General features: G+C 52.9%; 2 protein-coding genes across 11 annotated transcripts in view; one reads left to right on the forward strand and one right to left on the reverse strand.

Annotated features, from left to right (window-relative positions):
• The first annotated feature begins 23,077 nt into the window (after nucleotides 1–23,077).
• Nucleotides 23,078–165,098, forward strand: LOC137453928 (muscleblind-like protein 3). Of its 10 annotated transcripts, XM_068163660.1 has the most exons (11): nucleotides 75,483–75,568; nucleotides 91,043–91,135; nucleotides 93,062–93,231; nucleotides 118,863–119,027; nucleotides 141,697–141,897; nucleotides 143,294–143,530; nucleotides 153,838–153,988; nucleotides 156,552–156,587; nucleotides 159,058–159,152; nucleotides 161,589–161,662; nucleotides 164,823–164,913. In XM_068163660.1, exons 4-10 carry the CDS (start codon nucleotides 118,974–118,976, stop codon nucleotides 161,643–161,645), a joined length of 831 nt encoding a protein of 276 aa, XP_068019761.1. In that variant the 5' UTR covers nucleotides 75,483–75,568; nucleotides 91,043–91,135; nucleotides 93,062–93,231; nucleotides 118,863–118,973; the 3' UTR covers nucleotides 161,646–161,662; nucleotides 164,823–164,913. The 10 variants fall into 10 exon arrangements, 8 of the variants coding, with proteins under 8 accessions (XP_068019756.1, XP_068019757.1, XP_068019760.1 ...); XM_068163655.1 differs by lacking the exons at nucleotides 91,043–91,135; nucleotides 93,062–93,231 and adding an exon at nucleotides 23,078–23,167 and having other exon boundaries at nucleotides 73,967–75,568; XM_068163656.1 differs by lacking the exons at nucleotides 91,043–91,135; nucleotides 93,062–93,231 and adding an exon at nucleotides 23,306–23,397 and having other exon boundaries at nucleotides 73,967–75,568.
• Nucleotides 165,099–208,013: 42,915 nt separating this feature from the next.
• The window catches only part of HS6ST2 (heparan sulfate 6-O-sulfotransferase 2), a 270,255-nt gene continuing 197,686 nt past the window's right edge, over nucleotides 208,014–280,582 (reverse strand). Inside the window, exon 2 of the mRNA XM_068163662.1 lies at nucleotides 208,014–209,278. Coding sequence (XP_068019763.1) covers nucleotides 208,576–209,278 — 703 coding nt within the window. The 3' untranslated portion in view covers nucleotides 208,014–208,575. The remainder of the gene's footprint in view (nucleotides 209,279–280,582) is intronic.

A 280,582-nucleotide genomic window follows, 5' to 3' on the forward strand; every position in this document is an offset into this window, starting at 1 on the left:
GTCCTTCTTGGAGTGAGTGCCCTGAAAGTGAAGCCAGTATTTGAGGTGCAGCCTCACCAGTGCTGAGTCCAGGAGGACAATCCCTGCCCTGCTCCTGCTGCCCACACCATTGCTGATGCAGGCCAGGCTTCTGGTGGCCTTCTTGGCCACCTAGGCACACAGTGGCTCATGTTCAGCAGCTGCCAACCTTCACCCCCAGGTCTCTCTCTGCTGGGCATTTTCCAGCCACTCTGCCCCCAGCCTGGAGCGTTCCTGGGGTTGCAATCCCCACACAAGGAACAAGCCCAGGGGAGCTCAGGGCACTGTGAGGCCAGGATGTGTCCTGCAGCTGCTCCAGGGGCTGCATTCTCGCACTGACAACCTGCACCAGCAGCTTCCTGGCTTGAAGAACGAGGCTGTTCCTGGGACACGGCTGCAGCGGGTGTGGGGGCAGGGGAGTTCAGCCCAGGCTGTGGCTGCTAGAGGGCTGCACATGTGAGGTCTGGAGGCTAACAGGCAGAGGCTGTTTCCTGCACAACGGCAGCTTTGTTGCAGCTTTGATGAGCTGTCTGTGCTGCAGCTCTGGCGAGGGCTGCTCTGCCGTCTGGGAGGAAGCATCAGCTCCCTTCCAGCAGAGCTGTTTCCCTCTGAAGGAGGAGAGAAGAGAAGCCCAGCAGTGCTCTTGTCAAGTGCTGTTCTGCTGATAAAACAGAAAGCAGGAGAAGAGCTCTCTCCCATCAAAGGTGGTTATTCTCAGCTGAGAGCAGAGCTCTCCTGATTATTTCTTTATTTACCTTTGCTCCTCTGTTTGTTTGGGGTTTTTTTGGGGGGGTTGGTTTGATTTGTGGTTTTTTTGTTGTTGTTCCCTCAGCTGTGTAAAGTTTCAAAGGGCCTCTGGATCTGGCAATACAATTCCCCACAAGATCTGGGCTCCCCAGCTTAGAAGAGACAGGGAGCTACTGGAGAGGGTCCAGCAGAGGCCATGAAGATGCTGAGGGGACTGAAGCATCTCCCCTGTGAGGAGAGGCTGAGAGTCCTGGGGCTGTTGAGCAGCCTGAGAGGGCATCAATAGCTAAAGGATGGGGGGCAAGAGGATGGGGCTGGGCTCTTTTCAGTGGTGCCCAGTGATAGGACAAGGGGCAGTGAATGCAAACTGGAACCCAGGAGGTTTCACTTGAACTTAAGGCAAAAGTCCTTTGCTGTGAGGGTGCTGGAGGCCTGGAGCAGGCTGCCCAGGGAGGTTGTGGGGCCTCCTTTCAAAACCCACCTGGACATTGTGATCCTGTGCAGCCTGCTGTGGGTGACCCTGCTGTAGCAGGGTGATTGGACTGAGTGATCTCCAGAGGTCACTTCCAACCTCCCCCATTCTGTTGTTCTGTGTAAAAGACCTGTCACAGGGCATAAGGAACTCCAGCATCAGGCTGGGAGAGAGGAGCAGGCACCAGCTACCCCCTTGGGAAGGCTTTCCAGGATTTCAGCACAGCAGCAGATGCTCAGCCTGGCAGGTGGGATACACTCCCCTTCTCCTTTTGAACACCACAGGTTTGAGCCATGGTGGTACATGGAGTGGCAAACCCTGCTGGCCTCTCCCACAGAGACTGGGGTGGGGGGGCAAAAACCATGAGCTGAGTAATGCTTAAATAAAGCATCTGCTTTGTACAGTGGGGAGGGTGCAGGCTGGGCTGTTTCTGACCCAGCTGCACCCAGGACCTTTGGCACACTCCTTGGATCTTGGATCTTGGATCTCTCTTGGATCATCTGTCTTGGATCATCTCTCTTGAATTCTCTCTCTTGAATCATCTTGGATCTCTCTTGGATCATCTCTCTTGGATCATCTCTCTTGGATCATCTTGGATCATCTCTCTTGGATCATCTCTCTTGGATCATCTTGGATCTCTCTTGGATCATCTCTCTTGGATCATCTCTCTTGGATCATCTCTCTTGGATCATCTTGGATCTCTCTTGAATCATCCCTCTTGGATCATCTCTCTTGAATCATCTCTCTTGAATCATTTTGGATCTCTCTTGGATCATCTCTCTTGGATCATCTTGGATCTCTCTTGAATCATCCCTCTTGGATCATCTCTCTTGAATCATCTCTCTTGAATCATTTTGGATCTCTCTTGGATCATCTCTCCTGAATAATCTCTCTTGAATCATCTCTCTTGAATCATCTCTCTTGAATCATCTCTCTTGGACCATCTCTCTTGAATCAGATAGCTCTTGAATCATCTTTCTTGAATCATCTCTCTTGAATCATCTTGCATCTCTCTTGAATCATCTCTCTGAAATCATCATGGATCTCTCTTGGATCAGCTCTCTACAGCTCCCTGAAAGGAGGCTGCAGCCAGGTGGTTGTCAGGGCTCTTCTCCCTGGTAACAAGTGAGAGGAAATGCCCTTATGGCCTTAAGTTGCACCAGGGGAGGTTTAAGTTGGACATTAGGAGAGAGAAACCTCTTCCCTGAAAGGGCTGTCAAAGCCTGGCACAGGCTGCATGGGGAGGTGGTTGAATCCCCAACCCTGGTGGTGTTTCAAAGGAGCACAGCTGTGGTGCTGAGGGCCATGGTTTAGCCCCAGCCTTGGTAGAGTTAGAGAATGGTTGAACTCAATGCTCTTAGAGGTCTTTTCCAACCAAATCAATTCTATGATCAATTTTAGAGCAGCTTTAGGCTTCTATTGAAGCCTGATGTGTGCTTCTGCTGGGAGCAGTGACACTGGAGGCAGAAATGGCACCCATCAGGGAAAGGCTGATACCTGCTTAGCATCAGTCCCACCCTGAAGCCATCCATGACCCAGGGAGGTTTATTTAAGTTGGAGATGGAGACATTGCTGCAACAGGGTCTGAGATACACACCAGACACAGTGGCTGTTGTTGGTGTGATCTGTGGGGGTTGGAACTGGTTGTGTTCAGAGGTGATGCCACAACTTTGAGGAGCACAGCAGGAATAGAATAGAATAGAATAGAATAGAATAGAATAGAATAGAATAGAATAGAATAGAATAGAATAGAATAGACCACACCGGACCAGACCAGGTTGGAAGAGACCTTCAAGATCATCGAGTCCAACCTATCATCCAACACCACCTAATCAACTAAACCATGGCACCAAGCACCCTATCAAGTCTCCTCCTGAACACCTCCAGTGATGGTGACTCCACCACCTCCCCGGGCAGCACATTCCAATGGCCAATCACTCTCTCTCTGTAGAACTTGTTCCCAACACCCAACCTAAACCTCCCCTGGCACAGCCTGAGACTGTGTCCACTCGTTCTGGTGCTGGCTGCCTGGGAGAAGAGACCAACTCCCACCTGGCTACAACCTCCCTTCAGGGAGTTGCAGACAGCAAGAAGGTCTCCCCTGAGCCTCATCCTCTCCAGGCTAAGCAACCCCAGCTCCCTCAGCCTCTCCTCACAGGGCTGTGCTCCAGACCCCTCCCCAGCTTTCTTGCCCTTCTCTGGACACCTTCAAGCATCTCAACCTCCTTCCTAAACTGAGGGGCCCAGAACTGGACACAGGACTCAAGGTGTGGCCTAACCAGTGCAGTGTACAGGGGCAGAATGACCTCCCTGCTCCTGCTGGCCACACTGTTCCTGATGCAGGCCAGGATGCCATTGGCCCTCCTGGCTGCCTGGGCACACTGCAGGCTCATGTTCAGCCTACCAGCAACCAGCACCCCCAGGTCCCTCTCTGCCTGGCTGCTCTCAGCCACTCTGCCCCCAGCCTGTAGCACTGCCTGGGGTTGCTGTGGCCAATGTGCAGAACCTGGCACTTGGATGTGTTCAATCTCCTGCCCTTGGACTCTGCCCCTCTGTCCAGCCTGTCGAGGTCCCTCTGCAGAGCCTCTTTGCCCTCCAGCAGATCAACTCCTGCCCCCAGCTTGCTGTCATCTGCAAACTTACTGCTGATGGACTCAATGCCCTCATCCAGATCATCAATGAAGATGTTAAAGTGCACAGGACCCAGCACTGATCCCTGGGGGACACCACTGGTGCCTGGCTGCCAGCTGGCTGTGGCACCATTCACCACCACTCTCTGGGCTCAGCCTCCAGCCAGTTCCTAACCCAGCTCAGAGAGCTGCTGTCCCAGCCAGGGGCTGACAGCTTGGCCAGGAGGTTGCTGTGGGGGATGGTGTCAAAGGCCTTGCTGCAGTCCAGGCAGACCACATCCACAGCCTGCCCCACAGCCACCAGGCAGTCACCTGGGCATGGAAGGAGATCAGGTTGGAGAGGCAGGACCTTCCCGTCCTAAACCCATGCTGGCTGGGCCTGAGCCCTTGGCCATCCTGGAAGTGCTACTAAACATTAAATAAATAAGTAAATGTTGTATGTTCCACACTGAGCAATGCTGGGAAACAGTTTTTCTCCTTCCAGGATGCATCTCAGGTCTCTGATGACAGAAGTGAGCTCTGAGGGACAGAGCTGTGTTCTCTGTGTTGTTCCACACTACTGTACCCAGTTGAGTTGGGGGGGGGAAGAAGGCAGCAAGGCTGGCATGAGGCCACCCTTTGCAATATGATGCAGCAACTGAAAGTAGAAACTGCTTTTTATGGCTCTCATAGCAAGGCTTCCTGTTTAGCCCAGGAGCAGCAGCTGCTCCCCCAGTTTACAACACACAGACAGACCACATTGTTTCCTAATTTGCCTTTTTTATGACAGCAGATATTGGATGGGCAGCTAGAGAGAGGAAAAGGGGGGGAGGAAAAAGTGGTGAAAGAGCAGCCCAGCTGGTTCACTTTCCAGCAGTCTGTCTGGACATGTCCCTGTGTGGCCTGCCCGAGGTGACCCTGCTCTAGCAGAGGGGTTGAACTTGATGATACCCAGAGGTGCCTTCCAACTCCTACCATGGGGTGATTCTGTGGTTTCAGTCAGGCACTGGAATCAGCTCCCAGGGCAAGCAGTGGAGTCCCCTCCACAGGGCAGTATGAAGACTCAGCTTGCCAGGGTGCTGAGCCAGCTCCATTCAGCTCCACTGTTACCTTAGAAAGGTTGAGCCAGATGATCCTTGGGGTCCCTTCCAACCTGGCAGTCTGTGATTCTGTGACCAAGCCCCTCCTGGCAAACACCACCCAGGTGCCCCTGCAGACAGTGCTGCTATTTCTGTGTGCATGGGAAAGGGATCTGCTTTAGGGCAGAGCATGAAGGCAGGTGGGTGAGTGAGTGAGCTGCTGCTCCCAGGGAAGCCTTATGGCTATGGGATGTGTGTGAGTGCTGGGAGCCAGCTAAGAACCAGCCTGCCAGGTTGGCTCTGCAGAGAACCTCTGTGAGGTTGACCTAGGCTGGAGAAATGAGCTCAGGTGAGCCTCAAGAGGTTCAATAAGGTGAAGTGCAAGGTCCTGCACCTGGGTCTGGGCATTCCTTGTTATCAGTCCAGGCTGGGGGGTGATGAGGTTGAGAGCAGCCCTGCAGAAATGGACTTGGAAGTGCTGCTGGACAGGAGCCAGAAGTGGGCACTGGCAGCACAGAAAGCCAGTGGTAGCCTGGGCTGCATCCAAAGCAGTATGGCCAGAGATGGAGAGAGAGGATCCTGCTTTGCTGAGACCTCACCTGGAGTACTGTGTCCAGCTCTGGAGCCCCCAGCACAGGAATGACAATGATCTGCAGCAGAGGAGGACCACAGAGATGGTGGGCTGGAGCACCTCTCCTGTAAGGATAGTCTGAGAGAGCTGGGGCTATTCAGCCTGGAAAAGGCTCCAGGGAGACCCTAGAGCAGCATTTCAGTACCCAAAGGGGCCCTACAGAAAGACTGGGGAGGGACTGTTTGGAAGGGCCTGGAGTGACAGGATGGAGGGGCATTGGCTTGAGACTGGAGCAGGGGAGATCTAGGTTGGACATCAGGAGCAAGTCCTGCACAGTGAGGGCAGTCAAATACAGGAGCAGGCTGCCCAGAGATGTGGCTGAGGCCTCAACCCTGGAGACATCCAAGATGATTTGATGTGTCCCTGGACAGCCTGACCTAGTTGGTGTCCTTGCTGGCTGCAGGGGGATTAGACAAGATGACCTTCAAGGGTCCCTTCCAACCTGATGCCTTCTGTGAGTCTATGCTTCAGTCCATGGGTCCATGCATTGTTGGCAGGAGTGATGCAATCCACCATGTTGTTCAGTGCACTGGCAGCCTGGTGAGGGAGCAGGCAGCTGAGCAGGCAGGGGCTGTTTTAACCCTCTGGGACCACCTTTTTATTTTTCCTCCCCCCAGAGATCACACCTGCAAATGGTGAACAGATTCATGTAGCTGGGGCTCCTCTGCCTCAGGTGCTGATTGCTCCCAGGACTGAGCCTTCTGCAGAAAGCACTGAGGTTTGGAAGAGCTTCCTCAAGCCCATCTCCCCTCCTGGATGCTCTCATGCTGTAGCACAGCAAAGGGGCTTCTGCCAGGGCTTGCCAGGCAGGCTGCTCTGCAGGGCTCTCCTCTGTCTTGCAGTGAGTTGAGCACTGCTGAACTGGAGGCAGGCTATCAGCCCTTGCTGCAGGCAGAGCCTGTGCCCACATGCTGGCTCCTTCAGCCCAGGCCTCCAGCGATCACAGCTTGACTCAGCCTCACAGTGCTGCTGCTTTTCCATCCTGACCCCTCCTAGGAGCAGGAGGTTTGGGCAGCCCCTTCCCTGGTGCAAGGTAAGGCCACCGGGGGACTCAGGGGGGTCCATTTATTGCGTCTGCCTGACATGTGCCCAAGCTGGGAGCAGGCTGTGGCCGTCGAGGGAGAGGAGGGAGCGCTAGCAGGCAGTGAGTCAGCAGGCAAGGCTCTGGGTGGGGTTCCTCAGAAATGCCACTTCACTTCCAGAGAAGCATAAATCACTGGGTTCCTGCAAGCTTCAGCTCTGCAGCTCCCTGTCCAGCAGCCAGGATGGGCTTTACAGTTAATTAACAGAGAACCACCACCAAAAAAAAAGAGAAGAATTCCCACTGGCAGAGGGCATGTGAAAGCAAACCCTGAATGCCTTTAATAACTATCCCAGCAGCAAAAGCTTTCACTCTTCCTGTGCACGATGACAAACGCTGGGGAGCAGTGGCCCCCGGAAACGGGAGCCCCCCTCCCGCTGCCCTGCCTTTGAAGCCTGGTTTCCTTCCCCTCGGCAGTGCCTGGGGACACTGTGTTCCTCCCGGGCTGCCCCTCCGGCTCCCTGCAGGGCCCTGCCTGACTGCTTCGACAGCCACTCGTGTCCCCCCTGCACAGCAGCTCCTCTGGGGCTGCCTAGGAGAGGGGGCAAGGGGGAGGCCATGGCTGCTTGCAGGCTGCAGAGAAGGAGCCCTCCTCCCTACCCAGAGAACCAGGAAAGACCTCTAAGATCATCGAGTCCAGCTGTCGACCTAACACCACCATGGCATCAAACCCCTTCCCAAAAGTGCCTTGCCTGGCCCTGCACATCTCTGCATGGTTGATGTCCATGGGGTGTTGAGGGAGGGGATTCTCCCCCTGTGCTCCACTCTGCTGAGAACACAGCTGCAGCTCTGGGGCCAGTTCTGGAGCCTCTGTGCCAGGAAGGATCTGGAGGTGCTGGAAGGTGCCCAGAGAAGGGCCAAGAGGATGAGCAGAGGGCTGGAGCTGCTCTGCTGTGAGGACAGATTGAGGAAGTTGGGGCTGTTCAGTCTGGAGAAGAGAAGGTTCCCAGGAGACCTTCTTGTGGCCTTCCAGGATCTGAAGGGGGCTCCAAGAAAGCTGGGGAGGGACTTCTGAGGGTGTCAGAGAGTGATAGAACTGGGGGGGGATGGAGCAAAACTGGAAGTGGGGAGATTGAGATTGGATGTGAGGAAGAAGTTGTTCCCCAGGAGAGTGGTGAGAGCCTGGCACAGGTTGCCCAGGGAGGTGGTGGAAGCCTCCTGCCTGGAGGTGTTTGCAGCCAGGCTGGATGTGGCTGTGAGCAACCTGCTGTGGTGTGAGGTGTCCCTGGCCATGGCAGGGGGTTGGAACTGGCTGAGCCTTGAGGTCCCTTCCAGCCCTGACAATTCTGTGATTCTATATTTACAGGGCAGGGGAACAGGAACACTCTCACTGGAGGAAGGGAGTAAGCATTGTCCTTTGGGTATCCCACTGCAAAGAAAAAACTCCTAAAGCCTTTAGTTTAACACCTCAGGGTCTCCCTTATCTGCTCTCACAAATCAACTGGGAGCACCCTTTCCTTCCATTTCTTTGCTGGCCTCAGTCACCTTAGTTCACAGCCAGTGTCTGACTGTGCCCTTCTTTCCACCAGGGCCCTGACAATGCTCACAGCCACCCACTCCCTCTGAATAGAATAGAATAGAATAGAATAGAATAGAATAGAATAGAATAGAATAGAATAGAATAGAATTAACCAGGTTGGAAAAGACCTCAGAGATCAAGTCCAACCTATCACCCAGCACCATCTGATCAACTAAACCATGGCACCAAGTGCCTCATCCAGGCTCTTCCTAAACACCTCCAGGGATGGGGACTCCACCACCTCCCTGGGCAGCACATTCCAATGGCCAATCTCTCTGTCTACAAAGAATTTCTTCCTAATATCCAGCCTAAACTTCCCCTGGCACAGCTTGAGACTGTGTCCTCTTGTTCTGGTGCTGGGTGCCTGGGAGAAGAGACCAACCCCCACCTGGCTACAACCTCCCTTCAGGGAGTTGGAGAGAGCAAGAAGGTCTCCCCTGAGCCTCCTCTTCTCCAGGCTAAGCAACCCCAGCTCCCTCAGCCTCTCCTCACAGGGCTGTGCTCCAGACCCCTCCCCAGCTTTGTTGCCCTTCTCTGGACACCTTCCAGCAGCTCAGCATCTTTCCTAAGCTGAGGAGCCCAGAACTGGACACAAGACTCAAGGTGTGGCCTAACCAGTGCTGAGCACAGGGCACAAGGACTTCCCTGCTCCTGCTGGCCACACTCTTCCTGATGCAGGTCAGGATGCCATTGGCCTTCTTGGCCACCTGGGCACACTGCTGGCTTCCTCACATCTGTCCCAAACCTCCCCTGGCACAGCTTGAGACTGTGTCCTCTTGTTCTGGTGCTGCTTGCCTGGGAGAAGAGACCGACCCCCACCTGGCTACAACCTCCCTTCAGGGAGTTGGAGAGAGCAATGAGGTCTCCCCTGAGCCTCCTCTTCTCCAGGCTAAGCAACCCCAGCTCCCTCAGCCTCTCCTCACAGGGCTCTGCAAGTTCTTGTTCCCCTTTGGTGTTTCTACCTGGGGATGTTATGTTCCTTCTCTTGCAGGTCCCGAGAGCAGAGCTGTCCTCCCCAGGCAGGCAGTGAGGCTCTCACTCCTCCTTTGCCTAACTGAGCTCTGCAGTGCAGTTATTAATAAAAAGTCCCCACGTCATCTGCAGCCTGCACCCTCACATCTGTCAATGTCACCACCACCCAAGGCTCACTGCTTTTTTCCCCCCCACCACCTTCAAGTCTCTCTTTGCTGCAGCAGTTGTTCAAAAAAAACCAACCCCAAAGAGCAGGGAAGCTGTGAGAAATCCCTCCCCAGCTGCCAGCAGGAGTGAGTGATGGCTTCGTGCCGGGGTGTGGCAGCTGGATGGCCTCCTTTGTGCCTATTAAGAACTGATAGTGGCTGAATTGCTGCTGCTGAAAGTGAAAGCTCTCTGCAGGGCCACAGGCTGGGCTGAGAGTGGCCTGGCAGAGAGGGACCCAGGCGTATTGGTTGAAAGTGGGCTGAACATGAGCCAGCAGTGTGCCCAGGGGGCCAAGAAGGACAATGGCATCCTGGCCTGCATCAGGAACAGTGTGGCCAGCAGGAGCAGGGAGGTCATTGTGCCCTGTGCTCAGCACTGCTTAGGCCACACCTGGAGTCCTGTGTCCAGTTCTGGGCTCCTCAGGTTAGGACAGACGTTGAGCTGCCGGAAAGTGTCCAGAGAAGGGCAACAAAGCTGGAGAGGGGTCTGGAGCACAGCCCTGTGAGGAGAGGCTGAGGGAGCTGGGGTTGCTTAGCCTGGAGAAGAGGAGGCTCAGGGGAGACCTTCTTGCTCTCTCCAACTCCCTGAAGGGAGGTTGTAGCCAGGTGGGGGTTGGTCTCTTCTCCCAGGCAAGCAGCACCAGAACAAGAGGACACAGTCTCAAGCTGTGCCAGGGGAGGTTTAGGCTGGATGTTAGGAAGAAATTCTTTGTAGACAGAGAGATTGGCCATTGGAATGTGCTGCCCAGGGAGGTGGTTTAAGCCCCTTCCCTGGAGATATTCAAGATGAGGCTGGACAGGGCTCTGAGCAGCCTGATCTAGTGGAGGATGTCCCTGCTGACTGCAGGGGGGTTGGACTGGATGTCCTTTGGAGGTCCCTTCTGGCCCACACCATTCTATGACTTTATGGCCTGTCATGGAATCCCAGACTGCCAGCTTGGAAGGGACCCCAGAGATCCTCTGCTGCAGCCTCTCCAGGTGACAGTGCAGTTGCCATGAGCTGGCTCAGCACCCTGGCAAGCTGAGTCTCAAACTGCCCAGTGCAGGGCACTCCACTGCTGCCCTTGGGAGATGATTCCAGGCTCTGACTGTGCTCATGGCAAACATTTTCTCCTGGAGTGCAATGGGAATGTCCCCAGCAGTACCTTGTCCCCATCCCCCCTTGGCTGTTGTGGAAGTAACAGCTACCCTTCTGGTATTACTACCTTGGGTTCTGCCACTTTGCAATTCCCTCAGTCTCCTGAAAAGATTAGCAGTTGGTTGGCCATCCCAGCGGTTCATGTTCTCACCAAACTGATCACGCAGAGTTATCCAAATAGTTCTACGTGATTGCCTTGGTGGTCTGTTTTGGAATGACCTGTTTTGGAATGACCTGTTTTGGAATGACCTCCTTGGAGGACGTGTATTCCTCACAGATGAAACTTGTACCCACCTGGAGGAAGAATTGAAATTATCCTTCTGTGCCAATTGGTATATGGAATCTTTTAGATCCTTCATGCAATTTTCAATTTTTCCAGACAGAGTTTCAATGGCTGAAACCAAAGAACCACGTGTCATGCTATCCTCCAGTTGTCTCATTTGATCACTGAATTGGCCAACCGTAGGAGAAGCTCCACCATAACTTCTTGACACAATTCTGCTTGCCAGAATGTTTGCATAATTAGAAGGAGCAAGTTTGATGATCTTTTTAGCAAGACCAATACCCACAGGAATGTCATCAGGATTCAGAGTTTCATGTTCACCATACAGTAGCTCTCTAACAGCAAATTCTCTCAAGCGCTTAATTCCCTCATCTATGGTAGTCCAGGGTTTAGGATTCCATGGAAGATCATCTCGGGAAGGGTATCTCAGGGCAACCGCTATTAAGAGGCGTATCCACAGATTAACCTTACCGAGAGCTTCGCCTAGATGTCTATCTATTCCATTGTCCCTTGAGAGAGTTCCTAACTGAGCTGCTGACTTGTCTCCAACTGTTAGAGCTGAAGCACCTGTATCATAACACCTACTGAGCCAAGCTAGAACTGGCTCCTTATCTGCCCTGGTGAAATCTTTACGGACATTTCGCAATTCCTCCCTTGGTGACGAACAGTCCGTAATATCATCTTCCTCCTCGTCTCCCTGAATTCTTTGCCCATATAATCCTGCTGTCATTCTCCTAAGGATCTCTTTCAGCTGAGAACCACCTTTGCCAGCTGCTTTCCTAGCTTCATCTCTATCCTGCTTTGATCTCACTAGGTTAGCTAGATCTTTAAAACAAACCTTCTCTTCCTCCTGAGCAGGATCTTTTACAGTAGAGGGCCCCTCACCAGGATCAGTCTCCTCCTCTTCTTCTCCATCTTTGCCCTTTCCAGCTCTAGTCTTTAAAGGAGCCACCTTAACTGGAGCTGTGTTTGAATTTACAGCCACCTTAATGGAAGCTGACAGGTCCTGAGATAAATCAGCTGCTGGGGCAGTGACTTCCGGTCCCACCGAGGGAGTGGGTGGAAGTGACGTTGCTCCGTTAATGGCCGACGGAGAAGAAGAAGAAGGAGAAGTAGTGGGAGAAGGAGTAGGTGCCATGTTGATACCAGCCGATGCCCTTGGCTGCTTGCTAGAATCAGCAAAGTCATTTAGAGCTGCCTTACCAATTAACTTTTTAGCCTTCTTTTTAACTGACACGGGTTCTCCACAGTCCTCGTCACTAGATGACTCTGGGACTGATCGAGAGCCACGGCGTTTTCTTTTTGATCTAGTTTTAATAACAAAACACGCCCTGGACACCTTTTTCTCCCGATGCCAGGAATACAGAGAATACACATTAGTTATCACCAGCAGCAGAATTATACACATGAAATAAATCACCTTTGGATCCCAGGCATCACCTAAAGTTACTGTCTCCTCAGGCGGAATCTTAAAACTCTTTATCTCAATTGGGAGAGTGGTGGAGGTAGCATTCCTGTATCTCACTGGCCATAATAAATTAATACATTTTCCATACCATAATTTAACTCTATACATAACCCACATATAAATTGTCCGCACCAAATATTTACCCAGGTAATCCAAAATCAAACCCAAACAATATCTGTAAACCAGAGCCCCAAAAATTGAAAAGAATAATCGCTCCACAAACCACAATACCTTCATGTTTGCTAATTCAGCTAGAAAACACTAAATCAATCAAATAATAAATTAAACTAATTATCTGCCGCACGTTGGGTACGCCAATAAAAAAATGTGGTGGGTGGAAGGGCAAGGCCAAGAAGCCTCCTCCCTTCCCCCTTGTAAAGTAAAAGGGAAAAAAAAATTGAAGGGAAAGGAAAAAAAAAACTCGCAAGCTGAATTAGCAAAGCAGTGGAGCTATATTTACAAAGCAATGTAGGGTTTGCAGGGGATTATTTACAAATTTACAATATCTACAATATATACAAAGATATACAACAGAGTAACACAGAAATGAGAGTGAACCCCTCTCGGTAGAGAGGGGGGTTCCCCACCTCCTCTTTCCCCTCTTTCCCCCCTTTCCCCAGATTAGGTTAGAAGAGAGAGAGAGCGAAAGAAAGAAGTTAAAAGCAGTTTTGTGTTAATTGGAAAGGAGTTAATATACAGGCCTGGTATCTTATCGGCCTCAAGGCCGAAGCCTTGGCAGAAAGCCCAGGACAGAAAGCTGTTGCCTGAAGAAGAGGCGGAAGCAAGACTGAAGATAAGGTGCTGGAGAAACTCAGTATAGTCCCAGCTCATAAAGTGCTTCCTCCCACTCGTCCAATGAAATTAGTTTAGACTATTCCTTCCGTTTACCAACTTCCGTCCACCATGTTCCCTTTCTTAAGGGGGCAACGTCAACCGGCCACAGCTGTTCCATGGCACTCCCTGGTCAAAGGGAGTCTCCATCCTCCTGGCAGCCACCCTTCATGTGCTGCTCCATGGTGATGAGGTCTGCCCTGAGCCTTCTCTTCCCCAGACTGAACAACCCCAGTGACTCTCAGCCTTTCCTCTTTCCTTGTCTCTTCTGTACAATATTGCTTCTCTAAGCCATGCTCATGGCCTGCATCTCTGCTCACCCCTTGGTAACACATGTGTGAGGTTATAGATTCACAGAACCACTAAGGCTGGAAAAGACCTCTAAGATCATCAGCCCAACACCACCACAGCCATTAAACCATGTCCCTGAGTGCCATGTCCACGCATTTCTTGAACACCTCCAGGGATGGTGAGTCCACCACCTCCCTGGGCAGCCTATTCCAGTCCCTGACCACTCTTGCAGCTAAGACATTCTTCCCAATATCCAACCTAGACCTCCCCTGGTGCAAGGTGAGGCCATTTCCTCTCATCCTGTTGTGAACCTTAGAAGCCTTTTGCCTCCAGGGTTAGGTGCTGCAGACCTATTTCCAGCGCCTCCCACAGCTGGCACAGTCAGCAGGAGCACGCAGGAGTGCAGGGCAGGACCTGCCCACAGCAAGCTCTGGATTTCCCTGCCATCAGGGTGAGCAATGTGTGGAGTGACAGCAGCCCCACAGCCCCTCTGCCCCTGGAGAAAACTTTGCAGCAAGAAGATGCAAAGCAACAGCAAGTCAGAGACCAGGGGCAGAGCTTTGTGGTGGGGCTGGGGTTGGATCTTCTTTTCCACACACTTTGTTTCCATGTTTTCCTTGGGGCTTGTTGCAGCAGGGATGGGAACTCTGATGAGTTAACCTCCCTGGTGCTCCCCATACCAATTCTTGCCTTGAGATGTTGATGGTCTTTAGTGGCAAGGAAATGAATTAGTTTGTAGCTTTCTTAGTGCCTCAGAGGATCCACAGTACGTGGGACAGGGGAGGGAGGTCACAGCATCATTCTGAAGCAGCAGGTCCTTCCAGCATAGGGTGCAAAGGAGCACTGGGTCTCACAACACTGCAAGGGGGCTGCAAGTGGGTAGGAAGGTGACACTGGCCCAGAAAACAGCTGCAGCCTTCATTAGCCCTCTTGGTCCAAATGATGCTGAAATACAGTCTCTGTGTATGTGGTGGACTTGGCAGTGCTAGGTTAATGGTAGGATGTGATGATCCTAAGGGTCTTTTCCAACTCAGATGATTCAGTCTGGAGAAAAGGAGGCTGAGGGGAGACATTCTCCCTCTCTGCAACTCCATGAAAGGAGGTTGGACCCAGGTGGGTGTTGGCCTCTTTTCCCTGGTAATAAGTGACAGGACATGAGGCAATGGCCTTAAGTTGCAGAGGGGAGGTTTAGGTTGGACATTAGAAGAAAATACTTCACTGCAAGGGTTCTCAAAGCCTGGCACAGGCTGCCCAGGGAGGGGGTTGAATCCCCACCCCTGGAGGTGTTTGAAAGAGGCAGAGGTGTGGTGCTGAGGGCCATGGTTCAGCCCCAGCCTTGGCAGAGTCAGAGAATGGTTGGACTGGATGACCTTAAAGGTCTTTCCCAACCAAAACATTTCTATGTTTCTATGATTCTCCATCTACATGGCCACCAGGGCACAGCTTTGCAGCCTTGTTTCTGCTCCAGACATGGATCTGTGCCCACTTTGCATCCACAGGCAGCCCCTGCACACATCAGCAGGGCTTTGCAGAGGGCAAGCAGGCCCATTGCCCTGGCTGGCCCCCCCAAGGAGACAGCAGGCACAGCCAAGAGTCAATGGCAGCCTGTGTTTTGGGGAGCACCAGAGCCCAGCTGTGGGTCTGGGTGATGCAGTGGATGTCCTTCTGTGCTGCAGCCACCACACATGAAAATGGGACCCAAATGGATTTGTTGGGAACCAGCCAAAACTGGAATCAGAGCGTGACTGCTGTGTCCATGAGCACTATAGTGGCAGCCCCAGACGTGCTCACTGTGTGGGCAGACAGCTGCCATGAGGCTTTGGGGGAAACCAGGGTGGTGGAGAACAGGTTGTGAAGACACTGGAGGCTTGCTTCAGTCCTCCTTGTTCTCTAATTCCTGAGGCTACCTGGGAATCTCATTGCTTGAAGGGCTTTAAAACCTTGTGGACCTTGGGTGAGAAGGTACAAACTTGTGTGGTCTAGGCAGGAGGGGGGAGGACCTCTCTTCCTACTGCAGGAATCTGTGACTGCCTTGTGCTGCTTTCTGTGAGCAGTCATTTCCTTCCCAGCTGGAGAGCTGCATGGAGGGCAGTAAAAGAATCATAGAATTGTCAGGGCTGGAAGGCAACTCAAGGCTCAGCCAGTTCCAACCCCCCTGCCATGGGCAGGGACACCTCACACTACAGCAGGTTGCTCACAGCCACAGCCAGACTGGCTGCAAACACCTCCAGGCAGGAGGCTTCCACCACCTCCCTGGGCAACCTGTGCCAGGCTCTCACCACCCTCATGGGCAACAACTTCTTCCTCACATCCAATCTCAATCTCCCCATTTCTAGTTTTGCTCCATCCCCCCCAGTCCTATCCCTCCCTGACACCCTCAGAAGTCCCTCCCCAGCTTTCTTGGAGCCCTCTTCAGATCCTGGAAGGCCACAATTAGGTCTGCTCTGCACCCCCTCTTCTCTAGACTGAGCAGCCATTGCTCTGGGTCTCAGTGTTTACAGATTCTCCTCTCTCCAGTGCCCAGGCAGCCATGCCCAGCCGCTGGTGCCAGCCCTGCCCTCCCACACGTGCGTGCCTGGCAGCCCTGTGCAGAGCAGAGCAGAGCAGCAGGGATGTTGCTTCCTCGCTCGTTACAGCTCCGTTACACCGTGTGCTGCTCTTTGCTGGCTTATTTGGCAATAAAGCACAAAAGGTCACTTGCTCACTGCAGCTTGATGAGGTGAGTGTGCCGTGGTGCATAATGCAGGAGGGATAGCAAACCTGCCCACTCCTTCTCCCTGGCTGTGGGCAGCTCACAGAAGCACAGTTAAATCACAGAAACGCGGAGTGCATCGGGTTGGAAGACACCCTTGAAGGTCATCTTGTCTAATCCCCCTGCAGTCAGCAGGGACACCTCCATCTAAATCAGGTTGCTCAGGGCCACAGCAAGTTTAACACTGAATATCTGCAGGGATGGGGCCTTCACCACCTCCCTGGGCAGGCTGTTCCAGTGTCTCCCCACCGTCACTGTGCAGAACTTCCTCCTGATGTCCAACCCAAGTCTCCCCTCTTCCAGTTTCAAACCATTGCTCCTTGTCCTGTCCCCAGAGGCCCTGCTAAACAGTCCCTCCCCAGCCTTCCTCTAGGTCCCCTGCAGATACAGAAATGCAGCTCTAAGCTCTCCCTGGAGCCTTCTCTTCTCCAGGCTGAACAGCCCCAACTCTCTGAGCCTGCCCCCACAACAGACATTCTCCAGCCCTCTGGTCATCTTTGTGGCCTCCTCTGGACCTGCTTCAGCAGCTCCAGGTCCTTCCTGTGTTGGGGACCCCAGAGCTGGACACAGTACTCCAGGTGAGGTGTCACCAGAGCAGGTTAGGGGTGCAGAGGGCAAAGAGGCAAACGCCTTCCCTCCAGGTGCCTGACAATGACAGGAACCTCTCCTGCTTTGGAATTCCTGCGCAAGAGATTGTGGAACAGAGATGAGAAGCTGGAGACTGAGGGGCCCCAGTCTGGACCCCCCTGCCCTTCCCTGGGGCAGCCCTGAGTGCAGAGGTCCAGCCTATTCCAGTTTCTCCTCTCCGTGGCAAGATTTCAAGTTCACCCAGCTGCTCTTCTGCCTGCTCACGGGGCTGTATGCACAACCCTGCCGACCATCCAGCCTTGAAGCACCAGCTAAGCAACTTGCCGAGGTGCTGCAGTTGCGTGCTAACCCCGGCCCAAGTTACCCAAGCATGGGCACGGCCAGGCTGCCTCCCCAGGATGCTGTGAGCAGCTCCCAGGTGGCTGGAGATGTAAAGCACCCCCAGAGAAGAGCCTGCTTCTTAACCTGCTCTCTGCCAAATCCGGGAGGTGGTGTGAGTCAAACCGAGGGACAGCAGAAAATAATAGACTCCAGCTGAAGGAGGGCAGTAATTTGCAGCAGTAAATCAGCTTTCATCTGCAGATCACAGAGGCGTCTCAAGCCCTCATTAAGGCAGCCTTGCAGCATCCCTGCCCCACAGGTCGTGCAGGGCAATGGTTATTCCATCTGCTGGCACTCGGCTGTGTGTCCTTGCAGGCAGCTGCAGGAGAGAGCTGGCTTGCAAGGTTGGTCCTGTTCCACTTCTCGTGGCCGTGCTGGAGGTGCTCAGGCACCTGTGCCAAGGTGCCAGGGTGTGTTTGTCCTGAATGTGTGCAGGTTTGATGTCTCCTTCCACAGTAGGAAGGTTGAAGATGGGGCAGGGATTTGTACCAGTGAAGAGACAGCAGGAGCAGAACTGGAATTAATCCACTAAGGTCTTGGTCCTTAATTGTATTTTCTACAGGGAAATATCACAGATTCATAGAATGGTTTGGGTTGGAAGGGGCCTTAAAGATCATCCAGTTCCAACCTCTCTGCCATGGGCAGGGACACCTCCTACCAGCCCAGGTTGCTCAAGGCCTCATCTAAACCCACCCTTGAACACCTCCAAGGAGAGGACATCCACAACCTCCCTGGGCAACCTGTGCCAGTGTCTCACCTCCCTCACTGGAAAGAATTTCTTCCTCATCTCCTGTTTCAATCTCCCCTCTTGCAGCTCAAGGCCATTGTTCCTTGTCCCAGCCCTTCTCAAAAGTCCCTCCACAGCTCTCCTGGAGCCCCTTCAGGTACTGGAAGGCTGCTCTAAGGTCTTCCTGGACCCTTCTCCAGGCAGAATAGCCTCAGCTCTCTCAGCCTCTCAGGTCTCCAGCCCTCTGATCGTCTTTGTGGCCTCCTCTGGACCCACTCCAACAGTTCCATGTCCTTCTTGTGCTGGGGATACCAGCCCTGGATGCAGTACTGTAGGTGAAGCAGAGAATCACCTCACCCCATTTAGCTCAAAGAAAACTTGAGTGAGAAAGGCAAGCCCCTGCAGCAGCAAGGAGCCACAGCAGGGCTGTAAATAATGTAGAACCATAGAGTTCTTTGGGTTGGAAAAGGCCTCTAAGCGCCTCAAGTCCTACCATCAACTTAATACCACCATGGCCATTAAATCCTGTCCTGAAGGGCCATGTCCACGTGTTTTTTGGACACCAAGTAGGGCAGGAAAGTTGAAGGTGTCACTGGGTGCTGTGTGTCTGTATGTTAAAATGTATACATGTTCACAAAGCCCTTTCAAATGATGAAGTTCTTAAACTTTAGTGGATCTTAGGAGAAAGTTCTTTACACTGAGGGTGGTTGAGCACTGGAACAGGTTGCCCAAAGAGGCAGTCGAGGCCCCATCACTGAACATATTCAAGGTGAGGCTTGATGGAGCTCTGGGCAACTGAAACTAGTTGAGGATGTCTCTGCCCACTGCAGGGAGGGGTTGGAATGGATGACCTTCAAAGGTCCCTTCCAACCCAGCTGATTGTATGATCTGTATCAAAGTGGAGACACTCCCAAGCACTTGTTAGCTGGGGCATGGAGCACAGAAGACAACTTCTCAAGGATCTGTCTGTGGGGTGGTTCATTATCCTTGGGCAGCACATTTGAAGCCTAACCAGCCTCAGTCTCAGTCTCCTGCTTCCATAAGCTGATGCATCTTTCCTAGGGAAAACTGAATGTGCTCTCCTGGGAGGAACCGAAGTATGTGAGAGAGAGGAGAAATGGCACAATCAGGAAAGTTCCCATTTAGCTCCTTCCCTCCCCCTGGGCTGAGCATCTACAACACACACCCAGAAGCAGAGCAGTGCCTGAAGGGTGTGACAGGAGACTCTGGGCCACAAAACTTGTCCATTTTGAGTCTGCAGTGAGCAAAAGGAAGCAGAAGTTACTGGGCATGTGGGAGTCCCAGCCTGTGGGAACCAAAATGTAAGACTGTGAAATCTGGGCAGAGGGAATCAGGCTGGGTAGTCTCTCTCTGCATGCAGAACGTCTATGAAGATCGTTGAAATGCTGTGTGTGAGCATTTTGCATGGCTGAAAATAGCTCTGCAAGGTGCTGGGCGACAGCAAAAGCCAGCCCCTGGCACTGCGCAGCTGCCAGCACTGCTTCACTGCCACACCAGGAGCCTGGCTGTGCAGAGAAGGCAGGACTGCAGGCTGCTGCTGTGTCCATGTTACAAGCAGGTAAATGAAAGGTTATGGAGGTGGTGATTTGCTTCAGGACATGGAGAGCATCAGGGCAGTAGTGAACCCTGTGAGCCCTTGCTGGCAGTCCCTTGCTCTGACTTCTGCATGATGTGGGATTTGCTCCCTTTGTTAAAAATAACCTTGTTTATAACCTCTGTTTCATGATTCAGCTTCTCTGCAGTCAACATCTGATCTCCACCAAGGCAGGGGAGGGTCAGATTTCAGGAGGAAGATGCAGCAGGCTGTTGCAGCACAGGGCTGCTCCTTGCAAAAGGCAGCTGCTGGAGGAGAGGAGGGATGCCTTGTCAAAGGGCTGCTCTTTTTGGAGAGGACTTTCTCTCTGAGCTTGCTGCGCCAACTCCTAAACTGCCTGGAGCTCCTCTTGTGCAAATTCTCACCCCTGGCTTCTGCCCTGCCAGAAACACTGGTGCCTCCTCACCATGATTGTGGCCCCGTGCAGGCCCAAAGGTGCAGGCAAATGTGGTTTTCCTGGTTCAGCTCCTTCTTCTTGCCTGTAGGTCAGAGCATCAGACATGCATTACTCTGCATACAGTGACCCAAAGCCCTACCAGTGGCACAGCTACTGGGTTTACGTCCTGAGCAAGACTCATTGCTAAGAAGAGTCTCCTAGAAGGTCCCCACATGCCCCCTTTCCTTCCTTGTGGTGTGATGAGAGTGACTTGAGGGCAGCACAGCTCTCCTTGCTTTCAAGGGCCACGCTGCCAGGGTTTGCTCACTGCTGTGCTCTCTCTCCTGCAAAAAGCAGGCTGTGCAGCCGCAACCCTCACCCCGTTTACTAGATGGGGAAAGGCAGGCACAAAGTGGCCAGGACCAGCATTTTCCAAACATTTCTGATGATCCCTCTCTAGAATGAGAGAAAATGGCCTCAAGTTGCACCAGGGGAAGGTTTTGGTTGGAGAGTAAGAAAATGTCATTGCTTCAAGAGTGGTCAGGGGTTGGAACAAGCTGCCCAGGGAGGTGGTGAAGTCACCATCCCTGCTGGAGGTGTTCAAAAACCGTGTGGCCATGGCACCTGGGGACATGGTTTAATGGCTATGGTGGTGTTGGGTTGGTGGTTGGACTTGATGATCTCAGAGGTCTTCTCCCACTGAAACAATTCTGTGATTCTACTTTATTTACAACGCTGCTATGGCTCTTTGCTGCTGCAGGGGCTTCCCTTTCTCAATCTTCTTTGAGGTAAATAGTGATTTCCATATAGAAAAAACATAAATAAGGACCAAGGCATCAGTGTTAAAAACTGTGTAAAGATGGCACTTTGGGATGTGGCTTAGTGGACACAGCGGTGTTGAGTTGATGGTTGGTCTTGGTGAGGTCTTGGAGATCTTTTCCAGCCTTGGTTTTTGGCCAGCCCTGAGTTGATTTGGCCCTTTCCAGTGGGTCAGCCCACAGGCCACTTCAGCAGCTGCTGGCCTGGGTGACGTGCCCACGGCCCCACAGATCATGAGCAGGAAAGACCTAAACAGAAGGCAGGCTCCTGAGACACAGTCCTGTCATGTAGGCTTGAGCTCATCCTTCCTTTCATTTGTTTTTTTGAGGAGCTTAATCCTTTGTCCTGGCAGCAGGAGGAATTTTCCGTGCACGTCCCTGTGTGTTTAATGTTTAACAGTGGGATCATTATGGTTTTATTAGCAGTGTGTAATGCTTTTTCATCTTCAACTGACTTTGCAAACATTAACTAATTGATCTCAACCATGAATCAGTTGGTGGTAACTAGGAAAGAGAGGCGAAGTGATCTGCTGCTGGTGGCTGGGGAAGCGGTTGTCAACCCGGGAGCAGAAAGCAGGGCTCCGGCTTTGCTGCTCAGCCCGGGAGCACAGCAGCTTTTATTGCCATCATTTCCACCCGCGCTGCTCTCGGGGAGGGCCACTTTGTGTTCAATAAGCAACCCCGGCCGCTTCTCTCTGCTTCTGGTTGAGCTCACGCTGGGCAAAATGTAGCAAACTCCCTCAAAAAAGCTGATGTGATCGACTTTGTTTTCCTCGGTGATCCAGCAGGTGCTGGCTGTTTCCAGCTCCCTCCCCCCACCAAAGCGTGCGATTAAAGTGTCTCTCTGTTTGTGGGAACTGGATGCGAAAGCCAGAAATGAGTGGTGCTGCTGGTGAGGTTTCTAAGGGCCACGCTGGAGGAGACTGACTCGGAGCACCCTGGAAGACGGCTGCCAGGAAATTAGCTCCTCATTTGCAGCATGCAGAACATGTACGACGGCTTCATGATTTACTCTGTCATCTGCTGCACGTTGCGCCTCTTTCCCCCCGCTGCGACTGTCCTGGCGGAGGCGATTTTCTGTGCCAAACGGGAGTGAAAATGAGCACCGCGCTGAGGGACAGCTGCGCCGCTGCCCAGGTGAGGGTGGCCAAGCCCGGTAGGGACACGGCCCCTCGGCGGGGTGGGGGTGGGGGCGAGGGACAGTAGCTTTGGGAAAAAAGGGAAGGGACACAGTGAAGGGGATGCGATGGTGGCTCTGAGGACAGATGAGATGCAGCTGGGGGGATGTGCTGGTTGCCTGGGGGACAAAGAGGTTACAACTCCTGGATGAGAGGATGAATTTGGAAAGAAGGGTGGGAACAGTCAGGAGATGTGATGGTGGCATCCGAGACAGTGGGGACAGAGTGGGGAAGAGTGGTGGTGGCTTTGTGGACAGGGTGGGAACAGGGGGAAAATGCAATGGTGGCTCTGGGAGCAGCAGGGACAGAGTGGGAAGGTGTGATGGTGACACTGGGGCCAGAGTGGACACAGCAGGAAGGTGTGATGGTGACACTGGGGCCGGAGTGGACACAGCGGGAAGGTGTGATGGTGACACTGGGGCCAGAGTGGACGCAGCAGGAAGGTGTGATGGTGACACTGGGGCCAGAGTGGACACAGCAGAAAGGTGTGATGGTGACACTGGGGACAGAGCGGACACAGCAGGAAGGTGTGATGGTGACACTGGGGCCGGAGTGGACACAGCTGGCAGGTGTGATGGTGACACTGGGGCCGGAGTGGACACAGCTGGCAGGTGTGATGGTGACACTGGGGCCAGAGCGGACACAGCTGGCAGGTGTGATGGTGACTTTGGGGGGCAGTGATGATAGAGCCCCTCAGCAGGTGGATATGAGGGTGTTATTAGGGACAGCAGGGACAGAGCAGTAAGTTGTGATGGTGACTTTGGGGACAGAGGGGACACCACGGGCAGGTGTGATGGTGACTTTGGGGACAGAGGGGACACCAAAGGGAGACATGGCAGTGGCTTTGGGGACACTGGGGCTGCAGCCCCTCAGCAGGTGGCTGTGGTGGTGACTTTGGGTGGACTCGTCGGGAGGGCGCGGCGGTGGCTTGGGGTCAGGCGGCCGGGACGCGGTGCCGTGCGGGTGCCGGTGCCGGGCTGCCGCCCCGACGTACCGGCCGGTCGCCGTGTCGGGGCAGCAGCTGCGGGAGCAGCCGTACCGGGCACCCGGAGGAGCGACACCCTCCCGCTGGGCCCGGGAGCGGCGCCGCCGACACGGCAGCGGCGGGGTGGACGGGAAGCGGGGGGACCCGGCGGGACGAACGGGGTCCGGGTCGGGTCGGGTCGGGTCGGGCCGGGCCTGCGCGGCGCGGCCGGTCGGTTACCATGGCAGCAGCCAGGCGGCGCGGTGGCGCGCACGGCCGGCGGGGCGCGGCGCGGCGCGGCCCCGGAGCGTACCATGTGCGCCCGGCGGCGGGAGGCGGCGGAGGGGCCACGACGACGACGGTAGTTGGTGCCCTGAGAGCTCCGCCACGGCGGGCCCGGCGACCAGGAGCCGCGGTGTCAATGTAACGACAACGACGGCGGCGGCGGCGGGGCGGGTGCGGGGGGGTGCGCCGTTGGGTAGCATTTCCACGCCGCGCCTGGCCGCCCGCTGCGGGGGGGAGGCGGAGGGCGGGCGGGAGGTGTTAAAATGGCGGCGCGCAGCCGGCCCCCGCGCTAAACCGGCCCCCGTGGCTCGCCCCGTGCGGCACGGTGCGGCCGCCCGCTGCCTGCTAGCGCCGCCGCCGCTGCTGAGGTAAGGCCGGGCTCGGCCGAGGGGGACCGGCTGCCCCACGCCGACAAGCGGGGAGCCCGGGGATGGATCCGGGCCGCTGCGGGGAGGCGGGAGAGAGCGTGACGGTGGCGGCGGTAGGGGCTCGTTCCGCAGCCGCGGCTCGGCGCCTGCGGGCGGTTGTCCCGGGAGCGGCAGCGGAGGGCCGGCTGGGGGGTCCCGGCGCAGTCGCTTCTTTGTGTGGAGGCGGCGGGCTGGCCGGGCGGGCGGGCGGCTGCGGGGCTGGCGCGGCGCGGTGCCGTGCCCGGGCGGCGTTTCGTTCTTAAGAAAAAAAAGAGAAAAGGCAAGCTGCAAAGGCCGCATCAGAAGTCCATTTGTCAGCCCAAAGTGTGGCAGGCGCTGCCTCAGCCATGGCCGCCCGCAGCGCAGCGAGATGCCGGCTCGGGGCGGGGGGGGGGGGGGGAGCGGAGTGGGACTCCGGGAAAAGCGGCGCAAACTATCCGGAGTATCCCCTCCCCCGCCGCGGCTGCAGCCGGGAGAGCAGGGCCTGCGGGAGGGGGGGTGTATGTGTGAGGGAGGGTTTTTTCCATTTCCCCCCCCCCCCCCTTTTTTTTTTTTGGCCTGTTAGGAAGACATGCGCATTTGTTCATTCTTGCCACCGCACTGGAGTCTGCCTAGAAACAAAGAACACAGCCTGGCGAAGTTGATGCTTGCTCCCAAAGTGTCTGCCTTCTTTTCCTCCTCCTCTCTCCCCCCCCCCCCCCCCCCCCCCTTTACTTGTACCGTAGTTAAAAACCTTGAGATGTTTCCATGTGACTGCTGGTGGTAATCATTCACCCCCTGAAACACCTTCCCCCCCCCCCCAACTCCCTATACCCGCCCCCCCATCCTCTCCACCCCCGACCCTACCAGCCCAGGTCTACGCATTTTGGAAAGTGCAGCCATGATAGCGAGAGCAACTTCTCCCCTGTGCAGCCAGCCCCGTGCTATGACAGCTCGCAGGAGGTGTGCCTTCCGACGGGGAGCCACCCCCTTGCTGAATCATCGTGCAGCGATGGCCGGACGGCTGGGCTGCTCGGGGAGCGCGACATTCCCCTGCCGAGCATGAGGCGGTGGCGAGGCGAGACGCAAAGTAAGAGACCTGTTAGCATGCGGCTCAGGCGCGGGCGAGCGGCGGCGGGCAGCAAACCTTTGCCTTTGGCGGCAGCGGCAGCTGCCGATGCGGTTTTGAGCTGGGCTGCTGTGAGGAACGCGTCCCCTGTCTTTGAGGGAGTGAAACTCTGAGGGCCTGATCCTGCAGCTTTTGCTTCTCTGGAAACTCCCTTCTAGCCCGGATGGGCGCTGTGCGGGATCGGCGCCTGGCTCAGGGAGCGGCGAGCGAACGCGTGGTGCTGGGCAGTGGTGGTTGGGAGCAGTAATCGTAGAGTCATAGAATGCTTTGGCTTGGAAGGGATTTGAAAGATCATCTAGTTCCAACACCCCTGCCGCGGTCAGGGGCACCTTCTGCTAGATCAGGTTGCTCAAGGGCCCACTCAGCCTGGCCTCGCACGCCTCCAGGAAGTGGGCAGGGATCATAGAATCGTAGAGCACAGAATCATAGAATCGTTTCTGTTGGAAAAGACCTTTAAGATCATTGAGTCCAACCAGTATCTAACCGCAGAGCAGCGTGTTGTTGATGGCCAGGCAGCTGCTCAGTTCTAGCCTCCAGCCTTTGAGGGCCTGCACATTAATCTTAGAAATTCCTCCTGGCTAAAACTTGAACACTTCCAGGGATGGAGTTTCCACAGCCCTCTCACACGTTTGAGCAGCAGTGTCATGTCCCTGCTGTTTGCTGAAACTAGTTTGTTCTCTGCTGGTGAAAGCCACTGCCTTCATTGCCACAAGAAAAAAAAATGACTTTACCTTTTTGGGGGCTTGGAGTGTGTGTGAGATGTTGAAGTGTTGCTAGGTATGCCTGCCAAAAAGTATGGGAGGGAGAGGTGGGATGAGCAATTTTGAGCTGAGGTGTATCAGGCAAGGCTAAATTGCAGTGGTTGTTGGACATGTAATGCGATCCTGTAATTAGAGCGAGGTAATAGTCTGTACCATGTTGAAACTATCAAGTGTCTGGGTTGGAGCAGCCTGAATTAAGCTAGTTCTTCTGGGATTATGCAGGAGCACTGCAGTTGAAGTTTCCATCCAGCAGCTTCCATGGGGTTGCAGAGATGTTTTCCCCCGTGAGTCCTCTTGCGGGTATTTTGCTTTTAAGGTCGTACACGGAGGCTGCAAAGGTGCTGCTCTCCAGGCTGGAGAAACACCTCCCGTGGCACAGTGCTGCTCCTTGGAGCTTTGTTTACTAATGAGGGTCCAAGTCACACTTTACACCCCTGGTGTGGGGGGAAAACACCCAAAGGAAGGACTTAAGTGTTCAGCTTTGTGAAGAATTGAAGGATTTAAAAGACTCTCTAATTCCCTATAAACAACAGGAAAAAAAGAGTCATAGAATGATTTAGGTTGGAAGGGACCTTAAAGATCATCCAGTTCCGAGCCCCTGCCGTGGGCTGGGGCACCTCCCACCAGCCCAGGTTGCTGAAGGCCTCATCCAGCCTGGCCTTGAACACCTCTAGGGAGGAGGCAGCCACAACCTCCGTGGGCAACCTGTGCCAGTGTCTCACCACCCTCCTCTAGAGAAATTCTTCCTCATCTCCAGTCTCAGTCTCCCCTCTTGCAGCTCAAAGCCATGTGCCCCTCATCCTGTCACTGCAAGCCCTTCTAAAAACTCCCTTCTTTGCTTTTTTTATTAGCAAGCAGCCTGGTGGAAAGCCCCCACATGCTGTGGTCTTCCCAGCACTCCTGCCAGTGGGGCAGGATCCTCGTGGGGATCTTGAGTGGCTCTGGTTTGCTGTGGGAGTGTAGCAGTGTGGGGGTCCAGCGCTGCAGACCTGGGAGGCTGTGCAGAGTGAGGATGTGTGGGCACCAGAGCTCCTCGCTGATGCTAATTTCCCTCGGTGTGTGCCTGTGTGTATATATAGACATGGTACATATTGAAATGAAGTAATTTTCAAGTAGTGATGGCCCAGAAAAGTTTTGAGAGCTATTTTGGTGTTTGAGTCGTTTTCTTTTTTGAAAGACAATGGGCTGTGCAGAAGCTTCTAGGTATTATGGGATGTGCTTACAGCAGGAGAAGGCGCAGGCTGCTCTTGGGTGCAGTCAGCTTGCCCAGGAATGGCTGAGTTTTATGTGTGCGCCTGGTTCAGCCTGTGTGCAGCTGTATGTTCACAGTGGCTTTGGTGCTACCTTCCAGGTTGTTTGGGATGTGTTGGTGGGGCCCAAACCAGACCTGGTGTTTGGCAAGGAAATTAGCCCCTCAGTGCTCTAAGCATCTGTGTTGCTCAGCCCGCTGCGGCGTCTGGCCAGGTCAGGAGAATTCAGGGTGCTGCATCCTTCCCACCGCTGTGGGGGAAGTGAGGGATCCCCATGGAGAAGGAGTGAGTGGATTTGGGGCTGCTATTTCTCCTTCCAGTGCTGTCCCACATGCCATGGGAAGCTTACCAGCAAATAGGAATGCTGGGCAGCTGTCTCTCTGAGGTGCTGTGGTGTTGCATCCATGTAGAGGAGTTTCTACTGATTTTTGTGCCCAGTTCCACTTTGTGAGCTGTGGAGGCCTACTCTGCCTTCTCATTCACTGTTATGGAATGGCTGCCATGAAGCTTGTAGAGTTAGAGATAGTTGGAATTGATGGTCTTGGATGTTAGGAAGAAGTTCTTCCCCATGAGGGTGGTGGGACACTGGCACAGGTTGCCCAGGGAGGTGGTGGAAGCTTCACCCCTGAAGGTTTTTAAGGCCAGGCTGAATGTGGCTGTGAGCAACCTGCTGTAGTGTGAGGTGTCCCTGCCTGTGGCAGGGGGGTTGGAACTGGCTGATCCTTGAGGTCCCTTCCAACCCTGACAATTCTATGAATCTATGATCTTAAAGGTGTTTTCCAACTAAAATGATTCTCTGATTCTAAAGGTTATTCATGGATTTTTTACAACTGTAGAAATCTTCTCTCGGGCTTACCCTGTCCTAGCAGGATGGGCAGCTGGACCTTAGAGTTTTGCACTTGTGCTGCCACCAGAAATGAGGTTTTGAGAGGCTGTTCTGTGTGTTTAAAGGAATCTCAAACTGGGACTTGTTGGCTGCAAAGGTGGTGGTGGGGTTTGCTTTCCTCCCTCTTGCACTATAGCATGCAAATCGGTTTTGAAGCTGATGCTGCCACAGAGGAAGTGGTCCTGCATCCTGCCCTCTCCTCCAGTCTCTTCACCATCCTTGTGGATTGAGAACAAGAAGAAAGCGATGCCATTTTGGCAGTGGCTGCTTGTTTGGCTCAGTTCCCCACGTGGCCACATGTGTTGGTGCTGAGGCAGGGCAGGATGAGGCCGGACCGCTGGTGTTATCAGCAGCACTGCCTTGTGCCGAGTTAAATAGATGGCAAAGCCTCATTGCTAGTGACTGTCAGATGGGTCTTTCTTCACCATGCAGAAGACAGCCCATGGCTTTCCTAGTCACCAGTGCCTGCAGCTTAGTCAGGAGCTTGAAAGCAAGTGAAGATTTTCTTTGTGGCTAAAGCAGGTGATGGTGATGATGAATCTGCAGTGCGTGATGCCTGCAGCAGGACAGCCCTGCTGTGCCGGTGGTGAGAACTTGGCTTTGTCAGTGGAGCAAAGCAGGGTGTGACTCAGAGGTGTTGGGAAAGAGTAGGCAGCCTTCATAGGAGCGGGCTTTTCTGACCATGAGCATACTAGAAGTCACATGTGGGAACTGAAAATGAGCACTGGCAGCGTGAGGCTGCCCATTGAGAGGGAAAAGCTGTGCCTTGAAAAGCAGAGCTTGCTTAGATCTGGATTTCCAAAGGTCCTCCTAGGAACTGTGGCCCTCTTGCTGTGCTCTGAGAACAGGGTGTTAAATGTCCAAACAAAGAAGAAACTCCAGCACAGGCAGACGTGGGCACCCCACATTTGGGTTCCCCAGGTACAGCCTTCCAGCACCCAGCAGGAAGAACGTGAGGAAAAACTGCTTGCAGCGTGATCAGATCACTTAGCCAGGGAGTGATGGCAGCCTGGAAGTGGAGGGGGAGAGGATGTCTTTATTTAACAGTCTGTTTGCTCTTAAAATCCCTTCAAAACTCTGAAGCTCAAGCTTGCTTGGTTTGCTGTGTTTGCTGTGTGTAATATTTCAGTGGGAAGTTTCAATTCAGAGGGGGATGAGTTGATGCAGGAGGTTTTGTTCCCTTCTCTGGGGGCAGGGAAGCAGTGTAATGCCCTGGTTGGTTTGTCAGCCTGTTTTGTGAGTTTGTTTTTAATCAGTTCATTCCAGACCTCCGGGCAGTGCGTGCAGCCTTTTCTGGGGCAAATGTAGGTCCTCACTCCCCATATGGTTTGAAGCATGGACTTGTTTCTCTTGCTGAAGCTCAGTCCTTAAGCTGGAGCATTTATAACAAAGCTTTTTGGTCTTTTTTGTTTTTTATTCTCTGGTCACCTTTAAAGCAGCATTGCAGATACCCACACTTTGTACAGAACTGGCAGGGTTGGAAGGGAGTCTCAAGGATCATCCAGTTCCAACAAGGGACACTTCCCACTAGGTCGGGTTGCCCGGAGCCACATCCAGCCTGGCTTCCACCACCTCCCTCGGCACCCTGTGCCAGTCTCTCACCACCCTCATGGGGAACAACTTCTTCCTAATGTCTAATCTAAATCTCCCCTCCTCTAGCTGGGATCCATTCCACCTAGTCCTATCACTACCCAATACCCAACACCCTAAAAAGTCCCTCCCTAGCTTTCCCGTAGCCCCCTTCAGATCCTGGAAGGCCACAAGAAGGTCTGCTTGGTGCCTTCTCTTCTCCAGACTGAACAGCCCCAACTCTCTCAGCCTGTCTTCATAGAATCATAGAACCAATAAGGTTGGAAAAGACCTCAGAGATCATCAAGTCCAACCTATTACCTAACACCACGTGACAAACTAAACCATGGCTTCGAGTGCCACATCCAATCCTTTTTTGAGCACCACAGGAGAGGCGCTCCAGCCCTCTGCTCATCCATGTGGCCCTTCTCTGGACGTGTTCCATATGTCTGCTCCTGGAAAGGAGTTCCTCCTTGTGCTGCCTAAATAGAGAAATGGTATAAATGGATCCTTTTAGCTTGTTCTCTCTCAGTTCCTGTGCGTGTGTGAGCTGCTGCTCCTGCCTGGATGTTTTACTTGGATGCCTTCTTGCAGCGCTTCTGCGCCGGGCCACCTCTGGTGCCTGCGAGGCCGTGGCGCTGCGCGGTGTTCTTCTCAGAGCTCTCTCTCTCCTCCCCTTCCATGCTGTCTTCCAGGAAGGATTGATGTTATCTTCCCCCATTTTGAACAGCATCAGCAGATAGTAATTTCCCTCCCCCCCCACTTCTCCCATCCCAAGGCTCAGTACCCACGGCGGGAATGAGTCGCCTTGGATTACTCACACGGAGCAGCCAATCTGTGGCTTGGCTTCCAAATTACATGGCCCTGCTCAGCGAGGGCGAGGCTCTCCTGGAGCTCAAGTAAAGGTGCCAGGATCACTTTGCCTTCGTTTTACTTGTTTGTTTTGTCGGTTTGGTGTGTGGGCTTTTTTTTTTTCTGGTAAAAGCATGTAGGGCCACTAGGGAGCTGGAGGAAAAAAACCAACCCCTCCCACCCCCTCTGCCCCCCAGCCCCCCCCAGCAAAGCGGTGGCCTTCAGAGCTGGGTGTTTTATGTCTGAGGGCTTCTGAATGCATAAAATCAGAGAGAATGTGTCTGTGTAATCCGATCTGCTCTTGAAAGCCTTGCGGAGGGCTGCATGCTGCAGACATAAGCTGTGTCAATAAGAACTCTATTCACCCTCGCAGCGCAGCCTCGTGATCGGCTTTGACTGGCAGCCTGCCTCGGGGAGGGGAGGGCTGCCCGGGGAGAGAGCTCCCAGTTCTTTTGGCGGCACTTCTGACTGCCTTTCTTTATTCTTATTGGGCTTCCACTTACTCTTCTTTCCTTGCAGTGATGAACTTGGGGGTTTGCAGTATTTTTTTTAGTGTTTCCCCCCCCCCTCCCCGGGGCAGAGGGAAGGTTGGATGCAGCACCACACACTGGGGTTGAAGAATTATTTCACTGTGAGGAGGACAGAGTAGAATAGAATGGAATTGACCAGGTTGGAAAAGAGCTTGGAGATCATAGTATCAGTCAGGGTTGGAAGGGAGCACAAGGATCATCTAGTTCCAACCCCCCTGCCATGGGCAGGGACACCCCACACTACATCAGCCTGGCCACAGCCTCCGCCAGCCTGGGCTTAAACACCTCCAGGGACAGGGCCTCAACCACCTCCCTGGACAACCCATTCCAGGGCTTCACCACTCTCATGGGGAAGAACTTCCTCCTCACCTCCAGCCTGAATCTCCCCACCTCCAGCTTCATTCCATTCCCCCTAGTCCTATCACTCCCTGAGATCCTGAGCAGTCGCTCCCCAGCCTTCTTGTAGCCCCCTTCTGATACTGGAAGGCCACAATCAAGATCATCAAGTTCAATCTATCACCCAACACCATCTGATTAACTAAACCATGGCACCAAGTGCCTCATCCAGGCTCTTCCTGAACACCTCCAGGGATGGTGACTCTACCACCTCCCTGGAGTCACCATCCCTGGAGGGGTTCAAGAGGGGATTGGATGTGGCACTTGGTGCCATGGTCTAGTCGTGAGGTCTGTGGTGCCAGGTTGGACTCGATGATCTTTGAGGTCTCTTCCAACCTCGGTGATACTGTAATCCAGTCTCTTCCTAAACACCTCCAGTGATGGTGACTCCACCACCTCCCTGGGCAGCACATTCCAATGGGCAATCACTCTCTCTGTGTAGAATTTCTTCCTCACCTCCAGCCTAAACCTCCCCTGGTGCAGCCTGAGACTGTGTCCTCTTGTTCTGGTGCTGCTTGCCTGGGAGAAGAGACCAACCCCCACCTGGCTACAACCTCCCTTCAGGGAGTTGGAGAGAGCAATGAGGTCTCCCCTGAGCCTCCTCTTCTCCAGGCTAAGCAACCCCAGCTCCCTCAGCCTCTCCTCACAGGGCTGTGCTCCAGACCCCTCCCCACCTTTGTTGCTTTTCTCTGGACACCTTCCAGCATCTCAACATCTTTCCTAAACTGATGAGCCCAGAACTGGACACAGGACTCAAGGTGTGGCCTAACCAATGCAGAGTACAGGGGCAGAATGACCTCCCTGCTCCTGCTGGCCACACTGTTCCTGATGCAGGCCAGGATGCCATTTGCCCTCCTGGCTGCCTGGGCACACTGCAGGCTCATGTTCAGCCTACCATTGACCAGCACGCCAAGGTCCCTCTCTGCCTGGCTGCTCTCAGCCACTCTGCCCCCAGCCTGTAGCACTGCCTGGGGTTGCTGTGGCCAATGTGCAGAACCTGGCACTTGGATGTGTTCAATCTCCTGCCCTTGGACTCTGCCCCTCTGTCCAGCCTGTCGAGGTCCCTCTGTGCTGTGGGGCTTTTCCCACCCCACTCAGCTGTGTGTCTGTGTTAGCCACAGGTGTTGGTTGAAGTTCTGCTGTGGGTAATGCTGGCGTGCCTCTCCTGCTGAGGCAGAGCTGCACTAATGGCTGTGACTTGCTGCTTGCTATGATTTTGTCATAAATAAATAAACAAATAAAGCCTTAAAAAACAAACAAACCCCCCCCAGACAATCACAAGTTAAAAACTGTCTCTGCTTTACAAAGTGTTCTTCACCTGCCATGTCATCTTCTGAAATCTTAGAGTTAATGATGCTTCTAAGGCTTTTTCTTTCTTCTCTCTCCCTTAAAGGTTTTCTGAATGCAGATTTTTTTCTTTTTTTAAATCAAAATAGCAGGTTCTGAGCTGCTGCTTCACAGGCTCACAGGATGTGAGGGCTTGGAAGAGACCTCCAGAGATCGTTGAGTCCAACCCCCCTGCCAGAGCAGGACCGTAGGATCCAGCGCAGGTCACACAGGAACACATCCATGTGGGGCTGGAAATGCTCCAGGGGAGGAGACTCCACAACCTCTCTGGGCAGCCTGCTCCAGGGCTCTGTGAGCCTCACAGAGAAGAAGTTTCTCCTCATGCTGAGGTGGAACCTCCTGTGCTGGAGTTTATATCCATTGCCTCTTGGCCTATGCAGGGTGCAAGTCAGCAGAGCCTGTCCCCTCTTCTCCTGACCCCCAGCTCCCAGGTATTTATAAACATTTACTATATCCCCACTGAGCCTTCTCCTCTCCAGACTAAACAGCCCCAGGGCTCTCAGCCTCTCCTCCCCAGGCAGTGCTGCAGTCCCTTCTGCATCCTTGTAGCCCTCCCTTGGACTCTCTCCAGCAGATCCCTGTCCCTCTTGAACTGGGAAAGTCAGACCTGGATGCAATACTCCAGGTGAGGTCTCAGCAGGGCAGAGCAGAGGGGGAGGAGAACCTCCCTGGCTCTGCTGGACACACTCCTGAATGCCCCCCAGGACCCCCTTGGCCTTCTTGGCCCCCAGGGCACATTGCTGTCCCGTGCAGAACTTGCTGTCCAGCAGCACTCCCAGGTCCTTCTGCCCAGGGCTGCTCTCCAGCAGATCCCCTCCCAGCCTGTGCTGCTGCAGTTTATTCTTCCTTCCCAGGTGCAGGACTCTGCTCTCATCCTTGTTGAAGCTCATCAGGTTCCTCTCTGCCCAGCTCTCAGCCTGTGCAGGTCCAAGGCTGTTTATTGTCTAACATTTATGCAAATGGCATTTTTACAGGCAGGATAGTCAGAGTTTGCTCTACCCAGCTCTTAAAGCTATTCTCTTTGTCATTGAGTTGCCAATTTTAACAGGAGAGAGTGATGCCAGACTGTGAAATTTGTGTGTTTCTCCTTCCTCCTCCTTGTTCTGTTACCTTTTCATTTGTAAAGGTGCAGCTCCTCCCTCAAGTGATGACTTGAAAATTAGCTCATCTCTGTCTGTCTGGGTTATTCCTGGAGGCTTTAAGGCCAGACTGGATGTGGCTCTGAGCAGCCTGATCTAGTATGAGGTGTCCCTGGCCATGGCAGGGGGGTTGGAACTGGCTGAGCCTTCCAACCCTGACAATTCTGTGATTCTCTGATTCTGTAATATAATTAGGATGTAATATGCACAAGCTCAAAAAAATCACCCCCTCCCAAAAAAAAACCCCAACCAACTAAAGCCAAATAAAACCCCACATAAACCAAACAACCCCTGACAAAAGGGAAACAAACAACAAAACAGCAAAGTAAGAGAAAGCTGTTATTTAAAAGAAATGCAATACTGTTTTGAGCCAATTGAGGCTTGGCGTTAATTTAGACTAGACTAGAATAGACCAGACCAGGTTGGAAGAGACCTTCAAGATCATCGTGTCCAACTCATCAACCAATCCAACACCACCCAACCAACTAACCCATGGCACCAAGCACCCCATCAAGTCTCCTCCTGAACACCTCCAGTGATGGTGACTCCACCACCCCCCTGGGCAGCACATTCCAATGGGCAATCTCTCTTTCTGTGAAGAACTTCTTCCTAACCTCCAGCCTAAACTTCCCCTGGCACAGCTTGAGACTGTGTCCTCTTGTTCTGGGGCTGGTTGCTAGAGAGAAGAGACCAACCTCTACCTGGCTACAACCTCCCTTAAGGTAGTTGTAGAAAGCAATAAGGTCACCCCTGAGCCTCCTCTTCTCCAGGCTAAGCAACCCCAGCTCCCTCAGCCTCTCCTCACAGGGCTGTGTTCCAAGCCCCTCCCCAACTTTGTTGCCCTTCTCTGGACACCTTCCAGCAACTCAACCTCCTTCCTAAATTGAGGAGCCCAGAACTGGACACAGGACTCGAGGTGTGGCCTAACCAGTGCAGTGTACAGGGGCAGAATGACCTCCCTGCTCCTGCTGGCCACAGTGTTCCTGATGCAGGCCAGGATGCCATTGGGCCTCCTGGCTGCCTGGGCACACTGCAGGCTCATGTTCAGCCTACCATCAACCAGCACCCCCAGGTCCCTCTCTGCCTGGCTGCTCTCAGCCACTCTGACCCCAGCCTGTAGCACTGCCTGGGGTTGCTGTGGCCAATGTGCAGCACCTGGCACTTGGATGTGTTCAATCTCCTGCCCTTGGACTCTGCAATTTCTCAGGCTTTGCTGGTGATGGTGCAGTAAACCCCAGAATTACCTCGTGAAACCTGCCTGTCCTGAGTCAGGAGTCCTGCTGGTGAAAAGCAAGAGAGAGAGGGACCCAAAAGCAGGGGGAATCCCCTGGGAGAGGGAGCCTGGTGCTTTGCAAACGGGGGCAGTGTTCAGGGCGATTCCTGCGGTCTCCATTTCCCTGGCTGTTCCTTGGCTCATTCCTGTTGGATAGCAGCTCGATCCTGCCTGCCTGAGCTTTGTAACAGCTCGATCCTGCCTGCCTGAGCTTTATAACAGCTCGATCCTGCCTGCCTGAGCTTTGGTAACCACCTCTGACTGGTTGAAGGGGGGGGCCTGGCCCCCTGGGGCAAGCTGCGTGCAGCCCCGGGCAGGGCGAGCGTGGGCAGGAAGCGCTGCAGCAGCGGCTGAGGTGGGGAGGCTGCAGCTGGGTTGATTTGTTTGTACTTCCTGTTCCCAGTCTGTTTGGGTCAGAAGTGGCTGTGTTTTTCCATATTAAGATATTTGGCTTCCTTCTGCCAGGCAGCAGTAAATTTCACGCTGTGCACAGTGCATTTCTTGTCTTTCAGAGGCTCTCTTGCTGCCTTTGGCTTTCAGTTTGGGGGGGTGGGGGGTGGAAACCTTCCCTGGTGCCCTTTTTTTTGTGCTTGTTGCATAGATCTGGGCTTTTGTTGTTGGTTGTTTGTTTGTTTTTTGAGGACAGCAGAAGGGCTTTGATTTCTGGTTGTCTTCTTTATCGTTCCTGTTACTGTGGAAAGCTCCTTTAAAAGAGCTGGCAGTTCTGGCTGTCATGGCTGGCTCCTCAGCAGGCTCAGGAGGAGATGGGGACATCATACCCTACTTTTGTGCTCCTTGGGCACAAGGGGATAATCTTGCTGAGTTAGTTGGGATGCTGGGACTTGATTCATTAGTGGTTGTGAAGCATTTGGTAGGGAGGTGGATGTGCCCCTGTACTCGGCACTGCTGAGCACACACCTTGAGTACTGGTCTCATTTTTGGGTTCCTCACTCCAGGAAGGACATTGAGGGGCTGGAGGGTGTCCAGAGAATTCAACAAAGCTGAGGAAGGAGGTCTGGAGAAGAGGGCTGGGGAGGAGCAGCTGGGGGAGCTGGGGGTGTTTAGTGTGGAGAGGAGGAGGCTGAGGGGAGACCTCACTGCTCTCTACAGCTCCCTGAAAGGAGGCTGCAGTGAGGTGGGGCTTGGGCTCTGCTCCCTAGCATCAGGTGATAGAAGGAGAGGAAATGGCCTGAAGTTGTGCCAGGAGAAAGTTTGGGTTGGAGATGAAGAAAAATGTCATTGCTGCAAAAGTGGTCAGGGATTGGAACAGGCTGCCCAGGGAGTCCCCATCCCTGGGGGTGTTCAAGAAGAACATGGACATGGCACTTGGGGACATGGTTTGGTGGCCATGGTGGTGCTAGGCTGACAGTGGGAAGCCTTTTCCAAGCAAAAGAGTTCTCTGACTCTGTGGTCTTAAAGTGAACATTTCTGGGACTCTGAGATGGGGCTGGCTGTGCTGTGAAGAGTTTCCATGCTGAGAGGGATGCCTGGGAGCTGAGGGACCAGGCCTTAAAGCAGTCCTAAAGGCTGGAATGGTGCTACCAAAGATCCCTGGCTCACTAGTGGGGGGACCTGGCCCTTAAAGGGAAGCCAGGTCCTGCAGCAGAGCATTGCCTGCTCTGAGCCATGGAGGTGTGCCCCAGAGTGCTGGGTTAGTGCAGGGCATGCAGAGCTACCACAGGCCTCGAGAACAGAATAGAATAAACCAGCTTGGAAGAGACCTTCAAGATCACATCCAACCTATCATCCAACACCACCTAATCAACTAACCCATGGCACCAAGCACCCTGTCAAGTCTCCTCCTGAACACCTCCAGTGATGGTGACTCCACCACCTCCCTGGGCAGCACATTCCAATGGGCAATCACTCTCTGTAGAATTTCCTCCTAACCTCCACCCTAAACCTCCCCTGCCACAGCCTGAGACTGTGTCCTCTTGTTCTGGTGCTGCTTGCCTGGGAGAAGAGACCAACACCCCCCTGGCTACAACCTCCCCAGCTTTGTTGCCTTTCTCTGGACACCTTCCAGCATCTCAACATCTTTCCTAACCTGAGGAGCCCAGAACTGGACACAGGACTCAAGGTGTGGCCTCAGCAGTGCTGGGCACAGGGGCAGAGGTACAGAGTGGATGGAGAAGAGGGCTTTGGGCTCTGCCTTGGATGGGCTGGGCAGCACAAGTGTGTTGGGTGTCTCTTCCCTGAACCTCATCACAACTCTTCATCAGTGTTCTTCTGTCCTTCCTACTCAAGTTGCCCAGGTGTAGGATCTCCTACCCTGCCTACAGCCAGCCCATCAGGAGGGGGAGGTCTCTGTATCCCTTGCAGGTGTCAGTGGGATGCTTTTGGGCAGTCTGAGTGGTCTGAGATGACCTGCCATGAGCCCTGCTGGCCCAGGGGCTCCTGTGGCATCTTCAGATACATTTCAGGAAAGTTATTTTGGAGGCAGGAGAAAGAAACAGTGGCCTGGAGCCATCAGTAGGGTTACAGGTGGTCAGTCTTTCTTTCTCTGAAGCCTCCAGATGCTGACATTGTATCTGACCAAGGAAGCCTGAGTGCCAGAGTCTCTTGTGGAGTGCCTCCATGCCTTGAACAGACTGCCCAGGCCTTGGTGCTGGCAAAGTCACCTTCCCTCTTGGATCCACAACCAAGCACCACTGTCCTAGGGCCTTGGCTTGGTCCAACACCAGGTCCAACACCTGTGACTTGACTCAGTGAAATGCTGAGTGTGGTACCCCTGGTGCTCTTCCAGGGACATAGCCTTGGTCCTGAGCTCATGTTGATGGTGCCCTGAGTGCCCACACGTGGTCTGGAGCACCTTCCACGTGGTGCTGGAGCAAGCTGTGCTGCAGGTCACGTAAAGGAGGCTGGCCAGAGTGACCTCTCCTGCAGGAGGAATGGCAAACACCTTCCCTTCTGCATATTTGCAGTGAGGTGGCACCTTCCTGGTATAGGTGACCCTGCTCTGGCAAGGGGCTTGGGCTGGATGACCTTTTGAGGTCCCTTCCAGCCCCTAACAGTCTGTGATTCTGTGATTCCTAGCTGCTTCTGGATGCATCCAACCTCCTCCACCTTGCTCAGAAGTACAGGAGGGTTGTCCCCCCTCCTGCCCTGCCCACTCTGTGTGTGCCCCCTCTTTGGACCAGTCTGCCCAGGGCACCAAGACTCTTGTGGCTCTCAGCTGGCACTGACCTCCCTCACTGTGGTTTTCAGGGTCCCCAGAGCAGTTGGTTGGATAGCTGGTGATGACATTTCTGCTGAGACTGAGGAGATGAGCAGGTATGCCAAGTGGATTGTGCATGAGGTTATGTCAGCCTTGCTGCAGGGAGAGACCTGCTGGGCTGGGGACTTTCCAGCTCTGGTGACTGTTGCAATATGACACATTCAAGTAGCTGATCTCAGCTACCAAGCTTGGAATGAGAGTGCTGCTGCTGAGAGGCAGATGAGTTCTGTGTCCTGTGGTAGTTGAAAGGTCATCCTGTGAACAAGACCCTGAGATCCATTCCTAAGGTCCAGGGAAGTTTCTGGTGTGTCTAACAACAGCTTGATTTATTTCCTGTGCAGTGCCACCATCTTGGTCCTCCAGAGGTACCAGGATTTGTCCACTCAGCCCAGCTGCAGTGTGTGTCCTGGATGGCCTCAGTGGAGCCATTCTGCCATTGCATGTGCCTGCTTCCATGAGGAACAGTTTCTCTCCCAGGTCTTGAAGCATCTCCACCTGCTCAGCCAGCCTGGGGGGAGCAGTAGCTGGTGGCTTCTGGAGGGGAAGAATGTTTGGTTGCACAGTGCTATGACAGGGATGCGTGTCACAGAACTGGAGAGTCACAGAAGGGACCTCTGGAGGTCATCCACTCCAATGTCCCTGCTAAAGCAGGGTCACCCGAGGCAGGTCACACAGGAATGCATCCAGATGGGGCTGGAAAGGCTCCAGAGAAGGAGACTCCACAACCTCCTTGGGCAGCCTGCTCCAGGGCTCCAGCACCCTCACAGCAAGGAATTTCTTCTCATGTTGAGGTGGAGCCTCCTGTGTCTGCAGCCAGTTGCATGCTGCTGGAGTGTGTGACTGCCAGCACACACAAGGAGGGAAGCAGCCTGTGGGGAATGGGTAGTTGGGGTAACTGTGGAACCCTTTTGGGAGTGGGGCATTGCTGAGGCAGAGCCTTTGGCTGCTTAAGCTCCCAGGCTTTGCTGAGTGCCCTTGGCCCCTGTGGGTGCCATGGGGAGCTTGCCATTGCATGCCCTTCAGATGGATCTTGGCACCGAAAGGTGCACACTCTTTCCTCCCTGCTGCTGCCCTTGTTCCTCTGCCCTGTGCTGGGCTCTCATGAATGCTTCTCCTGGGTGAGGGAGAGGGCAGCAACAAGGCCTGGGCCCCATGGGAGGGCAGAGCTGCCCTGGACCATGCAACCTGTGCTTGGGTGAGCTGGAAACGGTGGTGAAATTGGAGCTGGAGGATGCCCAGGGCCAGAGGAGAGCATCTGCTTGCTGCTGGCTGTTTGCAAGGCACTGAGGGGTTTTGATTTATCACACACTAACTGTGGTAGATAGGTGCTGATTGAGAAGAGGCATGCTTAACCCAGCTGTGGCAGAAAGCTATGGGTTAAGGCAGGTGCCTCTCACCAGCAGTCACTCCCTTTTTGGAGTAAAAGGGGACTGGACAGCTGGGGTGGACTGATCCCATCCTGTGGTAACTCACTGCAAACACATTTCAGGTGCTGCCCACCAAGTCCTGCTCAGTAGCCTGGGGATGTGTTGACTTGCCTGGCCAGTGTGGGCACCAGGGGAGCAGGCAGGGCAAGCTGGAGCTTGGGGCTGCAGCCACAGCCCAGCCAAGCTCTCCAGATTGGGGGCTGCCAGGCAGGAGCTGACAGGTTGTTTGCTGGGGAGTTGCTTTTGTTTGGGTGCAGTGCAGATGCCAACCTGTGAGAAGCTTTGGTGGGAAGATGGGTGATGTTCAGCAGCAGACAGCTGACTGGGGGTTGGCTGGACTGATGGCTTGCTTCTGAGCATCCCTAGGTACTTGTTTGTCAGTAGGGAGTTTGGTGAGAGGGATCCCACAGCTGAACTGCAGCTTTTAAGTGTCTGAGGGAGTTTTTCCTCTGCTCCTGTTCTCCATCTCCAGTTTGCTGATGCTGGCTTTAAAAGCATTGAATTCCTAGAGGGGTAGCAGAGAGCACTGTCTTCAGTTTGAGTCTGAAAGTTTGCCAGGAGTCAACCTGAACTTGCAAATCCCATTTTAGACACCACTGGGTGACTGACAAGTTTTCCTGGTCTCCTTTGCCTGCCACATTGTTGGCTCTCTCCCCAGCAGAGGCCTGGGCTGAGCAGTGCTGGCTCCTTCTGCAGTAATGCTGCTGCTGGGCCAGGGAGATTTTCCCCTTGCCTGTTGAAAGGCAAAATGTCAATGACTTCCATGTGGCCTCCTGACAAAAAGGACATTGAGGGGCTGGAGCAGGTCCAGAGAAGGGCAGCAAGGCTGGTGAAGGGTCTGGAGAACAGGGCTGGGGAGGAGCAGCTGAGGGACCTCAGGGTGTTTAATCTGGAGAAGAGGAGGCTGAGGGGAGACCTCATTGCTCTCTACAGCTCCCTGAGAGGAAGTTGGAGTGAGATGGGGGTTGGTCTCTTCTCCCAAGGAGCAACTGATAGGTCAAGAGGAAACAGCCTCAAGCTGCACAGGGGAGGTTTAGGTTGACATTAGAAGACAATTCTTCACTGAAAGGGCTCTCAAAGCCTGGCACAGGCTGCCCTGGGAGATGGTTGAATCCCCACTCCTGGAGGTGTTTGAAAGAGGCAGAGGTGTGGTGCTGAGGGCCATGGTTCCAAGCCCCAGCCTTGGCAGAGTTGGGGAATGGTTGGTCTGGATGAGCTTAAAGGGCTTTTGTAACCAAACCAATTCTCTGCTACAGAAAAGCCATCAGATCTGCAGAAGGTGTTTGTCAGAGCTATGCTGCAATTGCCTAAAAATAAAAGACCTGAGGAAAATAAAGCCAAAGCAGGGCAGCCAGGATGCTTGATGAATTAGCACTGCAAAGGCTTCTGGTTTTGTGTGTGTGTGTGTTAAAGACTCCTAGTAAAACAAAACTTCTGAGGGGGAGAAGCCCATTATGGTGACTATAGTCCAAATATAACATCTTTGTGATAGGCTTAAAGTGAAACTGGCAACAAATGGCAGTGATGCTGGGAGGAAGGTAAAAATACTCTGAATGGGAGAAGAATGAATTGAAATTCATTCAGTGTCAGTAATCTTCATGTTATTAGCCATAATCTGCTTCTGAGAAGCACAGAGCCTTGACTTTTTTCCTTTCCCCCTCTCCCCCCTTCTCTCTGTTAGTAAGAGCAGAGTGTTTCTCCTGACCCCTGCCTTTAGACTCTTAGCTCCCAAGAGCATCAGTTCCCCTCCTCTAATTTTGGGCAGCACTTGCAGGTATGGAGAGCTGCCCCCAAGCAATAGCAGTGCTGGGAGTGTCTTACTGCAGTCCCAGATCACTTAGCAAGGGTCTACTCCAGACTACTGCTTACAGGGAGGGGTGGAACTAGCTCTGCAGTCTTGTGCCAGGTGTGTGGGTGTGTTTAGGATGGCTTGAAACCTGTGCTTTCCCAGGGTGGTTCTCAGCAGGGAGGATCTTGAGAGGGATAGCCGCGAGCCGGGAGAGTGAGAGGGGGTGCAGGCTGCTGTGGTTTTGGGTTGTAGGCTTTTCTGGGGGCTGGAGTGGAGGTGAGATACAAATGCAGCAGTACTAATGTACTTGGTGCAGTATTGAGGGCTGGGTTGTGGTGAGAGAGAGGTGAGACTGGCTCTGGGGCTGGTGTTTTGAGGCTCTGATGCTCCTGTGCCGTGGCACGGCGGCAGCGTCCGACACCTCCAGGGGAGAGGTTATCACGACTGGCTGCATGCATCTCCCTGCTCTGAGGAACAGAGCTGGAGCATGAAGGTTAGCTCAGGTTTTTGCAAGGATGTGATGTTGCTCATTCTGGAGAGTCAGGCAGCTGAAACGAGAGAGAGAGGGAATTAAAGCATGAGATTTGCTTGCTCATGACCTGAATCCACTAATCACAGCCTCGTGTAAGTGAAGGTCTTAGCCTGGGTTGAGTGGAGGGCATCTCCACGCAAGAGAGTTGTTAGGGGAGTGGAACATCTCCCTGATGAGGAGAGGCTGAGAGAGCTGGGCCTCTTTAGCTTGGGGAAGAGGAGGCTGAGGAGTGACTTTGTTCATGTTTCTGAAGATGTGCAGGGTGGTGTGGGGAGGCTGGAGCTAGGCTCTGCTCTGTCCGGTGACAGGACAAGGGGCAGTGGGTGCAAGGTGAAGCAGAGGAGGTTCCATGGGAACAGGAGGAGAAAATTTTTCACTGAGGGTGCTGGAGCCCTGGAGCAGGCTGCCCAGAGAGGTTGTGGAGTCTCCTTCTCTGGAGCCTTTCCAAACCCTCCTGGATGTGTTCCTGTGTGACCTGTCCTAGGCGACCCTGCTGTGGCAGGAAGGTTGGACTCAATGATCTCTCCAAGGTCTTTTCCAACCCTAAACATTCTGTGATTCCCCTGCAGCAGGCACACAGTAGGCACCTTGCTGAAGAGAGATGTGTGCTACCTGGGCTCCCCATCCCCAAGGGTACCTCCCTTGGGTGTCAGAAGCACATCCTGCTGATTGTCTACCTTTTGGAACTGGACCTTCATTGGAAGGGCTTGGATTAAAGCCTCAGTTATATATAATTTAAGCTTTGTGCTGCTACTCTCTGTCCTTTGAGCAGGAACACTGAAGCAGTTCATGTAACAGGATGGCTGTTTCCACTGGGCCTGTAGTTTGCTTTTGACCATGGGGGCTTTTCATAGTGTGCTCCACCAATGCCAGGACAGTGGTAGTCCAATGCTTGCAGTTTCATGTTTGGCTGCAAGACTGCAGCTGTCTGTCTTTGTTCAAATAGGTGGCTAAACTGAATGAGAACTCAATATGAGCTGCCAGTGAGCACTTGCAGCCCAGAAAGCCAACTGTATCCTGGGCTGCTGCACGAGAATGTGGCCAGCAGGGCCAGGAAGCTGATTTTCCCTCTATGCTCTGCTCTGGTGAGACCACACCTGGAGCACTGTGTCCAGTTCTGGAGCCTCTGTTACAGGCAGATCCTGGTGCTGGAAGGTGTCCAGAGAAGGGCCAAGAGGATGAGCAGAGGGCTGGAGCTCCTCTCCTATGGAGACAGACTGAGAGAGTTGGGATTGTTCAGTCTGGAGAGGAGAAGGCTCCAAGGAGACCTAATTGTGGCCTTCCAGAACCTGAAGGGAGCTCCAAGAAAGCTGGGGAGGGACTTTTGAGGGTGTCAGGGAGTGATAGGACTGGGGGGGTGGGGGGGTGGAGCAAAGCTAGAAGTGGGTAGATCGAGATTGGATGTTAGGAAGAAGTTGTTGCCCAGGAGGGTGGTGAGAGACTGGCAGAGGTTGCCCAGGGAGGTGGTGGAAGCCTCCTGCCTGGAGGTGTTTGCAGCCAGGCTGGCTGTGGCTGTGAGCAACCTGCTGTAGTGTGAGGTGTCCCTGGCTGTGGCAGGGGGGTTGGACCTGGCTGATCCTTGAGGTCCCTTTCACCCTGACAGTTCTGTAGAGGGGGCTGGGAGGGGAAAGAATGAAAAAAAAACCCAAGAAAAATAAATTGATTCTGGTTTGGGTGGTTTCAGAAATGAAAACATAGCAAACAAAACCCAACCAAAGGCAAAAGCAATCAACCAACCAACCCCACAACCTGTGCAAAAATTGTCAGCACACTTTTGCCAGGGAGGTGAAGGGAAGAGCATTTTTATGGGTGGAAAGATCCATAGTTTGTTTATTTATTAGCTGAGAGGCAGAGATGTCTTCAGCTGAGGGGTGGAGGGAGGGGAAAAAAGAACAGGAAGAAGAAAGGGAAGGGAGGAAGGAGTCTGATGCTCCTTGCCTTTTATAAAGAGGAGCTTCATTGTTCCTTTGATGCAGTCTGGTTAGTCACTGTAAAAGTGTATAAATCATGGCTCTGAACTGCACTGCCTTGCTCTCAGAGCAGGCAGAAAGGGAGACAAAAATATTTGCATTGAAGGACTTGAAAAGCACCTTTGGCTCCAGTCTGTGGCAGTGTAACCTGAGGGAGCACCTCTGAGTTTTCTCTTACCTGAGGATCTGGCTGTTGTCTTGTTTAGAATCTCTTTTCCTCTCTCTCTCTCCCCTCCTCCTCCTGCAGTGATGTGTTAAGGTGTGTCTGTGTGGAGGATTCCTTGCAGCACAGGTTCAAGGAGTGTTTGGGAGCTCAGAAAGTTTGATCCAGTTGCCTTTGCTAGCTGTGGTGGGGGGGTTTGTTTTCACAGCTTCTGTGAACCAGGAGGGCAGTGGTTCAGCATCGTGGCAGGTAACACAAAACTGGGGCAGTGAACACCCTCCACAAACACCTAAAAGAGCACACTGTGCAAATGTCTTTGGGAGCCAAGAAACACCAGTGTTGGTGCCTGAAGGCTGGAACCACAGCCAAATCACAGGATGGTAGGGGTTGGGAGGGACCTCTGGAGATCTTCCAGTCCAACCCTCTGCCAGAGCTGGACCATAGAATCCAGCACAGGTCACACAGGAACACATCCAGACAGGGCTGGAAAGGCTCCAGAGAAGGAGGCTCCACAACCTCTCTGGGCAGCCTGCTCCAGGGCTCTGTCACCCTCCCAGGGAAGAAGTTCCTCCTCATGTTGAGGAGCAGAGCCTGTCCCCTTGCTCTTGCCACCCAGCAAATGCCTTCTTGGAATGAGCTGACACCAGATTAGTTGCTAATACCTCATTCCCAGGTTGATATTTCCACTGCTGCTATTGATATGTGACTGGGGTCAAGGCTTTTGGGTCACAGCAAGGTGGAGTGAGCCAGCCAGGTTCTGCTCAGTCTTGATACTCTCTTTACAGGATGTGCTTGGGCAAGACAGGACAAACTGTTGTCCATCCATCTCCAGCCTGTGAGTCTTGTGTGTTGGCCACCTGGGGTGAGGACTGTAAGGGACATGCCAAGTGTGATATAGTAGAGGAGCCATAAGGCAGCTGTTTGATCACACCATTGGGGCCTGCCTGGTTAAGATACTGTTGGAGGGTGACATGGCAGCTAGTTAAAGTTCTTTCTCTTCCATTAGTGTCCTGTATTCATATTTTATGTTCCTCCTGAAGGATGAAAAAGTGCTGAAGGCTGGGTTGGATGGGGCTTTGAGCAACCCCGTATGGTGGAAGGTGTCCCTGCCTGTGGCAGGGGGCTTGGAACTGGATGGTTTTTAAGGTTCCTTCCAGCTCAGACTATTCTGTTGTAGCCTTTAGATGAAGCTAGGTGTATCAGGTGTGGCTGTGGCTTTGCTGGCTGCATCTGGGAAAACTAAGGGACTGTGGGCTGAAGGTTCTTGTCCTGTTGGTTGAGCTTTTGAGTAGGGGTTTACCTTGCAGAGCATGAAATGAGTTTTGCTTTTTGGCTCTTGAAGGTGTGAGTTTTTGTGAGGAACGTGCAGTTCTGAGGGAGCCTTCCTCCAGAACCATTGGTGTTTCCCCCTCCAGAACCATTGGTGTTTTCCCCTCCAGAACCATTGGTGTTTCCCCTCCAGAACCATTGGTGTTTCCCCTCCAGAACCGTTGGTGCTGGGTTTCCCCTCCAGAACCACTGGTGCTGGGTTTCCCCTCCAGAACCACTGGTGCTGGGTTTCCCCTCCAGAACCACTGGTGCTGGGTTTCCCCTCCAGAACCACTGGTGCTGGTTTCCCCTCCAGAGCCATTGGTGTTTGTGCAGTGTGATGAGAAGAGTCTCCTGGCTCTGCAGCCTGAGGGAAGCCTGAGCAAAGCCAAGCCCACGGTGGAGTCCCTGTGTGTTCAGTGTGCCCTTAAGGTAAGGGATTAAGCTTGCAGAAGAGGAACGAGGTCAGGTCTAGACCAAGAAGTAGACTCTGGAGTGTGGCCAAGAGAGTAAGCAAGGCTTTTCCTGTAACAGCATCCTAGATGTGGCAGTTGTGTTGACTTAGCTGAAATGAGGCTGACATCTGTAGGTCAGGCCTGATTAAGAGGGAAGAAGGGTGGAGAACAGCTCTGTGGAGTAAAGAGGATTTAAAGGCAGCAGCGGGGGGAGATGCCTGGCCCTTACTTGCAGAATTTGGGTTGGCCTTGGGAATCTCACCTTGCCTGGGAGCAGGGCATCAGCCCCCAGAGCACTGTGGCTGCTGCTGCCTTCTGCCCCACTTCATGGCTGAGCCCTGGCTTTTTGGATAGAAGTCTGACTTAAGCTCTGCTGTTCAAAGGAAGCTTTCCACACCAGCCTTTAGTGTGCTGTAAAGCCCTCCCATGAACACAAGACCTCCCCCTGACTTTGTTGTGTTGCATGGTTAAGTGTCTACCTCTTGCTTGGTGTGGAGGAGAGAGCACATCTTGCTTGATGTGCTGCTGAGTGTTATGTGCTGGGGGCTGCTTCAGCAAGCCTTCCTGCACTCCTTTTGACCTCTCTTGCATCTTCCTGCCCACCTTCAGTTGTGCTGGCAGCTGAGGGTGCTGGAGACTCTTATTGCTGAGAAGGAAGGAAAGAAGAGAGTGATGACACCTGAGAAGCACTGACCCCTGTGCTTTAATAGAGCAGCAGATGGTGTCCAGAACTGTGGCTCATGATCACTGGCTGCTGGGTCACTTCCACGCTGAGCACGTAGGCTGTGTACTCAGAAGTGCTGTGCCACTGAGGGACTGCACTGCTGGGATGATGACCTTAAGCACAGAGGGGTGGGGTGGTGCCGCAGTAATAAGAAGGAGCATGCTGCTGTCAGAGCCAGGAATGCAACTTACCTGTGCCTCCTCACTCCAAGGAGACCTAATTGTGGCCTTCCAGTATCTGCAGGGGGCTACAAGAAAGCTGGGGAGGGACTTTTCAGGGTGTCAGGGAGTGGTAGGACTGGGGTGTGTGTGAAAGAAACTAGAAGTGGGTAGATTGAGATTGGATGTTAGGAAGAAGTTGTTCCCCATGAGGGTGGTGAGAGCCTGGCACAGGTTGCCCAGGGAGGTGGTGGAAGCCTCATGCCTGGAGGTGTTTGCAGCCAGGCTGGCTGTGGCTGTGAGCAACCTGCTGTAGTGTGAGGTGTCCCTGGCCATGGCAGGGGGTTGGAACTGGCTGATCCTTGAGGTCCCTTCCAGCCCTGACAGTTCTGTGATTCTTGCTTGGGGAACTTCAGGGATGGGGTTGCTGTTCTGAATTCTCCATGATGATTCCTTTCAGTGGAAGAATGGTTTATCTGATCAGATGTTGTCCTGGTGGGCAAGAAGTTCTGCATGGGGCAGCAATGTGCCCTGGGGGCCAAGAAGGCCAATGGGGTCCTGGGGGCATTCAGGAGTGTGTTCAGCAGAACCAGGGAGGTTCTCCTTCACCTCTGCTCTGCCCTGCTGAGACCTCACCTGGAATATTGCATCCAGGTCTGGGCTCCCCAGTTCAGGAGGGACAGGGATCTGCTGGAGATAGTCCAAGGCAGGGCTACAAGGATGCTGAAGGGACTGCAGCACTGCCTGGTGAGGAGAGGCTGAGAGCCCTGGGGCTGTTTGGTCTGGAGAGGAAAAGGCTGAGAGGGATCTGATCAATGTCTATGAGTATCTGAGGGCTGGGGGTCAGGAAGGAAGGGACAGGGACAGCTTCTGCTCAGTTGCACTGTGTGATAGGCCAAGGAGCAACGGATAGAAACTCCAGCACAGGAGGTTCCACCTCAGCATGAGGAGGAACTTCTTCCCTGTGAGGGTCCCAGAGCCCTGGAGCAGGCTGCCCAGAGAGGTTGTGGAGTCTCCTTCTCTGGAGGCTTTCCAGCCCCATCTGGATGTGTTCCTGTGTGACCTGTGCTGGATTCTATGGTCCTGCTCTGGCAGGGGGGTTGGACTTGATCTCCTGAGGTCCCTCCCAACCCCTAGCATCCTGTGAGCCTGTGAAAGCTTCTCTGGTGAAAATCTGAAAGGGCAAAGGTGCTTGCCTTCTCCCTGGAGCTGCACTTTTAGTTTCTAATTGAAAAACTTTCTTATCAGGATAAAAATGGAGGAGTGCTCTCTTCCCTGCCTGCTCTGCTGGGTGGCCTTCAGCTGTGAGGAAGTGGGGAAGTTACCTTCAGCTCACTTGTACCACAACATGCTCTGCTGGTTTTCCAGTAAAGCAACTGGTGTTACACTGGGGCTGCACTTTGGCCCTCTAAATTGGAGGGATGTCTGAATATGCCTGAAAAATTAACTTTAGATCCTGCCAGGCCTGGCTCTTCTGCCTGTAGGACCTGCAGGCTGGGCAGCACTGCATCCTGAAGCCCATCCCCATGCTGCTCACACTCAGGTGCTGGGTCCAGCTCAGCAGCACTGGTAGCTGTGCTGACTGCTCACATCAATCCCTTAATAACTTCAGTGCTCAGGGAAATACCAGCAGAAGCACTGCTGCCCTTGTGCAGAGTTCAGGGCCTCTCTATTAGGAGGCTGGCAATTATTTGATGATTATGTAGAAAATAAATTATCCTGGCCTCATTGTACTCCCTAAATTCATTTTCAGCTGTGACAAGAGCCAGGATTTAAGCCTGGGGTCCCCCAAAGTAAGATGCAGTTAATTAGCCCCACTCCATCACATAGCTGCTGTGGGTTAACAAAAGCTGTGCCTTCAGCCAGGCAGTTGCTGCTCACAAGAGATGCTAACCTTTTGAGCTGTGTGTGTGCTGGAGTGTGCCTGCCCACAGCCTGCCCTCCTCCTTTGCATCCCTTTTCAGCAGCGCTTCTTAACCCTTCTGCACGGCCCCATTGTAATGCTGCCTGCCTCCAGTTGAGAGGCTGCTGGCACCAGTGTGTGTTTTTGAGGTTGAATGATGGTTTGTGTTATGGCTGTGGGGTCCTGCCAAGGTCAAAGCCTGCTGCAGAATAAAGGGTTGAGAGGGTTTCTATCCTGAGGAGCTTGTAGGCCACAGGATAGATATTCAGGTTGGTCACAGAACGTGAGGGGTTGGAAGGGACCTCCAGAGATCATTTAGTCCAGCCCCCACTGCCAGGGCAGGGTCACCAAGGGCAGGTCTCACAGGAACACATCCTGGAGGGTTTTGAAAGTCTCCAGAGAAGGAGACTCCACAACCCCCCTGGGCAGCCTGCTCCAGGCCTCCAGCACCCTCACACCAAAGTTTTTCCTCATGTTGAGGTGGAACTTTGTGTTCCAGTTTGTGTCCATTGCCTCTTGTCCTATCATAGGACACCACTGAACAGAGCCTGGAACCTTCATCCTGACGCCCACTCCTCAGATATCTGTAGGCATTGATCAGATTCTCTCTCAGCCTTCTCCTCTCCAGGCTAAGCAGCCCCAGGGATCTCAGCCTTTCCCTCATCACACAGATGTTTCAGTCCCTTCAGCATCCTCATAGCCTCCCTTGGACACTCTCTAGTCTATCCCTGTCCCTCTTGAACTGAGGAGCATGAGGTGACATCATCAATGAGGTGACATCATCAATGAGGTGACATCATCAATGAGGTGACATTAGTGTTGTTAACTGTAACTGAGGAATGAAGAGGGACAACACAAGATGACTAACATGGCTTGAGTTTGGGGCTGGCAGAAGGATGTCTGAGCCCTCATCGGGTGCCACCAGCCCTTGCTGGCTGGAAGTTTGTTTACATCAGATCCTGCTAAGCAAGAGCTCAGCACCAAATGCTGCTGTGGTGGGTCAGATGTGGTGAGGTGAGGTGAGGTGGAGCTTGAATTATAACAGCCAGAAAGAGCTGCTGTCAGTGAGGGACTGTGCTGCACCGCTCCTGGCAGAGCAGGGGAGGTGTGGGGCATTTTTTTGCTTGTCTGGTCTCTACTGGTTTGTGTTTTGAGGCTAGGGCAAGGCAGCCACATGAATCCTGAGCAGGGCAGGCTGTTGTGAAGATTTCCTACCTGGCCACTGACTTCAGACAGGTCACTTAAGCCTGTTCTTTCACTTGGGTTGAAGGTTCTTGCCATCTGAGTGCTTTGCAGCCTCACGATGCTGTGCAGTTTCACAGTTCCCGGCTGTGACCATTCCCCCTGCGGTGTCACAGGCTTTAGCCGAGCGGGGAGAGGGCTGATCTTCAGACTAGCTACAGCCATTGGCTGTTAGCCTGCAGGAATGTGTCTGCAGTTTGCAAAGCACAGGGCCTTATTTTGCAGACTCTTGTCATCTGTTCAGATGCAGGCAGCTCAGTGCTTGGCTGCTTCCTGGACTCTCTCCTCGCTGGCGTTGTAATCCAGAGCTCGTGCGTGCGGGCTGAATGCAGCCCCTGCACAAAACATCATCTGTATGGAGATACCAGAGCGTGAACAGTGATGGCTGTGTGAGTGGATGGCAGGTCAGGACCCCCAGAAAATGGAAACATATTGATGCTGTTAGCCAAAGCTGCGGAGCATGTTCTGCCTGAAAATTGTGATTCAGTGTTGTCCTTGGTGCCTGTTGAATTAAACATAGGGTGTGCGAGGCGGTTTGCCGGGGCTCTGACTGTTGTGGAGAGCTGGATGTTGCAGAGTCATTATCAGCAAGCCTGAGAAGGTAGCACGACCCTGCTGAACAGACAAGCAAGGTGCAGAGGCACTGGCAGCAGGGAAATCTAAGACAAGAGGAGGCAGGGAGAGAAAAATACGTACGGGGTAAAACTTGCGCAGCCAGCCCTTATGCAGCAGATAAAGCAAGGTCTGGCTGACCTTGGCAGCTGTACAGGGCAGCCTTTGCATAAGAATGACTCGTGCTTAATATGCTGGAGAAATGATTCAGGGACAAATGCTGCTGTTTTCTGCAGTGCTGGGGACCTTATCTTCTGCCATCTCCAGCCGCAACACGGCAAGGCAAGCGCGTTGCAGACAAGGTTAAGAGGAGCGCCTGACCTTCCTCAGGAACTTTCCCTTCTGCTTGCCATGGCCACAGAGAAGGAGAGGAAATCTGGCACTGTCCTCCTGCTGCAGCTGGACCCCTCCAGTGCCTTACAGCAGCCACCTTTGAGAGCTCAGAATAGCCGGATATAAACCCTGGAGCAGGCTGCCCAGGGGGGTTGTGGAGTCTCCCTCTCTGGAGGTATTCAAGCCCCACCTGGATGTGTTCCTGTGTGAGCTGCTCTGGGTGACTCTGCTCTGGCAGGGGGTTGGACTGGATGAGCTTTTGAGGTCCCTTCCAGCCCCTCCCATCATTCTGTGATTCTGGAAAGGCAGTGTGATGAGTGTCTTCCTTAGCTGGTCTGTGCAGTTTGTGTCTCCTACTAGGAAACCTGCTAGGCTCAGGGGTCAGAGAAGTGACTTACTCTCTGTGTTGTGCTGCAGGGAGGCAAGCACAGGTTGGTTGAATGCTGGGGGATACTGAGATGGTAAAGCTTGGCTTCCCCTGATAGACCTGTCAGCATTTCCTGTGCCCCAGAGCTTGTGTGCAGCTCTTGGACAGGCAGAGCCCAGCTCTCCCACTGCTCAGAGTGGGCAGGAGTTAGGACGGAGCCTACAGATGGAGGCTCCCTGCAGCAGAGCCCAGCTCCCCTCCAGCCGAGGTGGAGGTGGGACAGATGGATGGCGAGCTGGCTGGAGTCTCTGCTCCCCACGTCCTGGGGCCAGGCCAGTCCCTGTTCCACCACTGAGGCCAGCTCTGCACCTGTCCATCCCTGCTGGTGGTGTTGCTGTTCCTCCTGGGTTTTTGTTGCCTTCTCCCACTGGAGAAATCGGCCCCTAACCTGTCTACAGCAGCAAAGCTGTCTTGAGAGTTTTGGCAGAGGAGGGTCTCTGAGGGTCTCTCTGTTGTGAGAGGGAGCCACAGACACAGTGTTTGTTGATATTGATCATGGGAGGTGTAATTAATGTGGGCAGAAAATGGTAAAACTTAAATTTAAATGAGAGCTTTAAAAAGCAGTCGATAGATCAATTGGGAGGCTGGGATGAGAGGCTCAGGCTTTCAAACAATAATCAGATTGCTGATAAAATCTCCACTGTGTGTAATTAAAGGGGTTGAGATATTAAATTGGGTGTTAAAGGAGTGGTATTAGATGATGCTGAAGAAAGATCCAGACAAAAAGAGCTCTCCTGTCTGCAGGCAGAGCACCTAACAGGGCAGGAAGGGTGTGGAGCTTGGGGGATGCACTGAGCTGGTGACTGAAACCACAAAAAGAGGAGAATGATGGGAAAGCTGGGGAAAAGAATTCCACACTGCAGTGCTGAACATCTGCCTGGATGGAGACAAGACCTTTTGGACCTTGCAGCCCAGAAAGCAAATCATATCCTGGGCTGCAGCAAGAAAAGTGTGGCCAGAAGGTTGAGGGAGGTGATTCTCCCTCTCTGCACCACTCTGCTGAGACCACAGCTGGAGCTCTGGGGCCAGTTCTGGAGCCTCTGTGCCAGGAAGGATCTGGAGGTGCTGGAAGGTGTCCAGAGAAGGGCCAAGAGGATGAGCAGAGGGCTGGAGCTGCTCTGCTCTGAGGACAGACTGAGGGAGTTGGGGTTGTGCAGTCTGGAGAAGAGAAGGCTCTGAGGAGACCTAATTGTGGCCTTCCAGGATCTGCAGGGGGCTCCAAGAAAGCTGGGGAGGGACTTTTGAGGGTGTCAGGGAGTGATAGGAGTGGGGGGGATGGATCTAAACTAGAGGTGGGAAGATTGAGATTGGATGTTAGGAGGAAGTTGTTGCCCATGAGGGTGGTGAGAGCCTGGCACAGGTTGCCCGGGGAGGTGATGGAAGCCTCCTGCCTGGAGGTGTTTGCAGCCAGGCTGGCTGTGGCTGTGAGCAACCTGCTGTAGTGTGAGGTGTCCCTGGCCATGGCAGTGGGGTTGGAACTGGCTGATCCCTGAGGTCCCTTCCAGCCCTGACAATTCTGTGACCTGGTAGCTCTCTTTATTCTTACCTTGGACCCTCCATGTGCACAGACACCAGGAGGTCCTTTTCCTGCAAGTCAGCCTTCCAGAGGAGTGAATAGAACATGTTAGAACTGACCCCAGCAGCAACTGCTGCCATACAGAAGACTTCCCAAGAGTTAAAATGCTAATTACCAGCTGCCACCGTGGTGCTGTGACATCCCAGTTAGTCAGTGAGAGCAAAAGCATGCAATTGACGTTGTGTTAAGAGGCAGAGGAACAGCTAAGAAAAGTTAGGCTTAGTACTACTGCCAGTGGGATTTATGGCTGCTCCTAGGGCATGTGGCATTTCCAGGGCATTACTTTGAAGTTTCTGTTTTCCCCTTGCCCTGTAATCCATTAAAAAATCAGCAGAAAAGGCACTGGAGTAGCAGCAAATCCTTGGTTTAAGTGGCCTGGGAGTAACGCCACCAAAACAAGTTCTGCTTTGGGGGCAGCCTCAGGCTCTGCTCTGCCAGGCAGCTTCATTTTGTGATGCTGTGCAGGAGGCCCTGGGAAGCATCCCTCCCCCAAATAGGCTTCTTTGCTCACATCCCTAAGGGGGTAATTCAGAATGTGGGACAGAGAGAGCATTTACTGCGGGCACTGCACCTGTCAAGGTAACATTGCCATGGGATGGAGGGTAAAATCCCCTTCTCCGCTAGATTAGAGGAATAAAGTGGCTCATTAGCTCTGGGCGCTTACTTGCTAGCCTTGTCCTGTACCTGTGATGTGATTATCTGAGAAGATGTAGCTGTAAGGCTCTCCAGAGCCTTGGAAAGAGGCCTGTTTTAAGTGTGTGTGCTCATTTTGTTTTATAATCCTGGTGGCAGCCTCCTCCGGGTAGTTCCTGAGGTTGAAAAGCTGATTAGGTTAATGGATTGAAATGTTGCCCCACCCAGTCGGTCATCGGTGCCTCGCAAATGCCTTGTGATCATGATCATTACTGCTTAATTGCAAGCCCATGGGTTGAGCCAGGCTGGAGCTTCCCTTGCTGCTTGCAGAGCATGAGGGTGAGGAGTGGGCAGGAAGGTGTCCACAGAGGAGCTCTCTCTCTCTCTTTCTCTCTCTCCAAAGCTTTTATTTCAAGGTCTCTGAAATTTCCACTGTGGTGTAGCAGGGCGCAGGTAATCTGATCTTTGGAGGAGTGCTTTTGTGCTGTAGCCTGGAGAAGAGCTTCTTCCCTGCTTAAAGCCTGAATGTGGGTTAGTTAAATTGTGGCCCTTGTATAGTCAAGGTCACTCTTCAGTTGTGTTGTTTTTAATTGCAAGCTCTTCCCCCAAGGCTGGGGCTGGAAATGAGGTGAGCTGGAAGAGGTGGCATTGCATCCCTCGATTACTCTGTGTCACCCTGACCCTCCCCTTTGTCTAAGAGGAAAATAAGCTTTGTGAACTCCTGTCCATAGGGTCTGACTTCATGGCTGATAAAAAGGAGGTGTCTCTGGGAAGGCTGATGCTCAGCCTGCAGAGGGCAGGCAGGGAGATAAGGCTGTGATTGTGGCCAGGGACTCCAACAGGAGTTGGGGGAGCTGTGGAGGTCCTTGCCAAAAGGTGTTGTTGTAGGCTCAAGTGCTGAGGAAGCTGGGCAAGTACTAAAGAAGGAGTTGCTTGGGGAGTAATGGGCAGGCAAACCACTGCAGGCTGAGGAGGCCTTCAGAGTTAGAAGGCTGGAGAGTGTTGTGGGGGGAGGTTCTGCATGTCTGCTTTGCTGGGAAGACCCATCTGTGGGTGCTGCTGGCTCCTTGGCTCCAGCTGGATCATTCCTTCACTCTGCTGCTGCTTCTTGGAGGGCTTGCCCTCTCTGCCTGCACCTGCCTGTGCATGGGAGCAGGGAAAGGAGTCACAGAACACACCTCTGACACATCACCTGGGAGGATTTGCATGCTGGAGGGCAAGTCCAGCCTCCCATGGCTAAGGGGTTGGTCTCTTTTCCCAGGCAACCAGCACCAGAACAAGAGGACACAGTCTCAAGCTGTGCCAGGGGAAGTTTAGGCTGGATGTTAGAAAGAAGTTCTTCCCAGGAAGAGAGGTTGCCCTTTGCAATGGGCTGCCCAGGGAGGGGGTGGGGTCGACATCCCTGGAGGTGTTTAAGAAAAGCCTGGATGGGGCACTTAGTGCCATGGTCTGGTTGGTTAGTTAGGATTGGGTGATGGGTTGGACTTGGTGATCTTGGAGGTCTCTTCCAGCCTGGTTGATTCTGTGGTTTTTCTGCAGGGGGTTGTAACTAGATGATCCTTGAGGTCACTTCCAACCCTAACAATTTTATGGTTCTATGATTTTCTTGCCCTCTGTGAACCGTTCCTGTGATTCTCTTTCCAGTCTGCTATGTTGTTTCCACCTGCATCTTGAGCACAAAGAGGAGACCTGCAGCTCTGGGCAGCACAGGAGGTGTGAAAGAGTGCTTTACACCTGATCCTGCCCACTTCACTCCTACTTAGCCTGCTCATACTCCTTCCTTAGTATTAAGGAGCAGAGCAGAGATGCTAGTCTCTTAGTCTTCTTGGCTGCCTCGATGCTCCCTAAACTACACCTCCACCAGATTGACTCTGCCTTGCAGGGTGACTCTGTCACCCTGGGTTGACTCTGGTCTTGCAGGTTTTAAGGGGAAGCTCCTTGCAGCCTCATTCCTAGTGGGCAGAGTTGGCTGCTTCCCTGCTCGAGCTGTGGTGATCCTGGCAGAGTAGTGTGTGCACAGTGCCTGTGTCAAATCCCAGCCCTGCTTTTCCTGACCTGAATGCATGGAACAGCTTGTGCCCTGCTGCCTGTTAACCCTTACAAAGACATGTCCTCTTGTCTTCCTTTGTTCTGGCTTGGCAGCGCTCAGCAGGGTCAGCTCCGTGCTTTGGCTTTAGAGGCAGAGGATCATAGAGTCATAGAATGTTTTGGGTTGGAAGGGACCTTTAAAGGTCACCTAGTCCAACCCCCAACCCAGAGCCTGTGAGGCAGTTAATTGCTGAGTTATGATGGCTCTGCCCAGCTGAAGATCTGCTCCTCTGAGCTATTTAAGCCTCTGTTTCTTGTATCTCGGTGCCAATCAGATTAGCTGGTGCCAGGAAACAGACCACGGCCTGCTTGCTCTTGAATGCAGCCTTTTTCCTCCTTACCTGTTTATCCCAGTCAAGCCACTTCCTGCTCTGCCTTCAGTTCTTTCATTTAGCTTTGTTCCTTTTTATTTTCACAGCCTTACTCTGGCCTGTCTCTTCTCTCCCAGAGACTCTGGCTGGGTTTTGACATTCAACCTTAACAGCAGAGTCCATCCCCTGCCCTGTCCTGCTGCTGCCTGCTCCCTTTGCAGCAACGTGAGCACCCCTGCACTGCTGCACCAGGCTCTTCTTGCTCTTGATGCCCTCCATGAGGCTTACCCTGTTGTAACTTGGATTCATGGTATCACAGTACATTAAAGGTTGGAAGAGACCTCCAGAGATTGTTGGGTCCAGCCCCCCTGCCAAAGCAGCATCACTCAGGGTAGTCTGCATCCAGGTGGGTTTTGAAAGTCTCCAGAGCAGGAGACTCCACAATCTCTCTGGGCAGCCTGCTCCAGGGCTCCAGCACCCTCACTGTAAAGAAGTTTCTCCTCATGTTGAGGTAAAATCTTCTCTGTTCGAGCTTGAACCTGTTGTTTCTTGACTTATCACTGTGCACCACCAAAAGAGCTTGGCCTCCTCCACTTGACCCCCAGCCCTCAGCTATTGGTAGACATTGATCAGATCCCCTCTCAGTCTTCTCTTCTCCAGACTAAGCAGCCCCAGGGCTCTCAGCCTCTCTTCAGAGGGGAGATGCTCAAGTTCCCTAATCATCCTCATGGCTCTCTTATGGAGCCTCTCCAGCAGGTCTCTGTCCCTCTTGAGCTGGGGAGCCCAGCACCGGACACAGTATTGCAGGTGTGGTCTCAGCAGGGCAGAGTAGAGGGGGAGCAGAACCTTCCTAGACCTGCTGGCCACAATTTTATTGATGCACCCCACTATCCCCTTCAGTGTGCAGAAGCAGAGAGATCTCCATTTCACAGCAGAGCTGCTGAAGGCACCCATCTTCCCAGGAGAGAAAGGGGAGAACAGATTGAAGAGGGGAGCGTGGCTAAGATCTGCCCAGCTGCGATTGATCTCGGGGGCTGCTGCTGCCCCTGTTGCCCGTGCAGCCCACGGTGTTGATCTGCTCTTCTCCCAGATGAACCCTTGCACTCTCTTGTTGCTGGTTTCAGTAAGGGGTTTGTTGTTGCAAAGAAAAGCAACCCCAGAGCTCAGAACTCCCTCAAGCTCGCAGGAGCAGGCGTTCCAGCCTGGCCATGAGTGCCAGAGCAGGCCCATCCTCTGCCTCGTGCATGGCCCCACCTTTATCCTTATTCTAAAAATAAAGGGCAAGGACATTCCTTCCTACTTACTCTGTTCTATTATTCTGACCTCATTAGACTTCCCCAGTAGAAAATTTCATTGAACTGCTCTATTAGTGGTGAAAACAAACAAGCCCATTGGACTTCCTCTGGAAAAACTGCATCCCTAGCAGAGGGAATTGCAGGCAGCCAAATTTCCACTGCTGGGTTTGTGCTGCATGCATCTGCTCCCTCCTGCATTTAAGAAACAAAGTTGTCTTCACACTTACAAGAATGTAAACCAATTTGTCCATTGTATCTGAACCAATTTCCCTCCCCAGTTTGAAATAAGTTCACAGGATGTCAGGGGTTGGAAGGGGACCTCTGGAGATCTTCCAGTCCAACCCCCTGCCAGAGCAGGAGCAGAGAATCCAGCACAGGTCACACAGGAACACATCCAGATGGGGCTGGAAAGGCTGCAGAGAAGAAGGCTCCACAACCTCTCTGGGCAGCCTGCTCCAGGCCTCTGGGATCCTCACAGTGAAGAAGTTCCTCCTCATGTTGAGGTGGAATCTCCTGTGCTGGAGTTTCCATCCATTGCCCCTTGTCCTATCCCAGGGTGCAACTGAACAGAAGCTGTCTCTCTCACTTCCTTCTTGACCCCCAGCCCTCAGCTATTGATAGACACTGATCAGATCCCCTCTCAGTCTTCTCTTCTCCAGACTAACCACCCACAGGGCTCTCAGCCTCTCCTCATCAGGCAGTGTTCCAATCCCTTCAGCATCCTTGTAGCCCTGCCTTGGACTCTCTCCAGCAGGTCCCTGTCCCTCTTGACCTGAGGATCCCAGACCTGGATGCAATATTCCAGGTGAGGTCTCAGCAGGGCAGAGTAAAGTGGGAGGAGAACCTCCCTGGCTCTGCTGGCCACACTCCTCTGAATGCCCCCCAGGACCCCCTTGGCCTTCTTGGTCACAATGGCACACTGCCTTCTGTAATGCTATAAGGAGCAAAGTTCTGTTAGCTGGGCTTGCCAGAATAGCTGTTTTATTTTCCAGACCCCCAGAGCTAAATCTGTTTTGAGGCTTCTGTATGTGTGTGTGTGTGTGTGTGCAGGAATGAGAGCCAGGTGATGGATTGCAAAGCCAGGTCATAAATTGAGTTCGTCGGACACCTTTGATTACCTCCTCTGCACTCTGCCCGTAATCGTTCTCCTTCAAACATCCTTCTAATGTTCTTAACAGCAGCCAATTAAAACAAAGGCTCCACTTTGCCATCTATCCCCTCTTGTCTTTCTGCTGTCCCCCAAGCTCCTTCCTTCCCTGGGGTGGGGGGTGGGGCAATAAGTGCATGGATGGATGGTGTTCAGAGGGCGTGCATGAGGTTGGCAGGAACGTTTCCCTCTTTGGGGTAGGCTGGTTTTTGCCTGCTGCTTTAAAAGTCGGCTTGGAGAGGCAGCCAAGCAGGCAGGGGTGGGTGCCTGTGTGTTTGCATGTTGTTGGCTGTGAGTGGCAGGAAGGAGAGGGCACATACAAGGCTCTGTACATCTTCCCTGGCTCAGTGGAGCCCACCTAGTTTTGATTAAATAAGCTCTTTTTGCCCTGGCCTGCAAAGCTTTGCTTTAGCAGCAACCATCTTTGCTTTCGGGGGTAGCTCTGGAGTCTCCTTCTCAGGAGACTTTCAAAACCCACCTGGATGTGTTCTTGTGTGACCTGCCCTAGGTGATCCTCCTGCTTTGGCAGGGTGGTTGGACTCGATGATCTTTTGAGGTCCCTAACATTCTGTGTGATTCTGGGTGTGGTTCTCTGTGGTATGGTAGTTTGCTACTGGGTCAGGTGCTTTCTGGATGCAAAGCAGGCCATGGGTCTTTAGTCAGAGATATTCAGGTCTCTAAGACTTCCCCAGGGGAGAGAAGTTGGAGACTCTTGCACTACAGATGCAGGAAGGTAGGCCAGTTGAAGAGCTGAGGACTTCAGCTGGCATCTGTGACTCGGGTACCTCAGAGAGAATAGAGGGTGTTCAGTCCCTGAGAAGTTGATTCATCCACCTGGCAGTGAGGTGTGTGGAAGGCAGGAGAGGCCAGCACATCAACTCTGAACAGCTTGGGAGGTGACTCAGCGGTGAGTTTGACTTTCCATTGACTTTTTCAGGGCTGAGCTCTGTGGGCTCCTCTCCACATGCATCCCCAACCCCTTTGTTTCCCACAGGGGTACCAGGCAGGCACCTTCTGGCCGCTAGGTGAGAGGCTGGCACTTGATACCAAAGTACACTGCCAAAACTGGCCAGTACAGCTTGCAGGTGCCCCTTGGCTTGGCTGCTCCCCTGCAGAGCTTCCCTTCCATACTGGGAGGGTGCTTGCTGCTGCACAAGCAAGACTGGAGTTGTTGGACGTGCCTTTGATCCTGTTGCAGCCTGCTGGCTTCACGGTACAGAGCCCTGTGTGCACATGCTTTCTGCTGCCCTCCTGTATCCTGTTCCGCGCTGTGAGGGCTGTGGGGTCTGAGGCAGATCTCATTTAGCTCTTACACACTCTCTGCCATGGTAGTTTCTTAATGCCCATTTGCTAAGCCTGGGGGTTGTTTGTCAAACACCACTGAGAGATAGGGTCCTAATGGCCCCTGCGTGCAGTGGCTACTCACTTGTGGCACCCATGGTTGCAGCAGGGGTTGAGCCCATTTCCAGGATCCCAGTCTGGCACTTAGAGTAGAGCATCCCTCCTGTCTAAGGGGTGACCTGCAGTGACTAACCTGCCTGACAGGAGCACCTTTGGGCTTGGATTTTCAGTGGCCTATGGAAGTGTAAAACAGGCCCTCAGTTGTCACTATGTTTGCTTTTCCAGAGGTACTGCACGTTCTAACTTCTTTCTCTTCCTGAAAGAAATTACCCTAAGTACACTGGATGCTTTTGTTCCTGGGCTGTCAGTCTCATTCTGTCATCACAGATTTGATTTGCAACCTGAGGATGCTGTTGGAGGTTTGAGCTGAGGAAACAAGTCAAGGCTTCCCTTTCCCTGAGCGATTTCCTCAGTGTTCCTTGGGGGTGCCCCTGGGTGCCATTCTGTGTGGCCCACGAAGAATGGGCCACAGAATACGGGTGTTTGCATTACCATGCACGAGTCCTCATTTTTTAACACGTTGTGTAATTCAGAGGGACTTGAACCTAAGCAGCATTAAAGACTTTGGAGGCCTGCCCTGTGCGAGGGGAAAATTACTGTCTGGCCCAGAGCGGTGGCTTTGTGATGACTGCATTGTGTGCTGGTGTTCTCTGTTTGTACCAAACTGGTTTGCTGCCAAGTTACTTATGGCTTATCCAAGCTACAAAGAGCGCTGAAAAGAAAAACTATTTTGTTGTTTGCTGTGAATTCTTCTTGCTGAGAAAGAATCCAAACCACCGGCCCGGCGCTGTCTCCTCTCGCTGCGGGCCCCAGGCCGGGCAGCTAACACGTGAGCACGTGGAGCTGTGGTATGTGTGTGTATTCCCTGGACAGAAAGCTGCTCAGCTGCTCCCTCTCTCCTGCAGTGGAAAAAAACTCTGGGAGATTTCAAGGTGTGATGCCTGAGAGTTGGCACAGCCATGGGTTTGTTTGAGGCCTCCTGAGGTAGAGTTGGGGCTCTTCAGTCTGGGAGAGGAGAAGGCTCCGAGACCGAATTGTGGCCTTGCAGTGTCTGAAGGGGGCTCCAGGAAAGCTGGGGAGGGACTTTTGAGGGTGTCAGGGAGTGATAGGACTGGGGGGGATGGAGCAAAACTAGAAATGGAGAGATTGAGATTGAATGTTAGGAACCTGATTTGCCCTGGTTTAAGGACAGGGACTTGCTGGAAAAGGAACAGCAAAGGGATGCTGAGTGGACTGGAACATCTCTGGTGAGGAAAGACTGAGAGAATTGGAGCTTTATATATTTTATAGGTTGGACTTGACAATCTCTGAGGTCTTTTCCAACCTTATTGATTCTATAATTCTGTGAAGTTGTTCCCCAGGAGGGTGGTGAGAGCCTGGCAGAGGTTGCCCAGGGAGGTGGTGGAAGCCTTCTGCCTGGAGGTGTTTGCAGCCAGGCTGGATGTGGCTGTGAGCAACCTGCTGTAGTGTGAGGTGTCCCTGGCCATGGCAGGGGGATTGGAGCTGGCTGAGCCTTGAGGTCCCTTCCAACCCTGACAATTCTGTGATTCTATGAATTCTATGACCACAGATGTGCTTTGAGGAGATGCAGTGTGAGACTCACATGGAAAAGCCTTTCTGTTGGAGAAGGTCTGCTCCCTTGAGCATGGGGCTCTGTCATGGAGAATTCTGAGTGGGAGTTTTCCAGGCACAAGAATGTGCACACAGGCAGAGGCACCACTGAAGCACAGGACTTGGGCTGGTCTGCTCTGCCTGTGCAGCAAGTCTGATACCTCCCTGAAGCCCCAGGCCCCCTCTGCAGGGTGGTGGATGGCTGTGCTGTGCTCCCATTTCAGTACTTCTCCTGATTCCTAGATTCACAGAATGGTTTGGGTTGGAAAGGGACCTGGAAGCTCATCCAGTTCCAACCCCCCTGCCATGGGCAGGGACACCTCCCACCAGCCCAGCTTGCTCAAGGCCTCATCCAGCCTGGCCCTGAACACCTCCAGGGAGGGGACATCCAGTGAGGGGACATCCTGTATCTCCCCACCCTCACTCTAAAGAATTTATTGCTGATGTCTGTTGGAGTCCATTGCCTGTCTGGAGAGCTAGGGCCATGCCTGGAGCTCAGCAGAGGCCTGTAGGTCATTTCTGCCATCAAGGATGCCAGGCAGGGCAACTGGATGAAGGCATTCCCTCCCCTCAGCAGTCCCCAAGCAGCCTGCCCAAAGACACTTATCTGATTGACAAGGACCTAGGGGTTTCTTGAACACTGAGTAGGATAATCAGATAGATTGTGGGATACATCTGCTTGATCCTATTGCTTACCATTACGTAGTGGGGAACAAGCCTTAATGAGCCTTGGCCTTTCCTGTCTCCTCTGTACATTTGTTAGACTCAATTGAGCTCTCTTTGTACGAGACAGCTCTCTTTGTGCTCCGAGATGGAAGCATCCACCTCTGAAGCTGGCTGTGCTTTGAGATGGGGGTTTGGATTAGCTGACCTCCAGAGATCCCTGCCAACTTTTTCTTTAACTTTTTTCTCCCCTTTTCTTTTGTGTTTGCAGCTGCTGTAATTGTGGTCCTAACCCCCCCCAAGCGGTGCTGGCACCAGAGGGGATTTCAGCACTGCCTCACAGCAGTGCAGCGGCTGCTTCTGCACAGCAGAGGAAATGCTTCTTGTGGGTTAGCCACCCTGCTCCAGTGCGGCTCCCTGGTCTTTGCCACTGGGAATCTACTCTCCTTTATGAGGCTAGAAGGGGTGTGCCACAGAATCCCAGAATTGTTGAGGCTGGAATAGACCTCTGAGGTCATCCAGCCCAGCCTGTGAGCTGACACTGCCACACTGACCAGACTATGGCACCGAGTGCCACGTCCAGTCTTGCCTTCAACATCTCCAGGGATGGTGACTCCACCACTTCCCTGGGCAGTCCATTCCAGTGTCTAATTCCCCTTTCCATGAGGAATTGCTCCCTAAAATCCAACCTAACTCTCCCTTGGCACAGCTTCAGGCCATGCCCTCTCATCACAAGTTGCCTGGGAACAGAACCTGACCCCCACCTTACTACAACTTCCCTTCAGGTAGTTGTAGAGAGTGATAAGATCTCCCCTGAGCCTCCTCTTCTCCAGGCTGAACACCCCCAGCTCCCTCAGCCTCTCCTCATCAGACTTTCCCTCCATCCCTTCCCCAGTCTGGTTGCTCTCCTCTGCACCTGCTCCAGCACCTCAAGATCTTTCTTGCAATGAGGGGCTCAGAGCTGCACACAGTGCTGGAGGTGAGGCCTCACTGGTGCCCAGCACAGGGCAGAATTCCATCCCTGGTGCTGCTGGCCACATTATTCCTGATACAAGCCAAGATGCCATTGGCCTTCCATGCCAGCTGGGCACACTGCTGTGCCAGGTTGTAATAGAAGGGAGCATCTCTCTCCATGTACCAGTGGCAGGAGAGCCTGGCTCAAGCAGAATTCCCACTTGGTTGCTTGATGAGCAGAGCATCCTCCAGAAATGCTCATACCCCACACGTGTGGGGTCACAGTGCATCACCATTGCTCCCAGAGAGCTGGAGTAGCAGAGAGGTCTCATCCTATAGCTGGCTCCAAATAAGCTGATGGTAGAAAATTGAAAGCCCAAAACACCAAACCTCTGTGTGTGTGGTTATCCTAAGAGCAAACCTATTCAGTGTGCCCCGAGTGGGGAAGTGCCTTTGAAGCACTGCACTGCATGCTGCCCTGGAACACCCCCTGGAAAGGTGTTTGTTCTGCTGAGGCATGTGTGTGGGTCCAGCACAGCAGCTTCTCTGAGTCTGTTCAAAGACTCAGGGGGAAAAAAAGAACAAGCTCCTCAAATTGCAATGTTTTTGTAATGCCTTTTTGCCTTAGAAATGCTCAGCAGACAGTGGCAAGTGGAGGGAAGGGAAGGATCCATCCAGGGGGACCTGGACAGGCTGGAGAGGTGGGCACAAGCCAACCTCATGAGGTTCAACAAGACCAAGGGCAGGGTCCTGCAGCTGGGTGGAGGCAATCCCAGGCACAAATCCAGGCTGGGCAGGGACTGGCTGGAAAGCAGCCCTGAGGAGAGAGACTTGGGGGTGCTGGGGGAGGAGAAGCTCACCAGGAGCTCTCAGTGTGCACTTGCAGCCCAGAAAGCCAATCAGATCCTGGACTGCATCAGGAGAAGTGTGGCCAGCAGGGCAAGGGAGGTGATCCTCCCCCTCTGCTCAGCTCTGGGGAGACCCCACCTGGAGTACTGCCTCCAGTTCTGGAGCCCCTATTGCAAGAGGGATGTGGAGGTGCTGGAAGGTGTCCAGAGCAGGGCCAGGAGGATGAGCAGAGGGCTGGAGCACCTCTCCTGTGAGGACAGACTGAAGGAGTTGGGGCTGTTCAGTCTGCAGAAGAGAAGGCTCCCAAGTGACCTCATTGTGGCCTTCCAGGATCTGAAGGGGGCTACAGGAAGGCTGGGGAGGGACTGCTCAGGATCTCAGGTAGTGATAGGACTAGGGGGAATGGAATGAAGCTGGAGGTGGGGAGATTGAGGCTGGAGGGGAGGAGGAAGTTCTTCCCCATGAGAGTGGTGAAGCCCTGGAATGGGTTGTCCAGGGAGGTGGTTGAGGCCCCATCCCTGGAGGTGTTTAAGGCCAGGCTGGCTGAGGCTGTGGCCAGGCTGATGTAGTGTGGGGTGTCCCTGCCCATGGCAGGGGGGTTGGAACTAGATGATCCTTGTGGTCCCTCCAACCCTGGCTGATACTATGATACTATGAAATGGCTCCCAGCCTGGGGGGGTGTTTGGGAGAAGAGCTAATCCTCCAGGAGCGAAGGGGACAGAAGTTTAGAACTTTGGACAAGGGGCAGTGGAGGTTGGTGAAGAAGGAAAAGAGGCTGTGAACACTTCAGCTGGCTGAGGATATAGGAGCACTCCAGCCCATGGGGTGCAGAACAGTGGATTGCAGAAACAAATGGACTGGTTTCCAATCTTTCCCTAAAGCTGGCATTTATTTTTCCTGTGATTGTTTGCTGCAGGGTGTGAATGTGGAGTGTTGAATGTACACAAGGCAGCATGAAGTTCTCCAAGTCTATTTGTACTTGGGATTTTTTGTCTACAGCAAAGGCCTTCTTTTGTCACAGTTTCTTTATTTCCCCCTTTAGTTTCTCAGCTGCCACCTCTGCAGGTAAGAGAGGTGCCTGGGTCATGCCAGGGCAGCTAAGAGCAGAGGTGAGTGATGGAAGAGCCATTTTTCCAAGGACAGCAGCACTGCTGTCCCTGCAGAGCACCATGGCTCTGGAGTGCCATAAAACCAGGAGCTTTAACAAAGCTACCTCGGAGGTGGGATGCACCTCAAGAGGTGGGATGCACCTAGGAGGAGGGATGCACCTAAGAGGTGGGATGCAGTTTGTGCTCCTGAGGAGCAGGAAGATTTTTTCCTGTCCTGCTCTTCCCATAGAGGTCATTGCCCAGTAACCCACACTCTGTAAAGTCACTCTCAGCTAGCAGCAGCAGCGTGAGCAAGTGTGGGGAAAGAAGGACAGTCACAGAATGCCAGCTTGGAAGGGACCCCAAGGATCCTCTGCTCCAACCTATCTAGGTGACAGTGAATAGAGTAGGATAGAATAGAATAGAATAGACCAGGTTGGAAGAGACCTTCAAGATCATCCAGTCCAACCTATCATCCAACACCATCTAATCAACTAAACCATACAACCAAGTCTCCTCCTGAACACCTCCAGGGATGGTGACTCCACCACCTCCCTGGGCAGCCCATTCCAATGGGCAATCACTCTCTCTGTGTAGAGCTTCCTCCTCACCTCCAGCCTAAACCTCCCCTGGCACAGCTTGAGGCTGTGTCCCCTTGTTCTGGTGCTGGTTGCCTGGGAGAAGAGACCAACCTCTGCCTGGCTACAACCTCCCTTAAGGTAGTGCACTTGCCATGAGCTGGCTCAGCACCCTGGCAAGCTGAGTCTCAAACTGCCCAGTGCAGGGCACTGCACTGCTGCCCTTGGGAGATGATTCCAGGCTCTGACTGTGCTCATGGCAAACATTTTCTCCTGGAGTGCAATGGGAATGTGCCCAGCAGTACCTTGTCCCCATCCCCCCTTGGCTGTTCCATGGCACTCCTTGTACCAAGGGAGTCTCCATCCTCCTGGCAGCCACCCTTCATGTCCTGCTCCATGGTGATGAGGTCTGCCCTGAGCCTTCTCTTCTCCAGGCTGAACAACCCTAGTGAATCTCAGCCTTTCTTCACATCTGGCAGGGCTGCCAGCCCTCTGATCATCCCCATGGCTCCTTCAGCAGAGGTGGGTGGTGTTTGCATGCCCAAACTTCTGCCTTGTGCACGCCGCCACGCTTGGAGCGGCTTCACGTCCTGCCCACGACAGTTTTCCATTACAGCACCATGGGGGTTAGCTTTTCTTTTTCCTTTTCTGTGCACATGTGGCATCTGGGTTCTGTCCTCCTCGTTCTGAGCAGGCAGCACTCAGGGCTGAGTTGACTCTTTGGCACAGGATGTGATCCCTGGGGGATTCCCAGCCCCAAACATCTGTGATTAGACCTTGAACAGAAACTTTTTCACACGTGGCCAGGGTAGAGGAAACCTTCCCCTTCTCTGGTGGAGGAACAAAAGGAGGTTTATTTTCTTCGAGCTGTAAAGGTCTCCTTTAAATTAAGTAAACTGTTCCCTGAGGGGGAAAAAGTTTCCAGGTACAGAATGTTCAGAAAGGAAACAGTCAAAGTGTCTGCCACGTCCCCACAGAGCTTGTTTTAAGAGATCAGAATATTATTTCCTCGCTTGAAAACAACAGAAAGAAGGAAAAACAACCTCTTGCATGTCACAGAAAAGAAACTGGCTTTCTCCAGGCTGCCTTTCTGCAGCCCACGAAGTGCACAGGTGATGGGGAGCTATGGAGAGGCTGCCTCTTGCAGGGATGGCTGCCGTCCCAAGCGCACAGCCCGTGTGAGCGCAGGGGGTCGGAGCCGGCCCACGGGGGGAGGCAGCTCTGCTGTGTACAGGCTGCTGGCATTGGAACAGCAGAGGAATTGCAGCCTACAGGAGGCTGAGCACTGCTGGGTTTTATGTGATGGAGGGGAAGAGCCTTGCTGAGTGGGACTTCAGCAGTGAAGAATCCACACCTCAACCTTAAGGGTATTATCTTTGTGGTTTCTTTTGCTGTTGTAAAGCACTTTTGAACCAGTCCCAAGCAAAGCAGAGCTGCCCTGGGATCCAATCATGGCTACAGTTAGCTTGCCATGGGCTTTTCTGAGGTCCAAAATCATTGCATCACAGAGTGCTTTGGGTTGGAAGGGACCTCCAAAGCTCATCCAGTCCAACCCCCCTGCAGTCAGCAGGGACATCCTCCACTAGATCAGGTTGCTCAGAACCTTGTCAGGCCTGACCTTGAATATCTCCAGGGATGGGGCCTCAACTACTTTCCTGGGCAACCTGTTTTAGTGTTCCATTACCCTTCTGGTGCAGAACTTGTTCCTCACATCCAATCTAAATCTCATCTTCTCTAATTTCAAACCATTGCCCCTCATGCTATCAGTCTAGGCCTCTGGAAACAGTCCCTCTGCAGCCTTCTTGTAGCCCCCTTCAGGTACTGGCAGGCTGCTATTAGCTCTCCCCAGAGCCGCCTTTTCTCCAGGCTGACCACCTTCAGCTCCCTCAGTGTGTCCTGGTGGCAGAGCTGCTCCAACCCCCTGATCATTTTCATGGCCCTTCTCTGGAATTGCTCCCTCATGCCTGGAGGTTTTTGCTCTGAGGTGACCTCATTGTAGCCTTCCAGTATCTGAAGGGGGCTACAAGAAAGCTGGGGAGGGACTTCTCAGGCTCTCAGGTAGTGATAGGACTAGGGGGAATGGAATGAAGCTGGAGGTGGGGAGATTGAGGCTGGAGGTGAGGAGGAAGTTCTTCCCCATGAGAGTGGTGAAGCCCTGGAATGGGTTGTCCAGGGAAGTGGTTGGGGCCCTGTCCCTGGAGGTGTTTAAGGCCAGGCTGGCTGAGGCTGTGGCCAGGCTGATGTAGTGTGGGGTGTCCCTGGCCATGGCAGGGGGGTTGGAACTAGATGATCCTTGTGGTCCCTTCCAACCCTGACTGATTCTATGATACTATGTCCTTCCCCTGTTGAGGGCTCCAGAGCTGGACACAGTACTCCAGGTGAGGAGCTTCTCTAATATCAGCCAGCTGAACTAATCATAGTATCATAGTATCAGTCAGGGTTGGAAGGGACCACAAGGATCATCTAGTTCCAACCCCCCTGCCATGGCCAGGGACACCCCACACTACATCAGCCTGGCCACAGCCTCAGCCAGCCTGGCCTTAAACACCTCCAGGAACGGGGCCCATTGTGTGGGTCTCTGAAAGCTCCCCACAAACCTGGGTTATCTTCTCTCATGCATCACTGCCAGTAAACAAACCAGTGTAGGGACTTCCCAGTAAAATCTTGCTCTCAGTTACACCTTTTAGGTACCTTTGAAGGGCAAGGCTGTAGCTTCATGTGTTGTTTTCTTTATGACTGCTGGGAAAATGGAGGAGAAAGAAAGGCCTGGGGAAGATGCCCAGCCTTGGTTTGCTGTGGGAATGTGCAAGTGCTGGTGTTGGCTGGGTGCTGGTATTCTCCTAAAGAAGTTTTGTTTCTCTTTGAGAACAAAGCAGTTCAATGTGCCATTTTCATTGCTCCCATTTCTCTTTGCCACACAGTGTTTCCAGGAGCAGAGAAGTTATTTGGAGCAGTGATTGATGGTGGAAATATCTCACTGCTGTTGGAGTGAGGAGTTCCCCATTCTGGTTTATTGAGGAGGGAGTGGCAGGGACACCAAGCTCTTCCATTCCCATTAAGGTGCAATGAAAAAGCTGAGGTCAGAGCATCATCTCAAAAGCACAAGGACTGATGAGTGAGTGAGTGTCATTTGTGCTGCCAGCTGAATTTAGTGCTTTGAGGAAAGGCCATTAAAAAATCCTTTTTTGCTGCTGACAATATCTGGATGCTCAGAGAACATTGAAAGTTCAGAAGTGGGATGTCAGTCGTAGTGGAGTTGGTGAAAGATTGCAGGTCTGAATTTTGCAAGCTTAAGAGCACAGCTTTGCTGTTGCTGTGCCTCAAGGGTGTCCAGCCAGCCAGGCTGGCTGGGTCTGAGCTTTCATTAACCATAGCTTGCAAAACTGGGTAAAGCATGCTGCAGCCTGGCAGTCCAGGGCTGAGCTTGGACTCAGGAGAGCAGGTCCTGTGCTTCATGTCAGGTGCTGGTGGCTTGTGTTTGAGGAGAGGCTGAGGGAGCTGGGATTGTTTAGCCTGGAGAAGAGGAGGCTCAGGGGAGACCTTCTTGCTCTCTACAACTACCTGAAAGGTGGTTGTAGCCAGGTGGGGGTTGGTCTCTTCTCCCAGGCAACCAGCACCAGAACAAGAGGACACAGTCTCAAGATGCACCAGGGGAAGTTTAGGCTGGAGGTGAGGAGAAAGTTCTTCACTGAGAGAGTCATTCATCATTGGAATGTGCTGCCCAGGGAGGTAGTGGAGTCCCCATCCCTGGAGGTGTTTAAGAGGGGATTGAATGTGGCACTTGGTGCCATGGTCTAGTCATGAGGTCTGTGGTGACAGGCTGGACTGGATGATCTTTGAGGTCTCTTCCAACCTTGGTGATACTGTGACAGCATCACATGCTGAAGAAAGGGCACAGCTGGAACTTGGGTTTGGGAAAGCTCAAGTGTCCCCTCGGCTCTTACTGTCCCTGTTCCACTTCAGCTGAATGGGAACAGCTGCCCTTCTCACTCCCCAGCACTGTCAGTTAGGGCAGCAACCCTTTTGCTTCTCATCTGAGCTGTCACCATCCAGAAATCCTTGAAGAGCAGTAAGTAAGGGACCCACCTTGCCACTTCTACTGAGTCTTGGGGTTTGTTGGGTTTTTTTTCCTTCTCACAAAGGAAAAAGGGGAAAAAAAACCCAAGAAAGAAAGAAAACCCCAAACCATTCCCTTTTAAATAGCATCATTTACACTTGGGAGATGTTTGAATACACCCTGTCACATAAATTACAATCTCTGAACTTGACTGTCAGGAAGTGTCCTCACCAGTTGACATCCATGGAGGGTGTCAGAAGAAGGGGCTGGGTTTTGTGGAAAGCAGGAGGAATTCGAGTGCCAAGTGAATGTGCTTGTCCTCAGGTTACCTTGAGTGCTGAGGGCATCTCAGGCCCACCAGAGGCCAGCCCTGGCCTGACCTTCGCTCCCCAGCCTGCTGTTATTCCCTGTCGCTTCAGTAGCTGCAAGGCTGGCTCTGACATCTGGAGCAAGCCCTGTCCTCCTGCATCTCAGGCAATTAGAGCCTGCCCAAGCCTGTGGCCCTGAAGCAAGGGCTGCAGGGATGCTGCAGGTTCCTTACAGGGATGAAGGCCACAGGCTTTCCTCTCAGCTCTGCTGCTTTCTCCAGCTTTGATGCTGCTGCTGCTGAAACGAGGTAGCAGGGGAGATGAGCTCTACTAGAGAGATCTGGCTCGCTGGGTAGGGTTCAAAAGGCAGCAGCTACTCTTTGTGTTGTATTTCCTGCACACTAAGGCAGCCTGTTGTTTCTAGAGCTACTTTTCATCCTTGTTGTATGTTGATTCTGGCTTGCTGCTGTTAGTCCTCCCATTTGAAATAAGGGAGAGAACAAAGTCAGTAAAATGCCAGCTCCCTGTCTGTCTCCCTCATCCCCTCCTCACCCCCAAAAAAAGTAGGAGTACAAGGGAATTGGAGAATTGTGGGGAAGCATCATGCTGAAAATCATGGAATGGTTTGGGTTGGAAGGGACCTTCAAGATCACCTAGTTCCAAACCCCCTGCCATGGGCAGGGACACCTCCCACCAGCCCAGGTTGCTCAAGGCCTCATCCAGTCTGGCCCTGAACACCTCCAGGGAGAGGACACCCACAGCCTCCCTGGGCAACCTGTGCCAGTGTTAAGAGTGATTGCAGTTGTTTGCTGCCAGGGCTGAAACGTGGGAGACCGAAAGCTGTGCAGTGTCAGAGGCAGGTTCCTGCCCGGTGTGTGTAACCCTTTGGTGGCATGCACGGGAGCCCTGCTGCAGCAGGAAACGGCTCTGGCGGCGCTGTCAGCCCTGCATGCAGACGTTTTGGGCTTGCCACATGGAGAGGGGATTTGCAGCAGCCCAAACAGTGACAGAACTGTGTTTGTTGACTTGCAGAAAAGCCTAACTCGTGCTCCTCTGTTCTGCCTAAGCTGCCGAAACCCAGCGACTGCTGCCTGTGCTTGCTGGCCTCCCAGCCCTGATAAACCTATGAATCAGAGTCATTTATTTAGGCCCTGATTCAGCAAAGCACTTAAGTACGTGCTTCAGGTTTTCTTCTTCCCGGTAAGATTGTCAGCAATGCTCAGGCTTAAGCATGTGCTTAAGTGCTCTCCTGACTGCAGAGCAAACAAGGGGTGGGGGCAGCCCCCCCGCGGTGTTAAAAGTTTATTCACTTCTTTGGCTTCCCCTGGCGTAGGAGCCCTAGACCTAGCTCCTGAGATGGTTGTCTGCCCTTCCCCAGCAAGACAGGTTGTTTCCATAGCACAGAATATTCCTTGTGGCTCACTCTGCACGTTCATAGAAAGGAACGGAGTGGTTTGGGTTGGCAGGGACCTTAAAGTTCCAACCCCCCTGTCATGGGCAGGGACACCTCCCACCAGCCCAGGTTGCTCAAGGCCTCATCCATCCTGGCCTTGAACACCCCCAGGGAGGGGGCAGCCACAACCTCCCTGTTCCAGTGTCTCCCCACCCTCATTGTCAAGCATTTCTTTCTCATCTCCAGTTTCAATCTCCTCTCTCCCAGCTCAAAGCCATTGCCCCTGCTCCTGTCACTACAAGCTCTTGCCACAAGTCCCTCCTCAGCTCTCCTGTAGCCCCCTTCAGGTACTGGAAGGCTGCTCTCAGGTCTCCCTGGAGCCTTCACTTCTCTTGGCTGAACAGCCCCACCTCTCCCAGCCTGTCCCCATAGGGCAGGTGTGTGCTGCCCTGCAGAGCATGGTGGGGAGGGGTGGGTGTCTCTGTTCCCATCAGCAGTGTTTCTTCAGCCTTTTCTGTTTGGTTATATCCTGCTAAGAACTGTAAAAGAAAAACAGCAACCATGTTACATGTCTCAGAATGTTTAACGTTTTGTAGGATTCATTTGAATTCCCCATCCCAGGAGGTGTTTCAGAGGCAGAGTTGTGGTGCTGGGGGACATGGTTTAGCACAAGGCTCGGCAGAGTTAGAGAGTGGTTGGATTCAGGGACCTTAAAGGTCTTTTCCAGCTAAAACCTTTGTGTGATTCTGTCTTGAGGACTGTGCAGGCACGTACCTGTGTGTCTGCGTGCACGTGTGCTCCAGGGCTACACGGCAGAGGGAGATGAACGTTTGGTTTGTTACCCTCTCTGTGATTTTCCAGAGCAGAAGGCTTGAGACGTGGCAGACATTACTGCACTGTGCCTACATCTTGCTGTAGCTGTGTGTTCAGTTCAGACCTACCATGTTCAGGCCCTTGCTCCCCTGGGAGTCTGAAGCTGTAGAACAGGCACTTAGTCCACAAGATGGTTGTATTTCAATCTGCTCCAAGCAGCTTCTGAGAGAGCATTCTTTCTAATCCCCACCCATATCTGACCTGTTCTAGCTCGTTTTGAAGAGCTGCACCCAGCCAGTCCCTAGCTCTCTGCTGAAGGCTTCCACTCGCATCTTTTTCCTTCCTGCTGAGCTTATTTGGACAGGGAGCCCACATATCAGTGAATGGAATTCCGGGGTGACTTTTGCTTTGTTTGTGAACCTGGGATTGATTTAGAGCACCTCTGTTCTTTGTGAAACCCAGAAGACAAGAGCAGGGCTAGGTGTGCTTTTTTTCCCCCTCACCTTTGAAGTCCAGAACCTGCTTAGCAAACCTGATACTTGCCATCTACCATTCCCCACCCGATGTGCAAAACCACGCAGGTCCTTCCAGCAGCATGGGTCGGACTAACCTTTTGTGCTGATGCTGCAAGCTGGACTGCAAAGGTCTGGGCAGGTTTTATTATGAACCTGACTCTAATTAGCCTAGAAAATAACCTGCAATGTAGGTTTAACAAACGTTGGGCTTTTGGTTTTTTTTCCCCTTTCTTCACATGTGAAATAATTTCATCTGTGAATCCAACAGCCTCTGTGCCCCCTCCCCACTGCTGCTGACAGCCTCTTCCCACACTTCTTCCTAGCTTCGAGTGTTCCAGCTCCTTTACGTTTCAGTTACTGATCGGTGTAATTGCACTAACACAGCAATAATAAAAGAGGAATTTAAGCTTCCTTTTCTTGTCGTTGAAGGCTCTTCTCCTGCGAAAGCTTGGAGCCTTAATAGCAGTCACACGAGCAACATCCCGCGCCTGTCAAGTGTTTGCAAAGGTGGGCGGGTGTACTTCAGGAAGATAAAGGGCTGGATTTTGGGAACTTGGAAACAGCCCAACCCTATCCAGCAGCATTGGAACAGCTAATATTAGAATGGGAAACTCTAGGGACAGCTTAACATTTTAGCGCATGCCAAGGAAGCCTTGAATAGGAATGCATTGAAAGTCGCTTGTTGTATAACACGAGTTGCTGGAGTAGGAGTAATCCGAGTTGCCTTCAGTCTGGTGGAAAACTACAGCTGTGAGCAATGAGTTAATTTTTTCCGTGTGTGTGGCTTAGATTTTTTTTTTTTTTCCTGTGGAGTTTGCTTTTAAGTTTTGTGAGCTCCGAATGCGTTAGAGGAGCAACTTCGAGCCGGTCGTTTGTCTTTGTGTGCCGTCGCGGGCTGCCGCTGCGGGCACAGCTCCGCGGCTAGGGATGGGTTAAACACCTTAAAAACGTGAAGTGGTGCAGGGGCTGCGCTGGAGCACGGCTCCTTCTGCTTTGTATACAAGAAAGCCACCGGCTGCCTCTTCCTGCCTGAAGGTTTCCATCAGAAAAGGGAAGAGGGGGCAGTTAATGAAAAAAAAATTAAACATTAAAAAATAAACTAAGTTTAAAAAAAAATGGTGGAAAAAAAGAAAAGTGAAAAAAAATAATTTAAACCCAGGGGAAAATAAATGGAAAAAGGAATTGGGGAAAAAATAAGGGGGGGGGGAGAAGAAATAATGGGGGGGCAAAGAAGTGGAAGCAAAAAAGAATTGGAAAAAAATTAATAAGAGTATTAATAAAAATGAATAAAGTAACAAATTAGAAAATAATTGGGCACAAAATGCGAGTGGGGGAGACGAAAAAAATAATGGGCAAATAAAAATTTGGGAACAAATAACTAAATGAGAAAAGGCTGAAGAGCGCGGTGTCCCTTTTCTGGGTTGGGAGGGCTGCTCGGTGGATCAAACCCACCCCACGCTACTGGCTCTTGCCGGGGCGTCGGCGTGCCGAGGCTCTGCGGAGGCTGCGCTCGGTCCGTCCCGCCCGGGCGCTGCCGGGCTCGGCGCAGGTCGCCGGGTGCGGGGTCGCCCCCAGGCCGGGCGGCAGCGTGGGGGGGTGGTGGTGTGTGTGTGGGGGTGCTGTAGGCGCTTTTCCCCGAGGCGGGCACAGAACCCAGCCTCTGCTAGGCTGGCCCGCTATGAAACGGTCTCTTTTATTGGTCGTCTGCCCGCGCTTGCTGCTGCAACGATAAAAGCCATTGGCCGCCCGCTCCTCCCATGCGCAGCTCGGTGCGGGAAATGCCGCCGGTACCGACAATGGCTGCCGGGGCCGCGCCGCGCCCGCCTCAGCGCGGCTACCGCCGGCTCGGGGCTGATTCTGTGTCTCTTTTTCCCTGCAGGTTGCTGAAAAGTGCCTTTCCTGAAGCCACCGCTGCTTGGATTTCTGTCTAGGGCTGCCTCTCTCTGCCCCTCGCCCCCTTCTCGTTTGAACCCGCCGTCGCTTGCGGGCTGTGCGCTGAAGGCAAACTCCTCCAGCCTTGCCTCCCCCTTTTATTTTCTGCCCCTTTTTTATCTTTTTTTTTGGGCTCCCCATTTACACGCACTTCGCTCAGCCATTTTATTTTATCTTTTTTTGGTTTTCCTTTCCTTTTTTTTTTTTTTTTTCCCCCGTGAGTATGTAGCAAACATTGAAAAGAAAGAAGGGGGGATAAAAAAAATACGGCAATTACTTCAGACGTCCTTTTTTGCTCCTTTTCGACGCTCGGGAAGCGAAAGTTTTAGAAGGAAGAAAGAAGACGAAAACGAAACGAAACTAAAATCCATCCCTCCCCCCTGAAGTTTTCATCTCTCCCCCCGAAGTTTTTTATCTCTCCCCGCCAAGTTTTCGTCTCTCCCCGCCAAGTTTTCTTCCCCCCACCAAGGACCGAGACCGTTCCGCAAACCGAAGCGCTGCCAGCAGCATATGCTTTGCTGCTTCTTTCTTTCCTTTTCTTTTTGGTTTTTTTTTTTTGGTGGGGGGGTTTGTTTTCCTCCTTTTGCAAGAATAATTGAAACCATTAACTGGAGAGCACAGGATCCCTTTTCTTTTTGAGAGCCTGCCAGCGATCCGCGAACGACTTTCGGGCGGGCGGGCGGGCGGCACAAAACCCCAATCAAAAGAAACCCACCCAAACAAACCCTTATCTTTTAAACTTCTACGATTGCACTTTTTAAAAGGAGCTGGCCTCTAATTTGATGGTTTGTTGTTTTTTTTGAGGGGGGGGTGGTGGTTTTGTCGGTTCGTCGTCGTTTTGGGGGGGGGGGTGGTTGGCTTTTTTTTCCCCCCGTCGTCGTCGTGGATTTCTATTTCGTGATTGGCTTTGCCGTTTTTCTTCGTCCTCGTTTAAACCGACGGCGATTTGACTCGGCGTGAAACTGGAGAGAAACAAACCGAAGCAAAACAAAACACAAAACAAACTAAAAAACACTGCCCTAAGTGCTGATGAATAGAGGAGTTCTACCAAAGCAACAAGTTAGTTCTTTCTTCACCTTTCACTTGAATTCACTTTTTTTAGCCCCTTTTTTAAAGAAAGAAGACAGAGGAACAAGCAAACGAAACAAACAAACAGCAAAACACGAAACCAACCCCCGACCCCCTTCAGAGCAGCAGTTAAGAACATTGCCCCGCAAAAGGAGGGTGGCGAGTTGCTGGCGTTTTGAATAGCGTTTTTTTTTTCCCCTCCTTCCCCCTCCTCCCCCCCCCCACTTTGGTGGTGGGTGGGTTGGTTTTTTGTTTTTTTGGTTTGGTTATTTTTTTCTGTGTTGTTGGTTTTGGTTTTTTTTTGAATATGGCTGTAAACGTCTCCCTGGTTCGTGATACAAAATGGCTGACGTTGGAAGTGTGTCGAGAGTTCCAGAGGGGGACTTGTTCTCGCTCCGACGCCGAGTGCAAGTTCGCCCACCCGTCGCGCAGCTGCCACGTGGAGAACGGACGAGTCATTGCCTGCTTTGACTCCCTCAAGGTGAGCGCTGAACGCCTGCCTGGACCTCGGCTCGCTTGGCCCTTTTCCCCCCCGCCCCACTTCCCCTCCCGCACGGCTGGTGGGGTGCGCGCAGCAGCTGGAAGCTCGCTCTGGTTCTGCGGGGAGGATGCTGCCCCGCTGCGGGATGGAGCTCCTGCGAGCTAGGCTGAGCCTGACGACAGGTGTGGCTGGCTGGAGTGCCAGGTGTGGCTGGCTGGAGTGCCAGGCATGGCAGGGGGGAGAGCGAGCGTTTTGTCCAGGGTGTTTTCCACCCCCCGTCATGGCTCGGGTCCCATGCAGCTGTACTCGAAATGGAGAAGGCAGCTTGTGGGCAGCGCATGAAACCCAAATGGGAGAGGCAGAGAAACCTTCCCGTTTGTGTCCGGAGCGCAGGGATGTGAAAGGTGCTGCTAAAGAGCAGAGACGAAAGCAGCGTGTCCAGATAACGAATCAGCTCTGGCTGTGTTTCCTGGAGCCAGAGCTGCAGATGCACTCTGGTGCTGTCCTGTCGAGGAGGAGCAGCAAAGATGCTGGGAGAACAGCACTGCCAGAAAAATGGCTGCTGGGGAAATCCTTCCTGCTCTGAGCTCTCTGCAAACACCATGGCCCTGCTAGGCCTGGCTGAATTAAAGCTCAGCCTTCCTGCTCTGAGCTCTCTGCAAACACCATGGCCCTGCTAGGCCTGGCTGAATTGAAGCTCAGCCTTCCTGCTCTGAGCTCTCTGCAAACACCATGGCTCTGCTAGGCCTGGCTGAATTAGAGCTCAGCCTTCCTGCTCTGAGCTCTCTGCAAGAAGCAAACACCGTGGCCTTGCTAAGCCTGGCTGAGCTGCAGCTGAGCCTTTCTAATCTGTGGTCTCTGCAAACATCATGGCCTTGCTAGGCATTTCTGAGCCTGCAGCTGAGCCTTTCTGCTCTGAGCTCCCTGCAACCAACATGGCTCTGCTAGGCCTGAGCTCTGCAGCTGAGCCTTTCTGCTCTGAGCTCCCTGCAACCAACATGGCTCTGCTAGGCCTGAGCTCTGCAGCTGAGCCTTTCTGCTCTGAGCTCCCTGCAACCAACATGGCTCTGCTAGGCCTGAGCTCTGCAGCTGAGCCTTTCTGCTCTGAGCTCCCTGCAACCAACATGGCTCTGCTAGGCCTGAGCTCTGCAGCTGAGCCTTTCTGCTCTGAGCTCTCTGCAACCAACATGGCTCTGCTAGGCCTGAGCTCTGCAGCTGAACCTTTCTGCTCTGAGCTCCCTGCAGAGCCGAATTTGCAGGCAGTAAATAGCTCTTGGTTTCCTGTCACTGCTGGAGCTCCAGGGGTGCCTTTCCAAATGTACCAGATAGCTGGGGTCTGAGTTGGGGTGGGGGGAGACAAGGGGCTCACAGGAGGGGGAGAGGTGGGCATCTCTGGGCTCCTCAGGAAAGGAACGCCCACTTGTTTTTTTTTCCCTCCCTGGCTGTGTGTGGCTCCTCAAAGGTGTTTGAAATCGGATGGTAGAAGCTCTGAGACAATATGGATAAGTGCTTGCTTTTGAGAGCTCTTGACCTTGGGGTTCTGATCAGAGTGATTAACCTGTCTGAGTTTCTGGAAGGAGTCTGGTAAATTGTAAAGAGCCCAGAAGTCCTCCCTTGAACTTGCAAGCGTTGCTGGGAAAGATGTGGTTGTATTTTTCTGAGCATGATGAGTGCCAGAGCTGGTGGAGTTACCTCTGGACAGGTTCAGACCTGGGCTGGATCTGGGCCTGCCATGGGCTTACTCATTTTATTGCTCTCTGTGGCTGCTTCAGGTTCTCACTTCTGTCCCCTTTTACCAAGGAACTCAAGCTTCCTGCTTGCATTTGGGCTTCTTCTCTTCAACCTGATGATATGCAACAGCTCTTAGTTACACAGTGACTTCCAAACCTTCATTTACATTGCTGCTTTGCTGACAGGGAGAGACAGAAATAGGCCTTCCCTCACCCCCATCCCCCTCCCCCCATGATAAATATATTCTGTATGCCCTTGAAACTTTGGAGTTGTAGCCAGTGGCAGTGCAGATGCCTTACATTGGATGGCATTGACCTGGGGACTGAAAGCAGTGCTGCCATGCTGTGTAGGGTGCTCCTGTGCCCCTTGCACAACTTGCCTGGTGTCTGCAAGGTTCTGGAGAGCTGGCCCCTCTGCAGCCCTCCCAGTTTGTCTGTGCTGTAGCTCAGTGTCCCTTGGTAGATAATGCTTGGTAGATAATGTGTGGTGTTTGTGCTGCAGTATGCACAGGCACTCTGTGCTGCCCCTTCCCTGCACAGCTGGGGCCGTGGGATGGGTAGGACCAAATCTCTGGGCAGCTGAAGGTCAACTCCTACCCACTGGCACAACAAACATTTCTGCTTCAGCAGTGGGCAATGGGATGGGGAACACCACGTTGAGAAAGAGAAATAAATCCCAGAGGAGTAGGGTGTGATCTTCTGCTGAGCTCTGGGCTGCTGGGGTTCAGATCTCCCCCACACTTCTGCTTCAGCAGAGGGCAATGGGATGGGGAACACCATGTTGAGAAAGCAAAATCACAGAGGGGTAGGGTATGATCTTCTGCTGGGCTCTGGGCTGCTGGGGTCCAGATCTCCCCCACACTTCAGCAGAGGGCAATGGGATGGGGAACACCATGTTGAGAAAGCAAAATCACAAGAGGGGTAGGGTATGATCTTCTGCTGGGCTCTGGGCTGCTGGGGTCCAGATCTCCCCCACACTTCAGCAGTGGGCAATGGGATGGGGAACACCACACTGAGAAAGCCAAAGGAGCAGGGTGTGATCTTCTGCAGCCAGGGGGGTGTTTCCCATGTAACTGGCTGTAAAACAATGTCCTTGTTGCAGCTTCCACTTGACACAGTAGCAGATGGCCAGTGTGTGCTACTTCAGCGGCCTGAATTTTCCAGAGTTTCCAGTCTTGGGAAGGCCTTGTGGTGGGCTGACAGCTCTGCCTTTGGGAAGTGCCCAGGGGGAGAGGTCCGACTGTGCAGGGCACTTGGCCAAGGGTTGATGATGCAACTGTTCCTGCACCCCACTTGCCAAGCCTTGGGGTGCTTCATGCCTCCAGACCCATGGATCCCACAGGTCCTGCTGGGCAGAGCTCTGACCTGCTGTGCCATGGAGAGGTGCCCATGGGTGTACCCCATATGTTTCCCAGAGGAGATAAACCACCCCAGGGACTAAACTCTCAGACAATGGTCCTTCTGTCCTTGGGCTGGAGCTGGCCTTGCAAAGCCAGGGGGAGCTGGTGGTTACAACAATGGCCTCCCTTACTGGGCTGAGAGACACTCATAGAGTGGTTTGGGTTGGAAGGGACCTTCAAGATCATCCAGTTCCAACCCCTTGCCATGGGCAGGGACACCTCCCACCAGCCCAGGTGGCTCAAGGCCTCATCCAAACCTGGCCTTGAACACCTCCAGGGAGGAGACATCCACATCCTCTCTGGGCAACCTGTGCCAGAGTCTCACCAACCTCACTCTAAAGAATTTCTTCCTCATCTCCAGTCTCAGTCTCCCACCTTCCAGCTCAAAGCCATTGTTCCTCACCCTGTCACTCCCAGCCCTTGTCCAAAGTCCTTCCCCACCTCCCTTGAGCCCCTCCAGGTTGCTCTAAGGTCTCCCTGGAGCCTTCTCTTCTCCAGGCTGAACAGCCCCATCTCTCCCAGCCTGTCCCCACAGGGGAGGTTCTGCAGCCTTCTGATCATCTCTGTGGCCTCCTCTGGACTCTCTCTAGCAGCTCCAGGTCCTTCTTGTGCTGAGGCCCCAGAGCTGGAGGCAGTGCTGCAGGTGGGGTCTGAGCAGAGCAGAGGGGCAGAATCCCCTCCCTGTGCTGCTGCTCTCCCTGCTCTGGCTGCAGCTCAGCACACAGCTGCCTGCTGGGCTAAGAAGAAGAGGAGGAGGAAGCTGTTACCTTCTCAGTGGGTGCAGAAGAGGGTTTGGTGCTCAGGCTGTCTGGGTGGGATTAGCTGCTGTTTCCCTCCGACAGCTGCTGAAGGCCGACCCTCTCTCCTAGCTGCTTAGTGCTCTTTTCATCTCTTCACGCCCTGCATTAGCAGAACATCTGTGTTGCTTTATTGGAGACAGGATATAGGATGCTTGCAGCTAATAAGTTTTCCCCTTGTCTCCCAGGGCTTTGTTCAGAGGTTGCTTATCTGCATCCATTGTGTAGTGCTAGTGCTTGGAGGGGTTTTTTTTTGTCTTCCTCACAGAGCTCTTTAAGGCTGAACAATGCCTTCATACAGGAACTGCTGATAACCCTGTGCACAATGGCTTCACCTCGCTGGGCAGGTCACACGCAGTAGCCCCACACTTACTGCATCTCCATGCTTTGTTTTTCTTTGAATCTTTGGGTTTTTTTTTCCTCCACCTGCTAGGGCAGCTCTGCCTCCGTGGCAGCTGGAAGAGCAGTCACACTTCCAGCAGCCAGCGGGCTGCCTCGGTGGGGAGTGTTTGATGGGTGAGTGTGTGCTACTTGTGAGCAGCACACAGGACTCCTGAAGGTCCTGGGGGGGTTAGGAGGTGCTCAGGTGGGGCTCTGCTGGAGCATTCTCTGCTTGTGCAATGCTTTGGTCATGAAATGCTGGACCCTGATGAGATTGCAAGTGCAGGGATGGATCTTGCTGTCCTGAGCTGTGGTTCTTCAAAGGGGGAGTTTGCACATTTGTAGGCAGCAGAAGGAAACTTTCTCAGGCAGATTGATAGGAAACTTAAAAATAGTTCCTTCTGAGAAGCTGTTCACAGATCTGAATCAGGTGCCAAGAGAGCTCTCACTCTCTACTCACGCTTCCCCCCCTCCTTCCCTCCTTATTCTGGAGGAGCAGAGATGTCTGAATTAATTCATGTGAATGAAAGGGCAAGCAGCACTGCCTGGTGCAGGGCAGGCCAGGGGCACAGGAGCCCAGCCACTCTGGGGCCACCTCCCTTCACAGTATCACAGAGTCACCAAGGTTGGAAGAGACCTCAAAGATCATCCAGTCCAACCTGTCACCACAGACCTCATGACTGGACCATGGCACCAAGTGCCACATCCAATCTCCTCTTGAACACCTCCAGGGATGGGGACTCCACCACCTCCCTGGGCAGCACATTCCAATGGCTAACAACTCTCTCAGTGAAGAACTTTCTCCTCACCTCCAGCCTAAACCTCCCCTGGTGCATCTTGAGACTGTGTCCTCTTGTTCTGGTGCTGGGTGCTAGAGAGAAGAGACCAAGCCCCACCTGGCTACAACCTCCCTTCAGGGAGTTGTAGAGAGCAATGAGGTCTCCCCTGAGCCTGCTCTGCTGGAGCTGCTGGGCAGTTGGCCAGTGCTTTGTGGTACCTCCTAGGCAGGTCCTGTGGCACCTCTGAGACATGGTGAGCAAAGGAGAGAATCACAGAATAGTAGGAGTCGAAAGGACCTCTGAAGATCAAGCCCAACCTCCCTGCCAGAGCAGGGTCACCCAGGGCAGGCCACACAGGGACACATCCAGGTGGGCCTTGAAAGTCTCCAGAGATGGAGACTCCACCACCTCTCTGGGCAGCCTGCTCCAGCACCCTCAAAGTTCTTCCTCATGATCTGTATTGAAGTTTGTTCCCATTCCCTCTTGTCCTGTCACTGGTGATCCCTGGGGTGAGCCTGGCCTCATCTTCCTGACACCCACCCCTCAGGTGTTAGTAAGTGCCCTGTCCTCACCGTAAACCCAGATGACCTTTGGGTTCATGCCTCAGCTCCTCTGCCCACCATCCCCTGCACAGCTGCTGCTTTCTGCAGGGGTCAGGACACGGTCTGCTGGCTGGTGGCAATTTGTACAAAGGCTTTTGGTGGCACTGGGGTGGGCTGTCTGCCAATCCTCATCAAGTCATTAACCTTCCTATTCAGGCTGGATCGGGCGGGTGTGGTATGAGCCTGTCTGCTGCTTCATTCCCCGGCCAGCAGAGTGGTTGTTGTGCTCCTCACTTTCTAAAGAGGTCAGGCAGGAAGAAAGCCTCTTCTTGGGTCACTAGAAACGCTGCTGGAGCAGTAGGCTGAGAGATGAGCATTAGGAGGTGGAGACATACATAATGAAAATGCTCAGCTGGTGCACAGCAGATATTCACAGATTCATAGAATGGAAGGGACCTTAAAGATCATCCAGTTCCAGCTCCCCTGCAGGCAGGGACACCTCCCACCAGCCCAGCTTGCTCAAGGCCTCATCCAGCCTGGCCTTCAACACCTCCAGGGAAGCATCCACAACCTCCCTGGGCAACCTGTTCCAGTGTCTCACCTCCCTCACTGTAAAGAATTTCTTCCTCATCTCCAGTCTCAATCTCCCCTCTCCCAGCTCAAAGCCATTGTTCCTCAGCCTGGCACTCCCAGCCCATGTCCAAAGTCCCTCCCCAGCTCTCCTGGAGCCCCTCCAGGTACTGGAAGGTTGCTTTAAGGTCTCCCTGGAGAATTTCTTCCTAATCTCCAGCCTGAATCTCCCCTGTTCCAGCTCAAAGCTATTCCCCCACATCCTGTCACTCCCAGCCCTTGTCAGAAGTCCCTCTTCAGCTCTCCTGCAGGCCCCTTCAGGTACCGGAGGCTTTGTGCTGTACTGCTCACAGTTTGAGTATTGGCACCATGGATTCAAGGCTTCTAAAAGCAATTTACAGCCCCAGCTTTAGGAGGTGTGGTGAGCTTTGGTTGTTTTGTGGTGTCTTGCTTTGTTTGGGGGTTTTGGTTGGTTGGTTTGCTTTAGGGTTTGGGATTTGTCCGTTTGCTTTATGAGCATGGATGGTTCCATAGGAAAATATGGGTTCTCTATGGAAATATCACAGTATCACCAAGGCTGGAAGAGAGCTCAAAGATCATCAAGCCCAACCTGTCACCGCAGACCTCATGACTAGACCATGGCACCAAGTGCCACATCCAATCCCCTCTTGAACACCTCCAGGGATGGGGACTCCACCACCTCCCTGGGCAGCACATCCCAATGGCTAACAACTCTCTCAGTGAAGAACTTTCTCCTCACCTCCAGCCTAAACCTCCCCTGGCACAGCTTGAGACTGTGTCCTCTTGTTCTGGTGCTGCTTGCCTGGATGAAGAGACCAACCCCCACCTGGCTACAACCTCCCTTCAGGGAGTTGTAGAGAGCAAGAAGGTCTCCCCTGAGCCTCCTCTTCTGCAGGCTAAGCAACCCCAGCTCCCTCAGTCTCTCCTCACAGGGCTGTGCTCAAGGCCTCTCCCCAGCCTTGCTGCCCTTCTCTGGACATCTTCAAGTCTCTGAATGTCCTTCTTAAACTGAGGAGCCCAGAACTGGACACAGGAGTCAAGGTGTGGCCTAAGCAGTGCTGAGCACAGGGCACAATGACCTCCCTGCTCCTGCTGGCCACACTGTTCCTGATGCAGGCCAGGATGCCCTTGGCCTTCTTGGGCCCCTGGGCACACTGCTGGCTCCTGTTCAACTGTTGTCAACCAGTACCCCCCAGGTCCCTCTCTGCCTGGCTGCTCTCAGCCACTCTGTCCCCAGCCTGTAGCTTTGCCTGGGGTTGCTGTGGCCAAAGTGCAGCACCTGGCACTTGGACTTGTTGAATGCCATCCTGTTGGACTCTGCCCATCTGTCCAGTCAGTTGAGGTCCCTCTGTTCCCCCTGGAACAGGTTGCTCAGGGAAGCAGTTGGATGGCTCCATGTGAAAATAAAAGTATTGAAGAGCATTTTCATAGACTCATAGATTGGTTTGGGTTGGAAGGGACTTCCAAAGGTCATCCAGTCCTGGGTGACATCCTCCACTAGATCAGGTTGCTCAGAGCCTTGGTGAGTTTCGCCTTGAATATCTGCAGGGATGGGGCCTCAGCTGCTTCCCTGAGCAACCTGTTCCACCATCCTCCTGGTTAGGAACTTGTCCCTAACATCCAGTCTGAATCTCCTCTAATTTCAAACCATTGCCCCTCATGCTGTCAGTGCAGGCCTTTGGAAGCAGTCCCTCTGCAGCCTTCTGGCAGCCCCCTTCAGGTACTGGCAGGCTGCTCCCTGGCGCCTTCTCTCCTGCAGGCCAAGCCTGTCCTTGTAGGAGAGGGTTTGAAAGCCAGAAACTAGGGGGGTGGAAATCTCAAGGGCTGTGAATTTAAACCTCAGCACTAAGCTATTCAAAGCAGTTCTATCTTAAGTAAAAGAAAAAAACAAGTTGGGTTGTCTGTGGCCAGGCATGAAATGAAGAGTTAAAAGTACAGTGTGGACTGAATAATTGTCTGGAAGAGGTGTTATTACCTGCTAAGAGTAGGCCAAGTCCCACAGCAATCTAAGAAGTTTACTGTGCTTGGGCAATGAACATTCCATAGGAGCTTGCAAGAGGTGCACCTGAGGCTGTTCCTTCTTGTTTTCATGTTAATTTATAGCTGCTTTTTGCTGACTTCACTGCAGTTATTATTTCTGACTGGGACTGGTTTGCAATCAAATCCTCTCTTTTCCCTCTCCTCTCTCTTTTCCCTCTCCTCTCTCTTTTCCCTCTTCCCTCTCCTCTCTTTTCCCTCTTCCCTCTCCTCTCTTTTCCCTCTCCCCTCTCTCCTCTCTCTTTTCCCTCTCCCCTCTCCCCTCTCTCTTTTCCCTCTCCCCTCTCCCCTCTCTCTTTTCCCTCTCCCCTCTCTCCTCTCTCTTTTCCCTCTCCCCTCTCCCCTCTCTCTTTTCCCTCTCCCCTCTCCCCTCTCTCTTTTCCCTCTCCCCTCTCCCCTCTCTCTTTTCCCTCTCCCCTCTCTCCTCTCTCTTTTCCCTCTCCCCTCTCTCCTCTCTCTTTTCCCTCTCCCCTCTCTCTTTTCCCTCTCCCCTCTCTCCTCTCTCTTTTCCCTCTCCCCTCTCCCCTCTCTCTTTTCCCTCTCCCCTCTCCCCTCTCTCTTTTCCCTCTCCCCTCTCTCCTCTCTCTTTTCCCTCTCCCCTCTCTCCTCTCTCTTTTCCCTCTCCCCTCTCTCCTCTCTCTTTTCCCTCTCCCCTCTCTCTTTTCCCTCTCCTCTCTCTTTTCCCTCTCTCTTCCCTCTTCCCTCTCCTCTCTCCTCTCTCCCTTCCCTCTCGTCTCTCCCTTCCCTCTCGTCTCTCCCCTCTCTCTTCCCCCTTCCTTCCCCTTTCTTCTTTTTTGCCCCTCCTTTTAATTTAAATGAACTCCAAACTTGGAAACAACTAAAGACACCTACCCAACTTAGCATATGGTTCTGCTTTTCCAGGGGAAGAAGAAAGCAAACAAAGCCATAGAGATATTTTTAGAGAGGCTCTGCCTGCATCTCAGCTCAGTGTAATGGAGATGCAAATAAAGCAGGAGAACAGTGCTGAGCTAACCTCACCCGTGTGAGAAGCCTTCACTTCTGGCTTGGTCATTAAGGCACTTAGCCTGCATGGAGACAGCATGTGGTGAGGAGAAGTAGATTTGCAGCAGCTCTCTGGCTTGTCTGGGTGCTTGTCTGCCTTACTGCACAGCCTCAGTGCTTTTTGTAGCTCTTGAGGCAAACAGCTGAGAGTGGGGAAGATGTGTTTAAACTCAGTTTGATTTATAAGAACTGCTGCTGCTGCTGTGTTTCCCTTGATGCAGCCTGGTGCTTCATGGTGTCCCTGAGTGGTAGGGCTTGGAGGGAACCTCTGGAGATCTTGGAATCATCATAGAATCAAGAAGGGTGGAAAAGACCTCAAAGATCCTCAAGGCCAACCTGTCACCCAAGCTCTACAGAGATGATCTAGTTCCACTGCCCTGCTCAAGCAGGGCCACCTAGAGTCACAGAATCCTGGAGTGAGGGTTGGAAGGGACCTTAAAGCTGATCTAGTTCCACCCCCTCTGCTTTGTCCAGCCTGGTCTTGCCCATCTCCAGGAAGGGGGCAGTCACAGAGGAACAAGTCCAGGCAGGTTTGGAATTCCTCCAGAAGTGGAGACTCTGCCAGTGTTCTGGACAGCCTGGGCCAGGGCTCTGCCACTCTCAAAGGGATATTTTCTTTCCTTGTGTTTCTGTGGAACCTTCTGGGTTCCAGTTTGTGTCCATTGGCCCTTGTCCTGCCACTGGCACCACTGAGAAGAGTCTGGCTCCATCCTCCTGACACTTGCCCTGTAGATATGATCAGTACTGATCAGATCCCCTCTCAGCCTTCTCTTCTCCAGGCTAATCAGCCCCAGGGCTCTCAGCCTTTCCTCCTCACAGGGATGCTCCAGGCCCCCTCAGCATCTGAGTGGCTCTCTACTGGACTCTCTCCAGCATTTTCTTGTTCCTCTTGAACTGGGGAGCCCAGAATTGATCACAGTAGTCCAGGTGTGACCTCATTAGGGCAGAGTATAGGGGGAGCAGAACCTGCCTCTGTGCACTGGAGAATAGGAGAGCTACTTCAGGGAGAATAAGAGAGGTCATGAACAAAACCCCAGCATATATTTAGGCCTGATCCCTTCTTGTCCATGGGTAACAGCCAGCTCTGTGTTTTCCCAGCTTAATTTAATTGGCACATGTGCTGTGAACACTCTGCAGTGTCTCCAGAGGCTTTGGGCACAGCTGTGGGATGGAGACAACTGATGGAGCAGATCACCTGGCAGTGCCTGTGGCTGAGCAGCTCCCAGGCCTGCCCGGGTGGCTGGGCCGCAGATGCTCTCTGGTGGGGCCAGGCTGGTTGGTTGGGTGGGGTGTGACCTCCCTGGGTGTGTTCAGCCTTGCAGGCAAAGAGAGACCTTGTGGCTTTAATCTGCCTGACAGCTCTTTCTGTAGGACAGGGGTCTGTGTGGAGCATGCTTGATTTACTGAGCATTTATCCATGGGCTCCTCTGATGTCCCAGCAGTCTCACTTCATTTGTCTGTGGCTTTTTGACAGCTGAACCATGACAGATGAGCACCAGTGAATCTTGCTGCTGTTGTTTTTAACAGGTTGCTTCCCTCAGCTGTCCCCCTGCTTCTCTGTTGCAGCTTAGTGCCCCTGCAGCAGGGTTAGCAGGAGGGCAGAGCACTTCTGGTGCTGAGTATGAAGCTGAGCACCTGAGCTGAAGTCCCTTTCCTCCTGGCTCTGTGTGGAGGGGCTGGGTGATGAAGGTGTGCAACTGGAAACTGCCTGGTGTTGCCTGGGGACTGCTGCAGGGACAGCAAGGGGCAGGAAGGTCTTACTCATTGCCAGCCACTTGCAAAGGTGTGCAGCAGAGTCCTTGGCAGGAGTTCCACCTCTGTGCTACAGAGCAAGCAGGTGATTTCTGGGGAGTGCTGTGGATGGAGGAGTTGGCCCTGTCCCTATCCCTGCTGCAGCTGAGCAGTCTCAGCAGGGAGCACTCTACATCAGCCTTCACCTTTCCCCAGGATGTGTGCTTTGCAAACCCTGCTGGTGTCCATGGCAAGAGGTGTGGCATGGCTGGGGCTTTCCTGGTGCCACTCTGGAGGGGTGCTTCCTTTTCAGCTCATTGCTGGAGGAATGGATGGTGGACACTGTGAGAAGTGAGACCCATCCTAGCACAGGGGGCTTCTTGGGGCTTTTGTACCATGGGGCTTCTTGGGGTGTTTTATGGCAGATGACACCATGCTGGGGGCAGGAGTTGAGCTGTTAGAGGGTGGAGAGCTCTGCAGAGGGACCTCGACAGGCTGGGCAGATGGGCAGAGTCCAAGGGCAGGAGATTGAACACATCCAAGTGCCAGGTTCTGCACATTGGCCACAACAACCCCAGGCAGTGCTACAGGCTGGGGTCAGAGTGGCTGAGAGCAGCCAGGCAGAGAGGGACCTGGGGGTACTGGTTGGCAGCAGCTGAACATGAGCCAGCAGTGTGCCCAGGTGGCCAAGAAGGCCAATGGCATCCTGGCCTGCATCAGGAAGAGTGTGGCCAGCAGGAGCAGGGAAGTCCTTGTGCCCTGTGCTCAGCACTGGTTAGGCCACACCTTGAGTCCTGTGTCCAGTTCTGGGCCCCTCAGTTTAAGAAGGACATTGAGAGACTTGAAGGTGTCCAGAGAAGGGCAATAAGGCTGGGGAGGGGTCTGGAGCACAGCCCTGTGAGGAGAGGCTGAGGGAGCTGGGGTTGCTTAGCCTGGAGAAGAGGAGGCTCAGGGGAGACCTTCTTGCTCTCTTCAACTCCCTGAAGGGAGGTTGTAGCCAGGTGGGGGTTGGTCTCTTCTCCCAGGCAAGCAGCACCAGAACAAGAGGACACAGTCTCAGGCTGTGCCAGGGGAGGTTTAGTCTGGAGGTGAGGAAGACATTCTTCATAGAGAGAGAGATTGCACTTTGGGATGTGCTGCTTGGGGAGGTGGTGGAGTCCCCATCCCTGGAGGTGTTTAGGAAGAGACTTGATGGGGTGCTTGGTGCCTTGGTTGAGTTGATCAGATGGTGTTGGGTGATAGGTTGGATGCGATGATCTTGAAGGTCTCTTCCAACCTGGTCTATCCTCTCCCTCTCCCTCTCCTGGAGGGACCACACTGGTCACTGCCAATCAGCCACACAGAAGTGAATGTTGCAAGCCTGCAAGAAGCTTGCAGTTAGTTGTCTGGAAGGAAGTGCCCTCCAAAGCTGTCAGTGTGACATTTGTAGTAGCAGCAGTAGTTAAATACTTGGACTTCCCATTTTCTTAATTGATTAGGCTTGGACAACTTCCTCCTGAACAACTTCCCCTTCCTCCTCCTCTCCCCCACCCCTCCTCCTGTCCCCCTCTTCTCCCTTCCTTCTCCCCCTCCTCTTCTCCTTTCCTTCTCCTCCTCCTCTCCCCTCCTTCTCCTCCTCCTCTCCCCTCCTTCTCCTCCTCCTCTCCCCTCCTTCTCCTCCTCCTCTCCCCTCCTTCTCCTCCTCTCCCCTCCTTCTCCTCCTCCTCTCCCCTCCTTCTACTCCTCTCCCCTCCTTCTCCTCCTCCTCTCCCCTCCTTCTCCTCCTCCTCTCCCCTCCTTCTCCTCCTCCTCTCCCCTCCTTCTCCTCCTCCTCTCCCCTCCTTCTCCTCCTCCTCTCCCCTCCTTCTCCTCCTCCTCTCCCCTCCTTCTCCTCCTCCTCTCCCCTCCTTCTCCTCCTCCTTTCCCCTCCTTCTCCTCCTCCTCTCCCCTCCTTCTCCTCCTCCTCCTCCCCCTCCTCTCCCCTCCTTCTCCTCCTCCTCCTCCCCCTCCTCTCCCCTCCTTCTCCTCCTCCTCCTCCTCCTCCTCCTCTCCCCTTCTTCTCCTCCTCCTCCTCCTCCTCTCCCCTCCTTCTCCTTCTGCCAGCCTCAGCACTGCAGGGGCTCTGCTTCTGTCTGTAGCTCACGTCCTGGGCTTCTCCCTTGGTGTGGGCAACCCCCCCTGGCCAAAGGACAAAGGCAGCAGTACATTACGAGTATCAGCCAAGAGTAACCTTGGGTTTCTGGTTAGGGAGATGATGGCAAAGTGCTGACTGCTGCTCACACTTGCCTAAAAAAGCAGGAGAGGAATTCTTGAGGGCTGTGGCTCTGAACCCTTCTGAGCTGCTGTGTGTGCTTCAGCAGATGTGTTCTGAACCCTTTTATGGGCATATTGCAATGTTGCACAGGCTGTGGCATGCCACCTCCTGCTCTTGAGGCTTACTTGCCCTTTTTTTTTAAGGGCAGAGCCCTCCAGACTGAGCTTCCAGTTCTGCAGAATACTGGAGGCTGCTCTGAAGCGCTGTAGGATCCGTGTGGGCAGCAGAGAGCTCCTTGTACTGCAGCCAGCTGTTGGTGTCAGGTTTTGAGAGAGGGAAATGGCCTTCTGGGCCCTTCTCCAAAGTGGGAGAGCTGCCTGGGGTCTGCCTGGCTTCCTCTGCTGCCAGTTTGGGAGAACTTCTTTGCACATAGAATCACTTTGTTTGGGTTGGAAGGGACCTTGAAGATCATCCAGTTCCAACCCCCCTGCCGTGGGCAGGGACACTTACTACTAGCCCAGGCTGATGAAGACCCCATCCACAACCTCCCTGGGCAACCTGTGCCAGTGTCTCACCACTCTCACTGGGAAGAATTTCTTCCTGATCTCCAGGCTCAACCTCCCCTCTTCCAGCTCAAATCTGTTCCCCTTTATCCTAGCACTGTGAGGCTTTGGGAAAAGTTCCTCCCTAGCAGTCCTGCAGCCCTCTCCAGGTACTGGAAGGCTGCCTTAAGGTCTCCCCAGAGCCTTTACCTGGAGCTTGCAGTTCCACCAGTTCTGCTTGGGTCTGCAAGCACAAGCTCTGTCCCTGTGACCCAGCAGAAAGGCAGACCCCAGGTTCTCCTCTGCCCTGGGAGGAGGGAGATGGGGTAGATGGGGTGCTGAAGCCACCAAGCTGCAGCAGGGCTTGTGTCTGCTCTTGTGTGGCTGTGAGTCAGAAGCTGGCCACAGGAGCATGGGGGGATGGGGGGAGGGTGTCAGTAAGCTTTGACACCTCAGCATGTGCCCTGTTGCAAGGCATATCCACCTGGGGAGGGAAGCTCAAGCTTTACATCTCTGCAGCCCTGACCTACAGCAAGTAAGCTACACTGGGGTTCAAATCACAGAACTGTGTGGGTTGGAAAAGCCCTCCCAAGATCCTCAAGTCCACCCATCAAGCCAACATCAGCATGGCCATTAGACCATGTCCCAGAGTGCTGTGTCCACATGTTTGTTGGACACCTCCTCTCACAACCTTTTCTCCTTTCCTCCCCTCTCTCTCCCCTTCCCTTCCCTTTCCTGCCTTATTTTTGCCTTTCCTCCCTCCCTCTCCCCTCCTTTTTTTAACTTAGTTTTTTTAATCCTGGTATGGGGACTCCACCACCTCCCTGGGCAGCCTCTTCCAGTGCCTGACCACTCTTGCAGCAGGGAAGTAGCTGCCCCAACCCTACAGGTCCCTGTCGCTGGGGGAGAGTCTGGGGCCGAGAGGATCCTTGTAACCATGGAGCCACACTTGGCCATGGTGGTGTCCTGTCATGCTGCTGTGCCAGTGAAGCTCACCTAGCTGCTTCTCTTGCTCATGATGGCATTAAGCCCAGTGAAGGCAGCTGGGAGGAGTGAGGTGGAAGGTTCCTTGGAGGAGAATGACTCCAAGTGAGCAATGTGGAGTTGATGGATTTCTTGGGCAGCGTAGCACGGGTTTGATGCAGTCCCTCTGCTGGCAATAGCTTTCCACCACTTGGGGCACTCCTCTGAAGGAGGGTGCAGTAAACAGGCACTGATGTAACTGAGCTGTTTGGAAGCTTTAAAACAAGTGTAAACAAGATGTAGCAGGCTTCCTGGAGAGCCCATGGGCTGCCATCTCCCATGGGCTGCCATCTCCCATGGAGCGCTGGAGTGAGTGGTTAGATTTCCCTGTGAGGAGCTGAAGTCTGCCCATGCAGATGTTGTTACACTGATACTAAAGCAAGTGCTTGTAGGCATTGGGGGGGAGTATTGCCCCAGACAGGGGTAGTTTTACCTGTGGCTCATTAATGTTCTTTTATTGCTGTTCAGAAGCCAGCAGAGAGCCAGGCACTGACCTCCTTCCTTGCCCCACGTAGCCTCTCCTGCCGTGACCGATGCCGGGCTTTTGTTAGGGGGAAAGGCCAAGGGTTTGAAAAGCCTAGTTTCAAAGCCTTGTGATGATGCAGGCTGCTTTAAAGTCTTGTAATGCCAGTCTCTGTGCCTAATTGCACTTTTTGACCTCACAGGAGCTGTACAAAGAAAATGCCTTTGAAGGCTGAGTGGAGCTGAGCTTCTGTAGTAACGAGACTCTGGGTGTTTTGGACAGATGTCCTAACTGAGTAAGCATTTCAAACGCTGGCTCCTTCTAAATTAGTGCCTATCAAACATGGTTAGGCCTTCTGCAAGCTTGCCTGTCTGCTATGAAAGCCTCTTCTGCTGTAACAGCAGTGAAAACAGTCAGGTTAACCATAGCTAATGTGTCAGGATAGCAAAAGCTTTCTGCTGTCCACACAGTAGAGAGCACGTGGCACAGAAGCAATGCTGGTCTCTGCTCAGGAGCCTTGGCTCTCAGAGGCTCTCAGGAGCTGGGGAGGGACTTTTGTACAAGGGCTTGTAGTGATAGGATGAGGGGCAGTGGTTTGAAAGTGGAAGAGGGGTGACTGAGACTGGAGATGAGGAAGAAATTCTTTAGAGGGTGGGGAGACACTGGCACAGGTTGCCCAGGGAGGCTGTGGATGTCCCCTCCCTGGAGGTGTTGAAGGCCAGGCTGGATGAGGCCTTGAGCATCCTGGGCTGGTGGGAGGTGTCCCTGCCCATGGCTGGGGGTTGGAACTGAGAGATCTACAAGGTCCCTTCCAACCCAAACCATTCTGTGGTTTCTGACTCCCTGAACATCTGGTTAGGGTTAGGCCTTGGGTTTGAGTGACATGGTGTGACCATTTGAGGCTGTGCCTTTAAGGGAGGAGGCTAGGCCCTTCTCTCTCAAACCCACCACACATGGTTACTCGGTGTCCCCCCTGTAAGAGAAGTTTGGATGCTGGAGTGGTGGATTTTTGACCTCTAACCACATTTTTCTGTCTGAAGCCAGCACCTGGGCATGGCTCTGTGCTCTTTACCTGCTTGAGCTCTGAGCTGGGAGCTGGAGGTGTCGTTCTGTAACAGTTAGCTTAAAGCTGTGGGGAAGGTGCATGCTCCTGAGAGAGGACAACAGACTTGCTGGTCCATGAGCATACTCAGACCAGCAATTCACTTGAGTTTGTAGTGAAATGTTACAGCAGATGGCCTGCTTACAATAAGGGATATTATTAGAGCCATGATCAGTGCTAATAAGGTCATTGGCAGTGGGGGAGGAGGTCGGCGTCCGACCCTGTTTGAAAGGTGGCAGCCCAAGCTCTGGGGGGAGAATTTCCTCTTGCAGCAGTGGAATGTGAATGTTTAAACCAAGTTACTCTCATATGCAGAGAGGAGGAGCCACCACCCAGCCCAGCATACTTGCTGGGGACACTGCTGACCCCCAGCACCTCGCTGAGATAGGTGAACACTGGAGAGGAAATCTGCTTTCATGGAGAGTCCCCAGAACGGGACCCAGGAGCAGAGCAGGTGTGGTGTCACAGAGCATTGCCCACTCAGAGGACTCCTCAGTGGTGTGCACTAATTGTTGTTGTGCCTCTGAACATACTCTGCATTAACACAGCAGCTTTCATAGAGTCATAGAGCTGTTTGGGTTGGAAAAGCCCTCTGGGATCACCCGGTCCAACCCTCCACCCAACACCACCGTGGCCAAAGTGCCGTGGCCTCACGTTTCATGAACACCTCCAGGGACAGTGACCCCCCCCAGCTCCCTAGGCAACCTCTTCCAGGTTTAGCAGGTCTCTCCTACCCAGGCATCACAAAAAAGCCCCCAAACAACCACTGCAGGCAGCAGGAGCGTTGGAATCTGCTAAGCTGCATTTGTGATGCCCACATCTGTGCGCAGCAGTGCCCGCACCAGCTTCTGGCAAAGGCTGAAGCCATTAACCCAAACTGTGCTGCTTTAACTCAGTTGATCTCCTCCCTTCTGCTACCAGTGAGCAGCTCTGGGGTGCTTTGGGCAGCTCTGGGCGCTTGTGGAGAGGAAAACAGCTCTCAAGCAGGGGCGGCTGGGAAGGCATGGAGGGATCCAGGTGGGGCGGAGGGGCAGCGCAGAGGCGGCGGAGCTGCAGCCAGCTTGCCTGAGAGCACTGCCGTCATTCCACGGTGCTTCCCTAAGCCCTTATTATCCGCAGGGGCACGGCTGGTGCTGGGAACAGTCACACGGAGATTAGGTCCTTAAAGAGCCCTGCCACAAGCCAGCAAAGTTTGGAAACAAAAGCTCCGCGTGTAATCCCAACCGCGCCGGCCGAGCCCGCCCACCGGGGCTGCTTCCTCTTGCTGTCAGCTCCCGAAGGATCAGACTGTGAGTAAGGTTTGCTTCCTTGCCGTCCAGCCGTGCTCCAGCCTGCTTGCTTGGTTTGTGCAGCCTTGTGCTACGGGCAGTGCTTGGGCTCAGCTCCTGGGGTCCCTTCCACACGCTGCTGCAGATACCAAGCCCTGCACGAGTTTGGCAGGAGGAAGCGGGAGCCTCCCAGAGTTGGACGTTGAAGCCCGTGCAGCAGCCCCTGAGCAGCCAGGGCAGCGGGGAGTTGATAGCTAGAGGTGTAGGAGAGCCTTCAAGGAGGGCTTGGAAGGTCACTCAGATCCAGCAGAGGTGGTGGTGTTTGAGGCCAGCCATGGGAAGCAAAATGCTTTCATCCGTGAAGGAATCTTGTTTCCTGAAGCAGAGCTCACACACAGTCACAGAGTGGCAGCTTGGAAGGGACCCCAAGGATCATCTGCTCCAACCAGCAGGTTGGAGGGGACCCTTGAACCTCATCTTGCCTAACCCCCAGCAGTCAGCAGGGACACCTCCAACTAGATCAGGCTGCCCAGGGCCCCATCAGGTCTGACCTTGAATGTCTCCAGGGATGGGGCCTCAGCCATGGTGGTGTGGAGGGGGTGTTGCTGCTTCCCAAATGCTGTAGGGCAAGGCACTGAAGATGCACCTGGTGCTTTCTGCAGGAGCCCTTGCAGACCTTGCTGCTGTGGTACCAGCCTTGCAGCCTTATGCCCCATTTCTCCTTTCTGCTCTGTTTCCTCCTCCCCTCCAGGCTTATTTGTCCCTGCAGCCTCCAGCAGCTCCCCTGTCCTCTCCATTCCTCTCATTAGGTGTGGTGTCTGCAGGACAACCTGGCAAGTCTCTTGCCCTCCACTTCTCTTGTTGCTCCTCCAGTCATTTTTGTTTGTGCATCTGGTGCTCTAGCAGATGGAGTAATCGTCACAGTGACCTTCCCACAGACCTTGGCTCCCCACTGGCTCCATTGTGTTGTCTAGAAAGCCTCTGTGGTACAGGGTGGGAGCTGGAGCAAGGCAAGCAGGTCCAGTGCCTCAGAGGGGCTGGGAGCAGGAGAGCCATCAAGGCTGACAGAAGTAGGATGGGGATGTCTGAACCTTCCACTGAGCTGAGAGATGGACCACGAGGGAAGGAGGTGAGGGAGCTGTGGAGAGGAGCAGAGTGGCTCCCCAGAGCACTCTCCTGTACAACAGGGGAGCTCAAGGATGTGGCAGTGACCCCTGCCACCCATCACTGCCAGCTTTATCAGCAGCTGCTGGCTGGCACAGTGGGGCATGGATCTCCCTATGGCACCAGCACAACCTCCCTGCCAACTCCATGTCACCCTTCTCTCCACTGGGAGAGCTGAGGGGGAAAAATGTCCTCTGGGGGCTGAGAGGCAAAAGGGCAGGATGGCTTTTAGCTGGTGATGCAGAGCTGGGAAGGGCAGGCTGCCTGCTGCCAAGAGCTCAGGAAGCATCAAGGGCATGGCAGCCACAGCTCTGCAGCTGCAGCAGTCCAGCAGCAAGTGGCTGTTGTGCAGTGTTGGTGTTGCTGAGGCTTCCCCTGGCCCCCTGGGGTTTCTCCAGCCAGGCTGGTGTGTTTGGTCTGAAAACTCTTCAGGCTGTGGGCCTGTCTGATTCTGTGTTTGGGTAGTAAGGGGAGCAGGATTCTGAGCTGTAGCATCGATGAGCTTTTGTATTGCCACAGCCCCAGGTCCCCAGCTGTGGCCCTGAGTGATAAAGCACAGACTGAATTCAGAGCGTTTTCATTCTGGTTGTTTCCTGCCTCTCTGTGTGGGTTTGTGAAGAGTTCAGTGGAATGTAAAAACCTTTAGAACTCTTCACTCAGAGGGCAGCTCACATTAGCCAGGACAGAAACACCACCCAGGTATTGGTGGTGGGGTTTTGATTGTGCTGATTCTCAGGGAATCATTTCAAGCATCCTTTCAGAGCCTAGTCCAGCCAGAGGAGAAGTGTTGGCACGTTCCTTAGTGCTCTTTCTTTGTAGCAGAGAGGTACTTGCAGAAAGGTCTGTGCAGGGATTTCCAGCAGAGCCCTATCAGGAGCCCAGCAACCTCTGATGAAGGGAGGGAGAGGACACAGTCTCAAGCTGTGCCAGGGGAGGTTTAGGCTGGATGTTAGGAAGAAATTCTTCCCAGCAAGAGAGATTGGCCATGGGAATGTGCTGCCCAGGGAGGTGGTGGAGTCCCCATCCCTGGAGGTGTTTAAGAAGAGCCTGGATGAGGCATTGGTGCCATGGTTGAGTTGATCAGGTGGTGTTGGGTGATAGGTTGGACTCAGTGATCTCCGAGGTCTTTTCCAACCTGGTTAATTCTGTATTCTGAGAGCACTTTTTCCAGCTGAGTGTTGCAGTCTTCTCTGGCATCTCAGCAGCAGCCCTGCTGCATTCCAGGCTCTCTAATGACACTGGAGCTTCTTTGCAGCTACTCTTCTCACATGGCCCAAGAGGCTGCAGATGTCCTCAGCAAAGGTCACTCTTCCCTGCAGGAGATAAAAGAAAGGTCTCCTAGCCCAGTCTGGTCTGGACCCTTCTCACCTAAACTGTTTGCACTGCAGCTGACTCCTCCTGACTGTACCCCATCAGGTCGTTGTGCACTTGCTGCCCTTTTAGGAAGGGATTGTGCTGTCTCTGAGGGTATCTGGTGTCGGTGGCAGAAGCACAATAGATAGGTCAGGTGTCTGCCCTCCTGCCTGAGGAAGTCTTGTCATCCAGATTGCTTTCTAAGAGAAAACAGCCTTTCAAAGCTAATCCTTGCATTCCTCCTCCCCTACAAAAGGCTGAGCAGCAGGCAGCCTGTGCTGCACTGATGACCGGGACAGGGATAAGCGGCTCAGAGCAGAAGTTGAGGGCAGGGCTTTGGGAAGCAGAGCAGTCAGAGGGCCAGGGTAGAAAAAAACCCCAGTGATTTAATCAGCTTGCTGTTTGTGACTGAAGCCTGCACTGGAACAGGCTGCCCAGGAAGGAGTGGTGGAGACACTGTCTCTGGAGAAGAGGAGGCTCAGAGGAGACCTTCTTGCTGTGTACAACTCCCTGAAGGGAGGTTGTAGCCAGGTGGGGGTTGGTCTCTTCTCCCAGGCAACCAGCACCAGAACAAGAGGACACAGTCTCAAGCTGTGCCAGGGGAGGTTTAGGCTGGAGGTGAGGAGAAAGTTCTTCACAGACAGAGTCATTGGCCATTGGGATGTGCTGCCCAGGGAGGTGGTGGAGTCCCCATCCCTGGAGGTGTTCAGGAGGGGGTTGGATGTGGCACTTGGAGCCATGATTTAATTGGTCATGAGGTCTGTGGTGACAGGTTGGACTTGGTGATCTCTGAGGTCTTTTCCAACCTATGATTCTATGTGGGGCCATGGTACTTTGGGCCATGGTGTGATGGCCATGGTGGTCTTGGGTTGGTGGTTGGCCAGGATGATCTCAGAGGGCTTTTCCAGCCCAAACAGTTGTATGATTCTGTGAATAAGCAAGCACACCCACATGGGTATGCTTCAGTTGCTTCTGCCTCCCCTGACTTTTCTCTTGTGCTTGCAAACCTGAAGAAGAGAATCTGGCAGTTAATTCAAAAGAGCAACTTCAAAAACCCCAAGCAAGTTCCATGCCAGTGCTCTGCTGGCTTGGATGGATGGATGGACAGCCAGCCAGCCTTGCATGCACACACATGACACATTCCTTTCTCAGTTGTTCTGGCACTTAGAGCAGTGGCACTCTTGAGAGGAATTTAGGTCAGGCTTTCTGGCAGGGCAAAAGTTGCACCCCACGGGAGAAAGTGGATACATCCAGGCCATAAAGCTGCACAACCTCTTCAGTGTCCTGGTCTGCAGCTCCTCTTACAGCAGAGGGAACAGATCTAATCAGTGCCTCTCTGGGCTTAACCTCTCAGTGCCTGAAATCATGGCTTCTGCAAAAAGGACCTGAAAGGAGCCTACAAGAAAGCTGGGAAGGGACTTTTGACAAGGGCTGGGTGTGACAGGATGGCTTTGAGCTGGGAGAGGGGAGATTGAGACTGGAGATGAGGAGGAAATTCTTTAGAGTGAGGCTGGGGAGACTCTGGCACAGGTTGCCCAGGGAGGCTGTGGATGTCCCCTCCCTGGAGGTGTTGAAGGCCAGGCTGGATGAGGCATTGAGCAAGCTGGGCTGGAGGGAGGTGTCCCTGCCCATGGCTGGGGGGTTGAATGATCTTGAAGGTCCCTTCCAACCTAACCAGTCTAGGAATCTATGAAAAATGTTTGACTCCTCATTCCTGGCATTGCATGGAGCAGATAGACCACTGCTGCTGGGGTCCTTTGGGTTGCTCATCACAGTATCACAGTATAACTAAGGTTGGAAAGGACCTTGAGGATCATCGAGTCCAACCTATCACTACAGACCTCATGATTAGACCATGGCACCAAGTGCCACATCCAATCCCCTCTTGAACACCTCCAGGGATGGGGACTCCACCACCTCCCTGGGCAGCACATCCCAATGACAAATGACTCGCTCTAGGGACTTGAAGTTCTGGGTCTGCAGGTCAGTGGGGAGTGGAGAGTGAGCAGAAAGCCTTCTGGTGCAGGCTGCCTTACCATCAACCTTGTTGACTTCTTGTGTCCTGGGAAGAATTTCTCAATTGACCAAACTCAGTCTGGGACAGGATCAGGGATCTGCAGAGATCTGCTTGGGCTAAGCAAGCTAAGGAGTGAGTTTGCACAGCCCTGCATGAGCCTGAGTGACAGAGGGGTTGTAGGGGGTGTTGTAGTTAGGGTGGGTAGAGGTTTTGCTCTAGCTGAGGCTGGTTTAGTCAATCCATCATAAATTAACAGGTTTTCAGATGTTGGCACAAAATGCAGCATCCCATCCCTTAAGGCTGGCTCCCTGTGTGGTGCTTGTGACTAGTGCATGTGAACTGCAGTTAAAGATCTCCCTGTTTGCAGGTTTAGGCCAGAACTGTGCTATTGCCAAGTTCTCCTTTTGCCCCTGGAGCTGGCAGTGTGTTGGCATCATGAGCCCATCGTGTCCACCTCCATGGAAGAACATCCTGTCCTGTTGCTGCTGCAGCCTCGTCCCTGCCCCCTGGGCTCAGCTCTGAACCAGCCTCTTTTTCACTTGTGATGGTAGCAAAGCTCAGTCACAGCTCGGCTTTCTAGTGCCAGGCACCACTTAAAGAGCACTTCTGAAGGTGTTTTCTTGAAAGCAAAATCCCCTCTGTGCCTTCCCTGTGCATATGTTCTGGCTGTAATCACACCTTCAAACAGATCACTTTGCACAAGCTAACCGAGGTGGAATATTTGCCTGGGGCAAGGCAAGGCTTTCTTTTTCCTTGCTGTTTGGTTTTCTTCCCTCCCTTTGTTTCCCTTCCTTCCTTTCTTTTCAAGCCCTGTTGCCTCCTAGATGAAGGGGGACTCTGATTCAGTGTTGCTTGGCCTGGCTGCCCTCTTTGGAAGCCTGAGTGTGTGAGAGATGTGTGGTCCTGGCTCGCTGTGCTTAGCAGGCTGCAAGAGCTCTCTGGAAGGTGCTTTTTGTATCTGCACCTTTCATCCTCTGGCTGGCAGAAGGTTCATTATACCCTGGGTGGACATCTGAGGCCTGGCACAGATCAGAAAGATTGAGGGTGCTTGTGTGGATGTTAGAGAGAGCACGTGGAGCTGGTGGCACACAGTCACCCCTTTCTGATGAGCTGGTGATTTCTTGGCCGAGCTGGAGCAGAGGGGAGCTGTGCACAAACCTGCACAGCACTGAAACAGGAGCATGAGGACAAAGCTTGGCTGTTGGGGAAGCTAGCTGTAGGCTCAGAGGTGCTCTCAGAATACAGAATTAACCAGGTTGGAAAAGACCTTGGAGATCACTGAGTCCAACCTATCACCCAACACCACCTGATCAACTCAACCATGGCACTAAGTGCCTCACCCAGGCTCTTTTAGGTGCTGCCACAGCAAAAGCTGGCCAGAGGGGTGGCCTCTGATGTGCAGCAGGGAAGAGACAAATGGGAAGCAGTGAATAGAGCCAAGCAATTGGAGAGGAATGAGAGTAGGAGAGGAGCCATCAGGATAAGGGGCAAGGGGATCTAGCTTTGCTCTCTGCTTCTCTGCTGCTGGGTGGCCAAGAGCAGAAAGGTCTCCTCTGCCTTGGAGCATCAGAGCCCTGGGCTCTGACCAAGAGCTGGGAGCAAATCTCAGCTTGCAGTGGCATCACCCTCTGTGCCTCCCTGCAGTCACCTCTGTAGGTGCCTTAAGCTCCTGCAGGGACTGTTACCATGTCCTGCTCAGAGCCCATGGTGTTTCCAGGTGAAGCCCAGGTGGCAGTGCAGTGGTGTGCTCCAGCAGGAGTGGGCAGTGTGCTTAGCAGAGCCCAGCATCCTTCCCAGCTCAGGGGTGCTGCTGTACTTACCCCCTGGCAGCCCTCCTGGAGCACATCCTGCAGAGTTGGTGTTTTTCCAGACTGAAGATTCTCCCTGGGAATTGCCAGCACAGATGGAATGAGTTGGGTTTTTTTCCTCTCTTCTTTTCTTGAGGTTTCTTCAGGATTTATTTATTTTTTTAAACCCAGGAGTCTGTGCAGTGCCACTGAGCTGCTCCTTGCTGAGCAAAGCAGCCACACAACCAAAACCTGGGCTGAGCCTCAGAGGGCAAGTGGCTGTGTTCTGACAAGTGCTGTTCAGTGCCTTCATCAGTGCTACAGGCAGTGAGACTGAGCAAGTGTGCTGGGGAGACACCAGGCTGAGTGGTGTGGTCACTATGCCAGAGGAACAGGATCCACCCAGGGGGGGCTGGACAGGCTGGAGAGATGGGCAGAGGAGAGCCTCATGAGGGTCAGTAAGGCCAAGTGGAAGGTCCTGCATCTGGGTCAGGGCAATCACAGTATCACAGTATCAGTAAGGTTGGAAGAGAGCTCAAAGATCATCGAGTCCAACCTGTCACCACAGACCTCAGGACTACACCATGGCACCAAGTGCCACATCCAATCCCCTCTTGAACACCTCCAGGGATGGGGACTCCACCACCTCCCTGGGCAGCACATTCCAATGACTAATGACTCTCATGGTGAAGAACTTTCTCCTCACCTCCAGCCTAAACCTCCCCTGGCACAGCTTGAGACTGTGTCCTCTTGTTCTGGTGTTGGTTGCCTGGGAGAAGAGACCAACCCCCACCTGGCTACAATCACCTTTCAGGTAGTTGTAGAGAGCAAGAAGGTCTCCCCTGAGCCTCCTCTTCTCCAGGCTAAGCAACCCCAGCTCCCTCAGCCTCTCCTCACAGGGCTGTGCTCCAGACCCCTCCCCAGCCTTGTTGCCCTTCTCTGGACACCTTCTAGCATCTCAATGTCCTTCTTAAACTGAGGAGCCCAGAAGTGGACACAGGACTCAAGGTGTGGCCTGAGCAGTGCTGAGCACAGGGCACAAGGACTTCCCTGCTCCTGCTGGCCACACTGTTCCTGATGCAGGCCAGGATGCCATTGGCCTTCTTGGTCCCCCTGGGCACACTGCTGGCTCCTGTTCAGGTGGCTGTCGATCAGCACCCCCAGGTCCCTCTCTGCCTGGCTGCTCTCAGCCACTCTGACCCCAGCCTGTAACTCTGCCTGGGGTTGCTGTGGCCAAAGTGCAGCCCCTGGCACTTGGACTTGTTGAATGCCATCCTGTTGGACTCTGCCATCTGTCCAGTCGGTCGAGGTCCCTCTGCAGAGCCCTTCTACCCTCTAGCTGACCAACATCTGCCCCCAGCTTGGTGTCATCTGCAAATTTGCTGATGACTGACTCAATGCCCTCATCCAGATCATCAGTGAAGATGTTAAAGAGGATGGGGCCCAGCACTGACCCCTGGGGCACACCACTGGTGCCTGGCTGCCAGCTGGCTGTGGCACCATTCACCACCGCTCTCTGGGTGGGCCACACATCTGCCGTTTGCAGTTGGATGTTGCTCTCTAAAAAAGCACTCTCTAAATGGCAGCTGAGGTTGTCTGAGCCTGGCTTTGCCCTGCAGAGGCCAGGAGGGAGGCTTTGGGTCAGACACTCGGTTATCAGTCTCTGTGCTTCCCTGTTTGCCTTCTCCCCTGTGTAAACGGCGGGAGCCAGACTGCAGGAGCCGGTCACGCGTCCGCTGTTTGTATTCATGAGCACAGCGCTTCAGCACTCCTTCCCCTGGGCTTTCATGTACTTTGCTTGCTCCTGCCTACGTGTGGTTTGCCTGCTGCAATCCTCATATTCAGCAGACACTCCAGGTGGGAGAAGGTCAGAGGCATCAGCTTTCCATACGACCTTGACAGCCTCAGTCAGCTGGGGAAAGTTGTGGGATTGGATTATGGGATTTGCACTGAAAGAGTGCTTTGAGGGACCAAGGGAAGCCACCCTTGGTGTTTTCCAAAGCTAGCCTGGCGTCCTAGCAGTGAGGAGGCACAGAACTGGGGGAGATGAGAGGTGGAAGCCATATGAGAAGCTTGATTGTGGTTGTTTTTCTGGAGGGGTTTTGTTTTGCGTGCAGGACTTGTGCAATGTTGTTCCAGAGCCCAGGGTGCTTTGATCTAAGTTATTACAGAAGAAAAATCAATGGCATGTTGGTGTTCCTGTCTTCCAGGGAGAATTGATTCCTTTCCTTACACACAGTCCCACTCACCCCCAGGAATATTACCCTTGCAGGATGTCCCCTGCTTCGTGTCCCCACAGGCAGCAATCCCAGGGCTAACCACGCTCCTGAAGGTGATCTCTTTAGCAGGGCACTAAATCCCTGCCCTTCCTAAGGGTTGTGGAACAGCTGCCTGTGCAGGGCTGTGCCCAGGGAGGGCTGTACAAGCTTGGGCAGAGCCTGTACTTGATAAGAGATTAGGTCCTAGAGTAAAAAAAACCCAACATTTTGTTGTTGTTTCAACATTCCTGAACCTGGGAGAGGAATGGGATAATACATGGGAGACAGTAGAAATGATCAGCTGAGAGCTCTAGCTTGAGGAGGGGAGATTGAGACTGGAGATGAGGAAGAAATTCTTTAGAGTGTGGGTGGTGAGACACTGGCACAGGTTGCCCAGGGAGGCTGTGGATGTCCCCTCCCTGGAGGTGTTCAAGGCCAGGCTGGACTGGGATGTGAGCAACCTGGGCTGGTGGCAGATGTCCCTGCCTGTGGCAGAGGGGTGGAACTAGCTGATCTGGAATGTTGTGTCCAGTTCTGGGCCCCTCAGCTCGAGAAGGAGCTCAGGGAACTGCTTGAGAGAGTCCAGCACAGAGGCACAGAGCTGCTGCAGGCAGTGGAACATCTCCCTGTGAGGCCAGGCTGAGGGAGCTGGGCCTTGGAGCTTGGAGCAGAAGAGTCTGAGGGCTGCCCTCATTGTTGGTGATAAAGATCACAGCCTGACAGGATGTTAGTGGTTGGAAGGGACCCAAAGAGATCATCCAACTCCCCTGCCAGAGCAGGACCATGCAATCTAGCTCAGGTCACAGAGGAACATATCCAGAAGGGCCTTGAAAGTCTCCAGAGGAGACTTCACAGCCTCTGTGGGGAGCCTGTTCCAGGGCTCTGTGACCCTCACAGTAAAGAAGTTCCCACTTGTGTTGAGGTGGAACCTCCTGTGCAGGGCTGGGGCCAGGCTCTGCTCAGGGATGTCCAAGGCCAGGCCAAGGGGCACTGGGGGCAAACTGGAGCAAAGGAAGTGCCACGGGAACAGGAGGGAAAACTTTGTCCTTGTGAGGGTGCTGAGCCCTGGAGCAGGCTGCCCAGAGAGGTTGTGGAGTCTCCTTCTGTGGAGACTTTGAAAGTCCTCCTGGATGTGTTCCTGTGTGGCCTGCCCTGGGTGACCCTGCTCTGGCAGGGGGCTTGGACTGGATGAGCTTTCAGGGTCCCTTCCTACTCCTAACATTTTGTGATCTTCAAGGTCCCTTCCAAGCCAAACCACTCTAGGAATCTGTGATCCTTCTGGTTCCCCCTCTTTTCAGATAGGTGCTGGGCCTCACCAAATGTAGCCTCATCAAAATGAGGTGGTGGCTTTCTCTGAGCAGGTGACAACATTCATAGTTGAGGGGCAAGCAGCTGATGTCGTTTGCCTGGCCCTGAGCAAAGCCTTCGACACTGTCCCACACCACATCCTGGGCTCCAGGCTGGTGACACATGGGTGTGATGGGTGACCACTGGATGGATAAGGAACTGGCTTGATGGCTGCACCCAAAGAGTGGTTGTCCATGGGTCCATGTCCCAGTGGAGGCCAGGGACAAGCAGAGTCCCTCAGGGATCAGTCCTGGGCCCAGGCTTGTTCAACATCTCTGTGGGTGCCATGGACAGTGGCACTGAGTGCACCCTCAGCAGGTTTGCTGATGACACCAAGCTGTGTGGTGCAGCAGACACGCTGGAGGGAAGGGAGGCCATCCAGAGGGACCTGGACAGGCTGGAGAGGTGGGCACAAGCCAACCTCATGAGGTTCAACAAGACCAAGGGCAGGGTCCTGCAGCTGGGTGGAGGCAATCCCAGGCACAAATCCAGGCTGGGCAGGGACTGGCTAGAAAGCAGCCCTGAGGAGAGAGACTTGGGGGTGCTGGGGGAAGAGAAGCTCACCAGGAGCTCTCAGTGTGCACTTGCAGCCCAGAAAGCCAATCAGATCCTGGGCTGCATCAGGAGAAGTGTGGCCAGCAGGGCAAGGGAGGTGATCCTCCCCCTCTGCTCAGCTCTGCTGAGACCCCACCTGGAGTACTGTGTCCAGTTCTGGAGCCCCTATTGCAAGAGGGATGTGGAGGTGCTGGAAGGTGTCCAGAGAAGGGCCAGGAGGATGAGCAGAGGGCTGGAGCACCTCTCCTGTGAGGACAGACTGAAGGAGTTGGGGCTGTTCAGTCTGGAGAAGAGAAGGCTCCCAGGTGACCTCATTGTGGCCTTCCAGTATCTGCAGGGGGCTACAGGAAGGCTGGGGAGGGACTGCTCAGGCTCTCAGGGAGTGATAGGACTAGGGGGAATGGAATGAAGCTGGAGGTGGGGAGATTGAGGCTGGAGGTGAGGAGGAAGTTCTTCCCCATGAGAGTGGTGAAGCCCTGGAATGGGTTGTCCAGGGAGGTGGTTGGGGCCCTGTCCCTGGGGGTGTTTAAGCCCAGGGTGGATGAGGCTGTGGCCAGGCTGATGTAGTGTGGGGTGTCCCTGGCCATGGCAGGGGGGTTGGAACTAGATGATCCTTGTGGTCCCTCCAACCCTGACTGGTACTATACCATGATACTATACCATGATACTATTATCAGTGGGTGCACAAAGGAAAGAGCTCAGCCTGAGTCTTTCTTCCTCTCTTTCGTGGCCCTGGGATTGCTGTTCCCTGGGAGTTGTAATCTCTCAGTGAACATGTTTTTCTGCTCTGTGCCTCTACAGCTTGTAAGAAAACAAAGCAAAAAGAGGAAAATCTTCTTGAGCAGTGCCTCACTCTTTCAATCCCTGCTGCTTGGACTGGGCAAGCCCTGGGCCGCTGCTCGGAGCGAGGGAAAACGCTTCACAAGCCAAAAAAGGACGTGAAAAATCAATACAGGTTTTTTTCATTGAGCATAACAGAGCATACCAGTGGCCTGAAAGAGGAGAGCTTGGCAGGAGAACAGAGCTGGAGAGAGTTGTCAAGATGTAAAAATACAATGAAGGAGCTACAGGGCTTTTCCCCAACAAACGAACTGCTTGTAGGAACCTCCAAGCCTCCCAAAGAGCTCGGGAGGGGAGAGCTGCCTGCGAGCAGGAGGACAGCCACCACCTCTTTGTGCTGGCCTAGGGAAATCCAGCACAACATTGCTGCATTCAGCAGTGTGCAAAAGCAAAACTTCACTCACAGCAGCTCTCAGCTCCCCTAGTTGCCAGGTAAATGAGGGTTTGGGAGTCCAGGCTGCTGCCTGTAGCTGCTTGGAGTCCATGGTGGTACAGCGGTTTCGTGCGGCCTCCCTCCCCGCTTCCCCCCTCCCATCCCCAGCCCTGCTTCTAATTAAAAGCTCAAACATCCAGGGGGTGCTGGTACTTGGTTAAACACTTGAGCTCCATGCTACCAAACCATCCTTTCTGTCTGGAGCTGGATATACCTGCTGAGTGCAGTGGTTTGAAGTTCTTGGCAATAGCTGTGAGGAGATGTCAGTGCTTGAGGTGATAGCAGAAAGGGAGAGGATGATGTGGTACTGCTGCTGTCTCTTGCTTTGTTTTTCTCTCCTGCTCTGGTTTGAGCTGTGTACCAAAACAAGCTTGACAAACGTTTTGAGGCTGCAGGCTTGGGAGGCAAGTCCTAGATAAGCATGTTTGAATCCCAGCAGAGTGCAGCTGGTCTCCAGGAGCTCCCCGTCCCAGTGCTCTGCTGGTTTCTGCAATGCTGTTTGAAAGGCCCTGCTTCTGCAGTGGGATTTGGCCATGCTGTGCATCTCTTTGTTCACAGGGTCTGCTTCTGCTGACTCTCTCCCACCCTGGTGTGAGTGCAGCAACATTCTGCATGCACTAGGCTTTTGGTTTGTTAATATACTGGTGCCACTTCTTCAGCTGCTAAACTCTGCCACGTGCTGGGAAGCATCTCACCTGCCTGGGGAGGGTGTTCCTCACATAATGCCTTTTGGTGGTGACCTGTCCTCCTCTACAACAGGCAGATCATAGAGTCATAGACTGCTTTGGGTTGGAAGAGACCCAAGAAGGGGATCTTTAGATCATCTAGTGCCAACCCTCCTGCCATGGGCAGGGACACCTCCCACCAGCCCAGCTTGCTCAGGGCCTTATCCAGCCTGGCCTTGAACACCTCCAGGGAGGGGACATCAGCAACCTCCCTGGGCAACCTGTGACAGTGTCTCCCCACCCTCAGTGGAAAGGATTTCTTCCTAATCTCCAGTCTCAATCTCCCCTCTTCCATCTCCAATCCATTGCCCCTTGTCCTGTCACTCCCAGTACTTGTCACAAGTCCTTCCCTACCTCTCCTGCAGCCCCTTCAGGTCCTGGAAGGCTGCTCTAAGGTCTCCCTGGAGCCTTCTCTTCTCCAGGTTAAACAGCCTCAGCTCTCTCATCCTGTCCAAAAGGTGACTAAAGCTGCATCAGCCTGGCCATGTGTGACAGCTGATGAGTGTCTGGTGGCAAGGGGCAGCTTACTTTCCAGTCCTGGGATGAAGGAGAAGGCTTCAACACAGCATATTCTTGTGAGGCAGTGGTAACAGGGGCACAGCTTCTGGTTTGTGGCTGTGATAGAGGTTGGCTTTCACAGGCAGAGGCCAGAATGGAAAGGAGATGGAGGTGCTGAGAGGTTTCTAGCAGTGTTTGTTGATCAGCCCCCTCAGCTGCCTGCTGGCAGCTTCATCTGGGCTCAAATGCATTTGCACAAATGATGCTGATGTTTTTCTTCCCTCCTATCCTTCCTTCTATCTCCCTGCAAAGCAAAAATATCCCAGCAGAGCAGTCATGTGGGTGAGACAGGGAGCCTGAAGAGCAGCACTGAGTTCCTACAGCCAGGGAGCTGAGTTCTGCTTCCTATTCCTTCTGCCATTTTTCTGGCTCCATGGATGTGCAGTAGCTTAGAGCCTACCTGAACTGAAGTGGTTGTGTTTCTCTGACCTGCTTTGTGGTGTTTTTAAGCAGAGCAATATAACTCTTCTATTTTTTTAAGCCCAAACACCTTCAGTTACTTGTGCACCTGAAGGATGGCCAAGGGCTCAGGCCCAGCCAGCATGGATTTAGGAAGGGCAGGTCCTGCCTCACCAACCTGATCTCCTTCTATCATCAGGTGACTGCCTGGTGGATGTGGGGAGGCTGTGGATGTAGTCTACCTGGACCTCAGCAAGGCCTTTGACACTGTCCCCCACAGCAAACTGCTGGCCAAGCTGTCAGCTTGTGGCTTGGACAGCAACACTCTGAGCTGGGTTAGGAACTGGCTGGAGGCTGAGCCCAGAGAGTGGTGGTGAATGGTGCCACAGCCAGCTGGCAGCCAGGCACCAGTGGTGTGCCCCAGGGATCAGTGCTGGGCCCCATCCTGTTCAATATCTTCATTGATGATCTGGATGAGGGGATTGAGTCAGTCATCAGCAGTTTGCAGAAGACACCAAGCTGGGGGCAGATGTTGGTCAGTTAGAGGGCAGAAGGGCTCTGCAGAGGGACCTCGACTGACTGGACAGATGGGCAGAGGCCAACAGGATGGCATTCAACAAGTCCAAGTGCCAGGGGCTGCACTTTGGCCACAGCAACCCCATGCAGAGCTACAGGCTGGGGTCAGAGTGGCTGAGAGCTGCCAAACAGAGAGGGACCTGGGGGTGCTGATCGACAGCAGCTGAACATGAGCCAGCAGTGTGCCCAGGTGGCCAAGAAGGCCAATGGCATCCTGGCCTGCATCAGGAAGAGTGTGGCCAGCAGGAGCAGGGAGGTCATTGTGCCCTGTGCTCAGCACTGGTTAGGCCACACCTTGAGTCCTGTGTCCAGTTCTGGGCTCCTCAATTTAGGAAGGATATTGAGACACTTGAAGGTGTCCAGAGAAGGGCAACAAAGCTGGGGAGGGGTCTGGAGCACAGCCCTGTGAGGAGAGGCTGAGGCAGCTGGGGTTGCTCTTCCCAGAGAGAGTCGTTGGCCATTGGGATGTGCTGCCCAGGGAGGTGGTGGAGTCCCCATCCCTGGAGGTGTTCAAGAGGGGACTGGATGTGGCACTTGGTGCCATGGTTTAGTCCTGAGGTCTGTGGTGACAGGTTGGACTCGATGATCCTTGAGGTCTCTTCCAACCTTTGTGATACTGTGATGCTGTGATACTGTTACCTACTGGTTAGCCTCCCAGGGCTCTGCCCCACAGCTGTAAGGAGAGGACTGGGCAGACTGGGACTGTGCAGAGGGTATCAGCCTCCTTTCAGCAGGCTGAACACTGCATGTCTGCCTGGTTTGCTCCCAGGGCTTTTCCTAGCTGCTTTGCACTTGCACACACCACTGAGCATTGCTTTGAGCTCTCAGTTCAAAGGGATCCAGAGCTCTTGTAGCTGCCAAATGTCACCTGCTTTCATTAGAAATCACGCAAAGCATCAAGGTTCACTCATTCCACTCAAAATAAGTCCAGGGTTGCTCACAAAGGGCTTAACCTGACATTCAGTGAAGCCAGGAAGTTCAGCTGCTGTTCCTGTGACAATCTGGGGCTGCCTCAAGAGTGCTGGGAGTGTTGGCAGCCCTGGGAGCTTCCACAGATCCTCAGGATTTTCCCTGAAGCCTTGTGGAAAGGCAGCTCTGCATCCTGTCCTCTGTACCCCAACAAAAGGCATCTCCCTGCCCTCCTGAGCAGCCCTGGCATTGTGGCTGCCATGCTGCTGCTGCAGCTCAGAGCATCATCCAGAGCATGAAATCTGAAGAGGTTTCTCAGGCAGCTGCAGGGGAGCTGAACTGGGCCAAAAAACCCTGGGGGTGTTTTCAGCAGTTTTCACAGACTCATAGGAAGGTTTGGGTTGGAAGGCACCTTGAAGATCACCCAGTTCCAGCCCCCTCCCACCAGCCCAGGATACTCAAGGCCTCATGAAGCCTGGCCTTCAACACCTCCAGGGAGAGGACATCCACAACCTCCCTGGGTGACCTGTGCCAGTGTCTCACCACCCTCACTCTCAAGAGCTTCTTTCTAATCTCCCCTCTCCCAGCTCAAAGCCATTGTCGCTCATCCTGGCACTCCCAGCCCTTGTCCAGAGTCCCTCCCCACCTCTCCTGTAAGCCTGCTTCAGGTCCTGGAAGGCTGCTCCAAGGATTCCATGGAGCCTTCTCTTCTCCAGGTTCTAAGGTCTCTCTGGAGCCTTCTCTTCTCCAGCCTCAACAGCCCCAACTCTCTTAGCCTGTCCCCACAGCAGAGGTTCTCCAAGCATCTGATCATCTCTGTGGCCTCCTCTGGACCCTCTACCAGCAGCTCCAGGTCCTCCTTGTGCTGGGGGCCTCAGAGCTGGAGGCAGTGCTGCAGGTGGGGTCTGAGCAGAGCAGAGGGGCAGAATCCCCTCCCTGTGCTGCTGTTCTCCCTGCTCTGGATGCAGCCCTGAGCTGGCTGTGCTCATTGCCAGCTGATGCTGATGTTGCCTCCCCACAGAGTTATGTTGGGGGTGTGGAAATCTGCTGCTGGATGCAGGGCAGAGTGGTGCAGCCAGGCCAAGAAGACCAAGGGGGTCCTGGGGAGCATTCAGAGGAGTGTGGCCAGCAGAGCCAGGGAGGTTCTTCTCTCCCTCTACTCTGCCCTGCTGAGACCTCACCTGGAAGATTGCATCCAGGTCTGGGCTCCCCAGTTCAGGAGGGACAGGGATCTGCTGGAGAGAGTCCAAGGGAGGACTACAAGGATGCTGAAGGGACTGCAGCACTGCCTGGTGAGGAGAGGCTGAGAGCCCTGGGGCTGTTTGGTCTGGAGAGTAGCAGACTGAGAGGGATCTGATCAATGTCTATCAATAGCTGAGGGCTGGGGGTCAGAAGGGAGGGGACAGGCTCTGCTCACTTGCACCCTGGGATAGGACAAAGGGCAATGGATGGAAACTCCAGCACAGGAGGTTCCACCTCAACGTGAGGAGGAACTGATTTACTGTGAGGGTCCCAGAGCCCTGGAGCAGGCTGCCCAGAGAGGTTGTGGAGTCTCCTGCTCTGTGGACTTTCCAAACCCACCTGGATGCATTCCTGTGTGGACTACCCTGGGTGATCCTCCTCTGGCAGGGGAGCTGGACCAAATGATCTCTTGAGGTCCCTTCCAACCTCTAATGCACTGTGGTACTGTGGTACCACTAAACCATGTTCCAAAGTGCCCTCTCCTATGGCTGCTGCTGAGCTTTTCACTTGAAAGGTTCACTTGAGGGTCCCAGAGCCCTGGAGCAGGCTGCCCAGAGAGGTTGTGGAGTCTCCTCTGGAGACTTTCCAGCCCTGCTTGGATGTGCTCCTGTGTGACCTGTGCTATGTTCTCTGGTCACAGAATCACAGAACCAAGGTCGGAAGAGACCTCAAAGATCATCAAGTCCAACCTGTCACCACAGACCCCATGACTAAACCATGGCACCAAGTGCCATGTCCAATCCCTGCTCTGGCAGGGGGTTGGGCTGGATGATCTCCAGAGGTCCCTTCCAGCCCCTGACATCCTGAGCTCCTGTGACTGACCCAGCCTGGCACAGCACCCAGTGTGCTCTTACTTGCTTCCCTTCTGGGCTCAGGGTTAGGTGATGAGGTGCAGGCCAGCAGCCTCCCAGCAGGCAGGTGAGAAGGTGCAGGCTTTTCCTGCTGGAGCTGGGTGTGTTGCACTTGGAGCAACTGGCTGTGTTGCACTGCGAGCTGCTGTCACGTTAGCAAGTGTCAGATGCCAGCCACTTACAGTATGTGCCATCACAGCATGACTGCAGTTGGCAACACAGTCAATCACATGCCAGCAGCCTACTGTAAGGCTGGGGGAGTGTGTGGGAAGGAAGGGGGAGAAGCTGCTCTTAGAACAATCTTTGTAATGGTTGTTAATAGTCCCTTTGCAAGCCTCGGGAAGTGCAGGCCATATGTTTTCCCCTCCTGGCTGCAGTTGGCAAAGGAGGTGATGAATTTGGTCCTTCAGACTCCTTCCATTTTGTGAGGAGCCAGCAAATGCAGCTATATTTAGCATGTTACCAAGGCCAGCAGCAGAGTCTGTTGCTGGGTGGTGATTCCCTGGCTGCAGGCTTGCGTGCCACCCGGGACGGGAGCCGGGGGGAGAATCTGCCTTCCTCCTGCTGAATTACCAGCAACAAACTCCTCCACTTCAAACAGGATGGCTGCACTGCTCCCACTGGCCTCAGCATGCTGCTCACTGGCACAGCTTGCCCAGGGAGGTGGTTGGGGGCCCCATGCCTGGAGATATTCAGGGTGAGGCTGGGCAGGGCTCTGAGCAGCCTGATCTAGTGGAGGATGTCCCTGCTGACTGCCCAGGGGGTTGGACTGGATGAGCTCTGGAGGTCCCTTCCAACCCAAACCATTGTATGATTCTACAGGTCAGTCTGAGCACCATGCCCCTTCCCAACACTGCTGGTGCTGGGGTGGGACCTTCTGGTGCAACACTCAGCTTGGAGAATGGAATGGAATGGAATGGAATGGAATAGAATAGAATAGAATAGAATATGAGTAGAATAGAGTAGAATGGAATAGAATAGAAGTAGAATAGAATAGAATAGAATAGGAGTAGAATAGAATAGAATAGAATAGAATAGAATAGAATAGAATAGAATAGAATAGAATAGAATAGAATAGAATTAAACCAGGCTGGAGGAGACCTCCAAGATCTTCGAGTCCAACCTGTCATCCAACACCACCTAATCAACTAACCCATGGCACCAAGCACCCCAACAAGTCTCCTCCTGAACACCTCCAGTGATGGTGACTCCACCACCTCTCTGGGCAGCACATCCCAATGGGCAATCACTCTCTCTGTGTAGAACTTCCTCCTAACCTCCAGCCTAAATCTCCCCTGGCACAGCCTGAGACTGTGTCCTCTTGTTCTGGTGCTGCTTGCCTGGGAGAAGAATGTCTCAGCACATCTCTCTGCAGGGCACTGGAGCTGTGCTGTGTCCTTTGCTGAGCAGTTGATGTGTTGGAGCCCCAGCTCCTGGCTGCAGCAGAGCTGCCACCTTTGAGCATGGAAGCACTGCCCTGAAAGGCAGGGGCCTGACTCCTGCTGTGTGTGCTAATGTGTTCCTAGGCCACCCAGCTATCAAATGGTGCTGTCCTCATTTGTCCCCAGCCCGGTATCCACACAGCAGATTTGCTCCCAGTGCCCTGTTGTTTTCCCTGCTGTGTTGCAGCTGGTACTGAGCAGTGAATAATGGCAGCTCCTTTGTCCTTCTGGCGGCTTTTGTGGAGCTGAAATTGATCTTGAAGAGCCTGCCTGTTGCTGAGGAGTGCCCAGAGCTGGGGGCCTGTGATGGAAGTGCCAAAGAAGGCATCACCCCTGGCAGTGCAGGAGGTCAGAGGATGCTAGAGGTGCTCATCACTTGAGAGAGAGACATCCTGAAAGCTGTTTCATAGCAGTGGATGTCCAAACTGGGAGTGTTTGCTGTCAGGGAGGCCCATCAGCACTTCCTGAAATGCAGTGCTTTGGGAGAATGAAGAGCCTGCTGTGGTGTTGGGGAGGGCAGCCTGGCTCAGCTGTGGCTTCTCTGTGTGGCCAACAGGAGCAGGGCAGGGATTCTGCCCCTCTGCTCAGCACTGGGGAGGCTACACTGTGGATAATGGGTTCAGTTTTGGGGTTCTCATTACAGGAAGGACACCAAGGGGCTGGAGTGTGGCCAGAGAAGGGCAACCAAGCTGGGGAAGGGTCTGCAGAACAGGGCTGGGGAGGAGCAGCTGAGGGAGCTGGGGGTGTTGAGTGTGGAGAAGAAGAGACTCTGGAGGGACCTCATTGCTCTCTGCAACTACCTGAAAGGAGGTTGCAGTGAGGTGGGGGTTGGGCTCTTCTGCCTTGTTACAAGTGAGAAGAAATAGCCTCAAGTTACCCCAGGGAAGGTTTAGGTTGGATATTAGGAACAATTCCTTTATGGAAAGAGTGGTCAGGGATTGGCACAGGCTGCCCAGGGAGGTGGTGGAGTCCCCATCCCTGGAGGGGTTAAGAAATGTGTGGCCATGGCACTTGGGGACATGGTTTGATGGCCATGGTGGGGTTGGGTTGGTGGTTGGACTGGATGATCTTAGAAGGCTTTTCCAACCAAAACAGTTCCATGATTCTAACTGGTTCTGGTGGGACACAGAGCATGGTGATGCTCAGGGTCAAAATGCTGGTGAGGAGGAGCCAGACTGAAGGTGCAGTGTTGAATCAGAATGCAATGGTGATTCCTGCAGCCTTCCTGGAGCCCTAGAAGGCCTGAGTGCCAGTGGTGCTGCACTTCACAGCCTTAGCTTTGCAGCAAATACCTGTCCTGGTTGAAACTGGCTGGATGTTAGGAAGAAGTTCTTCCCTGCAAGAGAGATTGGCCTTTGGAATGTGCTGCCCAGGGAGGTGGTGGAGTCACCATCATTGGAGGTGTTTAGGAAGAGCCTGGATGGGCTACTTGGTGCCATGGTTTAGTTGATCAGAAGGGCAAGGAGGCTGGGGAGAGGCCTTGAGCACAGCCCTGTGAGGAGAGGCTGAGGGAGCTGGGGTTGTTTAGCCTGGAGAAGAGGAGGCTCAGGGGAGACCTTCTTGCTCTCTACAACTCCCTGAAGGGAGGTTGTAGCCAGGCAGAGGTTGGTCTCTTCTCTCAGGCAACCAGCACCAGAACAAGAGGACACAGTCTCAAGCTGTGCCAGGGGAAGTTTAGGCTGGAGGTGAGGAGAAAGTTCTTGACTGAGAGAGTTGTTAGCCATTGGGATGTGCTGCCCAGGGAGGTGGTGGAGTCCCCATCCCTGGAGGTGTTCAAGAGGGGATTGGATGTGGCACTTGGTGCCATGGTCTAGTCATGAGGTCTGTGGTGCTGGGTTGGACTTGATGATCTTTGAGGTCTCTTCCAACCTTGGTGATTCTGTGTGTTGGGTGATAGGTTTGGCTTGATGATCTCAAAGGTCTTTTCCAACCTGGTTAATTCTGTTCTAAACCAGGAGCACTCCTTGTGGGCACTGTTTGCTGCTCCCAGCTCTGTGCCTAGGACCAAGACCTTGTGCTGTAGGGGTGGGGTTTATGCTGGCAATAAAAACATCCTGGTTGTAGAACACTTTGGTTGGAATTGCACAGACCCTGGTTTGAGCAAAATGAGGACAGAGCTTCCTACCAAGCTGGGGTGACCTCTATCAATGACACATGAGGCTTCAGCTGGGACAGCAAAACCCCTTTCAGGTTGGAGGAGGCTCTGGAAATGCTTTTTACAAAACCCCAGTAGCTCTTTCTTTTTGTGTGTCCCCCCACAATCTTCTCCATTCCTGTAGTGCAGAAAGATCTGCACAGCTTTATTCCAAATTTGGTAGAAGTGTTGTGCTTTCCCAAGCCAAAGCACTTGGGCCACGTTTCAGCCAGGAGGAATTTCTGACATTGATGTCCAAGCCCTCCAAGGCAGGGGCTTGGAACTGAGCAGCTGCCTGGCTGTCAACAACTGCTGCTCTAGGGGGGGGCTGCAGAGGCAGAGAAAGGTTGGACTCAGTGATCTTAAAGGTTTTCTCCACCCAAAGCAATCCTGTGGTTCTGTGGTCAAAGGCTCTGTGATCCCTGCCCCCTCCCTGGAGGTGTTGAAGGCCAGGCTGGATGAGGCCTTATGCAGCCTGGTCTAGTGGAAGGTGTCCCTGCCCTTGGCAGGGGAGTTGGAGCTGGATGAAATTGAAGGTGCCTTCCAACCCAAACCTTGCCATGATGGTGTGGTTTGCAGGCACCTGAGCAGCCCCACAGGAGCTGGGGAGGTGGGATGCTGCAGATGTGCTCTGAATGCTGGGCTGCTTTTAGTTCCCAGGTGATGAGAAGGGTTCTAGAGGGATCTGGTGCCATGCAGCTGGAAAGATAGAGTAGAGTAGAGTAGAGTAGAGTAGAGTAGAGTAGAGTAGAGTAGAGTAGAGTAGAGTAGAGTAGAGTAGAGTAGAGTAGAGTAGAGTAGTAGAATAGAATAGAATAGAATTAGAATAGAATAGAATAGAATAGAATAGAATAGAATAGAATAGAATAGAATAGAATAGAATAGAATAGAATAGACCAGGTTGGAAGAGACCTTCAAGATCATTGAGTCTAGCCTATCATCCAACACCACCTAATCAACTAAACCATGGCACCAAGCACCCTATCAAGTCTCCTGCTGAACACCTCCAGTGATGGTGACTCCACCACCTCCCTGGGCAGCACATCCCAATGGCCAATCTCTCTCTCTGTGTAGAATTTCTTCCTAACATCCAGCCTAAACCTCCCCTGGCACAGCCTGAGACTGTGTCCTCTTGTTCTGGTGCTGCTTGCCTGGGAGAAGAGACCAACCCCCACCTGGCTACAACCTCCCTTCAGGCAGTTGTAGAGAGCAAGAAGGTCTCCCCTGAGCCTCCTGCTCTCCAGGCTAAGCAACCCCAGCTCCCTCAGCCTCTCCTCACAGGGCTGTGCTCCAGACCCCTCCCCAGCTTTCTTGCCCTTCCCTGGACACCTTCCAGCAAGTCAACCTCCTTCCTAACCTGAGGGGCCCAGAACTGGACACAGGACTCAAGGTGTGGCCTAACCAGTGCAGTGTACAGGGGCAGAATGACCTCCCTGCTCCTGCTGGTCACACTGTTCCTGATGCAGGCCAGGATGCCATTGGCCCTCCTGGCTGCCTGGGCACACTGCAGGCTCATGTTCAGCCTACCATCGACCAGTACCCCCAGGTCCCTCTCTGCCTGGCTGCTCTCAGCCACTCTGACCCCAGCCTGTAGCACTGCCTGGGGTTGTTGTGGCCAATGTGCAGATGCCATAGGCAGGATCCCCTAAACCTAGCTGGGGCTGCTGCTGCTCCTCCTTCCAGATTAATGCTTGTGGTAGTGCCTTAAGGGCATCTGAGCACCACCAGCTGTTTCCTGCTGCCGTTTTACCCTCACCTTCCACAGGTGTAGGAAGGCCTTTGGGGATGAGGATTCCTGCCTTTGGGGCCTGTCAGCAATTCACTTGCTGGGATTCTGGGGCTGTTGCCTTGCTGAGAAGCCAAAATGAGGGCATTTTAAAGCTTCCTTCTTTTTTGAGCTGGCTTGTTGGGAGCTCCTGGGCTCTTGTAGGAGCAGGGCAGAGCATTCCATTCTGCACAGGCAGGCTGCTGAAGCTTGGGCTTTTCTCTTCTCCTGTGAGTTCAGTCCATCAGTTCTGGCATCTGGGGCTTTGTCCATAAATAACAGCAGGGAGGCAGGAGTTTTGTTTAACCCTGGTCTCCTTGGAGCAGGTAAGAGCCTGTTTCTCATGAGACTCCATCACACAGCCCCTTTCAGGCTGCAGCTGCATTTTGCAGCCCTCTTCCCAGGGAAAGCAGTTAACCCCCACCAGGAATAGGTCCAGAGGAAAGCACACCTAAAGCTTGCAAGTCTTTGGCTGCTCTGCAGTGATCTGCCCCTCTTCATGGCAAGTCAAGGAGCCTGACTGGGGCTGCAAAAAGAGTCCCTGCAGTGCATCACAGTGTTGGCTTTTTGCAGTGGTGTTCACACCAGGAGGGCTGTGTGAGACCTGACTGCTACCTGAAGGGAGGCTGGAATGAGGTGGGGGTTGGTCTTCTCCCAAGTGACTAGTGGTAGAACAGGAGGGAGTGGCCTCAAGGTGCACCAGGGGAGGTTTAGGCTGGACATTAGGAAACAATTTTTCACTGCAAGAGTGGTCAGGGATTGGCACAGGCTGCCCAGGGAGGTGGTGGAGTCCCCATGCCTGGAGGGGTTCAAGAAACGTGGGGACCTGGCACTGGAGGATGTGGGTTAGTGGCCATGGTGGCATTAGGCTGATGGTTGGTTTAGTGGTAAGCTTGGCAGAGTGAGGTAATGGTTGACTGGATCTTGGAGGGCTTTTGCAGCCTAAATGACTCTGTAAGCCCCCAGGGGAGCATCCTGGATGCAGGCAGCAGCCCATCCCCAGGGCTTTCCCTCCAGTCCAAGGCCTGGGTGCGGTGCTGTGTGTAACGAGCATACTCCTGTGGGCTTGGGGGTGCAGCTCCCACTGCCTGTGATCCTGATGAACAGCAGCAGGGACATGGAGTCACCTCCTGGGCCCCCTTTTTGAAAGCAAACTTAATTCCACTGAGGCTGAGAGCTGGCTGTCCAGCCCTTGGCAGGAGTGACTGCCATGAGCTGCCCCTCAAAGATGCTTCTGCTGCCTGCAGGAACAGTTATTGCTTACCTGTCATGGAACAGCTCCCTGGCCCTCAGGCCTGGCTTTATTTTAATGGGCTCTCAAGAGCTCCAAAGAAAGAATTCTGGGAGGGGGAGGGAAGTGACCATTTTTGTGTAAAGCTTACCTTATAAATAAGCCTAAAAACAAATTGCATGAAGCACATCTTGGGTTCTGTATGGCTGTGTTTGCTGAGGAGGAGGTGCACAGGGAAAAGGGGGGTGGTGGGTGGGGGAGAAACCCTCTTTTTCATGACTAATTTGATGTTTGTGACAGTGTGTGTTACCATTTTTCTGCACTCAGAGGGCTGTTGGTGTTTCTCTTCCTGTGGTCAGGTGCAAGCACCGCTAAAGCAAGGCAAAGTTTGTGGGTGATGATTTCATGGCCAAGTGATGGTCTCAGCTCAGGTGATCTGTGATTCTTTATCATAGACTCATGGAATGGTTTGGGGTGGAAGGGACCTTAAAATCACCCAGTTCCAAACCCCCTGCCATGGGCAGGGACACCTCCCCCTAGACCAGGTTCCTCAAGGCCTCATCCAGCCTGGCCTTCAACACCTCCAGGGGTTGTAGAGAATTTCTTCCCAGTCTCCAGTCTGAATCTGCCTTCCTCAAGCTTCAGTCCATTCCCTCTCATCCTGTCACTCCCAGCCCTTGGCAAAAGTCCCTCCCCAGCTCTCCTCTAGCCCCTTTCAGGAGCTGGAAGGCTGCTCTTAGTTCTCCCTGGAGGCTTCTCCAGGCTGAAAACCCCCAGTTGTCCCAGCCTGTCCCCATAGGGAAGGCTCTCCAGCCCTCTGATCATCTTTGTAGCTTTCTCTGGACGTTCTTCCTGTGTTGAGGGCTCCAGAGCTGAATGCAGTACTCCAGGTAAGGTCTCACCAGAGCAGAACAGAGTGGCAGAGTCACCTCTCTCCATCTGCTGGTGCAGGAGAAGCTGTGTTATTCTTCACCTAAGGCTTGCCCTGCTGTAGAAAAGGCAGGAAAGAGGCACAGTAGAATAGAATAGAATAGAATAGAATAGAATAGAATAGAATAGAATAGAATAGAATAGAATAGAATAGAATAGAATAGAATAGAATAGAATAGACCAGGATGGAAGAGACCTTCAAGATCATCGAGTCCAACCTATCATCCAACACCACCGCATCAACTAAACCATGCAACCAACCCTATCAAGTCTCCTCCTGAACACCTCCAGTGATGGTGACTCCACCACCTCCCTGGGCAGCACATTCCAATGGGCAATCACTCTCTCTGTGTAGAACTTCTTCCTGACCTCCAACCTAAACCTCCCCTGGCGCAGCCTGAGACTGTGTCCTCTTGTTCTGGTGCTGCTTGCCTGGGAGACCAACCCCCACCTGGCTACAACCTCCCTTCAGGGAGTTGCAGAGAGCAAGAAGGTCTCCCCTGAGCCTCCTCTTCTCCAGGCTAAGCAACCCCAGCTCCCTCAGCCTCTCCTCACAGGGCTGTGTTCCAAGCCCCTCCCCAGCTTTGTTGCCCTTCTCTGGACACCTTCAAGCATCTCAACCTCCTTCCTAAACTGAGGGGCCCAGAACTGGACACAGGACTCAAGGTGTGGCCTAACCAGTGCAGTGTACAGGGGCAGAATGACCTCCCTGCTCCTGCTGGTCACACTGTTCCTGATGCAGGCCAGGATGCCATTGGCTCTCTTGGCTGCCTGGGCACACTGCAGGCTCATGTTCAGCCTACCATCAACCAGTACCCCCAGGTCCCTCTCTGCCTGGCTGCTCTCAGCCACTCTGACCCCAGCCTGTAGCACTGCCTGGGGTTGCTGTGGCCAATGTGCAGCATCTGGCACTTGGATGTGTTCAATCTCCTGCCCTTGGACTCTGCCCATCTGCCCAGCCTGTCCAGGTCCCTCTGCAGCACCAGCCTGCCTGGGCGGAGCCGGTGGCGTTGCGACAGTAACCCAAACCCGCCTCAGTTAACTGTCCCTGCTGCCTGCCCTCAGCCTGGCCTTGGCTGAAGCGCTGTTTCCTCACGGGGTTCGTCAGTTTCTCTGTGTCTCTTTTCTTTTCCCAGGGCCGGTGTACCCGAGAGAACTGCAAATATCTCCATCCTCCCCCGCACTTAAAAACGCAGCTTGAAATCAACGGCCGCAACAACCTGATCCAGCAGAAGACAGCCGCAGCCATGTTCGCCCAGCAGATGCAGTTCATGCTCCCGGGCGCCCAGCTACAGCCGATTGTGAGTGCCGGCGGCAGCGCCGCGGGGCCAGCCCCGCCTGGGGCCAGCTGCGGCCGGGAGCCGCCCTGCGGGACAGGCCCTGGGGGTGCTGCTGGGGGAGAAGCGGGGCAGGAGCCAGCACTGGGCACTGCCAGCACAGGAGGCCAAGGGCAGCCTGGGCTGCATCCAAAGCAGTGTGGCCAGAGCTGGAGAGAGGGATCCTGCCCCTCTGCTCTGCTCTGGGGAGACCTCACCTGGAGTACTTTGTTAAGTCTGGCTCTGGCCAGCCTGGATCTAGTGTGGGGTGTCCCTGCTCATGGCAGGGGGGTTGGAACTAGATGATCCTTGTGGTCCCTTCCAGCCCTGACTGATGCTAGGATACTGTGATAAGATCTGGGGCCCTCAACACGGGAAAGATGTAAACCTGGATCTGGAGAGGGTCCAGAGGAGGTCAACAAGCTGATCAGAGGGCAGGAACACCTCTGCTGTGGGGACAGGCTGAGAGTTTGGATTGTTCAGCCTGGAGAAGAGAAGTCCAGAGAAGTGCTGCCCAGGGAGGTGGTGGACTCACTGTCCCTGGAGGTGTTTAGGAAGAGCCTGGATGAGGCACTTGGTGCCATGGTTTAGTTGATCAGAAGGGCAACAAGGCTGGGGAGAGGCCTTGAGCACAGCTTTGTGAGGAGAGGCTGAGGGAGCTGGGGCTGCTTAGCCTGGAGAAGAGGAGGCTCAGGGGTGACCTCATTGCCCTCTACAACTCCCTGAAGGGAGGTTGTAGCCAGGAAGGGGTTGGTCTCTTCTCCCAGGCACCCAGCACCAGAACAAGAGGACACAGTCTCAAGCTGTGCCAGGGGAAGTTTAGGCTGGAGGTGAGGAGAAAGTTCTTCACTGAGAGAGTTGTTAGCCATTGGAATGTGCTGCCCAGGGAGGTGGTGGAGTCCCCATGCCTGGAGGTGTTCAAGAGGGGATTGGACGTGGCACTTGGTGCCATGGTCTAGTCATGAGGTCTGTGGTGACAGGTTGGACTCGATGATCTTTGAGGTCTCTTCCAAGTTTATTGATACTGTGATACTGTCTTCAGGGAGTCCTTAGAGCAGCATTTCAGGATCTGAGAGGGACCTACAGGCAGGCTGGGGAGGGAGTGTTCAGAAGGGGCTGTGGTGATAGGATGAGGGGTAATGGTCTGAAACTGGAGCAGGGGAAATGTTAGTTGGACATCAGGAGGAAGTTCTGCACAATGAGAATGGTGAAATGCTGGAGCAGGTTGCTCAGGGATACGGCTGAGGCCCCACCCCTAGAGCCAGGGATCAGACTTGATGTGGCTCTGGGCAGCCTGGTGTAGAAGGGACCTCCAAAGGTCATCCAGTCCCAACGCCCTGTGCAGTCAGCAGGGACATCCTCCACTAGATCAGGTTGCCCAGAGCCCTGTTGAGCCTGACTTTGAATGTCTCCAGGCATGAGGCCTTAACCACCTCCCTGGAGAACCGGTTCCAGTGGTCCACAACCCATCTAGTTGGAGGGGCCCCTGCTGCCTGCAGGGGGGGTTGGGCAGGATGACCTTTGGGGATTCCTTCCAACTCAATTCAATCTGTGAATCTGATTCACTCTTCCTACTTGCTTGCTCACAGAGGCCTCAGCTCTTGGGTGGTTGTCTGTCCTGCACAGACTGTGGCAGTGTCTTCCAGAGGGATGTTTGATGCTATCTTGTCAGGCACTGGAACAGGCTTCCCAGGTTGGTGGTGGAGTCACCATCCCTGGGGGATACAAGAAACTTATGGATGTGGCACTTTGGGACATGGTTTAATGGCCATGCTGGTGTTGGGTTGATGGGGTTAGAGCTCTCTTCCAGCCTTAAGGATTCTATGATTAGCATCAAAGTCTTCCTCACACAACAACCTGTGACAGGGGTCATCCTTGGCTTTGGAAGCCCAGGAACTGAGCTCCTCTCTGAGGTCTCACCAGCCAGTCACCCCTGAAACATGCTGGCTGTGTCCCCCTCCATCAGTCTGTCTTGCATCTTCTTGCAATCTGGGGTTCTCCTCTCCTCTGCAGGATTCAGGGCATAAAGTGGGAAGGTCTTGCCCCCCAGGTGGATGTTTGACCAGTTAATTCCCATGCATTCCAGAAGCAGGGAATGCCTTGATTCCAAGGGATCCTATGGGCTGCATCAGGAGAAGTGTGGCTAGCAGCTCGAGAGAGGTGATCCTCCCCCTCTGCTCAGCCCTGGTGAGACCCCACCTGGAGTACTGCCTCCAGTTCTGGAGCCCCTATTGCAAGAGGGATGTGGAGGTGCTGGAAGGTGTCCAGAGAAGGGCCAGGAGGATGAGCAGAGGGCTGGAGCACCTCTCCTGTGAGGACAGACTGAAGGAGTTGGGGCTGTTCAGTCTGCAGAAGAGAAGGCTCCCAGGTGACCTCATTGTGGCCTTCCAGTATCTGAAGGGGGCTCCAGGAAGGCTGGGGAGGGACTGCTCAGGATCTCAGGTAGTGATAGGACTAGGGGGAATGGAATGAAGCTGGAGGTGGGGAGATTGAGGCTGGAAGTGAGGAGGAAGTTCTTCCCCATGAGAGTGGTGAAGCCCTGGAATGGGTTGTCCAGGGAGGTGGTTGAGGCCCTGTCCCTGGAGGTGTTTAAGCCCAGGCTGGATGAGGCTGTGGCCAGGCTGATGTAGTGTGGGGTGTCCCTGCCCATGGCAGGGGTGTTGGAACTAGATGATCCTTGTGGTCCCTTCCAACCCTGACTGATACTATGATACTATGATAGTGGGTTTTGGTCTTGCCCTGATGCATTAGGTGAAGCTGGAGATCTTTCACACAGTGACTCTGACTCTCTGGATTGTACTGCTGGCTCAACACTGGCAATGGTGAACCCTACCCAGCCTAATGCTTCTTTTATGCCTGGCTGTTAGGCTCATTTGACAGACAGCACTTGTCCCAGCAGAGCTGTGCTGATGTCACAGCTCTGTCACTTGTCTTTCACACTACCAGCAGGAGAGATGTGCTTCTGTTCAGGTAGGGAGGGAAGCCTGTGGGAGATGAGTGTTTGCATAGCAGGTAGCTCAGAGAAGCCTTCACTGCCTGTCCCTGCTTTTGACTATCAGTTAAAGCAGGTGTTCAGGATGGAGGCCCTTGTTACACCAGGGAGAGAGGATGGCTTGTAGCTGCTGGTTGGTGTAGCTGGGAGGGGTGATGGCTGTCAGCTGAGCCTGAGTCTGTCACTGGAGGTATTTTAAGAAATGTCAGTGGTCTCCAAGCAGCTCTTCAGTGCTGACAGAAATAAGCTGCACATTTTTAACCAAGAGCTTAATTAGAAGCTATCTATTTAAAATGGGAGCTGAATGTCTTTCCTGAGGCATTGTGCCCTTGATGAGCAGTGGCTGGGTGAGGGTCCTCCTGCTCTGCCATGAAGGAGGTCTGGCTGGATCCCTCAGATGAACTCTTCTAGCCTGAGGGTATACAGTACAAGGTCCTACACCTAGACCAGGGCAATCCCAAGCACAAATCCAGGCTGGGTGAGGAGTGGCTCAAGAGCAGCCTGGAGGAGAAGGCCTTGGGGGTGTCAGTTGGTGACAAACTCCCCAGGAGCCAGCAGTGGTCCCTGGCAGCCCAGCAGGCAGCTGTGTGCTGAGCTGCATCCAGAGCAGGGAGAGCAGCAGCACAGGGAGGGGATTCTGCCCCTCTGCTCTGCAATGTGCCTTCAGTTCTGGGGCCCCTAGCATAAGAGGGACGTTAAACTGCTGGAGCAGGTCCAGAGGAGGCCATGAAGATGATCAGAGGGCTGCAGAACCTCCCCTGTGGGGACAGGCTGAGAGAGCTGGGGCTGTTCAGCCTGGAGAAGAGAAGGCTTCAGGCAGACTTCAGAGCAGCCTTCTAGTACCTGAAGGGGACTACAGGAGAGCTGGGGAGGGACTTTTGGCAAGGGTTGGGAGTGCCAGGATGAGGAACAATGGCTTTGAGCTGGGAGAGAGGAGACTGAGACTGGAGATTAGAAAGAAATTCTGTCCAGTGAGGGTGGTGAGACTCTGGGAACATGTTGCCCAGGGGGGCTGTGGATGTGTTCAAGCCTGAAAGCATTCAAGGCCAGTCTGGATGAGGCTTTGAACAGCCTGGTCTAGCGGGAGGTGTCCCTGCCCATGGCAGGGGGGTTGGAAGTGGATGATGTTTAAGTTCCCTTCCAGACCAAACAATGCTATGAATCTATGAAATTCTGTGAGCCAGCCTGCACTTGGCCTTCTGGTGTCCTCCTTACAGCACTTCTGCCCAAATCAGACTCAGCATCTGCCCCCCTGGCTTTGAAAGGCTCAGGTGTCTCTGGTTAATCCTCATAAGAAACTGGTGAGGGGCTCCTCCTTGTTGGAGGCTGTTGTGCAGGTTGCTGTAAGATCCTGTGATGGAGCTGTGTTCCAGTGGGCAGAGGTGAGCAGCATCCCTTCCTGATGCTACTCTGCAACCATTTCAGGGTCAGCTCCTCAGGCTGATGCGTGTGTGTCACAGCTTTGCCTCCACTCTGCCATGTGAGCTAGGAAAATGCTGCTTACTCTTCCCATTTTGCAGGTGGAGAAGTGAGGCAGAAGAGAAAATGAGCCACAGAGAAAAGTCTTCAGTGGCTCTGTGCTTTAGCTGCAGTCTGCTGTAATCTTTGCACCTCCTTTATGTGGTGCACCTCAGGAGCAGATCCTGAATTCCCACAGAACGGTAGCACTGCTCTCCAAGCCCTGTACCAAAAGCCAACTTTTCCTGTTTGGGATTTTCCTCTGTGGGGAGTTCACAGTGGACTCCCTTTGCCTGGCTATTCAAAACATCTTTGCGATTTCCTCTTTAGAAAGTTCTCATCTCCCCATTTTGCAATCTTGCAGGTCCAGTTCACTCCTGCAGTTTCACTCCTGCCTTTTAAAATTACCTGGGAGACTGAAGGTGTGGGTTTGTCTGGTTAAGTGCTCTCATTTCAGAGGTAGCCTTATCTGATGAGAAAAATCCCTGGTTTCTGAATGGTGCCACGGGGGAGACATGGGCAGAGAAGAAAAAAAAATCAGAATTTGTTCTGCAGTGACTGCTCCCTTCCTGCTTTCCCACACTTTGCTCAGAGCAGACCAGCCCTTGGTCTAATTCCTGCTGCCTGACTTGCTCCACACCAATTTCAGGACAAACAAGAGATTGCTTTTTTAACTGCCTTTGATTTCCCCAAGATGCTGCCAGTAGAAGCAGGCTCTGAGATTATTTCTCCCCCCCCCCTGCCCCAAGTCTCTCTCTAAATGATAAGGGTGGGGCCTCCTTCTGGCTGCAGCCGAAATGCTTCAAAGCAGAAAGTCTTCTATCAGATGCAGCAGCAGAACAAATCCCATGTGATCAGAAAGCTGATCAACGGGATGCCTGCTTAATTGGGATGCTTGCCAGGGAGGAGATTTTTGAGCCGCTGTGCTTAATAGCTCCAAACAATAGCTGAATGCTTAGGCATTTGAAAGAGCATTTTCACCAGAAAAGCTACCGGGTAGGAGGGGAGGAGGGAAATAAATCGACCCCCCCCCAACAACAAAACAAACAACCCAAAAAATACCCACCCCAAATAACCAACCAAGAAAATCCCCAGAGAACCCCAACCAAAACACCCAAAACAATAAACCAAAAAAGCCCCAAATAACCAACCAAAAAACCAACCCAACCCCCCACAATAATCAACCAAAAAAGCCCCAAATAACCAACCAAAAACCCAATCAAACCCCCCAATATAACTAACCAAAAACCAACCAGAACCCCCAAAATAACCAACCAAAAAAGCCCAAAATAACCAATCAAAAAAAGCTCAAAATAATCAACCAAAAAACCAACCCAAACCCCCAAGGTAATCAACCAAGAAAGCCCAAAATAACCAACCAGAAACCCAATCAAAACCCCCAAAATAACTAACCAAAAACCTACCAGAACCCCCAAAATAACCAACCAAAAAGCCCAAAATAACCAATCAAAAAAAGCCCAAAATAACCAACCCAAAAAACCAACCCAAACCCCCAAGATAATCAACCAAGAAAGCCCAAAATAACCAACCAAAACCCCAACCAAAACCCCCAAAATAATCAACCAAAAAAGTCCAAAATATCCAACCCAAAAAACCAACCAAAACCCCCAAAATAATCAACCAAAAAAGCCCCAAATAACCAATCAAAACAGCCCAAAATAACCAACAAAAAAACCAACCAAAAACCCCAAAATAATCAACAAAAAAAGCCCAAAATAACCAACCAAAAACCCAACCAAAAACCCCAAAATAACCAACCAAAAAAGGCCCAAAATAACCAACCCAAAAATCCAACCAAAACCCCCAAAATAATCAACCAAAAAAGCCCCAAAATAACCAACCAAACCCCCCAAAATAACCAACCAAAAAACCAACCAAAACCCCTAAAATAACCAACCAAAAAAGCCCAAAATAACCAACCAAAATCCCCAAAATAGCCAACCAAAATCCCCAAAACAACCAACCAAAATCCCCAAAATAGCCAACCAAAATCCCCAAAATAACCAACCAAAATCCCCAAAATAACCAACCAAAATCCCCAAAATAGCCAACCAAAATCCCCAAAATAACCAACCAAAAAAGCCCTAAATAACCAACCAAAAAACAACCAAAACCCCCCCAAATAGCCAACCAAAACAGCCCAAAATAACCAACCAAAAAAAAAACAACCCTAAAATAACTAACCAAAAAAGCCCAAAATAACCAACCAAAAAAGCAACCAAAACCCCCAAAATAACCAACCAAAAGAGCCTCAAATAACCAACCAAAAACCCAACCAAAAACCCCAAAATAACCAACCAAAAAGCCCCAAATAACCAACCAAAAAAACAACCCAAACCCCCCAAAATAACCAACTAAAAAAGCCCAAAATAACCAACCAAAAAACCAACCAAACCCCCCAAAATAACCAACCAAAAAAGCCCAAAATAACCAACCAAAAAACCAACCAAACCCCCCAAAATAACCAACCAAAAAAGCCCAAAATAACCAACCAAAAAACCAACCAAAACCCCTAAAATAACCAACTAAAAAAGCCCAAAATAACCAACCAAGAAAAGCCCAAAATAGCCACTAAAAAAACCAACCAAAACCCCCAAAATAATAAACCAAAAAAGCCCCCAAATAGCCAACCAAAAACCCAACCAAAAAGCCCAAAATAGCCAACCAAAAAAGCCCTAAATAACCAACCAAAAAACAACCAACCCCCCCCCAAATAGCCAACCAAAACAGCCCAAAATAACCAACCAAAAAACCAACAAAAAACCTAAAATAACCAACCAAAAAAGCCCAAAATAACCAACCAAAAAAGCAACCAAAACCCCCAAAATAATCAACCAATAAAAAGTCCAAAATAAGCAACCAAGAAACCCCAAATAAGCAACCAAGAAACCCCAAATAAATAAGCAACCAAATCAAACCCAAAGAAGCAACCAAATCAAACCCAAGTAACCAACCAAGAAACCCCAAATAAGCCACCAGGAAACCCCAAATAAGCTACCAAATCAAACCCAAAGCAACCAAATCAAACCCAAATAACCAGCCAAGAAACCCCAAATAAATAAGTAACCAAATCAAACCCAAAGCAACCAAATCAAACCCAAGTAACCAACCAAGAAACCCCAAATAAATAAGTAACCAAATCAAACCCAAAGCAACCAAATCAAACCCAAGTAACCAACCAAGAAACCCCAAATAAGCCACCAGGAAACCCCAAATAAGCTACCAAATCAAACCCAAAGCAACCAAATCAAACCCAAGTAAGCAGCCAAGAAAACCCAAATAAGCAACCAAGAAACCCCAAATAAGCAACCAAATCAAACCCAAGTAACCAACCAAATCAAACCCAAATAAGCATCCAAATCAAACCCCAAATAAGCAACCAAATCAAACCCAAATAACCCAACCAAGAAACCCCAAATAAATAAGCAACCAAATCAAACCCAAAGCAACCAGATCAAACCCAAATAACCAGCCAAGAAACCCCAAATAAATAAGCAACCAAACCAAACCCAAAGAAGCAACCAAATCAAACCCAAATAACCAGCCAAGAAACCCCAAATAAATAAGTAACCAAATCAAACCCAAAGCAACCAAATCAAACCCAAATAACCAGCCAAGAAACCCCAAATAAATAAGCAACCAAATAAAACCCAAAGCAACCAAATCAAACCCAAATAAGCAGCCAAGAAACCCCAAATAAATAAGTAACCAAATCAAACCCAAAGAAGCAACCAAATCAAACCCAAATAACCCAACCAAATCAAACCCAAATAACCCAACCAAGAAACCCCAAAGAAGCAACCAAATCTAACCCAAAGAAGCAACCAATAAACCCCAAGTAAATAAGCAATCAAATCAAACCCAAATAACCAAGCAAAAAACCCCAACCAGGAACCCCAAAATAACCCACCAAAAAAATCTAAGATAACCTGCCAACAAACCCCCAGTATAACAGACCAAAAAGCTCCAAAATAACCAACCAAACCCCCCCCCAAAAAATAATCAAGGGAAACCCCACCAATAACCAACCAAAAACCCCAAGATCACCAACCAAAAGCCCCCAAATAACCAACCAAACCCACCCCAAATAACCAACCTGTGGCCATGGCACTTGGGGGCATGGTTTAGTGGGCATGATGGTGTTGGGTTGCTGGTTGGACTCAACGATCTTAAGAGGCCTTTTCCAGCCTTAATAATTCTATCAGGTTGCTCTTTCCCAGCTGCCAGACTCTACACTTGCCTTTGAATTTCATTCAGTTTCTCCCTGCCCAACTCTTCAGCCTAAGTCAGTGGTGGTGCTAGAAGATCTGGCAGTGAATGTTCAGATGCAAGCTTGCAGACACACATTCAAGGCAGGGTGAGAAGCTGCTATGTTTGGTGCTCTGATGGGGTTGAGGTTTTTTGTCATTGGGTGGAAGGTATTTGTGGTTTTTTCCCCCAGAGAATCATAGAATTATTAAGGCTGGAACTGAGCTGCTGGAGAGCAGTGAAGGGGAAAGGGACCTGGAGGTCCTGGTGGACAGGAGGTTGAGCATGAGCCATCAGTGTGCTCTGGTGGCCAACGCGGCCAAGGGCAGCCCAGGGTGGATTGAAAGGGCTGTTGTTAGCAGGTCAGAGAGGTTCTCCTGCCCCTCTGCTCTGCCCTGCTGAGGCCACAGCTGGAATATTGTGTCCAGTTCTGGGGCCCTCAGCTCAAGAAGGAGCTCAGGGAATTGCTTGAGAGAGTCCAGCACAGAGGCACAAAAATGATGAAGGGAGTGGAACATGTTCCTTCTGAGGAGAGCCTGAGGGAGCTGAGGCTCTTTAGATGTGCAGGGTGAGTGCCCAGAGGCTGGAGCCAGGCTCTGCTGGGTGCTGCCCAATGCCAGCACAAGGGGCAGTGGTGGAAGCTGAGGCAGAGGAAGTGCCATGGACACAGGAGGAAACATTTTGTCCCTGTGAGGGTGCCAGAGCCCTGGAGCAGGCTGCCCGGGGGGGCTGTGGAGTCTCCCTCTCTGGAGATATTCCAACCCCACCTGGCTGTGTTCCTGTGTGACCTGCTCTAGGTGACTCTGCTCTGGCAGGGGGTTGGACTGGATGAGCTTTTGAGGTCCCTTCTGGCCCTTAATATTCTGTGATTCTGTGACCATGTGGAGAAGGAGCTGGAAGGAGCTCCCCATAGCAGCTTCCAATAGCTTCTGCCTCAAACCAGAGGGCACATTGCTGTTAGCAGCCCCACTGCAGGGCAGTCTTCTGGGGTTCTTCATGAAAGGTAAGGGGGAAGGGGAAAGGAATTAGCCTGCAGACAGCCACACTCCTCCTCCCTTTCTGTGAGGAAGCCTTGTTCTCACAGGCTTTGCACTCCAAGTAATTGCTGCACATCTGAGGGGCCTCCCTGGGTGTGATGCTGTGTGACCTGCCCTAGGTGAACCTGCTTTGGCAGAGGGCTTGGCCTCAATGAGCTCCAGAGGTCCCTTTCCAACCTCTACCATTCTGTGATACTGTGACTGAGATGAAGTCCTCCTGATGACCTGAGACTGGTCAGGGAGGTTGTGGAGCCTTCCTCTCTGGAGATATTCCAACTCCACCTGGATGTGTTCCTGTGTGAGCTGCTCTAGGTGACCCTGCTCTGGCAGGGGGTTGGACTGGATGAGCTCTGGAGGTCCCTTCCAGCCCCTGACATTCTGTGACTCTGTGAAATCCAGCAAGAGCTGGGCCATGAGCCAAGCCCCTGATGCTGGCTCTTTAATGAGAGCACTGCTCAGAGGAGAACCCTGTCCCAGGTGGGCTGCCTGCTGGGTGTGAATGAATGGTTGCTAGCAGAAGCTTCTTCCCCTGAGGTCTCTTGGTGTTGCTGCTGGCCGTTGGTGCAAAGCTGAGCACCACCTCAGCGTTTGGTGCTCCTGACGTGGTTTTAAGCAGGCTGCTCCTTACAGCACTTCAAAACAAGTCAGGCAAGGCCAAGGAGCCTGGGGTGTTTGTCTGGGAGAGAGCACAGAGGTGCCAAGTAGAGAGGTGCCAGTAAAGCTTTGACTTTTGAAAGTCCAAAGTGACCTTGGCTGTTGGCTGTGGTTGAGCTGTGCTGGGAGCTCTCTGGGCTGGTTTTGCCTCTGTCTCTGTGACACTGCCTAAAAGTCAGGCTGCAGGTGGATGGAGCTGAGCTTTGGCATTGATACAGGGAGCCATTTTCATCAGTCCTCAGTCTGCTTTCTCTGCATCACAGAATGGTAGGGGTTGGAAGGGGCCTCTGAAGATCATCTAGTCCTACCCCCATGCCAGAGCAGGATCACCCAGGGCAGGTCACACAGAACACATCCAGGCAGGTTTTGAATGTCTCATGGGCTCCACAACCTGCAGCCTGCTCAGGGTTCTGTCACCCTCCCAGTGAAAAAAGCTTTTCCTGATGTTTGTGTGGAACCTCCTCTGCTCCTGCTTGCTCTGTGTGTGCCAAAGCAGGACCACCAAAAAAGTGCTGCACCTTGGGCTTGATCCCCACCTTCTCCATCCTGCTTGAAACTTTTGCAGCAGTGCAAAACAGACCTCTGGAGCTGGTTGTGGAGGTAGCTCAGCACAGGCTCCCAGCTGCCCTGCATGGTGCTGCCCTGGTTAGCTGTGTCTGAGCAGGCAGTGGGATGGGGCACAGCAATGTGGACACTCCTGCCTCCACTCCTGCTCTGCAGCTGCCTCTGCTGCTGCCCTGGGAACTTGTTTCCTCTCTTCTTCTTTTCAAGCCCTTCAGCTTTTCTTCCTGTGTAGGTCTCTGTAGCCAGAACTGCCTGTACAGCTCTGAGTCACCCATGCCCCTGAAGACAGCCCAGATCTTTAACAGAGCTCTGCATCCCACCTTGGGCAGTGAGACCCTGCTGCCATCTCTGCTCTGGGTGCTGATGGAGGGGTTAAAGGACATAGTGAGCAACTTGCTTGGCCAGTGGTGGTTGGAACAAGTGCTGGAGCAGATTTCAGCAGGTGTTTGGAGCATGTATCATAGTATCAGTATCATAGTATCATTCAGGGTTGGAAGGGACCACAAGGATCATCTAGTTCCAACCCCCCTGCCATGGACAGGGACACCCCACACTAGATCAGGCTGGCCAGAGCCTCATCCAGCCTGGGCTTAAACACCTCCAGGGACAGGGCCCCAACCACCTCCCTGGAGAACCCATTCCAGGGCCTCACCACTCTCATGGGGAAGAACTTCTTCCCCACCTCCAGCTTCATTCCATTCCCCCTAGTCCTATCACTCCCTGAGCAGTCCCTCCCCAGCCTTCTTGTAGCCCCCTTCAGATACTGGAAGGCCACAATGAGGTCACCTGGGAGCCTTCTCTTCTCCAGACTGAACAGCCCCCAACTCCTTCAGTGTTTGTTCCATGTAGCAAAAACCTGATCTAGGTACCTCAGCCTCTAGTCAAAGGCACACTGGGAGTGAGCAAGCACACTCTGGCCCACCCAGGATCAGGTGTGTGCCAAGAGACAGTGCTGTGGGGCATCTGCACCTGACTTTCACACTACAACAGCCCACAAGTGAGAGATCTTTTGAGCCAGAAGTGTGTCTTTGTGGTCTGACTGGGGAAGCAAGCATCTGTAAACTCAATCACAGGAAATTCCATCTCAGCATGAGGAAAAGCTTCTTTGCTGTGAGGGTGCTGGAGCCCTGGAACAGTCTGCCCAGGGAGGTTGTGGAGTCTCCTTCTCTGGAGGTCTTCCAAACCCACCTGGATGTGTTCCTGTGTGACCTGTCCTGGGTGACCCTGCTCTGGGAGGGGGTTTGGACTGGATGATCTCTGGAGGTCCCTTCCAAGCCCTACCACTCTATGTGTTGGTAGAGAGCTGCATGCTTTGGCCAGTTGGATTCACTTCAGTGTGCTCAGCCTTCACATTAGAGGGTTGCTTTTCCAGCCAGCCCCATTCAGTTGCACTGCAGGGGAACACAGTGTTTTTCTTGCTCTGAACATCAGCAGTTGTGTTTTCAATATCAGGGTCTTCAGCCTTGTCACTGCAAGATCTTTATCTTCTGTGTTGCTGTCACCAGCCTAATAAAAGCTGCCACTGGTTTTTGTGTAGCTGCTTAGCAGTGACCTGCCTCTCCTGCTCCAGGCCATCAACACCTCTGTATTTATTCCAGGTCTCTCATTTTTAGGCTCAGAGGTAACTCAGAATCAACACATCCCCCTGAGACAGTGCTTGTGTTCCACACAACACCAGCCTCTCCTCTGCTTTCCTCTTCACACTCACAATTTCTGCTAGACCAATGCACCTTCCAATTTGTTAGCAGAATCAGCTGCTCCAGGGACTGTCACTGCTGCTGGGGACAAATGGCCCTTCCTGGGACAATCTTTTCTCTCTGCTCACACCTTCAAACCAATGTCTCCCATGCTGAGGGGCTGTGAGGCTTTGTGTTCTCTCCACAGCCATTTCAGCTGCTTGGGTTTGTTCCATTCTTACAATCATTTTAATACTCAGGACACCAATCTTGGGAGCTGCTGCCAGTGTGAACCCCTCTGCTGCAGCACTGTGAGCTGTTTCTCATCAGGAGTCACTGGCAGTGTCTGCCAAAGGAGCAGGCAGCCCCCAGTCTGCTGGAAGGGGTCTAGAGGAGGTCAACAAAGATTCATTCTGCCCTGTACTCAGCACTGGTTAGGCCACACCTGGAGTCCTGTGTCCAGTTCTGGGCTCCTCAGTTTAGGAAAGATGTTGAGATGCTGGAAGGTGTCCAGAGAAGGGCAACAAAGCTGGGGAGGGGTCTGGAGCACAGCCCTGTGAGGAGAGGCTGAGGGAGCTGGGGTTGCTTAGCCTGAGAAGAGGAGGCTCAGGGGAGACCTTCTTGCTCTCTCCAACTCCTGAAGGGAGGTTGTAGCCAGGTGGGGGTTGGTCTCTTCTCCCAGGCACCCAGCACCAGAACAAGAGGACACAGTCTCAAGCTGTGCCAGGGAAAGTTTAGGCTGGAGGTGAGCAGAAAGCTCTCCCCTGAGAGAGTCATTGGCCATTGGAATGTGCTGCCCAGGGAGGTGGTGGAGTCCCCATCAATGGAGGTGTTCAAGAGGGGATTGGATGTGGCACTTGGAGCCATGGTTTAGTTGTCAGGAGGGGTTGGGTGCTAGGTTGGACTTGATTATCTCTGAGGTCTTTTCCAACCTTACTGATTGTATGATTCTATGATCAGAGGGCTGGAGGACCTCTCCTATGGAGATAGTTTGAACAAATTAGTCTTTCCAGCCCGGAGAAGAGAAGGCTCTAGGGAGACACTCTTGCAGCTCAAAGCCATTGCCCCTTGTCCTATCACTATAAGCTCTTGTAGGAGGAGAGACTGAGACTGGAGATTAGAGAGAAGTTCTTGACAGTGAGGGTGGGGAGACACTGGCACAGCTTGCCCAGGGAGGTTGTGAATGCCCCTTCCTTGGAAGTGTTCAAGGCCAGGTTGGAGGAGGCCTTGAGCAACCTGAGCTAGTGGGAGGTGTCCCTGCTCATGGCAGGGGGGTTGGAACTGGATGAGCTTTTAAGGTCCCTTCCAACCCAAAGCATTCTGTGATTATGTGAAGGAAACCTACCCCTCTGTTTCCTGAATTTGCAAGAGGATGGGAGCCAGGCCACGTGGTGGTGCTTGCAGTGGTGGTGCTTTTAGTGGTGATGCTTCCAGTGGTGGTGCTTTTAGTGGTGATGCTTTTAGTGGTGATGCTTCCAGTGGTGGTGCTTCCAGTGGTGATGCTTTTAGTGGTGGTGCTTCCAGTGGTGATGCTTCCAGTGGTGGTGCTTCTAGTGGTGGTGCTTTTAGTGGTGATGCTTTCAGTGGTGGTGCTTTCAGTGGTGATGCTTTCAGTGGTGATGCTTTCAGTGGTGATGCTTCCAGTGGTGATGCTTTCAGTGGTGATGCTTTCAGTGGTGATGCTTTTAGTGGTGATGTTTTTAGTGGTGATGCTTTCAGTGGTGATGCTTCCAGTGGTGGTGCTTTCAGTGGTGATGTTTTTAGTGGTGGTGCTTCCAGTGGTGGTGCTTTTAGGGGTGATACTTTTAGGGGTGATACTTCTAGTGGTGGTACTTTTAGGGGTGGTGCTTCTAGGGGTGGTGCTTCCAGTGGTGGTGCTTCCAGTGGTGGTGCTTTCAGTGGTGGCACTTTTAGTGCCTCTGTTTTGCCCTAAAGCAGCAGCAGCAGCTCAGTTGAGGCTGGAGCTCTTGTTGTGCAGTCATAACATTGATCTGGCAGGTCTGCTGACTGGCTGCAGTCGCAGGGAGTGCATGGGAGTTGTGTTGAGCAGCGCTTGGGAGTGTGGAGTGCAAGCTGCAGTTGGGTTGTGGCTGCAGGAAAGCAACGTGCTCGAATTCCCTCAGGACAGGCCTGGCACAGGGGACCTGCACAGACGTAAAGGGAGGAGAGATTTGGCTGGCAGCATCTTTATTACTGGTACTGATGCATAAGCCAGGCTGGATTTCCCCATCCAAGGCAGGCAGTCGGGGCTGGCAGTGAGCACAGCTCATCTTCTCCCCTCATCAGCCACAATAAATACAGAGCTGCCTGCTGCCAGCTCACAAAGGAGCAGTTCTCAGAGTGCTTAGCACACGCGGGGCTCCAACCGCCGGCACTTGGAGGGGGAATGTGTTGAGTGAGGTCTGCTGGTTCCCTGGCTGTGCCCCTGCTGGCTGCTGGGTGCCAGGCTGCTGGGTGCCAGGCTGCTGCCTGTGGGCAGGGTGTGGGGCAGGGCTGTCACTTCCAATCGGCGGCAGCGAGCAGCGCAGGGTTCAAGCGGGCAGAAGCAGCTGGTGTGCAGCCTTGGGAAGGCAGCAGCCAGGGCATGGGAATGGGTGAGCAACCAGCAGCAGTGGGAAAAACCCCATCCTGCTCCATCACACATCCCTAGGAGCACCTCCAGGATCACGAGTGGGTCGTACTGCTCGGGTGTTCCTCACAGACAGCTCTCCTCCCCTTGCTTCACTTGGGTTCAGCTCTGTCAGCCAGCTGCCTTTTGAGGAGTGGTCTTGGAGGTCATAGAATGGGTTGGGTTGGAAGGGACCTCAAAGGTCATCCAGTTCCAACCCCCCTGCCACAGGCAGGGACACCTCCCACCAGCACAGGCTACTCAAGGCCTCACCCAACCTGGCCTTCAACACCTCCAGGGAGGAGGCAGCCACAGCCTCCCTGGGCAACCTGTGCCAGAGTCTCCCCAGCCTCACTGCAAAGAATTTCTTCCTCATCTCCAGTCTCAATCTCCCCTCTCCCAGCTCAAAGCCATTGTCCCTCATCCTGGCACTCCCAGCCCTTCTCCAGAGTCCCTCCCCAGCTCTCCTGGAGCCCCTTCAGGTACTGGAAGGCTGCTCTAAGGTCTCCCTGGAGCCTTGTCCAGGCTCAACACCCCCAGCTCTCTCAGCCTGTCCCCATAAGGAGGATGCTCCAGCCCTCTGATCATCTTCATGGCCTCCTCTGGACCTGCTCCAACACTTCAGTGTCTTAGATAGCGATTGTGTGTCAGGGAGCAAGTCTTGCCTCTCAGTGTGTAGTGGCTGGGGTGGAGAGGCTGCTGTATGATCTCTTCATGAATGTTTCTCGTCCCTTCCCAGTGCTTTTTGGGGACTTCACTCAGTGTGAGGCATCACAGCCCCCAGTGCTCCTCTCTGGTTGCACTGCTGCCCTGGCATCCTGTGCTTGAGCAGTGGCAGGAGCACAGAATCACAGTGAGGTAGGGGTTGGGAGGGACCCCTGGAGATGGAGTCCAACCCCCCCTGCCAAGGCAGGTTCACCTGCAGTTCACTTTGTGTCCATTACCCCATGTCCTGTCACTGGGCACCCCTGAGAAGATCCTGGCCCTGTCCTCCTGACACCTGCCCTCGATCAGCATTGATGAGATCCCCTCTCAGTCTGCTCCTTTCCAGACTATTCCAATTCTCTCAGTCTTTCACAGCTTCACAGGTTGCATTGGGTTGGGAGGGAGCCTCAGAGGTCATCTTGTCCAACCCCTCTGCAGTCAGCAGGGAGACCTTCGACTGGATCAGGCTGCCCGGGGCCACATCGAGCGAGCTGTTCCGGTCCCCTCAGCGTCTTTGTAGCCCTGTGCTGCACCCTCCCCAGCAAGCCCCTGGCCCTCTTGAACCTGGGAGCCCAGAGCTGGACACAATGCTCCAGATGTGGCCTCACCAGGGCAGAGCAGAGGGGGAGGAGAACCTCCCTCAGCCTGCTTGCCACACGGCTTGATGCACCGCGGGATGCCCTAGGCTCTCGTGGCCAGCAGGGCACATTGCTGGCTCAAGGGCATCCTGCTCCCCAGCAGGACTCTCCTCCTGCTCTCTGAAACCACCTAGGTCCTTAGGCTGCCTTCAGGTCATGGTCAGGCCCAGCAGGGGAAGCCTGCCTTGAAGGGCCTCCTGGCACTTGGGAGAAATGTGCCATACCTGCTCCCCCAGGGTGCCCCCCTGCTCCCTCAGGGTGCCCCCCTGCTCCTTCAGGGTGCCCCCCTGCTCCCTCTGGGTGCCCCCCTGCTCCCTCAGAGTGCCCCCCTGCTCCCTCAGTGTTCCCCCCTGCTCCCTCAGAGTGCCTCCCTGCTCCCTCTGGGTGCCTACCTGCTCCCTCTGGGTGCCCACCTGCTCCCTCTGGGTGCCCCCCTGCTCTCTCAGTGTTCCCCCCTGCTCCCTCAGAGTGCCCCCCTGCTCCCTCTGGGTGCCCCCCTGCTCCTTCAGGGTGCCCCCCTGCTCCCTCTGGGTGCCCCCCTGCTCCCTCAGAGTGCCCCCCTGCTCCCTCTGGGTGCCCTCCTGCTCCCTCAGTGTTCCCCCCTGCTCCCTCAGAGTGCCTCCCTGCTCCCTCTGGGTGCCTACCTGCTCCCTCTGGCTGACCACCTGCTCCCTCTGGGTGCCCCCCTGCTCTCTCAGTGTTCCCCCCTGCTCCCTCAGAGTGCCCCCCTGCTCCCTCAGTGTTCCCCCCTGCTCCCTCAGAGTGCCCCCCTGCTCCCTCTGGCTGCCCACCTGCTCCCTCTGGGTGCCCCCCTGCTCTCTCAGAGTGCCCCCCTGCTCCCTCTGGGTGCCCCCCTGCTCCCTCAGTGTTCCCCCCTGCTCCCTCTGGCTGCCCACCTGCTCCCTCTGGGTGCCCCCCTGCTCCCTCAGAGTGCCCCCCTGCTCCCTCTGGCTGTCCCCCTGCTCCCTCAGTATTCCCCCCTGCTCCCTCAGAGTGCCCCCTGCTCCCTCTGGTTGCCCCCCTGCTCCCTCTGGCTGACCACCTGCTCCCTCAGTGTTCCCCCCTGCTCCCTCAGAGTGCCCCCCTGCTCCCTCTGGGTGCCCACCTGCTCCCTCAGAGTGCCCCCCTGCTCCCTCTGGCTGCCCCCCTGCTCCCTCTGGGTGCCCCCCTGCTCCCTCAGGGTGCCCCCCTGCTCCCTCAGGGTGCCTACCTGTTCCCTCAGAGTGCCCCCTGCTCCCTCTGGGTGCCCCCCCTGCTCCCTCTGAGTGCCCCCATGCTCCCTCTGGGTGCCCACCTGCTCCCTCTGGGTGCCCCCCTGCTCCCTCTGAGTGCCCCCTTGCTCCCTCAGGGTGCCCAGGGCTCTTGCTGCCTTGGGTGCTGGCAAAGCACAGTGTGGGTTTGCCCACCCCTGCAAGTCCCTGCTGCTGCAAGGTTTGGCTGCTGTGGGTAGGTACAGCACGCACTGACAGCATGCTGGGCCCCGTGTGCAGGCTGGCCAGGCTGGAGAAGCTGCACAGCATGCCATTGCCAGGGGGAAGGGTGGCAGGAGTTCAGCAGATGCCGCTGTAATTGGTGGTGCTGACACAAAAGGGATGCTGCCTTCTCACTGAAGTGCTGGGGGAGCCACAGTGTTTGAAGAGCCTTGAAAAGCCTTTCCAGCAGCAAACTGTGTGGAATGTCTGGGAGCCACAGGGGTGGAAAGAGAGGAGAAAATGAGTTAATAAAGAGCTCTGGCCTGAAGCATGTCTGGGTTTAATGGGTAAAGGCTCCCATCAGCTGAAGCAGGACTTGACTCAGGCTCAAATCAAAGCAAAAGAGAAATCCCTCCCAGAAAGAGGATGATTTGGTTTCTGCTACACTTCCAGCACCCAGCACTGCTAATTCAGGAGGCTGGGTCTCCTCCTTGAGGAGCAGAATGTGAGCTGTGTGCTGGCAGTGACCTGGTGTCCCCTTTCCCTTCAGCTCAGAAGCTGCCTGCTGTCACTCTGGCCTGAGGAAAGGAGCATCCTGGAACTCAAGATAGGTCAGGACAGCCTGGCTGGTGTCCCTGTGGGCTGCCTTCTGCCAGAGGGCAGCAGGCAAAGTGTTTCCCAGCAGGATGAGAGGGCTGGGATGAAGGTGCCCAGGTGTTGTCCCTTTTAGAGGCCCACAGGACTAGAAGCACCAACACTGGAGCGAGGAAGGGATGATGTCTGTGGGCAGGAAACAGCCCCAGGCCATTTGGTAAACACTCTTCAGCTTCTGCAGCTTCCTGGAAGGAGGCTGCAGTGAGCTGGGGGTTGGGCTCCTCTCACAGTATCACAGAATGACCAAGGTTGGAAGAGACCTCAAAGATCATCGAGTCCAACCTCTCACCACAGACCTCATGGCTAGACCATGGCACCAAGTGCCACATCCAATCCCCTCTTCAACACCTCCAGGGATGGGGACTCCACCACCTCCCTGGGCAGCACATCCCAATGGCGAACGACTCTCTCTGGGAAGAGCTTCCTCCTCACCTCCAGCCTAAACCTCCCCTGGCACAGCTTGAGACTGTGTCCTCTTGTTCTGGTGCTGCCTGCCTGGGAGAAGAGACCAACCCCCACCTGGCTACAACCTCCCTTCAGGGAGTTGCAGAGAGCAAGAAGGTCTCCCCTGAGCCTCCTCTTCTCCAGGCTAAGCAACCCCAACTCCCTCAGCCTCTCCTCACAGGGCTGTGCTCCAGACCCCTCCCCAGCCTCATTGCCCTTCTCTGGACACCTTACAGTGTCTCAATGACCTTCTTAAACTGAGGGGCCCAGAACTGGACACAGGACTCAAGGTGTGGCCTCAGCAGTGCTGAGCACAGGGCACAATGACCTCCCTGCTCCTGCTGGCCACACTGTTCCTGATGCAGGCCAGGATGCCATTGGCCTTTTTGGCCCCCTGGGCACACTGCTGGCTCATGTTTGGGCAGCTGTCAATCAGCACCCCCAGGTCCCTCTCTGTTTGGCAGCTCTCAGCCACTCTGTCCCCAGCCTGTAGCTCTGCCTGGGGTTGCTGTGGCCAAAGTGCAGCCCCTGGCACTTGGACTTGTTGAATGCCATCCTGTTGGACTCTGCCCATCTGTCCAGTCGGTCGAGGTCCCTCTGCAGAGCCCTTCTGCCCTCTAACTGACCAACATCTGCTCCTAACTTGGTGTTATCTGCAAATTTGCTCTCCTTAGTGTCAGGTGATAGAATGAGAAGAAATGGCCTGAAATTATGCCAGGGGAGGGTCAGGTTGGAGATGAGGAAAAATATCTTTGCTGCAAGAGTGGTCAGAGATTGGCACAGGCTGCCCAGGGAGGTGGTGGAGTCCCCACCCCTGGAGGTGTTCAAGAAATGTGTGGCCATGGCACTTGGGTTTAGCAGCCATGGAGGGCTTAGGATAATGGTTGGGCTCAATCTTAGAGGTCACTTCCAACCTTAGTAATTCTGTGATTCTATTGCCAAGCATGAGTAGCTTTAATTGGAACCCAGAGCTCACAGCAGAGCAGGTGACAGGAGGGACAATAAAAATGATTGCAAGTCACAGGCTGCTTCACCTGGGGACGGCTGGAAGCCCTGCTACAGGAGCCAGAGTGCTGCCTTGCAGGCTCTGCTCCTTGGAGTGGGCAGGAGGGCATTTTTCACCAGCTGAAATGTGGTTTGCTCCCAAACACACCTCAGAGCTGGTGCTTTAAAGCCTCACAGACTCCCAGGGGATGCCTCCTGTGGCAGAACAGCAGCTGCTGCCCCAGACCAGTGCTACTGGAGCAGTTCAGGCCAGGAAAGTGGCTCTGGGCACTGGTGCTGAAGCTCTGCTATGCTTGGAGGGCCTGCCTAATGCTGCTTAGGGGCCTGAAGCAGTCAGGACCTTCGTGGCCCTGTTGTTCTGACTCCTCATTGGAACATGGTCCTTGTGCTGGCCCCCCTGAGCCATCTCATCTCATACACTTGGCCCACAGCTCTTCCAAGCCCATGCCCCTCCTGTTCATGCCAGAGCCTGGAGGTCTGGCACATTGTGGCAGTAGTGAGTTGGTGTCACTTCAGGGGGAAGGTAGGCTCAGGATACTCCTGCCTGGAGGCTGTTGGCAGTCTGAAATAAGCCCCAGACGTGCAGAAGGCTTCACCAAATCCCCTGCAGCAGGGGTGCCTCACCTGGCTCTAGGATCAGAATGCTGGGGGGTTGGAAGGGACCTCCAGAGATTATAGAGTCCAACCCCCCTGCAAATCAGGACCACTTAGGACAGGTCACAGAGGAACACATCCAGAGGGGTTTTGAAGATCTCCAGCAAAGGAGACACCACAGCCTCTCTGGGCAGCCTGCTCCAGGCACCAGCAACCTCACACCAAAGCTTTTCCTCAAGTGTAAGTGCAACCTCAGAACTGTTGCTGAAATCAAGCAAGAGGCCAGCTCCCAGAGTCTGGAGGACCAGTTTTGCCTCATGGTGAGATGGAATTTCCTGTGATTGAGTTTACAACCCTTGCCCCTCATCCTGTCTCTGAGTGTCACTGAGAAGAGCCTGGCTCCATCCTCCTGCCAGCCACCCCTCAGATACCTGTAGACATTGATAAGTTTCCCTCTCAGCCTTCTGCTCTCCAGGCTAAACAGGTCTCTCAGTCTTGCCTTGCAAGAGAGCTGCCCCAACCCTTTCATCATCTCACTGATGGGCTCTACCTTAGCCACACTAGCCATGAAACACAAGAGCTCAGCACAAGCTGAGGGGGAGTTCAACCATGTAGCTGGGGAGCTACCTGCTTCCAGGCCCTGAAGCTGCAGTTTGCCTTGAGGTCACAGCAACCCCGGGCAGTGCTACAGGCTGGGGTCAGAGTGGCTGAGAGCAGCCAGGCAGAGAGGGAACTGGGGGTGCTGGTTGATGGTAGGATGAACATGAGCCTGCAGTGTGCCCAGGCAGCCAGGAGGCCCAATGGCATCCTGGCCTGCATCAGGAAGAGTGTGGCCAGCAGGAGCAGGGAGGTCATTCTGGCCCTGTACACTGCACTGGTTAGGCCACACCTTGAGTCCTGTGTCCAGTTCTGGGCTCCTCAGGTTAGGAAGGAGGTTGACTTGCTGGAAAGCGTCCAGAGAAGGGCAACAAAACTGGGGAGGGGTCTGGAGCACAGCCCTGTGAGGAGAGGCTGAGGGAGCTGGGGCTGCTTAGCCTGGAGAAGAGGAGACTCAGGGGAGACCTTCTTGCTCTCTACAGCTCCCTGAAGGGAAGTTGTAGACAGGCAGAAGTTGGTCTCTTCTCCCAGGCAACCAGTACCAGAACAAGAGGACACAGTCTCAAGCTGTGCCAGGGGAGGTTTAGGCTGGAGGTTAGGAGGAAGTTCTACACAGAGAGAGTGATTGCCCTTTGGAATGTGCTGCCCAGGGAGGTGGTGGAGTCCCCATCACTGGAGGTGTTCAGGAGGAGACTTGATAGGGTTGGTTGCATGGTTTAGTTGGTTGGGTGGTGTTGGATGATAGGTTGGACACCATGATCTTGAAGGTCTCTTCCAACCTGGTTTATTCTACTTCTATTCTATTCTATTCTATTCTATTCTATTCTATTCTATTCTATTCTATTCTATTCTATTCTATTCTATTCTATTCTATTCTATTCTATTCTATTCCATTCCATTCCATTCCATTCCATCCCATTCCATTCCATTCCATCCCATTCCATTCCATTCTCTCTGCAGCATTGCGGTGTAGACGTTTTAGAAGCTGAGGCACTTGCTCGGGACTGAGAAGCCTGTTTTAATTTGGCTCTGCCCTAATTGCTGGCATGAAATCCTTAATTGTGTCATTAAACTCTAAAGATGATCAATATGCTTTGATCTGATGAATAAAGATGCCTTGTGCTCAGGATGAGTCACAGATCCGTGAGTCAGAAGTGAAAGGACTGCGAGTGAATGGTGACAAACGACTAGATTGGAGAGCACAGCATCTTGATGCTGCTCATCAAGTTGTCTAAAAGGATCAAAGGATCCAAGACAGAGTTTTCACCTGGTATTTTGTTTTTCCTTTTGCTAGACAAGAGTCTTCCTCACTAATATTTTGGGGTTTCTTCCTCTTTCTCTCCGCAGACAACATTTCCTGTGACTCCATCGCTTGCAACGAGCCCCACGATGGCTTTTAGTCCCTACCTGAGTCATGTTTCTCCTGGGATGGGCTTGGTTCCTGCAGAGCTTTTACCAAATACTCCTGTCCTGGTCTCTGGGAATCCCACTGTCACAGTGCCAGGAGGCTCTGCTGGGCAGAAACTGATGCGTACGGACAAACTGGAGGTATTTGCACATCTGCTACCGTACTGCTGATGAGGATAAGCAAGACACGCTCCCAGCTCTTGCTCCCTGCCACAGTGACCTGGTGCAGCACAGTGCAGAGTTAAACATGCAGCTTTCCTAAGGCAGAGCTGCTGCTCTCTGCTTGAGTAGGCTCTCCTTGGGGGCCTGAGCCCAAGTCAGTGGGGGGTTGGGAGCGCTCACTGCACTTCAGCGGGCATTGCTGCAGGGCCGGGGTGGAGGTTTGCTGTCTGTGGTCTGCCACGTAAGAAAAAGGTGGTTCAGTGAGCTGAGTGGGAGATGCTTTGGAAGTAACAGGCACTTCCCTTGTCTAGAGCTGGACTTTTTGAGCTGCCACAGAAAGCTCTTAAGCATTGCACTGCTGGGAGTGGGGAGTAAGGGGCGTTGGAAAACGTCTCCTCCCTCCCACGGTTAGCTGGGACATAGTGGTGAAGGAGTTGTAAATGTCTTTCAAACCCTAAGCAGAGGCTCTGCAGGAGATAAGGGCTGAGGACTCGAATTCAGAGGCCCCTGCAGGTCTAAATTATACCCCAGGAAGGTAGAGGGAAAGGCTGTAATTTGGAAACACCTTGGTTTGTCTGATGTACTTTCTCTTGCCTTTCCCCATGCTCAGTCTGATGGTACGTGATCTGCACCACCAGCTGTAGTCTTCAGTAGCTTCTCTCAGTTCCTCAGAGAGGGAAACCTTGCACATCCACTTAGTGAGACCTTTTCTCTGCCTTTGATGCCTCAGTGCTCATAACTCACAAGGATCTGCAAGGTCTTTGTGAAGCTGGCAATTGTGGCGACACCTCACGAAGGCGTTGAGGCCTAATCACGTCCTGCCAGGGTGGGGGTTTAGTGGGGCTGGCAGTGGCATTGTTTATGTGAAGGAAGCTCCTCCTATTTAGGGAAAGGTGCTTGTTGTAAATAACAGCAGCATGCAACACTTAGAATTAAAGGCCCTGCACCCAAGAGTGTGCTCTAACAAATCCACCATCCAGGTGAGACATGAAGGGCAGAGTTATTAACATTTAAGCTTTAGAGGCAGGGGAGCAATCTGGAGCTCCACAAGTTGGGGCAAAACACCACTGGCTTTCTGGGGGTCACTTTCAGTTCTGCACAAATTCTGCACTTCACCTGCATTTGCTAATTGGCCTTTGTAAGATATGTGTGGGGGGGGAATAAGGTTTCACCCCCTGAACCAGCTGTGAGTAGCAGCGGTTGCCGCTGCGACTGGTGGCAGGCGGTGGTGAGCAAGGCTCCAGAACCCACGGGTGGCTTTAATGTGGCCAAGCTGAGCTGCTGCTGCTGCTGCTGCTGCTGCTGCTGCCTGTTGCAAATGCTGGCTGCAGAGTGACTTTGGTTGTTGTGCTCAACAATGTGACTTTCTTTCAAGGTTTGTCGAGAGTTTCAGCGTGGAAATTGCACACGTGGTGAGAACGATTGCCGCTATGCTCACCCCATAGATATTGCCATGATAGACACAAATGAAAACACTGTTACAGTTTGCATGGATTACATCAAAGGTCGCTGCTCTAGGGAGAAATGCAAGTACTTTCATCCCCCTGCACACCTGCAAGCCAAAATCAAGGCAGCTCAACACCAGGTGAACCAGACAGCTGCAGCTGCAATGGTGAGTAGAGCTCTTCTCAAGCTGTCTTTCCATCGCCGAGAGGCTTCCTCTGTGTCATCCATCCTTGTGGAGAAGCAGAGTGCTTTGTGAATGGCTGGCTAGAGAGCATGTGCAGTGTGCATCCCATCTCTCCTGACTTCCTGTGTGCTCACCACAGCATGAAGCCCTCGGTGGCACAATACATCTGGCCAGGTAGGGATGTGGTGGTGAGTCCAGTGATTTCCTGACAGGGCTTCACGATGTGACAGGACCCCAAGCACAGCACCACTTGGAACCAGCACCTTCCCTGGCTGTGTCACTAGTGTCAGTCTAGCTTCCTCAGCAGACAATAGCAAAGGTTGCCCATCCCATAATACATCCTTTGCAGGGAGATACTGGCCTGTTGAAGTCAGGAGCAAAATTTCCACTGACTTCAAAGTAGAGAGACCACAGTTGTTCAAGCTTAGCAGACTAGTGCCTGATACCTTTGCTAAGGCTCAGTGAAACATCAAAACTCAAACCTAGGCTGATTTCCTGACCCATCTGCTACTCAGGACCTGGCAGAGAAGGTCCTGCCTGCATTTGAGTTTGAGTTGTGACTTCTGATGCTTAGGGTTTTAAAAAGGACTCAAGCAAGCTTTAGCAGATAACTCCCTAGCTGGAGGAGATGTTTGCCATTCTGTTGACTTGGATTTGATGGCACCTCTGCACTCCAGTAGTGAGAGAGCTGGGGTGAAGGAGAGGCCCAAGGGAGGATCTTTCCCATAATCTTTGTTTATTTGGAAGTAAGGCTACTCAACATTTTCTGAATCCTGTGGGGGTTTGTCATTAAGGACACCAAGAGAGGTTGCTTTTCATTCTTGGTGAAATGGAGTGCGAACTCAAGATGATTTAGTACAAGCCCAGGGTGATTTAGCACCAATCCAGGATGATTTAGTACAAGCCCAGGATGATTTAGCACCAATCCAGGATGATTTGGCACAAAACCAGGATGATTTAGCCCCAATCCAGGATGATTTAGCACAAAACCAGGATGATTTAACACAAAATCAGGATGATTTAGCACCAATCCAGGATGATTTAGCACAAACCCAGGATGATTTGGCACAAAACCAGGATGATTTAGCACCAATCCAGGATGATTTAGCACCAATCCAGGATGATATGGAACAAAACCAGGATGATAGATCACAAACCCAGAATGATATAGCACAAAATCAGAATGATTTGTCACACCACCAGGATGATTTAGCACAAACCCAGGGTGATTCTAGAACTTAACCAGCTGCCCTCTGTCTAGCATCAGTCCTACCTGGAATGAGAACCAGTTTGTCCTGCAGTGTTTATTTATTCTGTTTCTTGCTAATTTTGGTTCTATTTATTCAATTTCTTGCTGGCTTTCTTATTGCTGAAGCAGGAGCTCCTCCCCTCCCCAGGTCTGCTGAACAAAGAACCTCCTGAAATGAGCCCCTTGTGTTTTTCACAATGGAATCTTGACTTTTTCACTAATTATTTAGGGTACTGCCTCTTAACCAAAGCCAGTGCATGTTTTATTCATGCTGCTGGCTTCTCTTAAAAATGTAATTAACCTCCTTTGTATGCTGTTAACTAGACCCCATAAAATATTTATTGATGGCTTGTTGCACCACCCTGGCTACCAAAACAGCTTCCATTATTCATTGCCTTTTCGAGGTTTGATGCATTTGCTGTACCTGTTGAGGAGTAAGGCTTCCATAAAGTGAAGAATGGTGCCCAGTGTTCTTGGATCAAAACAAAAACCCCACCCCAACCCGTATGCCAGACAAATGTGTGTGCCTTCTAAAACAGATTGGGAATGACTTCAGGTCTAAACTCAGCAGATACTCCTGAGGAACCCAATCCTGCAGTTACTTGACATGCATAAGCAGTAGCTCTGCTCCCTCCTGCCTGGCTGAAGTCACTGCAGCACAGTCAGATCAAGTGGTTCAGGCTCAGCACCCGGTCCAGGGTGGCACTTCATTGTGTGCTTGAACCCCTCTCCTTCAGCAGTCATCCTTCCCTTGCCACAAGCGCTCCTGCTGAGCTCTGCCTGGCTGTAGCCGCAGACCGAGGGCTGAAGCCCAGCGCAAGTCCACTTGCAGCTGCTCAGCCCCCAGCGCTCCTGGCCTGCTTCTCCAGCTGCAGGGGGGATGCTCTGAAGCACCTGTCCCTTGATGACATTTCTTTGCTTTAAAACTTAGCCATGCAAACGATCTGGGTAGCCCCTAGGCCAGGCAGCTGCTCTGCCCACCCCCCACCCCCACGTTGTGCATGCCTCGTCTCTTTGACTGTGTTGGATAATGCATTCACCTTTTGGTTTGGTTTGGTTCTGTTGGTTGTTTTCTTTCTTCTCTTCGTCTCCCCAAAATGTTGCTCTCTCTGACACACCTCTGCTTGCTGTTCTGTTTCTGTGCTTGCCTCCCCCCTCCCCGGCCCATTGCCATCATGTGCTCGCTGCCTGCTAATTAAGACTCAGCCAGCTGTCAGATCACTGAAGCGACCGCTCGAGGCAACCTCTGACCTGGTACTTGGACCTTTCACCTTCTCGCTTTGCACGTAACCATCTTAGTCTGCATGAAAGCCTTCTGCCCTTGAGCTGTGGTGTTAGTGCCTGGGGAGACTGCCCATCCCAGCCAGCAATCTTGCCCTGTGCCTTCAGACATGCCGGTCCTGCGCCAGGAAGCGTTCGAGCTTTGCCTCCCGAGGCTTGGATGGGTTTCGGTGGCAGAGAATAATCCTGGGGAGAGGCAGCTCTGGGTTTGGAAGTGGTGTGCAAAGCAGCAGCAGGTTTGGTGTTGTGAGATGTGATGTTTTGGTGAGAATTTAACTGGTTAGGGCTGCAGTGTGCCAAAGGACTGGGTGGTGCAGGACAGATCCAGCAACTTTTCATGCTGTGAATACAGAACTAACCAGGTTAGGAAAGACCTTCAAGATCATCGAGTCCAACCTATCACTCAACACCATCTCATCAACTCAACCATGGCACCAAGTGCCTCATCCAGGCTCTTCTCAAACACTTCCAGTGATGGTGACTCCACCACCTCCCTGGGCAGCACATTCCAATGGCCAATCTCTCTTGCTGGGAAGAATTTCTTCCTCACATCCAGCCTGAACCTCCCCTGGCACAGCTTGAGTTCCTAACCTAGTTCAGAGTGCTGCTGTAAAAGCCAGGGGCTGACAGCTTGGCCAGGAGTTTGTTATGCCCAAAAGCAGAGCCTTGCCTGGCAATGGGCAATGGGCAATGCTTGGGTATCCTTCATGGGACAGGGTCAGCAAAGAGACATCCCTCTGAGTGCCTTTTGCTTCTGTCACAGGCACAGGATCTGCTCCCCAAGCTTCTGTCTACAAGTTGTCTTCACATAAGCTACCTCTGATGATTTGCTGAGTTTTTACCTGGTTTTGTGGCACTGCTAGTGAGGCAAAAGCTATCCTCCCAGTCTGCTCTGAGTCCTGGCTCCAGAGAAGACAACTCCTTCCTATTCACCCCAAACAATGAAGGATCCAGGCAAGCAAACAGCTCCTGTCACTCAGCGTAGGGAGTGAAAGGAAGGAGTGGCCACAGAGGAGCACTGAAGCCTTGAAGCTCTTATCACCTCTCCTTCCCAAAGCTGAAGCAGAGGCTGATCTGTTTCATTTCCTCTCTGATGACTTGGTTTGGGGTTTTTTGAAGTAGTAGCTTCCTTATCAGCATTCCAAGCAGCAGCATGAAGGAAACTTTCTAGGAACCAGCTTCCACTAGCAGTCATCTGGATGTCACCTCAGAGCATGTGGAGGAAAAGACTATCATGAAGGGGAAGACCAACCTGATAGCCTTCTCCTACGGCATGGCTAAGCTGGGTAGATGAGAAGAGAGCAGTGGATGTTGTCTAGCTCAACATCAGAAGGCTTTTGACACTTTCTCCTGTAACATCCTCATAGATCATCTTAGGAAATGAGAGTTGGAGGGTTGGACAGTGAGGTGATTTGAGATTGGGCTGAAGGACAGAGCTCAGAGGGTTGTGGTCAGCAGCACAGTCTAGTTGGAGGCCTGTAGTTAGTGGTGTTCTCTGGGGGTCACTACTGGGACCAGTCTTGTTCAGCATCTTCATCAATGACCTCCTCACTGAGTGTACTCTCAGGCAGTTTGTGATGGTACCAAACTGGGAGCTTGGCTGACAGCCCATCAGGCTGTGCTGCATTCAGTGAGACCTGGACAGGCTGCAGAGTTGGGCAAGGGGAAACTTGTGAAGTTCAACAAGGACAAGTGTAGGGTCCTGCACCTGAGGAGGAATAATCCCCTGCAGCAGTAGAGGTGAGGAGTGACCTGCTGGGAAGCAGCTGTGTGGAGAAGGACCTGGGAGTGCTGGTGGACAGCAAGGTCACCATGAGCCAGCAATGTGCCTTTCTGGCCAAGAAGGCAAATGGTATTCTGGGGTTCATGAAGATGAGTGTGGCCAACAGTTTGAGGGAGGTTGTTCTTTCCCTCTGCTCTGCCCTGGTGAGGCCACATCTGGAGCACTGTGTCCAGTTCTGGGCTCTCCAGTTCCAGAGAGACAAGGAACTACTGGAGAGAGTCCATTGGAGGCTATGAGCTCTGGAGTCTGAGGGGACTGGGGCATCTCTGTGAAGAAGAGAGGCTGAGACCTGGGGCTGTTCAGATTGGTGAAGAGGAGCCTGAGAGGGGATCTGATCAATGGTTATAAATATCTAAAGGGTGGGGGGCAAGAGGATGGGACCAGACTCTTCAGTGGTGCCAAAAATGACATGACAAGGGACACCAGGCTCAGACCAGAACACAGGAGGTTCCTTCTGAACACAGTTCACTGTGAGGGTGCTGAAGTACTAGACCAAGCTGCCCAAAGAGGTGATGGAGTCTCTTTGGAGACTTTCAAAGCCCACCTGGGTGCTGTCCCCTGCAGCCTGCTCTGGGTGACCCTGCTCTAGCAGGGAGGTTGAACTTGATGGTCTCCAGAGGTGCCTTCCAACCCCTACTGTTCTGTGATTGCACTGTAAATGATGCAGCAGCCTCTGCCTCTGTACTGATCATGGCTGGAACAGATACAGCCCCAGAGCCACCTCAGGCATCTGCAGGGTGCTTCCCTGCCCTCTCCAAGAGCCATGTCTTCCAGGACTTGCTGTCTGGAAGGAGAATAGAATAGAATAGAATAGAATAGAATAGAATAGAATAGAATAGAATAGAATAGAATAGAATAGAATAGAATAGAATAGAATAGAATAGAATAGAATAGAATAGAATAGAATAGAATAGAATAGAATAGAATAGAATAGAATAGAATAGAATAGAATAGAATAGAATAGAATAGAATAGAATAGAATAGAATGGGATAGAATGGGATAGAATAGGATAGAATTAACCAGGTTGGAAAAGACCTTGGAGATCATCCAGTCCAACCTATCACCCAGCACCATCTGATCAACTAAACCATGGCACCAAGTGCCTCATCCAGGCTCTTCCTAAACACCTCCAGGGATGGTGACTCCACCACCTCCCTGGGCAGCACATTCCAATGGCCAATCTCTCTTGCTGGGAAGACCTTCTTCCTCACATCCAGCCTAAATGGGAGAGTCCTTCGACTCCCCTACCCTCCTGCCCTCCCCCACTGAACAAAACCTCATCAAATAAGTTGCTTTTAATAGTCTTCCTGCTCTGAAACCCCTGAAAGATCACAGCTGCACTGTTGGACTATGTCCACCTCCTCTGAACCCTTCGGGAAGGCTGCAGCAGAGGACTCCCAGTGGGGATAAGAGCATGGGTGATCTTCAGAAGAAGCTGCTCAGATTGCTTCTGCTGCTTGCCAGGGTGCTGCCTCTGCCCTCTCTCAGCTCATTCTGTGTTGGCCGTGCCTTGGACTGAAGCAGGGAAGCCAGATGCATCCCCAGCCCCTCTTTGCTAGGTGCCAAGGGATGAAAGCCTGATCTGCTGCCAGGAGATGGCAATATGAGGGGATGTGGAGGTGCAGTTGAATTGTTTGCTGCAAAGGTTTAATCCAGTTCTTGCAAAAGAAAAAGAGAACCCAAACAAGAGAGGGTTGTTAACCAGCCTGTGGGAAATGGTGTGGTTTTGTCTGCCAGTCACACTGCAGGATCCCTTCCCTGCCCAGAAGAGCACAAACCTCTTTGTTCAGCTGCTCCTGTTCCAGCAGGAATGTGGCCTTCCCAGCCCAGAAACCAGAGGCTGCCTGGCATTTATGAAGTGGGAATTGTTCATTGGCATTGGTGGTGAGACACTGGAATTGGCTGCACAGGGAGGTTGTGGATGCCCCCTCCCTGGAGGTGTTCAAGGCCAGGCTGGATGAGGCAACCTGGGCTGGTGGGAGGTGTCCTTGCCCATGGCAAGGGGTTGGAACTGGATGAGCTTTAAGGTCCCTTCCAACCCGAACTATCCTATGATCCGTGCAGGCTGGGACATGGATACTGAGCTGGATTAGCCCTTCCACCAGCAGTGGGAATTGTTCACTGGGATCAGTGCAGGCTGGAACATGGATACTGAGCTGGATGAACCCTTTGATCAGTAGAGGGAATTGTTCACTGGGATCAGTGCATGCTGGAACATGGATACTGAGCTGGATTAGCCCTTCCACCTGTGGTGGGAATTGTTCCTTTGGATCAGTGTGGGCTAAAACGTGGGCACTGAGCTGGATGAACCCTTTCAGCAGGGCAGATGCTCCAGTCATGTTGCATGGGTTGCATACCCATGTTTGCACACAGACAGGCAGGAAATAAAGCCAGAAAACATTACTGTCAAAGGCCACAGTGACATCTGTGATGGGCAGGGCTTGTCCAGAGTGAAGTCACAAGCAGCAGGATGGGGTACACTCACCAAGTGCTTTGCTACAAGGGTTTAGTCAAGCTCCTGTCCTGCACTAGCTACAGAATTCAGTAAGGAGTGGTGATGAGGAGTCTGTCATTGCAGGTGCTGCAGGAGACACTTGGGGGATGAATTGGATAACAGATTGCATTGGGTTGGATGGGACCCTTGAGGGTCACATTGTCCTACCTCCCCTGCAGTGAGCGTGGACATCTCCAACTAGATCAGGTTGCTCAGGGCCCCATCAAGTCTGACCTTGAATGTCTTCAGGGATGGGGCCTCCCCCACATCCCTGGGCACCCAGTGCCTCACCACCCTCATTGTGCAGAACTTCCTTCTGAAGTCCAACCTCAATCTCCCCTGCTCCAGATTCAAAGCATTGCCCCTTGTCATAGAATCTTGGAGTCATAGAATTGTTTTGCTTGGAAAAAAGCTGTAAGATCACTGAGTCCCTCAGGAGCAGGACATGGTGCAAGACAGGACTGTTGTATCCCCGCAAGCTGTTCTAATTCCTTCAGGTCCTGAGGCCTGTACAGGAGCTCTGGCCCATTTCTAATGAGCCACACTGGTTTGCTGTGGTGTCCCTGTCAGATCCCTGTGCAGGAGCTGGGTTGGCCCAACTTTGGCAGGTGTAACTTTGGGCACCTCTCCTGGACATCTGTAGATAGACCTTTAGGTGGGCATGCTCCTGGCCTGAGGCTCTGTCATCGATGCAAGAGCTGGAGAAGGGGTGAAGCCAGATCCTTCTGGGCCCTCCTGCACCTTAATAGCTGAAACAAGATAGAGGTAAGAGGAGTGGGTCTGCAGAGCACGCTCCTGTAGGGGTGCTCCCCCAAGCTGCCGAGGTGGGAGAGGTGACTCAGAAGGATGTGGCAACTGGGCAGTAGATCAAGACAGGCTCCTGGCTCCTGTGCCCACTGCCCATTTGGCAGAGCTTGCCTTCAGGCTGCACAGCAGCTGCTCCAGTCTGCTTGATTTTGTGGAAGACTCTGGAAATGTTGCATTTATCTCCACCCCCCGGCTTCTCCAACCCCCTGCTGTTCAGGAGCAGTGGTGGAGCTGCTGGGGCTCTTTTCTGTCCCATGTTCCCAAGGGGCTGTAGCAGGGCAGGAGGCAGGGTGACACTAGAGAGCTGACTGCAGCACTGGGCTGAGGAATTGTCCTCTGAAGAGCCAGGTCATCACGGTGAGGTCCCAAAGCCTCCAGCTGCTCTGCTTTTGGCGCTGCCGCTGTGGGGGTTCTGGGGTGGCGACAGCCTTTGGCCAAGTAGCAAGGAGTCAGAAGTCCATAATGTACCTAGCACAGTTGCTTTGCTATAACCAGTAATTATTTTTCTTTCCTAAGGCAGATTTTGCAAGTGTCTGAGAAAGAACATTTAGCAGTCAGGCAGTGGAAGGAGCACGGATGCAAGCAGCAAGTTCCTCAGTCGCTGTAAGGCTGTTGAACACCTCTGGTGTACGTGGAGCCACTGCAGGCTCTGCGAGCTGCAGATCTGGCTTGTGCCTGGAGGAACATTCATGCAGCATTCATTAAACAGATGAGATGTAGATACAGTCAGGTTTAACATGGGTACTAGTGGGGCCTTAGCTACAAGTGGAAACCTCTTTACCTAAAAGACCTCACCCTAAAACACAGATCATAAGCAAAAGGTTTTGGTGTCTGTGTCTGAGAAGGCTGTCCTGTGTTTGACTGCTGTCTGCTGGTGACTAGCCAGAAGAAACTAGGAAAGGTGAAGCCCTAATGGCTGGCACTGGATGCCTGCTGGCATTAGCAGAGGATGTGTGCATGTCTGAGGGCAGTTTTGCAAATGCAATTTCTTCTTCTAATTCTCTTCTTTGTATTTATGCTTTTCCCCCCCTTTTAATATTAAAACCACCCAAAAGCCACCATGCAAACAGAGACAGGCTGGAGTCGTGTTTTGCCTGGAAGTATCTTGCTTAACCATTTCTCAGATGAGCAGTCTCCTACATAGCAAATTAACTTTCAAGTGAAACCTGTTTCTAGATGGTGACAAACTATTGCAAGCTTTCACTTCTATTCTGTTGTGTGTTGGTCTTCATAAGGCTTTAAAATCTTCTTTTCCCCCCCCCACCCCCACTCCTGTCCTTCCTTCAGGCCGCTCCGTGCTTGCAGCCTTAACCCTTCTTCAGCCACACCTCCCCCATCACACACCCTTCACTGTCACCTAGGGGAAAAAGGAAATAAAATAGGTGTGCTAATAACCCTGTTTTTCAACCCTTGCTTTGATACATGATCTAGACCCACAAGCAGGCAGAACTGACCTGATTCTGCATGACTTCCACGTGCGTAAATCTCATTGACGTCAATGGGAGCCTTACGTGCAAAGAGGCTGCAGGGCATAATTAAACAGGACCCTTTTCTATCACAATGTGTGGAGAGGGGAGGGGGGGGAGGGAAGACAAAGAAGGGGAGAAAAAAAAAAGTAGTTTCTGCTTGGGTACAATGAAAAGCTGTAAATCATTAGAAACATTCCTGTCTCCTAAGAACCTGACATACTACTTTGCTGTTGAGGCATGCTTGGCTGAATGATGAGTAACTGGCTGAGAACAAGTTCCTGGGTTGAAGCTTTTTACCAAGTCTGATCAGGAAACAGGTTTGACAGGCTGCAAGAAGCTTGGTGGGGTGATAGAACACCACACACACAAAAAAAAGGAGGGGATTTGCCCGATAGCAAGGCCCACCCAAATCTTGTTGGAACACCAGACTTGTCAATGGCCCTTTCCAGTGTTAGCAGTGAGCGAGCAGAGCTAGGCTCTTGGAAGCCACCTTTTAGAAACTGGGAGCAGATCCAGAGCTGCTGGTGCTGTGCTGTGCCCCTGGGCTGAGAATCAGGCCTGTTCTTGACCGTGTTGCTCAGCCCTTCCACTGAGAAGTGGAAAGGACTTCACTAGGAGTGTCACCTTGGCACCAGCCAACTCTTCACCGCCTTGGCACGGGGGATGGCTGCACACACTGGGTGCACTTCCAGGGGGTGAAGCAGAGACAAGCATCCCTTTTGTTTTTCCCATGGCACTCCTTGCTTGTGCTGATCTTCTTGGTTTTAAAAAGCCATCTGCTAGATCTCTCTTACCTGGTCTTTTATTTTAAATGCTTGTTGCCTGCAACTGCTCTTTGTAGCATCCTGTCCAGGGGATCACCTCTCTGCTCCCCTCTCCTCATGCTTTTTTCCCCCCCCCCCCCCTCCATGTGCCCAAGTCAGTCCTGTTGAACATCTCACTTAGCCTCCCTCCTCCTTCTGGACCCTTCCCCTTCTCCTGGTGCATTTACTAACTGCTTACCTTGTGAAGTGTTTTCACCTACTACTTCTACTATGATTTAGTTGCTCTTCTCTTTCTTGTCTCTCTAAGTCGATAAAGTTGCAGGTGATTTTCAGCCAAGTCCCCCCCCCTCTCCCCTGTTATTTATTGCATGCTTGATCTACATCTGGGCCTTTTGGGGTTTTTTTCACTCCACTTGTCTTTAATGACTCCCTTATCCACAGGCCCTGCCGCCTGGTGCACTTCAACCTTTACCAAAGAGGCCAGCACTTGAAAAAAACAATGGTGCCACCACAGTCTTTAACCCAAGCGTTTTCCACTACCAACAGGCTCTAGCCAACATGCAGTTGCAACAGCCTACATTCATCCCCACAGGTAAGCATCTCTCCTTGCTTCCCCCAGCTTGATAGTTGTCTTTTTATGGCTTAGGCATTGAGCTACTGAGGAGATTTCTTGTAAGAGTCCTTAGCCAAAGAGTTCTCAGCTTGTAGTGTTGTGTTAAAAATGGAGGAAAAGTTAACTGTTTGTTGTTTGACTTTTTGGGGTTTTTTTTCCCCTTCACCTGTTACAGCTCAGGGCTTTTCACTTGTAAAGATCCCTTCTTAGCTCTTGGGTTTTTTTTTTGCTTGGTTTGGGGTTTTTTAGTTAAGAGAAACGTCTGCATGCTTCTTGAATTCATACTTTCCTCTTCCTCTCCTTATGGTTCAACTGGTTAATGCCAAATTAATTCTTTGACTCTTGCATAGCACTCTTACAAACTCATGTTAAAATGTCTTGTGGAGACCTCTCTGCCTGCTCAGCTGAAGCTGCCAGGTATCTTTCTGAGCTTCCCTCTCAGTGACCTACATATTGCAGCAGCTGTGGTGTTTATAGAGGGAGCAGTTCCTCTTTAGTAAATACAAATTACATAATCCTCTTTAAAGGCATAGATTTCCCTCTTGCTTGTCTTTTGACCAGAGCCATAGCCTAAGCTTTTTAAAAGCAATTTGACTCCCAGCTTCTCTTGTACCTTTAAGGTCTCAGAGTAAAATTGAAAGATGCACTTGGGTAGTTTGGAGGAGGACTGGAAGTATTGACGTGGCAGATGTCTGCTGACTCGGCAGTTTAACCTCCATTTACTGCAGCCCCATGGAAAACAAAACCTGCTTAGAGCAGTAAGCACTGTAAGTGGCTGGATTAGGAATATTCCAGAGCTGATAGCTCATTTTTTAGGGTCATTATGATCATCATGGAGCCTTCTCAGAAGAGAAGGGGTGCCCAGGGGCTTTAAGGCTGTATTCACCTGCCTGGTGCTGTTTCTGATAACACACAAAGTGTTTCTCTGGGCTGGCCTCTCGAAGTGGACACGCAGCAGACCTGGACCTTGGCCCTGCCATTCCTTAGGGTCAGGGGAAAAGCTTTAGAGACAAGTCCTGTGCTGAGACCAAACTGCCTCAGGTGTGAGTGTGGCTCCAGAAAGCTGGGACCTAAACCCTCTGCTCCTGTGGCTTTTTATGTTATGAGAGCACTTGGAGACACTCAGAACTCGACAGCTGCCAAGATGTTCTTCCAGGGAAGCAGCACCTTGTACGGAGGGATGGAAGAGGGCCACTGGAGTAGCAGTCACCCCTTGTGCTCTGCGGAGTGCTCCTGGAGGGACTGGCTGAGCTGACCTTACTGCAGCTCTGTTAGGTGCCAAGTGAGGAAGCACTGACACCTCTGAAAGTGCCAAGTTCCCCAGCTGGCTGCACGCTGCCCTTCCTCCAGGTGGCAGCTGCCAAAGCTGACCCGAGGACGTGCGTGCTGGTGCAAGCACCGTGCAGGAGCTCTTACCCAGCGCTCTCACTCTGCTCTCGTGCCCTGTCTCATGTCAATGAAATTACACACAGGGCTGATGCAGAACAGGTCTATTTGCTGGCACCTGCTCTCATCTGAGGACATTAATGCTGGGCAGAGCAGCAAATTTCCAGTCAGAGGACAGCTCTCTGATGAATTTACATTACGCATCCTCCTTTTCCCTCGTGCTTCAGTCTGCAGAGCTGGCCTCAACCTTTGCAGTGCTCTGGAAAGTGAAGCAGAGAAGTGAAGCAGAGAAGTTCCCTTCCCAGCTCACACCACAGGGAAGGGAAGCAAGCTGCTGCTCTTCTTGATTTCTTCTGTTCATAGAATCACGGAATGGACTGGGTTGGAAGGGACCTTAAAGGTCATCTAGTTCCAAGCCCCCTGCCACAAGCAGGGACACCTCCCACTAGTCCAGATCTCATCCAACCTGACCTTGAACACCTCCAGGGAGGAGGTAGCCACAACCTCCCTGGGCAGCCTGTTCCAGGTCCAGTCATTGAGGGGTCAGCACCATGGGTTGCCGTGATTGGGGCAGGGGAAAAAAGTCAGGGTGTCCATTGGAAATGGCATCACCACTGCAGTTGTTCCAAGTCCACAAAAAGAAACCACCCTGCCTCTTTCAGCTTTAAAACCAGAGACTTCGAATCCCAGTCCCTCCTTGCAGGAGTAAATTGCTTTTGGAAAGCTGGTTTTAACATGAGTGTGACATCCCCCGAGGGGCAATTTGTTTTCTGCTGAGGCGATCAGAAAGAAATCAACACCCCTGATCTCAACAAAAGCCTCCAAGCAAACCCCTCTGCCCTAGGCTAGATGATGCCATTTCAAACCGAGGTGGGAGAGGAAAGTCCTCTCCCCTCACCCTAGAACTCAAGAATTAATTTGGTTGGCTACAATCTAAAAACTTGAGTTTAAACTCGTCGGTTTCCCGAGAAGCAGAACCCGTTTGCATGTGCTGAAAAGATATACTGAATGCTGCAGAGAGAGGGGGCAAGGAACAAACAAAAGGCAAAAGCAAAACCAAACCTGCTTTTTAGTTACAGTGATCTCTAACACCGAAGCTTCACTAATGAAATATCCCTTTTGTTCATCTTTCCACGCTTCAATGCATGGTGTGCAGGGTCAGTTCTGTGCATGACACCCACTGCAAGCGTTGGTAGGTTTTTTTGTTTGTTGTTTTTGTTTTCCCTACACAAACTCCTCCACTTGTGCCTAATTCTGAAAGAGACAGCAAGTCAGTGTGCATCAGTGAGAAGCTGGGTGGCTGAGTGGTGTGACTGTCCATATGCTGTCTCCTCGGCGGCTTTCAGTGGTCGTAGCCCTCTTAATTTCCGTGCAGTGCTGTCGTGTGACTAAACAAGAGAGTCCCGAGGTGATGTGTTCCCACCCCTACCTAGTTCTGCTGCAGAGGCCAAAATGTGTCACTTGAATGTCTTTACAACCCATTTCAGGGATCCAACAAAAGAAAGGAAAGAGCAGGGGGAGGGTCCTGCTGGTTTATTTTCTGGCATCAGGTGGATTAAAGTTGGGGTTTTTGGTTGTCCTTCTCGAGGATGCTTTAGGGGATTGGTTTAATAAAGGTGCTAAGGAGGGGTTCATCTGGGGTCAGCCCCTCTGCCAGAGCAGGACAAGAGAGAAGCAGAGCTTAGACTGTGGACTGGCTGAAGATTAATCTCTAGTGAAGTGTCAGCTTTGCAAGTACCAGGGACTGTATAGAGCTACCACTGCTGATGCCCACGGGGTTCAGTGAGGCAGCAGGGCTGAGCGCACTCATTGCTGCTGCAGGGATCCAGTATGATCTGGGTCTTACTGGGAACCTGTGCAGGTCTCTGAGGAACTCTCCCCTCTGCCTACAGCTGCTGTGCACAGCAGGGTGGGTGAAAGATGAGCTTTCATCCTCTGTCCAAGGGTATAGCAGACTGGCAGCACCCAGGTGCATGTCTGCTTGAGGCAGAGGGAGAGGCAGGAGCAGAAGGGTGCAGGGCTTGTGGATAGCAGGGCTGAAAGCTTTGGCAGGAATGGCTAAGCACTCTGCTCTCAAACTGCCCCACCCCTATAGCACAAGGAGGACACACTGCTTGCATGATGGGGAGCTGACCTTTTCAAACACACCTTTGGCTTCAGGAGACCCCAACCCACACACTCCTCTGCTGCCCTGTGGCTGCAGCATGCCCAGCCTGCAGGCACACATGCTGCCCGCAGGGTTGGAGGGGAAGGCAGCTCTGCTTCCCTGCCTCACCTTTGTAGGGACAGCTGGGCCTGCCCATGGCCTCCCTGGCCACACAAAGCCCACCCTAGGTACACCCTGGAGCATCCCCTCCAGCAGGGTGCTCCGTGGGATGCGCAGCACCGGGAGGCTGCCGAGCTCCCTCTCCCTGTTGTCCTTTTGAATGCTCTTTCTGCAGACTGTAGGTGTTCAGGTTCACTTCTGTGTTCTTTCCTTCTTGGCCCCCTCTCCATCCCTCCTCATTCCCCCTTCACACATGCACCCTGCAAGAGAGGAGTTTTGCCCAAGGTAGAAGTAGGGTGGAAGGAAGCATGCTGAGTTTGCCCGGGGAGAGCTGCCAGCTGCTCGTTTGCCACGCCTCCAGCTCTGTCCTGTGCCGAAACGTCCTCCCTCGCTAGAGAAAGGCAAGAAAACCTGGTGAAAGGGCTGCGGCAGCCGCTGCAAAGTGCATCATGTACCTCTGGTGGCTGGCTGATGGGGGACTGGGTGGGGAGGGGAGGGGGACGAAGCTTTCCCAGGCGGGTGGGAGGGGTGCGCTTGCCAAAATGTCCCCACCCAGAGGACCGTGCACTGGCTGTGTCTAACTCCCCACGGGGTGCGAGCCGACCTTGGGCTTTTGCTAGCACACCCACCCCCTCTCCCCCCCCTTTGGAAACCTGAGCCCTCGGAGTCTAATACATCATTGTTCTGCTTTTATAAATGTACTAAGTGTTGAGAATGTTTTGGTTTTTTCCTTAATTATAATTGTAATTGGCTTTTCCCCTTCTCTCTTGTTTATTATTTTTTGTTGTTTGGTTTTGTTTTCATTTCTTTTCTTTTCTTCTTTTGTTCTTTTCTTTTGTTGTTGTTTTCTTTTGGTTTTTTCTTTTGTTTTGTTTTGTTTTTTTTTTTTTTTTTTGTTTCCCAATGCTGTCTTGCCTTATTTTATTTTTTTTTTTGTTTGGTTTGGTTTGGTTTGGTTTGGTTTGGTTGTGTTTGTTTTTTTTTTTCTTTTTATCTTCTTTTGTTTGTTTGTTTGTTTGTTTGGTTTTGTTTTTTTTTTTTTGGCACTGTGATTGCATGCTGCGCCCCGATGTGTCCTTCATGACGATGTCACATGGCTTGTTGCTGTGATTCCTGCCACGCCCCCCAAATCCACCACATGCTGCCATGGTTACATTTATATTTAAAATAATAATAATCATATATATATATATAATTAAAACAAAACAAAAAAACAACCAACAACAACAACAACCAAAAAATAAAACCAACCAACCAACCAACAACAAACCAAACCAACAACAACAAACCAAACCAACAACAACAACCACCACCAAACAACCACCTCTATATATATATCTATATATATATACGCTCCACCCTCCCGTATGTCGCTTCCATGGTTCCCTTCCGAAAGTGCCCATGATGCACGGTGCTACGCCCACCACTGTGTCTGCAGCAACAACTCCTGCCACCAGCGTCCCCTTCGCTGCAACAGCTACCGCCAATCAGGTTTGGCCCTTTCAATGGCTTTCTTTGACGCGGTCAAGGTCTTGAGGGCTTTCGGGCGAGGGCCCGGATCCTGCGCCGGGCCGAGCGCCGTCCGCCCCCTCCCCGACCCGCTCCGCTCGGCGCAGGCTCGGAGGCAGAGCGTGCCTGGCGTGCGTGTGTGCGTGTGTGCGTGTGTGCGGTGTCTGAGGGTCGGTGAGGGGACCCCGGCTGGTCCTGCCGCGTGCAGGGCGGGGCAGCAGGCCCAGCTGGAGCGTAGGGATGGGCGATCGATAGGGGTGCAGGTGCTCCTCCAGGCGTAAGCAGTGCCGTGAGCTGAACGGGCTGCGAGGCTGCCCGCCAGGCTGGGGCATGTGAGGCCTGCAGCACTTCTGCTTTCAGTCTCAAGCAGAACTATTCTCCCACCACCCCCGCCCCCAGAAGAAATACCACCCCATGCAGAAATAGCACTCCATGCAGAAATAGCACCCCATGCAGAACTATTACCCCATGCAGAACTACTACCCCATGCAGAACTACCACCCCATGCAGAACTATTACCCCATGCAGAACTACCACCCCACGCAGAACTATTACCCCATGCAGAACTACCACCCCATGCAGAAATAGCACCCCATGCAAAAATATTACCCCATGCAGAACTACCACCCCATGCAGAAATATTACCCCATGCAGAACTACCACCCCATGCAGAACTACCACCCCATGCAGAAATATTACCCCATGCAGAACTATCACCCCATGCAGAAATACCAGCCCATGCAGAACTACCACCCCATGCAGAAATAGCACCCCATGCAGAACTACCACCCCATGCAGAACTATTACCCCATGCAGAACTACCACCCCATGCAGAACTATTACCCCATGCAGAACTACCAGCCCATGCAGAACTACCAGCCCATGCGGAAATACCAGCCCATGCAGAACTATTACCCCATGCAGAACTACCACCCCATGCAGAAATAGCACCCCATGCAGAACTACCACCCCATGCAGAACTACCACCCCATGCAGAAATAACCACCCCATGCAGAAATAACCGCCCCACAGTGTTTTGGGCACATCCTCTCTCCTGGCTGGAAAGTAGAAGTGAAAATACAAAGCGGCCTCCCCCGCCCCCAGCCACAAGATTGGACTTCTAAAGACCAAACCCACCAAAAAAAAACCACCTAACCAAACCAACCAAAAAAAAACCCCATCCCACAACCACCCCCACCCCAAAGTCAGGGGGTGAGGCTATGAAGTGTGAAGCTTATTGCCTGCAGCGACGTCACCCATCCCTACAGAGACGCCCCTGGGTGTGCAGTACGTGCCGTGGTAGCACTGCCGTAAGTGTCCAGGATGTCATGCATGTCTGCCAAGCCATAACTCCCTCCAGAACTTTCCCCCTGAGGATACTGAGTTGTGATGGCTGCTTCCGCCCCAGTCCCCGACTGTTGTATCCGCACAGCCTGTCCTGGTGATGCTTCCTGAGGATTTGGTGTGCCACCACTTTGTCCCAGTTAGACCAGAGGCATTTCAATCCCTTGCTTTTTTGTTTCGTTTTGGTTCCCGCCCCCCCCCCCCACTCCCCCTCCCCACTCCCCCTCCCCACTCCCAGTACTGATTTGTAGCATTTTTTGCTAGTTGCCACACTTCCAGGTTTAGAGCCACTGCAAAGAACATGGGGAGTCACTCTGCTCTGTAGGAGGCTGCATGCCAGCAAGATCTCAGGGGGCATCCTTTAGTCTTTTGCTAGTCCAAGGTCACGGGGCTGTCAGTAGATACTTGGCTTGCAGAAAACCTAGGCAGTGTTTTCCTGCTGGCAGGAGGGATGGCTAAGCCTTTTATTCTGTGCTTGGTTGGTATTTCCAGGTAGAGCAAGGTTTAGTCAGACTCATATTGGGCAGGAGAAGGCAGCAGGAATTCCTGTGCAGCGTTGCTTTGGGGCTGTATGAGTCCTGTTTCAGCCAGCTGTGTTCAGGGCATTTCTGTCTGGTAGTCATAGAATCATAGAATGGGTTGGGTTGGAAGAGACCTTAAAGATCACCCAGTTCCAACCCCCCTGCCATGGGCAGGGACACCTCCCACCAGCCCAGGTGGCTCAGTGCCTCATCCAGCCTGGCCTCAAACACCTCTAGGGAGGGAGCATCCACAGCCTCCTTGAGCAACCTGTTCCAGTGTCTCAGGTTACCCAGGGAGGCTGTGGAGTTAGAGGAGGTCGTGGTGGTCTGTGGAGTTAGAATCCCAGTGCAGTCACCATGTACTCCAGCAGGCATCAGTAGTGATGCAGCTCCCCTGTGCTGAATGTGTGGCAAAATAGAGACCTCTTGGGAATGAGACCTGTTTTTGTAAGACAGTGATGTGCTTTACTAACCTGATGCTGAAGACAGAATGAGCCACTTGACCTGAAGCCATCGTGTTAATGTGCTGTATCCTCTGTTTTTTCCACTGTAGATATCCCAGTTATCAGTAGATGAACTGAGTAGCAGCATGTTTGTTTCACAGATGTAGAAGTTCCCGATAGAACAGTAAGTTCATTCTTGGTTGTTGTTGTTTCCTCTTTCTGGGGGATTGCTTTGTACGAGGGCACTGCATCCCCCAAAAGGGAGGCTGGCTGGGGCAGAGGGACCGATCCCGTGGGGCCCCCCCGGTGGCTCCGTGCTCTGCCAACTCAACAGAAACTCAGCAGCTGCAGCACAGGCACGGACCAGCCCTGTGGTTTCTAACAAGCAATGCTACCTTGTGTCTAAAGGACCTGCTGATGGTGTTCACAGCTCCCTTTGTGCATCCCCTGAGTCCTACAGCTCTGTTGACAGGTTCCTCTTGCTCTGCACAGCTCCCAACTGCCTGCAGATGCCTCAGGGAGCTGCAGTATTGATGGCAAAGGCTGCTCTGGTATTGAGTCAGCTGAAAAGGTGTCACCTGTCTTTTGCTGTTAGGGCACATTGCCTTTCCTGGGGTAAGCAGGATTGGGTCAGCAGCAGCTTTGTGCACCTGCAAGGCTGAGCAGAGCTCTGCTAGTAGCTGCAGTGGGGACCTGCCTCATGGTAGGTCCTTGTGTATTTGCAAGACCAGGATGAGTGCCACAAGCAGCATATCCTTTACCCTACCTGCAGATCCTAGGCTGCTGGGGTTCTCTGAGTGGGAATGATGGAGGAGTTTGGCTGTTCCTTTGCCTTTCAGAGCCTTATTTCACAGCCACAGCAGCAGTGTCATTTTTCCATTGCTTTTCTTTGTGGGTGTTTGCTGATGGTCACAAGACAAAACCATCTGAGATTTCCAGGTTGTTACTGTATGGGCTTTTTTGACCCCAAGAGGGCAAAGAGCAGTTCAGCCAATTCAACAGGACCTCACCAGATTTTCTCAGTGCAGGCCACTTGGTTAAGACACTCAAGTCTAGACTGTAAGATACCCAACCTGTTTCTTCCTTAGGTCACATTTTACAGGCAAATGCTTTAACACTGGAAATGAACTTGGCAAGCAGTTCCCTAATGACAAATGGCAGCAGTGAGCTCATCGTGGTGGTGGTGGTGGTGGTCCTGATCTCTCCTGTCCTTAGTGAAGCAGTGCATGCATGAATGACCCTCTGCCTGGCCATGGATCCACCCCACTTCATGCAGGAGTGAGCACCAAGCTCTCCCTGCTGGTGAAAACCTCCTGCACTGCGCAGAGCGCTGCTGTGCCAAGGAGGAGGCAGACAGACAGACGTGACACCTGACAGGTTAACACATGCAAAACAGCCTGGTCTACCTGAGGAGGAGGAATTTGCATTGGGAAAGCCTCACTCTCGAGATTCTCCCAAGAATCTCTCATTCTCTGAGATTCTTCCTAGCATTTCTATCAAAAAGTTTCTCTTTTTTGCTGAACTCACTTGGATGTGTGTGTGTGCTGAAGCTCACACTATCAAGAGTCAAGGATTGCAGGAGAGGAGCTTCCATGGGATGTATTAAGTGAGCAGGGAGCATGGCACAGCTCACCAATGTATGAGCAGTACTAAGGACTAGGAAAAACCTTTGCTGGGAAGAAGCAGGGTCAGCACACTGAGCTTGATGGGATTTCATGGGCATCAGGCTGCTGGAGGGGGTTTGGGACTGAGTCAGACCAGGGTTGTTCACAAGAGCAATGTGAGCACAGGCATGAGCCACAGCTCTGCCAGCAGCACTTGTCCTCTTAACACCTTGCAGATGCAAGACATCGACCACCTTGGGAGGCTGTTAGAAAAGGGTAGTAGCCCCCAGCATCCCCAGTGCTCCCCAGTGAGCATTTTCGTGCAGCAGCTTGTCTGTTTGGATGCAGTTCCTGCCTGGTTTGCCCACTTGTGTCCCTGGGTGAACTAAAGACAAGCATATCACTCAAGGACACATCACTTCATGCTTCCACCCAAGCATCTGAAATTGTCCCTGTGCTCAAGGGTTTTGCCAGACAAGGACCTTGGCTGGGACTCTGCAGTGCTGCAGGGCAATTCCCCAAGCTGCTCTGAGTCTGAGTGGGATTTGGGTCATTGAAATTGCTGCTCTGGCAGATGTTTTTCTTTTCCTCTATGGTCAATGAGGTCCTGCTAGAGAGGATGGCTAGCCTAGCTCTGCAGGAGACCAAGTGCTAGGTCCTTCAGGGAAGCATTGTCACAAGTACATCCCAAGAGAGGCAATTTACTCCCAGAAGAGTCTCCTGAGCACAGGGTTTCTATGTCTGTGGCAGAAAATTAGAGGAATGAAATGTTTCTCTTTCTGCAACTCACCAGTGGCAGCTTCTTGGGCTACACAGCCAGGCTGGTCTCTTCTCCCTAGTATCAGGTGGTAGAACAAGAGGGCCTGGCCTGAAATTGTGCCAGGGGAGGGTCAGGTTGGAGATCAGGAAAAATTTCTTCCCTGCAAGAGTGGTCAGGGATTGGCACAGGCTGCCCAGGGAGGTGGTGGAGTCCCCATCCCTGGAGGGGTTCAAGAAATGTGTGGCCGTGGCACTTTGGGGCCATGGTTTAATGGCCATGGTGGTATTGGGTTGATGGTTGGCTCAGTGATCCTATGATCACAGAATGGTAGAGATTGGAAGGGACCTCCAAGAGATCCTCAAGCCCATCCACCTTGCAAAGCAGGATCACTTAGGACAGGTCACAGAGAAACACATCCAGAGGGGTTTTGAAGATCTCCAGAGAAGGAGACTCCACAGTCTCTCCGGGCAGCCTACTCCAGTGCTCCAACACCCTCACAGTGAAGTTTATCCTCATGCTGAGATTGAGTTTACATCCATTGCCCCTCCTCCTACCACTGGGTATCACTGAAAAGAGCCTGGCTCCCTCCTCCTGCCAGCCACTCTGCAGATACTTGTATTGATAAGGTTCCCTCTCAGCCTTTTCTTAACCAGACCAAACACCCCCAAGTCCCTCAGCCTTTCCTTACCAGGCAGATGTTGCAGTCCCTTCCTCATCCTCATAGCCTCCATTGGACTCTCTGCAGTAGTTCCCAGTCCCTCCTGAACTGAGAAGCCCAGAACTGGACACCGTACTCCAGGTGTGATCTAACTAGGGCCGAGTCAAGGTCTTTCAGACCTTAGAGGTCTTTCCCACCCGACGCATTGCTGCGCCATGAATGTCTCTTGTTGCAATGACTTTTCCAAGACACAGCTGTGGCGCTCTCTAACTTCTCTCTCTCTTTCTTTGTTGTTGTTGTTGTTGTTTTCTCTCCCATGCAGCAGACCATGTTGAAATCCTGACCAGTCAAACTCCGGAGCACCAGGACTTCATGGTGGGAAGCTGCGCATGGCCTTTCTGTATATAATCCCCTTCTTCCCTCTATCGTTTCTCTACCACCTCTACAGTAAGCCTGTTGCAGCCTACATGTTAACCAAAAAACTGAATCAATGGGAATGTCAAAAGAGAAAAACAAAAAAAACAACAAAAAAACACAAAACAAGACAAAAAAACATAAAGACACAAAAAAAAGGAGAAAAAAAAAAAAGGAGGAAAAGAAAAGGAGGAAAAAAGGAGGAAAAGAAAAGGAGGAAAAAAGGAGGAAAAGAGGAAAAAAGGAGGCAAAAAGGAGGAAAAAATGGAGGAAAAGAGGAGAAAAAAGGAAAAGGAGGAAAAAGGAGGAAAAAGGAGGAAAAAGAGGAAAAAAAAAAGGAGGAAAAAAAAAAGAGGAGAAAAAAAGGAGGAGGAAAAAAGAGGAGGAAAAAAAAGGAGGAGGAAAAAAAAAAAGCACTATAGAAACAATTAACAAACAGCTCTCTGTTATCTGAGATATACAAGTAGAAAGTTATAATTAAGACTTTTATAACACATTACTTTAATAACACACTTAAAATCATTTGCTGAACTACCATCCCGAGCAGCGCGCCTGCACCCACGGACTGTTGGTTTTTCCTCTATACCTATCGATGGATAAATGTTTGTCTTTGGGAAGGGGGTGGGGGGAGGTGGGTGGGGGGTGGGGGTGGGGAGGGGTGTTTGGTTTTACTTCATTTGTTTGTTTTTTTTTGGTTTCCAAGTGTTAATCTTTTACTGCTTTGTTTACATCATAGTCTATGGATTTGTTTGGGGTTTTTTTTTTCCAAGTGTACATCATTATCAAGTATAACTCCAGACCGTTTTTAAGGCGGGGGGATGGGGGTGGGGGGGTTGTATCATTTAATTTGGGGGGGGGGGGGGGGGTAGGGGTGGTGGATTTTGTTTGTTTCTGGTTTGTTGGTTTGGGGATTGGGGCTTTTTTTTTTTTTGCATTATTTTTATTGTCTTAAGTTTTCATATACTGTAGGTTTTAAGGAGGGGAGGGGGTGGGGGGGGAGGCGTTGTTCCGCCGGGGTTGTGTTTGATTTGCTTTGGGTCGAGTTGGGTTTCTCGTTTGGTTTCGATTGTTTGGTTTTGGTTGTGTGTTTGCCTTTTTCCCTTTTTTCCTTTTTCTTTTTCCTTTTTTGTTTGTTGGTTGGTTGTTTTGTTTGGGTTGGGTTTTTTTCTTGACTAAAAATGTTATTGTGGGAAACAGGAATTATGTGCTCGAAAAAACCACGACACAGGAATGTTCTTGCCCCCTTCCCCCCACCTCTCCCCCTTCTTTTGCTGGATTTTGCTGTGAATGTCAGCTGAAGTGGCTTGTGTTTAAATGTTCCTTTTATTCTTCTTCTTTTTTATTATCATTATTATTATTATTATTATAGGGTTGTTTTTTTTTAATCAGTTAACAATTTGCCTTCGGATAGAGTCTCCAAATTTTTAGTGCAAGTGACACGAGAGGACAGCTGTTCTTTTAGCCCAGGTCAGGGGATTTCTTTCCATGCAATGAGCTGATTCTGGAAGTGGTTTTTTGAGGGGGGGGAAAAGAAATCATAATTAAACCCCACAACCCCCACCAAATGGCAGGCTCAGGGAGGGGCCAGGACCAGTTTGCTCAGCCAGTGGTCAGCATCAGGGAGGGTTTCTGCAGCCCTGCTGTCCCTTGAAGTGCATTCTCAGCTGCAAACAGCGCACAATTCTCTCTTGCTGTTCTCATGGTGCAGGCAAGCAACAAGGAAAGGGTGGTGAAGGGAGACAGCTTCAGCTGGGCGAAGACTCATTGAGCTGCAGAGGAGCAAGTGCCAGCCCTTAGCTGGAGCAGGCCCATAGCCGTGCTCAGCCCAGGCAGGGCAATGCCATGCCCAGGGGCTTGTCTCCGCTAAGCAGGCTGGAACATTTCAGCCTGAACTCTGCTGTGGCTCTTCATGAAGGTTGGTCAGCAGGCACCAATTCTTCAAGCACCTCTGTACCATAAGCAGGTGATTCCTTTTTTGCCCCTGTGATCCTCTGGCCCTTTAAAGCAAACACAGCAGTAGCAAGGCAGGAAAAGAGAAAAGCTCAGCGTAAGCTTTCTAGCATAGACCAACCTCCATCTCCAGAGAGCTCCTGGAGGTCAGTGGGTTTATTTTGGCACCTTCTACTTGATCAAGAGCAATGTTTTTTTTCCACACAACAAGGGCTAGTTCTCAATACCTCCATTTCGTACGCATGAAGAAAACGATCTCCAGCCCCTGCACCCCGGACGGCCCAAGCCTGTCCTTGTGCTGTGTTGCTGAAGAACCTGGCTGCAGAATGCTTTCTGGTTGAGGAAATGGCCAAGTTCATCCCTGTCGTGGCTCTGCCCTATTGCTGGCGTTGTGGAAGAGATGGATTTGCTGCTGAAATTCTGCAGGCTCCATAGAATCACACAGAATCACAGAATGGTAGAGGTTGGAAGGGACTTCTGGGGATCATCCAGTCCAAGTCCCCTGCCAGAGCAGGGGCACCCTGAGCAGGTTGCACAGGAATGTATCCAGGTTGGTTTGGAAAAGTCTCCAGAGAAGGAGACTCCACAACCTCTCTGGGCAGCCTGTTCCAGGGCTCTGCCGCCCTCACAGCAAAGTTTTTCCTCAAGTTTTAAGTGAAACCTCAGAACTGCTGCTGAAGCCAAGCAAGAGGCCAGCTCCCAGAGTCTGGGGGGGCCAGCTCCCCTGAACTCACAGTGGTCCTGTAGGGTGCCAAATTCTGACAACCAGATGGATTTTCTTTTCCAAGTTCCTTGGCCTTGGGTAGAGGCTTCCCTTGCCCCCTCTCCTCCAGTGTGAGCACAGATAGTTCGCTAGTCATGTATCTCCATGGACCACAAGTGCTGGAGGGGCACCTCGGGCCCAGCCAGTGGGCCCATTCCAGAGACTCGTTCAGAGCAAGAATCTTTGAAGGCCCCAGCTGAGGAAGGCCTCAAGACAGAAGGAATCATTTCAGCAGGCTTTGAACCAAACCCTGAGAGAGGAGCCCTCCCCAAGACCCTCCTTTCTGGCCTCCCCAGATTTTACCAGTCCTTGGTGGCCATAGATGTGTGTGTCCCCCACCCCGGGTCACCTGCATTCACAAGCAGCAGCGTTGCCCGAGCTCAGTCGGCGACTAGCATCCCTGTTCTTTTCACCACCGAGTTTCTGTTTCCCAAAACCATAACATTGTTAGTGAGGAAAAAAAAAACAAAACCAACAACAAAACCAAACCAAAACCAAACAAAAAGAAAAAAAAAAAAAAGAAAAAGAAAGGAAAAAAAAAAAAAGGAAAGGAAAGGAAAAGTGGATTTGAGTACTTCCTGTTTGCAATTATTTGTGTATCCAAAATGGGTTTTGCACAACCTGTGCCAGTGCCTCAACAAAGAACAGAGCTGATCTTCTTTAAGCCAGAAGGGATGCATTCAAGCTTGTATGGCTTTGAGTTCAAGGAGGTTGGGAGTGGTGGTGGTGGTGGTTTTTTTGGTTGTTTTCAGTGCTAAACCGGATTTTTTTTTGTATATCTTGAGACGCTTGGATGTTCAACCTCCTGTTTTATTTATCTGCTTTAAGAACACAACAAAAAAAAAAGAGACAAAACAAACCCACAACATCTGGCAGAGATGGGCGTAGAATGTAAACCTAGGACACAGCTGTTTTCACCTGGCCGTTTAAAGCACTGAAAAACACACAAAAAAAGGGAGAAGAAGAAAGAAAGGAAGAAAGAAAAAAGAAGGAAAGAAAGGAAGAAAGGAAGGAAGGAAGGAAGGAAGAAAGAAAGGAAGAAAGGAAGAAAGGAAGAAAGAAAGGAAGAAAGAAAGAAAAGAAAGGAAGGAAGGAAGAAAGGAAGGAAGGAAGGAAGAAAGAAAAGAAAGAAAGGAAGGAAGGAAGAAAGAAAGAAAGGAGGGAAGAAAGAAAGAAAGAAGCATTTAAGGATTATTTTTTACTAAAGAGGTCCAATGAGGGATGTTCAGGGTAGTTCTCTTAGGTGCCACGACCGTTTTTTATATAGCTGGCAAGAATTTAGAGTTCCTTTGTAAAGGCGTTTTTAAAGGGGCGAGAAAAAGAGGAAAGAAAGAGAAAGGAGGGGGGAAAAAAAATAATAAGAAGAAGAAAAGATAAAAAAAAAATTAAAAAAAAATAAGAAAAGAGGAAAAAGAAAAAAAAAAAGAAGAAGCTTGAAGCACTAAAAAGAAAAACAAAACAAACCTTCACCAAATTCAAAAAACAATCTCGGCAGCGCTTGCCGCTTTGAGGTAGCACTATTGAAACTCGTTGTGCAATGACTTTGCTCTGGGTTGGGTTTTGTTTTCTTTGTTCAAGAAAGAAAGAAAAATAGAGAAAAAGAAAAAAAAAAAGAGGGGGGGGGGAACACAAAAAAAAATTAAAGAAAGAAGAAAAACACACACAAAAAAAAACAAAGACGGCAGAGAACAGTCGCCAGACTCTAAAATTTCCTAAGTAGGCTCTTAACAAAGTCACCGAGCTAGCTAGTGACTCTAAAAGGACTGTCATCAGAGCATGAATCTCATCCTTCTTTATTTGACAAGAGATCTATGTGAGTTGGTTTCAAATCAGTATCATTTTAGTGACTTTTTGGGTTTTGTTCTCTCTCTTTACATATATATATATATATATATATATATATATATATATATACTCTTTCCCACTTATTCCATCAACCTCTCTCTCTCTCTCTTTCTCTTCATTTGGATTATTTCCCTTCGTTCGTTCGTTCGCTTAATTTATCCAAAGTTCTTCTCTCTTTGTCCCATTTCTCTCAGCCTTATGCAAACAATATGCAAAGAAATGCTGAAACTTGGATAAAACGGGTCACGCAGAGCGGGGGGAGGGCGGGGGGGGGGGTGGGGAGGGGGGGGAGGGAAAGGAAAGCTGAGATTGAAGCGTTTTCACCAGGAAAAAGAAAGAAGGTTGTTAGTAGTGTCAATAAAACAAAAGGATAATAATAATTAATTAATAATAATAAACGAGTCAAAACAAAAACAAAGCAAACCAGTACTGCTACTAAACTGTAACATAAGCAGACAATAAAAAAAAGAGGAAAAAAAGAAAAAAAAATAAAAGGAAAAAAAAAAAAAAGAGGGATTTAAAATAAAATGGATTGATAAAAACGATGAAGATTATTTTTGTTAACTGCAGTGGCTTTAGCGATCCGGAGCGAGAGCTCGCAGCCGGCCGTGGTGGGCTCGGTCGGCGGCTTCTAGAGGCGATGGTTTTTTTGGTTTTGGCTGTGGATTTTCACATCCTCCACCTTCTAGAAACTGTTCCCTGCCTGGCCGGCCCGTGCCCGGCGCCCCAGCGTGGTGTGCTCCTCCTCCTCCTCCCCGCCCTCGCACCGCGGTGGCGCTGACCGGGCCCCGCCGTCGCTCCGGCTTCCCCGCGGCGGGCAGCGGGCGGCCGTCCCGCCGGAGCCGGGCCAGCAGCGCTGGAGATGGGCATGTGTCTGATGGGTGCAGCTGGCCAGAGGAGGAGGAGACGCGTGCGCCCAACGAGACGTCTGCTCCTGCACCTCACGGGCTGCTGGCTGGCGCGGTAGAGTAGCTCAATGTAAATGGTTTGAGGCTGGGTGCCTTTGAGAAACCGGGACACGCTGGGTACGACAACGCTGACTGCCGGAGAAACTCGAGTCCTCCTTTTGTTTATCCCTTGTACGTTTCACAAGACCTGAAAATTGAAACGCAAAAACAACAACGACAACAAACAACAACAAGAAGGTGAAATTTATGAGGAAAAAAAAAAAATCTTTAATTTCCCATTCCTGTTGAATGGATTTAGTTTGCTATTGACCTGATTTTACCACGTGCCTGTTGAAGGCCTTAGAGTATATATATTGTATGTTAAAGACTGTAATAACTTTAATAGATTAAAAAAACCACATGAACAGCAACCAACAATTAGTTGCTAGCCTGATCCAACTGTAAATAGAGCTACAACACATTGTAACTAGGCTACAACTCATAGTAATGTCATTACTTCCTGTCACAGCCGTTCATTTCTCTACAATTAGCTTTGAAGGTTTTCATTATTGCTCTTTTATTGTTGTTCTTCCCCCCCTTATTTCCTTTTTTTTCCCTTTATTTTCTTTTTTCCTCCTTTATTTTCTTTTTTCCCCCCTTTATTTTGGATTTTTCCTCCTTTATTTTCTTTTTTCCCCATAATTTTCTTTTGTCCCCCTTTATTTTCTTCCCCCCCCCTTTATTTTCTTCCCCCCCTTTATATTCTTTTTTCCTCCTTTATTTTCTTTTTTCCCCTTTTATTTTGGTTTTTCCCCCCCTTTATTTTCTTTTTCCCCCTTTATTTTCTTTTTTCCTCCTTCATTTTCTTTTTCCTCCCCTTTATTTTATTTTTTCCACCTTTATTCTCTTTTTTCCCTCCTTTATTTTGGTTTTCCCCCCTTTATTTTCTTTTTCTCCCCTTTATATTCTATTTCCCCCCCTTTATATTCTTTTTTTCCCCCTTTATTTTCTTTTCCCCCCTTTATTTTCTTTTTCCCCTCTTTATTTTGTTTTTTCCCCCTTTATTTTCTTTCCCCCCCCTTTATTTTCTTTTTCTCTCCTTTATTTTCTTTTTTCCTCCTTTATTTTTTTCCTTCATTATTTTCTTTTTCCCCTTTATTTTCTTTTTTCCCCCTTTATTTTTCCCCCTTTATTTTCCCCCTTTATTTTCTTTTCCCGCCTTTATTTTCTTTCCCCCTTTATTTTCTTTTCCCCCTTTATTTTTCCCCCTTTATTTTCCCCCTTTATTTTCTTTTCCCCCCTTTATTTTCTTTTTTCCCCCTTTATTTTCTTTTTTCCCCCTTTATTTTCTTGCCCCCCTTATTTTCTTTTCCCCTCCTTTATTTTCTTTTTTCCCCCTTTATTTTCTTTTCCCCTCCTTTATTTTTTCCCCTTTATTTTCTTTTTACCCCCCTTTATTTTCTTCCCCCCCTTTATTTTCTTTTTTCCCCTTTATTTTCTTTTTACCCCCCTTTATTTTCTTTCCCCCTTTATTTTCTTTTTTCTCCCTTTATTTTTCCCCCTTTATTTTCCCCCTTTATTTTCTTTTCCCCCCTTTATTTTCTTTTTTCCTCCTTTATTTTCTTTTCCCCCCCTTTATTTTCTTTTCCCCTCCTTATTTTCTTCCCCCCCTTTATTTTCTTTTTTCCCTTTATTTTCTTTTTTCCCCCCCTTTTTTTTCTTCCCCCTTTTATTTTTCCTTCCTTTCCCCCCCACCCCCTTTTCTAAATCTCTTTAGTAACTAAACGAATTTAATTTGGAAGGAGAGTTAGAGAAAGTTATCAGATTGGGGGTTTTTTGGGGGGGTGTTTTTGTTTTTTATAACTCCATGTCTTCAAAACCCTATTTTAGTTGTATCCTGAGGCATGGTTAAGGTAGAGTATTACAGTCCACAACTGGTTCATTGTAGTTTACAGTCAAACAGAAAGAGAAGATTAACTTTGTATGTAACTCCTACAATGATGGATTCATTGTTAACGGATTCTATTCAGTTGTTGTTGCTGTGGCAACAAAAACTACAACATGGCTACCTTTGTATAACCTTTTATTTGTGAGATTTTTTCACATGTAAACTAAAAAAGAAAAAGGAAAACAAAACAAAAAAAAAAAAAGTGATGTGGAACAGGACTGAGCTTGTGGAAAAGGTTCCCTAACTGTCAGAGACAAGAAAGAGAAACCAATCCCAAAGTCCCATGTGAAGGCTGAACTGGTGGCCTCGAAGAGGTCGCTCCCTTCAGTCCAGAAGTTTACACAACCACATGGATCTAAGAGTCAGGTTTTAAGATAGCTTGTAGGAATTGTTGTGTGGCAAGGGTTATTCCACAGTATTTTCACTTGGTGGGGGGGGAGAGAGAGAGGGGGGGTGGGGAGGGTAGAGCAAAACGAAAGCCCAACCAACGCCAAGCCTGCCTTTCCCACGTAGCCGCTCGGTTCTTGCTTTCCTTTCACCTTCACAGCCGACACCTGGGGAACTCAACGGTTGCTCCGGTTTCACTCCCGTAGTTCTGCCTAACAGTTGGCTTTTGGGGTTTGGTTTGGGGTGGGGTAGGGTTTTTTTTTTGTTTGTTTCTTTTTAATGTGGTTCTGTTTAGTTGAGTTGAGTTTAGTTTAGTTTCGTTGCCTTTTCGTTTCGTTTCCTTTCGCCTCTCCGGAAATCCCAACGACTCGCACAAACGAGCGGGGCTTTCAAAACCAGTTCAGCCTAGAACTACTTTTCACTTCACACGAGCAGAAACAAAGCAACCAACCCAACCAAGACTCTGCCTAAGGAAAACAAAAGGCCAAAAATAAAAAGAGGGGGGAAAAAAAAAAAATATTGTGGAATGACCCCCACCCCCACCCCCACCCCCTGCCAGTGTTGGAAGAGACAGAAAAAAATATGCTGCAGTGAAACTGATCCAGTTAGTGTACGAATGTGTGAGACACACCTTTTTTTGCACTTAATGTACATAGTCCACGAAAAAAAAGAAGAAAAAGAAAAGAAGAAAAAAAAAAAAAGTCCTTGGAACTTATTTTGAATATTTAAAGAAAGGAAAAAAAGAGAAAAAAAAAAGAAAAACTAAAAAAAAACCAACCCCAAAAGTCTGTAATAATACAGGGGGGGAAAAAAAAAAAGGCTAAACAAAAAATGTTTGTAAAAGAGATAGGTATTACTAAAGGCTTTGAAAAGGAGGAGTTCTCTCTCTTTTTGTTGTTTTGTTTTAGTTCTCTTTGCTGTGAGGCTTACCTGAGAGCGTGGTGCTTGCTTTTGGGCTGGTGTAAAAAGCTCCTGTCGGCTTGCCGCGGCTTTGCTTTCGGCAGCAGGCTTGGCTTAAAGCGGGTCGGCTCCAACCCGCGGCGCGGGCAAGCGGGCGAGCGGGGCTGGATGGGTGAGGAAGGTCACTAGCAAAGATTGCTGTTCCTGGGGGTTGGGGTTTGGGGTTTGTTGTTGGTCCTTTTTGATCTGCCTGCATTTTCAAAGCCACCCTAGGGTTGTGTTTCTGAGGGGTTGTGTTCTGGGTGAAGCCTATCGTAGAATGGTTGGGGTTGGAAGGCACCTCCAAAGGTCATCCAGTCCAACCCCCCTGCAGGCAGCAGGGACATCCTCCACTAGATCAGGTTGCTCAGAGCCTTGTCGAGCCTGACCTTGAGTATCTCCTCTAGATCTGCCGGCTGTGCTGCTTCTGCTGCAGCTCAGGGTGATTGGCCTCCTCGGCTGCAGGTGCAGGTTGTTGGCTCTGTCAGGCCCGTGGCGGTACCCAGACATTTTCCCTAGCACCTCATCCTGTTCCTGGCTGGAAGTGTTGATCTGCTAGAGGTGACTGTCACTGCAGCCAGTGCTGTGCATCTGGCAGGCCCTTCAGAGCACCACAGCTTGCTGAGCTGCTGATTGGATTTTCTTGTCTTTCACCCCTTGGGGCAAGGTGAGGAAATGGCAGGGGCTGAGGAGCAGTGAATGGCCAGGGCTGGGTTTGCAGTTTCTTTACCCAGTTTAGTCTGTTGCAGGCCAGCCACACGGCACTGCTGCCTGCTCAGATGCTGGGGCAGTGAGGTGGAGGCTGATGCTGGCAGCATGGCCAGCTCAGTGCTTCTTCCTGGGGTTACCAAGCCCCACTGAGAAGAGCACAGCCCTGGCCCCCCAGCTGCTGAACAGCCTCTGGGGTCCCTTTCCTTACTGTGTTGGTGGTCTTGCCAAGACTCTGCAGTCCCTGGGGGAGATTTTGGAGGAGCTGAGGTGCCTTTATTGATCCATTTTTATCTTGATTGTAAGAAGTTGGGGATGCCATTTTTATTTTTCCCCAAGCCCTAGTTTTGCTCCAGGGAGTTTGCTGGTTTGGCCACGAGGTGATGAGAAGAACCCCCCAGAATGCACTGGTGGTGATACCTGACCTCACACTCTCCTTTCCCTGCCTGTTCCAGGTGTGGGGGCTGAGGTGCCACTGCCATATGCAAGACCTGTTCTCTGCCCACCGTTGCTGGCTCCTCAGGTGCCCATCCAGCCCGCAGTGCACCACGGGCTGGGTTCAACCCAGTTGGCTGAATCGCAGCCGTAGCATCATGTGGTCTCCGGCATGCCAACAAAATCAGATGTTAAAGTAACCTGCCTTTTAACAGCAAACAATCAGCCAACTCCAGCCACCCTAAAGGCTTCCCTTTGCCCCAGTCAGCCTCTATCATCAAACTCTTCTGTAGGGTTACAGGAGAAAAGTATTTTGCACTAGGTGAAATGAATTGCAGCTGGTCGGGCCTCTGGTGGCCGGGGGCGAGAAGCTCCCAGCGCTGCTAGAATCTTTGCTAGTGATCTTTACCGACGCCCTCGGTCCTCAACGCCATACAGGCCTCTCCAAAATGAGATGCTTAAAGGCTGCAAAACAGCTGAAGCCTACCACAGCTCTTCCCTTTCAAAGGAAGTCCTTTGTCCAAACACACACCAGAGAGACCTTGACCCGACACCGACCGCCGAGGTGCCAGGTCTTTGTTACCGTACACAGGTCGCTGTTCGATAGCGCTGGAAGCCAAATGATTTTGTTGCCATGGCTTTTGTATCCTAGCAGATGAGGGGATGAGCGAAAAACAAGACCAAAAAGACCTTTCTTATATTGGAGGATGGGATTTTGATTGGGGGGTTGTGGTTTTTTTTCTTTATTTATGTATTATTTTTTATTCTTATTGTTTTAAATGATGAAAATGACCTAAGACTTCTCCCCCCCCAGACACACACACAGAGACTTACTTCTTTATTCTATCTCCTGGTCCCTTTTTGGCTGTAAGGAGTGGAGAATGGTGTTTTAAGGGCAGTCCCTAAAAAACACAGTGAGAGAATTGTTCTCCTAAAGTGTCAGGTTGTCCTTTATCATAGAATCAAGCAGGTTGGAAAAGACCTCAGAGATCATCAGGTCCAACCTACTACCTACTACCCAACACCTCCTGACAGCCAAACCATGGCTCCGAGTGTCACATCCAAGCCTTGCTTGAACACCTCCAGGGACAGGGACTCCACCCCCCTCCCCGCCCTGGGCAGCACATCCCAATGGCCAATTCCTCTTGCTGGGAAGAACTTTCTCCTCACCTCCAGCCTAAAACTTCCCCTCACCTTCTATCCTGTTACTCTGGGAAGCAGCTTTCCTTTTGTTTGCTTCATTTGATATGATCCACCTCCTTCTTTCCTACTGAAAACAAAGTAAGGGAAACCTCAATGCTATAGCCCAGGACCTCCCCGCAGCTGACGGCAGTGGAACTGCCAAGGAACCCAAAGGCTTCAGGCAGGTGTAGGCTAAGGCAATGATTCAGTTCCACCACGCACCAAACAGTTCATTCCCTCAACTGCTACCCCCGGGATGGATGCTTGGGAGTCTCTTGGGTTCGTTCTCCTTCCTTTTTCAGCTGTAGCGCTTTGTGCCTGCTTCAGCTCTGCGCCCGCCGCGACTCGGTTCAGTTCTGTTCCTTCTCCTGGGTTGTTGTTGCTTATTTTTGAGTTGATTTTCTTTTCATTTTAATCTTTTTTTTTTTTTTCTTTTTTAAACCTTTATTAATAAAGTGTCTAAAATCCTTGGGTTTGGGGTTTTATTCCCCCCCCTCCCCAACTCCCCCCCCCCCCTTCTCCCTTCCCTTTTGCTTTGTTCTGGTTTGGTTCGTCTTCTCCTGGATCCATATCTCCACATGAAGAGGAGTTGTGGTTTGGTGTTGGGTTTGGGTTTTTTTTTTGGGTGGGTTTGGGGTTTTTTTTGGGTGGGTTTGGGGTTTTTTTTGGTTGTTGTTTCTTTTGGACTTTCAAAGAGCTTTCCCCAGTTTATTGAAAGTCCCCAACTCCAGAGGTTCTGATGTAAAGAAAAAAAACCACCAACCAAAAAAGAAAGAAACCAACAAAAAAACCAACAAAGAAAGACTTGAGTCGATGTTATGTCTCCAAAGTGTAGAACAACAGAATAAATTTGCTTTTTCAGCAAAAAAACCCAGCTTCAGTATTTTGACTCGGGGTAGCTACTGCCTCCTCTTCACTGGATGCCAAGCGGTCAGCCCCTGGCTCGGACGGCAGCACACTGCGATGGGTTAGGAACTGAGCCCAGAGAGTGGTGGTGAATGGTGCCACAGCCAGCTGGCAGCCAGGCACCAGTGGTGTGCCCCAGGGATCAGTGCTGGGCCCTGTGCTCTTTAACATCTTCATTGATGATCTGGATGAGGACATTGAGTCCATCATCAGTAAGTTTGCAGATGACACCAAGCTGGGGGCAGGAGTTGATCTGCTGGAGGGTAGAGAGGCTCTGCAGAGGGACCTGGACAGGCTGGACAGAGGGGCAGAGGCCAAGGGCAGGAGATTGAACACATCCAAGTGCCAGGTTCTGCACATTGGCCACAGCAACCCCAGGCAGTGCTACAGGCTGGGGTCAGTGTGGCTGAGAGCAGCCAGGCAGAGAGGGAGGACCTGGGGGTGCTGGTTGATGGTAGGCTGAACATGAGCCTGCAGTGTGCCCAGGCAGTCAGGAGGGCCAATGGCATCCTGGCCTGCATCAGGAAGAGTGTGGCCAGCAGGAGCAGGGAGGTCATTCTGCCCCTGTGCACTGCACTGGTTAGGCCACACCTTGAGTCCTGTGTCCAGTTCTGGGCTCCTCAGTTTAGGAAGGAGGTTGACTTGCTGGAAGGTGTCCAGAGAAGGGCAACAAAGGTGGGGAGGGGTCTGGAGCACAGCCCTGTGAGGAGAGGCTGAGGGAGCTGGGGTTGCTTGGGTCCTTCAAGTGGCTCAGTTGGTAGTGCATCAGACCCTTAATGGGAAGGTTGTGAGTTCAAAGCCTGCAGTGGACAGTAGTGTCCTCCCTACTCTAGTCATGAGGTCTGGGGTGACAGGTTGGACTTGATGATCTTTGAGGTCCCTTCCAACCTTAGGAATACTGAATACTGAATACTGCTTAGCCTGGAGAAGAGGAGACTCAGGGGAGACATTACTGCTCTCTACAACTACCTAAAGGGAGGTTGTGGACCGGCAGAGGTTGGTCTCTTCTCCCAGGCACCCAGCAGCAGAACAAGAGGACACAGTCTCAAGCTGTGCCAGGGGAGGTTTAGGCTGGAGGTTAGGAAGAAGTTCTACACAGAGAGATTTGCCATTGGAATGTGGAGTCACCATCACTGGAGGTGTTCAGGAGGAGACTTGACAGGGTGCTTGGTGCCATGGGTTAGTTGATTGGGTGGTGCTGGATGATAGGTTTGACGCGATGATCTTGAAGGTCTCTTCCAACCTTGTCTATTCTATTCTATTCTATTCTATTCTATTCTATTCTATTCTATTCTATTCTATTCTATTCTATTCTATTCTATTCTATTCTATTCTATTCTATTCTATTCTTTGGCCTGTCACTATTGAAGTTGCCACCAGGGAAAGACATCTGTGTTTTAGACAAATAAAGAAGTGGAAAACAAAGCAAAACCTTTCCAGGTGCTGCCCTCTGCTTTCTCTCTGTGCCTTGGAGCTGCTGAGGCAGGAGGGACGTGGTGTGCTTGGGTTGGTGTTTTTCCATGCCCCCTTTCTCACTCTGCCTGGCATGTGATTAGAGAGGAGGAGAGCAGAGCTGTGCCTTGGGAGAGAACCGTGGAGAAGAAATGGGACTCTGGTTTCAAGGCCCCGCAGCTTCCCTGGCACAGTGGATGTGTGGATTCTTCTCTTTCAGCATTTGTGTCACACTCCCTTTTGAATGTCCCACTGCAGGAGCAGCACAGCAGTGGAGCTGCCTTTGGCAGCAGCCTGGATCCCCCAGCTCCTCTCAAAGTGCCCAGCTGCCACGCTCATGGTGGTGCAGCCTGGCAATGCCTCAGCATGGCCTGAAGCCACCACAGCTGAGCTTGAGCTGGGCTTAGAACTGTTGAAGCTGGAAGAGATCTCTTGTGATCATCAAGTCCAACCACTCACCCAGAGCTTGCTACTGGTAAGCCACTGCCACATCCACAGGTCTTTTAAACACCCCCAGGGGTGGTGACTCCAGCACCTCCCTGGGCAGCCTGGGACAGTGCCTGAGAACCTTTCTGGGATGACATTTTTCTGGTAGCCAAACCTCCCCTGGCATCATTTCAGGCCATCTCCTCTTGCTCTGTCACTCGGTACACCAGCACCCACCTCACTCCAACCTCCCCTGGCATCATTTCAGGCCATCTCCTCTTGCTCTGTCACTCGGTACACCAGCACCCACCTCACTCCAACCTCCCCTGGCAGCATTTCAGGCCATCTCCTCTTGCTCTGTCACTCGGTACACCAGCACCCACCTCACTCCAACCTCCTGTCAGGGAGTTGCAGGGGGTCTCCCCTCAGCCTCCTCCTCTGAAGCCTCCCCAGCCCCAGCTGGTGTCTTGAGGGGATGCAGGTCTGTGAGAGCCATTAGGGGCAGGAGTGGTGCAGCAAGGAGGGAGGTGCCACAGGAGGAGGCTGTGCTGGCAGCACTCCTCCTCATCACTCTTAGTAGGTCAAACCTTTGACTTTGAGAAAAGACAGAGTGAGCCCAGGAGTAGTTATGTAACTGTTTCTGTTTCCCTGACTTCTCCTTGCAGGTTAATTGACTCCGTTTGTGTGTCAGGGCCACTGACAGCTTTTATCTATAAATGGCTCCTGCCTCCCCCCCATGGCACAGTCACCTGGCTGAGCTATTCCTGAAACAATGGGGAGCTGAAACCTTCCCAAGCAGTGCATCTTGTGCAGCACGAGATCCTCCCTCAGTGCTTCTGAGCTTCCATTGCCAGCTCTCCTCTGCTGTGCTTTCGCTGCAGGAAGGGGATGGAGGATTGGGAGGGATCTTTGCCTCTGGGCTCTGATCCTGCCCCTGGACTCTGCGCTGCTGAGCACACACCTGGAGTGCTGGGCTCAGTTTTGGGGCCCTTGCTCCAAGAAGGACATTGAGAGGCTGGAGCAGGTCCAGAGAAGGGCAACCAAGCTGGGGAAGGGTCTGGAGGAGAGGGCTGGGGAGGAGCAGCTGAGGGAGCTGGGGGTGTTGAGTGAAGAGGAGGCTGAGGGGAGACCTCATTGCTCTCTACAGCTCCCTGAGAGGAGGTTGGAGTGAGGTGGGGGTTGGGCTCTTCTCCCTACTGTCAGGTGCTAGAAGGAGAGGCAATGGCCTGAAATTGTGCTAGGGGAGAGTTAGGTTGGAGATTAGGAAGATTTTCCCTGCTGCAAGAGTGGTCAGGGATTGGCACAGGCTGCCCAGGGAGGTGGTGGAGTCTCCATCCCTGGAGGTGTTCAGGAAACCTGTGGCCATGGCACTTGGGGGCATGGTTTGATGGCCATGGTGGTGCTGGGCTGATGGTTGGACTGGATGATCCTAGAGAGCCTTTCCAACTGAAACAATTCTATGGTGTTAAGTGCTGAGCTGCTGGGACACCTCCCTTCCACTCAGGAGAAGCATCCCCCACAGGGAGGGGTGGAGGTGGGAGCAGCACGCTCCCAGCAGCAGTCAAGGCTGAGCCGTTAACAAGAGTCTTGAAACAGTTTCTCCAGGCCCAACAGCATCCTTGGGCCAGGATGGTGGGGGCTCACCTGGGGGGCCATTTGCAGACATCAGAGGAGGAGCTGCTGCAAAGGGCTTTATAGGTGAAGCTGGATTAAAGGCTCTGAGGTGTTGCATTTACAGCTCCTGCCGTTTGGAAACAGCACAGCACTCATCTGTCTTCCTCTGCTCTGGGCCATGCTGGGGCAGGGCAGCCAAGGGTAGTGAAAAGATCTTGTAGCTCTTGGGCTGTGGAATCTTCAGTGGGAAACATAGGATGGGATCTATTCTTCAAGCCTTGCTCCATGCTGTGGTCCAAAGTCAGGTCCTGTCCACTCTGGACTCACTGCTGGGTTACTTTGAGCTATTGATTATGAGGAAAAGGGAGGCTGGAGGAAGAAATGTTTGGCTAATCCCCCAGGAGCTGTGGAGCTCTGCAACAAGAACAGCAGCAGCAGAGTGTAGGGCACCATGAGAACAGCCCAGAGCCTTCTGCTGGCACTGCTGGGGTGGACCAACACACCCCTTCCAGCCCAGGAGGGACCCTGCCTCAAGTACATCTCCACAGTGGCAGCACATCCCAAAGAAAGGAGCCCTGGGAACGGCCTGGGAGGCCTCTGGCTGCCTGTGGACAGGAGGAGCTGCACAGAGACAGAAAGAGCAGCAGCATGAAGGCCGTGGAGGAGCAGGCACCCAGCAAGATGGCTCTGCTGGGGGCCCAGGCAGGCAAGGCTCAGCTGGAAGAGCCTTTTCCTTCTCCCTCTGCCTTTGTCAGGGTGGCTCTGCCAGGCTGCTTAGCAGCCATGTGCTCCACCCTCTCCTCAGCTGCTCCCACCGCCCTTGTCCTGGATCCAAAGGTGGGAATCCAGCCCTGCTACACCTGCTGGGCAGCAGGGACCCAGCACAGCCAGGCGGGAGGCTGCAGGGTGATGCTGCTGCACCCTTGACCTCCTCACAGCTGCCTGGGGCTTTGCTTCCCTGTGCAGGGGAGCTGTTTGCTCAGGAAAGCAGCATGGGCCTTCCCCAGGGAGCTGCCTCCTCTCTGCAGCCATTGTGTGGGTGACTGCTGGGGCTTCTGCTGGGGGGCTCTAGAGCTGTAGGGAGGTAGGGTGGTAGTGCTGTGGGGCTGTGGATCTGCAGGGCTGTGAGGTTACAGAGCTGTAGATCTGCAGGGCTGGAGGGCCATGGAAGTGTAGATCTGTAGGGTTATAGAGCTGTAGATCTGCAGGGCTGTGGGGCTGGAAGGTTAGAGAGCTGTAGATCTGGAGAGCTGTGGGGCTGGAAGGTTAGAGAGCTGTAGATCTGCAGGGCTATGGGGCTGGAAGGTTAGAGAGCTGTAGATCTGCAGGGCTATGGGGCTGCAAGGTTAGAGAGCTGTAGATCTGCAGGGCTATGGGGCTGGAAGGTTAGAGAGCTGTAGATCTGCAGGGCTATGGGGCTGCAAGGTTAGAGAGCTGTAGATCTGCAGGGCTATGGGGCTGGAAGGTTAGAGAGCTGTATATCTGCAGGGCTATGGGGCTGGAAGGTTAGAGAGCTGTAGATCTGCAGGGCTATGGGGCTGGAAGGTTAGAGAGCTGTAGATCTGCAGGGCTATGGGGCTGGAAGGTTAGAGAGCTGTAGATCTGCAGGGCTATGGGGCTGGAAGGTTAGAGAGCTGTAGATCTGCAGGGCTATGGGGCTGGAAGGTTAGAGAGCTGTAGATCTGCAGGGCTATGGGGCTGGAAGGTTAGAGAGCTGTAGATCTGCAGGGCTATGGGGCTGGAAGGTTAGAGAGCTGTAGATCTGCAGGGCTATGGGGCTGCAAGGTTAGAGAGCTGTAGATCTGCAGGGCTGTAGATCTGGAGGGTTAGAAGGGTCATAGAGCTGTGGAACTGGGGGCTGGAGGGTTCTAGAGCTGTAGAACTGTGGGGCTGTGGGGTTCTAGAGCTGTAGGGCTGTGGGGCTGTGGGTTTGTAGATCCTTAGCACTGGAGTGCTGTTGACCTGCAGGGCTGCTGTGCTGTAGTGCTGTATGGTAGTAGGGTTGTGAGGCTGTAGCACTGGAGAGATGCAAGGTTGTAGGGATGTGGGGCTGTGAGGCTGTAGGGCTAGAGAGCTGCAGGGCTATAGGGCTGTGGTGCTGTAGGTCTGTAAGGCTGTAGGGCTGCAGGGCTTGAGGGCTGGCAGGATGCAGAGATGATATAGCACTGTAACTCTGCACAGGTGGAGGGCTGTAGTGCTGCAGGGCGGAAGTTGACTTGCTGGAAGGTGTCCAGAGAAGGGCAACAAGGCTGGGGAGGGGTCTGGAGCACAGCCCTGTGAGGAGAGGCTGAGGGAGCTGGGGTTGCTTAGCCTGGAGAAGAGGAGGCTCAGGGAAGACCTTCTTGCTGGCTCCAACTACCTGAAGGGAGGTTGTAGCCAGGTGGGGGTTGGTCTCTTCTCCCAGGCACCCAGCACCAGAACAAGAGGACACAGTCTCAGGCTGTGCCAGGGGAGGTTTAGGCTGGAGGCTAGGAGGAAGTTCTACACAGAGAGAGTGATTGCCCATTGGAATGTGCTGCCTGGGGAGGTGGTGGAGTCACCATCACTGGAGGTGTTCAGGAGGAGACTTGACAGGGTGCTTGGTGCCATGGGTTAGTTGATTAGGTGGTGTTGGATGATAGGTTGGACACAATGATCTTGAAGGTCTCTTCCAACCTGGTTTATTAGTCTATTATTATTGTTCTTTTATTCTCTCAGAGATCCCTTCCAGCCCCCAGCATCCTGTGGCTGTGTGCAGGTCACCCTGGAACCTCTCAGAGATCCCTTCCAGCCCCCAGCATCCTGTGGCTGTGTGCAGGTCACCCTGGAACCTCTCAGAGATCCCTTCCAGCCCCCAGCATCCTGTGGCTGTGTGCAGGCCACCCTGGAAGCTCTCAGAGGTCCCTTCCAGCCCCCAGCATCCTGTGGCTGTGTGCAGGCCACCCTGGAAGCTCTCAGAGGTCCCTTCCAGCCCCCAGCATCCTGTGGCTGTGTGCAGGTCACCCTGGAAGCTCTCAGAGATCCCTTCCAGCCCCCAGCATGCCGTGGCTGTGTGCAGGTCACCCTGGAAGCTCTCAGAGATCCCTTCCAGCCCCCAGCATCCTGTGGCTGTGTGCAGGTCACCCTGGAAGCTCTCAGAGATCCCTTCCAGCCCCCAGCATCCTGTGGCTGTGTGCAGGTCACCCTGGAAGCTCTCAGAGATCCCTTCCAGCCCCCATCATGCCGTGGCTGTGTGCAGGTCACCCTGGAAGCTCTGAGAGGCAGGCTGCAGCAGCCCCGGGGTGAGCAGGCACAGAGGGTGACCCGATTAGAGCCCTGCTGCTCCCGGAGCTGTGCAGCAGTGCCAGGGCAGGGGTAATGCAAAGGTCAGGCCCTGGCTCTGCTGGGGAGCGTGCTGCTGGCAGCCACCACAGCCCCATGACGTCAGGGCATGCTGCAGCCTCTGCAGCCTCCCTGCTCTCAGCACCCTCTGGGCTCTGTGAGCCTGGTCCTGCCCCCCCGATCCCCTTGTGCCCCACGCCGGGGGCTGGGCACGGGCAGGGGCAGGCAGGGCTCTGGCAGCACCAGCAGCAGGAGGGAGTGCCAGGGGAAGGCAGAGATTCAGGCCTGGTGATGCTGTTTGTGTTATTGCATAAATCAAGGGGATTTTGGAGAGGGTAAGGAGGGCAAGCTGGGGCTCTGGGCTGGGCAGCATGAGGCCTTGGAAGGCTTTTCTAATTCCCCACGTTGTGCAATCCAGGGGTGGGGGCTGCAGGCAGGCTTGGGGCAGCAGGGGGTGGCCAGTGCTGAGGAGGGGGAATGGGCTTCAGTGCCCCCCCCCCCAAAGGCTCTCACCCCTCTGCCAGCTTTGCTCAAGTATGGGAAATCCTTTAAGCTTTGGCATTAGTGCTGTATTTAGGTCTGTGCTGCATTAGGGCTCAGCCTGGGCAGCAGAGTCGGGTTTCGAACTTGCCTGGAGAAGAGAAGGCTCCAGGGAGACCTCAGAGCTGGGGTTCAGCACCTGAAATTGAAGGCAGGCTGGGGAGGGACTGTTCAGAAGGGTTTGCAGTGAGAGGATGAGGGCAGTGCTTTGAAACTGGGGCAGGGCAGAGTTAGGCTGGCCACCAGGAGGAAGCTCTGAACCATGAGGGTGGTGAGACACTGGCACAGGCTGCCCAGGGAGGTAATGCAGGCCCCATCCCTGGAGACATTGAAGGTCAGACTTGGTGTGGCCCTGAGCAGCCTGGGGATGTCCCTGAAGCCTGCAGGGGGGGTTGGACAAGATGACCTTTGAGGGTCCCTTCCAGTTCAGTGCACTCTCTGATTCTGTGATGCTTAAAGGCTTTTATCAGCCTGGGCTCAGTGCTGGGAGCTGGGGTGCTGGGGGAAAGGATGCTGGGGGAGGGGAGGGAGCTGTGAAAGGTGAGGGAGCTGTGAAAGGGGAGGGAGCTGTGGGAGGGGAGGGAGCTGTGAAAGGTGAGGGAGCTGTGGGAGGGGAGGGAGCTGTGGGAGGGGAGGGAGCTGTGAAAGGTGAGGGAGCTGTGGGAGGGGAGGGAGCTGTGGGAGGTGAGGGAGCTGAGCTGTTCCCTTGACCTGCCACAGCTGGCCCTGGCCAGGTCCCAGCTCTGCCTGCCTGCAGCCACGTGTGTGCTCCCTCCATGAGCACAGAGCCACTTGCTGCCAGGACAGAGGGACCTGCTCTGCCCTGATTGCCCACCCAAGGGGCTTCACGGGGGTCTGTGCCCCCCGTGGCTGCAGCTGGTCACCTCCCAGCCTGTCTGCATGGGCACCGCCGCCGGCACAACCCAGCGGCCTCCCGCCAGGCTCTGGGGCTGCCACGCTGCCAGGACTCCCATCCTGCTGGCAGTGACTGTGCCCTCAGATGGTGCCTGGGGGTAAGGAGTCCCAAACACCCACCACCAGCCTGGCCTGGCCTGGCACAGAGCTGCAGAGCCAGGCAGGAGCAGGAAGAGAAGATCTGCTCCAGCCCGAGCTGCCTCTCTTCTCCTCAGCCTCTGCCCACCTCCAGCCTCCCCGAGCTGCAGCTTCCACAGGACACCAAAGGATGGAGCACCCCTCCAGCAGCCCTCACCTGGGGCTGCAGTGACAGCTCTGCTCCCATGTCCAGCACTGGCACACAGTGGTGCCCCCACAGCCCTTGTCACAGGGGCCTGGCACTGTCAGCTCTGCCCACTGCTGTTGGACAGCTCGCTCAGGATGGGGCTGGAAGGCTGCCTGGGGACATGGGGGTCCCTGGGCTTGCAGGCAGCTGAAGCTGGGAGTGGAGCAGCTCAGGGGTATTGCTGGGAGCAGGAGGACTCTCCAGACTCCCCTCCTCGGTGTGGATTTTCCCTTTAGTTTGGTAGTCACTGAGGTAAGGGAGCCTCAGATCCAGATGCTGGGCTGCTGCTGGTGGTGGCTGGGGCAAAGCCCCAAAGCTCTTGAGGAGGGCAAAGCTCAGCCCTTGTCTTAGGAGATGGGAGAGGGGCCCTCGAGTGCCTTCTCTGGCCCTTTGGGGCTTTGCTCCTCACCTCCTAATCCCAACTTGTGCAGCTGCACTGGGCCCTGGCCTGGCCAAAGCCAGGCTCTAGCACCAGACAGTGGCTGCTGCGGGAAGGACAGCAGAGGAGCTGCCTTGTGGCTCAAGTGGCATCCCCTGGGCAGCCTGGTGTGTGAGCGTGTGGTATCCCCACGGCCTGAGGCTTGCCCAGGAACCTTGGCAGCCACCTTCTCTCCTCCCCTTCCCTCCAGACCTGCTGAGTGAGCAGGGAAGGCCAAACTTCACAGGATCCTCATGGATCTGCCACTGAACCACAGGAGCAAGAGCAGCCCTGCTGCCTCCTCAAAGCACAGCCAGGGTGCCTGGGGGAGGACCCCAGCCCCGGGCAGGAATCATCCTGGTGGGGAAAGGTTTTGCTCTCTTTCTGCCAGGGGAGGTTTAGACTCGAGGTGAGGAGAAAGTTCTTCACCAAGAGAGTCACTTGCCATTGGGATGTGCTGCCCAGGGAGGTGGTGGAGTCCCCATCCCTGGAGGTGTTCAAGAGGGGATTGGATGTGGCACTTGGTGCCATGGGTTAGTAGTCCTGAGGTCTGTGGTGACAGGTTGGACTGGATGATCGCTGAGGTCTCTTCCAACCTTGGTGATTCTGTGATCCTGTGATACTGTCTTGCTCAGGGCTGGGCTTCACCATCCCTTGCAGCAGCACAACGTGCAAGCCAGGCTCAGCAGCCAGGGATGAGTTTTCCCTGCTCTCAGCATAGCCTCTCCATGCACAGGGAAGCAGCCTTTGTTTTCTCACCTTTCCCATCATGATGAGGCTTGGTGGCTGATGCCAGGGATGGTGGCAGCCACCTCACAGGTGGAAGGGCTGTGGGGGACCCCAGAGAGCCACACAGCCACACACCATAAAATCATAGAAGGGGTTGGGTTGGAAGGGACCTTGAAGATCACTCAGTTCCAACCCCCCTGCCATGGGCTGGGACCCCTCCCACCAGCACAGGTTGCCCAAGGCCTCATCCAGCCTGGCCTTCAGCACCTCCAGGCAGGAGGCAGCCACAGCCTCCCCGGGCAACCTGTGCCAGAGTCTCACCAACCTCACTCTCAACAATTTCTTCCTCATCTCCACTCTCAATCTCTCCTCTCCCAGCTCAAAGCCATTGTTCCTTGTCCTGGCACTCCCAGCCCTTGTCACAAGTCCCTCCCCAGCTCTCCTGGAGCCCCTTCAGGTCCTGGAAGGCTGCTCTAAGGTCTCCCTGGAGCCTTCTCTTCTCCAGGCTGAACAGCCCCAGCTCTCTCAGCCTTTCCCCACAGGGGAGGTTCTGCAGCCCTCTGATCATCTTTGTGGCCTCCTCTGGAGCCTCCCCAACAGCTCCAGGTCCTTCTTGTGTTGCACCATCCCTCACTGGGTGCAGTGCTGATGGAAGGCATCAAAGCCTTTCACTCATGGCCACTGAAGAGCAGGCAGAGACTGTCAAGGCCCAGCTTAGCTCAGCCAGCAGCCTTGCTTCAAGGCACAGCACAGGGTGCAGACCCTCAGCTGCTGCCTCTGCTCCTGCTGTGCCATCCCTTCTCACTCACCACCAAGCTCTGCTGGGGGGGGGATGGTTCTCTTTCTAGGGGTCACACAGCAATGTGTACCAGCAGGCACAATGTGTGAAGAGCTCCTGGTTTTAGTGATGGGGACTCAGTGGTGGCTCAAGGTACGAAGGCTGAACACAGAGAGGTTCAAAATGCTTCCTGATCACATAGCCAGGCTGAAGCAACAAGTCAACTGAAGGGACTTGGCAGAATTTGAAGAGGGTGGTGAAGAGTTTGGCATGGGGCTACATACTGGGCCAAAGGTTAGGGAAGTAAAAAGCAGGAGAGGAGAAAAGCCTGAAGGATGAGGCAGATGGACCAGATCCTGCAGAGCTGCCAGGCCAGAGACAACAGCTAGCCTGGGCATCAGCCTCAGCACTCTCCCCACAGCATCCTGTGCCCATGTCCCCACCCTGGTACAGGGGTAAGAGCATCCTTGCCCTGGTACCAACAAGGCCAGGCTCACCCAGGGGGCAGGGATGCAGGGATGGGATCCTGGGGTGCATCAAATAGTATCATAGCATCAGTCAGGGTTGGAAGGGACCACAAGGATCATCTAGTTCCAACCCCTCTGCCATGGGCAGGGACACCCCACACTAGATCAGCCTGGCCACAGCCTCAGCCAGCCTGGCCTTAAACACCTCCAGGGACAGGGCCCCAACCACCTCCCTGGACAACCCATTCCAGGGCTTCACCACTCTCATGAGGAAGAACTTCCTCCTCACCTCCAGCCTCAATCTCCCCACCTCCAGCTTCATTCCATTCCCCCTAGTCCTATCACTGCCTGAGATCCTGAGCAGTCCCTCCCCAGCCTTCCTGTAGCCCCCTTCAGATACTGGAAGGCCACAATGAGGTCACCTGGGAGCCTTCTCTTCTGCAGACTGAACAGCCCCAACTCCTTCAGTCTGTCCTCATAGCAGAGCAGCTCCAGCCCTCTGCTCATCCTCGTGGCCCTTCTCTGGACACCTTCCAGCACCTCCAGATCCCTCTTGCAATAGGGGCTCCAGAACTGGAGGCAGTACTCCAGGTGGGGTCTCAGCAGAGCTGAGCAGAGGGGGAGTGGGCAGGAGGTCAAGGGAGGTTCTCCTCCCCATCTACTCTGCCCTGGTGGGACCAGAAGTGGACCACAGTTCTGGGCTACTTAGTTCAAGAGAGACAGGGATATACCAGAGAGTGTCCAAGGGAGGCTATGAGGATGATGAAGGCTCTGGAACATCTGTGTGATGAGGGGAGGCTGAGACCTGGGCCTGCTTAGTCTGGAGAAGAGAAGGCTGAGAGGGGATCTGAGCAAGGTCTGTAAATGTCTGAGGGGTGGGGGTCAGCAGGAAGGCTCCAGGCTCTTTTCAGCGGTGCCCAGTGACAGGACAAGATGCAGTGGACACAAAGTGGAGCCCAGGAAGCTCCACCTCAACATGAGGAGGAACTTCCTTGCTGTGAGGGTGCTGGAGCCCTGGAGCAGGCTGCCCAGAGAGGTTGTGGAGTCTCTGGAGGCTTTCCAGCCCCACCTGGATGTGTGCCTGTGTGCCCTGCCCGGGGTGATGCTGCTCTGGCAGGGGCTTGGACTGGGTGATCTCTGGAGGTCCCTTGGGCTGGGTGATCTCTGGAGGTCCCTTGGGCTGGGTGATCTCTGGAGGTCCCTTCCAACCACTCTGTGGCTCTGCGGTTTGGGAAACAGCGAATCCTCGGTGCGAGCAGCAGCTGCGTTCGTGCCAGGCTCTGCTTGTCTGTCTGTCTGTCTGTCTGTCCGCGCAGGGCTGGTGGGGCAGCTGGCTGCCTCGGGGGCAGGGAGGGAGTGCCGGAGCCGCGCTGCTGCCGGCAGCCACGGGGCTGATCCTCTCCAGACCTCGCCCATCAGGAGATGCTTTGCAAGCGCAGCTCAGCCGCAGCAGAGCGGGCAGCAGCCCCGTGCTGGGGAAGGCAGAATTGCAGCTGGGGGCTTGCATCGCCACCTTTTGTCCGCAGAATGAGCTCCAGCAAGTTCCTGAAGAGCACAACAAAGCACTAAACACCCTGGGAAATCAGAGCAGAGCCCTCCAGCCTGCTCCCCCCCACCGGCAGCCGCATCCGGGCTGTCGGCAGCCCTTGCTGCTCCTCGTCCTGGCTGGCAGATACTAATCCTGGGCTTTCTCAGATGGAGAAAGGAGCTGCTTTGCGCTCCCCCCCATCCCCTCCATCCAATCTGAACACTCTCATTAAGCACTTTCAGAGCTCTTCTCCTCCAAGGACGCTCCCTGGCCCAGCTCCCAGCGCCAGCCTCCTGGAGCAGCCAGCCGGGGGCTGCTGGCTCAGCTGCCCTGGAGGAAGATGATGGATGCCGCACATCATCCAGGCTGTGGCTTTCTGGGGGGTTGCAAAGACCCTGCCTGCTGCCTGGATTGCCTCCAAATGGCCAGGTGTCATTTCCAGGGGAGCTGACAGGCTCTGGCACAGAGGCCACACAGCTTTGGGCCATCAGCCTCCTGCTGAAGTGCCTCCTGCTGAAGTGCCTCCTGCTGAGCTCTCCCTGTTCCTGCTTCCCAGGTCCTGCTTCCCAGGCTGCCCTGAGGTTAGCTTTCGGCAGATGCAGGCTGGGGAGAAGCTCAGCCTGGCTGGTCCTTGCTTCTAGCTCTGCTGATGCACTCTGTCTGGAAAGCCTTTTTCTCTGGCCTCAGGTTGGTCCTGTGTCCAGTTCTGGGCTCCTCAGTTTAGGAAACTCATTGGGTAAATATCTTGAAGAATAGAAGAGGAGAGGAGACGAGAGGTTCAGAGAGGAGAGGAGAGGAGAGGAGAGGTTCAGAGAGGAGAGGTTCAGAGAGGAGAGGAGAGGAGAGGTTCAGAGAGGAGAGGAGAGGTTCAGAGAGGAGAGGAGAGGTTCAGAGAGGTTCAGAGAGGAGAGGAGAGGAGAGGAGAGGAGAGGAGAGGAGAGGAGAGGAGAGGAGAGGAGAGGAGAGGAGAGGAGAGGAGAGGAGAGGAGAGGAGAGGAGAGGAGAGGTTCAGAGAGGAGAGGTTCAGAGAGGAGAGGAGAGGAGAGGTTCAGAGAGGAGAGGAGAGGTTCAGAGAGGAGAGGAGAGGAGAAGAGAGGAAGGGAGAGGAGAGGAGAGGAGAAGAGAGGAGAAGAGAGGAGAGGAGAGGTTCAGAGAGGAGAGGAGAGGAGAGGTTCAGAGAGGAGAGGAGAGGTTCAGAGAGGAGAGGTTCAGAGAGGAGAGGTTCAGAGAGGAGAGGTTCAGAGAGGAGAGGAGAGGAGAGGAGAGGAGAGGAGAGGAGAGGAGAGGAGAGGAGAGGAGAGGAGAGGAGAGGAGAGGAGAGGAGAGGAGAGGAGAGGAGAGGAGAAGAGAGGAGAGGAGAGGAGAAGAGAGGAGGGGAGAGGAGAGGAGAGGAGAGGAGAGGATAGAATAGAATAGAATAGAATAGAATAGAATAGAATAGAATAGAATAGAATTAACCAGGTTGGAAAAGACCTCAGAGATCATCAAGTCCAACCTCTCACCCAGCACCATCTAATCAACTAAACCATGGCTCTTCCTAAACACCTCCAAGGGTGGTGACCCTAACCCTGGGCAGCACATCCCAGTGGGGGCTTTGCAACACAAGTGGTGCCTCTGGTGCCCATCACAGGGAGGATGGAGATGCTTGTGAATCCTTGGTATGACCAATTTTAACCTGATGTAAACCATCCTCTTCCAACACCTTCCACTGCTCTCCCCAGGGGGAAGTAGGCTGCTCAGGGTGGTGGCTGAATCCCCAAGCCTGGATGTGTTCAAAGGTGGTTTGGATGTGGTGCTTGGGGATATGGCTTAGGGGTGAGCCTTGTAGGGGTCTGGGTTGGACTTGGTGATCCTGAGAGTCTTTTCCAACCTGGATGATTCTGTGATGCTGTGAAAGGAGCGCAGAGAAACCTGCTTGCAAGTTGTCCCCTTCTCACCTCCAGGGATGCAGGAGCCAAAGGAGATGTAATTGGAAAGAGGACAAGAATGGGTTAGCCAAAGGGAGATGGGGGCCTCAGAGCCCCCCTTCAGCAGGAGAGACCTCTCCACTCACCCTGCCAGTGAGCCCATCTAGAGCTGGGGAGAGAACCACTGAAGCAAGATAAAGATATGCCCCAGACACCCTCCCAGGATTACAGCAAAGAGGGCACCAGCAGCAGTGAATGCAGCTCCCAGCAGCAGCACAGCCAGAGCCCTGGGAGCAGGGAAGGGGAGTCCCTGGCTCTGGCCTTCAGCCCCAGCAGCAGGACTCAGCTCTGGCTGTGGCTGTTCAGTGACTGCAAATCTGTGCCTGGGGAGGCACAGTCATGGGGCACACCAGGCACAAGACAGTGGCACACAAGGACACTGTGTGCACTGGTGAGGCCACACCTGGGCTCAGTTTTGAGGCCTCTCACTCCAACAAGGACACTGAGGGGCTGAAACATGGCACAGTCACGACCCCATGGCACAGTCACCTGGCTGAGCTATTCCTGAAACAATGGGGAGCTGAAACCTTCCCAAGCAGTGCATCTTGTGCAGCACGAGATCCTCCCTCAGTGCTTCTGAGCTTCCATTGCCAGCTCTCCTCTGCTGTGCTTTTGCTGCAGGAAGGGGATGGAGGCTTGGGAGGGATCTTTGCCTCTGGGCTCTGATCCTGCCCCTGGACTCTGTGCTGCTGAGCACACACCTGGAGTGCTGGGCTCAGTTTTGGGGCCCTTGCTCCAAGAAGGACATTGAGAGGCTGGAGCAGGTCCAGAGAAGGGCAACCAAGCTGGGGAAGGGTCTGGAGAACAGGGCTGGGGAGGAGCAGCTGAGGGAGCTGGGGGTGTTTAGTGTGGAGAAGAGGAGGCTGAGGGGAGACCTCATTGCTCTCTACAGCTCCCTGAGAGGAGGCTGCAGTGAGGTGGGGGTTGGGCTCTGCTCCCTACTATCAGGTGCTAGAAGGAGAGGCAATGGCCTGAAATTGAGCCAGGGGAGGGTTAGGTTGGACATTAGGAAGATTTTTCCTGCTGCAAGAGTGGTCAGGGATTGGCACAGGCTGCCCAGGGAGGTGGTGGAGTCCCCATCCCTGGAGGTGTTCAGGAAACCTGTGGCCATGGCACTTGGGGGCATGGTTTAGTGGCCATGGTGGGGTTGGGTTGATGCTTGGACTCAGTGATGTTAGAGCCCTGTTCCACTTGAATGATTCTATGCTCCAGCAAGGATGGGCTGGTCCCTGAGCCCCACCCTCAACACGCCTCGTGCCCCCAGCCCCAGAGCAGCAGCTCTGCAGGGCATCTCCAGCAGGTGCCATGGCCAGGTGGGCTCTCAGCAGGCCAGAAGCTGCAGACAGTCCTGGTCTGAGGGGAGGGACCCCTGCCCTGTCCTGCATTGATAGGTGATTGACCTGCAAGCGCTGGAGCAGCTGATGCTGCCATGGGTGCCACAGCCATCCTGACAGCTCCCTTGGCTGATAATCAGGCAGGCCCCTGGCTGCCATCTGCATTAATCCCACTTTTAATTATTTGGAAGCTGTGGGAGGCTTCCCAGGCATTAAAGATTACGAGTGGCTGGCTGATTCCACACCAATTATTCCCATGTAATGATGGCTATTAATGCCCTCCCCAGCTTGCCATGCCTGCAGGGGGGATTCCCTGCTTCCCCCCAGCACCCCTCCAGCTCCCCTCCTCTCCCCCCCAACCCCGTGGAGCTCACATCTCCCATGCAGTGCAACCTCCCCTGATCCACCTGCTTGTAGTGCTCCAAATCACACCTTGCATGTGCTTCAGCTCAGAACAACACAGCAGGGCTGTTGCTGCACCCAGCAGCAGGCAGTGGTTGTGAAGCAGGAGAGAGAGAGAGAGAGACCTCTCGAGGAGGCTCCACATCCCCTGGCAGCTGCAGAGTGTTGGACCTTCTCTGAGCAGGTGACAACATCAATAGCTGAGGGGAGAGCAGCTGATGTCATTTACCTGGCCCTGAGCAAAGCCTTTGACACTGTCCCACACTACAGCCTGGGCTCCAGGCTGGTGACACATGGGTGTGATGGGTGACCACTAGATGGATAAGGAACTGGCTTGATGGCTGCACCCAGAGAGTGGCTGTCAATGGCTCCATGTCCCAGTGGAGGACAGGGACAAGTGGAGTCCCTCAGGGATCAGTCCTGGGCCCAGGCTTGTTCAACATCTCTGTGGGTGCCATGGACAGTGGCATTGAGTGCACCCTCAGCAGGTTTGCTGATGACACCAAGCTGTGTGGTGCAGCAGACAGGCTGGAGGGAAGGGAGGCCATCCAGAGGGACCTGGACAGGCTGGAGAGTCTGCCAACCTCAGGAGGTTCAACAAGACCAAGTGCAGGGTCCTGCAGCTGGGTGGAGGCAATCCCAGGCACAAATCCAGGCTGGGCAGGGACTGGCTGGAAAGCAGCCCTGAGGAGAGAGACTTGGGGGTGCTGGGGGAGGAGAAGCTCACCAGGAGCTCTCAGTGTGCACTTGCAGCCCAGAAAGCCAACCAGATCCTGGGCTGCATCAGGAGAAGTGTGGCCAGCAGGGCAAGGGAGGTGATCCTCCCCCTCTACTCAGCCCTGCTGAGACCCCACCTGGAGTACTGCCTCCAGTTCTGGAGCCCCTATTGCAAGAGGGATGTGGAGGTGCTGGAAGGTGTCCAGAGCAGGGCCAGGAGGATGAGCAGAGGGCTGGAGCACCTCTCCTGTGAGGACAGACTGAAGGAGTTGGGGCTGTTCAGTCTGGAGAAGAGAAGGCTCCCAGGTGACCTCATTGTGGCCTTCCAGTATCTGAAGGGGGCTCCAAGAAGGCTGGGGAGGGACTGCTCAGGATCTCAGGGAGTGATAGGACTAGGGGGAATGGAATGAAGCTGGAGGTGGGGAGATTGAGGCTGGAGGTGAGGAGGAGGTTCTTCCCCATGAGAGTGGTGAAGCCCTGGAATGGGTTGTCCAGGGAGGTGGTTGGGGCCCTGTCCCTGGAGGTGTTTAAGGCCAGGCTGGATGAGGCTGTGGCCAGGCTGATCTAGTGTGGGGTGTCCCTGCCCATGGCAGGGGGGTTGGAACTAGATGACCCTTGTGGTCCCTTCCAACCCTGAATGAAACTATGAAACTATGAACATAGCTCCTGCTATGGGGATGGGAGTGGAGACCCTGCTGGACAAGCTGGAGCATCCTTCCTTCCCCAGGAGACTGCTCCAGGGCTCACACCCAGCTGCAGCCCACCCCCTCCCCCACCCCAGGAAACAAACAAACAAACAAGAGCAAAACCAACACCACCAAACCAAACCAAACCAAACCAAACCAAAAACCTAACACACAAACAAAACAACAACAACCACCACCCCCCCACACCAAACAAACAAACACCAAGCAGTTTATATTTAGAACCATAGAATGGTTTTGGGTGCAAGAGACCTTTGAGCTCACAGAGTGCCAGCATCAGCCCAGCACTGCCAAATCCACCACTGAGCCACATCCCTCAGCACCACATCTACACAGCTCTTAATTACCTCCAGGGACAGAGACTCCACCTGGGCAGCCTGTTCCAGGCCTTGCCAAACCTTTCAGGGAAGAGACTGCTTGGTTTCTCAGTCTCCCACCTAAACCTCCCCTGGTGCCACTCCAGGCCATTTCCTCTCATCCTTTCCACTTGTTACTAGGGAGAAGAGTCCAACCCCCACCTGGCTCCAGCATCCTTTCAGGGAGCTGTAGAGAGCAGTGAGGTCTCCCTCAGCCTCCTCCACACTAAACACCCCCAGCTCCCTCAGCTGCTCCTCCCCAGCTCTGTTCTCCAGACCCTTCCCCAGCTTGGTTGCCCTTCTCTGGACCTGCTCCAGCACCTTGGTGTGAGGGACCCAAAACTGAACCCAGGTCCCTTGGCTGCTCCTCACCAGACCTGTGGAGGTGAGGCCTCATTAGGAGAATGAGAGCTTGAGTGACTGTTGTGCCAGAAGCCCTTTGCAGCCCTCTGTCCATGAATGCTCATCAAAAACCACATCAGATTTACAGGAGCCTCTACAGTTGTGTAGTCCCTGTGATTCCTGGAGAGGTTTCTGTCAACAGCTGCTGCTGAACAGTCAAGTGAAAAGCTCAGCAGCAGCCACAGGAGAAAGGGCACTTTGGGACATGGGCACCACAGTACCACAGTGCATTAGAGGTTGGAAGGGACCTCAAGAGATCATTGGGTCCAACCCCCCTGCCAGAGCAGGGTCACCCAGGGTAGTCCACACAGGAATGCATCCAGGTGGGTGTTGAAAGTCTGCAGAGCAGGAGACTCCACAACCTCTCTGGGCAGCCTGCTCCAGGGCTCCAGCACCCTCACTGTAAAGAAGTTTCTCCTCATGTTGAGCTGAAACCTTATCTGTTCCAGCTTGAACCTGTTGTTCCTTGTCATATTGCTGTGCACTACCCAAAAGAGCTTGGCCCCCTCCACTTGACCCCCACCCCTCAGGTATTGATAGACATTGATCAGATCCCCTCTCAGCCTTCTCTTCCCCAGGGCTCTCAGTCTCTCTTCACAGGGGAGATGCTCAAGTCCCCTAATCACCCTTGTGGCTCTCTGTTGTACTCTCTCCAGCAGGTCTCTGTCTCTCTTGAACTGGGGAGCCCCAAACTGGACACAGGATTGCAGCTGTGGTCTCAGCAGGGCAGAGCAGAGGGGGAGAAGAACCTCCCTGGATCTGCCTGATGGTTGGACTCGATGATCTCACAGATCTGCTCCAACTGAACCAGTTCTTTGACTCTGTGGAATCCAGAAGGCTGAGAACACTGAGGGGGTGCCCCTTTTATTGCCCTGAAAACGAACACTCAGCCCTCACTATAAATGTTTTGATTGCTTTGCATATTTAGCGTTGCCAGCATTCCATGGCTCCCCAAACACACCACAGCACAGCCTCACCTGCCCGGCCTGATGCATCCTCACTGAGCTTAAACTGCATGACAAAGCTGCTGGGCAGAGAGCAGGGGTAATTTGGCTGCTAGATCCTCTGGAAGCTTAGAGCCAAATTCAATTTGAGGTCTAAAGTTGTCACTGTGTCTCTGGAGAGAGCAGGGCAGCGATATTAGCATGATGGCAACGCAATTGACTCTGAACAGCAGAAATGGCTTCAATGAAATTACACTCTGCCCTGATGGGGCTGCTGGAGCAGGCAGATTGCTTTAGGAAATGCAGAATTGAATTGCACAGGCAAGAGTTCAGACACTGTGCTGTTTGCTCAGGAGGGCTTTGTGCAGGCTGCTCACAGACTCACAGAATGCAGGGGGGTGGAAGGGGCCTCTGGTGATCATCGAGTCTGAGCCCCCCGGCTGGAGCAGGGGCAGCCACAGCAGGTTGCACAGGAATGTGTCCAGGTGGGCTTTGAAAGTTTCCAGAGGAGGAGACTCCACAACCTCTCTGGGCAGCCTGCTCCAGGCCTCCAGCACCCTCACAGTAAAGGAATTTTCCCTCAAGTTCAAATGGAACCTCCTGGGCTCCAGTTTGTCCCTGATGTCCCCTGTCCTGTCACTGGGCACCACTGAAAAGAGCCTAAACCCATCCTCATGGCCCCCACCCTTTAGCTATTGATCAGCACTGATCAGATCCCCTCTTAGGCTGCTCTTAACTAGGCCAAAGACTGGAGAAGAGGAGGCTCAGGGGAGACCTTCTTGCTCTCTCCAATTCCCTGAAGGGAGTTTGCAGCCAGGTGGGGCTTGGTCTCTTCTCCCAGGCAACCAGCACCAGAACAAGAGGACACGGTCTCATGCTGTGCCAGGGGAGGTTTGGGCTGGATGTTAGGAAGAAATTCTTCATAGAGAGAGTGATTTGCCATTGGAATGTGCTGCCCAGGGAGGTGGTGGAGTCACCATCACTGGAGGTGTTTAGGAGGAGACTGGATGGGGTGCTTGGTGCCATGGGTTAGTTGATCAGATGGTGCTGGGTGATAGGTTGGGCTGGATGATCTCCAAGGTCTCTTCCAACCTGGTCAATTCAATTCAATTCAATTCAATTCAATTCAATTCAATTCTACTCTATTCTATTCTGTCCTATTCTATTCTATTCTATTCTATTCTAGTCTAGTCTAGTCTAGTCTAGTCTAGTCTAGTCTAGTCTTGTCTTGTCTAGTCTAGTCTAGTCTAGTCTAAAATAGACCCTGTGCTAGAGAAAGAAGCTGTAAAGTTCACTGACAAAAATCATCTGAGCTGATTCCAACGACCCCTGGGTACCAGCTGCCTTTTAGGAAAGTTTTAACCCCAGACTGTCAGCCCCAAATGTGGGGGTTAGCAAGGCCATGCAGGTCCCTCAGCTATCAGCTTTCCAATCTTTTGGAGGGCAAAATGAACCAACACAGTCACAGAATCACAGAATGCCAGAGGGTGGAAGGGCCCTCCAGAGGTCACCCAGTCCAACCCCCCTGCCAGAGCAGGGTCAGGGTCCGGTAGGTCAGAGCAGGGTAGGTCACCCAGGAACACATCCAGGTGGGTTTGGAAAGTCTATAGAGCAGGAGACTCCACAACCTCTCTGGGCAGCCTGCTGCAGGGCTCTGCCACCCTCACAGTAATGAAGTTTCTCCTCATGTTGAGCTGAAACCTTCTCTGTTCAAGTTTCCATTGTTTCTTGTCTCATTTCTGTGCACATGGAAAAGAGCTTGGCCCCCTCCACTTGACACCCACCCCTCAGACATTGATAGACATTGATCAGATCCCTCTCAGCCTTCTCTTCTCCAGACTAAACAGCCCCAGGGCTCTCAGTAATTTTTCACAGGGGAGATGCTCAAGTCCCCAAATCATCTTCATGCCCCTCTGTTGGAGTCTCTCCAGCAGGTCTCTGTCTCTCTTGAGCTGGAGAGCCCAGAACTGGACACAGGATTGCAGCTGTGGTCTCAGCAGGGCAGAGCAGAGGGGGAGAAGAACCTCCCTAGCCCTGCTGGCCACACTTTCCTTGCTGCACCCCAGGATACTATTGGCCCTCTTGGCCACAAGGGCACATTGCTGTCTCATGGACAACTTCCTGCTCACCAGTAACTCCAAGGGCATTGTTCTCCAGTAGGGCAACCACTAACCTGGACTGGTGCCTGCTGTTATTCCTCCCCAGCCCCTTTACCATTTGAACTCTGGAGGTGCCTTCCAACTGTTACCATTCCATGACTCCATATTATGGCCTGAACCTGTGCCTGGCAAAGGTCAGGTTGGAGATTAGGATAAATGTCTTTGCTGCAGGGGTGGTCAGGGATTGGCACAGGCTGCCCAGGTTGGTGGTGGAGTCCCCATCCCTGGAGGTGTTCTGTGGCCATGGCACTTGGGGATGTGGTTTAGTGGCCATGGTGGTTTTGGGTTGTTGGTTGAGGAGGATAGGGCCAGCCCAGCTGAAGTGCTTCTATGCGAATGCGCGCAGCTTGGGCAATAAACAGGATGAGTTAAGGGCCACTGTGCTGCTGGGATGCCACGACATAGTGGCTGTTACTGAAACTTGGTGGGATGAATCCCATGACTGGGATGTAGGCATAGATGGATATAAACTCTTTAGGAAGGATAGGCAGGGAAGGAGAGGAGGAGGTGTTGCCCTCTATGTCAATAGCCAGTTGGAATCAGTGGAGCTCCAACTGGGGAGGGATGATAAGCTAGTTGAGAGTGTATGGGTCAAAATTAAAGGCAGGACAGGGGAAGAAGATATTACTGTGGGGGTCTCCTACAGGCCACCTGACCAGCAGATCCAAGCAGATGAGGCCCTCCATAGGCAAATAGAAGCAGCTTCCAGGTCACAAGCCCTGGTCCTCATGGGTGATTTCAACCACCCGGACATCTGCTGGAGGGACAACACAGCAAGGCACCAGCAATCCAGGATGTTCCTGGACTGCATAGAAGACAACTTCCTCCTCCAAATGGTGGAGGAACCAACAAGAAATGGTGCTATGCTGGACCTTGTTCTCACCAACAGGGAAGGGCTGGTAAGCAATGTGAGGCTCATAGACGGCCTTGGCTGCAGTGACCATGAAGCAGTTGAATTTAACATCCTCAGGGCAATCAGGAGGAAGTATTCCAAGCTCATGACCCTAGACTTTAGGCATGCAGATTTTGATCGCTTCAGGGATCTGCTAGCCAAAGTGTCCTGGGACAAAGCCCTGGAGGGAAGAGGGACCCAGGACAGCTGGTCAGTATTCAAGGACCACCTCCTCTGTGTCCAGGAGCTCTGTGTACCAACAAAGAGAAAAGCAGGTAAGAATGCTAGGAGGCCTGCCTGGATGGGCAAGGAGCTACTGGACACACTATTACTTAAAAGGAAACTCTACAGGAAGTGGAGGGAAGGACAGGTAGAACAGGGGGAATACAAGGAAGCTGCCCGAGCAGCAAGAGTCCTGGTTAGGAAAGCCAAAGCAGAGTTTGAGTTGAATCTAGCCAGGGAGATTAAAGGGAATACTAAGAACTTTTACAGGTATATTAATGGGAAGAAGAAGACTAGGGAAGGTGTGGGCCCCCTCAGAAAGGAAAATGGTGACATGGTCACCTGTGATGAGGAAAAGGCTGAGGTACTTAATAACTTCTTTACCTCAGTCTTCACTGCAAGGGCCTCTAGCCACACTCCTGATGTTATGGAAGTCAAAGCCAGGGACGGGGAGGAAGAACTGCCCATTGTAAGTGCAGATCAGGTTCGTGATCATCTGAAGAACCTGAAAGTGTTCAAGTCCATGGGACCTGACGGGTTACACCCACGGGTACTGAGAGAACTGGCAGATGAGGTTGCTAAACCCCTCTCTATTATATTTCAAAAGTCCTGGCAGTCTGGTGAAGTCCCCACAGACTGGAACAGGGGAAACATTGCCCCCATCTGCAAAAAGGGCAAGAAGGAGGAACCAGGGAACTACAGGCCAGTCAGTCTCACCTCTGTGCCTGGAAAGATCATGGAACAGATCCTCCTGGAGTCACTACTCGCTCAAAAGAATAGTGAAGAGGTGATTGGGAACAGTCAGCATGGCTTTGCCAAGGGCAAATCCTGCCTGACCAACCTGGTGGCCTTCTATGAGCAGGTGACAAAATTAATAGATGAGGGGCAAGCAACTGATGTCGTTTACCTGGACCTGAGCAAAGCCTTTGACACTGTTCCACACCACATCCTGGTCTCCAAACTGGTGACACATGGGTTTGATTGGTGGACCACTAGATGGATAAGGAACTGGCTTGATGGCCGCACCCAAAGAGTGGCTGTCAATGGCTCCATGTCCCAGTGGAGGCCAGTGACAAGTGGAGTCCCTCAGGGATCAGTCCTGGGACCTGTCTTATTCAACATCTTTGTGGGGGACATGGACAGTGGCATTGAGTGCACCCTCAGCAAGTTTGCTGATGACACCAAGCTGTGTGGTGCAGCAGACAGGCTGGAGGGAAGGGAGGCCATCCAGAGGGACCTTGACAGGCTGGAGAGGTGGGCACAGGCCAACCTCATGAAGTTCAATAAGAGCAAGTGCAGGGTCCTGCATCTGGGTCGAGGCAATCCCAGGCACAAATACAGGCTGGGCAGTGACTGGCTGGAGGATAGCCCTGAGGAGAGAGACTTGGGGGTGCTGGTGGACAAAAAGCTCAACATGAGCTCTCAGTGTGCACTTGCAGCCCGCAAAGCCAATCAGATCCTGGGCTGCATCAGGAGAAGTGTGGCTAGCAGGTCAAGGGAGGTGATCCTCCCCCTCTACTCAGCCCTGGTGAGACCCCACCTGGAATACTGTGTCCAGTTCTGGAGCCCCTATTACAAGAGGGATGTGGAGGTGCTGGAACGTGTCCAGAGAAGGGCCAGGAGGATGAGCAGAGGGCTGGAGCACCTCTCCTATGAGGACAGACTGAAGGAGTTGGGGCTGTACAGTCTGCAGAAGAGAAGGCTCCGAGGTGACCTAATTGTCGCCTTCCAGTATCTGAAGGGGGCCTACAGGAAGGCTGGGGAAGGACTTCTCAGGATATCAGGTAGTGATAGGACTAGGGGGAATGGAATGAAGCTGGAGGTGGGGAGATTCAGGCTGGATGTGAGGAGGAGGTTCTTCACCATGAGAGTGGTGAAACCCTGGAATGGGTTGTCCAGGGAGGTGGTCGAGGCCCCGTCCCTGGGGGTGTTTAAGAGCAGGCTGGATGAGGCTCTGTCCAGCCTGATCTAGTGTGGGGTGTCCCTGCCCATGGCAGGGGGGTTGGAACTAGATGATCCTTGTGGTCCCTTCCAACCCTGAATGAAACTATGAAACTATGAAACTATGAAACTTGATGATCTCAGAGGTCTTCTCCAAGTGAAACAGTTCTGTGGTTGTATGGTATTAGTGCCACACATCTCCATCTTCAAAGCAGCCCTCAGCTCCACGCCAGCTGCTCCAGGCTGGTGCTGGCAGCGCTGGTGCTGCTGAACATCCCTACCTGGCAGACAGTTGAGAGACATCTGGGTGCTCAGAAGTGTTTTCTTAACATGTGTCCAGGCTTTTCACAACTCACTGGATGCTCTGGGTGCTGTTTGATTCACTGCTGCAGCTCCTCAGCTTCTGATGTTTGTCTGCCCAAACACATCTCCCTCCGCCTCCATCCTTCCTCTCCTGCAGTCGATGTTTGCTCAGCTGTCACAGCAGTCCTCTCTGAAGGCAGCTTCAATTCCTTTTACCCCAGCCTGCAGAGGAACATCCTGCATGACCTCTATCCCATTAGCAGCTTTCTCAGTGAGCTAATAGACTTGTGCATCAAGCCACGCCACTCAGCTGCAGATTTCCAGGCAAGATCCCTCCACTGCCTGCCCCCAGGACTCAAGAAGCCTTTCAGAGGTAAGATGGCTCTGCAGGTATTCACAGGAGGAAGGGCATCTCTGCCCCCACAGGGGAATTTCACTAGGTCATGGCAAGGTCTCCTATGGGCACCTTCAGGTCTACCAACCCACTGTGAGTCCTGCAAGTGTACTGATCTTAACAGAACCACAGAAACAAACAGGTTGGAAGAGACCCCAGGAGCACCAGGTCCAACCCAGAGCCCTGCTCTGCAAGGCTCACCCTAAACCATAGCCCCAAATACCACAGCCAAACCACCTCCAAACACAGCCAGGCTTGGGGACTCCACCACCTCCCTGGGCAGCACATTCCAATCCCTGACCACCCTGGATGGGGAAAATGTTTCCTAATGTCCAGCCTAACCCTGCCCAGTCACAGCCTGAGGGTGTTCCTCTTGTCCTGTCACTAATGACCTGTGAGAAGAGACCAGCAGCAGCCTCTCCACAACCTCCTTCCAGGGAGCTGTAGAGAGCCATGAGGTCTGCCCTCAGCCTCCTCTGTTTCACACTAACCATCCCCAGCTCCTTCAGCCTCTCTCCATCAGATTTCTTCTCCAGGCCCTTCCCAGCTTCCTTGCCCTGCTCTGCCCTGGCTCCAGCACCTCCACCTCTCTCTTGGCTGGAGGTGCCCAAACCTGGCCACAGCACTCGAGGTGTGGCCTGCCCAGAGCTGAGTGCCAGGGGACAATCCCCTCCCTGCTGCTGCTGGACACAGCATTGCTGATCCCAGCCAGGAGGCCTTTGGCTTTCTTGGCCCCCTGGGCACACTGCTGCCTCCTGTTCAGCTGCTTGTCCATCAGCACCCCCAGGTCCCTTTCTGCCAACAGCTTTCCAGCCACACTGCCTCAAGCCTGGAGCATTGCTTGGGGTTGCTGTGCCCCAAGTGCAGGACCTGGCACTTGGCCTTGTTGAAGCTCCTCCTGGTAACCTTGGCCATGGATCCAATCTATCCAAGTCCCTCTGTAGAGCCTCCCTGCCCTGGTGCAGATGAACTCTCCACCTAACCTGGTGTTACCTTCAAACTCCCTGCTGACCCACTCTGTGTCTTCATCAAGGTCATCAATAAAGATGTGAAGCAGATGTCGTGCAGCCACCAAAAAAATCACACATCTCCATCCAAAGTGTTCAAAAGCTTCTTCTCTGGGTGATCTGGGGCAGTATCCTCAATCCATTCTTACCTGCTACCTCATCCACATCTGGTTTAGCTTCTCTGTGTTTTGGAATGACCCCAGGAGGGTGCAGCAGAGTGCACTGGAAGGCAGCAGCTAGGCAGCATCCTCCAGAGCCAGCTGGAGCAAAACCAGAGGGCATCCTCTAAATGAAAAGAAATCATGCACATACACACACAGAGAAACAGTGCCTTAACAACACTGCAGACCATGGGCAATCATGCTCAAAACCAGCAGAAACCAGCTCATTCTTCTGGGGCTGCTCAGAAGAGAAGTCAAAGCCTTTCTAGTAACTCCTGAGCCAGAAGTCCGAAGTGGCTTTGCCCACGGAGGCTGTGTCTAACCACACCTCAGAAAAGCTATGATCCTGAACTCAAATGCCATGGAACCAAACCATAGAATGGTTTAGGTTGGAAGGGACCTTGAAGACCATCTAGTTCCAACCCCTCTGCCATGGGCAGGGACACCTCCCACCAGCACAGCTTGCTCCAGCCTGGTCTTGAACACCTCCAGGGAGGAGGCAGCCACAGCCTCCCTGGGCAACCTGTGCCAGGGTCTCCCCACCCTCACTCTCAACAATTTCTTCTCATCTCTAATCTCAATCTCCCCTCTCCCAGTTGAAAGCCATTGTTTCTCATCCTGGCACTCCCAGCCCTTGTCCAAAGTCCCTCCCCAGCTCTCCTGGAGCCGCTTCAGGTCCTTGAAAGCTGCTCTGAGGTTTCCCTGGAGCCTTCTCTTCTCCAGGCTGAACAGCCCCACCTCTCCCAGCCTGTCCCCACAGAGGAGGTTCTGCAGCCCTCTGATCATCTCAGTGGCCGCCTCTGGCCCCTCTCCAGCAGCCCCAGATCCCTCTGGTGCTGGAGGCCCCACAGCTTACCTGCCAGCCGTAAGCCTTTGCTCGGCGTGGGAGCGCCCATGCCCCCCCGAGCTGCGCCCCTCCCAAGGCCTCCTCAGAGCAAGAAAGAAATGAGCAGCTTGGGAAAGCAGCAGGCTGTAGCTCAATTTTATTGATCAGTTCTATGGTTAAATTACACAGTCCAAGTCAGTGGATCAGCCTGGCGAATCTACACAGTCTAAGAGAGCGGCTACAGTGGGGACCAGTGGAGTCTGGGGAGGGTTATGACCAAAAAAAATAGAAGGTCTTCCTTAACATTTGTACATCCCCCCTATATACAAGAAACAGGATACACAAAGGGAAACCAAACCAAACCAAACCAAAAGAATTGCAACTAAGCCTCTTGTAAAACCATGCACACCACAGCCTAACCCCAAAACGCACCTCCTGCAACAGCCCCCTCCGGCTCCATCCCCTCCCTCCCCAGCCCCCACTCCCACCAAAGTCCTGCTCACAGCACTGCCTGTCAGCTTGGAGAGACAGTGGTTTTCCCCCCTGTAAAACACCCTCCCTTCTCCCCCCTCCCCCCCAGGTACAATCCAGACATCATCACATTGGCAACTGCAGCTTGCGTTTCGGTAACAAAAATAACTCTGCTGTACAGGAAGTGATCCTCTGGTCCCAGCTGCCACCCCAGGCGACTGCCTTGCTGCCGGGCTGCTTGCTGCCCTCCCGCCCCTGGCAGGGCCCATGTGCCCCTCCCTGGGGGCTGCAGAGCAACCTCAGCTGTAAACCAACCTTCAGCTAGCTTGGGCATGGAGCAGTGAGGTGTCTCTAAAGCCTTCTGCATGGTGCTCTGCCCGGCCCTGTCCTCTTGGTGTACAGAACATCGCAGGCGAAAGGCAATAGTGCAAGTGAGCCTCGTAAGCATCATGGCCATGGGGGCAGAGTGTGCCCCTTGTATGGGGTGCCACCAGCACCCACACCGAGAGGGCCTGGCTGCTGCCAGGCTCAGGAGCATTGCAGAGTGTCTGAGCTTGCTGAAAGCACAGCCCAAGCCTTGCAGAGGTGGCTTCATTTGACATTATTTTTGCATAGAGATTTATAGGAGCCCCTCCTGCCCCATCTCCTCTCCCTGCCAGTCCTGGGGGGAGGCTGAAGGGCTGGGGGTGGGGGGGGGGTTGTGAGCCCAGCCCAACCATGCAGCCTGCACCCCAAGCAAAGGCTGCTCAGGAGTGGGCTGCTGCATCCCTGTGCACCAACTATGGCTATGGTAAAATTGGTTTTCCCCTTGTCTGAAGTCATAGAATCATAGAATCAATAAGGTTGGAAAAGACCTCAAAGATCATCAAGTCCAACCTGTCACCCAACACCATCTGATCAACTCAACCATGGCTCCAAGTGCCATTTTTGAACACCTCCAGGGACAAGGACTCCACCACCTCCCTGGGCAGCACATCCCAATGGCCAATTTTGGGAAGAACTTCCTCCTCACCTCCAGCCTGAACTTTCCCTGGCACAGCTTGAGACTGTGTCCTCTTGTTCTGGAGCTGCTTGCCTGGGAGAGGAGACCAACCCCCACCTGGCTACAACCTCCCTTCAGGGAGTTGCAGAGAGCAAGAAGGTCTCCCCTGAGCCTCCTCTTCTCCAGGCTAAGCAACCCCAGCTCCCTCAGCCTCTCCTCACAGGGCTGTGCTCCAGACCCCTCCCCAGCCTTGTTGCCCTTCTCTGGACACCTTCAAGTCTCTCAATGTCCTTCTTAAACTGAGGGGCCCAGAACTGGACACAGGACTCAAGGTGTGGCCTAAGCAGTGCTGAGCACAGGGCACAATGACCTCCCTGCTCCTGCTGGCCACACTGTTCCTGATGCAGGCCAGGATGCCATTGGCCTTCTTGGCCCCCTGGGCACACTGCTAGCTCCTGTCCACTCATTTGTCAGCACTAAGAAGGGCTCAAGAACAGTGAGAGAGAGGGAAATACCAGCCCTGTTCTTATCTGGTGTCAGAAAGATTTACTGCTGAGTAAATCCTACCACAAGCTGCAAATCTACTGCTGCCATCGAGCAATTCTCTTCAGAGTATTGCTGGGATTGGAGAGTTGGATGACTTGGAATTTAGAAGACCCTACCACAAGCATCCTGCAGCAGGGCTTCCTCTCCCCTCCACGCCACCACTCCTGAAAGGCAGGAGCAGTTCAAGCAGCACAGAGCCCTCGTGGGTAAGAAAGGCTTAAAACTGAGAGACACTGCAAGAGGATTTCTGGCTTGGCAAATGCTTTATGAACCAGTGAGGCTGTGCTGCTCAGTCTCCCAAGAATGGCTACAAACTCAGAGTGCCCTGGAAAACAAAGGGGGGAAAAAAAAGGCTGGAAATTGGCATTGAGTTCAGAAAATGATGCAGGACTCTTTTCATTGATTGATTGACTGATTGATTGAGCATTTTCTTCTTCTTCTTTTCTTTTCTTTTTCCTCTCTATTTGAGTATGAGACAGACCAAGCTTAAAACTCTAAACAGCAGTAGGTAGAAAAAAGTTCAAAAGTTTAAATATCTATAGACCTAGAGAAATGACTTCTATCCCTTTGTTGTTGCTGTTGGGTGTTTAAAAGCCAATAGCATACAGGAAACTACTCAGGAAGTGTTTGCTGCTTGCTTTTTTCTGTTGTTGTTGTTGCTCCTTCTTCCTTCTAGACCTTCTCTGCTCCCTTTTCCTTCTAGACCTTCATTGCTCCTTTTTCCTTCTAGACCTTCATTGCTCCTTCCATCACCCATGGCCAAGCTCCTCAGCAGTTGGTACCCTTCCCAACCCTCCATGGAAGGAGAATGAAGGTCAAATCAAAGGGAAGAAAGGGTTGGGTTTGGGTTGGGTTGGGGTTGGGTTTGAGTTGGGTTTGGGTTGGGTTGGGTGGGGGTTTTATTTTGGTGGCTCAGCTACTGGATAGTGAGAGTAGGCTAAATGCTCATCAGTAGGAAATGAGTTTGCTTCCCAGATAGATTTCAGCCCAGCACCATAAACATTTTCTACCCCAGTAACTCATTTATGATGGATTCATTTTTATCCCCCCCCTCATTTTTCTTTTGTTTTAATGAACATCCAAGCAACCACTTCACATTTCCCCTCTCCCTATTTTTTCTGTTTAAATAAACATCCAAACAACCAATTTCTCCCTCCTCCCCCTCCCCCCCCTATTTTTTGGCTAAATAAACATCCATCCAACCACTTCCAACTTCCCCCTCCCCCCTTTTTCCTCTTCTTTTTGTTTAAATAAACATCCAAGCAGCTATTTCCAACATCTCCCCCCCTTAATTTCTTCTTCTTTTTGCTTAAATAAGTGTCCAAGCAACCACTTTTCCCCCTTTATTTTTGTTGTTTAAACACCCAAGCCACCAATTTCCCCCCCCCCCATTTTTTTGCTTAAACAATCCAAGCAACCAATTTCTCCCCCCCCCCTATTTTTTTGCCTGAACACCCAAGCAACCAATTTTCCCCCGTTTCTTTGCTTAAACAATCCAAGCAACCAATTTCCACCCCCCCTATTTTTGTTGTTTAAACAAACACCCAAGCAACCAATTTCCCCACCCTCTATTTTATTGCCTAAACACCCAAGCAACCAATTCCCCCCCCCCCATTTTTGTTGTTTAAACAACCAAGCAACCAATTTCCCCCTCTTATTTTTTTGCTTAAACAATCCAAGCAACCAATTTCCCCAACCCCTACTTTTTTTGCCTAAACACCCAAGCAACTGATTTCCCCCTCCTGTTTCTTTGCTTTTAAACAATCCAAGCAACCAATTTCCACCCCCCCCCATTTTTGTTGTTTAAATAAACACCCAAGCAACCAATTTTTCCTTCCCCTATTTTTGTTGTTTAAATAAACACCCAAGCAACCAATTTCTTCCCCCCCCCCCTATTTTTTTGCCCAACCAACCAATTCCCCCCCCCTATTTTCTGTTGTTTAAATGAACACCCAAGCAACCATTTCCAATCTTTTTTCCTCCCCTCCCCCCTCCTCCTTTTCCCTTATTTTTTGCCTCTTTTCCATTTGGAAATCCACATCCCAGCCACCCTCTCCAAGCAGCCTCCTGGGCTGCTGGCCATCCACCGACCACCCCTCCACTACCACCCCTCCACCGACCACCCCTCCACCACCGAGCAGCCCTCCCCCCACCCCCGTCGGACGAGGCGGTGGCAGGCTAAGGTGAAGCGTTCCACGTACAGTACGACATTGACTGCAAAGGCAACTGCAAAGGCAACGAGTTTTTTTAACCTCTTTTTTTTGTGTGTGTGATTTTCTTGGTGTGGTTTTGTTGTTGTTTGTTTGTTTGTTTGTTTGCTGTTGGTTTGTTTGTTTGTTGTATTTTTTTTGCTCCCCAACCCATCCGTCCGGACCCTCCCCCCCAACCTCTCCCCCGCCCCCAGCCCCCAGCCGCGGCCCTGCGATTGGCGGCTCGGGGTTCCGGCTGCGCCTCCCGGAGCGAGTCCCCGGCGCCCGCCTGGGCCGCCACTACCGCCGCCACCGCTCCACGTTGCCGATGTAGTCGGCGCCGGAGGCGTTCTCCGCCCGCTCCCGCAGCCGCGCCTGCTTGGCCCGCAGGATCTTGCGCTGCTCCTGGCGCTTCCGCCGCGCCTCCTGGTGCTCCTTCTGCCGCATGTATTGGTAGCGCTGCAGGAAGAGGTCCTTTGCATAATCGTACAGCTCCACGTCCAGGAAGTTGAGGGCCTGGATGCGGCGCTGCGTCTGCTCGTCCATCTCCACGCTGGAGGCCCTGGTGCTGTTGTACTGCGTGAAGGGCGAGATGAAGTTCATGCTGAAAGTCTTCTCAAAGAGGTACTGAGTCTTGCGCTGGAACTCGGTGAGGCCGAAGAAGGCCATCCTCTTCAGGTTCTCCTTGGCGCTGTCCAGCAGGACCTTGTTCCGCTGCTCCTCCGGCATGACCGACAGGTTGTAGCAGCCCACCAGGCTCAGGTCGGAGAGCATGCGGACCTGGCGGTTGTTGGCCAGGTTGTAGGGGCAGTCCATGAACTCCTGCAGGGAGCAGCCCGACCAGTCGTCCCCCGTGTAGCAGCTGGGCAGCTCCTCGGTGGTGGGGGAGCGCCCGTCGCAGACGTGCAGGGAGGCCTTCCAGGTGGCCCCGCGCTGGACGTGGCGCCATTCGCTCAGGTAGCGGGAGACGGGGTCACGCAGGATGGTGATGTAGTAGAAATTCCTGCCCGGGGGGAGAGGAAGGCAGAGGCTTTAGTCTCCTGGCTGTGCTGAGCTGAAATTTCACACCCCCCCTAACTCCCCAACATTAACTTTACCAGCCCAGCCCAGTTGGAAGCAAATGAAAGCTGCATTTGCAAGCACAACTACAATGGGATGCAATGGAGGTGTACAAAATACACAGGATTGGGAATGGGATAGGATAGGATAGGATAGGATAGGATAGGATAGGATAGGATAGGATGGGATGGGATGGGATGAGATAGGATAGGATAGGATAGGATAGGATAGGATAGGATAGGATAGGATAGGATAGGATAGGATAGGATAGAATAGAATAGAATAGAATTAACCAGGGTGGAAAAGACCTTTGAGATCATCCAGCCCAACCTATCACCCAACACCATCTGATCAACTAAACCATGGCACCGAGTGCCTCATCCAGTCCCCTCTTAAACCTCCCACCACCTCCCTGGGCAGCACATTCCAATGGCCAATTACTCTTTCTCGGAAGAACTTCTTCCTCACCTCCAGCCTAAACCTCCCCTGGCACAGCCTGAGACTGTGTCCTCTTGTTCTGGTGCTGGCTGCCTGGGAGAAGAGACCAACCCCCACCTGGCTACAGCCTCCCTTCAGGGAGTTGGAGAGAGCAAGAAGGTCTCCCCTGAGCCTCCTCTTCTGCAGGCTAAGCAACCCCAGCTCCCTCAGCCTCTCCTCACAGGGCTGTGCTCCAGACCCCTCCCCAGCTTTGTTGCCCTTCTCTGGACACCTTCCAGCAGCTCAACATCTTTCCTAAACTGAGCATCCTGGCCTGCATCAGGAAGAGTGTGGCCAGCAGGAGCAGGGAGGTCATTGTGCCCTGTGCTCAGCACTGGTTAGGCCACACCTTGAGTCCTGTGTCCAGTTCTGGGCTCCTCAGTTTAAGAAGGACATTGAGAGACTTGAATGTGTAGCTCAATAAAAGGATTGTCCTGCCAGGGAGGGTCATTCCTCCGGGACAAGAACACCAAGGAGGGTGTGCACAGGAGCTTGCTCAAGCCCCCAGGGTGTGATCACTGTGTCCTCAGTGCTGTGTAATGAGGAGAAGGCACATTATGCAGAATCACAGACTGTTAGGGGTTGGAGGGGACCTCTGGAGATCATTGAGTCCAATCCCCTCTAGGTTTACCTACAGAAGGTCACACAGGAACACATCCAGGAGGGTTTTGAATGTCTCCAGAGATGGAGACTCCACCACTTCTCTGGGCAGCCTGCCCCAGGGCTCCAGCACCCTTCGATTAAGGAAATTCCTCCTCATGTTTAGATGGAACCTCTTATATTGCAGTTTGTGCCTGGTGCCCCTTGTCCTAAGATCAATTAACCACTATTTCTCCTTAGAAGTGATGCCTTTATATGTTTAGAATTTAGAATAAACCAAACCAGTTTGGAAGAGACCTTCAAGATCATCGCATCCAACCCATCAACCAATCCAGCCCACCTAAACAACTAACCCATGGCACCAAGCACCCCATCAAGTCTCCTCCTGAACACCTCCAGTGATGGTGACTCCACCACCTCCCTGGGCAGCACATTCCCATGGCCAATCTCTCTTGCTGGGAAGAATTTCTTCCTAACATCCAGCCTAAACCTCCCCTGGCGCAGCCTGAGACTGTGTCCTCTTGTTCTGGTGCTGGCTGCCTGGGAGAAGAGACCAACCCCTTCCTGGCTACAACCACCCTTCAGGTAGTTGTAGAGAGCAATAAGGTCACCCCTGAGCCTCCTCTTCGCCAGGCTGAGCAACCCCAGCTCCCTCAGCCTCTCCTCACAGGGCTGTGCTCCAAACCCCTCACCAGCTTTGTTGCCCTTCTCTGGACACCTTCCAGCAGCTCAACCTCCTTCCTAAACTGAGGGGCCCAGAACTGGACACAGGACTCAAGGTGTGGCCTAACCAGTGCAGTGTACAGGGGCAGAATGACCTCCCTGCTCCTGCTGGCCACACTCTTCCTGATGCAGGCCAGGATGCCATTGGCCCTCTTGGCTGCCTGGGCACACTGCAGGCTCATGTTCAGCCTGCCATCGACCAGTCCTGTCACTGGGCACCACTGCCAAAAGCTTGGTCCCATCCTCCTGCCACCCACCCTTTAGGTATTGATCAGCCTGGGTGAGATTCACCTGCTGGCCCGAGCGGTACCACCTCAGGTCCCGCTGCAGCCAGTCTGTTCCCTGCCGTTTCCTTCAGCCGCAGAGCCACTAGATGTCAATGTTCTACAGGAAATGGGCTCCGAGGGGACGAGGCAGGCACCAAAAGCATCCAACAGCACAGGGGAGAAGCAGCCTGGAGAGCGGCCCTTCCTCTTCCCACTTAGATCATAAATACCTAACCAAGTCAGGAGCAGCATGAACTTGCAAACCCAGCACAGCCCAGAGGCCAGGCAGCACTGGGGGCTGCACACGACATCTCCTGCTGAGAAAGCAGGGACAGCCCAACCAGCACCAGCACAGCTCCCCTGCTCACCTAGGTGCCGCTGCCCCCCTGCCTCTGAGGGCTTTGGCCACAGGTTCACACCGGCAAAGGGAGCCAAAGGCCCTGCCACAAGCCTGAGGGAGGTCCCCTCCTCAGAAGGGACATTAAGCAGCCTCTCAGTGAGAGCTGGAGCTAAGGGGGAGCAAGGACCAAGTTCACTCTCATGTGGCACACCCAGAGCAGCAGCTCCCAACCTCGCGTTGTGCCTCGCAAGGAGGGGAAGAGTTTCGCTCTGTCTCATCTCAGTGGATCTCTGGCAGCATTGGAGAACCCACCCTGGCAAAGGGTGAGGCCTTTCCACCAGCACCAGCCCTCTGAGCAGCCACTTCCACGAGCAGGATTTGACCCTGGTCAGGCTTGTGCACCAGGCTCTCTTGATGCAGCAATGACACAGGCTGGTGAGGGTCCCTGACATCATAGTATCATAGTATCATTCAGGGTTGGAAGGGACCACAAGGATCATCTAGTTCCAACCCCCCTGCCATGGCCAGGGGCACCCCACACTAGATCAGCCTGGCCAGAGCCTCATCCAGCCTAGGCTTAAACACCTCCAGGGACAGGGCCTCAACCACCTCCCTGGACAACCCATTCCAGGGCTTCACCACTCTCATGGGGAAGAACCTCCTCCTCACCTCCAGCCTCAATCTCCCCACCTCCAGCTTCATTCCATTCCCCCTAGTCCTATCACTGCCTGAGATCCTGAGAAGTCCTTTCCCAGCCTTCCTGTAGCCCACTTCAGGTCCTGGAAGGCCACAATGAGGTCACCTGGGAGCCTTCTCTTCTGCAGACTGAACAGCCCCAACTCCTTCAGTCTGTCCTCACAGGAGAGGTGCTCCAGCCCTCTGCTCATCCTCCTGGCCCTTCTCTGGACACCTTCCAGCACCTCCACATCCCTCTTGTAATAGGGGCTCCAGAACTGGACACAGTACTCAAGCACGGGCACACAGAGCACCTCTGGGGCACACTCAATCCCCTTCTTTAACTCCTGTCAGCATTCCCCACTCTTGGATCTACCTGAGAATCACAGAACCATTAAGGCTGAAAAAAAGCCCTCTAAGCCCAACCATCAACCCAACACCACCATGGCCACTAAACCATGGCCACAGGTTTCCTGAACCCCTCCAGGGATGGGGACTCCACCACCTCCCTGGGCAGCCTGTGCCAATCCCTGACCACCCTTGCACCAAAGACATTTTTCCTCATCTCCAGCCTAACCCTCCCCTGGTGCAACTCAAGGCTATTTCCTCTCCTCCTATCACTTGCTACTGGCAAGAAGAGACCAACCCCACCTCACTGCAACCTCCCTTCAGGGAGATGTAGAGAGCAATGAGGTCTCCCCTGAGCCTCCTCTTCTCCACACGCAACACCCCCAGCTCCCTCAGCTGCTCCTCCCCAGCCCTGTTCTCCAGACCCTTCCCCAGCTTTGTTGCCCTTCTCTGGACCTGCTCCAGCCCCTCAATGTCCTCCTTGGAGTGAGGGCTCCATCACTGAACAGAGTCCTGGAGGTGTGGGGGTGCTGCTGGCTGGGGGGGAAGGCCAGGCCAGCCAAGCCATGTGTTCTAAGGTCACCACAGCAATCGATGGGGAGTTAATGCAAGAAGGGAAACAAATCCTGAGCCAAGATCGATCGAGTGAGTGCTTCATCATTGCTCAAACCCTTCAGCCACTCTTCCTTTGTGCTCTTGGTTTGCAGGCAGTGGTGACAAAGCACCTCCCTTGGCTGCTGTTGTAAAAACAAAAGAATGAATAAGACCTTGCAGGCTGGCAGAAGAAACCATGCTGTAACAGATCACCATCACCACAGGTGGCCAGCAGCAGCAGCCCTGGAGACATCTCCATCAGCCTCTCTCAGGGGAAAATGCCACAGCTGAGGAAGACCAGGCACAGGAGGCTGAGTGAAGGTGCTCACGGGACTCTGAAGCAAGCATGGAGGTGCCTGGGCTCCCTCCAGCAACCCTCACTCAGGAGGCCAGGCCACCAACAGGAATGCTGATGAGATGCCCCAGATGTGGCCTACATCCTACCTGGCCTGAGCAGGGCTCCCTGCACATGGTCTTGTGGCTGAATCACCACGATTGGAAAAGACCTTCCTGAGGCCTTCCAGTATCTGCAGGGGGCTCCAAGAAAGCTGGGGAGGGACTTTTGAGGGTGTCAGGGAGTGATAGGACTGGGGGGGATGGAGCAAAACTAGAAGTGGGGAGATTGAGATTGGATGTGAGGAAGAAGTTGTTGCCCATGAGGGTGGTGAGAGCCTGGCACAGGTTGCCCAGGGAGGTGGTGGAAGCCTCCTGCCTGGAGGTGTTTGCAGCCAGGCTGGCTGTGGCTGTGAGCAACCTGCTGTAGTGTGAGGTGTCCCTGGCCATGGCAGGGGGGTTGGAACTGGCTGAGCCTTGAGGTCCCCTTCCCCTAACAATTCTATGACTCTATGACCTCTAAGATCATCATGTCCAACTGTTACCTGCCTCTGCCAGGGCCACTACTACACCACACCCTTGAGCACCACATCTAGATGGCCTTCAAACCCCTCCAGGGATGGGGATTAAGCCACCTCCCTGGGCAGCCTGTTCCAGTCTTTGAGGACCCTTGACAGCCCAGGTGAGTCCTGCTCTCAATACAGGATTTACAGAGAGATGCTTTGTGAGCTGCTGGACCAACCTCAGCTCCTTGGTGCATGTCTCCCCTTCCTAAGTTTCTCTGTTGAAATTCTGCTGGCAGAGGGTGGTGTCCCTTTGGGCTTTTGGGTTTGCCCCAAGCTGTTCTCATCCAGGTTACAAGCCATGGCAGGCCCAGGAAAGCAGCTGTGCTGAGCTGAACTGAGCTTCAAGGAAGTCCCAAGGAAGCCAGAGATGGCTTTGGCCACTGGTGCTCAGAGCATCCTTCTGCCGGAGCTGGGAGGAGGGCTCAAAGCTCTGCCATTATTTTTAGCAGCTTGTTCTTTCTGCTGTCTAAACAGAGGGGTGTTGAGTTCTTGCCGTCTCCTTCAAGAGCCTGAGACAACACTTTGGAGAGCTCAGGCTTTACTGTGAATCATGCCTCCAACTTCAAGAGCTGCACTCATCAGAGACAGGAGGTCTCTAACAAGTGGAGCTGGATGCCTGCGAAGCGGAGAACAAGAGGAGCTGGCGGGCAGCTGGGAAAGGAGGCTGACCCTGGAGCCAGCAGCAATGTGAGATGCTGTGACAGTTCCTTGCTGTTGGCACCTCCCTGCTCACAGCTCTTCCCTGAGGAAGGTGAGGAGCAGGCAGTCCCACAGCGTTGGAGGTTTCTCCCCACGCTGTGTCACTTGCTCTGTGAGCCTCACCCGGCTGCCGAGGCGAAGGCAGAGCGCTTGAAGGAGCAGTGAATTACTTGCACATGATCCATTACAGCTCAGGAAAGGTCAGAAGCTCCCCTCAGATACACTCCCAGCTAACAGCTCACACTGTTTGCTGGGGTGTGAATGCTGGGCTCTCCTGCTGCTTGGCTGGGACAAGGAAACCGGGAAAACGAGCAGGGACAGGCAGGGCGATGCGCTGGAGGCCAGGGGTGGAGGGAGGAAGAGACACATGCTCAGCCTCCCCACAGCTGCACCAGTGCCAGCCCCCACTCTGCAGCCTCCTGTCACACCAGCTGCCACACCAGCCTGGCATCACTGCACTTCCAGGAGAGCCCTGTTTCACCCACGGGCCAGGGCTGCAGCTCCCTGCGACTGACCCAGCATGGGCACCACCTCTGGGGCAGTGGCACTGCCATGTGAGTGCCTCCTGGCCAGCCCCAGGGCACTGTAATAACCTGCATGGTCATGAAGATGCTTTCCCCTCTTCCTGCTTCACCAGAGCTGCTACCTCATGTCAGTGTCCCACAGATCCCAGTCAGGAGTGACATGTGCTGGGCTGGGTGAACGCTGCCAGCCCCTGCCTGCTGCCTCTGCTAGGAGATCACGTTTGCTGAGGTAAGGTAGGCTGCCCAGGGAGCTGGAGGAGTCACTCTCCCTGAAGGAGTTCAAGAAATGTCTGGCCATGGTTTAATGGCCATGGTGGTGCTAGATGGATGGTTGGACTTGGTGACCTTAGAGGTCTTTTCCAAGCAAACCAGTTCTATGATTGTATCAGAGAGTTGTTTTGGGGGGGGGGTGGTGGTTTATTAAACAGACCAAGAAAGGAGCTGCCAGAGGATGGACCTGCTGGTTCCTCAGCCCAGAGCAGTTCCCTCTTTCACAGGGTCAGAGGATGCTAGGGGTTGGAAGGGACCTCTGGAGAGCATCAAGTCCAACCCCCTGCCAGAGCAGGAGCACAGAATCCAGCACAGGTCACACAGGAACACATCCAGATGGGGCTGGAAAGGCTGCAGAGAAGGAGACTCCACAACCTCTCTGGGCAGCCTGCTCCAGGGCTCTGTGAGCCTCACAGTGAAGAAGTTTCTCCTCATGTTGAGGTGGAACCTCCTGTGCTGCAGTTTCCATCCATTGCCCCTTGGCCTATCCCAGGGTGCAAGTGAGCAGAGGCTGTCCCCTCCCTCCTGACCCCCAGCCCTCAGCTATTGATAGACATTGATCAGATCACTCTCAGCCTTCTCCTCTCCAGACCAAACACCCCCAGGGCTCTCAGCCTCTCCTCCCCAGGCAGTGCTGCAGTCCCTTCAGCATCCTTGTAGCCCTCCCTTGGACTCTCTGCAGCAGATCTCTGTCCCTCTTGACCTGGGGAGCCCAGACCTGGATGGAATGTTGCAGGTGAGGTCTCAGCAGGGCAGAGGAGAGAGGGAGGAGAACCTCCCTTCCTTCCCTTCCTTCCTTCACAGCCCCTGGAGAAAACACAAAGCAAACTGAAAGCTCTAAGACCTCCATGAATGCCTCTGAGGGGTTCACTGAGACTGAGCCATCTGCTCACTTTGGAGCTTGATTCTGTAGTGCCCTATCCCCACCCTCTGCCCAGCACAGGGCCTGAATGTGAATCCTTTTTTCCAGTCTAATGACTTTGGTTTTAAAAGCAGCCTTGTAGGAAGCTTCTAAAAGCAACATTAAAGAGAAGGGGGAAAAAAGAGGATGATAATAAATGGAAGCCCAAGTGAGGAGGTGTGAAACCCCAGGGGATGACAGCAGTGAGGAAAGCCACAGGCTTCAGAGGCCAGAGGAGCTGCCAGGAAAGGGCCAGGCAGCTCCCCATGCACAGGAGGCTCACCATGTGCAGAGCTGCTCTGCTGACAGGAGGTGAGGCAGGGGTGGGTTTGCTGAAGCATCACAAAGGGGCAGAGTCTCCTGAAATCAAAGCACATCTCCTCCCAGCCCAGCTGCCCCTGCTGTGCAAAGCAGGACTGCACAGCACCACAACCCAAGCCATGCCTCCCCAGACCTGGGGAGGGAGCATGAGGAGAAGGCTTGAAGCTCCCTTGGCTCTTCCTCTGCCCTGCCACAAGGGGCCTGGCAAAAGGGGCCATAGAGTCATTAAGGTTGGAAAAGGCCTCTAAGATAATGAAGTCCAACCAGCAGCCCAACCCCACCATGGCCACCAAACCATGGCCCCAGGTGCCATGGCCACAGCCCTCCTGAACCCCTCCAGGGATGGGGACTCCACCACCTCCCTGGGCAGCCTGTGCCAATCCCTCACCACTCTTGCACCAAGGACATTTTGCCTCATCTCCAACCTAACCCTCTCCTGGTGCAACTTCAGGCCATTTCCTCTCCTCCTATCACTTGATACTTGCAAGAAGAGCCCAACCCCCACCTGGCTCCAACCTCCTCTCAGGGAGCTGTAGAGAGCAGTGAGGTCTCCCTCAGCCTCCTCTCCTCCAGGCTCAACACCCCCAGCTCCCTCAGCTGCTCCCCCCCAGCCCTGTTCTCCAGACCCTTCCCCAGCCTTGATGCCCTTCTCTGGACACACTCCAGCAGCTGAGCATCCCTGCTGAGTGCCTGGCAGCAGGCAACGTGCTGGTGGCAAAGGGCACACCAGGAAGCTCTGCTCCCTCAGCCTGCACTCTTGTGCAGCTCCCAGGGCACCTTAACCCCCGTGGAGAGGCTCCAAGCCACTGCTGTGGGGGCCAAGTGGGTGCCACTTCCATGAGGAGCATGACTAGGGCTGGCTGCAACTTGGCATATCTGAGCCCCTTTGGGTTAAAACTCCCAGAGATGCCAAGGCCAAGCAGTATTGATCCCTGCCAGGGGACTGAGGCTGCCACGTTGCTTAATTGCCTGTGGAGTCAGGAGAAGGCTGGAGGTCAGCTGCTGGCAGCTGCCATGCTTTCAGCCTGGAAACCTGAGCCTGGCTTGATGGAGCTAGGAGGCAGGGAGCAGCAGAGGGGAGCTGAAAGTTAAACATCCACTCACCACTGCATCCATTAGCAAATGGATCCATAGTGACCTTTTCCTGTTTCTGCTGGGAAGTGAGGCTGGAGCAAGCAGGGCTCTGGAGGCTACCAAGGGTGTGAAACCCAGAACCTATGCACAGGCAGCACTGCAGCCCTGGGAACATCCCCACCACCACCCCCTGACTGTGTCCTGGCAGCAAGCTGAGCCAGGCAAACACAGCCCCAGCACTGGGCTGGGGAAGCAGAGCTGTGACTCCACCTGGAGTACTGTGTCCAGTTCTGGAGCCCCTATTACAAGAGGGATGTGGAGGTGCTGGAAGGTGTCCAGAGAAGGGCCAGGAGGATGAGCAGAGGGCTGGAGCACCTCTCCTATGAGGACAGGCTGAAGGAGTTGGGGCTGTTCAGTCTGCAGAAGAGAAGGCTCCCAGGTGACCTCATTGTGGCCTTCCAGTATCTGAAGTGGGCTACAGGAAGGCTGGGGAGGGACTGCTCAGGATCTCAGGGAGTGATAGGACTAGGGGGAATGGAATGAAGCTGGAGGTGGGGAGATTGAGGCTGGAGGTGAGGAGGAAGTTCTTCCCCATGAGAGTGGTGAAGCCCTGGAATGGGTTGTCCAGGGAGGTGGTTGAGGCCCTGTCCCTGGAGGTGTTTAAGGCCAGGCTGGATGAGGCTGTGGCCAGGCTGATCTAGTGTGGGGTGTCCCTGGCCATGGCAGGGGGGTTGGAACTCGCTGATCCTTGTGGTCCCTTCCAACCCTGACTGATGCTATGATACTATGACTGCACTGGGGCAGCCCTGTTCACCCAGCAGAACTGAGGCTCCCCTCCAAGCTGGCTCCAGCACATCAGTTTGTATCTAGGTCAAGCTCATCCAGATGGTGAGCCTGGCTAGGATGGTCTGGAGATGCAGCCAGGCTTGTGCCATGAATGGGAGGCAATGTTACACAAGTGTCCCCAACCCTTTGGGTGAAGATTGAGGAGGAAGGGAAGTTTTGGGACATTTCCTACCCTGGGAGATGGTTCCCCCCTCCCCAGCCCATGAACTTTGTGGTACATTGTGAAACAAAGCCATGCTCCAGGTGAGGATGGAGAGTTTGGAAGGCAAGCTCCCTCTGAAGGGGCAGGCCAGAGGGACAGGCCAGATATGGACCACATCCAGCAGACAGACAGAAAGAATTAACCCTGCAGCAGAGATTCTGCACAGGAGGCAAAGGATTAAGGAGCTACTGAAAAGAGGAGAATAATCACAGGGTGGGTCCCTCAGCCCCAGAAACCAAGCACAAGCCCACAGCCAGAGAGCAGCACAAGCATCCTTCCCACCCTCCCCAGAAACTCCTCTTGCCTCTGGATGAAACCCAGGGAAGCTCTTTACAGAGGAGCAGTCACAGCAGCAGCAGTTCCCAAGCTCAGCAATTGGGGTTGGGATGGGTTGCTTTCTTTTAGAGATGGCAACTTCTCTCACACAGCTCATCTGCAGCAGGCCCAGGGCAGGCCACTAAGGTGAGCAGAGGGCTGGAGCACCTCTCCCATGGGGACAGGCTGGGAGAGTTGGGGCTGTTCAGCCTGGAGAAGAGAAGGCTCCAGGGAGACCTTAGAGCAGCCTTCCAGTAGCAGACGGGGCTACAGGAGGGCTGGGGAGGGACTGTTCAGAAGGGGCTGTGGGGATAGGATGAAGGGCAATGGTTTGAAACTGGAGCAGGGGAGATGTAGGTTGGACATCAGGAGGAAGTTGTGCACAGGGAGGGTGGTGAGACACTGGCACAGGCTGCCCAGGGAGGTGCTTCAGGCTCCATCCCTGGAGACATCCAAGATGAGACTTGATGTGGTGCTGGGCAGTTGTGGAGATGTCCCTGCTGAGTGCAGGGGGCTTGGACAAGATGACCTTTGAGGCTCCCTTCCAACCCAATGCAATCTGTGAGTCTGACCAGGGGAAGATGTCCCTACATGGTAGCACAGTGCAGGGGTCCAAGACCCCATCCCCTTCTCCTCCAACACTCACAGCAGTGAACTGAAACTCCTGTGCTCCTCCCTCACCCCATTCTGTGTGTGAAGCAGCTCTGCTCAGCATAAGTTGACAGCAAAGCCATGGACAATGATGGAAGGTCAGGAGGAGATGGAATGGAATGGAATGGAATGGAATGGAATGGAATGGAATGGAATAGAGTAGAATAGAATAGGAATAGACCAGGTTGGAAGAGACCTCCAAGATCAAGATGAACTTGGGGGTGTCAGCTCCCCATGAGCCAGCAATGGTCACTGGCTGCATCAAAAGCCAGGAGAGCATCAGTACAGAGAGAGGATTCTGCCCCCCCGCTCTGCTCTGTGAATCCCCTCCTCTAGTCTGGTGTCACCAGCACAAGAAGGACCTGGAGCTGCTGGAAAGGGTCCAGAGAAGGCCACAAAGATGATCAGAGGGTTGCAGCACTTTGCTTATGGGGACAGGCTGAGAGAGTTGGGGCTGTTCAACCTGGAGAAGGCTCCAGGGAGACCTTAGAGCAGCCTTCCAGTACCTGAAGGGGCTCCAGGAGAGCTGGGGAGGGACTTTGGACAAGGGCTGGGAGTGAAAGGACAAAGGACAATGGCTTTGAGCTGGGAGAGGGGAGACTGGGACTGGAGATTGAGAAGAAATTCTTGAGAGTGAAGGTGGTGAGAGACTGGCACAGGTTGCCCAGGGAGGCTGTGGCTGCCTCCTTCCTGGAAGTGCTCAAGGCCAGGCTGGATGAGGCCTTGAGCAAGCTGGGCTGGTGGGAGGTGTCCCTGCCCATGGCAGGGGGATGGATCTAGATGATCTTTAAGGTCCCTTCCAGCCCAAACCATTCTGTGACTCCATGACCAGGAATGGTGTGAGCCCTGCACGTCTTGCTCTGGCTCTGGCCACCCTCCCTGCGTGGCTGCAAAGCTGCTGCTGGATATTAACCTGGGGCAGAGGGGCTGCCCCCAGCCAAGCCTGCCCACCACGGCTCTGGGAGGAGCCAAACTCAACTGCTCCACGCTGGGGGCTGAGAGTGCTTGGCTCCCAGCAGGTGATGTTAATTCCCTTCAAGAGTGGCCCACTGAGCATTTGATTTGCTAATACCACAGCTTGTTCCTCCTAGAGAAATGCCCCTGCTGCCTTCTTTGTCAGAGGCAGGCTTGGAGCTGCCTCACGGAGGGGCACAAGCCTCATTTGCTACTGTGACTCAGCCTGCTTCTTAACGAACTTTGTCACCTAGAGACACAATTAACAGGACAGGGGTGACAGGTCTCAACCGTGCATGCTTGGAACCATCCCTCTCCACCCCCTGAAGGGGAATATCTCTTCCCTGCCAAGAGCTGCTCCAGCAGCACAGCTCGCAGGGATGAGGCCCAAAGATTTGGCAAGCTCACTGAAGCAGCACTGGGAATCAGATGTTTGCATCTGCTCCAGACTGGTCCCAGATGCTCCACATCAGTGATGTGGATGGCAAGGGCAGCAGCCCAGAAGCATCAGCCATTAGCAGAATACAGAATTAACCAGGTTGGAAAAGACCTTCGAGATCATCAAGTCCAACCTATCACCCAACACCATCTCATCAACTAAACCATGGCACTGAGTGTCTCATCCAGGCTCTTCCTAAACCCCTCCAGTGATGGTGACTCCACCACCTCCCTGGGCAGCATGACAACAGCTCAGCTGCAGCTCTTCATTCTCATGTCCAGGACACTGATTTAACCTCTGCCTTACCTGTTTGGCTTGACACATGTCCACTGTGGTGGGGTGAAGTTTCCCCCCCCCAGCATTAACTTTGCCAGATCAACTCAGATAGAAGCAAATGAAAGCTGTACTCACAAGCAGGATCTACTCTCTACCATGGGATGCAATGAATGTGCACAAAATACTCAGGACTGATGGGCTGCCTGCAGTGCTCCCCTCGGCTAGCAGCCCTCCCAGCCCCACAGACAAGGGCACTGGGTCCCACCTCTGAGCAAAAGAGGAGCAAGAGGGGCTGCTGTGCTCCCTGGGAGCTTCAGGGAGAAGAACTCACAGCCAGTGTCCCATGGAGGCTGCATGGCTGCCTTCATGTCCTGGCCTGCAACCTGGCTGTTCATGCCAGGTCCTCCCCTGCCATGGTCATGAGGCTTGCCAGGAGGTGAGCAGGGAGCAGGGGGAGCAGAGCAGGTCTGCTCCCTTCTCTTCTCCTCTCTCCAACAGCCTCAGGGTGGTGCCAGCCAAGGGAGCACACCTAGGGCTGGGTCCCACTTGTTCCTGTAGGACCTCTTCATTCAATCATTTCACTCAAACTCAACTTCCAGCTCCACCTCATCTGAAATGAAAAGCACAGCAAAATGGAGATGAACAAATTGCTTCTCCACCAAAGAAGTGAAGCTTAAAGATAGTAAGAGGGGGGGAAAGGAGGAACAAACAGCATGTCTCACTGCAGCAGCCTGCACACCTACCAGCACAGCACTACCTGCTGTTACTCCAGGTCTCAGGGTAGAATCATAGACTCATAGAACTGCTTCAGTTGGAAAAGACCTCTAACATCCTCCAGTCCACCACCATGGCCACTAAACCATGTCCCCAAGTGCCATGGCCACACATTGCCTGAATACCTCCAGGGATGGAGACTCCACCAGCTCCCTGGGCAGCCTGTGCCAATACAGGCTCACAGGATGTTAGGGGTTGGAAGGGACCTCTGGAGATGAGAGTCCAACCCCCTTGCCAGAGCAGGACCACAGAATCCAGCACAGGGCACACAGGAACACATCCAGATGCAGCTGGAAAGGCTCCAGAGAAGGAGACTCCACAACCTCTCTGGGCAGCCTGCTCCAGGGCTCTGGGAGCCTCACAGTGAAGAAGTTCTTCCTCCTGTTGAGGTGAAACCTCCTGTGCTGGAGTTTCCATCCATTGCTTCTTGTCCTACCCCAGGGTGCAACTGAGCAGAGCCTGTCCCCTCCCTCCTGACACCCAGCCCTGACCCCCAGCCCTCAGCTATTGATAGACATTGATCAGATCCCCTCTCAGTCTTCTCTCCAGACCAAACAGCCCCAGGGCTCTCAGCCTCTCCTCCCCAGGCAATGCTGCAGTCCCTTCAGCATCCTTGTAGCCCTCCCTTGGGCTCTCTCCAGCAGATCCCTGTCCCTCCTGAACTGGGGAGCCCAGACCTGGATGCAGTATTCCAGGTGAGGTCTCAGCAGGGCAGAGCAGAGGGGAAGGAGAACCTCCCTGGCTCTGCTGGCCACACTCCTCTGAATGCCCCCCAGGACCCCACTGGCCCTGACCACTCTTGCAGCAAAGACATTTTTCCTAACCCCCAACCTCACCCTCCCCTGGCAGAGTTCCAGGGTGGCACAGGGGGATCTTGCATTAGCTCAATGAAGGCCTGGGAGGAGCAGAGGTGAGTGTTTCAGAACTGTGAATTAAATCTGCTAGCAAATGCAAATCCACATTTCCTCTAAGCAATCATTATGTTTTCACTTCCATCAGCACCCCATGAATCACAGCCATGTTTTGTCTAGAAACACTAATGGTGGGGGTGGGAAGCCAGCATCCAACCCACAGCAACAGCAGCAGGAGGAGAGAAGTGCCAGAGGAGCCCATGAAAAGGAGCTGGGTGTTGCAGGAGTGGCAGCTGCTCCAGCCCAGCACTGCCCATGAAATGATAGAATAGAATAGAGTAGAATAGAGTAGAATAGAATAGAATAGAATAGAATAGAATAGAATAGAATAGAATAGAATAGAATAGAATAGAATAGAATAGAATAGAATAGAACCAGACCAGGTTGGAAGAGACTTTCAAGATCATTGAGTCCAACCTATCATCCAACACCATCTGATCAACCAAACCATGGCACCAAGCACCCTATCAAGTCTCCAACAGGAGAGAGCCAACAGGAAAGAGCCATGGCACAGGTGAGGCCACACCTTGTGTCCTGGGCTCAGTTTTGGGGCCCTCACTCCAAGAAGGACATTGAGGAGCTGGAGCAGGCCCAGAGAAGGGCAACAGAGCTGGGGAAGGGTCTGGAGGACAGGGCTAGAGAGGAGCAGCTGAGGGAGCTGGGGGTGTTTAGTGTGGAGGCTGAGGGGAGACCTCATGGCTCCCTACAGCTCCCTGAAAGGAAGATGGAGTGAGGTGAGGGTTGGGCTCCTCTCCCAAGTACCAAGTGATAGGATGAGAGGAAATGACCTCAGGTTGCACCAGGGGAGGTTTTGGTTGGACTACAGAGGAAAATTCTTCCCTGGAAGGGTTCTCAAAGCCTGGCACAGGCTGCCTGGGGAGGTGGTTGAATGCCCATCCCTGGAGGTGTTTCAGAGGCAGAGATGTGGTGCTGAGGCACCTTGTGTGCTGCCTAGGCCAGTGTGAGCCATACTGCAGCTCACCATCTAGCAAGAGCTTTCAGTGCTCATCTGCCACCTTCTTTATTCTTTCTCTGGGTTTTACCCAAGGATCTTGGCACCACTGTTGCCCTCATTTCAGAGGCTTCTATGGTATAATTAATCATGGAATCATTAAGGTTGGAAAAGGCCTCTAAGATCATCCAGTCCAACCAGCAACTCAACACCCCCATGGCCACTGAAACATGGCCCCCAGTGCCATAAGCTACATGTTCTGTGAACACCTCCAGGGATGAGGACTCCCATGGCACAGGTGAGGCCACACCTTGAGTCCTAGGCTCAGTTTTGGAGCCCTCACTCCAAGAAGGACATTGAGGGGCTGGAGCCAGAGAAGGGCAACAGAGCTGGGGAAGGGTCTGGAGGACAGGTCTGGGGAGGAGCAGCTGAGGGAGCTGGGGGTGCTCACTCTGGAGATGAAGAGGCTGAGAGGAGCCCTTTTGCCTCTCCACAACTCACTGAAAGAAGGTTGGAGTGAGGTGGGGTTGGGCTTTTCTCCCCAGTATCAGGTGATAGGAGGAGGTGAAATGGCCTCACGTTGAACCAGGGGAGGTTTAGGTTGGAGGTCATGCAAAATGTCCTTGGTGCAAGAGGGGTCAGGGATTGGCACAGGCTGCCAGGGAGCTGGTGGAGCCCCCATCCACAGTATCACAGTATCACAGTATCGCCAAAGTTGGAAGAGACCTCAAGGATCATCGAGTCCAACCTGTCACCACAGACCTCATGACTAGACCATGGCACCAAGTGCCACATCCAATCCCCTCTTGAACACCTCCAGGGATGGGGACTCCACCACCTCCCTGGGCAGCACATCCCAATGGCTAACAACTCTCTCTGGGAAGAACTTTCTCCTCACCTCCAGCCTAAACCTCCCCTGGCACAACTTCAGACTGTGTCCTCTTGTTCTGGTGCTGCTTGCCTGGGAGAAGAGACCAACCCCCACCTGGCTACAACCTCCCTTCAGGGAGTTGAAGAGAGCAATGAGGTCTCCCCTGAGCCTCCTCTTCTCCAGGCTAAGCAACCCCAGCTCCCTCAGCCTCTCCTCACAGGGCTGTGCTCCAGACCCCTCCCCATCTTTTTTGCCCTTCTCTGGACACCTTCAAGTGTCTCAATATCCTTCTTAAACTGAGGGGCCCAGAACTGGAAACAGGACTCAAGGTGTGGCCTAACCAGTGCAGAGTACAGGGGCATAATGATTTCCCTGCTCCTGCCAACACCCTGGAGGTGTTCAGGAAACCTGTGGCCATGGGGCCATGGTTTAGTGGCCATGGGGGTGGGTGATCTTGGAGGCCTTTTTCAACTGAAACAACTCTGTGTTTCTACAGAACAACCAAAGAGGCAGCATTTCCTGCAGGGAGGAAGGCAGCTGGGGTGCTGCAGCTGCAGGTGTGTGCAGGCATGGCACATCCACACCCAAGGAACGCAAAGGAGGCTGCAGGCACACACAGCTATGCAGGCTCACGGCTGCACACACTCCTGGCCACCCTCACACACAGGCTAATTGTCCCCAGCGCTGCCTGCAGCGGGGAGAGCTGCCCTGCAGAGGGGAGAGCTGCCCTGCAGAGGGGAGAGCTGCCCTGCAGCTCAGCCAGAGTGGGATTAATTTCATAATTGCCTGGATTATTAAGCTCTCTGCAGGACAGCCTCGCTCACAACCGCCTCAGCAACAGCAGTGCCCTCTGCACTTCCCTTTGTCTGAGAAAAAGAAGGGAAGGGAGCTTCTCTTTTTAGACCCAGCCAAGGCAAGAGTGCCTCAGCTGCTGAAGCCAGTCCTGAATCCACCAGGCACCTCCAGCAGGGAGGCTGGCGAGGGAAAGGGGGGTCCAGACCTACCCCAGCCTCCTGAACTGCTGTCAAATGGCTTGAGCTGCCCATTGCAAACACAGGAGAGGAGAGGCTGAGAGCCCTGGGGCTGTTTGGTTTGAAGAAGAGAAGACTCAGAGGGGATCTGATCAATGTCTATCAATACCTGAGGCCTGGGGATCAGGAGGGAGGGGACAGGCTCTGCTCAGTTGCACCCTGGAACAGGACAAGGGGTAATGGATATAAACTCCAGCACAGGAGGTTCCACCTCAGCATGAGGAAGAACTTCTTTACTCTGAGGGTCACAGAGCCCAGGAGCAGGCTGCCCAGAGAGGTTGTGGAGTCTCCTTCTCTGGAGCCTTTCCAGCCCCATCTGGATGTGTTCCTGTGTGACCTGTGCTGGATTCTCTGCTCCTGCTCTGGCAGGGGGGTTGGACTAGTGTGGGGTGTCCCTGCCCATGGCAGGGGGGGTTGGAACTAGATGATCCTTGTGGTCCCTTCCAACTCTGACTGATACTATGATACTACTATGATACAGGCTGCTGTTGGCCTTCTTGCCCACCTGGGCACCCCCTGGCTCATGTTCAGCAAGCTGGTGATCAGCACTCCCAGGTCTTTCTCTGCTGGGCAGTTTCCAGCTACTTTGCCCCAAGTCTGGATCCTTCATGGGGTGATTGTGACTCAAGTGCAGGACCCAGCCCTTGGCCTTGTTGAAGGTAACCATGGCCCATAGCTCCAGCCTGTGCAGGTCTCTCTGCAGAGCCTTCCTACCCTCAAGATAGAATAGAATAAACCAGGCTGGAAGAGACCTTCAAGATCATCGTGTCCAACCCATCATCCAACACCACCTAATCAACTAACCCATGGCACCAAGCACCCTGTCAAGTCTCCTCCTGAACACCCCCAGTGATGGTGACTCCACCACCTCCCTGGGCAGCACATTCCAATGGGCAATCACTCTCTCTGTGTAGAACTTCCTCCTAACCTCCAGCCTAAACCTCCCCTGCCACAGCTTGAGACTGTGTCCTCTTGCTCTGGTGCTGCTTGCCTGGGAGAAGAGACCAACCCCCACCTGGCTACAACCTCCCTTCAGGGAGTTGGAGAGAGCAAGAAGGTCTCCCCTGAGCCTCCTCTTCTCCAGGCTAAGCAACCCCAGCTCCCTCAGCCTCTCCTCACAGGGCTGTGCTCCAGACCCCTCCCCAGCCTTGTTGCCCTTCTCTGGACACCTTCCAGCAGCTCAACATCTTTCCTAAACTGAAGGGCCCAGAACTGGACACAGGACTCAAGGTGTGGCCTAACCAGTGCTGAGCACAGGGCACAATGACCTCCCTGCTCCTGCTGGCCACACTATTCCTGATGCAGGCCAGGATGCCATTGGCCTTCTTGGCCCCCTGGGCACACTGCAGGCTCAAGATGCAGAGCTGTCCTTAATACATGCTAGGATAAGCCCAGGTGTGAGTGATGTCTGCTAGAAAATCACATTCTGATGCCCACAGAGTAGCAGGAGCACCTTCCTGGCGCTGGCACAAGGAACCATCCCTGCCCCTTGGAGCTCACATCTCCTGGAGCCACAGCAGGCGGCGTCTCCCGGGCGCGCTACAGCGGCTCCCCCATCCCCACAGCTCTCTCAGAGACTTATCTAGAAGCAAGGCAGACCTCCCAGAGTGCACAGGAGGCCACTGCAGGAGAGCTGATGAACGAGCAGGGGACAGGGCCATCACTCAGCTGTTTGCAGCAGGAGTTGCCCTGTCTGAATGCCGGCGCAGGAATCGCTTTCAGCTCGCCACTGATCTTTCCGTGGCGCAGCAGACAGAGGCTTGCAGAGCCTCCTCTCTCCAAACAGTGGTTTACAGAGAGGGAACAGTGGCAGTTTTTCATTTTCCAGGGTCCACTCACCCTTCCAAGAATCTTAATGCCTCATTGATTCATAATACAGTACATAAAGATTTCATTCCCCCCCTCCCCCCTCCCCCAGCCCTGCACACAGTGATCTATTATGGAGGAGATCTATTTTGCCACTGAAAAGTTTGCTTAGGGATGAAAAAAATGTGGAGTTTTGACATGCAGGAAATTACAGCCATCTGTAAAGCACGACTGATAGGCCAAGGCTAACATTTCCCCTGCACTTATTGAGCCAGAAAAACTATGCTCAAATATTTGTTATATTCTAAGAACTGAAACAAACCCAAACCCAAAACAAAAAAAGACCAACCCCCCTCCCCAAACAAAACCAACCAACCAAAAAACCAACCAAAACCCCAAACAAAACCCAACTAAACAAAAAAACAAACAAAAACCCAAACAAAACCCAACCAACCAAAACCCCAACCAAAACCCAACTAAACAAAAAACCAAACAAAAACCCAACCAAAACCTAACCAAACAAAACCCCAAACAAAACCCCACTAAACAAAAAACCAAACAAAAACCCAAACAAAACCTCAAGCAAACCCAAACTAAACAAAAAACCCAAACAAAAACCCCAAATCCAACCAAACCCCAAACAAAAACCCAACTAAACAAAAACCCAAACAAAACCCTAAACAAAACCCCAAACAAAAACCCAATTAAACAAAAACCCAATCAAAACCCCAACCAAACCCCAACCAAACTAAAAACCAAACAAAACCCAACCAAAACCCAAACAAAAACCCAAACAAAACCCCAAACCCCAACCAAACTAAAAACCAACCAAAACCCAACCAAAACCCAACCAAACCCCAACCAAAAACCCAAACAAAACCCAACCAAACCCCAAACAAAAACCCCAAACAAAATCCAACCAAACTAAAACCCAAACAAAAACCCAACCAAACCCCAAACAAACCCCAAACAAAACCCCAAACAAAAAACCCAAACAAAAACCCAAACAAAACCCCAACTAAACAAAACCCCAAACAAAACCTGACCAAACCCCAAACAAAACCCCAAACACAAACCCAAAAACCCAACCCCCAACTAAACAAAAAACCAAACCCCCAAACAAAACCCAACCAAACCCCAAAGAAAAACCCAAGCAAAACCCCAAACAAAACCAACCAAACCCCAAACAAAAACCTAAACAAAACCCAACCAAACACAAAACCAAACAAAACCCTAACAAAACCCAACCAAACCCCAAACAAAATCCCAAACAAAACCAAATTAAACAAAAACCCAAACAAAACGCCAAATAAACCCCAACCAAACCAAAAACCAAACAAAACCCAAACAAACCCCAAACAAAACCCAACAAAACACAAAACCAACCAAAACCCCAAACAAAACCCAACAAAACCCCAAACAAAACCCAAGCAAACCCCAAACCAAACCCCAAACAAAACCCAACTAAACAAAACCCCAAACAAAACCCGACCAAACCTCCTAAAAAACCCAACCCAAAACCCAACCAAACAAAACAACAAAAACCCAACCAAAACCCCAACCAAAACCCAACCAAACCCCAAAAACCGAAACAAAACCCAACCAAAAACCCAACCAAAACCCAACTGAACAAAAAAACCAACCAAAACCCCAACCAAAACCCAACCAAACCCCAAACAAAAACCCTACCAAAACCCAACCAAACAAAAAAACCAAACAAAAATCCAAACAAAAGCCCAACTAAACAAAACCCCAACCAAAAACCCAACCAAACCCCAACCAAAAACCCAACCAAAACCAACCAAACCCCAAACAAAAACCCAAACAAAACCCAACCAAACACAAAACCAAACAAAAACACAAACAAAACCCAACCAAACAAAAACCCAACTAAAACCCAACTAAACAAAAACCCAAATAAAACCCAACCAAGCCCCAAACAAAACCCCAAACAAAACCCCAACCAAAACCCAACTAAACAAAAACCCAACCAAAACCCAACCAAACAAAAAAACCAAACAAAAACCCAACCAAAACCCAACCAAACAAAAAAACCAAACAAAAACCCAACCAAAACCCAACCAAACCCCAACCAAAACCCCAAATAAACAAAAAAAAAAACCCCAAACCAACCAACCCCCCCCCGCCCCCAATTAAATAATAAAAGCCAAGGGTTTGTTTGTGTAAAGCAGATATTTAGTACAGACATTTAGCAGATATATTTAGGCCACACCTCGAGTCCTGTGTCCAGTTCTGGGCCCCTCAGTTTAAGAAGGACATTGAGAGACTTGAAGGTGTCCAGAGAAGGGCAACAAAGCTGGGGAGGGGTTTGGAGCACAGCCCTGTGAGGAGAGGCTGAGGGAGCTGGGGTTGCTTAGCCTGGAGAAGAGGAGGCTCAGGGGAGACCTTCTTGCTCTCTACAACTCCCTGAAGGGAGGTTGTAGCCTGCAAGGGGTTGGTCTCTTCTCCCAGGCAACCAGCAGCAGAACAAGAGGTCACAGTCTCAAGCTGTGCCAGGGGAGGTTTAAGCTGGAGGTGAGGAAGAAGTTCTTCCCAGAAAGAGGAATTGGTCATTGGGATGTGCTGCCCAGGGAGGTGGTGGAGTCACCACAGTATCATAGTATCAGTCAGGGTTGGAAGGGACCACAAGGATCATCTAGTTCTAACCCCCCTGCCATGGGCAGGGACACCCCACACTAGATCAGCCTGGCCACAGCCTCAGCCAGCCTGGCCTTAAACACCTCCAGGGACAGGGCTCCAACCACCTCCCTGGACAACCCATTCCAGGGCTTCACCACTCTCATGGGGAAGAACTTCCTCCTCACCTCCAGCCTCAATCTCCCCACCTCCAGCTTCATTCCATTCCCCCTAGTCCTATCACTACCTGAGAGCCTGAGCAGTCCCTCCCCAGCCTTCCTGTAGCCCCCTTCAGATACTGGAAGGCCACAATGAGGTCACCTCAGAGCTTTCTCTTCTCCAGACTGAACCATTCCTGGAGGTGTTCAAGAGGGGATTGGATGTGGCACTTAGAGCCATGGTTTAGTTGTCAGGAGGTCTGTGGTGACAGGTTGGACTTGATGATCTTTGAGGTCTTTTCCAACCTTATTGAGTCTATGATTCTACGATCAAAAAAAGCTTTACCCTCATATCCATAGATGATTCATAGAATCATTAAGGTTGGAAAAGGCCTCTAAGGTCACCCAGTCCAACCATCAAGCCAACACCCCCATGGCCACTGAACAGTGTCCTAAATGCCATGGCCACACATTCCTTGATCACCTCCAGGGATGGGGACTCTACCACCTCCCTTGGCAGCCTGTTCCAGTGCCTGGCCACTCTTGCAGCAAAGACATCTTTCCCAATATCCAAACCTGAATCTCCCCTGGTGCAGCTTGAGGCCATTAGCTCTTGTCCTGCTGTTAGTTACTTGGCAGAAGTAGCCAACTTTGGCCTCACCACAGCCTCCTTTCAGGTAGCTGTAGAGAATGCACTAAGCCACACACTCTGTGGCCAGATCCACAGGTTGGAAGGGAGCCTCAGAGGTCATCCTGCCCAACCCCCCTGCAGTCAGCAGGGACACCTCCAGCTTGATCAGGCTGCCTAGGGCCACATTAAGGATGATCTTGAATGTCTCCAGGGATGGGGCTTCTGCCACATCCCTGAGCAACCTGTTCCAGTGTCTCACCAACCCTCTCTGTGCAGAACTTCCTCCTGATGTCCAACCTCTACCTCCCCTGCTCCAGTTTCAAACCATTTGCCCTCATCCTATCCCCAGGGGCCCTTCCCTCCCCAGCCTTCCTGTGGGTCCCCTTCAGCTACTGAAATTCAGCTCCAAGGTGAAAATACCTTTAAGAATTTACTAAACCAAACAGTTCAGACAGCTGCAGATGTGACCTCAGCTTTCAGAGCAGGGCAGGAGCTGAACATGCAGCAGCACAAAAGCAGCAACACGAGACAAAGGCTGCCACACTGAACGTCCACACTGCCCCCTGGCTCTGCTGGCACTTGTCCTGCAGTCAGTAGCCACCCAAGGAGTGGGTAGCACCTTAGCTGGTGCAGGTAAAGCAGAAAGTTGCTGAACCCTGTGAGCTTTGCTTGGAAGTCTTGGGCTGCATCAAAAGCAGTGTGGCCAGCAGGTGGACAGGGAGGGGATTCTGCCCCTCTGCCCTGTTCTGCTGAGACCCCACCTGCAGCACTGCCTCCAGCTCTTGTGCCCTCAGTACAAGAAGGACCTGGAGCTGCTGGAGAACCTCCCCAATCACAGAATCACAGAATCAACCAGGTTGGAAAAGACCTCAGAGATCATCAAGTCCAACCTGTCTCCCAACACCTCCTGACAACTAAACCATGGCTCCAAGTGCCACATCCAAGCCTTTCTTGAACACCTCCAGGGACAGGGCCTCCACCACCTCCCTGGGCAGCACATTCCAATGGCAAATTCCTCTTTCTGGGAAGAACTTTCTCCTCATCTGCAGCCTAAACCTCCCCTGGTGCAGCTTGAGACTGTGTCCTCTAATTCTTTGACACTGTTTCCCACAGAATTCTCATGGACAAACTGCCTGCTCGTGCCTTGGCTGAGCAGTGCTCTGCTGGATAAAGCCCTGGCTGGCTGGGCCCCAAGAGTGGAGGTCAGTGGAGTTAGATCCAGCTGGCAGCCAGGCACCAGTGGTGCTCCTCAGGGCTCAGGGCTGGGACCACTTCTGCTTCACATCTTGATTGATGACCCTGAGGAAGACACAGGCTGTGTCCATCAGTAAGTTTGCAGATGACACCAAGTGAGGTGCTGAGTGTTGATCTGCACCAGGGCAGGGAGGCTCTACAGAGCCTTGGATGGGTTGGATCCATGGACAACGTTAACAGGAGGAGCTTCAACAAGGCCAAGTGCCAGGTCCTGCACTTGGAGCACAACAACACCAAGCAAGGCTGTAGGCCTGGGGCAGTGTGGCTGGAAAGCTGCTGGCAGAAAGGGACCTGGGGGTGCTGATGGACAAGCAGCTGAACAGGAGGCAGCAGTGTGCCCAGGGGGCCAAGAAAGCCAAAGGCCTCCTGGCTGGGATCAGCAATGCTGTGTCCAGCAGCAGCAGGGAGGGGATTGTCCCCTGGCACTCAGCTCTGGGCAGGCCACACCTCGAGTGCTGTGGCCAGGTTTGGGCACCTCCAGCCAAGAGAGAGGTGGAGGTGCTGGAGCCAGGGCAGAGCAGGGCAAGGAAGCTGGGAAGGGCCTGGAGAAGAAATCTGATGGAGAGAGACTGAAGGAGCTGGGGATGGTTAGCGTCCCAATGGGGACAGGCTGAGAGAGTTGGGGCTGCTCAGCCTGGAGAAGATAAAGTTTCATGGAATCCTTAGAGGAACCTTCCAGTGCCTGAAGGGGACCTAGAGGAGAGCTGTGGGGGGCGAGACTGTTGACAAGGGCTGGGAATGACGACCAGGGACAATGGCTTTGAGCTGGGAGAGGAGAGATTGAGGCTGGAGATGAGGAAGAAATGCTTGAGAGTGAGGGTGGTGAGACACTGGCACAGGTTGCCCAGGGAGGCTGTGGATGTTCTCAAGCCTGGAGGTGTCCAAGTCCAGACTGGATGTGACCTTGAGCAACCTGGGCCAGTGGAAGGTGTCCCTGTCCATGGCAGGGGGGTTGGAACTGGATGATCTTGAAGGTCCCTTCCAACCCAAACCAGTCTATGTTTCTAGAAGCAGTAGGGTGCAGAGGGCTCCCACCTCAGCCTGACACATCCATTTGCCTTTCTCATCAATGCTTGACTCTGTATTTAGGAGTTACTTAGGATTTCTCCTATCTCCTGAGCACTTGCTGTGGGTTTCCTCATGGCTGCCAGAGTTGCAGCACCATGCCCCCCAACTCCTTTGTGTGTGCAAGCACCTACTATTGAAGATCATACAACCAGCCTCAAGAGCTCTGCATATCCCACAATGGGGAATTAACTCCAGAGAGGTGTTTATAGAGCCATTTGCTCCTCTACCAAAGCTCAATCAATTCCCTTCAACAGCACACAAAAGGAGGAGGTTTGGCTCACGTGAAAAAATTGTGAGGCTGATGTTAATTCCTTCAGAAGCCACCTGCAGATTATCTTCCCTCTGCCAGGGAGCACATCCCAGGATGGGTTACAGCAAAGTGCTTAAAGAAGCTAAACTGGGGAGCTGTAGCATGCAAACAAAGACAGCACATTAATGCAACTTGTTTTGCTGAGCAGCATCACTGGGGCTACAGAAATCCAAGGTAAAATCCTTCCCTTCTAGAAGCAGGTCAAAGGCAGGCATCTGTTCAAAATGTTTCTGCAATGCAAGTCATGAACTGATGCACTGAGGGGCTGCAGAGTGGCCAGAGCAGGGCTTCACAGCTGGGGAAGGGTCTGGAGAACAGGGCTGGGGAGGAGCAGCTGAGGGAGCTGGGGGTGTTGAGTGTGGAGAAGAGGAGGCTGAGGGAGACCTCATTGCTCTCTACAGCTCCCTGAGAGGAGGCTGGAGCCAGGTGGGGGTTGGGCTCTGCTCCCTAGTTACAGGGGAGAGAATGAGAGGCAATGGCTTCAAGTTGCACAAGGGGAGGTTTAGATTGGATATTAGGAAAATACCTTTGCTGCAAGAGTGGTCAGGGATTGGCTACCCAGGGAGTCCCCATCCCTGGAGGTGGCCAAGAAATGTGTGGCCATGGCACGTGGGGGCACGGTCTGATGGCCATTGTGGTGTTAGGTGGGAGGTTGGACTCAATGCTCTTGGAGGGCTTTTCCAACCAGAGCATTTCACAGAATCACCAAGATTGGAAGAGACCTCAAAGATCATCAAGTCCAACCTGTCACCACAGACCTCATGACTACACCATGGCACCAAGTGCCACTTCCAATCCCCTCTTGAACACCTCCAGGGATGGGGACTCCACCACCTCCCTGGGCAGCACATCCCAATGGCTAACAACTCTCTCTGGGAAGAACTTTCTCCTCACCTCCAGCCTAAACCTCCCCTGGCACAGCTTGAGACTGTGTCCTCTTGTTCTGGGGCTGGTTGCCTGGGAGAAGAGACCAACCCCCTCCTGGCTACAACCTCCCTTCAGGTAGCTGTAGACAGCAATGTCTATGATTTGAAGCCAACCACTGAAGATGCAGCTATGGCTCTTTTTCTCCTGCAAGCTTCCTACCCTTCCAGTGAGCATTTCACAGAATCACTGCATGATGGGGCTTGGAAGGTACTTCTGAAGATCATCCAGTCCAACCTCCCTGCTAAAGTAGGGTCACCCAGAGCAGGTAGCACAGGATCACAGTGTCCAGGTGGGTGGGTTTGGAATCTCTCTAGAGGAGACTCCATAACCTCTCTGGGCAGCCTGCTCCAGGGCTCCAGCACCCTCAAAATCAAGAATCCTTATATTCAAGTGGAACCTCCTGGGTTCCTGTTTGTGCCTTGTCCTGTCACTGGGCACCAATGAAAAGAGCCCAGCCTCATCCTCTTGCCCCCCACCTTTTTGATATTGATCAGCAATCAGAAGATCCCTTCTCAGCCTGCTCTTCATAGCTTCAAGAGGAACCTCCTGGTGGGTTTGGGTTGAAGGCTGGACTCGATAATCTTAAGAGGCCTTTCCCACCTCAAGCAATTCCACAGTTCTGTGATTTTCCATCCTCATCCTGCTGCTAAAACAGGACAGAGGAAAGGACAATGTATTTACAGCTGCAGCTTAGTGAAGTTTTCATTCCAGCTTTCAACTGATTCCATTTAGCACCATGAGACGAGACTGCCGGACTAAGAACTCTGTATCAAAAGCAGGGCCAGGGAGGGGATTCTCCCTCTCTGCTCCACTCTGCTGAGACCCCACCTGGAGTACTGCATCCAGCTCTGGAGCCCCTAGCACAGGAAAGATCTGGAGGTGCTGGAAGGTGTCCAGAGAAGGGCCATGAGGATGAGCAGAGGGCTGGAGCTGCGCTGATATGAGGACAGACTGAGGGAGTTGGGTTGTGCAGTCTGGAGAGGAGAAGGCTCCAAGGAGTCCTAACTGTGGCCTACCAGTATCTGAAGGGTGTTATAATATAGATATAGGCTACAAGAAAGCTGGGGAGGGACCTTTTAGGGTATCAGGGAGTGATAGGACTGGGGGGAATGGAGCAAAACTGGAAATGGGGAGATTGAGATTGGATGTTAGGAAGAAGTTGTTCCCCAGGAGGGTGGTGAGAGCCTGGCACAGGTTGTCCAGGGAGGTGGTGGAAGCCTCCTGCCTGGAGGTGTTTGCAGCCAGGCTGGCTGTGGCTGTGAGCAACCTGCTGTAGTGTGAGGTGTCCCTGCCCATGGCAGGGGGTTGGAACTGGCTGATCCTTGAGGTCCCTTCCAGCCCTGACAGTTCTGTGACTCCGTGATTCTATAACTGGAAAGACCAAGTGTGCTTCCTGCCCCACTAGGGCCCTCCAGTGATATCATGTAATGGAAGGGGATTCTCATTTAATTGAAATGGAAATGAAACACATATTAGCTAAGAAAACTTAATCAGTGCAGTAATATTAAAATGGGCCACTCAGACAAACTCCACTGATTAAGTCACTGGCAAACACTTCCCTAATCATCGCTGAGACTTGTGGCGTTAATGATTTTAAGCTCACTTCTCTACTCCAGGGAACAGAACTGCAATTGCAGAGCAGACAATTAGGATGCCTGAAACCCTCTCTCACACATTACAATAGGGACTCCAGGCAGAAGAACAGGACCTGATCCTACAAGGGGTACGTTTTGAGCGTTGAATCATAGAATCAACCAGCTTGGAAAAGACCTCAGAGATCATCAAGTCCAACCTGTCACCCAACACCTCCTGACAACTAAACCATGGCTCCAAGTGCCACATCCAATCCCCACCAGAACACTCCACCACCTCCCTGGGCAGCACATTCTAAAGGCCAATCTCTCTCTCTGTGAAGAACTTTCTCCTCACCTCCAGCCTAAACCTCCCCTGGCACAGCTTGAGACTGTGACCTCTTGTTCTGGTGCTGGGTGCCTGGGAGAAGAGACCAACCCCCACCTGGCTACAACCTCCCTTCAGGGAGTTGGAGAGAGCAAGAAGGTCTCCCCTGAGCCTCCTCTTCTGCAGGCCAAGCAACCCCAGCTCCCTCAGCCTCTCCTCACAGGGCTGTGCTCCAGACCTCTCCCCAGCCTCATTGCCCTTCTCTGGACATCTTCAAGTCTCTCAATGTCCTTCTTAAATTGAGGAGCCCAGAACTGGACACAGGACTCAAGGTGTGGCCTAACCAGTGCTGAGCACAGGGGCAAGAAGGTCTGGATGGATGCTTAGAGCACAGAATCACAGAATGCATGAGGATGGAAGGGGCCATTGAAGGTCATCTTGTCCAACCCCCCCTGCAGTCAGCAGGGACATCTCCAACTAGATCAGCTTGCTCAGGACCACATCAAGTTTGACCTTGTTTATCTCCAAGGATGGGGCCTGAACAACATCTCTGGGCAGCCTGTTCCAGTGTTCCATTACCTTCATTGTGAAAAACTTCCTCCTAATCAAAGAATGGTTTGGGTTGGAAGGGACCATAAAGCTCATCCAGTTCCAACCCCCCTGCCTTGGGCAGGGACACCTCACACCAGCCCAGGTTGCTCAAGGTCACATGCAGCCTGGCCTTGAACACCTCCAGGGAGGGGACATCCACAGCCTCCCTGGGCAACCTGTGCCAGTGTCTCACCACTCTCCATGTAAACATTTTCTTCCTAATCTCCCCTCTCCCAGCTCAAAGCTGTGATCACTCTTCCCATGGTGTAGGTTGGGCTACAAAGCCCTCGTAAATGTCCCTCCTCAGCTTTGTTGTAGGACTCTGTCAGGTACTGGAGTCCTGGTAATGTCCAACTGGACTGGTAATCTCCAACCTAAATCCACCCTGCTCTGGTTTAAAATGTCACCCAAATGTTTGGTTTAAGCCAGGAGCCAGCCCAGAAAGCAGCTTGCTGGCTGGTGAGCATCTCTGAAGTACTCAGTGCAGCTCCTCCAGAGACTTCATAGAATCACAGAATCACCTGGGTTGGAAGGGACAGTCAGCAGGGACATGCCCATCTAGATCAGGTCACCCACAGCCTTGTTGAGGCTCACCTGGAATACCTCCAGGGATGGGGCCTCAACCACCTCCCTGGGCAACCTGCTCCAGTGCTCAATGACAGGTTGGACTTGATGATCTTTGAGGTCTCTGCCAACCTTAGTGATTCTGAATACTGAATACTGATTGTAAAGAACCTTTTCCTGGCCCCCAAATCTTGGATCTTGATCAGTTATTGGTAGCTCACTGATGGACCATCAAGCTGGAGGCTTCCAAGGCCTCCCAGCAGACCTGGACTCACACACAGGGGAATTTAAGGCCAGGCTGGATGTGGCTCTTTGCAATCTGATCCAGTGTGAGGTGTCCCTGCCCGTGGCAGGGGGGTTGGAACTGGCTGATCCTTGAGGTCCCTTCAAGCCTGACAGTTCTATTCTATGATTCTATGGATTGAACATTTTCATGGAGCAGCAGAGTGCATCCCTAATAAAGGGCTGGAGATGCATTTGTCGTTCCAGAGCTCAGCTGGGAGGGCTTTTTGCATCAGCTCAGCAAGCAAGGCTTTGCAAACATCACAAGATGTGCAGCACATCCTGCTTCCTGTGGCTGCTAGCTCCACCCTGCACATTGAGCAACAGCAGATTAGAGTCTGAATTAATTAGGGCAGTGCCCTGGGAAAGCCACACTCCTGGAAAATGCCACTTTTGCCTCTTATACAACCCTGCAGCAAGGCCAGGGACGAAGAAGAGGACCATCCACACAGTCCAAGCGTGTGATGTGCCTGGAAGCCAGAGCCTGAGCTGGCAAACCCTCATCAGAGGCTTTCCTGGGGGAAGGCAGCGACAGCGCGCTCATCGCAGATATCGGCTAGGACACATTGCATGTCTGTGGATTTCAGATGCCTCCTCTATTGTTAATGAATCTGCAGCATTGAGATGTTCAAAATCCTATTTTCAGGTGGCCAAAAAGGCAAATTCAGTTTTTGCTTCTTTTCCAGGGCCATGAAGCAAAACCTCAGCCAAACTGGCAGCTGCGCTGAGGCCACCACCGAGAGGAGATGCAGCAACCTGGGCTAGGCAAGGAGAGGAGCCCAGCTCCTCTGCACCAGCGGGCCCTCTGATGCACAACCCACTTGGTTCCACTGGCCCTGAGCAGCATTCCTTGCTTGGCCTTTTGCTCTGGCTCTCTCACAGTGAAGGTAACACAAGCTCAGGCCAAGACCTTACCTTTCTCTGAGCAGCTTCTCGCTGCCTGCCTTGAGCCCTGAGCCTGCTGCTCGGATGAGCTCCCAGCCCCTCATCATCCACAGCCAGGCAAGCAGGCAGCACTTTGAACCCTCAGCCACATGAGCTGGAGGAAAATTCTTGCTTAAGTCTGTTGAGAGACCCTTTAAAACAAGCTACTTTGACCTGAAGCCAAAGCTAACCTGTCAGTGACAGAGGAAAGCTGGGAAAGGCACCACCAGTCCAGCCCTAGGATGACCACAGAGGGCCACAAGGATGATCCAAGGGCTGGAGCAGCTCTGCTGTGAGGCCAGGCTGAGGGAGCTGGGGGTGTGCAGCCTGGAGAGCAGAAGGCTCTGAGGGACCTGCCAGTACCTGAAAGGATCCTGCAGGAAGGCTGCAGAGGGACTTTCCATGAGGGTGTCTGGAGACAGGCCACGGGGAAATGGTTTGAAGCTGAGGGAGAGCAGGGCTAGACTGGAGCTGAGGAAGAAGTTCTTCAGTAGGAGGGTGGTGAGACCCTGGAATTGGCTGCCCAGGGAGGTTGTGGATTCCTCATCCCTGGAGGTGTTCAAGGCCAGGTTGGCTGAGGCCTTGAGCAACCAAGTCTGTCTGAGAGGTGTCCCTCCCCATGGCAGGGGGGGGTTGGAGTAGATCTCTGAGGTCCCTTCCAACCTGAGCCATCCCATGACTCACCTAAAGCAAATTAAGCCACATCCAATCCCAGGTTATTCACAAAGATTCATGAAAGGATCTGCCAGAGCTTCCATTCCTCTGAAGTCATCCTCAGGATGTGGGGAAACAAAGAGGAAAAAAAGGAAGAGGAAAAATACCTCCACCCCAAGCTCCTCTGTGAGCAGTGAGAGATGGTTCTGAAGAGCATTGCTCCTATCTGAGCATCTCTTGACTGATTTTTCAGAAGGCACAGCTCTACTCCTCCATGGCTTATCCTGGCTGTAAATGTGTGTGACATTTTAATTATCAAGTACAAATGTTACTGCAAGCAAGCAAGGAAACAGATGGTGTCCTTAATTTTACAGTGCAGCCACATTTCCCAGCTCAAATTTACAGTTCACCAATTAGCAAGCTTCCAGCCCTGCCTCTGCTGCATCTCCCCTGCCCATCTGAACTGCTGTAACCCTTCTGGTGCTGGCAGGGCAGCTTTGGGAAGAGAAGCTCAGTGTAAGGGCCTCTAGCCACACTCCTGATGTCATGGAAGACAATGCCAGGGACGGGGAGGAAGAACTGCCCATGGTAAGTGAAGATCAGGTTGGTATCATAGTATCATAGTATCATAGCATCAGTCAGGGTTGGAAGGGACCACAAGGATCATCTAGTTCCAACCCCCCTGCCATGGGCAGGGACACCCCACACTACATCAGCCTGGCCACAGCCTCAGCCAGCCTGGCCTTAAACACATCCAGGGACAGGGCCCCAACCACCTCCCTGGACAACCCATTCCAGGGCTTCACCACTCTCATGGGGAAGAACTTCCTCCTCACCTCCAGCCTGAATCTCCCCACCTCCAGCTTCATTCCATTCCCCCTAGTCCTATCACTCCCTGAGATCCTGAGCAGTCCCTCCCCAGCCTTCCTGTAGCCCCCTGCAGATCCTGGAAGGCCACAATGAGGTCACCTGGGAGCCTTCTCTTCTCCAGACTGAACAGCCCCAACTCCTTCAGTCTGTCCTCACAGGAGAGGTGCTCCAGCCCTCTGCTCATCCTCCTGGCCCTGCTCTGGACACCTTCCAGCACCTCCAGATCCCTCTTGCAATAGGGGCTCCAGAACTGGAGGCAGGACTCCAGGTGGGATCTCAGCAGAGCTGAGCAGAGGGGGAGAATCACCTCCCTTACCCTGCTGGCCACACTTCTCCTGATGCAGCCCAGGATCTGATTGGCTTTCTGGGCTGCAAGTGCACACTGAGAGCTCATGGTGATCACCTGAAGAACCTGAAAGTGTTCAAGTCCATGGGACCCGACGGGATACACCCACGGGTGCTGAGAGAACTGGCAGAGGAGGTTGCTAAACCCCTCTCTATCCTATTCCAAAAGTCATGGCAGCCTGGGGAGGTCCCCACAGACTGGAAGAGGGGAAACACTGCCCCCATTGTCAAAAAGGGTAAGAAGGAGGAACCAGGGAACTCCAGGCCAGGCAGTCTCACCTCTGTGCCTGGAAAGATCATGGAGCAGATCCTCCTGGAGGCACTACTGGCTCAGAAGAAGAGTGAAGAGGTGATTGGGAACAGTCAGCATGGCTTCACCAAGGGCAAATCCTGCCTGACCAACCTGGTGGCCTTCTCTGAGCAGGTGACAACATCAATAGCTGAGGGGAGAGCAGCTGAGGTCGTTTGCCTGGGCCTGAGCAAAGCCTTCGACACTGTCCCGCACCACATCCTGGTCTCCAGGCTGGTGACACATGGGTGTGATGGGTGACCACTGGATGGATAAGGAACTGGCCTGATGGCTGCACCCAGAGAGTGGCTGTCAATGGCTCCATGTCCCAGTGGAGGCCAGGGACAAGCAGAGTCCCTCAGGGATCAGTCCTGGGCCCAGGCTTGTTCAACATCTCTGTGGGTGCCATGGACAGTGGCATTGAGTGCACCCTCAGCAGGGTTGCTGATGACACCAAGCTGTGTGGTGCAGCAGACAGGCTGGAGGGAAGGGAGGCCATCCAGAGGGACCTGGGCAGGCTGGAGAGGTGGGCACAAGCCAACCTCAGGAGGTTCAACAAGACCAAGGGCAGGGTCCTGCAGCTGGGTGGAGGCAATCCCAGGCACAAATCCAGGCTGGGCAGGGACTGGCTGGAAAGCAGCCCTGAGGAGAGAGACTTGGGGGTGCTGGGGGAGGAGAAGCTCAACATGAGCTCTCAGTGTGCACTTGCAGCCCGCAAAGCCAATCAGATCCTGGGCTGCATCAGGAGAAGTGTGGCCAGCAGGGCAAGGGAGGTGATCCTCCCCCTCTACTCAGCCCTGGTGAGACCCCACCTGGAGTACTGTGTCCAGTTCTGGAGCCCCTATTACAAGAGGGATGTGGAGGTGCTGGAAGGTGTCCAGAGCAGGGCCAGGAGGATGATCAGAGGGCTGGAGCACCTCTCCTGTGAGGACAGACTGAAGGAGTTGGGGCTGTTCAGCCTGGAGAAGAGAAGGCTCCCAGGTGACCTCATTGTGGCCTTCCAGTATCTGAAGGGGGCTACAGGAAGGCTGGGGAGGGACTGCTCAGGATCTCAGGCAGTGATAGGACTAGGGGGAATGGAATGAAGCTGGAGGTGGGGAGATTGAGGCTGGAGGTGAGGAGGAAGTTCTTCCCCATGAGAGTGGTGAAGCCCTGGAATGGGTTGTCCAGGGAGGTGGTTGAGGCCCCATCCCTGGAGGTGTTTAAGGCCAGGCTGGATGAGGCTCTGTCCAGGCTGATCTAGTGTGGGGTGTCCCTGCCCATGGCAGGGGGGTTGGAACTGGATGATTCTTGTGGTCCCTTCCAGCCCTGACTGATAGTATGATACTATGATGCTAAGGTGTCCTCCTCCAAGCAAATGCACAGTGCATGTCCAATGGGGCTCCCACCCAGAACACAACTCCAGGCACCCCTCTGGGGAGGTGAGGCAGGAGAGCATCTGCCTTGAAAAACAAATGGAGGGATGAAAGGTGGCTCAAGAGGAAGTGCCCTACTTAAGGGAGCAAAGAGGTCCTTGCTACCTCCATCCCAATAAAGGACTTGAGGAAGCAAAGAGGTCTTTGCTATTCCAATGTCAAAGAAGGGACTTGAGGGAGCAAAGAGATCTGTGCTATCCCCATCTCAATGGAGGATTTGAGGGAGGAGAGGTTCTTGCAACCTCCATCTTAAGGAAGGGCTTGAGAGAGCAAAGAGATCTGTGCTATCTACATCCCAATGAAGGACTTGAGGGAGGGAAGAGGTCCTTGCAACCTCCATCTCAGTAAATCTGCCAGTTTGCAGATGATACCAAGCTGAAGGGTGCTGTTGACAAGACTGAGGGATGGGTGCTGTGCAGAGGGACCTGGTCAGGCTGGAGAAGTGGGCTCAGGTGAACATTGTGAGGATCAGTAATGCAAAGTGCAGGGTCCTGCACCTGGATCAGGGTAATCCTAGGTATCAGTCCAGGCTAGGGGATGATAAGAAGGACTTGGGGGAGCTGGTGGGGGAGAAGCTGGACAGGAGCCAGCAATGGGCACTGGCAGCACAGAAGGCCAAGGGCAGCCTGGGCTGCATCCAAAGCAGTGTGGCCAGAGCTGGAGAGAGGGATCCTGCCCCTCTGCTCTGCTCTGGGGAGGCCTCACCTGCAGGGCTGGGTCCAACTCTGGGGCTCTCAGAGGAGGGCCCAGAGGAGGCCATGAAGATGATCAGAGGGCTGGAAAACTTCTGCTGTGGGGACAGGCTAAGAAAGTTGGGGCTGTCCTGCCTGGAGAAGAGAAGGCTTAGAGACCTTAGAGCTGCATTTCACTATCTGCAGGCACCCCAAAGGAAGGCTGGGGAGGGACTGCTCAGAAGGGGCTGTGGGGATAGGATAAGGGACAATGGTTTGAAAGTGGAGCAGGGGAGATGTAGGTTGGGCATCAGGAGGAAGCTCTGCACAATGAGAGTGGTGAGACACTGGAACAGGCTGCCCAGGGGTGCAGTAGAGGCCTCATCCCTGGAGACATTCAAGGTCAGTCTGGATGTGTCCCTGGGCAGCCTGACCTGGTTGGAGATGTCCCTGCTGAGTGCAGGGGGATTGGACAAGATGACTTTTGAGGATCCCTTCCAGACAATGCAAGCTGTGATTCTGTGAAGGCAGTTGCATTGTACTGGCTTTGAATGCCTGGAGGACCTCTGAGCCCATCTGGGGAGCCTCATCCTAAAGGAAGCCAGTCAGGGTGCTTGCAGAACTGGAGAGAGACCCAAGAGCAGAGCTTACCTTGGAGCACAGCTACCTTCACCAACACTTTCCAGTCAGCCCCTGAGCACCCAGGGGAACCCACCTGGGCATTTGGTTTCCCAGAGAGAGAAACCAAAGCACCAGCTGCTGCCACCAGAGCTGGGGCACACAGCCCAGTATGCAGGAGGTGGAAGCATCTCCTTTGAGCCCAGCCAAGGGCTGCTGCAGAGCAGGAGGAAGTGCCTGGCAGTGGCACAGGTTCTGCTCTCAGTCATGCTGGCAGCTGGAGTGCTGTGATAAATAAACCTGAAAGTCAACTGGGTGACAACAGCTTCTGCCTAGGTGTCCAGGCCTGGAGGGGTTAATCTAAACCCATCTAATCCCTTCCCAAAGTGCACAAAAATCCAATAAACTCCAAGCACTTGTATCCTTTCCCATTTAGCAGATGAAGAAACTGTGCTCTACCAAATCTATCTGAACAATTCATTCCCAGGCAATTACAGGAGGTTCTGAACCTGAGCTTGATAGACTCCCTCAGAGGAGCAGGCTGAGCCAGCACCCAGAGGCAAGGCTCATGCACAGCCAAATGTCACCTCAGCAGGCTTTCACAGAATCAACCAGGTTGGAAGGGACCTCCAAGATCACCAAGACCAACTGATCACCCAGCCTTATCTAATCCACTGCACCATGGCACTAAGTGCCTCATCCAGGCTCTTCCTAAACACCTCCAGGGATGGTGACTCCACCACCTCCCTGGGCAGCACATTCCAATGGCCAAGCTCTCTTGCTGGGAAGAATTTCTTCCTCACCTCCAACCTAAACCTCCCCTGGCACAGCTTGAGACTGTGTCCTCTTGTTCTGTTGGTGTTTGCCTGGGAGAAGAGACCAACCCCCACCTGGCTGTACCCTCCCTTCAGGTAGCTGTAGAGAGCAAGAAGGTCTCCCCTGAGCCTCCTCTTCTCCAGGCAATGCATCCCAGCAGGGGTGTGGACAAAAGCAGTGGCTGCAGCACTGCTCCCAGCAGTGATGCTCTGGGCCAGGATTCAGGTGTGATGGCAACTTCTGGAGTCCAGTTCTGGGCTCTCCAGTTTAAGAGGACAGGGAACTACTGGACAGAGCCCAATGGAGGCTATGAGGGTGATGAAGGGACTGGAACATCTCTCTGGTGAGGAAAAGCTGAGAGCCTTGGGGCTGTTTAGGCTGGAGAAGAGCAGCCTGGAAGGGGATCTTAATGTTTACAAATACCTGCAGGGTGGGTGTCAAGAGGGAGAGGCTCTTCAGTGGTGTCCTGTGACAGGACAAGAGGCAATGGACATGTGGTGGGATGGAAGGGGTAAGGCTGAGAAGCCTCCTCCCTTCCCCCTTGTAAAGTAAAAGGGAAAAAAAATTGAAGGGAAAAGGAAAAAAACTCGCAAGCTGAATTAGCAAAGCAGTGGAGCTATATTTACAAAGCGATGTAGGGTTTGCAGGGGATTATTTACAAATTTACAATATCTACAATATATACAAAGATATACAACAGAGTAACACAGAAATGAGAGTAATCCCTCTCGGCAGAGAGGGGTCCCCCACCTCCGCTCTCCCCTCTCTCCCCCCCTTTCCCCAGAATGGGATAGAAAGAGAAAGAGAGCGAAAGAAAGAAGTTAAAAGCAGTTTTGTGTTAATTGGAAATGAGTTAATATACAGGCCTGGTATCTTATCGGCCTCAAGGCCGAAGCCTTGGCAGAAAGCCCAGGACAGAAAGCTGTTGCCTGAAGAAGAGGCGGAAGCAAGACTGACTGAGAAGTGCTGGAAATGTCCAGTTCACTCCCAGTTCCGAAAAGTGCTTCCTCCCACTCGTCCAATGAAATTAGTTTAGACTATTCCTTCCGTTTACCAACTTCCGTCCACCATATTCCCTTTCTTAAGGGGGCAACGTCAACCGGCCACAATTGCACATATTGCGCAGGGTTATAACTTTGCATGTTATGACTGGAGCCACTGTTGGAGCCATAAGAGTCGTTCTGGGGAACTGTGGAAGTAACAGCTACCCTTCTGGTATTGCTACCTCGGGTTCTGCCACTTTGCAATTCCCTCAGTCTCCTGAAAAGATTAGAAGTTGGTTGGCCATCCCAGCGGTTCATGTTCTCACCAAACTGATCACGCAGAGTTATCCAAATAGTTCTACGTGATTGCCTTGGTGGTCTGTTTTGGAACGACCTGTTTTGGAATGTCCTGTTTTGGAATGACCTCCTTGGAGGACGTGTATTCCTCACAGATGAAACTTGTACCCACCTGGAGGAAGAATTGAAATTATCCCTTTGTGCCAATTGGGATATGGAATTTCTAAATTCATCTTTTAACTCTCTAATGCAATTCTGAATATCACCAGACATAGTTTTAATGGCTGAAACCAAAGAACCACGTGTCATGCTATCCTCCAATTGTCTCATTTGATCACTGAATTGGCCAACCGTGGGAGAAGCTCCACCATAACTTCTTGACACAATTCTGCTTGCCAGAATGTTTGCATAATTAGAAGGAGCAAGTTTGATGATCTTTTTAGCAAGACCAATACCCACAGGAACGTCATCAGGATTCAGAGTTTCATGTTCACCATAGAGTAGCTCTCTAACAGCAAATTCTCTCAAGCGCTTAATTCCCTCATCTATGGTAGTCCAGGGTTTAGGATTCCATGGAAGATCATCTCGGGAAGGGTATCTCAGGGCAACCGCTATTAAAAGGCGTATCCACAGATTAACCTTACCGAGAGCTTCGCCTAGATGTCTATCTATTCCATTGTCCCTTGAGAGAGTTCCTAACTGAGCTGCTGACTTGTCTCCAACTGTTAGAGCTGAAGCACCTGTATCATAACACCTACTAAGCCAAGCTAGAACTGGCTCCTTATCTGCCCTGGTGAAATCTTTACGGACATTTCTCAATTCCTCCCGTGGTGACGAACAGTCTGTAATGTCATCTTCATCTTCATCTCCCTGAATTCTTTGCCCGTAAAATCCTGCTGTCATTCTCCTAAGGATCTCTTTAAGCTGAGAACCACCTTTGCCAGCTGCTTTCCTAGCTTCATCTCTATCCTGCTTTGATCTCACTAGGTTAGCTAGATCTTTAAAACAAACCTTCTCTTCCTCCTGAGCAGGATCTTTTAGAGTAGAGGGCCCCTCACCAGGATCAGTCTCCACCTCTTCTTCTCCATCTTGGGCCTTTCCACTTCTAGTCTTTAAAGGAGCCATCTTAACTGGAGCTGTGTTTGCATTTACAGCCACCTTAATGGAAGCTGACAGGTCCTGAGATAAATCAGCTGCTGGGGCAGTGACTTCCGGTCCCACTGAGGGAGTGGGTGGAAGTGACGTTGCTCCATTACTGGCCGATGGAGAAGAAGAAGAAGGAGAAGGAGTGGGAGAAGGAGTAGGTGCAATGTTGATACCAGCTGATGCCCTTGGCTGCTTGCTAGAATCAGCAAAGTCATTTAGAGCTGCTTTACCAATTAACTTTTTAGCCTTCTTTTTAACTGACACTGGTTCTCCACAGTCCTCATCACTAGATGACTCTGGGACTGATCGAGAGCCACGGCGTTTTCTTTTTGATCTAGTTTTAATAACAAAACACGCCCTGGACACCTTTTTCTCTCGCCACAAGGAATACAGAGAAAACACATTAGTTATCACCAGCAGCAGAATTATACACATCAAATAAATCACTTTTGGATCCCAGGCATCACCTAAAGTTACTGTCTCCTCAGGCGGAATCTTAAAACTCTTTATCTCAATTGGGAGAGTGGTGGAGGTAACATTCCTGTATCTCACTGGCCATAATAAATTAATACATTTTCCATACCATAATTTAACTCTATACATAACCCACATATAAATTGTCCGCACCAAATATTTACCCAGGTAATCCAAAATCAAACCCAAACAATACCTGTAAACCAGAGCCCCAAAAATTGAAAAGAATAATCGCTCCACAAACCACAATACCTTCATGTTTGCTAATTCAGCTGGAAAACACTAAATCAATCAAATAATAAATTAAACTAATTATCTGCCCCACGTTGGGTACGCCAATAAAAAAAATGTGGTGGGATGGAAGGGGTAAGGCTGAGAAGCCTCCTCCCTTCCCCCTTGTAAAGTAAAAGGGAAAAAAAATTGAAGGGAAAAGGAAAAAAACTCGCAAGCTGAATTAGCAAAGCAGTGGAGCTATATTTACAAAGCGATGTAGGGTTTGCAGGGGATTATTTACAAATTTACAATATCTACAATATATACAAAGATATACAACAGAGTAACACAGAAATGAGAGTAATCCCTCTCGGCAGAGAGGGGTCCCCCACCTCCGCTCTCCCCTCTCTCCCCCCCTTTCCCCAGAATGGGATAGAAAGAGAAAGAGAGCGAAAGAAAGAAGTTAAAAGCAGTTTTGTGTTAATTGGAAATGAGTTAATATACAGGCCTGGTATCTTATCGGCCTCAAGGCCGAAGCCTTGGCAGAAAGCCCAGGACAGAAAGCTGTTGCCTGAAGAAGAGGCGGAAGCAAGACTGAAGATAAGGTGCTGGAGAAACTCAGTATAGTCCCAGCTCATAAAGTGCTTCCTCCCACTCGTCCAATGAAATTAGTTTAGACTATTCCTTCCGTTTACCAACTTCCGTCCACCATATTCCCTTTCTTAAGGGGGCAACGTCAACCGGCCACAGGACACAAACTGGAACATAGGAAGTTCCACCTCACCATGAGGAAAAGCTTGAGAGTGCTGGAGGCCTGGAGCAGGCTGCCCAGAGAGGTTGTGGAGTCTCCTGCTCAGTGATCCTGCTTTGGGCAGAAGGTTTAGAATAAACCTTTATTTAGAATAAACCAAACCAGGTTGGAAGAGACCTTCAAGATCATGGTGTCCAACCCATCAACCAATCCAACCCACCCAAACAGCTAACCCATGGCACCAAGCACCCCATCAAGTCTCCTCCTGAACACCTCCAGTGATGGTGACTCCACCACCTCCCTGGGCAGCACATTCCAATGGGCAATCACTCTCTCTGTGTAGAACTTCTTCCTAACATCCAACCTGAACCTCCCCTGGCACAGCCTGAGACTGTGTCCTCTTGTTCTGGTGTTGGCTGCCTGGGAGAAGAGACCAACCTCTGCCTGTCCACAACCTCCCTTCAGGTAGTTGTAGAGAGCAATTGAGGTCTCCCCTGAGTCTCCTCTTCTCCAGGCTAAGGAGCCCCAGCTCCCTCAGCCTCTCCTCACAGGGCTGTGCTCCAGACCCCTCACCAACTTTGTTGCCCTTCTCTGGACTCGTTCCAGCAAGTCAACCTCCTTCCTAAACTGAGGAGCCCAGAACTGGACACAGGACTCGAGGTGTGGCCTAACCAGTGCAGTGTACAGGGGCAGAATGACCTCTGGAGATCCCTTCCCTTCTCTGTTGAACCTCCACCACTCTGCCTGTATGATCTTTAGCAACACCTCTGCCACCCTGTCACGAAACCAGCAGCACTCTCCTAACTCAGTCCAACACCAGGCTTCCATTCACATTATGGTAAACAAAATGACACTTTGCCTAGACACTGAAATGCATCCTGGTCCCATCACATCCATGGAGGCAGAGGATTTGTCCTGTTTATGTGAAAGGTGATATTGGATGCATCATCCATTGGAATGGTTTGCAGGCTTCCTCTCTCAACATAAATAAGGGGGAAGAAAGGCAGAGAAGATAGATTCTGGGGACCTATACATATTCATGGCCATTTGCTAACCTAAAACATTATTCAGTGCTTTCATATATTCATGGGAGATCTGCAAAAGATTGGGAGAGCAGAGATGCTATCATTCATTCTTCCCCAGAGCAAGGATTAGGGAGCCTCTCACAGAGCCACAGAACGGTAGGGGTTGGAAAAGACCTCAACAGATCATCAATGCAACCCTCCTGCCAGAGCAGGGTCACCCAGGGCAGGGCACACACAGAACACATCCAGGTGGGGCTTGAAAGTCTGCAGGGCAGGAGACTCCACAGCCTCTCTGGGCAGCCTGCTCCAGGCCTCCAGTACTTTCACAAGGACAAACTTTCCCCTTCTGTTCCCATGGCACCTCCTCTGCTCCAGCTTGTCCCCAGTGCCCCTTGTGCTGTGCTTGGCCATCTCTGAGCAGAGCCTGGCTCCAGCCCTGCACAGCTTTATCCCCAGCCATGAGGGCAGCCCTCAGGCTCCTCTGCTCCAAGCTCCAAGCCCCAGCTCCCTCAGCCTGGCCTCACAGGGAGATGTTGCACTGCCTGCAGCAGCTCTGTGGCTCTGGGCTGCACTCTCTCAAGCAGTTCCCTGAGCTCCTTCCTGAACTGAGAGAACTGGACACAGTATTTCAGGTGTGGCCTCGCCAGGGTTGAGTAGAGAGGCAGAAGAGCCTCTCTTGACCTACTAACCACCCCCTTATAATACACCCCAGGATGCCCTTGGCCTTCTTGGCCACAGGGGCACATTGCTGGCACATGGGCATTTTCAATAAGAGCTACAGACTTAACACCTATAGGTCAAGCCCCAGCTAGCACTCACCAGGACAGATCACATCCCAGTTGTGTGGAGTGCACCTGCCTGCAGGTCCAACCCAACCAGGGCAAGACTGAGCAAGAGACATCTGGTTGTCAGAGCTTTGACCTTTACAGGGGGTTTAAATGCCTTCTGATTTCTACAGGTCTGAGCATCCTCTACCAAAAAAAGACATCCTGCACACCCTATACAGCCCCTTCCCAGCACTCAGAGAGTGAAGCCCAGTCAAACCCATTCTGGGCTCAGTTTTGGGGCCCTCACTCCAAGAAGAACATTGAGGTGCTGGTGCAGGTCCAGAGAAGGGCAACAAAGCTGGGGAAGGGTCTGGAGAACAGGGCTAGGGAGGAGCGGCTGAGGGAGCTGGGGGTGTTTAGAATGGAGGAGGCTGAGGGGAGACCTCATTGCTCTCTACAGCTTCATGAGAGGAGGTTGCAGTGAGGTGGGGGTTGGGCTCTTCTCCTAAGTGACAAGTGACAGGATGAGAGGAAATAGCCTCAAGTTGCATCAAAGAAGGTTTATGTTGGAGATGAGGCAAAATGTCTTTGCTGCAAGAGTGGTTCAGGGATTGGCACAGGCTGCCCAGGGAGGTGGTGGAGTCCCCATCCCTGGAGGGGTTCAAGAAAGCTGTGGGGCCATGGTTTAGTGTCCATGGTGGTGTTGGCTTGATGGTTGGACTAGGTGATCTTAGAGGTCTTTTCCAAACTTAATGATTCCATGATTCTATGTTTCAGGGGGCATAGTGGTGTTAGGTTGGTGGTTAGACTCAATGATCTTAGAGGTCTTTTCCAACCTCAGTGATTCTCTGGTTCTGTGTAAACTATGTTAGGCATTGCTTGAATCGGGTTTGCAGGTGATGCTGAATCCATCTAAGGAGCTCTAGCTATGGGTGCTAGTGCACCCTGCCTCTTGGGGAGACAGATCTGCCATGAGCATTGCCTTTTCCCTGTAGTCTACCTGGACTTCAGCAAGGCCTTTGACGCCATTCCCCACAGCAACCTCCTGGCCAAGCTGTCAGCCCCTGGCTTGGACAGCAGCTCTCTGAGCTGGGTTAGGAACTGGCTGGAGGCTGAGCCCAGAGAGTGGTGGTGAATGGTGCCACAGCCAGCTGGCAGCCAGGCACCAGTGGTGTCCCCCAGGGACCAGTGCTGGGCCCCAGCCTGTTCAATATCTTTACTGATGATCTGGAGGAGGAGATTGAGTCCATCAGCAGTAAGTTTGCAGATGGCAGCAAGCTGGGGGCAGAAGTTGATCTGTTAGAGGGTAGAAGAGGTCTGCAGAGGGACCTTGCCAGGCTGGACAGATGGGCAGAGTCCAACAGGATGGCATTCAACAAGTCCAAGTGCCAGCTGCTGCACTTTGGCCACAGCAACCCCATGCAGAGCTACAGGCTGGGGTTAGAGTGGCTGAGAGTAGCCAGGCAGAGAGGGACCTGGGGGGTGCTGATTGACAGCTGCCTAAACATGAGCCTGCAGTGTGCCCAGGGGCTAAGAAGGCCAATGGCATCCTGCCCTGCATCAGGAATAGTGTGGCCAGCAGGAGCAGGGAGGTCATTGTGCCCTGTGCTCAGCACTGGTTAGGCCACACCTTGAGTCCTGTGTCCAGTTCTGGGCTCCTCAGTTTAGGAAGGTCATTGAGACACTTGAAGGTGTCCAGTGAAGGGCAAGAAAGCTGGGGAGGGGTCTGGAGCACAGCCCTGTGAGGAGAGGCTGAGGGAGCTGGGGTTGCTTAGCCTGGAGAAGAGGAGGCTCAGGGGAGACCTTCTTGCTCTCTGCAACTCCCTGAAGGGAGGTTGTAGCCAGGTGGGGGTTGGTCTCTTCTCCCAGGCACCCAGCACCAGAACAAGAGGACACAGTCTGAAGCTGTGCCAGGGGAGGTTTAGGCTGGAGGTGAGGAGAAAGTTCTTCACAGAGAGAGAGGTTGGCCACTGGGAACGTGCTGCCCAAGGAGGTGGCGGAGTCCCCATCCCTGGAGGTGTTCAAGAGGGGATTGGATGTGGCACTTGGAGCCATGGTTTAGTTGTCAGGAGGTGTTGGGTGACAGGTTGGACTTGAAGATCTCTGAGGTCTTTTCCAACCTTATTGATTCTATGATTCCTGGCTGCAGGAACTCTGCCTCAAGCTGACACAGTTCTTTTCAGGACATGCTTTGGCTAGCTCCATGGCACTGGGTCCCTCCACCAAGCCCCAGCCCAGCAGGGTTTGCATCGTGGGATTTTTTAGCGCCGCTTCCTGCGAGATTAATAATTCAAAGCAAGCTGTAACCCTGCAAAGATTTAGTCTTATGTTTTGATCACTGTTTTATACTCTCATAAATATCTAACTTCCCCCAGTCTACAGGCATCTGAGACGGCATTAAAGGGGGGGAAACCGCAACCAATTTCTCTTGCACTTACGGAATCGACTATCAGATCATCTCCCCAGTGCTGTGTTTACTGTCTGACTTGGAATGCATAAAACACACAGCCAGCCCACATTCTCCTTCCCATTGCAAAGCTTTGTTCTTGCAGTGACATAACTTACTGCCAGACTCAGAGCCCCAAAGTGTGGTGAGACTCTTTCTCATCTTCTCCATTCCCTAGGAGTGGCAGAGACAGGTCGTGCTCTCTGTCGCAGTTGTGCTTACCGCACAGCAATATTGCAACGCATCCCATTAGAGTTATGTCTGCTGAGACTCTGAGCACAGACTTGGCTGCAGGCACCTCCTAATGGAATTACATAATTGGAGGCATGTCATCTAAATCTGAACAAATTGGATTCCCTTGTCATGCCCTGCCGAATCCGAACGGGAAAGAGCGCTCTCTGTGCTGGGAGCTACGGCAAAGCAGGGGTGGCAGAGCTGGCCTCACGAATACACTGGCGGTGTTGTGTTTGTCTGACAGGGGGGAGAGGAAGGAAAACAAAGGGGGGGGGGGGGGAAGAGAAAGAATGGAAAAGGAAAAAACTCAAATGAAAAAACAAGGAAGAAGAGGGAGAGAGAGGAGGGAGAGAGAGGAGGGAGAGAGAGGAGGGAGAGAGAGGAGGGAGAGAGAGGAGGGAGAGAGAGGAGGGAGAGAGAGGAGGGAGAGAGAGGAGGGAGAGAGAGGAGGGAGAGAGAGGAGGGGAGAGAGAGGAGGGAGAGAGAGGAGGGAGAGAGAGGAGGGAGAGAGAGGAGGGAGAGAGAGGAGGGAGAGAGAGGAGGGAGAGAGAGGAGGGAGAGAGAGGAGGGAGAGAGAGGAGGGAGAGAGAGGAGGGAGAGAGAGGAGGGAGAGAGAGGAGGGAGAGAGAGGAGGGAGAGAGAGGAGGGAGAGAGAGGAGGGAGAGAGAGGAGGGAGAGAGAGGAGGGAGAGAGAGGAGGGAGAGAGAGGAGGGAGAGAGAGGAGGGAGAGAGAGGAGGGAGAGAGAGGAGGGAGAGAGAGGAGGGAGAGAGAGGAGGGAGAGAGAGGAGGGAGAGAGAGGAGGGAGAGAGAGGAGGGAGAGAGAGGAGGGAGAGAGAGGAGGGAGAGAGAGGAGGGAGAGAGAGGAGGGAGAGAGAGGAGGGAGAGAGAGGAGGGAGAGAGAGGAGGGAGAGAGAGGAGGGAGAGAGAGGAGGGAGAGAGAGGAGGGAGAGAGAGGAGGGAGAGAGAGGAGGGAGAGAGAGGAGGGAGAGAGAGGAGGGAGAGAGAGGAGGGAGAGAGAGGAGGGAGAGAGAGGAGGGAGAGAGAGGAGGGAGAGAGAGGAGGGAGAGAGAGGAGGGAGAGAGAGGAGGGAGAGAGAGGAGGGAGAGAGAGGAGGGAGAGAGAGGAGGGAGAGAGAGGAGGGAGAGAGAGGAGGGAGAGAGAGGAGGGAGAGAGAGGAGGGAGAGAGAGGAGGGAGAGAGAGGAGGGAGAGAGAGGAGGGAGAGAGAGGAGGGAAAAAGCGAAAAGGGGAAAGGAGGGAAAAGGGGAAAGGAGGGAAAAGGGGAAAGGAGGGAAAAGGGGAAAGGGAAGAGGAGAAAGGGAAAACAAGGAAGAAAGGGGAAAAACAAGGAAGAAAGGGGAAAAACAAGGAAGAAAGGGGAAAAACAAGGAAGAAAGGGAAAAACAAGGAAGAAAGGGAAAAACAAGGAAGAAAGGGAAAAACAAGGAAGAAAGGGAAAAACAGAGAAAAAAATAACAAAGAAAAAGGGGAAACAAGGAGAAAAAGGAAAAACAAGGGAAAATAAGGCAAACAAAAAGAAGAAAAAAGAAAAAAAAAAGGAAAAGGAAAAAAGAAAGAAAAAGGAAAACAGGGAAAAAAAGGAAAATGGAGGCAAAAAAGGAGGAAAAGAAAATGGGGAAGGGGGAAAAAGAAGACAAAGTTAAGTGCAAGGTGTGCCAAATCCTGTCGGATGCAATGAGCTGATCCAGGTTTGGGCTGGGAGCAGGAACTCTTGCTGGTTGCTTCGGGTGGAGATGTTCAGAAGCTGTAAGAGTAGAGGTAGGTGAGGCTGTGGCTGCCTGCAGCAGCCTGGGCAGTGAAGCCAAAGCCTTGGGACTGTCCTTCCACCAGCTCTGCCTCTGCCAGGGCTGACGCCCACCCGGGCCTCCTATCTGCTGCCAGACCCTCCCCTGCCCACTCCATGGTGTCCTGGTCGCCTTAACATTCACATCGTGCCAGCAGATCCTGCAGCCCTCGCAATCCACCAGCGTGCCCTGGGTGCTGTTTACAAGGGGATTAGTTTTAACTGGGAATTCCTGGAGGCTTGAGAGCTGGGGAGCAGGAGCTGGCAGCACACTGAGCCATGCAGGCAGGGCACGTTTATAGCCAGCAGCTCCTCGACCCCCAGCTCTATGTGTCTGCAGGCACAGAAGCATCAATGACATCACAGAATATAGGCAGTCACAGAATCAACCGGGTTGGAAGAGACCTCCAACATCATCAAGTCCAGTCGATCACCCAGCCCTAACTAATCAACCAGACCATGGCACCAAGTGCCTCATCCAGGCTCTTCTTAAACACCTCCAGGGATGGGGACTCCACCACCTCCCTGGGCAGCACATTCCAATGGCCAATCTCTCTTGCTGGGAAGAACTTTCTGAGATCAAGCCTAAACTTCCTCCTGCACAGTTTGAGACTGTGTCCTCTTGTTCTAGTGCTGCTTGCCTGGGAGAAGAGACCAACCCCCACCTGGCTACAACCTCCCTTCAGGGAGTTGGAGAGAGCAAGAAGGTCTCCCCTGAGCCTCCTCTTCTCCAGGCTAAGCAACCCCAGCTCCCCTCAGCCTCTCCTCACAGGGCTGTGCTCCAGACCCCTCCCCAGCCTTGCTGCCCTTCTCTGGACACCTTCAAGTATCTCAATGACCTTCTTAACCTCTTAGGCTGGAGGTGAGCAGAAAGTTCTTCCCAGAGAGAGTAATTTGCCATTGGAATGTGCTGCCCTGGAAGGTGGTGGAGTCACCATCCCTGGAGGTGTTCAAGGAAGGCTTGGATGTGGCACTTGGAGCCATGGTTTATTTGTCAGGAGGTGTTAGGTTTTAGGTGATAGGTTGGACTTGATGATCTCTGAGGTCTTTCCCAACCTGGCTGACCCTATGATTCTACAAGCTGGTTGTGTAGGCTAACTTTCTCTTATGTCTTCCTTGCTCTGGGAGCCACTGACTTGCTTCTGGCTGTCTCTGCTGACCATGGCTGCCTGCTTTGTTTGGGGTAAGTCCAACAAAACAATTCTCTGCTCTTTCTCTTGTCCCTTTGTGTCCAGGGAGGTAAGGAGGGAAGCAGGGAAGGGAAAGCTATTAGCTCCCCTGGTTTTTGGCCAGGGGGGGCTCTTGTGCTGTTGGTAAATTGTAAATAGCTGCAAATATTGTATATTTTGGTATGTATTCATTGCATTTCATTGTAGATTGTAGTTTTGCTTGTAAATACAGCTTCAGTTGCTTCCAACTGGGCTGGGCTGGCAATTTAATGCTGGGGGGAGGGGGGGGGAATTTTCAACCCACCACACAGCACTTGATCTCTAAGTGGCCTTGGGATGGAAGCCCAGCAGTGGAAGTACTTCCTACAGGAGCACTCCTGTGAGGATTGCCCACCCTGGCAGGAGCAGCGTGGGGAGCTGTGCCCAAACTCTCCCTTCCGTGGCTCTCTGCTCGGCTGGCAGCTTGGAAGGCGCTGCCAAATAAATGGCAAAGGCTGTTGAAGTGTCCCAGAGGAGTCAGCTGGCCCAAAGGAGATTACTGACTGCAGCATCCCTGCTTCTTTGATCAAGCCATCTTTTGTTACCCTGCAGCTTCAGCCTGTTCTGCCACCAAGCTGTGACCTTCCTCCTCGCGTGGCCATCTCGGCAGAGCCGAGCTCTCCTCCTCGGCGGCAGCGCTCTGCTCTCACTGACCAAAGAGATCCTCTCCAGCCACTGTGGCATATGCAAAAGCTGGGAGCCAGCCAGAACTCCCCCATCCATCCTTACATTGTCACATCGAGTGCCAGCCTGTCTCAAAGCCTTAGCATGTCTGCTGGCTGCACAAATGACCTCAGCCACGTTGCTAAGGCTGAGGCTTTGCAGGGCTCAGTGCTGCTGTGCTAATACCCTCAAGTGACAGGGCTGATGCCACCAGCCTCCACAGACTCCACAGAGACAGCCTGCTGCCTGGGCTGACAAACCACAGCTGAGCTGGGGACCTCTGAGAGGGGCAACAACAGATTTGCTCTTTGCATTAGAGCAGGAAACCAGAACTGATGAAGACTTTGCGTCTGATATGGCTTGCAAGGAGCCTGGATGAACACTCCCCAAGGCAGTCACATGGAGTCAGGCTGATTCACCACCTCCTGCAGTGTCACTTCCAGAGCTGAGCTGCAGAGCCCTCAAAGGAAACAGCCTTAGGGAAAATGTCTCTGCTGCAAGAGTGGTCAGGGATTGGCACAGGCTGCCCAGGGAGGTGGTGGAGTCCATCCCTGGAGGTGTTCCAGAAACCTGTGGCCATGGCACTTGGGGCCATGGTTTAACACCCATGGTGGTCCAACCTCGATGGCTGGACTCAGTATGCTCTTGGAAGTGTTTTCCAGCCAAAACAATTCTGTGATTCTATGAGAGCACTCCAGACCCAGTAGCCCAGGCTCACTGTGGCACATTGCTTGGCACTAACAGGGACAAAATATCCCCAGAGAGTGGAAAGGGCACACCAGGATGTTCAGCAAAGAGAGGAACCAACCCCAGCATCCACCCAGGTGGAAGACACCAGCACACCAGCCATGACTCACCATTCCAATTGCTGGGTTACTCCTCAGACTGCTGATGTCCCTGCTTAGCCCCATTCAGTACCTGGCAGTTATAACCACAGCCCTCCAGAGCAGCTCCCAGATTAGGAAACTTCACTCACCCACAAACAGAGAGGTCATGAAGCTGCTTCTTGCACTCAGCCTCTTTTATCTTGGAAGTATCAGCTCATAATGAATACATTACAACTAATTAATATCACTAATTAATGAATTGGAACAAGGTCAGGGAGCTAGGAGAAAATTGGTTTTGATAGCTATGCAATGCACTAACAAGAGCCAGCTGGGAAATGATTCCTCTCTTGTGGGAGAGTTTGATTTTTGAAGGAAAAAAGCCCTAAAAAAGTCTCCTGTGGATATTTACACAAACAATTCCTGAGAGAGCAGAGTGAAAAACACACAGCCCAGGGCCCCCAATGCCACCCACCCTTCCCCCAGGGCACTGCTGGTGGGCTGTACTGGACATAAGAGGTCCTCAGAGAATCAATGAGGTTGGAAAAGACCTCAGAGATCATCAAGCCCAACCTATCACCCAACACCTCCTGACAACTAAACCATGGCACCAAGTGCCATATCCAGTCCCCTCTTGAACACCTTGAAGGTCTCCTCTCCGAACCTCTCCTCTCCTCTCCGAACCTCTCCTCTCCTCTCCTCTCCGAACCTCTCCTCTCCTCTCCGAACCTCTCCTCTCCTCTCCTCTCCGAACCTCTCCTCTCCTCTCCGAACCTCTCCTCTCCTCTCCGAACCTCTCCTCTCCTCTCCGAACCTCTCCTCTCCGAACCTCTCCTCTCCTCTCCTCTCCTCTCCGAACCTCTCCTCTCCTCTCCGAACCTCTCCTCTCCTCTCCTCTCCGAACCTCTCCTCTCCTCTCCGAACCTCTCCTCTCCTCTCCTCACCTCTCCTCTCCTCTCCGAACCTCTCCTCTCCGAACCTCTCCTCTCCTCTCCTCTCCTCTCCGAACCTCTCCTCTCCTCTCCTCTCTGAACCTCTCCTCTCCTTTCCTCTCCGAACCTCTCCTCTCCGAACCTCTCCTCTCCTCTCCGAACCTCTCCTCTCCTCTCTGAACCTCTCCTCTCCTCTCTGAACCTCTCCTCTCCGAACCTCTCCTCTCCTCTCTGAACCTCTCCTCTCCTCTCTGAACCTCTCCTCTCTGAACCTCTCCTCTCCTCTCTGAACCTCTCCTCTCTGAACCTCTCCTCTCTGAACCTCTCCTCTCCTCTGGATGGTGCTCACCCAGTCAATGGTGATGCCATGGCTGGAAGCACACCCAGAACCCAAAGAGCTGAGGAGGTTGAGGTGGGGGAGGGTGTGGTTTACACAGTCATGCCAGCTGGTCAGAATAATAAATTAGCACCTAATTAACAGGAGTGTGGGCTGCAAAACACTGAGCTAATGGAATAGGAAACAAAAAAAGAAGGCAAGGAGCTGCTGCTGTGAAAGAGGGAGGTTGCTTCAGAAGCTGCTGTGTCAAGGACACATCTTGCATGTTGAGGCTTTAAAAGCTGAAGGATGAAAAGGGCTTTTGTGTGTGTGTGGGGGGGGAATATTCCCCCAGTCTTTCCTCAAGGTCAGAGTGTGCTTCCTGGGCAGGCATCAGCCTGCAGCACTGCTGGGTGATTAAAGCCAGACTCTCCCTACCAGGCAGAAGAAGGAGCTGGAGGGTCTGGAGGTTGCATGCAAAAGGACAAGGTAAGCATTTGGGACACAGATAATAGAGTCAGGGCAAGTCTTTATTGGGTCGGTAGTTGCTGGTGAGAAAGCAGCTATAAAGTGGAGGTAACAAGGAGTAATGCTGCCACAATGGGAAGCTGCACTAATGACTTAACAGCTCTTTGCACCTCTCCATAAAAGCCTCCTCGGGGAAATTTCTGACTCAGTGCTGAGGAAACAGTGGTGTAAATCTGCTCCCTCTGACCTTCCCCCCTGCACTCCCAGCAGCTGCCAGCCCGGCTCCTTGGTTTGCTGCTCTTCAGCCCTGCCTTTGCCTCTCTGCCACAGCAAGTCACCTTAATTCTAGCCTCCCCCAGCTTCAAGCCAGGTCCTAACAGTCCTGCTGGAGCAGGGCAGGAGAGACCCCACCTCTATCCTGGGAGCTCAGAGACTGTCCCAAGGCAGTAAGGGTGACCTGCACCCTCCCACACCAGCAACACTCCCCCCCAGCCCAGCCAGCCCTGGGGCCATGCATGAGGCCAATGCAGAATGAGCATCTCTGCTAGGTAGGGGACACTAAGGACACTTCTTCTTTAGGCCACACCTTGAGTCCTGTGTTCAGTTCTGGGCTCCTCAGTTTAAGAAGGACATTGAGAGACTTGAAGGTGTCCAGAGAAGGGCAATGAGTCTGGGAAGAGGTCTGGAGCACAGCCCTGTGAGGAGAGGCTGAGGGAGCTGGGGTTGCTTAGCCTGGAGAAGAGGAGGCTCAGGGGAGACCTTCTTGCCCTCTAAAACTCCTTGAAGGGAGGTTGTAGCCAGGTGGGGGTTGGTTTCTTCTGCCAGGCAAGCAGCACCAGAACAAGAGGACACAGTCTCAAGCTGTGCCAGGGGAGGTTTAGGCTGGAGGTGAGGAGAAAGTTCTTCACAGAGAGAGTTGTTAACCACTGGAATGTGCTGCCCAGGGAGGTGGTGGAGTCCCCATCCCTGGAGGTGTTAAAAAAGAGACTGGATGAGGCACTTAGTGCCATGGTTTAGTTGATGAGATGGTTTTGGGTGATAGGTTGGGCTTGATGATCTCCAAGGTCTTTTCCAGCCTGGTTAATTCTGTGTTCTGTATCAGCACCAACTCCTCATCGAGCCCATGGAGCAGTGGAGGGCCGGAGCGAGAGGGTAAGGGGAACATCTGCAGCAACGTGATGTGACCTACTTAGGCATCCAAATGACTGCAAATCTGGGAGGAAAATAAAACCCCACCAGAACCCAACCCAACCACCCACCCTCTAAAATGTTAAGGGAGCATTCTAAATCAAGGCTTGGCAGTAAACAAGTCATTGGTGAAGTGGTGCTGTCGGCTCAGTACAAACAAGAGATTCATCAAATAATAAAACACTGCTTTGGAACAAAACAAGCACAATTATTTCATAATTATGGCTGCTTTAGTCTGCTGAGGGCAGGAAACCTTCCTACCTCCCCAGAATCCTAATCAAGACTCATCAAAGTCCTGTAAAAGCAAATCAATATCTGCTCTTGGCAGGACGAGTTAATTAATGCCGGAGCGCTGCTTTCTGTGTGCCTTGCTGGCTGCCACTCTGAAGCCACCAACTACAGCTCTTCCCTCCTGGCAAAAGCACCTAGCACCTCTGTGGCTAGGGGTGACAAAGGACACCATGTCCTTGAGTGCCTGGATGTGTGAGCACCACGGGCTGTGCTACCCATCCTAAAGGACACAGACATCCAGGCCTTCCAAGTCAGGACAATGCGACCGACTCGACAGAGCCACAGATTGCGTTGGGCTGCAAGCCTCAGAGGTCATCTTGTCCAACCCCCCTGCAGTCAGCAGGAACACCTCCCACTAGATCAGGCTGCACAGGGTTCCAGCAAGTCTGACCTTGAATGTCTCCAGGGATGGGGCCTCCACCACATCTCTGGGCAGCCTGTTCCAGCATGCAGAGCTTCCTCCTGATGTCCAATCTAATCTCCTCTGCTCCAGTTTCAAACCATCATCCCTTGTCCTGCTGCCACAGGTCCTTCTAAACAGACCCTCCCCAGCCTTCCTGGAGCCTCTTCAGGTACTGGGAGGCTGCTCTAAGGTCTCCCATGAGCCTTCTTTTCTCCAGGATGAATAGCCCCTGCTCTCTCCAGCTCTCCATGATCATGGTTCTCCAGCTCTCTGATCATCTTTGTGGCCTGCTATGGACCCACTCCATCAGGTCCATGTCCTTCTTGTGTTTGGGTCCCACAGCTGGACCCAGCCCTGCAGGTGAGATCTCCCCAGAGCAGAGCAGGGGGGCAGGATCCTCTCTCTCCCTCTCTGGCCACACTGCTTTGGATGCAGCCCAGGCTGCCCTTGGTCTTCTGTGCTGCCAGTGCCCATTGCTGGCTCCTGTCCGGCTTCTCCCCCACCAGCTCCCCCAAGTCCTTTTCACAGGGCTTCCTCCATGCTTCCCCAGCTCCTTCTCTCCACCAAAGAGGAGGCTCAAGCAGCACACTCAGCTCAGGTTCTGGTTGATCTGGCAGCTCACATACAGAAACCCCAGGCACATCCTGCCACCGCTACGGCGCAGCCGGAGCTGCTCGCTGGCTCCCTGCGGTTATCCCAGGTGCTGCAGCACCCCCCACGGTGTGGGAGAGCTGGTTGCTGCCAGAGAGCTGACTGCTGCTGCCAAAGAACTGACTGGTGCCACCAGCACTGGGAGGTTAATGCTCTGCCAGAGACCTTGGAGATGCCACTTCCAATCCTGGCAGGCAGAGTGCAAGCTTTCATCTTTCCATGGCAGATTCTCTGGAGCTCCCTGCTATTTACTGCATGATGCTTCTTTCTTCTTGTACTCCACACACCTCCCCCCCCCTCCCCCTTCCTTCTTGTAAGACCTTTAAATTGAAGGTGTTGTCTGCCCTCTGTGATTAGCAAAGATCTCCCAGCCTTCCTCAAAGTGCAGGGAAAATTACAGCCCAGAAGATGACAGCAGGCAGGCAGGGCAGGAAGGAGCGAGACGCACTCTGCAGAGTGCTTTGAAGCCAAAGCTCAGTGGAACATTAGTAAACTTATTTTTAGCCTCATTTCCTAACAAAATCAGCCTCTCATGAACACCCTTGTCCACCTCCCCCCCCCCCAGTCCCCTCTCACCAGCCTCCTCTTTGTTTTTTTTTTCCTTTTAAATTCATTCCCCTATCTGAGGACTCTGCTGTCAAACCCAGGTGTGAGATAATGAAGTGTTGAATCACATACTCCTGCTGGCTGGAAAAGGCCTCTAAGATCATCCAGTCCAACCAGCAACCCAACCCCACCATGGCCACCAAACAATGGCCCCCAGTGCCATGGCCACAGGTTTCTTGAACCCCTCCAGGCATGGGGACTCCACCACCTCCCTGGGCAGCCTGTGCCAATCCCTGACCACTCTTGCACCAAAGACATTTTCCCTCATCTCCAACCTAACCCTCCCCTGGCACAATTCCAGGCCATTTCCCCTCCTCCTATCACCTGATACCAGGGAGCAGAGCCCAACCCCCATCTGGCTTCAACCTCCTCTCAGGGAGCTGTAGAGAGCAATGAGGTCTCCCCTCAGCCTCCTCTTCTCCACACTCAACACCCCCAGCTCCCTCAGCTGCTCCTCCCCAGCCCTGTTCTCCAGACCCTTCAGCAGCTACCTAGCTCTTCTTTGGACAGAGTTCAGCAACTCCATCCCAACTGAGAAAGGATACAGAGGAAAAATCCCAGCTGGCAGCAGAGCTGGGAGCCATGGCCAGCCTGACAGCACAAGTGCCTCTGGTCACCCATGCTGGAGATGAGCTGGAGATGATGCTCAGGGATTTTTAGCACAGCCAGCCAGCAGATTCAGCAGGGGCAGAACACTGAGGTACTGCTCAATGGCTTTGCTGAACAGCAGCATTCACATCTCAAGAGACCTCCTGCCAAGAGGAGCTGATACATCAGCTCAAACCAGCCATAAAAATGGGCAAGGATGCAAAGTGCCAGAAGAGCAGGAAAGGTCAGTTCTGCCTTGCTCCACTCTTGATGGCCTCTTCACAGAATGGTTTGGGAAGGGACCTTAAAGATCATCCAGTTCCAGCCCCCTGCCATGGACAGGGACACCTCCCACCAGCCCAGCTTGCTCAAGGCCTCACCCACAGCCTCCCTGGCAACCTGTGCCAGAGTCTCCCCACCCTCACTCTCAACAATTTCTTCCTCATCTCCAGTCTCAATCTCACCTCTCCCAGCTCAAAACCCTTGTCCCTGACCCTGTCACTCCCAGCCCTTGTCAAAAGTCCCTCCTCAGCTCTCCTGTAGCCCCCTTCAGGAACTGGAATGCTGCTCTAAGGTCTTCCTGGAGCTTTCTCTTCTCCTGGCTGAACACCCAGCTGGTCCCCACACAGGAGGTGCTCCAGCCCTCTGTACTATCATTGTTTAATAGTTTTCTTGGCTATAGCAAAGGAGAAGCTGTAAGCACCAGACAGATCTGACTGTTCCTTGCCAGTTCCCTGGGGCCAAAATCATAGAACCATACAACTGTTGAGCTTGGAAGAGACCTTTGAGATCATCAAGTCCAACCACTCACCCAGAGCTCACAATCCACCACTGCTGCTCAGCCACTGCCACTAACCCACAGCCCTCAGCACCACATCCATGCAGCTTTTAAACCCCTCCAGGGATGGTGACTCCAGCACCTCCCTGGGCAGCCTGGGACAGTGCCTGAGAACCCTTGCTGAGAGACATTTCTCCTCACATCCAACCTGAACCTCCCCTGGCACAACTTGAGGCTGTTTCCTCTTGCCCTGTCGCTTGAATCCTGTGAAAGACTGACCCTCATCTGGCTTCAGCCTTCTTTGAGGGAGTTGTGGAAGGCAATGAGGTCTCCCCTCAGGCTCCTCTTCTGAAGACTCAACATCCCCACCTCCCTCAGCTGCTCGTCCCCAGCCCTTTTCTCCAGACCCTTCCCCAGCTTCCTTGCCCTCTTCTGTGCATGCTCCAGCACCTAATGTCCTTCTTGTAGCAAGGGGCCCAAAGCTGAACCCAGGAGTCAAGGAATGGCCTCACCAGTGTTGATACAGGGCAAAAAGATGTTCTAGAGCAAAAATGGGTGAGGAGAAAGCAGCATAACAGGGCTGCAGAAACACTGATGCCTGTTGGGGAAGTGCCTGCTGGAGCAAGGACCAAAGCCCAGATGCTGACATTAGGCTGCAAGAAGCACTTTTTCTTTGCTTGGTTAGCACACACTTCACCTGTGTCAGTGTTTCACTAAGAGGATGGGGAGAGATTAGAAGCTATCAGGTTTCCCACAGGGATAAGTGGGTATCAAAATCCATTGCTGGAGCTCAGGTCAGGGGCTGGGTAAAGAGGCTGCCCAGCCTGACGCCACTGGGCCCATTAGGGAGCCTTCGCTTCCAGCTCTCATTGCACGGCAGCTGCACAGTGTGCTGCTCTGCACAGTGCCAGGGCTCTGCCCCAGCAGCTGCCTGGGCAGAGGGGACAGGCAGGGGAAGGCTTCCTGGGAATCACAAAAGCATAGAATGGTGGTGGCTGGAAGGGACCTCTGGAGATCACTGAGTTCAACCCTGCTGCCAGAGCAGCATCACCCAGGGCAGGTCACACAGGAACACATCCAGGTGGGGTTTGAAAGGCTCTAGAGAAGAAGAATCCACAACCTCTCTGGGCAGCCTGCTCCAGGGCTCCAGCACCCTCACAGTAAAGAAATCTGTCCTCATGTTGAGGTGGAACCTCCTGGGCTCCAGTTTGTCCCTGTTGTTCCTTATCCTATCACTGAGCACCCACCACTGAGCATCCTGACACCCACCCCTCAGATATTGACAGACATTGATCAGATCCCTTCTCAGCCTTCTCCAGATTAAACACCTCCACTTGGGACTGGCCACCAGCTGGGTTTAACTCCATTCCCCTTCTCTTTGGCCTTGGCCACCCAGCCATGTATTTTACCCATTGAAGTGTCCACCCATGCAGGCCACGAGCAGCCACTGTCTCCAGGAGGCTCCATCTGAGCTTTTTGAGGTGCAAGCTCTTGGCACTTGGCAGCCTGAGCTGCTTTGTTGCACACAAAGCCCAGGCTCTGTGTTTCAGCTGCTTCAGGCAAAAGATTTCTCTTCTCTACAGCCAAAATGGTTCTCCAGGCACATCCTCCTGCAGCCCCTGCTCCCTACCAACTGTACCAAAGGAGGCTGTGGGAATGGGAAGTGCCACAGACATTCCTCCTGTGCAAGCCTCATCTTCTCATCACTGAATTGTCAGGGCTGGAAGGGACCTCAAGGATCATCCAGTTCCAAGCCCCCTGCCAACAGCTAATGCAAAACCTTCTGTGTGCCCAGGCTGGAGGAGGAGGGAAAAACCCAGCACATGCCTGGCCCCTGGTTAGCTCTGCAGGGCATCTGCACCTTCCTGAGCCCTGTGGTGACAGCAATTTGAGTATCCAGGTGTGAAACAAGCATTCATGGACTGAAGTGCCCACCTGCTGCCCCAGAGGAGTCCATGGTGGTGCATAACTTGCCACCACCCTGGGTTGTGGCAAGATGATGGCTGGACCTGGGAAGCTCTCCACATGCTGCTATGGGGCCACTGAACAGGGTCCAGTGTGGGAGGGGACAGCAGCCCAACCCTGGGGGTCAGCACACTGCCTGGGGGCTCAGTCTAGCTGTGAAATCCTAGGACTTGGCTTTAACCCTCACAGTACCACAGAATGGCAGGGATTGGAAAGGGCCTCTGGAGATCATTGAGTCCAAGCCCCCTGCCAAGGCAGCATCACCTAGAGCAGGTCACACAGGAACACATCCAGGTGGGTTTTGAGTATCTCCAAAGATGGAGACTCCACCACCTCTCTGGGCAGCCTGCTCCAGGGCTCTGTCATCCTTCAATTAAAGAAGTTCCTCCTCATGTTTAGATGGAACTTCTTATGTTCAAGTTTGTGCCTGTTAGCCCTTGTCCTGTCACTGGGCACCTCTGAAAAAACCTAGAGCAGGTCACACAGGAACACATCCAGGTGGGTTTTGAGTACCTCCAAAGAATTGTCAGGCCTGGAAGGTGTAGTAGAGTATCATAGTATCATTCAGGGTTGGAAGGGACCACAAGGATCATCCAGTTCCAACCCCCCTGCCATGGGCAGGGACACCCCACACTAGATCAGGTTGCCCAGAACCACTTCCAGCCTGGCGTTAAACACCTCCAGGGATGAGGCTTCCACCGTTTGGCAGTTATAGCAAACAACACAGGAAGAGTTCAATAGGAGGCCAGTGACAAATGGGATCTGACAGCCCTTAATTAAGCCTTAAGTCCCATTTACTGAAGATGACCTGGCACAACTCAACATGCACAACTGGAGAGCAGCTGTGAACGCTGCACACGATGGGCTCCCTGCATCAGCCCAGGAAACTCACAGGCTCTGGGCTCTGGACCTGCTGCCCAAACAGCTGGAGCCACGTTGTGGTGGGCTGAAAATTCTCCCTCCCCCCCCCCCCCCAGCATTAAATTTGCCAGCCCAGCCCAGCTGGAAGCAAATGAGAGCAAAACTACAATCTACACTGGAATGCAATGAATGTGTACAAAACATACAGGATTGACAATGCTGACAGGGATTTACAGTTGATAAACAGCACAAGAACCCTCCCCTGGCCAAGGACCAGGATGATCCAAGGGATGGAGCAGCTCTGCTGTGAGGACAGGCTGAGGGAGCTGGGGGTGTTCAGCCTGGAGAAGAGAAGGCTCCAAGGGGGACCTTAGAACAGCCTTCCAGTACCTGAAGGGATCCTGCAGAGGGACTTTCCCTGAGGGTGTCTGGAGACAGGCCCAGGGGGAATGGTTTGAAGCTGAGGCAGAGCAGGGTTAGACTGGAGCTGTCAGTATGAGGGTGGTGAGACTCTGGCACAGGTTGCCCATGGAGGCTGTGGCTGTCCCCCTCCCTGGGGGTGTTCAAGGCCAGGCTGGATGAGGCCTTGAGCAACCAAATATAGCTGAGAGTTGTCCCTGCCCATGGCAGAGAGGTTGCAGCAGATGATCTCTAAGGTCCCTTCCAACCTAAGCCATGATTATTTTAGGTTCTTCCTGGTAGCTCAGTATAAAGCAGAGGGATGAACTGCTTTTTAACACCACTGATGGCAGCAGCTCTGCCCCCAGGGGCTCTCCAACACTTCTGCCCTGTGCTGAGCCTGCTGCTAACAGCAGCACTCCCAGTGCCCCACCACAGGCACAGCTTCCCAATCGCTTCTTCCTTATTACCCTCATTAGGATTTAATTCCAGCACATCATTTGCAATCTTCACTTAGCCTGAGACGACTTTAAGTGAATGAGATTGGAAACATCTTCATTTCTGCTTTAAACAAACCATCAAGGTACCACCAGTAAAGAGAATCACTGAATAAACCCACAGCAGTCTTCAGCTGGGCACAGGTGTGGGAATCCAGCTGCAGTGTGCCTACAGGGGAATCAGGGCCTCCACTAACAAAGCTCCACTAACAAACACACCAACCCTGGGTCAGAAATGGGCCTTGGATCACTTGTAACAAGAGAAACTTCTCATTGGAAGCATTAGGAACAGCCTTCAAACAGGAGATGTAACTGGGACTGATCTAAGAGCATCTCTTACGAGGAGAGGCTGAGAGACCTGGGACTCTTTAGGCTGGAGAAGAGCAGCCTGGAGGGGATCTTCTCATTGCTGATGAACAGCAAAGGAATGAAGGGGCAAGAGGATGGGTTTAGGCTCTTTTCAGGACACTGACAGGACAAAGGACAACAGGCACAAACTGGAACCCAGGAGGTTTCACTTGAACAAGAGGAAAAAATTCCTTGCTGTGAGGGTGCTGGAGTCCTGGAGCAGGCTGCCCAGAGAGCTTGTGGAGTCTCCTCAGGAGAGATTCCAATCCCACCCACCTGGACAGTGCAAGCCCTTGTCAAGAGTGCCTCCCCAGCTCTCCTGCAGCCCCTTCAGGTACTGGAAGGCTGCTCTAAGGTCTCCCTGGAGTCATGTCATCTCCAGGCTGCACAGCCCCAGCTCTCTCAGCCTGTTTTTGTAGGAGAGGTTCTCCAGCCCTCTGATGATCTTTGTGGTGTCCTCTGGACCCTCTCAGAATCACAGAATCAACCAGGCTGGAAGAGACCTCCATGATCATCAAGTCCAACTGATCACCCAACCCTAACTAATCAACCAGACCATGGCACTAAGTGCCTCATCCAGGCTTTTCTTAAACACCTCCAGGGTCGTTGATCCCATTCCCTGCTTGGCCAGCACATCCCAATGAACTCTCCAGCAGTTCCACCTCCCTCTTAAGCTGGGGGCACCAGAACTGGACCTCCCAGCAAGGTTTTGTTCAAGGGTGGGTTTTTCTCCCTCCCTTTCTCCCTGCCAGCTGCTGAGAACCAACAAACCAGAGGCAGGAACCCCCTGAAGCTCCTCACTCCAGAGGAGCAGCAAGGTGTCAGCTCCTTGGTGGCGCCGCAGCCATCGCCGGCGCCGCAGTGCTGCTTTTCCAGGGCTTGTCACCTGTGCTGCAAGCCCAAAATAGGCCATCCCAAAATAGCCCAACCAGGCAGGAGAAGGAGCTGAGCTGCACATGCAGCCATTTCCAACAGCTAATGCAAAACCCTTGTGTTGAGGTGGAACCTCCTGGGCTCCAGTTTGTCCCTGTTGTTCCTTGTCCTATCACTGAGCACCACTGACAAGAGCCTGGCACCTTCATCCTCACACCCACCCCTCAGATATTGATAGACACTGATCAGATCCCTTCTCAGCCTTCTCCAGATTAAACACCTCCACTTGGGACTGGCCACCAGCTGGGTTTAACTCCATTCCCCTTCTCTCTGGCCTTGGCCACCCAGCCATGTATTTTACCCATTGAAGTGTCCACCCATGCAGGCCACGAGCAGCCACTGTCTCCAGGAGGCTCCATCTGACCTTTCTGAGGTGCAAGTTCTTGGCACTTGGCAGCCTGAGCTGCTTTGTTGCACACAAAGCCCAGGCTCTGTGTTTCAGCTGCTTCAGGCAAAAGATTTCTCTTCTCTACAGCCAAAATGGTTCTCCAGGCACATCCTCCTGCAGCCCCTGCTCCCTACCACTGTACCAAAGGAGGCTGTGGGAATGGGAAGTGCCACAGACATTCCTCCTGTGCAAGCCTCATCTTCTCATCACTGAATTGTCAGGGCTGAAAGGGACCTCAAGGATCATCCAGTTCCAAGCCCCCTGCCAACAGCTAATGCAAAACCTTCTGTGTGCCCAGGCTGGAGGAGGAGGAAAAAACCCAGCACATGCCTGGCCCCTGGTTAGCTCTGCAGGGCATCTGCACCTTCCTGAGCCCTGTGGTGACAACAATTTGAGTATCCAGGTGTGAAACAAGCATTCATGGACTGAAGTGCCCACCTGCTGCCCCAGAGGAGTCCATGGTGGTGCATAACTTGCCACCACCCTGGGTTGTGGCAGGATGATGGCTGGACCTGGGAAGCTCTCCACATGCTGCTATGGGGCCACTGAACAGGGTCCAGTGTGGGAGGGGACAGCAGCCCAACCCTGGGGGTCAGCACACAGCCTGGGGGCTCAGTCTAGCTGTGAAATCCTAGGACTTGGCTTTAACCCTCACAGTACCACAGAATGGCAGGGATTGGAAAGGGTATCTGGAGATCATTGAGTCCAAGCCCCCTGCCAAGGCAGCATCACCTAGAGCAGGTCACACAGGAACACATCCAGGTGGGTTTTGAGTATCTCCAAAGATGGAGACTCCACCACCTCTCTGGGCAGCCTGCTCCAGGGCTCTGTCAGTCTTCAATTAAAGAAGTTCCTCCTCATGTTTAGATGGAACTTCTTATGTTCAAGTTTGTGCCTGTTAGCCCTTGTCCTGTCACTGGGCACCTCTGAAAAAACCCTGGTCCCATTCTCCTGATACCCAGGGCCCTGTAAGTATTGATCAGCACTCAGATCTCACCCCCCAACCTTCTCTTTTTCAGTCTAAAACTCACAGAATCATGGAATCAATAAGGTTGGAAAAGACCTCAGAGATCATCAAGTCCAACCTATAAAATATATAAAGCTCCAATTCTCTCAGTCTTTCCTCACCAGAGATGTTCCACTCCCCTCAGCATCCCTGCAGTCCTTTGCTGTTCCTTCTCCAGCAAGGCCCTGTCCTTCTTGAGCCAGGGCAAGTGGGTTGAGGTTCCCTGGTGGGGAAAAAAAGACCTGAGGTTTTTTAGTGAGGAAATCTTCAAGTCTCCAGCCTTTGATCACAAAGGGAAAAGCCAACTGTGATCCCTCCTGTCACACTAATGCCCTGTGGCATTTCTTTTGGGGGTCTGTGGCAGCACCGTGGAAGGGCAGCCCAAGGTGAGCTGAAGAGAAAGGTGCAGGGCTCACACCCTCTGAACCCCTGTGGAAAGACTGAGGAGGACTCAGCAGTCTGCCCACTCCCTGACCTCTCTATGGTCTGTGCAAAGACAGAGGCACTAGAAGCTCCTCTGCCTGCTGAGGCTGCAGAAGTCTGACTTGCCCTACATTCAACCTGCTCAGCTCCACTGGTGAGCAGAGCAAAGCAAGTCCCCCCAAAAAATAGAAGTCTGGAGGAAAAGCTGACAGCCAGCACAAACTACTCTCCCCTGGCTACCTTCTACTGCTACTGTGTCTTGCTGCTTTTGTATCACAGTATTTGGGACACTGGAAGGGAATTCTCAAGGGGCTCTGCAGTCAGCAAACATGCATGAAGTTTATTGCCCCTATGCCCTCTCTGGCTGCAGCCCCCTCCCTTAAGCTTTGCTCAGATAGCATTTGCAGCTTGCTGTCTCTGCAAACTCTGAGTACAGAATAATCTTCCAGCTCTGTCCCCAAACAGAGGCATTTTCCATGCTCTTTTTTTTTCCCCTAATTTGATTAGATACTTAGACAGGAGATGAGGAAGAAATTCTTCAGAGTGAGGGTGGGGGGACACTGGCACAAGTTGCTCAGGGAGGCTGTGGATGCCCCTTCCCTAGAGGTGTTCAAGGCCAGGCTGGATGAGGCCTTGAGCAATCTGAGCTGGTGGGAGATATCCTTGCCCATGGCAGGGGGTTGGAACTGGATGATCTTCAAGGTCCCTTCCAACCTAAACCACTTTGTGCTTCTATGAATTTAAACATGATAAGGAACTTCTTCACTGTGAGGGTCACAGAGCCCTGGAGCAGGCTGCTCAGAGAGGTGGCGGAGTCTCCATCTCTGCAGACTTTCGAGGCCCATCTGGATGTGCTCCTGTGTCACCTGCTTTGGGTGGTCCTGCTCTGGTAGGGGGAGTTGGATTGGATGATCTTCATAGGTCCCTTCCAGCCCCCAGCATCCTGTGATTCTCTGAAGCTAAGTGACGAGCCAGTCTATGACTCAAAAAGAGGTGTTCCAAAGCTGAAAAACCAAACAAGAAGAGAGCAAAAATCTCCTCCTGACCTAGGCTGCTACTGCCCTTGACCAAGCTTTCTTGATGCCCTTTGAAGGTGTCAGCAGATGCTGAAGGCAAAACATCCTCCTGGGATGAGACACAGCCTGTCCTCATAAATCGCTGGCAACGGTACTTCGGAGCTTGCCAGGGAAGCATCTTGCCTCAAACATAATCCATATTTATAGGCTCCAGACATATTTTTCAGCTGGGCTTTTATTTATTACAACCAAGGACAATAAAACAGGAAAATTAAGTTCTGTGCCCACATTGGCTTCGATGGAGAGAGCAGAATCTGCATAACTTTGAAGCGGGATCTTCCCCAGCAACAACTATCTGCCAGTGATTATCTTTCTGTTTGCTCATCTCTGTCTCTGTTGATAAGGAGATGAAACAGGGCAGCGCTGCTTTAGCAGGGGGGAAGCCAGCCTGGAGTTCAGACAATCTGGGGGGCTAAGGCCATGTGTTTGTTTTCAGTTAGGATAACTTTTATCCTGTCCCATAACTCATAGAGTGGAGATTAGGAAGGAATTCTTTACACTGGAATGGGTTGCCTGGGAAGGCTGTGGCTGCCTCCTCCCTGGAGGTGTTCAAGGCCAGGTTGGATGAGGCCTTGAGCAAGCTGAGCTGGTGGGAGGTGCCCCTGCCCATGGCAGGGAGGTTGGAACTGGATGATCTTTAAGGTCCCTTCCAACTTAAACCATTCTATGACACTATGGAAGTGTTTTGTTGTCTTTACAACTCCTTCCGTACTGCAGGGACCTGGGATGAAAAGGCTGAAGGCTTCCTTTCATTTCTGTCTGCAGATTCCTGGGCTAGGGGGAGGTGTCCCTGCCCATGGAAAGGCTTAAGCTAGAAGGGCTCTTACAGATCACCTACTCCAACCCCCCTGCCATGGGTAGGGATGCCTCTCCACTAGACTTGGCTGCTCAAGGCCTCATCCAACCTGGCCTTGAACCAGGGAGGAGGTATCCACAGCAAACTGTTCTAGAGTCTCATCTCCCCTTAGACTGAAGAACTTCTTCCTCAGCTCCAGTCTAACTTAATCTTCCAGGTGGGGATTGGTCTCTTCTCCCAGGCACCCAGCACCAGAACAAGAGGACACAGTCTCAAGCTGTGTCAGGGGAGGTTTAGGCTGGAGGTGAGGAGAAAGTTCTTCCCAGCAAGAGAGATTGGCCATTGGGATGTGCTGCCCAGGGAGGTGGTGGAGTCCCCATCACTGGAGGTGTTCAAGAGGGGACTGGATGTGGCACTTGGAGCCATAGTTTAGTTGCCAGGAGGTGTTGGGTGACAGGTTGGACTTGGTGATCTCTGAGGTCTTTTCCAACCTTATTGATTCTATGATTCTATGATTCTATGATTCTAACCCTGCTCTCCCTCAGCTTCAAACCATTCCCCCTTGCCCTGCTGCTAGACACCCTTATCATAGAATCAAAGAATCACAGAATCAGTCAGGGTTGGAAGGGACCACAAGGATCATCTAGTTCCAACCCCCCTGCCATGGCCAGGGACACCCCACACTAGATCAGCCTGGCCACAGCCTCAGCCAGCCTGGCCTTAAACACCTCCAGGGACAGGGCCCCAACCACCTCCCTGGACAACCCATTCCAGGGCTTCACCACTCTCATGGGGAAGAACTTCCTCCTCACCTCCAGCCTCAATCTCCCCACCTCCAGCTTCATTCCATTCCCCCTAGTCCTATCACTCCCTGAGATCCTGAGCAGTCCCTCCCCAGCCTTCCTGTAGCCCCCTTCAGATACTGGAAGTATCTGAAGAGTCCCATCTCCAAGATGATCTTTAAGGTCCCTTCCAAGCCAAACCATTTTATGATTCCATGCTAAATGCTTGGCCTTTCCCAAGCTGCCAGATCCCAGAGCCTCCAGGGTGTTGGGTAAGCTGTCAAGTGATCAACTTCGTCTCTCTTAAACGTCTGACACCAGCTCAGGCCTGGCGAGCCGCCACTGCACAAGCCCACAGAGGAAAAAGCTCGTTGGAAGTCCTTTTAGCGCGGATTAATTGGTGCCCAGAGCTGGCAGTGTGAAGAGGGCAATGCCCCAGCTGCTCAGCTCCCTCTTGGAAAAGGCAGAAAGCTCAGCACAGCTCATTTGTCCGGATGCAGGGTGAGGAAATACTACCGTGCAGCATGAGCAGGCACAGGCTGTGGGCAAGCCTGGCTCCAGATGTTCATCACCTTCCTTCTATGCTGCTGTTGTAACAGTTCCTGCCACTTCAGGGTGAGGAATGAGACTTTAAAAGCATCTGGAAACACTGCAGCTATCATCCAGGCAATTAAATGAAAGGAAAACAACCCAAAGAGCACCTGCGCAAAAAGGCTTCCCAGGCAGGCCGTTGAATCCTCATCCCTGGAGGTGTTTCAGAGAGGTGGTGCTGAGGGCCATGGTTTAGCCCCAGCCATGGTAGACCTAGAGAATGGTTGGGCTCACAGAATTACAGCTTGCCAGCTTGGAAGGGACCCCAGGGATCCTCTGCTCCAACCTTTCTGGGTGACAGTGCAGTTGCCATGAGCTGGCTCAGCACCCTGGCAAGCTGAGTCTCAAACTGCCCAGGGCAGGGCACTCCACTGTTGCCCTTGGGAGATGATTCCAGGCTCTGACTGTGCTCATGGCAAACATTTTCTCCTGGAGTGCAATGGGAATGTGCCCAGCAGTACCTTGTCCCCATTCCCCTTGGCTGTTCCATGGCACTCCTTGTACCAAGGGAGTCTCCATCCTCCTGGCAGCCACCCTTCATGTGCTGCTCCATGGTAATGAGGTCTCCCCTGAACCTTCTCCTCTCCAGACTGAACAAGTCCAATTTAGAATACAGAATTAACGAGGCTGGAAGAGACCTTGGAGATGATCAACTCCAACCTATCACCCAACACCATCTGATCAACTCAACCATGGCTCCAAGTGCCTCATCCAGGCTCTTTTTAAACACCTCCAGTGATGGGGACTCCACCACCTCCCTGGGCAGCACATTCCCATGGCCAATCTCTCTTGCTGGGAAGAATTTCTTCCTAGCAACCAGACTAAACCTCCCCTGGCACAGCTTGAGACTGTGTCCTCTTCTTCTGGTGCTGCTTGCCTGGGAGAAGAGACCAACCCTCACCTGGCTACAGCCTCCCTTCAGACAGCAAGAAGGTCTCCCCTGAGCCTCCTCCTCTCCAGGCTAAGCAACCCCAGCTCCCTCAGCCTCTCCTCACAGGGCTGTGCTCCAGACCCCTCCTCAGCTTTGTTGCCCTTCTCTGGACACCTTCCAGCAACTCAACATCTTTCCTAACCTGAGGAGCCCAGAACTGGACACAGGACTCAAGGTGTGGCCTAACCAGTGCAGTGTACAGGGGCAGAATGACTTCTCTGCTCCTGCTGGCCACACTGTTCCTGATGCAGGCCAGGATGCCATTGGCCTTCTTGGCCAAGTCCAATGAATCTCAGCCTCTCCTCCCATGAACTCAATGGCCTTGAAGAACTTTTCTAAGTTAAATTCTACAAATTCAGAAACCTCATGTTCTGCTGGCCAAGGTGGTGCAGGCAAAGGCCTATGGCTCCACCTCCCTCACACATTCAAAAGAAGCTCTAGTAGTGTCCTACCACACTGCAGGAGCACAGGGGAAGGTTTATTGAACAGAAGGCTGGGGTTCTACAGGGTCTGCATGGGGTCCTGGCTGTCACTCCTCTGTTAAGATGCTCACTGGTGCCAACATAAACACAGGAGTTAACCAGGGGTGCTTTTTTCCCTGCAAATCACTGAATCCACTTCCTTTTCCCCACATACTCCAAGATGCACTTGCTGCCTTTCACCCTGCCATTGGGCCTTAGCTCAGCAGGCTGCATCTATTCAGCCAGGCAGATCTGCAGTGCACAGACCTGGGCAGGGGGCTGAGTAGCACTTTCTGGATGTGCAAAAGCCCCCAGCATGTTAGCATGGGGAGTGTACAATGAACAGTCCCAGTGAGCATCACAATCACAGAGTCATGGAATTGTTTTGGCTGGAAAAGGCCTCTAAGATACTGAGTCCAACCAGCAGCCCAACCCCACCATGGCTACTCATCAGGTGCCATGGCCACAGGTTTCTTGAACCCCTCCAGGGATGGGGACTCCACCACCTCCCTGGGCAGCCTGTGCCAATCCCTGACCACTCTTGCACCACAGACATTTTTCTTCATCTCCAACCTAACCCTCCCCTGGCACAATTTCAGGCCATTCCCTTCCATTCTATCACCTGGTACTATGAGGGAGAGCCCAATTCTCACCTCACTGCAACCTCCCTTCAGGGAGCTGCAGAGAGCAATGAGGTCTGCCCTCAGCCTCCTCCTCTCCAGACTAAAATCCAGAGGGGGGGGGGGGGGGGGGGCAGGGAAATCAGAGAGGAGGAAACTGTGACAAGAAACAGGATGAACATTTTGACATCCTGAGCTGCATTTTCCCTGACAGCTCAGTGGGCAAAGGACAGTCAAAGGATTGTGTTGTCTAATGAATCAATACTTTTTGGAGAGAATTTCATTAGCTGTGACACCTCTTCCCCATCCAGGGGGTGACTGGAAGTCATTGGAGTCACCAGCCCCTGTGATAGTATCTGCATACTGATGGAGTGCTAATTGTGGTGGAGGCATCAAAAGGTCATAAATCAAAGTGGCATCTCCCTGGGAATACAATAACTGCATTCATACACCAAGGGCTCTAAAATTGAAACTCAGGATCAGATGGGGGGGGAGGGAATGGGGGAGGGGTGAAGGGGGAACTACATTTATTAACATTTCTTCCACTGGGTTTCAATCCCTCACTCAAGTGGCTGAATTGTCCAAGCAGGCTTAAAAACTGCAGTTAATCAATATGGAATGTGGTATTAAGCAGCATGTGGCCAGAAAACTGCCTGCTGCCTTGTGTCAGCCCATTCCTCTGCCACACACCAAACACAGGAGCAGGCTCTTTACTCCAAGTAGAGGCCTGCAAAGGAAAACCCAGCACCAAACCTCAGCTGACTTTACACCTCTACCTGCCTTAGCATTTCTCTTCCAGTAGCATCTAAAAGCCTTGCCCTACACCATACAGGTCAAAAGAGCTTTGATGCCAGCAGGAGGGAGCAGCTGGTGGCTTCCTTCCCATCCACAAGGCATCACAAGTGCTGAAAGGCACTGCTGCAGGAGCAATGGACACCACCATCTATTAACTTGGAGAATACAGAATCAACCAGGCTGGAAAAGACCTCAGAGATCATCAAGTCCTACCTAGCACCCAACACCTGATAACTAAACCATGGCTCTCAAGTGCCACATCCAATCCCCTTTTGAACACCCTCAGTGATGACTCCACCACCTCCCTGGGCAGCACATTCCAGGGGCCAATCTCTCTTGCTGGGAAGAATTCCTTCTTAACATCCAGCCTAAACCTCCCCTGGCACAACTTGAGACTGTGTCCTCTTGTTCTGGTGCTGCTTGCCTGGGAAAAGAGACCAACCCCCACCTGGCTACAACCTCCCTTCAGGGAGCTGGAGAGAGCAATGAGGTCTCCCCTGAGCCTCCTCTTCTCCAGGCTAAGCAACCCCAGCTCCCTCAGCCTCTCCTCACAGGGCTGTGCTCCAGACCCCTCCCCAGCCTTGTTGCCCTTCTCTGGACACCTTCCAGCAGCTCAACATCTTTCCTAAACTGAGGAGCCCAGAACTGAACACAGGACTACAAGGTGTGGCCTAACCAGTGCTGAGCACAGGGCACAATGACCTCCCTGCTGCTGCTGGCCACACTGTTCCTTGACACAAACCCCACTTTTGCTTTGCTCAGATGATAACTAAAAGTAGTAGATGTAAAGGAAAATAAAGGGGAAATGTGATAAACAGCTCACAACATGATAAACAGGTCACAACTGCAGCAGCACAGGCTGGGAGGGGATCTGCTGGAGAGCAGCCCTGGGGAGAAGGACCTGGGAGTGCTGCTGGACAACAAGTTCTGCATGGGACAGCAATGTGCCCTGGGGGCCAAGAAGGCCAATGGGGTCCTGGGGGGCATTCAGAGGAGTGTGTCCAGCAGAGCCAGGGAGGTTCTCCTCCCCCTCTGCTCTGCCCTGCTGAGACCTCACCTGGAATATTGCATCCAGGTCTGGGCTCCCCAGTTCAGGAGGGACAGGGATCTGCTGGAGAGGGTCCAAGGGAGGGCTACAAGGATGCTGAAGGGACTGCAGCACTGCCTGGGGAGGAGAGGCTGAGAGCCCTGGGGCTGTTTGGTCTGGAGAGGAGAAGGCTGAGAGGGATCTGATCAATGTCTATCAATAGCTGAGGGCTGGGGGTCAGGAGGGAGGGGACAGGGACAGCCTCTGCTCAGTTGTGCCTGTGACAGGACAAGGAACAATGGATGTTCCACCTCAACATGAGGAGGAACTTCTTCACTGTGAGGGTCCCAGAGCCCTGGAGCAGGCTGCCCAGAGAGGTTGTGGAGTCTCCTTCTCTGGAGCCTCTCCAGCCCCATCTGGATGTGTTCCTGTGTGACCTGTGCTGGACTCTCTGCTCCTGCTCTGGCAGGGGGGTTGCACTTGATGATCTTTGAAGGTCCCTTCCAACTCCTTTCTTCCTGTGACCCTGTGATCATACAGACTCCTGTGGTGCTCAGCACTACCAAGGCATGGGACAAATTAACAGCAGGAAAAACTAATCAGCCAGCTTAGTGTCAAAGAACAGGAATCTGGCAGCGATGCACATCCATGGTGGAGCCAACCTTAGCTCCAAGTGCCACATCAGAGGGCTTCAGGGAGCAGGAGTGACAAACTCACACCTCTATCATTCAGGTGTTTTGGAGTCATAGAATGGGTTGGGTTGGAAGGGACCTTAAAGATCATCTAGTCCCAGCCCCCCTGCCATGGGCAGGGACACTTCTCACTAGCCCAGGTTGCTCAAGGCCCTCTCAGACCATGACTTGGTGCTCTGCTCACCAACTAGGAGCCACTAACAGGAGTGAGCTCTAAGCACAGCTAGCCCAGCACAGCAAGTTTCCCTGATGCTCAGAGGAGCACCACCTCTCTCTCCACGCAGGGATGCCTTTGCTCATACAGCACTGAATGATGCCCATGGGCAGGTGTGCCCCCAACCACCATGCTGATGGGTTGGCCAGGGAGGAGGAGGAATTTGGACCCTTTGAAGGTTTTAAGACATCTCTTAGCACATCAAGGATGGTTAGAGCATAGGAGAGCCTGCCTTGGACAAGGTACTTGGGTACTGGTGGGGGAGAAGCTGGACAGGAGCCAGCACTGGGCACTGGCAGCCCTGAAAGCCAATGGCAGCCTGGGCTGCATCCTAAGCAGTGTGGCCAGGGATGGAGAGAGGGATCCTGCCCCTCTGCTCAGCTCTGGGGAGACCTCACCTGCAGGGCTGTGTCCAGCTATGGGACCCCCAACAGGAGAAGGACATGGACCCGCTAGAGTAGGTCCAGAGGAGTCCACAAAGATGATCAGAGGCTTGGAGTGCCTCTCCTCTGAGGACAGGCTGAGAGCACTGGGGCTGTTCAGCATGGAGAAGGCTCCAGGGAGACCTCAGAGCTGCACATCAATAGGAGAACTGGGGAGGGAGTGTTTAGAAGGGCTTGTGGCGACAGGACAAGTGGCAATGGTTTGAAACTGGAGCAGGGGAGATTTAGGTTGGACATCAGGAGAAAGTTCTGCACAATGACACTGGGACAGGATGCTCAGGGATGTGGTTGAGGCTCCATCCCTGCAGACATTCAAGGTCAAACTTGCTGGGGCCCTGAGCAACCTGATCTAGTTGGGGCTGTCTCTGCTGACTGCAGGGGTCTTGCCAGGATGACCTTTGAAGGACCTGTCCAACCCAATGCATCCTGTGATTCCATGACTCTGCAAGAAGTGAGGCAGGAGCCGAGGTGTGGTGAGGAAAGAGCTGAGGTGTGGTGAGGCAGGAGCTGGGGTGTGGTGAGGCAGGGGCTGGGGTGTGGTGAGGCAGGAGCCGAGGTGTGGTGAGGCAGGAGCTGGGGTGTGGTGAGGCAGGAGCCGAGGTGTGGTGAGGAAAGAGCTGAGGTGTGGTGAGGCAGGAGCCGAGGTGTGGTGAGGCAGGAGCTGAGGTGTGGTGAGGCAGGAGCCGAGGTGTGGTGAGGAAAGAGCTGAGGTGTGGTGAGGCAGGAGCCGAGGTGTGGTGAGGCAGGAGCTGAGGTGTGGTGAGGCAGGAGGTGAGGTGTGGTGAGGCAGGAGCTGAGGTGTGGTGAGGAAAGAGCTGAGGTGTGGTGGGGCAGGAGCTGAGGTGTGGTGAGGCAGGAGATGAGGTGTGGTGAGGCAGGAGCTGGGGTGTGGTGAGGAAGGAGGTGAGGTGTGGTGAGGCAGGAGGTGAGGTGTGGTGAGGAAGGAGGTGAGGTGTGGTGAGGCAGGAGGTGAGGTGTGGTGAGGCAGGAGATGAGGTGTGGTGAGGCAGGAGCTGGGGTGTGGTGAGGAAGGAGGTGAGGTGTGGTGAGGAAGGAGGTGAGGTGTGGTGAGGCAGGAGATGAGGTGTGGTGAGGCAGGAGCTGGGGTGTGGTGAGGAAAGAGCTGAGGTGTGGTGAGGAAGGAGGTGAGGTGTGGTGAGGCAGGAGATGAGGTGTGGTGAGGCAGGAGCTGGGGTGTGGTGAGGAAAGAGCTGAGGTGTGGTGAGGCAGGAGCTGAGGTGTGGTGAGGCAGGGGCTGGGGTGAGGTGAGGCAGGGGCTGAGG

The sequence above is a fragment of the Melanerpes formicivorus genome, unplaced genomic scaffold (assembly GCF_026170545.1).
Source record: "Melanerpes formicivorus ecotype bairdi unplaced genomic scaffold, bMelFor1.0.p_v2 SCAF_73, whole genome shotgun sequence".
Taxonomy (NCBI): domain Eukaryota; kingdom Metazoa; phylum Chordata; class Aves; order Piciformes; family Picidae; genus Melanerpes; species Melanerpes formicivorus.

What these genes read in the sequence shown, in the direction of transcription:
- LOC137453928 (XM_068163655.1), top strand. Translation starts at nt 75,395, where the DNA reads ATGGCTGTAAACGTCTCCCTGGTTCGTGATACAAAATGGCTGACGTTG. An exon ending in GCGCCCAGCTACAGCCGATT is followed by an intron (nt 119,028 to 141,696) that starts GTGAGTGCCGGC and finishes TTCTCTCCGCAG; the next exon opens with ACAACATTTCCTGTGACTCC. An exon ending in GCCTACATTCATCCCCACAG is followed by an intron (nt 153,989 to 156,551) that starts GTAAGCATCTCT and finishes CATGGTGTGCAG; the next exon opens with GGTCAGTTCTGTGCATGACA.